The following is a 288358-nucleotide window of genomic DNA, read 5'->3' on the forward strand; positions in this document are numbered from 1 at the left end:
TAAAGGGCATCTGTAGCAGAAACCTTCACTTCTGTCAGGAATTGCTTTGTTTCCATAGAAACAGTGTTAGAAATGGCAGCACACCGCCTCAAGGGCCCCATAGCAACAGTCTGACACTAAATTGCCCATAGCAACCAATCAGACCGCGGCTTTCATTTTACCATAGCAAGCTAGAAGACGAAAGCTGAACTCTGATTGGTCATGAAGGATAACACTTCCCTCTGCCTGGCCACAAGAGCACGTGCTCCCCGCAGACCTGCAGCCACGCCCGGCATGGCGTCATCAGCCCGCCCTCCCTGACTGCATCTCCTCCGGCGCCATCCTGTGGATGATTCTCCGCAGTACTAGGCTGTAGACTCTGAAGGGGTCGGACTACAACAAAATGGCTCCTGCATTGTGGACAGGATTTTCACCTATAGCACTCGCCTGTAGCTTTTTTTTTGTGTGACGTCACTCTGCTGCGACCGAGCTGAGCTCCACATTGACTTTCAGGAGCACCGAGTTTCCCAGTTGTTGAACACCGATCTGGTGGATCATGGCGATGCTGGCCGAACGTAAGTCTGCTGGTTATACCCCGTGCATTGTACTGCTCCCTGCCTAAGAGTGTTGTGTCCTATGTGTATAAGGACTCCAGACTGATACATTGTAACAACCCCCTCTGCAGGTTTGTTACAGTGTGTCAGCTGCTGATGTGACAGTCTACAGCTATGTACAGGTTTACTGCCTCGAAGGCTGGGTTCACATGGTGCGTTCTACGGCTGCGGTTTTTAATTGCGGCGGATCCCTTCCGTAGGACTATTCCGCCAGCAGTCCTGCCGCGGTTTCCATTCGTGTCTGCTCCTGGCGCATTCGGGAAAACCACGTGTAGATAATCCCCAGCCACGTCGAGGGCGGCGCAGACTCCCATTGAAAGCAGTGAGAGGCGTGAAATCCGTGGACAGGATCGGTATCCACACCAGTAAGTCGAGCACGTAACTGACCTGGACGGCGCCAAACGGACCCCATTGGCTAGTATAGGGTCCGTTCTTTTTCCGTATGGAACGCCATTTTTAACCGGTTCTTTGTGCGTTTGGTTTGTCCGTTTTTTTGGTTTATTTGCCCATGTGGCATCGCTACATCATCTGTGAATACACCAGTATGCCCGCCCAGTGTCTCCTAGCAACGGTCAGTGAAAGAAGGGCTGGGCGCGGATGGCGACAGTTTGTTTTTCACTGACCCATTGATTTAAACAGGCTAGTCCAGCATAAAAAAAAAACAAAAAAAAAAAAAACGGATCAGAATGGGGTATGCTGGGGTTTTCTCTTGACTGATGAAGTGGCCCATTGATGTGAATGGGTCAGGGCCAGAGGTTGCAACTTGCAGTAACACCAGTACAAGCGTCAGGCGCCTGCACAGGCAAACTACTCTCTAAAAAGTCTCATGCCTAGTCCCTGGCTGTGAGTGGCACAGCGCGGGGCCCCAGGAACAGCCTGTCTGATGGGAGCCAGTGGGAAACGTCAGAGGGGGGCACCCTGGTGTTACTTGTTGAGGCTCACTGGTTCTCACTGTTTGGGGGGGCACTCTGGTGTCATTGTTGGGAGACTCTGGTTGTCACTAGTGCCCCACTCACTGTTAGGGGGACTTTGGCTGTCACTAGTGGGGGGCACTCTGGTTGTCAGTGTTGGGGGATCCTCTGCCTCTATTGGTGGGGGACACTGGTTGTCACTTTTTTTTGGGGGGGGGGGACGACTCTGGTCATCACTGTTGCGGGGGGCCCTTTGGCTGTCACTATTGGGGGCGCTGACTAAAAATGGGTTCCTGCTGTAACGGTTGGCATTGAAGTTAACTCTTGTCGGCCGCTTAACTCCCTAGATGCTGTGGTCAGTAGCGACCGTGACATCTAGGCAGCTAGAGGGAGAGGTGCCCCTTCAGCCACCACCAGCCACGGCAGCCAGGGACCTAACAAAAGTCCCCCACGACTGTCTGTGTAATAGACGGCCTGTCACTTGTACAGTGCTAGGCTATACCCTGTATACCACTGCGTTATAAAAGCCATGTCCCCCAGTGAAAGTAAAAAAATAAATAAAATATAGTTAAAGGTTAATGAAGTTTATTTATTTAAAAAAAATATATATAAAAATTTGTTTTCTAATTTAAAAAGTGGTTTTATTTTGTAGAAGTGGCAAGGGTGTTCACAAACTGGTGCTCCAAGCTCCACCGCCGGCCCCTCGGTGCTCCAGCAGCTAATTGGCATATTATTAAAAATGCCGTGTTTTTCTAGAACGGTGCATCGAGCTGACATAAAGAAGATTACATTTTTTAATCAGCATGATCAACCCTTCCATGCAGTGTGCCTGGTTGAATAGGGTTGATCATGCTGGCAGATGCTCAGATGAGATCACGTAAGCTGTTGGATGAGTTTGTATTTTTTTTTTTCATGCTGGTGGAGAAATCTGCGGTGAATCACAGGCGCAGCAAAGTGGAGGACATTTTCGCAGATCTCCTTCACACGCGGAGGGAAGACCTGGGCCGCGGGTTTAACCCTTTGCAGTGCGGATCTGCAGCCGAATCAGTGCCAAATCAGCCGGGGACTCGTGCGCGTTTTGTCACAGATTTTTTTATTTTTTTTGTCCCGCTGAATTTGTGTGAAGGTATCATGAGTATCTCCATTCATCTGTGGTTGGTCATAGCCTCTTGGCTGTTGATGATTAACCCTGCGCGTGTCGTTGCCCTCCTTGACTGACATGTCCATCGGTTGCTCTTTCCCACAGCTCGTAGGAAGCAGAAGTGGTCGGTGGATCCGAGAAACAGCGCGTGGAGCAATGACGAATCCAAGTTTGGTCAGAAGATGTTGGAGAAGATGGGCTGGTCCAAAGGCAAGGTGAGGCTCTAGCTGTCTCCTGGAGTGGTTTGCCTTAGGCCTCATGCACACGACCGTATGTACTTGGCAGTCTGCAAAAAAAAAACGGATCCGCCAAAAATACATCCGTCTGTGTGCATTCCGTATTTTGCAGAACGTAACAGCTGGCTCCTGATAGAACAGTACTATCCTTGTCCGTAATGCGGACAATAATAGAACATGTTATATTTTTTTGCGGAACGGACATATGGAAACGGAATGCACACGGAGTAACTTCCGTTTTATTTGCGGACCCATTAAAATGAATAGTTCCGTATACCGTCCGCAAAAAAACAGAACGGACACAGAAAGAAAATACATTCGTGTGCATGAGGCCTTAGGGTCCATTCACATGTCCGTAGTGTATTGCGGATCCGCAATACACCCGGCCGCCACCCCCATAGAGCTGCCTATTCTTGTCCGCAATTGTGGACAAGAATAGGACATGTTCTATTTTTTTCCGGAGCCAAGGACCGGAAGAACGGGGGTGCGCTCCGGAAATGCGAATGCAGACAGTGCACTGTGTGCTGTCCGCATCCATTCCTGCCCCATAGAGAATGAATGGGTCTGTACCCGTTCCGCAGAATTGCGGAATGGGTGCGGACACATTCACGGACGTGTGAATGGACCCTTAAAGGGGTATTCCCACCATAGACCTTTATGATAGGTTCTCGGGATATGATAGATGCGGCTCCGGTGGCCACCAATTCCATAGAGGTGAATGCAGGAGCCGCCCTGCCACCTCTTCATTCATTCTTTTCCTGGTTGCTGCTTCCTGGGTGGTCAGGGGTTGGAGGACCCCTGTCCTGGAGAAAGATGTGGCTCCCACCTCTAGGATTCACATTTTTTGTTTTTTAGCCATACTTTTCTAGTTCCCTTTAACCCACCTGACACATGAGGATTGCGACAAGACTTGTTGCTGTCAACCACAGAGATAATACAAAGGTTGTGCACTTTTTGGGGGGGAGTTTGGCAACCCCCCTCTCTTGGATAGACCCTGGGTATATATACCTCCTTCCTGGCACTGGCTCCCCCCTGGCCTTGCTGCTCTCCCAGGATGTAAACTTCCAATTTGACTCCGCTGCAGCCAGTCACTGGGAGCAGTGATGACTTGCTCCCTTTGCATCATGTCAAATGGTCATCACGGGACGCATGGGGAGCTGGTCACCGCTATGGCCAGCCATTGGCTGCAGCGGCGTAAAAATGGCAGTTTGCATTCTGGGAGCGCAGGGAAGCTGGAGAGCGGCGAACTAGCGCCAGAAAGCAGGTAAGTATGCTTCCCCTCACTGGTCTGCCCAAGGGGATGGGGGGTTTCCACTCGAGCGGATGCAGTGTGTGGAATCCGCTGCGTGAAAGAGAGCCAAGCCCCGCTCCGGACAGCAGAGACACGGAGCAGTAACATGACTGATAACGCTCCGTGCCTCTCTGTGATCTCTTTACTACAAAATCACAGTGAGATAAAGTTGTCACCGTGATTTTGTAGTAAAAAGATCACAGAGAGGCACGGAGCATTATCAGTCATGTTACTGCTCCGGAACGGGCCTTGGCCGCTTTTACGTTCAAGTGTATTACCGGCACAGGATCCGCTCGTGTTAAAGAGCCCTAAGCCCAATGCATGGCTACACTCACCCAGTCCTAATAAAATCTGGTCCTACCTCATCCAGGGTGTCGCTGGCATCGGTGTGATGTCCGCTGGATCCAGAACAAGGTCCCTGTGGTGATAGAGAAAAAGAATAATCACATAAGGAAGGGATGGTGACTGCCCCGGTGTAATCACCAGCAGGGGGCACTGTGCTGGCCTGTAAGACTGAGCCATGGCAATGTATAGCAGGGTAATCTAGGACATTTTCCCTAAGTGCTACCACACAGTACTAATGCCTACATTGTGGCCCCTCACAGTAATTAAGCCCACCTTGTGTTCCCTTCAAAATAGTTATGTCCTCCTTGTGCCCCTCACAGTAGTTATGCCAGATAGTAACATGGTACATAAGGCCGAAAAAAGACATTTGTCCATAAGGTTCGGCCTGTTATCCTGCAGGTTGATCCAGAGGAAGGCAAAAAAAAAAAAATAGAAACCAATTTTCCTCACATTAGGGGAATAAAAAATTCCTTCCCGACTCCAATCAGGCAATCCGAATAAGGCCTCCTGCACACGACCGTTTTTTTTCCCCGTTTACTGGCCGTTATTTGCGTTCCGTATACGGAACCTTTCATTTCAATGGTTCCGCAAAAAAAAACAGAATGTACCCTGTATGCATTCTGTTTCTGTATTTCCTTTCCGTTTAAAGATAGAACATGTCCTATTATTGCCCGCAAATCACGTTCCGTGGCTCCATTCAAGTCAATGGGTCCGCAAAAAAAAAAAACACATGCGGAAATGCATCCGTATGTCTTCCGTTTCCGTTCCTTTTTTTGCGGAACCATCTATTGAAAATGTTATGCCCAGCCCAATTATATCTATGTAATTACTGTATACTGTATATGCCATATGGAAAAACGGAACAGAAACACAACAGAAACAAACAACGGATCCATGAAAAACGGACCGCAAAACACTGAAAAAGCCATACGGTCGTATGCAGGAGGCCTAACTCCCTGGATCAACGACCCCTCTCTAGTAGCTATAGCCTGTAATATTATTACACTCCAGAAATACATCCAGGCCCCTCTTGAATTCCTTTATTGTTCTCACCATCACCACCTCCTCAGGCAGAGAGCTCCATAGTCTCACTGCTCTTACCGTAAAGAATCCTCTTCTATGTTTGTGTACAAACCTTCTTTCCTCCAGACGCAGAGGATGTCCCCTCGTCACAGTCACACTGGGGATAAATAGCTGATGGGAGAGATCTCTGTACTGACCCCTGATATATTTATACATAGTAATTAGATCTCCCCTCAGTCGTCTTTTTTCTAAAATGAATAACCCTAATTTTGATAATCTTTCAGGGTACTGTAGTTGCCCCATTCCAGTTATTACTTTAGTTGCCCTCCTCTGGACCTTCTCCAGCTCTGCTATGTCTGCCTTGTTCACAGGAACCCAGAACTGTACACAGTACTCCATGTGCGGTCTGACTAATGATTTGTAAAGTGATAGGACTATGTTCTCATCACGGGCATCTATGCCCCTTCTGATGCAACCCATTATCTTATTGGCCTTGGCAGCAGCTGCCTGACACTGGTTTTTGCAGCTTAGTTTGCTGTTTATTAAAATTCCTAGATCCTTTTCCATGTCAGTGTTACCCAGTGTTTTACCATTTAGTCTGTACGGGTGACTTGCATTATTCCTTCCCATGTGCATAACTTTACATTTGTCAGTGTTAAACCTCATCTGCCACTTCTCTGCCCAAGCCTCCAATCTATCCAGATCCAGTGTAAATTACTTTACACAGTTTAGTGTCATCTGCGAAAATTGATACTTTACTATGCAAGCCTTCTACAAGATCATTAATAAATATACTGAAGAGAATAGGGCCCAATACTGACCCCTGAGGTACTCCACTAGTGACAGTGACACAATCTGAGTGTGCACCACTAATAACCACCCTCTGTTTCCTATCATTGAGCCAGTTACTTACCCACATACAGACATTTTCTCCCAGTCCGAGATATGTGCCCCCCTCTCAGTAGTTATGCCAGATTTGTGCCCCCCTCTCAGTAGTTATGCTCTTTTGCGCCCCTCACTCTAGTTGCTGCCCCTTTTTTTGCAGCTTTATGGCAAAAAAAAACAAAAAACACATACTTACCCTCTTCCCTTATGACGCGCTCCCACACTCACATCGCGCTGCTGGTTGTGCTGGAGGCCGATTCCCGGCTTTCAGCGCTCCTCCCACAGCCAGCAGCGCCATGTGCGGCCTGCAGAGGGAGCGCCGGAGCTCTGAAGAACGTGAATGTAGTGGCAGCGGGCGTGTGCGACCACCGCCACATTCATATGGGGGTGCAGACAGGACCCCTGTTCTTGCCATCATTGGACCGAAAACGGCAATTACACTGCGCCACCGCTGTAATCTAAACGCTGTGCAGGTAAACAAACCAGCTGATCGGTGGTGGTCCCAGGCGTCAGACCTCCTTCTGAGAGTAGGTCATCACTATTGTGTAAAAGCCCGCTGAGACATCTGCCCCTACACATCAGTCCTGCAGTCCACTTTTGTTTCCTTCTGGCTTGGTACAGAACCGATCCCATGATTTCCTGTGGGAGTAATTGGGCCATCTGATGCATCAGTCGTGACGTCAGCTGGACAGAAATACATTGCCTGCTATAGATGAACCTATTGTATTAGACGCAGCTGACATATCTGATCTTGATGTTCTCATCTGTACATGACACCTGCAGTAGAAGAACTTTCCCTCGAAGCCGCTGCCCCTCTACTGCTGAAGGTGATGACGTCTCCTGCTCTTGTTTTGTAGGGACTCGGTGCTCAGGAACAGGGATCCACCGAACACGTCAAAGTCCAGTTGAAGAACAACAACCTGGGGCTCGGAGCGTCCAGCAACCACGAGGTACTGACCCGGAGGAGCCTGTATGGGGGAGCATGTATGACCGGTTCAGTATGTCTGTAGTTAGAGGGAGGAAGTATTGGCCTCCAGGTTTCAGTCATCTCCAGGCTAAACCATCTCCACGCTAAGCTGCACTGGTACACTGTAACAAACTATCAGGGCAGGAGAGTGATTTATGCTGATGTGTTTAGCTCACAGGTGGCTAGACTCATCACAATGGTAACAAACCCTCAGCTTTGAGAAGCATTAGGCCTCATGCACATGACCATTTAATGAACGGCCATTACACAGTCATTTTTAGCACCAGTGAAAGTCTATGGGGCGATTCACATGACTGTTCTTTTAACGGCCAGTGAATAGCGTCCGTCCAAAAATAGGCCACGACCTGTTTTTGTCCGTTTCCACGGACAGACGGGCACGAATGGAAGCAATGGAAGCATTTTTAACGGCCGCTCAGACAGGAGTGCACCCGTCTTAACGGCTGTTAAAAACTTAAGCGCGCACTATAACCCGACGCTGTGTGACGTCAGGATTCAGTGCAGCGTGCGGAAAAGAAGAGTAAGGAGCTGGGGAAGGAAAGGTAAGTATTTTATTTCAATGGCACTGGGGGAGTGGGGACATGGAGGGGCTGATCTGATGACACTGGGGGAGTGGGGACATGGAGGGGCCGATCCGATGACACTGGGGGAGTGGGGACATGGAGGGGCTGATCTGATGACACTGGGGGAGTGGGGACATGGAGGGGCCGATCCGATGACACTGGGGGAGTGGGGACATGGAGGGGCCGATCCGATGACACTGGGGGAGTGGGGACATGGAGGGGCCGATCCGATGACACTGGGGGAGTGGGGGACATGGAGGGGCTGATCTGATGACACTGGGGGAGTGGGGGACATGGAGGGGCTGATCTGATGACACTGGGGGAGTGGGGGACATGGAGGGGCTGATCTGATGACACTGGGGGAGTGGGGGACATGGAGGGGCCGATCTGATGACAGTGGGGGAGTGGGGGACATGGAGGGGCCGATCTGATGACACTGGGGGAGTGGGGACATGGAGGGGCTGATCTGATGACACTGGGGGAGTGGGAGACATGGAGGGGCTGATCTGATGACAGTGGGGGACATGGAGTGAACGGTGCAGGAATTATAACAGTTTGCAGATGTGCCTCCCACTTGTTAAGGGACCAAAAGTAATGGGACAGAATAATCATAAATCAAACTTTCACTTTTTAATACTTGGTGGCAAATCCTTTGCAGACAATTACAGCCTGAAGTCTGGAACGCATAGACATCACCAGACGCTGGGTTTCATCCCTGGTGATGCTCTGCCAGGCCTTTACTGCAACTGTCTTCAGTTCCTGCTTGTTCTTGGGGCATTTTCCCTTCAGTTTTGTCTTCAGCAAGTGAAATAGATGCTCAGTCGGATTCAGGTCAGGGGATTGACTTGGCCATTGCAGAACATTCCACTTCTTTCCCTTAAAAAACTCATTGGTTGCTTTTGCAGTCTGCTTTGGGTCATTGTCCATCTGCACTGTGAAGCGCCGTCCAATGAGTTCTGAAGCATTTGGCTGAATATGAGCAGATAATATTGCCCGAAACACTTTAGAATTCATCCTGCTGCTTTTGTCAGCAGTCACATCATCAATAAATACAAGAGAACCAGTTCCATTGGCAGCCATACATGCCCACGCCATGACACCACCACCACCATGCTTCACTGATGAGGTGGTATGCTTAGCATCATGAGCAGTTCCTTTCCTTCTCCATACTCTTCTCTTCCCCTCACTCTGGTACAAGTTGATCTTGGTCTCATCTGTCCATAGGATGTTGTTCCAGAACTGTGAAGGCTTTTTTAGATGTCGTTTGGCAAACTCTAATCTGGCCTTCCTGTTTTTGAGGCTCACCAATGGTTTACATCTTGTGGTGAACCCTCTGTATTCACTCTGGTGAAGTCTTCTCTTGATTGTTGACTTTGACACACATACCCCTACCTCCTGGAGAGTGTTCTTGATCCGACCAACTGTTGTGAAGGGTGTTTCCATCACCAGGGAAAGAATTCTTCGGTCATCCACCACAGTTGTTTTCCGTGGTCTTCCGGGTCTTTTGGTGTTGCTGAGCTCACCGGTGCGTTCCTTCTTTTTAAGAATGTTCCAAACTGTTGTTTTGGCCACGCCTAATGTTTCTGCTATCTCTCTGATGGGTTTGTTGTGTTTTTTCAGCCTAATGATGGCTTGCTTCACTGATAGTGACAGCTCTTTGGATCTCATCTTGAGAGTTGACAGCAACAGATTTCAAATGCAAATAGCAGACCTGAAATGAACTCTGGACCTTTTATCTGCTCATTGTAATTGGGATAATGAGGGAATAACACACCCCTGGCCATGGAACAGCTGAGAAGCCAATTGTCCCATTACTTTTGGTCCCTTAACAAGTGGGAGGCACATATGCAAACTGTTATAATTCCTGCACCGTTCACCTGATTTGGATGTAAATACCCTCAAATTACAGCTGACAGTCCGCAGGTAAAGCACTTCAAACACATTGTGGTGGTGTATAGAGCCAGAATTGTGTCGATGTCCCAATATTTATGGACCTGACTATGTATATGTGTGTGTATATATATATATAAGTACAGACCAAAAGTTTGGACACACCTTCTCATTCAAAGAGTTTTCTTTATTTTCATGACTGACAATTGTAGATTCACACTGAAGGCATCAAAACTATGAATTAACACATGTGGAATTATATACATAACAAAAAAGTGTGAAACAACTGAAAATATGTCATATTCTAGGTTCTTCAAAGTAGCCACCTTTTGCTTTGATTACTGCTTTGCACACTCTTGGCATTCTCTTGATGAGCTTCAAGAGGTAGTCACCTGAAATGGTCTTCCAACAGTCTTGAAGGAGTTCCCAGAGATGCTTAGCACTTGTTGGCCCTTTTGCCTTCACTCTGCGGTCCAGCTCACCCCAAACCATCTCGATTGGGTTCAGGTCCGGTGACTGTGGAGGCCAGCTCATCTGGCGCAGCACCCCATCACTCTCCTTCATGGTCAAATAGCCCTTACACAGCCTGGAGGTGTGTTTGGGGTCATTGTCCTGTTGAAAAATAAATGATGGTCCAACTAAACGCAAACCGGATGGAATAGCATGCTGCTGCAAGATGCTGTGGTAGCCATGCTGGTTCAGTATGCCTTCAATTTAGAATAAATCCCCAACAGTGTCACCAGCAAAGCACCCCCACACCATCACACCTCCTCCTCCATGCTTCACGATGGGCACCAGGCATGTAGAGTCCATCCGTTCACCTTTTTCTGCGTCGCACAAAGACACGGTGGTTGGAACCAAAGATCTCAAATTTGGACTCATCAGACCAAAGCACAGATTTCCACTGGTCTAATGTCCATTCCTTGTGTTCTTTAGCCCAAACAAGTCTCTTCTGCTTGTTGCCTGTCCTTAGCAGTGGTTTCCTAGCAGATATTCTACCATGAAGGCCTGATTCACACAGTCTCCTCTTAACAGTTGTTCTAGAGATGTGTCTGCTGCTAGAACTCTGTGTGGCATTGACCTGGTCTCTAATCTGAGCTGCTGTTAACCTGCGATTTCTGAGGCTGGTGACTCGGATGAACTTATCCTCCGCAGCAGAGGTGACTCTTGGTCTTCCTTTCCTGGGGCGGTCCGCATGTGAGCCAGTTTCTTTGTAGCGCTTGATGGTTCTTGTGACTGCACTTGGGGACACTTTCAACGTTTTCCCAATTTTTCGGACTGACTGACCTTCATTTCTTAAAGTAATGATGGCCACTCGTTTTTCTATGCTTTTTTCTTGCCATAATACAAATTCTAACAGTCTATTCAGTAGGACTATCAGCTGTGTATCCACCTGACTTCTCCACAACGCAACTGATGGTCCCAACCCCATTTATAAGGCAAGAAATCCCACTTATTAAACCTGACAGGGCACACCTGTGATGTGAAAAACATTTCAGGTGACTACCTCTTGAAGCTCATCAAGAGAATGCCAAGAGTGTGCAAAGCAGTAATCAAAGCAAAAGGTGGCTACTTTGAAGAACCTAGAATATGACATATTTTCAGTTGTTTCACACTTTTTTGTTATGTATATAATTCCACATGTGTCAATTCATAGTTTTGATGCCTTCAGTGTGAATCTACAATTTTCATAGTCATGAAAATAAAGAAAACTCTTTGAATGAGAAGGTGTGTCCAAACTTTTGGTCTGTACTGTGTGTATTTATTATATATATATATATATATTATAAAAAAAAATTTTTTTAAATTATTATCCCATAGGATACCAGCTGGTAACAGGGTCACAAATCCCAGCGCCATACAGCTACAGCCCTCTGATCCCTATCGGCTGCAGGGGTCCGGAAGTCAATGATAGCCAGACCCCTGCTGTATGCGTTTTCACCGATGCTGGCGCTATAACCCTTGCACAGCTGTGGTCAGTGCTGACTGCGGTATCCTGTCGGGTGCGGGGTGTCCATCGGGTCCCTGCGCTGCTGTGATGGAGACCCGATGGCAGGGAAGGCAGCCCCCTGGATCTCACAGGCAGGAAGCTGTAAGTGTATTACACTGTGTAATACACTTACAGCCAATGCATTGCAATACAGAAGTATTGTAATGCATTGTAAAGGGGATCAGGCCCCCAAAAGTTGAAGTCCCAGAGTGGGACAAAAAAAATGAAGTTAAATAAAAATGAAGTTTCAAGTAAAAAAAAAAAATGCATCCTTTTCACAAAATAAAGTTTAAAAAAAATTGTAAAGAAAAAGAGAAAAGTATACATATTGGGTATCGCCACGTCCGCATCGACCGGAAAATATCATGTCAGGTGAACGCCAGAAAAAAAAAAATAATAATAAAAACTGTGCCAAAACTGCCTTTTTCTGTTCACCTTGCCTCACAAAAAGTCTAATACGAAGCAATCAAAAAGACGTATTTAGCTCGAAATGGTACTAATCAAACCGTCATCTCATCTCGCAAAAAATGTGTCCCCACATAAGACAATCACTTAAAAAAATAAAAACCAATCGCACCAATAACCAATCCATCAAAATCTGCGCTGCAAAAGCCATATGGCGCTCCTTCTCTTCTGAGTCCTGCTATGTGACCCCACAGCAGTTCACCACCACATATGGGTTGTTGTCGTATTCAGGTAAAAATGGGTATGGGGTGCTTTTTCTCCTGTTACCCCTTGTGACAATGAACAATTTGGGGCTAAAGCAACATTTTATTGGAAGAAATTAAACTTTTCATTTTCACAGCCAAGTGTTTCCAAATTCTGTAAACCGCTTAGGGGGTCAAAGTGCTCAGTACCCCCCTTAATATATTCTTTGAAGGGTGTAGTTTGCAAAATGGGGTCACTTTTTGAGCGTTCTTTCCACTGTAGGGGTACATCCTGAGTTACATCCTGTATTATACTGCCCCTGATGTGGTCCTTATTTGTGGCTCATTTTGCAGTAAAAGCTTGCACCACCTTTAAATGAGCAGTTTGGAGTCAGGGGAGGGAGGCGGGGTCTGTGTTGCTTGAAGCCACTCCCAAACTCCGCCCCTTCACTATTGATGGACATCCCTGAGCCCAGGGAACGTCAGCGGCAGACCTCCTGAGATCTCCCACACGTCCTGTGCTCAAGGATGTCCGTCTGTAGTGAAGGGGCGTGAGAGAGCGGCAACAAGGACTCCGCCTCCTGGACTCCTAATCGCTCATTTAAATACAGCGGAGCTGGGATTGAAGTGCTTTTACTGCAGAATGAGGAAGCAAATAAGGACACCACTGGGAACAGGATGGTCGGTTTACTCTGAGGTTTGGGTGGGGGCCATGGCTGGTTGTCCAGTTCCAAGAGGAAACTGCAATCGCTTGCAATAAAGAATTGATCATTACTTGCCAGACAGATCCCGGCTCCATTTACCGGCGGCAGCAACGCCATGCTGTCAACCTGTGGCGGCTGCAGCAGTGAATTCAGTGGTGTCTGCTGCAGTGGTCACTAATCCGCTCCTAAAAGTCATTGCTGGAGGCCAAGACCTCAGGAGGAGTGGCGGGACGCTGGGAAGGGATTGCTCAGTTGGGTATTTTTTAGGGTTCTATGCTTTTGGTAAAAGCATTTGAAGGGGCTGGAAACCCCTTTAATCACTCAGATGCCACGGTCAAGTCCGAGCTCCCTCTGTCACCCCATCAGCACCCCTGTGATGCCCTGTGGGTATGCCCATTAGGTCCTGCCGGATGAAGGACCTATTAGGCTGCCCACGTATACAGAAGTATATGGCACGCTGTGTGTACATCTATGGGGTAAATGGAAGGTCCTCTCTGCCGAATATTTCAGTTATCTGGTTTTCTTCATCATTGCAGGATAATTGGATTGCCCATCAGGATGATTTTAACCAGTTGCTGGCTGAGCTGAACGACTGCCATGGTACAGCGAGCGCAGGTAAAGTCTGGCACAGATCAGCCGGGTCCCGTCATTTGTTTTATGCCGTACACGATGGAGATGAGTAGCCGTATATATGTAAATCCGGAATCTCGGGGTTATTCCCGGCTCACCTCTGAGGAGTGAGTCACTGCAGGACGTGCGCCTTCTTGTCGCAGGCAGCTGGATTCCTCTGCACCATCTTAAGTGTTATTAAAGACAGAAATTTCCCGATCATCTGCTGCCGTGACAGGTTTTTACACCTGAAGAAACAGGCACTTTTTTTAAATTTATTTTTATTGGCTACTGATGTATATCTTCCCCTTCATGTTTCCCCCCCATAAGAGGTTAAGAGACGTGAGGGTTTAATATTTTATATCCTCATAATCCCTGATCTCACCTGATATGGGTTATGTAACATCTTCATGCAGAACACTTATTTAAAGTATCTTTGTCTGTGAACGTTATTATGTAGCTTGCATATAGAGTTACATCCGGTATTATACTCCAGAGCTGCACTCACTATTCTGCTGGTGCAGTCACTGTGTACATACAGTTGCAAGAAAAAGTATGTGAACCCTTTGGAATGATATGGATTTCTGCACAAATTGGTCATAAAATGTGATCTGATCTTCATCTAAGTCCCAACAATAGACAATCGCAGTCTGCTTAAACTAATAACACACAAATAATTAAATGTTACCATGTTTTTATAGAACACACCATGTAAACATTCACAGTGCAGGTGGAAAAAGTATGTGAACCCCTAGACCAGTGATGGGCAAACTGCGGCTCTCCAGCTGCTGTAAAACTACAAATCCCATCATGCCCTGCTGTAGGCAGACTGGGCGTACTGGGAGTTGTAGTTTTACAACAGCTGGAGAGCCGCAGTTTGCCAATCCCTGCCCTAGACTAATGACATCTCCAAGAGCTAATTGGAGTGAGGTGTCAGCCAACTGGAATGAGATGAGATTGGAGGTGTTGGTTACAGCTGCTCTGCCCTATAAAACACACACCAGTTCTGGGTTTGCTTTTCACAAGAAGCATTGTCTGATGTGAATGATGCCTCGCACAAAAGAGCTCTCAGAAGACCTACGATTAAGAATTGTTGACTTGCATAAAGCTGGAAAGGGTTATAAAAGTATCTCCAAAAGCCTTGCTGTTCATCAGTCCACAGTAAGACAAATTGTCTATAAATGGAGAAAGTTCAGCACTGCTGCTACTCTCCCTAGGAGTGGCCGTCCTGTAATCAGGACTGCAAGAGCACAGCGCAGACTGCTCAATGAGGTGAAGAAGAATCCTAGAGTGTCAGCTAAAGACTTACAAAAGTCTCTGGCATATGTTAACATCCCTGATAGCGAATCTACAATATGTAAAACACTAAACAAGAATGGATTTCATGGGAGGATATCACAGAGGAAGCCACTGCTGTCCAAACAAACATTGCTGCACGTTTACAGTTTGCACAAGAGCACCTGGATGTTCCACAGCAGTACTGGCAAAATATTCTGGGGACAGATGAAACCAAAGTTGAGTTGTTTGGAAGAAACACACAACACTATGTGTGGAGAAAAAGAGGCACAGCACACCAACATCAAAACCTCATCCCAACTGTGAAGTATGGTGGTGGGGGCATCATGGTTTGGGGCTGCTTTGCTGCATCAGGGCCTGGACGGATTGCTATCATCGAAGGAAAAATGAATTCCCAAGTCTATCAAGACATTTTGCAGGAGAACTTAAGGCCATCTGTCCACCAGCTGAAGCTCAACATAAGATGGGTGTTGCAACAGGACAACGACCCAAAAGCATAGAAGTAAATCAACAACAGAATGGCTTAAACAGAAGAAAATCCGCCTTCTGGAGTGGCCCAGTCAGAGTCCTGACCTCAACCCGATGGAGATGCTGTGGCATGACCTCAAGAAAGCGATTCACACCAGACATCCCAAGAATATTGCTGAACTGAAACAGTTCTGTAAAGAGGAATGGTCAAGAATTACTCCTGACCGTTGTGCACGTCTGATCTGCAACTACAGGAAACGTTTGGTGAAGTTATTGCTGCCAAAGGAGGTTCAACCAGTTATTAAATCCAAGGGTTCGCATACTTTTTCCACCTGCACTGTGAATGTTTACATGGTGTGTTCAATAATAACATGGTAACATTTAATTCTTTGTGTGTTATTAGTATAAGCAGACTGCGATTGTCTATTGTTGTGACTTAGATGAAGATCAGATCACATTTTATGACCAATTTGTGCAGAAATACATATCATTCCAAAGGGTTCACATACTTTTTGTTGCAACTGTACATTACTGATCCTGAGTTACATCCTGTATTATACTCCAGAGCTGCACTCACTATTCTGCTGGTGGAGTCACTATGTACATACATTACATTACTTATCCTGTACTGATCCTGAGTTACATCCTGTATTATACTCCAGAGCTGCACTCACTATTCTGCTGGTTCAGTCACTGTGTACATACATTACATTACTGATCCTGAGTTACATCCTGTATTATACTCCAGAGCTGCACTCACTATTCTGCTGGTGGAGTCACTGTGTACATACATTACATTACTTATCCTGTACTGATCCTGAGTTACATCCTGTATTATACTCCAGAGCTGCACTCACTATTCTGCTGGTGCAGTCACTGTGTACATACATTACATTACTTACCCTGTACTAATCCTGAGTTCTATAGCTGCAGTGTTTAGAGCTGTAGTTCCCTGCTGGTTCCATGTACACAGAGCTTATTCTGGTGATTTTCCTTCTAAGAAATATTTGCTGCCCCCTCACATTATAGCAGATCAGCTAAGCCTTAGAGAGGTGTCAACATATGTTGTCTGTTTCCCCTATAAATCAGCAGAATTATGCATGCACACATTTTGTAAAGTTGTAAACCAGCCTTTATCTGTATGAAAAATGTTTTCGGTGTATGTAATATTTAATTTTGGCCACATGGTGGCAGCATTGTTACACTTTGAAGGTTTCTTTAGCAGCACTGTTGGCTGCAGTTTCCTTCATTTACTGCATATATATTTATACACTCTCCTAAAGAATTATTAGCAACACCTGTTCTATTTCTCATTAATGCGATTTATCTAGTCAACCAATCACGTGGCAGTTGCTTCAATGCATGTAGGGTTGTGGTCCTGGTCAAGACAATCTCCTGAACTCCAAACTGAATGGCAGAATGGGAAAGAAAGGTGATTTAAGCAATTTTGAGCGTGGCATGGTTGTTGGTGCCAGACGGGCCGGTCTGAGTATTTCACAATCTGCTCAGTTACTGGGATTTTCACGCACAACCATTTCTAGGGTTTACAAAGAATGGTGTGAAAAGGGAAAAACCTCCAGTGTGCGGCCGTCCTGTGGGCGAAAATGCCTTGTGGATGCTAGAGGTCAGAGTAGAATGGGCCGACTGATTTAAGCTGATAGAAGAGCAACGTTGACTGAAATAACCACTCGTTACAACCGAGGTATGCAGCAAAGCATTTGTGAAGCCACAACACGCACAACCTTGATGCGGATGGGCTACAACAGCAGAAGACCCCACCGGGTGCCACTCATCTCCACTACAAATAGGAAAAAGAGGCTACAATTTGCACGAGCTCACCAAAATTGGACTGTTGAAGACTGGAAAAATGTTGCCTGGTCTGATGAGTCTCGATTTCTGTTGAGACATTCAAATGGTAGAGTCCGAATTTGGCGTAAACAGAATGAGAACATGTATCCCTCATGCCTTGTTACCACTGTGCAGGCTGGTGGTGGTGGTGTAATGGTGTGGGGGATGTTTTCTGGGCACACTTTAGGCCCTTAGTGCCAATTGGCCATCGTTTAAATGCCACGGGCTACCTGAGCATTGTTTCTGACCATGTCCATCCCTTCATGACCACCATGTACTCATCCTCTGATGGCTACTTCCAGCAGGATAATGCATCATGTCACAAAGCTTGAATCATTTCAAATTGGTTTCTTGAACATGACAATGAGTTCACTGTACTAAAATGGCCCCCACAGTCACCAGATCTCAACCCAATAGAGCATCTTTGGGATGTGGTAGAACGGGAGCTTCATGCCCTGGATGTGCATCCCTCAAATCTCCATCAACTGCAAGATGCTATCCTGTCAATATGGGCCAACATTTCTAAAGAATGCTATCAGCACCTTGCTGAATCAATGCCACGTAGAATTAAGGCAGTTCTGAAGGCAAAAGGGGGTCCAACACCGTATTAGTATGGTGTTCCTAATAATTCTTTAGGTGAGTGTATGTATTAGTGTGTGTGTGTGTGTATATACACACACGTAGTCCGTTATTATATATCGCTAGGATATGCCCCCAACGTCTGATAGGTGCGAGTCTCACCTCTGGAACCTGGAACGGAGCTTGCAAAGTCCCCGAAGGCACACTGCGCATGTGCAGCTGCCCTCTATTCATTTCTATGGGCGCGTCAATAGCCGAGGAGGACGTTCGGCTATTTTCGAAAGTCCAATTGAAATGAATGGGAGAAGTGCACTGTGCATGTGCGGCCACCGTTCCATTCTCTTCTATGGGGCTGACGCTCCCATAGGAATGAATGGAGGGCGCAGTTCACCGTCTGGGACTTTGCGGGCTATGTTCAAAGTACAGGTTGGGGTCTCGGAGGTGGGACGCACACCTATCAGACATTCAGGGCACATCCTAGAGGTATGCCCCCATAATTTTCAACATGAGTCAACCTCTTTAACGTTCCTATTCCCTGGAGCTTGCAATCTAATTTCTCCATCTCAGATATACTTGGTTTCTGACAGTGTGGTCTACTGTTGGGACTCCTGCTAATCCAGGATAACCTCTTGCCAAGTCCTCAATGTCCCCGATGCCCAGCTGGGTTCCCCCTTTTTGCCCCCTCCATATGCCCTACTATAGGAAGTGCTCTAATCAGGACAGCCCCTTTAATGAGATCAGGTTGTTTTCTGTGGATCCTACTTGCTGAACCAGTGCACCTTCCTCCTGACTCCAGGCTTGGTACACATTGTCTCGGGCTTCGAGATTCTTCATTTGGTTATTTATGACTCTCTCCCTATGAAGCTTCGCCAAGTCCTGTGTACATATTTGATGTGTGTATGTTCCTGCCTGTTTATTGGCTGCAGCTGACACAAGATGGGATTAAAGGACGGCTACCGGAGGTGTAGAAGCGGGCCGTTAACCCTGAGGCATCTCTGAGGGCTCTTGTGCCCTGGTGCAGAAGTTCAGCTTGGGCCTCCTCCCGCCCATGGCAAAACCAAAATCTCTTCCTGCATGCATCACACAAGTCAGAAATCATGCACATGGGTGTATTGAACATAAATAATGCCACCATATACTAAACATAAATAATTGCGCTATATCATGTACACAAATAATCTTGCTATATACTGCTCTACAAATAATGCCTCCGTAAGCTGCTGCGGTGTCCTAGAGCGTACATATCATATACACTACTTACTGTAGTCTTGCCACATTGAGAAAGGTGGATTTCTATGCTTAGAAACCTAACACTGTGACAATTCTTCACCCCCTTCACTGGCACGGCAATGTCCCACACTTGGTCCTGGTGTCCTGTAAGCCATGGTTCTAAAGCGCCCTGGTCGCAAATGTGACGCCCCTATAGCTATATCACCGCATTAACCCCTTGTGATTGCCAACCCTTGTAAGAATGGGTGGCACTCTAAACGGGGAAGGCATCATGTTCGGGAGTGACCTACGGACGTGCCAGTTTAATGGGGCTTTGTGGAGGACACATGACAGGAAGTCCATGCACAGAGACGTTAGTCTTTTACTGCTGCCATGGAAACCCCAGAGCAAGCACAATACTGCCAGTTTTAGGGCGTAACGTTGTCTTGCTACTTGACCGAGTTCTGCCTTTTTCCGTTTCTTTTAGCTTCTTCTGATGGTGAGAACAAGAAATCCTTTAGTTTGGAAGAAAAGTCAAAATCGTCCAAGAAGCGAGTGCACTACATGAAGTTTGCCAAAGGTGAGTGCAGATCGTGGCCATCAACACCACGGACCTATGCACGGCCCCTTTAAGAAATCGCTGATAATGCAATTCGCTGAGGCGGACCGGAGAGTCAGTGTATCAGATCTTTACACCTCCTGTAGAAGCAGAGGGGGCACTCTCCCAGTGTCAGGTGCTGTGTAGTGACTGTAACTCACTGTCAGTGTGTTACCCCCTCTGGCAAATTGAGGATTTAGAGGTCGGAAGGGTTCGGGATGCGTTGGTTGAGCAGAGTGACACCCCCCACCCCTTCCTTTCTAATATCATTCCATTAAGATGTGTACTAGGAGACATGGCGGGGTGTAATTACGAGGGGCGGATAATTATGCAGCTCCAGTGTGTTTGGCCCCAGGTCCTACTGACAAGTGCTCTTAAACACACAAGCAATGATGCAATTATCCCCCGATAATTATAGTTCGCACCGAAGAGGCCGCTGTATGCTATGATGACTGACTGACAGGTCATATACAGGGCCAGCGTGGTAAAATACCATATATATCTGTATATACCAGGACATACCGTGCAGTAATATACAGCATATGTCTGTACTGTATATACCAGGACATACCGTGCAGTAATATACAGCATATGTCTGTACTGTATATACCAGGACACATACCGTGCAGTAATATACCGTATATACCAGGACATACAGTGCTGTAATATACCGCATATGCCTGTACTGTATATACCAGGACATACCGTGCAGTAATATACTGTATATGTCTGTACTGTATATACCAGAACATACCGTGCAGTAATATACAGCATATGTCTGTACTGTATATACGAGGACACATACCGTGCAGTAATATACTGTATATGTCTGTACTGTATATACCAGAACATACCGTGCAGTAATATACAGCATATGTCTGTACTGTATATACGAGGACACATACTGTGCAGTAATATACTGTATATGTCTGTACTGTATATACCAGGACATACCGTGCAGTAATATACCGCATATGTCTGTACTGTATATACCAGGACATACCGTGCAGTAATATACAGCATATGTCTGTACTGTATATACGAGGACACATACTGTGCAGTAATATACTGTATATGTCTGTACTGTATATACCAGGACATACCGTGCAGTAATATACCGCATATGTCTGTACTGTATATACCAGGACATACCGTGCAGTAATATACAGCATATGTCTGTACTGTATATACCAGGACATACCGTGCAGTAATATACCGCATATGTCTGTACTGTATATACCAGGACATACCGTGCTGTAATATACTGCATATGTCTGTACTGTATATACCAGAACATACCGTGCAGTAATATACTGTATATGTCTGTACTGTATATACCAGGACCTACCGTGCTGTAATATACCGCATATGTCTGTACTGTATATACCAGGACATACCGTGCTGTAATATACCTCATATGTCTGTACTGTATATACCAGGACATACCGTGCTGTAATATACCTCATATGTCTGTACTGTATATACCAGGACATACCGTGCAGTAATATACCTCATATGTCTGTACTGTATATACCAGGACATACTGTGCAGTAATATACCTCATATGTCTGTACTGTATATACCAGAACATACCGTGCAGTAATATACTGTATGTCTGTACTGTATATACCAGAACATACCGTGCAGTAATATACAGCATATGTCTGTACTGTATATACCAGAACATACCGTGCAGTAATATACAGCATATGTCTGTACTGTATATACCAGAACATACCGTGCAGTAATATACAGCATATGTCTGTACTGTATATACCAGGACATACCGTGCAGTAATATACCGCATATGTCTGTACTGTATATACCAGGACACATACTGTGCAGTAATATACCGCATATGTCTGTACTGTATATACCAGGACACATACTGTGCAGTAATATACCGTATATATATATACTGTATATACCAGGACACATACTGTGCAGTAATATACCGTGTATATATATATGTCTGTACTGTATATACCAGGACACATACTGTGCAGTAATATACCGTATATATATATATGTCTGTACTGTATATACCAGGACATACCGTGCAGTAACATACCGCATATGTGTGTACTGTATATACCAGGACATACAGTGCTGTAATATACCGCCAACAATCAAGATAACTAACCCATTAATACAAATACAGGCAGCGGGTGGCGGCGGCAGAATCACAAAGCCGGCACCCGACCTCTATGACAGGGTGCTGCTATCCGCTGCAGTTAACCCCCTCAGATGCGGCAATTGTGTGCAAGCACGACCACCACTGCTGGATTGTAGAGTGGTCATAACCATGGAAATGCTTAGTGTATATTGTGATGGAAAAATGAATAAAACCAGCAAAGGAAGCAATATGGACAATCACAATACATTAGTAAGTGGCTTCTATTAACTCCCTCTACATGATAACTGCCACTTTCTGAAGTGAGACAACCCCTTTAAGGCCTGCCTGCACGTAGGCATAACTGTGTACATCCAAGGTGCTGTAAGGGTGTAAGGAACGGGCTCACAAGCTGATCCAGCTCCATACGTGGCAGGTACAGGTTGTGGAATACAGCTGACACCTGGCTGCAGTGACCAGAATTGGAGATAACTCTGATGCCGATCATTTAACCCCTCCCCCCCCCCCCCTAAATGCATCTGAGGGGTTAGACAGGAGTCTGCTTCCTCTGCCCTTTGTACGGCTCCCCCGCACCGTGCGCCCTCCTCCCCCCGCACCGTGCGCCCTCCTCCCCCCGCACCGTGCGCCCTCCTCCCCCCGCACCGTGCGCCCTCCTCCCCCCGCACCGTGCGCCCTCCTCCCCCCGCACCGTGCGCCCTCCTCCCCCCGCACCGTGCGCCCTCCTCCCCCCGCACCGTGCGCCCTCCTCCCCCCGCACCGTGCGCCCTCCTCCCCCCCGCACCGTGCGCCCTCCTCCCCCCCGCACCGTGCGCCCTCCTCCCCCCCGCACCGTGCGCCCTCCTCCCCCCCGCACCGTGCGCCCTCCTCCCCCCGCACCGTGCGCCCTCCTCCCCCCCGCACCATGCGCCCTCCTCCCCCCGCACCGTGCGCCCTCCTCCCCCCGCACCGTGCGCCCTCCTCCCCCCGCACCGTGCGCCCTCCTCCCCCCGCACCGTGCGCCCTCCTCCCCCCGCACCGTGCGCCGTACCTCCCCCCGCACCGTGCGCCCTCCTCCCCCCGCACCGTGCGCCCTCCTCCCCCCGCACCGTGCGCCCTCCTCCGATTGATGGCTTAGACAGACTGAGGCCTTATAAAGGCTCCCAGGCCTGCTATAGCAGACAGTAAAAAATAATCATGATTGGTATCTGAGTCCGAAAATGTCCCAATTATGAAATTAGAAAGCATTTTATGGTGTGTGGTGAATGGCGTAATAGATAGATAAATAAAAAATAGCCAATTTGCCATTTTGTTTGTCACCTTGCCCTCCCCCAAAAAAAATTTGATCAAAAAGTGATCAAAAGGTCTTTTATACCTCAACATGGTACCAAAAAACAAACCCTCACAAAGCTCTGCAGATGGAAATATAAAAAGTTATGGGTGTCAGAATATGGTGAGGTAAACGAAGAATTTTTATTTTATTTTTTTAAGTAGTAAAACAATAAATTTAGTATCTCCCTAATCATACTGACCACCAGATGGGTTAGGTCGTGTCATTTTCAATTTATGCATAAATTGAAAAATGGTTCAGTACAAGTCTTGGTAAATTAAACAGTGTGAATGAAAAAAATCTAAAAGTTAGGGTTCTTGGAGGAGAAACCGAAAAAGGCAAAAAACGAAAATTGGCCTGGTCTTGAAGGGGTTAAAAGGGTTTTCCAAGACTTGTATAGTGATTCTCTGCATAGGTCATCAGTATCTGATCGGTGAGTGTCCGACACCCGGGACCTCCGCCGATCAGCTGTTTGTGAAGGCTCCGGTGCTCCTGTGAGCGCCGCTGCCTTCTCCGTGCTCACCAAGCACAGCGCCGAGTATTGTATAGTGGCCGCGCTTGGTATTGTACATTTACTTCTATGGGGCTAAGCTGCGTCTAGGCCACGTGACCGATGAACGTGATGTCACATGGCCTAGGAAAAGCTGGAGAAGTGTCTGCGCCTACTCAAACAGCTTATTGGCAGAGGTTCTGGTTGTCAGACCCCCCCACCGATCAGATACTGATGACCTGTCCAGAGGATAGGTCATCACTATCTCATCAGTATATAAGTCTCGGAAAACCCCTTTAAGTCTTGTAAGATGTGAGGTTGGGTCCCCATGTGCCAGAGGTGCCATCAGTGAGCGGACGGCGCCCATGAATCCGGTCTACAGTTCACCGGTTATCCTTCCTTGAAGCACTTTTGGTAGGTGCCAAGCACTTCATCCCGGGAGCAACCCTCAAGACTGGACACTGTGACCCCGTCGTCTACACACCACAACTTGGGCCATGTGAGAGTCACCCCTCAACTTGTTTACGTTCTGCCTAATATATTGAGAACCCGCCCCTCCTGTGGTGGAAAAATCTGCCAAAAACTTGGAGCATGCTGGGGATATCAACCCTAGTAATGCCGCAGGGAGCACTCTGTAACGTTACCTTACCATTGATGGATCTGCCTGGGATTGTTGGCACTTTGCAGTCCCATTGGTTGCACCAATCATCCTAGTGACACATCATCACTTTATAAGACTGGAATACCCCTTAAACCAGTTCAGGTCAGAGGTCTCTTAGGCTTTGAGGACCAATTACCGGCTATAACTTTTTTTCTTCTTCTTTGTTTCGCGAGTGATATGATTTTTTTTTTTTTCTTAGCTTTTTTTTGTTGTTGTTGTATACAGCACCCACAACGAAGCGCTGTACAGAATGTATAGTGTGATGTGGACCGGCTCCTGTGCCACATGGTTCCTGCTGCCCGAGCACTTCTGATTCTACCAGTGTCTACGAAAGTAGACCAGTGGGGCGCCATGCAAAGGGCCCAAATGATGGTGATTTGAGGACCGTGCGGATACGGGCAAGTCATGGAAGCGGGTGGATTAGTGCAAACAATCATGAAACATGTAATCAGTGGTTGAGAGATGAAGTCCCCAGGCTAAGCAGACACGTTGTCCAACCAGTGTCCACGTATGATCATGAGATCACAGAAGAAAGACTCAACGCCTCGAGGCGTTGCCAAGGAGTCAAGCGTTCGGAGCAGGGCCCGGGCCATCACTTTTTTTCCCGCTGAATATTGTTGTTTGTACTTCCTCAGTGAGTCTGTGTGGCAGTGGTGGAGCATAGAGCTGGTCAGAGACAGAGGTGGACCGGAGATCATCCGGAGAGTGTAGGCAATAAGTAGAAGCACCACGCCATACCTGCAATTGGAATGGGTATCCCCAGGAGTTAGGCTGTTCCTTTTCTCTCAAGGCGGCTATTAATGGGCGCAAAACACGTATTTTTCTAAGTGCCCGAAGCTGTATAGGTGCTTCAACAAAATCAAATGCCTCATTATTTCTTCCTTAATCACGTTGCGTGGTCTGGTTGGTGCTGCCGAGGTCCGATGTGCTCTGTCCATCTCGGGCGGAGTATTAGCAGGTTATGGAATAACTGTCATGCAAAGGTGATGAGATCTGGAGGACCAGTATCTCCTGGAATCCCTCACACCATTATTTATTTCTCCTGTTTATGGTTCTCTGCATCGTCAAACATATTGAAGAACTGCTGTATATGTGACGCGTTTCGAGTTATAGCAGTCTGCTGAGAACCTTGTTGCGGTAATGCATGGGACGCGGGCTCTACCGACTGGACCTTGGATTGCAAGAGGCTAAGCCCCCTCTGATCTCCGATTTACAGACCGCTTCCAAGCAGATGATATAGCCCTCCATATCCTGTTTACTGGGCATAGCCGCCTCTTCAGAGCTCACCTCAGAGAGTTGTGAGAGATCTAGAGATGGCTTCTTTCGTAAAATTCAGGCGTGGGTGAAGCAGACTCTTGTCGTTCCGCCCTGCGCAGTAGCTCTGGCCTACCCCAGTCCGCCATCGCTGTGCACGTGGCTCCAGTGCTGGGCGCAGGAGAGTTCGGGAAGGATCGCTGAATGACACTCTGAATGTTCGCAGCTAGGGGGGAGGCAAGAGCTCTAACGCCATGTGTCCACTAGATGCCATGGTCAAGCCACGCCCCCTTTTACTCTAAATTTTAATTATTACGTGTCCAATGTAAGATAATTGGAACTTGGCTAGTGGTGAAGTTTTTTTTTTTTTTTTTTTGTTTTTTGTTTTTTTCTTCTTCCTTCCCCTTTGGGAGGGTTAATTTTTATTTATTTTTTTATATCCGTAACTGCAGAAATTGGGTCAATTGTTCTTTATATTATACGTTTTTACACTTATTCTTGCACCGTGCTTTTCTTTTATTACTAAGCCGCTGTTTCAGTGCCTGATTTAGTTACACCGGGTAACGCCATCCCAGCGATCAGTCCTGGGACCAGTAGAGATGGCAGCAGCTGAGAGCAGTCCTAGAATGTAAACAAAGAGCGGTCTCATTCACTGACAGCAAGCATATATCTTCATATTGATGAAGAAGGTACATGAGAAAGCCGTAGAGCTTGTTCCCATCACGATTCATACTTCTTTGAATGGATGTTACCTTGTAGTGTCGGGCTGGTGGAGGTGTCTGCGTGCGGGCTGTCTCGGGTGAGAAGTGACACGCCGGGGCGGGTGCTGGTACATATGTCGGCCGCATGCTTTTGCCTCCGTAATCAGTGTTCCCAGCCTGGCCCTCCACCCTTTTCCACAGGAACGATTGCTTAACAGCATTTGAGGAAGAAGAAAACCGGTCTGTCACCCTGGTGGTTGAGCTGGGTGCCTTCCTAGGGTCACGAGTTCAAGCTTGTAAATTTAAAGGGATGTTGCCGTGCATGGCACCCCAGGCTACGCCTCCAGTATACCGGGCACAGATATGTATTTAATAGCTTCTTCCCGGGGGCTGGCGCGCCGCGTCGATCCCGTCCCGTGTGTTTACACATCCTCACCTCCTAATATTCCCCTTTCGGAGTTTGTGTGAAACGTCTGCCTGCGGGTGTTGGGATTGAATTCGGGAGCAGGAAATAATTATATAGTTTTAGACCCAGAGTCGTACAAATCTGTCTCGCTAATAGGTGGGTGGATACGCGGCTGTCGATTGGCATGTCAGGTTTTGGGGATTAGGGGAGGGGGGGGGGTAATAGTCAGAAAGAATAACCCATGCTATACTGTGATGGTTTCTTCTTAAAGGAACAGTTCATATTTGTGTGGTGTCTGCGGCTAACAGTGCCCCCCAGTGGGGATACATTTGGGGGGCATTTATTGAATTCAGTGCCCTCCAGAGTAAGTTCCGCTTCTCCGTAATTGGGATGGTCTTCATCAGACCCCTGCCCCGGGGCATATGGAGAGGGGTTGCCCTACATCAGGGGGATCAGCAGCCTTCGGCACTCCAGCTGTTGTGAAACTACTCCCAAGCTGCTCCTTTCGATTCTATGGGAGAACAGCCAAGCAAGTGTGCATGCTGGGAGATGTAGTTTCCCAACATCTGGGGTGCCGCAGGTCGCTGATCCCTGCCCTACATGTTAAGGACATTGACTCTATCTCCAGGTTGCCCAGAGAGTTTTGTAAAGATGTAACAACTTTGTACTATGCTTTGTGTTTCTGTTGCTTGCCGCTTCCAAGATCTCTGCTTGCTGTCAGTGAATAGGTACATTGTTACTTCTATCTCGAAGGCTGGAACCCCCATACAGATATAATACTTCTCGCAGCTGGGGATTCACCGCAGTTGCATCCAGTTTAGGCAGTCCTCTGGACTGCAGGCTGATACGTGTTACCTGCACTGATACATTGTAACAAACTGTCAGGACAGAAGAGAGGTCTGTGCTGTGTTTGTCTAGAGGGGAGACAAGTGTAACAGATACTCTGCTGTGAGAAGTTCCAGGCTGTCGTTGACTTTGAAATCCGCGTCAAATCCGATGATGACACTCCACTTCCGGTGCAGGAGAATGAGGTTCCCCACTCACTGACAGTTAGCAGAGATAGTTCCTATGGTTTTTCTATGTTTTGTAAACCTTTCCCACACAGAGATATGGGGGAAAAAGGGTTTTCTGGCTTCCAATAGTGACAACCTACCTCAGGATAGGTCATCAATATCCAATCGGTGGGGACCGAACACCTAGCACCCCCCCACCGCAACTGCCACTGTGAACCTAGCCAGAAGCACAGCTCCATTCATATCTTAGTGCAGGCATCCTCAAACTGCGGCCCTCCAGCTGTTGCAAAAATACAACTCCCAACAGCCTACAGGTATCCGCCTACAGCAGGGCATTGTGGTAGTTGTAGTTTTGCAACAGCTGGAGGGCCGCTGTTTGAGGATGCCTGGCCTAGTAGTGGTTGCGCCAGGTTACCATTCGCCCAAATGGAACCTGAGCTGCAGTAACACAGTATGGCCACTAGACTTTGAATGGCGCTGTCTGCTTCCAGCTCCGTTCTCAGTGGTAGTTCCAGCATCAGCGGCTGCAGGGAACGGCTGATGGGGGAGCCACATGTCTGCTCCCCACCCATTGGATATTGATGACCTGTCCTTAGGTAGGTCGTCAATATTGGGAGCCAAGAAAACCCTTTTAAGTCACGTTCTTATGTCCAGAAGCATTCCTCTAATATGGCATCCAAAAATGACATCACACTGCTGCGATATGCAAAGTTTTATTACATTATTTTGTATTGTTTTATCTTTTTATTAGTTTTATTAATTTTTTTACCTTCTCTACAATAATTTCACGTTTCAGCCCCGAGAGTAGATGGAATGTGTTTTTCTGCCTGGTACGTGAGTCTTGGGAAGGACGCTTGTTTGTGTTAAGAGTCTGCAGTTCCTTCCCGACCCCGAATCAGGACTTTGATGAGGAAGTCCATATAGGGTGGAAGAAAGCATTCTTTTGATGTCGGCTTGAGAAAATTTAAAACAAAATTGGAATTTCATCTCTAGAAAAGCCATTTATCTTACACTTCCTCCCTCCCGGGCCTCATGGGGCATTGTGCGCTCCAGGATGACAATTACCTCTGTATTTTTAACATACCCCTCTCCGCTCTCTCGCTTTGAACGATGGATCCCTGCAATCGGCTGAAATCTGTGGGGAAACATAGCAGTAAGTGTTCGGTTTCCCCGCAGCGCCACCACAGGGAAAATGGAGTATTACACCGTGGCCATTCATTTCAATGGGCTGGACAGTAGAAGTCCTCCAGGGTAAGAGACGCTCTTTGTAACTGGTCTCCAATCTGTCTAAGAGCTGAGGATCCTGAACGGAGGACGCCCAATTTACCAAATGGGTATGTGTAAATGGGTCTCGGGAGGTAAGGGTAGGTTTCCTCTGGTTTTTATGTGGATGTTTGCTTGAATGTTATGGGACGACTGATCCAATGATCGGGAAAGACGTCCCCTATGTATTACGAATCCATTTGGTACGAATCTGTGATGTGACACCTATGGTCCATACTGCACCTGCATGTACCAAATGATGTGCCCCATGGTACGGTGTATTGTAAAGGTGTAACTTGGCACAGCTGTATAATAGCGACCCATAGGCACTCCTGTGTGCACGAGCCATTGACTATATAATACAAAAAACCTGATAATTCTGAGTTAAAGGGGTTGTCTGGGTTCAGTAAGAGTCCAGACAATGCTGCAATAAAGAACTGATCAGTACTTGACCTAATAGATCTAGTGCGGCTGCAGCTATATGGCATCATATAGACAACATGTCACTACTGCAGCCAATCGCTGGCCTCAGCGGGGCTCCAAAGGGACAAGTGATTGGCTGCAGAGGTCACGTGTTGTGGTAATCAGAGCCCAGCTGTAAGAACCAGAGTGACAACACTATGTAGTTTCTTACTGAAATCTGACAACCCCTTTATTATTGGGGCTGTTCCGTATACTCATTTCTTGGCCTCAGTAAAGATATAAAGGGTTTCTATCTCTCTGGAGGACCTGTCCTGTCCTGCATTATACAGACAACCCATTAGTTTGAAGGAGGACTGTGTAATGCTGTGTTTCCCCTGTGGTGGCGCTGCACAGAAACTGAACACTTACTGCTAGGTTTACCTACAGATTACAGATGATCACTGGAGGTCCCAGCAGAGGGACACTTTGTGATCAGCTTGTTGTCAGGGGACCCTTCTAACAGTTAGAGATTATCCCTTTTAATTAATATAAACTGAGCATTGAGATTGCAACACCAAGAAGAAAAATGTTTGAAATTATGGAAATCATAGAACTGATAGACATGTTAATGACTTGCAAATGATAAAAAATGGAAACAAAATAGTTAGAACATCTCGATTTACTCCGTGTCCAGCATAAGCGCCACTCACAGAAATGTACACACACACACCTTGGCAGCTGTCAGTGAGGTTATTTAATAGTTGTCTGAGGAATGTTCGGCCAAACTGAATGCTCTTGAGCACGCAAATCATAAAGATCTGCTGCTGGCAGCTCCCTTTGCAATTGACGACCAATCACGTCCCAGATGTGCTCGATGGGAGACTAGTCCAAAGATACTGCAGGCCATGGTATACATTTGAGCCACACAGACTGCTCACAGTAACACGAGCAACATGCGGCCTGGTATTGTCCTGTTGAAAAACACCCATACCACTGGTTCCACGACCAAATCAATGTAACGCCAAGCTTTTAGTGTACCTGAAATGAAGACTACAGGGGTCTGGCTTCCATACAGGCCAACCCACACCATAATCCTGGAAGTTGGACTGGTGTGATGCTTCCCTGTGAAGGCCTCTTCATGGCATTGCCAACGTGGTCTCCAGACCAATCTAAAGCTATGATTTCATCCGATACAAAAGCGAGAGTCCTCCCTAAAGAGGATAGAGCTTCATTGCCGTCTTGCTGTGTAGCGTGATAGCCTTTGAGAGCGGAGGTGTGAGGTCAGTGGAACACCTGTAGCTGGATGTCTAGCTCCTACCCCAATTTGTACAAATGCCTTTTGATGGTTGACACTGTTTGCCGCCCTAGTCTTGGGATGTGACCATTTCACTTGCAGTACAGAATGGATCATTCTTCTAATCGGATGATCCATCTCCTCTGTGCACCTCTTGCTGTCATTCCAGTTTGTCATCTCAGCCTAGGCGCGTAGCGATCTGCCGGAGTGATAAACCAAGATCTTTCAGTACAAGGATTCTGTCCCTCTGAACCCAAGGGGCGATTACTAGCACATCGATGAACAGGAAGCATCACACAATCATCCGACACGACCCGATCTGAGTTTTGAGGTTTCATGTGGCTAAAAAAACTTTGCTTTCAATCTAATTTTTCTGCCCCTCCGACATGTCACAGCTTGGAGCTAGGTGCTTTAAAATCTGATCATCTGTATATTAGTGACACCTGCTATTTCATCAATTTGCATTACCTTACAGCTTGTCCTTCCTGGTGCCGCAATTTTAGAGTTGAGGGGCTACACAGAGATGTATTAATCCTGTCTAATATGTAGACTGTGTAAACTTGGACACCATAAAGATGCGGCAAATTTGACATCATGTAACGCTGCATGGAAATTGACAACTCCCCCCCTTTCCCGTTTTTGTATTGGCGGACTCGAGAATGTCATTGATCGGTTGTCCTCTTCATTAGAGCAGACACCGCCTGTTCACTTGTTATTCCACCCTTAGCATCTGAGCTGCGATTACAGTGATATTTATGTGGGTCATTTACGAGAACAGATGTTGTGCATTCTGGAACTGGTTTTCCCTTAAATGCAAACCTGTCGTTGAAATAAAAAATTAAAAAACCTTCACCTAGTTAGCGGAATAAATTCTTCCCTAGGAGCACAAGCTGCTCTGTATCCCAGCAGGGAATGATCTTGCCCACGCCAAGTCTTATGCACTGATCATAACCCCACCTGCCTAGTATTGGGTAGGTCACCGAGTCCCACCAAAACAGCTCTGGCTGTTGGGGGCATGGACACCACAAGACCTCTGAAGGTGTTCTGTGTTATCTGGCACCCTGGATGTTAGCAGCAGATCCTGTAAGTTGCGAGGTGTGGCCTCCGTGGGTCAGAGACACTTCAGAAAGTTTTGAGCGCAAATAAATGAATTGCTGGTTTGCCGGTGTCCTTTCTTGGACCTTCTGTACTGGAGATGCTCTAATCCAGTCTTCTAGCCATCTCAGTTTTGCACTTCTGCCCCTTGACCTGTGTTGTTGTAACAAGATGATCCAGCTTATTCTTTCACCTGTCATTGCTTTTAATGTTATGGCTGATCAGTATATAATACTACTTTGTGGTCCAAGTATATATCATTGGTCCATGTAATATTTCTGTTAAAAAGATGCCGTAATTCTCCTGCTCCATTGGCTTTCTCCTCTGCTGTGGCACCCCCTAGACTAGTAACTTGAGTGTTGAATGGTTCTCTGGTTCTCTTGTGGGGTGATAATTCTACTTATTAAGGTGGCCATACATCTAACATATAGACGAACATCGGTCTAGCCCAGGGGTCGGCAACCCCCGACATGGCACTGCTGGCACGTGTGCAGTGTTCCCTCTAAGCTGCGCGGGTGGGCTCTAGTTCAGTTCTCGGTTCCTGTCACACCGGCCACAGCAATGGCGGCTCCTCCCTCCCCTTTACTCGCTGGCTTACTGCGCACGCGCCGGCCAACTTGGGGCTAAACTCTGCCGACCTCACGTCATTGGCTGATCCCGGCACCCTCAGCCTATAGCGACCTGAGGTGGGCGGTGCTCTGGTGACGTCACGGCGATAAGCCACAGATTGAAAAAAAACTGGGGAAGGTGCGGGCAGTAACAGAGGCGGCGGCGGCTGTGTTCCCTCTAAGCTGCGCGGGTGGGTGGCCGGCCGCGCAGCAGCTTAGGGTTAGCGCAGCAGGGTGCCGCCTACCAAATATTGCCATGCTACTGCTGCCTCCTCCTTCTTTTAGCAGGAAGAGGAGGAGGCGAGAGCAAGCAGCAGCAGGGCGCGGTAGTGGCGTTATGGTGCCTGGTAAATAATCCCCAGTCCGAGGGGCGTGCGTCGCTGTACACAGCAGCTGCTGTCACTTCACGTGTAAGACTGTGGGCGGGAAGACCAAGATGGCGTGTGTACATGGCGCCGGCCTGGCAGGGGTGGGATGCACTGTATTTGGGGCAAGGGCCTTTGTGCACCTGGGGAGTTGTGACAGGCATCATGCTCATGTCACCCAGTTACCCTGGCATTTAGTAAGAAGCCCATCATATTAGACAACTGCCAGTACTACAACTCCCAGGGAGTTATGTGCACTACTTTTAACATTGGGTCACCTCATTCATGGCCTTTCTGTGTGTGGCAGGCGTGCCACACACAGAAAGGCCATGAATGAGGTGACCCAATGAAAGTAGTGCACATAACTCCCTGGGAGTTGTAGTACTGGCAGTTGTCTAATATGATGGGCTTCTTACTAAATGCCAGGGTAACTGGGTGACATGAGCATGATGCCTGTCACAACTCCCCAGGTGCACAAAGGCCCTTGCCCCAAATACAGTGCATCCCACCCCTGCCAGGCCGGCGCCACGTACCCCCCACACTGCAGCATGTCGGTGCCCACTCTGCCCTACCTGGGTGCGACCTGACCCCGTTGACATACTCAGACAGCACGCTCATCCGGAGCAGAGACTACAGCACAGAACACATGCCATCTTGGTCATCCCGCCCACAGTTGTCTAAAAAGCACGGTGCCACCTACTTATGGTGCCCTAGTGTGCAGATTTTTTCTCACATAAAGACAGTGTTAAGTCCATCTCGAAGCCGACTCACAACTGATAATTCGGAGGCGTGTGTGCAGCTGAAAGTAACATCCTACAGGCCAGACATAGCACAACTGAGCCGTGAGATACAAGCACAGGGGTCACACTAAAACTGTAAGTCCTGTTTACTTTTTAGCACATGTAAAAATGAACATGTTTTGTGTGTGCACCAGTTATTCAATTTTTTCACTTATAGCTGTGCTGCTAATGGCAAGGTAAACACCTTTAATTAATTAGTGAGTTTAACTTACTATTAGCAGTACAACTATGTACTTGTACTGTATAAAAAGTATAAAAATGAAAATCTAACTAACACTATGGAGCACTGTTGTTCTCTGGCACCCGGTTGTCTGATGGTTTCAAAAATGGCACTCGGTTGCTGACCCCTGGTCTAGCCTGTTGTTTTCAGTGGGAGCTGCTGAATGTGTGTGGGATTCTCCCCCAGTGGCACATGTCGGGGAAATGAAGGATTGGGCTGTTGGATCTCAACATGCATGATTCTTTCTTCTCAACGGAGATAAGCCGCTACCAACTGTAGAGGAATCTTACCCCCTGAGTAAAACATCTGAAAGTGGGCAATTGTTAGGATGGAGGGGTTCGGAAGGAATAACTGTTGGCCCAACAACTGTATGGTCACCTTTAGGTATTTGTGCATATTGGTTGTTGAATATCTTGGTTTTCTCCACTGACATTCAGCCTCTGCAGTCTCACAAAATGTTTATCGATTGAAGGTCCTCCTCGAAAAGTGGATAACAAGCTGTCCCAAGCTCTATGCTAACTCCTCCATGTTTATATGAAGGTTTTGCATTGCCGAACACCAAGGTTCAAGGGTCTCCCATTTAGCTGATTTGAAATTAAATAAATTTGTCCTGCTTTAGAATTTGCTTATGAGATTTGTGACATTTAGAGGGGACCTTCTAACTTAGGGATGCAGTGCCATAAGATGTCTCCAAAGAGCAGCCATAACCAAAAACAAAGAGGTCGCTTCCAAGGCTGCAGCAGTGCTTCCTTTTGGGGCTTCAGATCAACCATGTCTATCGGTAGCTCTATACAAAATAAAGACCTCTAATATTTTTGGTCTCACTGTTTTGTAAAAGGGTATGTGCCCGTCAGACATCTTTGAGACAAATATGTTATTGGTGAAAGTCCATATCCTGAAACGCCATCAATCATCGCACGGTCCCTCTTTATCTTTAGTCAGCAAACCCAAGTTTTTAAGACTATAGAAGATCCCTTTTACTGTCCCATGGATTTCAAAGATTGAAGCTGACTGCAGTCTAGGGTCATGCATGGTACCTTCAATAGCTATTCATTTATGAGTCCAACTCATCCAGTAGTCATACTGTGACGAATACTACCCCTCGTGCCCGCTTGACATTAACTACGTCAAGCTCACGAGATGCGGTATGGTCAGTGGTTACCAAGACGTGACGTTAGGCCCTCCCGGAGGAGCATGTAAGGTCAGCTTGGTACAGTTTACAAACACACCTCCTGTCCGCGCAGGCACAGAGAGGCAACAAGCTGAGAGAGCCTTTTCACTGCCGCAGTGAAAACAGCACTGTCTCAGCCCGGGAAATCTGCCACCAGCTTCTCGTTTGATATAAGTCCGGTCCGCTAACGGGATTATATAGGGTGAGAAACCAACCCACGGTAGCTTATAACTAGGCTGAAACACAGACGTGGGGATTAGTGATCGAGATACAAGATAGCACAAGTTAAAATTATATATTTAATCGCCGTAAGGGCACACTAGATATAACACCATATACAGAGATAATCTATACAGTGGTCTGAGGTTAGAGATACAGGTTATATGGGTACAACAGGGTTAAGCAAAGCAAAAGTCAGTTACCGGGTAGTTGAAAGTTCTATGATGGTGGAATAGTCCTTAGCTTCAGTCACATGGGGGGGCGGTGATGTCGGCGGTTTCCAGGTCACTGCAAACACATTTGCACGATGTGACCCCCTTTCAGAAAGACACCGCCTGCTGGCTTGCATGGGCTTATGACCTGTAGCTGGCCGCGCTCCTCCCCGCCTATGGGTAGGATCCACCCCTCCTTCTCTGGTGCTAGGAGCAAATGACCCATAAAACCCGTTAGGGCTCATAGCCCCAGACCAGAATGTTGCAGGAAGATGGTTCTAGGCCCAATTGATCCGCCTGGGTTACGGCTACAACTAGAGTCCAAACATGGTACCGTTATTTGGTTTCTGTGGGGAGATATGGATATCTCCCTTCCCTGACATCGCCCCATCAAACAAAGACCATGGGTACATACATCATGGCCACCGGGACACAAATATGTATCCAGTTTGCGCCTGCGATGGCCGGGCGATTCATAATTCCATATGAAATGTAGGTGCCAACATGTCTGGGAGGTAGCATTGATCCTGGCAGGGCTGATACCTCCTGCTGGGGGTTTTTTCCTGCAGGATTTAGCTTGCCTCCAAACTGGCTGAATGAAGTGACATTCTCCACCTGGGTCCTCCTTGAAACCTGGACCCCTGGGGGCTTGCTTTCTTGTAGCTGACAATCAGATGGCTGGGGCTTTGAAGCAGGGCCCTTCTGTGGATTTCACTACCTCTGCTATCTGTCAGCAAATGGTGTGTGTGTGTGTGAGGACATGGCTGACAGTAAATATGAATCCATATTCCTCACACATACCCTTTAACATGGCTGTCAAGTTTAAAGGGGACATGGACATTGTAGGGGAAGGTTCTCTGTCTTGGGGTCCGCCTCCAGAACGGAGAGTTTCTGAGGGTGGTTTCCCTTCTGGCAGACTCAAATCTGTGCAGGAACTGCAACAAACCTCAGATCACTGTGGAACCATATTTTGAAAGGGCTTGGCTCTTGACGTGACAACTTCTTTAGATGCAATTCCATTGGAGCATTATTTTCCAAACCTGTCCTCAAGGAATGCCCGCTGCCCATGCATTGAGGATTTCCAATAGTAAAAATTGGGCTAATTATTAATTTAAAGGGGTGGCGCAGTAGTTTTAATATTGATGACCTATCATCAGGATAGTTAATCAATATCAAATCCTTGTGGGTACGACTTCTTACAAGTGAATGGGATGACTAGTTCTAATCACGGTGCTCTACAAGTGAGATGACACAAGTAATCACTACCTTCTCAAATGACTGATGCTGGGGGTGCAGGGAGTTAGACCTCTGATATTAAAGATAGTACATGAATATTAAACCGCTGCACAATCCCTTTAAGGGAAACTGATTAAGTATCCTATGCAATATTCGACCTCTGTATGTGAGGAGTTCCTTGAAGGCTTGACTGTAAAACAATTCAATTGACCAAAGCAGAATTAGTCTGGAATTCTAAGTCAACAGTATTTACTTCTTGGGCCACATGGCAAAGCTGTTCCATCGTAGGCCACGTGGGATGAAATGCACTGGGATGTTTTATTTTTCTGTCCTGTATTGGGTATGAGCATAGTTTGGGATGCCTCCATGTGGCGGTACATCATGAGCCCATAGAACTGCGGAGTACAGTCAGTTACATACACAAGACCTTACAGTAGTTCCAAAAAGTGATCACCTCAGGGCAGTTCCCAGATTAACATAAGGGATCTGGCATCACGCCGCTACGAAACGGGATATCAATGATTATGTGCGTAAGTCTCCGTGCCTTGATGTGCTGACACGGTGCATTGAATAATTGCAGGTTTAATGAAGACATTGTAGGATTTCTTTTACTGTAATTAGACTACTGAGCAAAATTTCTCCAGCGGAGGAAAAAAATAAAAAAAAAATGGTGACAGAAGCGCATTTTAGCTTCAGAGTTTCTGGAAGGCTCCAGGATTCCTGCCAAGTGGTGACCTGACTCACTTCCTCTGTCTCCACCCTGGCTGCTTCCAGAGGAAAGGTGTATGCACTCTCTCTGATATGGTCACCACTGACTTGGGCGCACTGGAATCTGAGTGACGTCACTGCCTCAGATTACATCATCGGTAACCAGCTGGAGTCATGTGCAGAATATGTAGAATGTGGAATATGCCTTGGACATTGCTGGAACCAGACCTGTTGTTATTTATACATTAGGAGGCGTCCATTGTGGTGAGACTCCCATATTTAGACCTCAATTCCACTCGTTCCTTGATTGTGTGGTCAACATGGCACCTTCTGATCATGGCAGGATCTTATGGATGGTTATTTTGCCAAGCACCTATTGCCATCCACTGCTCTTGATGTGTCAATTGCATTTTCCATTGTGTTGATTCCCAAAGTGGGTTCAGTACAGATGGCACATCACCTGGGTACAAGGAGCAGTCATGGCCCACACAGGTAGGGTAATTATGGATAACAACAGTGCATGGACTGATTACTTGTCTTGCGGGGTTAATAGAGGCCTGTGGATATGTGTGCCATTTGTGTCCTGAGCTTTGCCCGACATATATATATATATATATATATATATATATACTCCAAACGTAGGCTCCTGTAGAAGCATTGGTACCAGAAGAGTATACGATGCCCTGTAGTACTAACCCATTGGCACTCATTGTGCTCTGTACAAGGATGGTGCGCACAGCATTGCCAGTTGTGTAATATTTTAGCCTGTGAATTACATACTGTTGCTAAAAAATACAGTCAGGTGGAAGGAGAACATAAGGGACCATCATAATCATTGGTCAATAGTTAGAGATTCTGAGTAACAAAGTGGACAGTCATCAGGTCCAAACATCTTAAAACTGACCATAGACATGAGAGAATTGAAGAATAATTTAGCCTACCGCTCCCCTAACTCCGTCATAAACGTACCCATTCCGGTTGACAAATAGACAACAACTTTTTCGTGACCGGGGTGAAACCTATGGCTCAGGTTATCTTGGAGGAAACTATATTGTATTGGACTTGGTTTGAAATCAAACCATTTTACAGAAGTATTAGGGGTTGGTCTTCCAGTCACTGTAGACCAGAGGTTATCGTTAAATCCCACCGAAATTGGTCACATCCACTGCCAAAAAGTCCAGCTTTAGAGGCAAACTGAGGATTGAAGATATACAAACATTCGCAAAGGTAAACAAGTGACCAGAAAATCCTCATTTTGAGCCGCTCCTTGTTCTAAGAGAGCTTAAAGAAATTGACAGTAAGGACAGTCCATGTTTACTTAGAAGGTGTATGAGAAATGGAAAAAGTGCACTACAGTCTGCTTCAGCAAACAAGACGTAATACGGATTTAGGGCGGCAGTCTCCACCAAGACACCTGCACAGAGGCTCCAGCTCAGGAGAGAACTGTTCTCAGGAACTGATTGCAAGATTGGCAGCATGTGTATTAGCACTACTTCCATTCCAAGGAGATGGTACATGAGACTTCATTATCTGTAATGTTCTTGGGTCGACTTGCCATTTATAGAGAATCTGTCCCCTACTTCTACTGTATGTAACGGATGGCAGTGCTATGTAGTGTTGTCTAACGTGAATAAAAGTATACCTTTGTGTAATCGATCTTTCAGAACACCAGAATATAAACTTTGTATGGTATGCAAATGAGGTCTAAAATGCCCAGAGGGATGTTGCCAAAGGTTCAAGGAGCCCAAGCCCACCTTTCCCCAGACCTCAAGACTGCCCCTTCAGTTGTGCCCAGAGGTATATCTCCAACAGTTCAAAGAGCCCACACCTGCTTCTCCCCAGATCCCAAGCCCACCTTTCCCAAGAATGCCCTTTAACTTGTTCCCATTACCTCTCCTTGTGCCTTCCAGTCCACCCCTTCCTTTGCGATGTCACATACTTCTTTTGGACTCTTCGCAAGATGTTAGCATTTGCCTCAGCAAAATCTCGCCAGACTTCCCTGCTGTAGTCATCGGAGATCTCACCACACACGCACTGCTTACAGTGAGTCCATGCCCACAGCAGGCAGTGCGCAAGATTTCGCAGTGAAATAAACGCTGACAACGTGGGCAGAGTTCAAAAGAAGTATGTGATGTCACAGAGGGGGTGGACTGAAAGGCGCAAGAGTGGGGAGATGCTGGGGCCAAGTGAAGGGGTGTGTTTGGGCTCCTTGAACCGTTGGTGACTACCCACTGGGAACTTTGTACCTCATTCATATACCAAACAAAGTTAATTTTCTGGCTTTCTGAAAGATCGATAACCCAGACAACGGTATAGTTTTAAGCACATTAGACAGCACTACATAGCACTGCCATCGTGACATACAGTAGAAGTAGGTGACCGATTCCATTTAAAGATGTAATTGGGCAAAAAAATACTTAGTATTTATTTACTTATATAATAAGGAAGCTGTTTCAGTTCTGCATGGGTTAACCCTCCGACGCAGCCCAACGTGACTGAAGGCTACGTTTCTTGAAACGTGTTGGCACGTGACTGTACAGAACCTAAGTTCAGTCCCCTTCTTCATCCCAACTCTCCCACCAGAGAGCATCCTGGCAAAGACTATGGTGGCCTGAGAATCACGGGCCCAAGGGGAAGAAGGGTCTGCTAAGATTTGTAGTCTTTTAGCCTCATAGGAGGAAGCCATGATATGGGAAATCCATGAGTAAACCAAGGGGTTTCATTAGGTATGATGATGAGGGAATGGATTTAATAGTGTTTTGGGCATTTTCTTTATTTTTATTTTTGGCCTGTGGACAGACCCTATCATTTGCCATAAAACAGCAGCAAATCGGCACCCCAAATTCACATGGTTATGTGATGACGTCTAAAAACAGCTGAGCAGGAGTCAGGAGGAACTGAATGGCAGTATCACGTGTAACCATGGTATCCCCACCGATTAGCTATTTAAAGGGGCTTTGAGTGCTGTGGGCCTCTTCACTGTGTGCCAGGTGCAGTACCAGCAATTTTGCATTAGCTTTGGATCCCCACCAATCATATCCTGACGATTGGCCATTAATATTAAATAACCCCTTTGACCCCATGAAATAAATGGAGGAATAACATGGCATAGTTTAGGAGTGCACCACTAAATTGTCATATTGAACCAGTGCCGAGAGCCACAACAATGTCTAAAGAGGTTTTACCATTGGTGGCATATTGATAGTTTGTCATAAATGTCTGGTGGGCATGAGTTCCAATTGCAGGACTTTATTAAGAGGTTTGGGGGCTTTCATTGTAGTTAATGGGAGATTATAACGAAGAGAGTTGCACACATGCACGGTCACCTCTCTACCTCATCTATTATTTTCTGGCATGCCAAACGGGGGTCAAACATCTCCCATTCTCCATAATATAGGTAGTCTCAGAGAAGGCCTCACAATATTTCATTACCCACTACTCGCCACTCCTGGCTGCCATGAAAAATGCATGTGAGCAGCCACCAGACACAGAGAAGCATGATGTTGTCCAGATGGTTGGGGGCTGCATAGAATAGTAGACCACAGGTTGTTCACCACTGGTATAGATGGTCACACCACAAGTTTAATTACAATGGGTTGAGACAGCTGGTGTACAAACTTGTCATGGTAAGTTTACATAATTCTGTAGACTTGGTATTCATCGATCCTACAAACCGGATTCCAAAAAAGTTGGGACACTATACAAATCGTGAATAAAAACTGAATGCAATGATGTGGAGGTGCCAACTTCTAATATTTTATTCAGAAAAGAACATAAATCACGGAACAAAAGTTTAAACTGAGAAAATGTACCATTTTAAGGGGAAAATATGTTGAATCAGAATTTCATGGTGTCAACAAATCCCCAAAAAGTTGGGACAAGGCCATTTTCACCACTGTGTGGCATCTCCCCTTCTTCTTGCAACACTCAACAGGCGTCTGGGGACCGAGGAGACCAGTTTCTCAAGTTTAGACATAGGAATGCTCTCCCATTCTTGTCTAATACAGGCCTCTAACTGTTCAATCGTCTTGGGCCTTCTTTGTTGCACCTTCCTCTTTATGATGCGCCAAATGTTCTCTATAGGTGAAAGATCTGGACTGCAGACTGGCCATTTCAGTACCCGGATCCTTCTCCTACGCAGCCATGATGTTGTGATTGATGCAGAATGTGGTCTGGCATTATCTTGTTGAAAAATGCAGGGTCTTCCCTGAAAGAGATGACGTCTGGATGGGAGCAGATGTTGTTCTAGAACCTGAATATATTTTTCTGCATTGATGGTGCCTTTCCAGACATGCAAGCTGCCCATGCCACACGCACTCATGCAACCCCATACCATCAGAGATGCAGGCTTCTGAACTGAGCGTTGGGACTTCGGTTGTCCTTGTCCTCTTTGGTCCGGATGACATGGCGTCCCAGATTTCCAAAAAGAACTTTGAATCGTGACTCGTCTGACCACAGAACAGTCTTCCATTTTGCCACACTCCATTTTAAATGATCCCTGGCCCAGTGAAAATGCCTGAGCTTGTGGATCTTGCTTAGAAATGGCTTCTTCTTTGCACTGTAGAGATTCAGCTGGCAACGGCGGATGGCACGGTGGATTGTGTTCACTGACAATGGTTTCTGGAAGTATTCCTGAGCCCATTCTGTGATTTCCTTTACAGTAGCATTCCTGTTTGTGGTGCAGTGTCATTTAAGGGCCCGGAGATCACGGGCATCCAGTATGGTTTTACGGCCTTGACCCTTACGCACAGAGATTGTTCCAGATTCTCAGAATCTTCGGATGATGTTATGCACAGTTGATGATGATAGATGCAAAGTCTTTGCAATTTTTCGCTGGGTAACACCTTTCTGATATTGCTCCACTATCTTTCTGCGCAGCATTGTGGGAATTGGTGATCCTCTACCCATCTTGGCTTCTGAGAGACACTGCCACTCTGAGAAGCGCTTTTTATACCCAATCATGTTGCCAATTGACCTAATTAGTGTTAATTGGTCTTCCAGCTCTTCGTTATGCTCAAATTTACTTTTTCCAGCCTCTTATTGCTACTTGTCCCAACTTTTTTGAGACTTGTTGACACCGTGAAAATTTTAATCAATGTATTTTTCCTTTAAAATGATACATTTACTCGGATTAAACGTTTGATCTGTCATCTACATTCTATTACAAATAAAAGATTGACATTTGCCATCTCCACATCATTGCATTCAGTTTTTATTCACAATTTGTTTAGTGTCCCAACTTTTTTGGAATCCGGTTTGTATAAAATGTGGCTCATTCCCAGATGAAGGGCTTATCCAGGATTAGAAGAGCATGGCTGCTTTCTTCTAGAAACAGTTCCACACCTGTCCTCAAGTTATGAGCGTTATTGGACCTCGGGCCCCATTATGTTCAGTGAAGATGAGCTGCCAAACCAGACACAACCTATAGAACGCGCAGTTGACCAGAGTCCCGGTTTTCTGTATGGCCAACTGGATTTCAGAAGAGGAGTTGAGTGTAGGTTAATTTGCCCCAAAAGGGTTTTCCATAGTGATAAAATACAGGACCTGAAATGTCCCGTGATGGTGAGGTAGGGGGGAGACATGTTGTGTTTGCCATCTTCTCTGGTGTCAGCCAAGTACCATTCCTGCCTTGTGATGTAATCCGTTTCTTTTGCAGACCACAAAATACATGCGGTCGGGTGCATGAGCCCTAAATAAAAGGGTTAAATATTCAAAATTAAATAATTTTATTTAAAAAAGGGCAGAGGGTGGAGTGAGTTAAAAAAAAAAAATGAATCATTACTCTCCTCACCAATCCTTCGCCACTGCTGGTCCCCCATTGGCCCGGTCCTCACTGCAATCCACTTCGGTGCTCCTGGCACAAGAACTGGCATGGACTTCCCAATCAGCTAATCACTGTCTAAGGTGGGTCACCGTTTTGGCTGAGTTGGCAGTCCAAGCTGTTACCTGTGTGTCAGCGTGGGTGCAGGAAGGGGATAGCAGTGGGGACTTGATGATGTGAGTTATGATTCTTTTTTTTATATATATTTAAAAAATTCCCCTGAAAAACCTCTTTAAAGGGGTTTTCCAATTTCTCAAACCCCCCCACATGTGCCGGGCCCCTCGCTGGTAATATACTTACCCCGCTCCCAGCGATTCTCCTGTTCCCCGCACCGCTGCTGCTGCTTCTTCCTGCACACCGATGAAAACATCCGGTGTCAGGGGGGGAGCAACCAATGGCAGACTGGGACGAGCCCCCCTTTAATGTGCGCACTCATCCTTCTCATGCACATGAGAATTTTTCCTGAGTCCTTGGCCAGAGATCTTTGGGTGCTTGTCCCATTGCGTCATGTCGATGAGCAGGTGTTGTAATGGGTGGATCTCTAACATGACAAACCCTCGGATTAAGCAGAAGGTGAGGTGAGCAGCTGTTGTAATGACATAATTATATAAATACTTGTCTTCTCAGGGTCACACACCCCACCACATACCACAAGGACCCCGAGAACCTCGCCTGTCACTGGGCACCGCGGCATGTGCTGCTGAATGTAACCAGCCTGTATCTTGGAAATACTTAACTTTCTCCCTGGTCTGAATCTCCTCGTAGTTTGAGGAAGTTATTCTCGTAGTCTGAGCCAAGTAAGAGGTGTGACTGCAGCAATCAGAACACGACTTCCCTGAGATAGTTGTGTGTAGACCTTGTCTATGCTTATATGCTAGAAACCAATTACAAACCCATAAAACTATAGTGGAATTGTGTTATTTCTTTTTATTTTTTATAATAATTCCACCCCATTTGGAATTTTGCACATTGTATGCAACCATAAATGGTGCAATTAGAAAGTGCATCTTGTCCTGCAAAAAATAAGCCCTCATACGGCTATGTAAATGAAAAAATAAGTCATTTCTTTGGGAGGACTGGGAGTAGAAAACGAAAAAAAAAAAAAACAGAAAGTTAAATGTCAATGACGTGGGGGGGCTCAGCTTTCCCCCAACAGCAGATGCCAAGGGAAGGAGGGTCGAGTATTTTAGATTTTAACATGCCTGAACCTTTTGTTCTCACAGGAGATAAGTTGCCGCTAGAGGTTTCTGGCGTTGAGAACACGTGCATGTTTGGGCATCAGCTATCCAAGGTGTAGGGGCAACTTTAAACGGAGAGAGGCCCTCTGGAGATCTTGTTTCGACCACACTTTCTCGTTGACTTCAATGGGCGCCATGGGTTGATTTAGGCCCTCTCTGTTGTTAAACCATAAATGCCTACTAATAGTAGCACCCTGCTCCTTGCATAGAGTAAATGTGCCTTTATGGTCCCGGGCTGGCGGACAGCTGATACTTAAGCACCAGCTTTGATATGGTCAATTAGTCCTGCCCTGCTCTACCAAGATCGGACGCTGTATAATAGAGTTTTTCTATCCTGTAAGTAGAGATTTTAGAGAATCTGGCTGCAGCGCCACAGAGCTGACACTCTATTGCTCACAGTTTTTTTAGCTCTACGTTTTGCTCAAGATGATTTAGATGACAGAAGGATTTGTCTGTCTCACCCATTTTGAGAGCGGTGACCTCACAGTTCTGCTATGTTTTCCCTTTAATTACTTTCCTCATTGCTTAACAGGTTTGAAAATTGAAGCCGTTTAGGGCAGTTTTCTATCCAGAGGAAAAACTCCCATCATCCATCTCACGAGGTGGAGAAAGTTTGGATTAATCCATAGTAATTGATGAGATTTAGAAATGAGTAAGACGAGAGGTTGTGTGACTCCGACCCATAAACTTAATTTCCAATTACTGTTATGATGAGCTGGGATTAGGCAGGAGATGGTTACAGGGCAGGTTTACCTTTCTAGTCCAAGTCTTCTCTCTCTCTCCCTGCGTGGTTTCCAGGGTCACCTTCCAGAAACCCCCAAATTGAGGCAACTGTAAATTGGCTTGATGGGTCCACCAGTAGATAGTACTCAGTCAGTCCCACTGAACTGTGGTGGACAGACTTGCATACTTCTGCTCCATTTAGAGAGGGGACTTGGGGACCCTATGGCTCTGCTATCGCTGGAGGTCCCAGTGGTCCCACGTTTGCCCTTTCATGGGGGTAGCCCCTTTAAGTAACGTCAACTGAAGGCAGCAATTTTGGCAAGAGCGGCCAACAAACAAATGTGTATGGATGGGAGTGTCCCAACTCTCCTTAGAGGGATCAGACATGTTGACATCCAGCCTGCCCAATCTTCTGTTACCACGAGACCTGAAGTTAGGTGTGAAAAGTACCTCCTGCTGCATGGGGGGGAAAAAGGGAAGAGACAGGAAATGAATTCCAGACTACCATAGACTCCTGTAGACAATGCAGCTGAACTGAAGTCACTGATCCTGAGTAGTAGCATAGATTGTATTCTGGCCTAAAATAGTGACATCCCGTGTATGGAACGTCTCTGCTAAGGCCAGTGATTGGCTGCAGCGGTGATCTGTGTGCACAGAACCTCCCGCTGCAGCCAGAAAAACAAATGGCAGCGGTGAGGACCAGAGACTTTCCGTGCATGGCTGAGGCCAGCGATTGGCTGCAGCTGTGATCTGTGTGCACAAAACCTTCCGCTGCAGCCAGAAAAACAAATGGCAGCAGTGAGGCCAGCGATTGGCTGCAGCGGTGACTTGTGCACTGGACATCACAGTTGCAGCTGACGTCAGCAGCGTGAGGAAAAGAGCACAGCGCTCGAAGAAACAGTGGAGAAAATGGGTGAGTATTTGTTATGGTCTTCTAAAGGGGTGGTCCTCTTGAAGAAGTCTATCTACATTAGATTGTTGCCTGTGCAATTTGTTCACTTAAAGGTGTTATCTCTTGATTAATGTAAAAAATGAAAATCGGACATCATATAGCACATGACAATCTCTGTCTAACAAGTCAAGAACCAGCGCTGTACCTCACAAGGATCCTGAGATCCCCCCCCCCCATTCATTGCTCAGGGAGGGTGCTTTCTGCTGCAGCTCTCTCCCTATCACAGCTCAGGGGGCGTGTCCTTTCTGCTGCAGCTCTCTCCCTATCAGCACTCAGGGGGCGTGTTCTTTCTTCTGCAGCTCTCTCCCTATCACAGCTCAGGGGGCATGTCCTTTCTGCTGCAACTCTCTCCCTGTAACACATCAAATAGGGATGGTGGCAGTCAAAGGATGGAACTGAGCATATGCAACCATATGCATATATAATGAAAAAAAGAGAATGTCTCACAACTGGAACACTTTTGTAGCGGAAAGTAAATTACAAAAGTAATTTTTCATTTAGAATTTTATTAAAATAACATGCAATGGTGGCACAACCCCCTTATTTTGCAATGTCTACTCTATGTGCAAGAAATACTAACAACTGATGATGTGTTTTTTTGTTTTGTTTTTTCTCTCCAGGAAAAGACCTCTCTTCTCGCAGTGACACCGACCTCGCCTGCATTTTTGGAAAGCGAGAGAAGGTTACGAAGTTACCACAGGTTCTGTATCATTTTCTATTTCTGAGGCCTGGCGTCCAGTACGTTTTGTTCTCTGACCTGTTCACATCGTTGCTGTTCTCCTATGGTGGAGAAGCTCATTTTCCTCATCTTTGAGTAAAAAAAATTCCACCCGACTCCAAATCTGGCAAACAGAATACTGCTGGATTTACACGGCCCGATTCTAGGGCCTATTATGGGGAATGACCGTTTCTACAGACGCTTGTTTCTGATATTCGGCCCTTGTAAAGGTGTCGTGGATCACCCCATGAATAATCAAACTACTCGTCCTTCTGGTGACATGATCTTTCATGTGGACGCTTTGGTCATCGTTTCTGGGCAGCAGATGGTGCTGTGTGAACAGTGCTCTGCTGCCCAGAAACAACGAGTTTGTATGAAGATGATTGCAATAGCCACCACTCGTCTTCATGCAGTGGAGGTGATCAGACAATTATCAGGAAGGAACACTTCCTGCTCGATAATTGCTTGCTCGTGCATGTAAATGTGGCTGTACTCTCCAGCAGAAATATAATCAGTGACTTCCATAGTCAATGGTCACATGCATCTATGCCCCTTTTGATGCCCCTCCTAATCTTATTGGCCCTGGCAGCAGCTGCCTGACACTGGTTTCTACAGCTTAGTTTGCTGTCCACTAAAATTCCTAAGTCCTTTTCCATGTCAGTGTTACCCAGTGTTTAACCATTTAGTATGTACGGGTGACTTGCATTATTCATTTGTCAGTGTTAAGCCTCATCTGCCACTTCTCTACCCATGCCTCCAATCTATCCAGATCCATATGTAGTCTACTGTCCTCTGTAGTGTGTGTGTGTATGTGTATGTGTGTGTGTGTATATATATATATATATATATATATATGTCGTATGTATATATAGTGTACTGTCCTCTGTAGTATGTGTATATACAGTGTACTGTCCTCTGTAGTATGTGTATATACAGTGTACTGTCCTCTGTAGTATGTGTATATACAGTGTACTGTCCTCTGTAGTATGTGTATATACAGTGTACTGTCCTCTGTAGTATGTGTATATACAGTGTACTGTCCTCTGTAGTATGTGTATATACAGTGTACTGTCCTCTGTAGTATGTGTATATACAGTGTACTGTCCTCCGTAGTATGTGTATATACAGTGTACTGTCCTCCGTAGTATGTGTATATACAGTGTACTGTCCTCCGTAGTATGTGTATATACAGTGTACTGTCCTCTGTAGTATGTGTATATACAGTGTACTGTCCTCTGTAGTATGTGTATATACAGTGTACTGTCCTCCGTAGTATGTGTATATACAGTGTACTGTCCTCCGTAGTATGTGTATATACAGTGTACTGTCCTCTGTAGTATGTGTATATACAGTGTACTGTCCTCTGTAGTATGTGTATATACAGTGTACTGTCCTCTGTAGTATGTGTATATACAGTGTACTGTCCTCTGTAGTATGTGTATATACAGTGTACTGTCCTCTGTAGTATGTGTATATACAGTGTACTGTCCTCTGTAGTATGTGTATATACAGTGTACTGTCCTCCGTAGTATGTGTATATACAGTGTACTGTCCTCCGTAGTATGTGTATATACAGTGTACTGTCCTCCGTAGTATGTGTATAGAATATATATATATATATATATATATATATATATATATATAATCTGTGAGAGAGAGCTGCCCTCTGTAGTATATACACAGTACTAGGGTTGTTTTAAGGTATTGAAATTTCAATACCCAAGCAATACTTTTATGCCAGTATCGATTCGGTACCGGGATGTTGATTTTTTCGATGCTAGGCTGCGCTACTGCACAGTCTAGTATCTTCTCTCATGAGAGAACATGGCGCTCGGTGCGCGCTATGTTCTCTCAGGAGGCAGGGAATCCCTCCTATGAGGCGGCTGCCGCTGCCAATGAAGTGAGCGAGCTCTGAAGCTGCCCGCACCACTGCCACCAATGAATGTGTGGCTAATTAATGCAGGAGGGGGCGTCTGCGCATGCGCGCGCCCTGACGCGGGGGGGCGGGGCTTGACCCGGAAGTCGGGCTCAGCACCGATGTGTGCCCCGGCGCGTCCTTAAACTATAAATGGGGCAGAGGGGGGGAACCCAGCCGGCTGATGTGGCACACAGTGTGGTGCTGAAGAAGCTCTTGGTTCCAGCAAGGATGTCAGAGCCTGCAGATGGACGCGCCGAACCCCTGGAACCCTCAAGGCCCGCGAGTCCGGTACTAGTCCTGAGGAGTGGGGGCTAAAAAGAAAAGGATCTTTTGGTGAGATGTACCTTTTTCTTACTAATGGGGTGTTATCTGCTTGATTTGTGTAGGTGGCAAAGACCCCCAAAAAAGCGGCCTCTAAGACGAAGCATAAGGAGTGTGCAGGATGTAAGGCCCCCCTAGCTTCCTCCTATTCTAAACCGTTATGCACTCCATGCATCGATAAATTGGTGGTGGAGGAATCCCAGAGCCTTTCTAGGAATATGCGATCTTTAATAAGATCTGAGGTGAAAGCCTCCTTAAAATCCTTGAGTAAAAATCGCCCGCAGTCTCCGGAGAAATCTCCGGATATTAGGGATTCGGATATAGACCACTCTGACGTGGAGGAGAGAGAAGCAGGCCAGTTACTCTCTAATGACGCTGCTTCGTCAGCAGAGGAAGAAACAGGGGGTTCCTATTTCTCACCCGAGGATACCCAAAACCTCCTTAAAGCAGTCAGAGCAACTATGCAGTTAGAAGAAGCGAAACAAGCTAAGTCGACAGGCATTAATTAAAAAAGAATGGAAGAATCCTGATAGGAAGTTTTTTATTCCAAGCTCCGTCAAAAGGAAATATCCTTTTGATGAGAAAGTAGCAGCCTGTTGGGACAAGGCCCCTACGGTTGACGCTCCGGTGGCGAAGATTGCAAAAAAATCTGCGCTACCGTTTGATGATCTAGGTAGCCTGTCCGATCCTCTGGATAAGAAAGCGGACTTTTACTTAAAAAAGGCCTGGGAATCATCCTCTACCTGCTTGAGACCAGCGGTTGCAGCATCATGGGTCTCTAGGTCACTGCATATCTGGCTGGAACAGCTAGAACAGCATCTCAGTGAGAAGAAGCCAAGAGAAGAGGTTTTGGCCTCCCTTCCCACTTTTTTTTTCCCCACGGATATAGTTAGGTTCTCAGCCAGATCATCCGCTATGTCCAATGCGGCTAGAAGAGCTATTTGGCTGAAGTCCTGGAAAGCTGATCAGGGTTCTAAAGCTAGGTTATGCTCTATCCCCTGTGAGGGTGACAGGCTCTTTGGATCTTCCCTCGATGATATACTTGAAAAGGCCTCGGACAAAAAGAAGGGTTTTCCAGCTCCTCAACGCCCTCCCTTTTTTCATAGATACCAAGGTAAAAGGCAAAAGGGTAGGCAGTATGATAGAAGGGAAAAGGATAAATTTCCTAAGAAATCCGGAGGTTTCCTTTTTAAATCCCAGGATACAAGACCCAAAGATAAGCAATGACGCCGAACCCCAGGTAGGGGGAAGATTGTCTCTCTTTCTCCCAGCCTGGAAAAACATAACCAAGAACGGCTGGATCTTGGGAGGGATTGGAGAGGGGTTCCTGCTGGAGCTCCTGTCCCATCCCCGGGATTCGTTCATTCTGACAGATTACCCCAAGGATCTAGTCAAAAGACAAGCCTTAGAGTCAGAGATCCGGCTGCTTCTGCAAAAAGTGGTGGTTGTCCCGGTTCCGCAGGCAGAGAAGGGCAGGGGGTTTTACTCCCCTCTTTTTTTAGGGAAAAAACCCAACGGCTCCTTCCGGGTAATCCTAAACCTGAAGAAGTTAAACAGATTCCTCAGCTACAAAAGATTTCGTATGGAGACCATAAGATCGGCCATAGATCTCCTATCAAAGAATTGCTGGATGGCGACTCTGGACTTAGAGGACGCGTACTACCACGTGCCAATTCATGTGTCCTCCCAAAAATATTTGAGGACAGCAGTCTGGGTTCAGGGAGAATGTCTGCACCTGCAATACAGAGCCCTGCCGTTTGGGGTTTCTCAAGCCCCCAGAATCTTCACCAAAGTGATTGCGGAAGTTGTCTCCTTTCTGAGGTTGTCAGGGGTTCCGGTGCTGCCATACTTAGACGACTTCCTGTTTATTTCCCAGACCAAGGAAGGCCTAGTTCAAAACATCGAAGTTTCCTGCGCCCTGTTAAAGAGCTTGGGCTGGAAAATAAATTGGGTAAAGTCTTGCCTAACACCATCTCAGAACTGTGTATTTTTAGGCATCCTGTTAGACTCCCGAGTAGAAAAGTCCTTCCTCCCGTCCGCCAAGATATTCTCCATCACGGAGCATGTTTGGGATCTTTTCAGATCCTACCTCTGCTCGTTCAGGAGGGCAATGGCGGTGCTGGGCCACCTGACAGCAACCTTTCCAGCGGTCCTATATGCGCAGGCCCACACAAGGAAGCTACAATCATGCATCCTGCGCCAATGGGACGGCCGCAAGCAGTCGTTGGACCGTTGCAGTCGTTTTCCACTTATCCGCAGAGGCGAGAGTGTCTCTCCTTTGGTGGACTGTGACAGAGAATCTCTCAGCTGGAGTACCATGGTCCTTTCAGGATCCGATAGTATTAACAACGGATGCCAGCCCGTGGGGTTGGGGGGCCCACTCGGAGAACAAAGGTTGGCAAGGGAGGTGGGATTTGAAAACCAGAAAAGCCACCTCAAACTTCAAAGAGTTAAAAGCAGTAGAGATGGCCCTAAGAGCGATAGCTCCGGACATATCCTTCAGGAACATAATTTTATATTCGGACAACTTAACTACAGTGGCATACATCAACCATCAAGGCGGAACAAGGGTACCTTCTCTGGCAACTCTCTGTCACCAGATCTTTCAGTTAGCAGAACAGAAACATCTATCTCTGTCGGCAGTCCACATAAAAGGAAAGGACAACATAGTAGCCGATTTTCTGAGTCGCACCCAGCTAAAACAGGGAGACTGGTGCCTAAACCCAGAGGTCTTCTCCCAGGTAACGCAGAAATTCGGCCTCCCCACGGTCGACCTGTTTGCCTCCAGGAAGAACAGGAAAGTGGAAAGGTTCTTCTCCATAAATCGTCTGGACGATCCAACAGCTTTGGACGGTTTGGCACAAAACTGGTCTCAGGAGGAGGGTTACGCCTTCCCTCCGTTTTCCCTAATCCCGCAGGTTCTGAAAAAAGTCCAGAGGGAGAAAACGACAATTACCCTAGTGGCCCCAGTGTGGCCGAAAAGGTCCTGGTACTCCAGCCTCCTAGACCTAGCAATAGCCCCCCCTTGGATACTGCCCCCTCGGGAGGATCTATTATATCAGGGCCCGATCCTGCATCCCAATCCAGAGATTTTGCATCTGGCAGCATGGAGGCCGAGAGGGAGATTTGGTTAGGCCGGGGTCTGTCCCAATCTGTAGTATCCACTATGTTGGGAAGTAGGAAAGCCACCACAGCCAAAAAATATATTAAGATTTGGGAAGTCTTTTCCTCCTTTTTAGGGATCAGTCCTGACCCCTTTTCTCCTCCAAATGTCTCTAGGGTCCTAGACTTTCTACAAGCTGGCTTGGATAAGGGGCTTAGGGCTTCCACCCTAAGAGTACATGTGGCAGCCTTGAGTTACTTCTTCGATTCTCAGTTGGCCCTGCACCCTTGGATTAAAAGGTTTCTGTCAGCAGCCTCCAGGATCCGCCCTTCGATAAGACCCTTGTCCCCTCCTTGGGACCTAAACACGGTCTTGACGGCCCTGTCACAGAAACCTTTTGAGCCCTTGTCTGACATACCCATAGACATGCTCTCCTTTAAGATGTCATTTTTACTGGCCATTACTTCAGCTAGGAGAATCTCAGAGATACAAGCTTTCTCGGCCTTTCCTCCTTATACCCAGGTCTTGGATGACAAGGTTATTATTAGGCCTCTCCCGTCCTTCCAGCCAAAGGTGGTCTCGGACTTCCATAGAAGTCAGGATGTTATCCTTCCATCCTTTTGCCCTAATCCCTCTAATAGTTTAGAAAGGGAGTATCATTGCCTGGACGTCAAAAGATGTCTGCTTGCCTATTTAGAGTCTACCTCGGCTTGGAGGTTGGAAGAAAACCTCCTTATTCAGTTTTGGGGTAGGAATAAGGGGCGGAAAGTATCCACGGCAGTTATTGCTAGATGGGTGAAAAGGGCCATTTCCGAAGCCTATTTAGCGCAGGGTCTCTCCCCCCCTTCGGGGTTCGGAGCCCACTCCACCCGAGCGGTAGCTACGTCCTGGGCCGAGAAGGCGGATGCCTCCCTGGCTCAAATTTGTAGAGCAGCAACTTGGAGCTCTCAACATACTTTTTTGAAGCATTACAGGCTCCAACTTCATACGGATTCCGCCTTTGGTAGGAAGGTGCTTCAGGCGGTTGTCCCCCCTAGTTCTCATTAATAGTCTATCTCGCATGGGGTGCCGTCATGGGTGAGGGGAAAACAACATTGCTTACCGGTAATTGTTTTTCTCGATACCCATGACGGCACCTCCAAAATTTTCCCTTCCCTATATAAAAAAAAAATAAAATAAAAAAGGGAGCTAATGGGCTTAGTTCCCCCTTATTAGGTTATATGCGGAGTAGCCCGCTACTGCCTATAGGTTTCTGAGGGTTCTCTCTTCAGTATTGTAGAGATATAATGTACCATATTGGATCTCTCTCTTTCTTTCTTACGTGTATTCACCTCCGGAGTACTGTTTATTACTATCACTGGTGCTTGGTGGGGGTGTGAACCTTTTATCTTCTCAGGTTTCCTGTCCCGGATGGGAGGTCCCTGGTCGCATGGGGTGCCGTCATGGGTATCGAGAAAAACAATTACCGGTAAGCAATGTTGTTTTCTTGCCTTATAAATGGGGTTGGGACCATCAGTTGCGTTGTGGAGAAGTCAGGTGGATACACAGCTGATAGTCCTACTGAATAGACTGTTAGCTGCATTTTTCTTGCCATAATACAAATTCTAAGTAAAAAAAAAATGAGTGTCCATCATTACTTTAAGAAATGAAGGTCAGTCAGTCCGAAAAATTGGGAAAACTTTGAAAGTGTCCCCAAGTGCAGTCACAAAAATCATCAAGCGCTACAAAGAAACTGGCTCACATGCGGACCGCCCCAGGAAAGGAAGACCAAGAGTCACCTCTGCTGCGGAGGATAAGTTCATCCAAGTCACCAGCCTCAGAAATCGCAGGTTAACAGCAGCTCAGATTAGAGACCAGGTCAATGCCACACAGAGTTCTAGCAGCAGACACATCTCTAGAACAACTGTTAAGAGGAGACTGTGTGAATCAGGCCTTCATGGCAGAATATCTGCTAGGAAACCACTGCTAAGGACAGGCAACAAGCAGAAGAGACTTGTTTGGGCTAAAGAACACAAGGAATGGACATTAGACCAGTGCAAATCTGTGCTTTGGTCTGATGAGTCCAAATTTGAGATCTTTGGTTCCAACCACTGTGTCTTTGTGCGACGCAGAAAAGGTGAACGGATGGACTCTACATGCCTGGTTCCCACCGTGAAGCATGGAGGAGGAGGTGTGATGGTGTGGGGGTGCTTTGCTGGTGACACTGTTGGGGATTTATTCAAAATTGAAGGCATACTGAACCAGCATGGGTTTTGGGGTATCAATGACCCCTTCCTCAGTGCCAAACCACTTTGGAAGGGGTCATTGATACCCCAAAACGAGTCTGGTGAGAGAGGACCCCATACTTGTGATCACTCAAGAAGCCATACAAAAATCCTGTGCCAAATCCCCATTGCAGGACCGTCCGCCACGTGAGTGGAGAGTGGAAAATTACAACACATGACCCGACATTATAACGAAGGGTCGATTAGTTATGCACTTGTTGTCTATTTATTATTCCTTTTAAGTATATATTTTGTGTATTGGCCTCTGTAGTGATTTTACAGTTTTGCACCATCTGCAAAAATTGGTGATCAGCCTGGTCAATTCATTAATCCAAGGCCACGTCATTTTGTAGAAGTTTCCACGTCCACGGCGGCGTCTGCTGGTTACAATCAATGTACCAAGTGCATTAGCGGATAGTGGGAGCCACATATCACACAGGGCATAGCATTTATATGTATAGGAGTCAACACCCGGGTGATGGGTATTTTATTGATTTAGAAGAAGTTAAGTGTTTAGTTATCAGACTGTTGTCCTTAGACCCATCAGATTGAGGTCCTGATCATGTGCTGCTTACAAGAGCAAGGCAGAGAAAAACCAGTCCTGCACCCGTGTCCGTTAGACATGATCAGTACAGGTTACTGGCCCTTGGATATAGGGTGCTTACATTCACTGACAGCAAGCAGAGATCTTGAAAATGGAGGACAGAATTTATCATTTCTCTGACCTTAAAAAAAAAAGTCACACATTGCCGGTTTTGCACCAAATTTTCTATTTTTTTCCAATTGTATGCACTTCTCACCATTTAAAGTGGGTGGGGCATAGTCAAGGGGTGGGGTCCCCCCCACAGATGGACATGTTTAATGTAATCCATGACAGACACTCTGTTGGATAGGCCAGGTAAGCAATCAGTATTTGGGGCTGGAGGGGGGGTGGTCTCCCGGTACCCTGCTGATCATCTGTTTTGCACGTGTCTCTTCATAGTAAAGCTGCGAGCACAGCGCCGTGCAGTGGTATAGAGGCCGTGCCTGGTATTGCAACTGAATCCCTTTCACTCTAACAGATGTGACCGATGGACATGCGAGGCCGCAGCAGTCGTGTGGGTCTTTCCAGCAGCTGATCGTCAGCAGTGCCAGGAGTCGGATCCCCACCGATCAGGTCCTGGTGACCTGCCCTGAGGACTGTGGCGCGGTGTGTGACATGGGTTGTCCATACGCTGGAGGTCAGGTTTATAGTTTCAGGCTTTATTTCAGTGGATCTGCTGTGTAATCTCCTGAGATGCTTGGAGAGGTGGGGCAGGGTGTGGTAACCCGTTCTGAGATGGGGTTTGTTTTTCTTCTGCACTGGAAATCCTCACATAGTTTTCGAAGTGCTTAATGTGACAGACACGCTGCACATCGACCTGTGACTGCGGGGGCAGTTGTGCAATCCCCACGTTACACCATGTGCACACCTGGCCCAGAGACGCTGCATCCAGCTGTGCCCGGGCGATTAATCCTACCTCGGACGTTGTGCGAGGAGACCGTCCTCTCTGGGGGTCCCTTCATTACTTATGATAAATGAGCTTTTGGAGGCTGCGTAGGAGAGCCTTCCTGAGCTCGGCTGCTCGAGAGCGATCCTGCAAGCTGCTGAAGAAAGAGCCAAAGACAAACTCTCCTTAGCAGGTGGTTAATCATTTTTTTTCTTGTTTTTTTAGTGTAGTGGCCCTTTAAGACCTGCCAGCACCGTAGTTCGCTATGTCAGACCTGGTAGCTTTCACAAGGCCTCCCCCGTTGCATCCAATCAGAACCCTATTGTTGGAGAACGGAGGGAGTCCCCTCCATCTATCCCTCTTGGATGCAGTGGTCACTACCGATTGTGGCATCTGGGAGGTTAAATGACTGGGATCTAAGTTATCTCGGATCGGAGCGCTGTACTCAACTATCCTCTGCTTTCTGGTAGAGAATGAGTGGAGCAGAAGGGCGCATGCATGGCCTGCCGCTCCATTAGGACGAGCGCTGTGGAGGTCCGGGTGTTCCCTAGGATAGGGGATAACTTTCATAATTGGCGCAACCAAGGAGTTGGTGGTGATTCTAGAATCGAAGGGGTGCCATGTCTCCGTTTTTTACCAGCTACAGTGCCACATATTCGGCTATGGCTTTTCCTGCTGCTGCACCACAGTCCCATTCATTCGGACCCCACAATTAAATATTGATGGCCTAACCTAAGTGTAGGCCACCAATACTCTTTTTAGGCAGTCAGCTCACAGCGACTATTCGTAATGAGGACCCCTCGCCTCTCCTGACATGTCTGTTTTAGGAACTACTTGCATTCCCCATTCTGTAGTATCTCTACATAAAACACTCTATTGCGCCATCCCTCTATTATCACTACTAGTATTTAAGAATGAATTGCTGGCACTTTGTAATAAAGGTCCAACTGGGGGTGAGTCCCTGCACAGTCTGACACTGCTAACACTGATTGGATAGTGTCAGACTGTGGAGGGAAACTCCCGCCCCAACTGGTAACACCCAGCTGGACCTTCACTGCAAATGGCTTGCAGTGCTTCTAGTAGGGATAACAGAGGAATGGCACAACATAGAGATTTAAGAATAGATGCTCCAGAATTATTGTTATATGGGGAATGCAGGTAGATACTGAAACAGCTCCTCTTTCTTGACTGTGGATACAGAGACTGTACATATGGATAGGTTTCAGGTTCCAGTCTGATATCGTTGCAAAGGGGTGTGATTATTTACGCAACCCCAATAAATTTAACTAATAACCCTTTCATCTACACATCCGAGCTTTGTATAGTATTTTATGTCACCTTTAGGTTTTTTGGATTATATCCCGTTAGGGCATAGTCCGCCATGGGATCCGCCAGTCTCTTCTCGGGTGTGCGCGGCAGCTGATGAAGTTGCTCTCGTCCATGCCCACTCGTTCCCCGGCTAATTTATTTCTTCGTGACCATGTTTGATCTCATGATTCATGGTGGCTCTTCGGCCTCCACAACCTTCCTCTCACTGCTCATTTGCAAACAATAGACAGAGCGGCAGTGCTGGACCTTAAATTGGGCAGCTTTACGCATCTGTGGGGAAACATACAATTTCTGTTCAATATTTGAGATCAATTCAATTGTTGCCGCAGAGAAAGCGAGATCCATATTGTGGTGAGCCCTGTCTTATCTCACTGGTTTAACTCTTAACCAACCATAGGTAACACTAGAGTTTGACCTTGTAGATGCAGAAGAGTTGTACCCTCCAGATGTTTATTGCATGCAGTGTTTTTGTTTGTGTTGTTAGGTAGCTTTTATAGGGTCGTTGGCATTTTTGTAGGTGTTTTTCTCCATTGGACTCTCAAAAGCACATGATTTTAAAAAATGGGGGGTTACGGCACATTAGACTGCAAGAATAGTAAAGCCTTCAGCAGATGCAGAAGCTTCGAGAGAGCTCCAACGGACCCTTTTAAGAGTCAATGTGGTCTATTGGGCCATAGTACAGCAGAACCATGTTGACTTGTTTCGCACATAGCAATATGGAAATGTGCCAAAAAAATCCAAAATTAAATGACTGTGACGGGAAGATGTTAAAGGCCAGTCACACCTTAAGTTTCCTTTTACTTAAAGGGGTTAGCCCCTCTCATACTTTGGTGATCTTTCGCTAGGATAGACTCGCACCCATCTCTAGAACGCACTCTGCAAAGTGAAGGAGAGCGGACTGCGCTCGCGAGGCCGCCCTCCGTTTATTGCTATGGGACTGGCGAAAATAGCTAAGCGCTGACTCGGGTACTTCCGTCTGCTTTGTTGAAGTGAATGGAGCGGTGAGCGGACTCGTGCTGTGCGTTTCTTATTAATTTCTATGGGACTTCCGGAAATAGTCCAGTGCGGCTTTGCAGGCTACGTTCTAGAGATACGACCTCTGGGACCCGCACCTGTCAGACATTTCGTGGCATATCCTAGCGATATGCCACCAATGTATGAGATGGGCAAACCCCTTTAAGGCAGCCATACACATGAACTGTCAGCCGAATGCTTACTTCATCGACAGTCTTTCCTCCCGATTTCCCTCATAAACATGCATGCTCAGCCTGTTGCTTATCAATGGGGACAGAGGAATACGCAGACCCTGTAAGACACTTCTGGTGGCAGCTTATTTCCCTTGGGAGCATAGGATCCTGCGCTCCCCTAAATCTGTTGTCGGGGAGAGTCGGAGGCTTCCATATAGGTCGGCCGATCCTGCTGAAGTCAGCTCTATCTTCTCTGTATATGGTCACATTCAGCATTGTCCGATGATGGCACTGGTGCCAGTCTGTCAGCTGGGCCGCTCAGAAGCGTGTTCCTACTCCTCGGTGCAGGTCGACTTCCATCGGCGTAATTTCTGGAGGAGCCGGCACTGTATTTTTATAGATGAGCTCCATTTCCGTTGTGAGCAGGATAAATAAACTTGTAAAAGTTCAGGATGTGCTCGGCACCAGTTACTGCCTCGTGAATCTTCTCCCTCTGATTGAGGTGCTGCACTTGTCCTGAACAGACATGTATGCATGTTACTAAGCTTCCCCGTTCCTGGACATCGAGGGTGTCTGTGCGGGGAGTGGGAGATGCGTGCCGGGGCTTGTAGGCTTCTAAATCACGGCACGCATTGCAGACACACAAAGTGTTGAAATATATAATGTTCCTATTATCCTCGAGCTGCAGACATTTATTAGTTCTCCAACAAGACTAGGAATATATACAGAGATGTGTGTGAAATATTACCAGAAGCGGGGGTATAATTATGTAGAAGCGGCAGAAAAACTGATGGCGATGACCTGTACGTAATACCATGGAGAGCGTGTGACCATAGAGAGAATCTGTCTATCTCATATGTATCTAGACTTCTATCTAGACTTCTATCTAGACTTCTATCTAGACTTCTATCTACAGGGAGTGCAAAATTATTAGGCAAGTTGTATTTTTGAGGATTAATTTTATTATTGAACAACAACCATGTTCTCAATGAACCCAAAAAACTCATTAATATCAAAGCTGAATATTTTTGGAAGTAGTTTTTAGTTTGTTTTTAGTTTTAGCTATTTTAGGGGGATATCTGTGTGTGCAGGTGACTATTACTGTACATAATTATTAGGCAACTTAACAAAAAACAAATATATACCCATTTCAATTATTAATTTTTACCAGTGAAACCAATATAACATCTCAACATTCACAAATATACATTTCTGACATTCAAAAACAAATCAGTGACCAATATAGCCACCTTTCTTTGCAAGGACACTCAAAAGCCTGCCATCCATGGATTCTGTCAGTGTTTTGATCTGTTCACCATCAACATTGCGTGCAGCAGCAACCACAGCCTCCCAGACACTGTTCAGAGAGGTGTACTGTTTTCCCTCCTTGTAAATCTCACATTTGATGATGGACCACAGGTTCTCAATGGGGTTCAGATCAGGTGAACAAGGAGGCCATGTCATTAGATTTTCTTCTTTTATACCCTTTCTTGCCAGCCACGTTGTGGAGTACTTGGACGCGTGTAATGGAGCATTGTCCTGCATGAAAATCATGTTTTTCTTACCTTGCAGACTTCTTCCTGTACCACTGCTTGAAGAAGGTGTCTTCCAGAAACTGGCAGTAGGACTGGGAGTTGAGCTTGACTCCATCCTCAACCCAAAAAGGCCCCACAAGCTCATCTTTGATGATACCAGCCCAAACCAGTACTCCACCTCCACCTTGCTGGCGTCTGAGTCGGACTGGAGCTCTCTGCCCTTTACCAATCCAGCCATCTGGCCCATCAAGACTCACTCTCATTTCATCAGTCCATGAAACCTTAGAAAAATCAGTCTTGAGATATTTCTTGGCCCAGTCTTGACGTTTCAGCTTGTGTGTCTTGTTCAGTGGTGGTCGTCTTTCAGCCTTTCTTACCTTGGCCATGTCTCTGAGTACTGCACACCTTGTGCTTTTGGGCACTCCAGTGATGTTGCAGCTCTGAAATATGGCCAAACTGGTGGCAAGTGGCATCTTGGCAGCTGCACGCTTGACTTTTCTCAGTTCATGGGCAGTTATTTTGCGCCTTGGTTTTTCCACACGCTTCTTGCGACCCTGTTGACTATTTTGAATGAAACGCTTGATTGTTTGATGATCACGCTTCAGAAGCTTTGCAATTTTAAGAGTGCTGCATCCCTCTGCAAGATATCTCACTATTTTAGACTTTTCTGAGCCTGTCAAGTCCTTCTTTTGACCCATTTTGCCAAAGGAAAGGAAGTTGCCTAATAATTATGCACACCTGATATAGGGTGTTGATGTCATTAGACCACACCCCTTCTCATTACAGAGATGCACATCACCTAATATGCTTAATTGGTAGTAGGCTTTCGAGCCTATACAGCTTGGAGTAAGACAACATGCATAAAGAGTATGATGTGGTCAAAATACTCATTTGCCTAATAATTCTGCACGTAGTGTAGACTTCTATCTAGACTTCTATCTAGACTTCTATCTAGACTTCTATCTAGACTTCTATCTAGACTTCTATCTAGACTTCTATCTAGACTTCTATCTAGACTTCTATCTAGACTTCTATCTAGACTTCTATCTAGACTTCTATCTAGACTTCTATCTAGACTTCTATCTAGACTTCTATCTAGACTTCTATCTAGACTTCTATCTAGACTTCTATCTAGACTTCTATCTAGACTTCTATCTAGACTTCTATCTAGACTTCTATCTAGACTTCTATCTAGACTTCTATCTAGACTTCTATCTAGACTTCTATCTAGACTTCTATCTAGACTTCTGGGAAAATAAGTATTTGATACACTGGCGAATTTGCAAGTTTTGCCACCTACAAAAAATGGAAAGGTCTGTAATTTTACAGTAGGTACACTTCAACTGTAAGAGACCGAATCTACAAAAAAAATCCAGAAAATCAGATTGTATGATTTTTAAATAATTAATTAGCATTTAATTGTATAAAATAAAAATCAGAACTTAATATTTGGTACAGAAGCCTTTGTTTGCAATTACAGAGGTCAGACGTTTCCTGTAGTTCTTGACCAGGTTTGCACACACTGCAGCAGGGATTTTGGACCACTCCTCCATACACATTTTCTCCAGATCTTTCAGGTTTCGGGGCTGTCGCTGGGCTACATTGAGTTTCAGCTCTTTCCAAAGATTTTCGATTGGGTTCAGGTCTGGAGACTAACTAGGCCACTCTAGGACCTTGAAATGCTTCTTACGGAGCCACTCCTTAGTTGTGACCCAGCCACGACCCATCTTCAATGCTCTTACTGAGGGAAGGGGGTTGTTGGCCAAAATCATCCGATACATGGCCCATCGATCCTCCCTTCAATACGGCACAGTCGTCCTGTCCCCTTTGCAGAAAAGCACCCCCATGGTATGATGTTTCCACCCCCATGCTTCACGGTTGGCACGGTGTTCTTGGGGTTGTACTCATCCTTCTTCTTCCTCCAAAAACGGCAAGTGGAGTTGATACCAAAAAGTTCTATTTTGGTGTCATCTGACCACATGACCTTCTCCCATGCCTCCTCTGGATCATTCAGATGGTCATTGGCGAACTTTAAACAGGTCTGGACATGTGGTGGTGTGAGCAGGGGGACCATGCCTGCCCTGCGGGATTTCAATCCATGATGGTGTGGTGTGTTACTAACGGTAATATTTGAGACTGTGGTCCCAGGTCTCTTCAGGTCATTGACCAGGTCCTACCGTGTAGTTCTGGGCTGAGTCCTGACCTTTCTCAGAATCATCCTTACCCCATGAGGCAAGATCTTGCATGGAGCCCCAGACCGAGAAAGATTGACAGTCATCTTGTGTTTCTTCCATTTTCTAATAATTGCGCCAACAGTTGTTGCCTTCTCACCAAGCTGCTTGCCTATTCTCCTGTATCCCATCCCAGCCTTCTGCAGGTCTACAATTTTGTCCCTGGAGTCCTTAGACATCTCTTTGGTCTTGGCCATGGTGGAGAGGTTGGAGTGGGATTGAGCGTGTGGACAGGTGTCTTTTATAAGGGTTACAAGTTCAAACAGGTGCAATTAATACAGGTAATGAGTGCAGAGTAGGAGGGCTTCTTAACCCCTTAGTGACCAGCCTGTTTTGGGCCATACTGACCAAGCGTTTTTCTTCCTTTTTTCATCGTCGCGTTCCAAGAGCTATAACTTTTATTTTTCCGTCTATATAGCTTTATGAGGGCTTGTTTTTTGCGGGACAAGTTGTAGGTTTTAATGGCACCATTCTGATTAACTTATATTAACTCTTTCTGGGAGGGAGATCGGAAAAACAGCAATACTACGACTGCGTTTTAACGCTATAAATTTTACGGCGCTCATTTATAGGTATAAATAACATAATATCTTTATTCTCTGGGTCACTGCGATTACAGTGATACCAAATACATATAGTTTTTTTTTTTTTTTTACATTTTACAAATTTTTTTGCAGTAAAGGCCCTTTTAAAAAAAATAAAAAGTTTTTGCATTACCGTTTTCCAAGACCCATAACTGTTTTATTTTTCTTTCTATGGAGTTGTGTATGGGCTTGATTTTTGCGGGACAACTTGTATTTTTCATTGGTATCATTTTGGAGTAAGTGCCGCTTTTTGATCGCTTATTAAAGGGAGTCTGTCATCAGCATTTCACGTTTGTAACCCTTCCCATAGCTTTCTAGCATGCTTACAGTTAATAAAAATGTTACCTTTAGCATCAATCCTGGACTTATAAAACCGTCAAAAAACATCTTTGTAACATATGCAAATGAGGGCTCGCAAGTGCCCAGGGGCGGCGTTACCCTCGTAGGTGCCCTGCTAGCTCAGCCTTTTCTTCGCTCCCCCCGCCCCTTCCTTCCATCCGCCCACCCATCCTTTCCCTCTGACCGCCTATCTACTAACTTGTTTCCCGAGATCCCGCGCCTGCGCACTGTCGGCCGGCGCATGCGCACTGCGATGCCCATTCCTTGTACGGCATCCCAGTAAAATGGTGCAAAGCCAGCGCATGCGCATTAGTTACTGGGATGCCGTACAAGGAATGGGCATCGCAGTGCGCATGCGCCGGCCGACTGAGTGCGCAGGCGCGGGATCTTGGGAAACAAGAAGTTAGTAGATAGGCGGTCAGAGGGAAAGGATGGGTGGGCGGGGGGAAGCGAAGAAAAGGCTGAGCTAGCAGGGCACCTACGAGGGTAACGCCGCCCCTGGGCACTTGCAAGCCCTCATTTGCATATGTTACAAAGATGTTTTTTGACGGTTTTATAAGCCCAGGATTGATGCTAAAGGTAACGTTTTTATTAACTGTAAGCATGCTAGAAAGCTATGGGAAGGGTTACAAACGTGAAATGCTGATGACAAACTCTCTAAGTTTTTTCGGTGGCAACTAAGAATAAATTAGCAATTCTTTTTATTTATTTATTTTTATTTTTTTACGGCGTTCACCGCAGGGGATAATTTACATGATATTTATGCAATACCAAACATATGGGGAAGATTATTTTTTATTTTTTCTTTGAAAAACGTATTTTTGAGTAAATTAGTTATTTTTTTTCTTTACTTTTTTTTACCACTTAATAGTCCCACAAGCAGACTATAACAGACAGCTTTTTGATTGCTTTTAAAATGCAATGCACTATCCCTATAGTGCATTGCATTTTAATAGCAATGCTATTCTAACATTGACCAGCAGGGTGCGCCAGAGAGGCGCAGCCTGCTGGATATTACTGAAGACTGGTCTGGGGCCTACATCGGACTCCAGGCAGCCTTCACAAACATCGGCACCGCGTGATCGCATTTGCGGGGTGCCGATGTGAGACGGAGGAAGTCCGCTCCCTCTGTCAGCACTTTACATGCGGCAGGCGCCATTGCCCGCGGCATGTAAAGTGTTAAATAGCCTGGTTTGGCACTCCTGCCTGTCCGGGCTCGTAGAGCAGGGCCCTGGCTCTCATGTGAGAGTCGGGTCCCCGCTGCATGGGGGATCCGTGCAGCACTTAAACTGGGCCGCTGTAAAAAAGTGGTGGCCTAGACTAAGGCTCCTTAGTGACCGCCGTAAAAACATGTATGCATGGTCACTAAGGGGTTAAAGAAAAACTAACAGGTCTGTGAGAGCCAGAATTCTTGCTGGTTGGTAGGTGATGAAATACTTATTTTGTGCAACTTAAAAATCATACAATGTGATTTTCTGGATTTTTATTTTTAGATTCTGTCTCTCACAGTTGCAGTGTATCTACGATACAAATTACAGACCTTGCAAAATCACCAGTGTATCAATTTCTTATTTTCCCCACTCTACTTCTATCTATTGATCTCATATCTATCTATACTGGGGGTATAATTATGTAGAAGCGGCAGGAAAACTGATTGAGATGACTTCTGTGTAGCACCATGGAAAGCAAGTGACCATAGAAAAAATTTGTCTAGGGATCAGCAACCTCTGGCACTCCAGCTGTGGTGAGACTACGACTCCCAGCATGCGCAATTTCTTGTCTGTCTTCAGATCTCCCATAGAAGCGAATGGAGCATGCTGGGAGTTGTCCGTTTCGTGTCCGCATGTCCATTTCGTGGCACCGGCAAAAATATAGAACATGTCCTATTCTTGGCCGCTTTACGGATAACATTTTAGCTGTTCTATTATGGGATGGATATTCCGTTCCGCAAAAAGCGGTACGCACACGGCCGGTATCTGTTTTTTGCGGACCGCAAAACAGTCTATGGTCGTGTTCATGAGCTCTAAGTGCATCGTAGAGGCATGCCTAGCAATCAACAATCTCTCACCAAGAGGTACACTACCCAAAAGTAGTCTCTGAGAGCCCTGTTTTCTTTTTTAGGTCAGTGGGAGAAACACTTTTACGACCTCCTATGGCAAAACCCAGTGTCTATTCAGACTCCACCTGTAACCATTTACATATCTGCCTGAGACATAACTGCAGGGAGAGCTTTGCAGCAATCTAACATTTCTATCTGGGGGCATTAGTTTTTTTTGTTTTTTTGTTGTTGATAATGTGTATATCATTCTTTATATCCTATCTAACTCATTTTTATCTGTCTGACTATATCACTCACTATATCCTATATCTATACATGTATCTATTATATATTTATCACATATCTATCTGTCTCACCACCTACCCAGTCACCAGGGGGAGCCACTGAGGAGGTGTTAGGGTTGCAATGCTATGCCAAGGCTGGACCATCCTGTGCACCCTGTGATGCCGGACTGACCTGAGGGCTTCACCTTGATGTGCAGACTGGAGCTGGATACACACTGGTGACTGCCGGCCGCCTCTGCTCAGTCTCATATATATTTTTCAGCTGGACATTTCCTTCCTCTGTCCAGCTGTGCTTCCTGCTGAAGCCTTATCAAGAGGGAAAGGCTGACCGGCCACTCCGAGACCTCCCCCGGAGAGCAGCAGTCTGGTCCTCTGTGGGCTGCCAGAAATAGTAACGGGGTCCTGTTCACCGCTGACCCCACAGCAGACATCCTTAACTGTTTAGAGCCCTTCCCCTTGTGTGTCATGCAGAACGCTGGGACAGGAAGGTTTCCCCTGTGTCAGTGTCTGTGCGAGTCAGACAGCAGACCGGTCATTCACTGACGCAGCAAAAATTCCCAGATTTGACATCCATCACTTTCTATAAGACACGTAGCAATGAGGTCTGCACTGTAACTCCATGTGCATCATCAGCAGACCTTTAGCAATTACATTACTTATCCTGTACTGATCCTGTATTAAACTCCAGAGCTGCACTCACTATTCTGCTGGTGCAGTCACTGTGTACATACATTACATTACTCATCCTGTACTGATCCTGAGTTACATCCTGTATTAAACTCCAGAGCTGCACTCACTATTCTGCCGGTCCAGTCACTGAGTACATATATTACTTATTCTGTACTGATCCTGTATTATACTCCAGAGCTGCACTCACTATTCTGCTGGGGCAGTCACTGTGTACATACATTACTTATCCTGTACTGATCCTGAGTAATGGCTTTTATTATACGCCAGAGCTGCACTCACTATTCTGCTGGTGGAGTCACTGTGTACATACATTACATTACTTATCCTGTACTGATCCTGAGTTACATCCTGTATTATACTCTAGGAGAAATATTGTGAATAGTGAGTGCAGCTCTGGAGTATAATACAGGATGTAACTCGGGATCAGTACAGGATAAGTAATGTATGTACACAGTGACTCCACCAGCAGAATAGTGATTACAGCTCTGGAGTATAATACAGGATGTAACTCGGGATCAGTACAGGATAAGTAATGTAATGTATGTACACAGTGACTGCACCAGCAGAATAGTGAGTGCAGCTCTGGAGTATAATACAGGATGAAACTCAGGATCAGTACAGGATAAGTAATGTAATGTATGTACACAGTGACTCCACCAGCAGAATAGTGATTACAGCTCTGGAGTATAATACAGGATGTAACTCAGGATCAGTACAGGATAAGTAATGTAATGTATGTACACAGTGACTGCACCAGCAGGATAGCGAGTGCAGCTCTGGAGTATAATACAGGATGTAACTCTGGATCAGTACAGGATAAGTAATGTAATGTATGTACACTGACTGCACCAGCAGAATAGTGAGTACAGCTCTGGAGTATAATACAGGATGTAATTAAGGATTACTTCTATAATGTATGTACACAGTGACTGCACTTTGCCTGTAGATTATATGTACATGGTGCAGTGATGAGTGAAGATGAACATACACTTTAGGCTCAGTGCTTGTGCTATATTGTAGGCTCTGAACTTGGCCCTCGGGGCAGCTTCCATGATTTATCTCCCCTTCCATGGCTTTTGTCCCTTCCCTGTACTAAAAGAGCAGAGCTGGCGTTAATGTGTCTCGATCGGAGAGCGAGCGTTGCCTGCACTCACCCACACGGCAGCGCTGTGAAAAATGGCCCTTGATTTACTAATTAATCAGTCAAAAGAGGAATGACAGTGCTGTGGGCTGGAGGGTCCCGGCTGTGGAGGTAGACCGCCGCTGATGAATGGTTTCCTTTGGAAATCATCTATCAAGAAACCTTAGTCATTTTTAACTGGTCTGGTGAAGACTTGGTTGCATTTTTGTGTTGTGTTTTGTGCGTGTTACACACTTTCACTTTGTGTCTGCATGTGCTTACGTGTCCTCAGGTCCCGTAAGACGTCTCCAGCAGCGTCCACGCTCCCGGAAGGGTCTGCCGTTACGTCACCGCTTCTTCTGGTCACCCTATACATAATACATAGTACATAGTGCCGAGTAGATTTGCAGATGTTTGGAGTGAATAGTCTTGTACTGCTTTTTAGGTATACGCCGCGCTGTTCTGTTATGGTTATCTGTATGTGACCTCTCTGACTCCCCCTGCTGGATCAGTGTCTTTAAAGAAGATCCGTCACCTCTCCTGACAGGTCTGTTACTGCGACTACTTGCATTCCCCATGTAATAACCATTCTGGAGCATCTATTCCTATGCGTTGTCAGTCCTCTGTGATTCCTACTAGTATATCGTATAAATTGCCAGCAGTCTGCAATAAAGGTCCAGCTGGGTATTACCAGTTAGGGGTGTGTCCCTGCAGTGCTGCCAGTGTCAGGGACACAACCCCAGCTGGCAACACCCATCTGGACCTTTTATGGCAGACTGCTGACAATTCATTTATTAACATCTAGTAGGAATAATAGAGGAATGGCACAACACAGTCATACGAATAGATTGTTATTACATGGGGAAAACAAGTAGGTGGGTGCTGGGTCAATTTAAAGGGGTAGTCCGGTTGTTGGACATTATCTCCTATGCACAGGATAGGGGACAACTACTGTGAGCAGGGAAAGTTGGGGTATTCGTTCCCGCAACTTCTGGTAATAACGTTTGTCCTCTGTAACGGGGAGGCATAAGTGAGTGGGGGTCATTTATCAAGGGAGATGCGACTTTAGTCTTAAAAAAAATAATAATAATAATAATCTTAAAGGGAACCTGTCACCAGTTTTATGGTGTCCTAACTAAGGGCAACATAAATAAGTGACTGATTCTCTTAGCAAAATACTGGGTCACTTTCTTTAAGTGACTCAGTCAATCTGCCAACATCTTGTATTGAAAAGCTCCAGCTGATAATGATGAGTCATGAATATTCATGAGCTCCTGACTCTCCCCGCCCAACTGCTGCTGAATGACAGTTATTTTCCATATGAACCAGCAGCAGGTGGGCAGGGGAGTGGCTATAGCTCTGAATCAAATAAACGCTGGACTCAATGACATCACGCTGGACTCAAATCAGCTCATTAGCATGCGGCATCTTTGTGTGTATGTTATGAGGTAACCATCTGTCACACCAGTAAGTGAATACATCTAAGGCACTTTTTAGTAGTTAATGATTGTATATAATTAGTTAGATTATAATCAAATATCCACATGACAGGTCCTTTGCGACAATGTTTAATCGCACGGCCGGTTTTATGCCATGTTAGATAGTTGGCCGCGTCGGGGGCATTTACCCCTGGAAAGAGTCCTGTAGATGCGCCTAATTTATGAAAAGGTGCACGGCTCGTTATAAATTAGCTGAATCTTACGGCAGTGTAGGGGGGTAGCCTAAAAAGCTGCCCTTAGTAACTGCCAGGAGGATGCATGCAGGCAGTCACCCAGCTCTTGTAAAGGTGCCATAGACTGTGCCACGTGGTCCCGAAATTGCTGATTGCTCACTTGTGGCCCCAGATCTGAAGTTTGGGGGCTGTTCAGTGAATGTAATTGCACCCGCTAGCTATGTTTTTATTAGGGCGTGTAATGGGTGCCCACATTTCTATGTCACTTGGGTGATGAGGCTGCCTGGCCATGGCGTAAAGACCTGGCGCGCCACAATTTGCAGTTCGGAAAAGTAAACTTTAGGAGGCGCACACATGATAGATCCCGGCTAGACACGTGATCAACGCTGAACTTTAAAGAGGTTCTCCGGGAATTAAGAAAATGAAAATACCTAACTATTACTTTATTATAAATATATTCCAAAATACCTTTCATTAGTTATAATTGCTCGTTTTGTCTGGGGAGCAATGATTAGGAGAAACAAAATGGCCGCCGTCCTGTTAGTACACACAAAACCTGTCCTAATCACGCAGCAGGACAAGTTACTTCGCAACACTGAGCTGAAGAGCTGCCTCATCCTCCTTTCTTCTCTGCTTGTCAGGGATTATGATCCTGAATACAGTTTAATATGATCTTCAGCTGAATCTTTGGAGAAATGGAGTTCATGAGGAGACATGAAGTACAGAGAGGACAGACTGTGGTAATGGAGACTGCATACAAGTGCTGCTGCTCATTAGCCACATCTGCTCATGAACTCCATTCCTACAGAGATTCAGCTAAAGATCTTATCCGCTATATTCAGGATCATAATCCCTGACAGGTAAAGCAGAGAGGAGGATGAGTCAGCTTTTTAGCTCAGTGTTCTGAAGTAACTTGTCCTGCTGTGTGATCAGGACAGGTTTTGTGTGGACAGCGGCCATTTTGTTTCTCCTAATGATTGCTCCACAGACAAAACGAGCCATTATAACTAATGTAAGGTATTTGGGAATATATCTATAATGAAGTAATATTTATATATTTTAATTTTCTTATTTCCTGGTGCACCCCTTTAAAATCACAGCCGCTGCTTGCTCGTCCTGCGTCTCTGCGAGCATAGAGCCCTGGTAGGTGGGCGTCCCCCCTCATCTCCGGCTCATGACTCCTGCTGCTGACATCACTGCCGGGTTGGGCTCAATCTACAGCTGATTAAGCAATTGGGTTGTTGACATACCTGTGTGAGGGTGGAAACCAGTTTATCCACTCCTGACCCCCACATCACCCTGACATCCCCCGCGCTCGCTCAGGTTTTCCACCTCACTGGGATAGTCCAGGCCTTGTCCCTGATATGAGGCCACCAACAGGAAGTGTTTGCTATGGTGCAGCCATTGGTTTTAGACAATTTTTTGACTGACGGTTAGTACCAAAAAAAAGGGTCATCTGTGTTCTCCCTTTTGGGGCACACTGTGATATTCTCTGCCTTAGCAGCAGCTGCCTGGCACTGGTTGCTCCAGGTCATCTCCTTTTCCAGGTCAGGTTATCTGATGCAATGTCTTTGAACCTTATTTTCTTCGGCCTAGCGTACCACCGTAGCCATCTTTTCCACCCATCTAAGTGGGCCAGAAATAGACCCCGTTACCTCAATGAACCCTTGGATTCCCAGGTAAAATTTGTACTGTTTAGAAGGCAGTTCCATATTACACAATGTTTGGGACACAAATCTGGTGAATATCTTTAGTTAAGTTTGTCTGCGTAGTTGATCTATAGCTGGTGAGCCGCGGGTCACGTAACACGTGGTATTTTTTCACAGAGGAACTGATTGTACAGGTACAACGTGTACGTCTGTGAGGATCCTGTGTATTGAGGTGGAAATTAACCCTTTAATGGAGGGAAAAGTTGATGCAAATGATGCCACCAATTTAAAAAGGCTTCTTCCGGGAGTTCAATATTGATGGCCTATCCTAAGGACAGGAAGTCAATATCAGATCAGCAGGAGGCCCGACTCCCCGCACCCCTTGAGATCTTTGGAACGACACTGGTCCATACGCTGCGTAGTGGTCATTACTGGTTACTGCAGCTCGGCCCCATTCAACAGCAGCTCCTAAAACTGATGGGCAAAGGTGCCAGAAGCCGGACTCCCATGTGCTATACTAAGGATATGTCTTCAGAATTAAAGGGATTTTCCTTGAGTTCAAAACTTATGGCCTATTCTCAGGATGGGTCATCATTATCTAATCGTGCGGGACTGACTCCTGACACCCCATGGCCTTTTCCGATACCAATGATGTCACGTTCATCGGTCATGTGGCCTATGTGACGCTCAGTCCCATTCAAGTGAATAAGCCTGGGTTGCAATACCAAGAGCAGCCACTAGCCAGTGTATGGCGCTGTGCTTCTTGCCCTGTGAGGAGGCCATAGAGCCCAGCAGAGATGCCAGGCCACGGACCACCATTGATTAGATATGGATGACCTTTACTGAAGCTAGGTCATCAATATCGAACTCCCGGAAAACCCTCTTTTAAGGAGCTGTAGAAGAAATATTATAATATTATAATTAGGGGTGCAACGATTAATCGATGTAATCGATTATAATCGATAACTGGATTCGTTGTCGACGAATCCAGTTATCAAATAATCGCCGATTCGTTGCTATGCGGCCGGGCGGTCACTGCATCTTTATTTGACCTTTTACAATGACGCTCCAGTAACAGGCAGAGCGGACGGCGGCGTAACGTCACTTACTCACGTGACGCACCTGCTCCGCCTCCTTCATTCATAAAGTGGGCGGAGCAGGTGCGTCACGTGAGTAAGTGACGTTACGCCGCCGTCCGCTCTGCCTGTTACTGGAGCGTCATTGTAAAAGGTAAAATAAAGATGCAGTGATTAGTCCGACTAAGCAGAGGGGCCGGGGCTGTTATGGGGAGGGGGATCGGTCTATGGCACTGCTATTGGGAGGGGAGGGGTGGGGTCTGTGTATGGCACTGCTATGGGGGGGGGGGGGTCTGTGTATGGCACTGCTATGGGGAGGGGGGGTTCTGTGTATGGCACTGCTATCATGGGGAGGGGGATCTGTGCACTGTTATGCCCATAACAGTGCACATATCCCCCTCTCCATAACAGCGCCACCCACAGATCCCCCTCTCCATAACAGCGCCACCCACAGATCCCCCTCTCCATAACAGCGCCACCCACAGATCCCCCTCTCCATAACAGCGCCACCCACAGATCCCCCTCTCCATAACAGCGCCACCCACAGATCCCCCTCTCCATAACAGCGCCACCCACAGATCCCCCTCTCCATAACAGCGCCTCCCACAGATCCCCCTCTCCATAACAGCACCGCCCACAGATCCCCCTCTCCATAACAGCGCCGTCCACAGATCCCCCTCTCCATAACAGCGCCGTCCACAGATCCCCCTCTCCATAACTGCGCCGCCCACAGATCCCCCTCTCCATAACAGCGCCACCCACAGATCCCCCCCCCTCCATGACTGCGCCGTCCACAGATCCCCCTCTCCATAACAGCGCCACCCACAGATCCCCCTCTCCATAACAGCGCCACCCACAGATCCCCCTCTCCATAACAGCGCCACCCACAGATCCCCCCCTCCATAACAGCGCCACCCACAGATCCCCCTCTCCATAACTGCGCCGCCCACAGATCCCCCTCTCCATAACAGCGCCGCCCACAGATCCCCCTCTCCATAACAGCGCCACCCACAGATCCCCCTCTCCATAACAGCGCCACCCACAGATCCCCCTCTCCATAACTGCGCCGCCCACAGATCCCCCTCTCCATAACAGCGCCACCCACAGATCCCCCTCTCCATAACAGCGCCACCCACAGATCCCCCTCTCCATAACAGCGCCACCCACAGATCCCCCTCTCCATAACAGCGCCACCCACAGATCCCCCTCTCCATAACAGCGCCACCCACAGATCCCCCTCTCCATAACAGCGCCGTCCACAGATCCCCCTCTCCATAACAGCGCCGTCCACAGATCCCCCTCTCCATAACAGCGCCGTCCACAGATCCCCCTCTCCATAACAGCGCCGTCCACAATTTGTTTTAATATGGCCTTTGAACATAATTTTTCAAGTAAAATCATATAAACCTCTTTGTTTTGTAATTTTGTCGTTTTTCCCGATTAATCGGCAACTAATCGATTATTCAAATAATCGTTAGCTGCAGCCCTAATTATAATAGCGCAGCTTGTACAAGATGATGAATATATTATTCCCCTTTACTACAAGCCATAGGCTCCTACAGTCTCCTTCTCTCAGGCTCCCTCTATGGTATGCCCCCCACTGTACAGTATATGCACACATATAGATGAAAATGTTCTCAGAGTTCCCCGACATTTGAGGTAAGGCGTCATCATGGGGGTCTGGAGCAATACCACTACTGTCAGCAGAAAAGAGTGTAGAAGACATGGGGGGCTTTATAATTTCTGCCATGCCAGTTTTCTGTTAAAAAGTAGCAAACCTCGTGGTTGCATTTTTGTCTTGTGTTTTGTGCATGTTACACAGTTTCACTTTGTGACTGCATGTGCTTACGTGTCCTCAGGTCCCATAAGACGTCTCCAGCAGCGTCCACGCTCCCAGCAGGGTCTGCCGTTACGTCACTGCTTCTTCTGGTCACCCTATACATAGTACATAGTGTCGAGTAGATTTGCAGATGTTTGGAGTTAATGGTCTTGTACTGCTTTTTGTTCTGCTATTGTTATCTGTATGTGACCTCTCTGACTCCCCCTGCTGGATTAGTGTCTTTAAAGAAGATCCGTCACCTCTCCTGACAGGTCTGTTACTGCGACTACTTGCATTCCCCATGTAATAACCATTCTGGAGCATCTATTCCTATGCCTCTGTGGTGTCAGTCCTCTGTGATTCCTACTAGTATATCGTATAAATTGCCAGCAGTCTGCAATAAAGGTCCAGCTGGGTATTACCAGTTAGGGGTGTGTCCCTGCAGTGCTGCCAGTGTCGGGGACACAACCCCAGCTGGCAACACCCATCTGGACCTTTTATGGCAGACTGCTGACAATTCATTTATTAACATCTAGTAGGAATAATAGAGGAATGGCACAACACAGTCATAAGAATAGATTATTACATGGGGAAAACAAGTAGGAGGGTGATGGGTCCATTTAAAGGGGTAGTCCGGTTGTTGGACGTTATCTCCTATGCACAACTACTGTGAGCAGGGAAAGTTGGGGGTATTCGACACAGATTTTGTAACGCCATTGCGCCTAAATTCAGGTGCAAATGGTGTTTCTATACCGTTGTCACCACTTTCCCAAGGAGGTGTGGTCAGGGATTGGTCAGCGCCAGTTGGGCCTATTTATCTTCTTTTATACCTGTTTCTGGCGTAAAAGAAGACCGAAATCTACAGCATCAAATTTCACTTTAGGCGCATGCACTAGAAGGAAGATGTGCCTAATTTATGATTAGGCGTGCGCCTCGTCATAAATCGGGCGCACCCGTCGGGACCACAAGGATATTGTAGACTGGTGTAAAATGGCAGCGGACCTTAATGTTTGCCAACTGGGTCTGGTAGTCCTTCAGCAAGAGCCATAACTACGTTGGAGATCCTCAGTTCCCAGTAAATTGTCTTTGATGAAATGAGACGTGAGAGTGTCGGGTTTTCCCTTTGGACGCCCTACGTTGCACCCTGAGGGGACTGTGTGGCCCCAGACTGTTGGTATTTGGCCATATATTTGTTGTATACAAGGACTGCACGTGTCCACTGACCACAGCTCATCCATCAAATCTGGGCTCGAAGGCTTCCATTTAGAGTGACAGGTGCAATTACTTCTCCTGATTTATGCCTTCTTCACCTTCTGTCCCCTCTCGGGTTAGGTCCACCAGTCATCCTGTTCTGCTCAGATGTGATTTCTTCTTCTGCTGACCAGTAGCTTCCCCCAGTCCTTCTGATCCCTATGGGGTAAAGCTCAGTCCATGTAATGGAGCTATTCAAGTCAATGTGGGCAATGTCGTTGCTCAGTAGTTAGCACTGTTTCCTTGAGGTGCTGAGGTCCTGGGCTCGAATATGACCAAGGACAGCCTCTGCATATAGTTTGTATGTTCTCCTTGGGATTGTTCTCCTCTGGGTTCTTCCCCCAACACTCCAAACAAAAATGGCTTTCTAGGAAAATTGGCCCTAATTTATGTATGAAAGCAAATTCACGGTGGCAGAAATGTGCCAGTCCTAATAAATTACATGGTTTCAGCAAATATAAAAGCAGATCCTTTTTTAATCTCTCTACATTTCTTTTTGGTTATACTTGCTAAATTTTTAGCCCCTCGAGATTTAGGACCAGTGGATGTTAGGATTCTGGATCACCTGATACCACCTGCACATATGCTCGTAACCTAGTTTCTTTTGGATTTGGCTCTCATGCTTGCACCTCCTCCCCCTCTCCCCCTTTTAAAAACGCTCACCCCATCTGAGCTGGACAGACTGGTCCGTAGTGATGAGAGACCAGAGGGAAACATGACCTTCTACCTAGCAGATAAACCAGTCATTTCAGCCAGCATGCTCTGCTAGGTCAGTGACACCGGACCAGTAATGATCACGGGAGGTATGTCCATTGTCGTCTAGCCTCCCCGTCACTCATCTCCTGCACTGTGTAATGATTGGACTGGTATATATGTTTTTGTGCCAGTTTCAGATCACCATTCAGTGCTTTGCAGCCGAGGCAATGTGTTTCCCTTGCTGTAGGAAGTGCCAATGTGAATGGGCATAGCCGGCTCTGCCAGAGATCACATCTGCAGTAGGTTCCGATGGGGGATTCTTCTTACTGTAGGAGATATTGTCTCTCCTTAAAGGGTCCCACAAAAATACAGTTTTCCAACCAACTCCTGGATCTGAATACGTTTCTAACTGCATGTGATTAAAAATGTTGTATAAGCCACTGTTTGCTCTTTTTCTAATTTCTCTGTCCACCTCACTGCAGTGGACACACATGCTCAGTTTCATCCTTCAGTTGCCACCAGCTGCCCCAGAAAGCACATGCCCCCTAAGCTGCCAGCCTGACATACCTTTACCAGATCAATTGGCACAATGATTTGGGAGATCTTTGGAACCATGGCTGGTTCTAGCTTTGTTCGAAAGAGATTGTCATGTATTATATGATGTCTGATTTTCATTTTTTTTTCACATTTAATAATGGTTTCATGCCCTTTTGGAGACCAGCTGTATAGAGATTTAGGTGGCTATAGCGAGATGGTTCTCCTTCTTCAGGAGATGCCTCTTTGCATATTCTTTTCCCATGCAGCATTGCCACTAAGTCTCCTCAAAGGGAACCAGTCATCAACGTTATGCTGTCCATACTAACGGCAGCATAATGTAGAGACAGGCGAGTTGATGTCAGCGGTCTGTCATTTAAAAGTTAAGAGTAAGTGGTTGTCAAGAACCAACATCACCATCATTGCAGACTGGGCCTGGAAAAGACTCCCAGACACCTGAGAAGAGTCATGGTTATTCATGAATTCCTACTCTCCTGCCCACCTGCTGATGACTGACCGTCTTCTACCTAGTTTCCTCCCTTTCTCTGTAGGAGAGAACTGCCAATCATCAGCAGATGGGCGAGGAGAGCAGGAGATTAGGAATAACCAGGACTCTTGTCAAGTAGATTTCCAGGCCCAGTCTGCAATGATTATGATGCTGGTTCTCGGCAACCACTTACTTTTAGCTGATGAGTGACACACCGCTGAGATCAGCATTTCTGTCACTATTTTATGCTGCCCTCAGTGAGATCAGCATAAAGTTGATGACAGGTTCCCTTTAAGGAGAGCCAGTACCTTCTCTCAGCTTCATCCAAAACATCTCATTCAGCAAACCAGAATCCTACTCTGTACTGATGAGGGGCAAGCACCCCGAAAGAGCTGTCTATGGATGGATATTTGGCTTGGCTATTTTCCCTGGTGACTTTTCAAGGTTTGTTAAAAAGTCGAACATTGACTTATAAAGAGCCCCTTCCAGAAGGTGGCACTAGTAAGACGGTCTCCTTTCGCTGGAAGATACCTAGTTTTTTGAGTCTGCTGTCCTGGTCATTTAATGGTCACCCAGGTATTCCGCTTGCGTCTTGCAACGAGCCATTTGTGTGTGATCATCACATGCTGGACAGATGTTCAACCTCTGGAAGTTCTTGATGGCTGTTTTTCTCCTTTTTTTTTTTATCCCTGGAAATTCATATATTTTTCATCACATTTTTTACAAAGGTTTCAGAGTTTTTTTTATTTTGTTCCATGAGTTTTTTTCCTGACACTTCTTAGGTTCTATGAAGGAGTGTCTTGGGGGGGGGGGGGGGGGGGAATGGCAGAACAAATGGCACATCCAGAACGTGGTGCATTTTGAAAATAAGAAATGTAAAAGAAAAATGCAGATTAAAAAAAAGAACAAAAGTTGCTGTGTATGTTAAACCAGACTTAAAAGATCGACCCCCGAGTTGTCAAAATTTAACTGGAAAACTCGGGGTTGATCTGTAAGAAACAATTGATGACTCCTTACCTGGCAGGTAAGTAATCATCTATTTGTTATTACAAGTCGATCCCCCAAGTTGTCTGGTTTCCTCTTGAAATGGACAACCCCTTTAATGAGAAGAGTCTCCAGATACTCTGAGATTCCATAGCACCACGCCAGGTTTTTAGCTTCGCAAATTAATCAAGTACTGGACTGTCAGAATTCCCGGACTGTCAGTTTACGGACAGGGAGGAATTTTATTAGATTTTAAATATTGTAAAAAAAATATTTTTGTATAGTTTTTCTTTTAAAGGGAACCTGTCGCATCAAAATTTCATTTTCATCCGCCAGCAGTACCTTGTAGTAGCCCGCAGCCTGTTAATAATCATATGTTTCACCCTGTTGTCCGATGCTGCGTAAGTTCAAAAAACGCATTTTTATTCTCTATCAGCGCTATAGTGCTGGCCAGCTTGAAGTCAAGAGGGCAGCGGCCTCCTTGCTTCAAGTCAAGGTAACCACACCCCCTAACCGACCCCTCCTGCCTGAGAGTGACCGCCTTGATTCCCCAAGTTATTAACAGGCTGCGGGCTACTATGAGGTACTGCTGGCGGGTGTAAATGCATTTTTGAGGTGACAGTTTCCTTTTAAGCCTCTTACCAGGAGTCCCCTTTTCTTTTTTTCTCTTTTTGTGCTTTTGACGTTATTTTTCATCCTACGAATCCTCTTCTCTCCATTGAGCTGGCCGCTTGCTCGGCTCCTGTACATTTTTTGTACTCGCTGTTCCATTTGGTCAATTGCTTTCCTGACAGCCATTCATTACAGCAGACACCCCCCAGGAATGATTTTTCTTTTTTTTTTTTTTTATATAGCAAAGGCCACGGTGACTTTTTTTTTCCCTTGTGTGTTGGGTTTCTCGGTTACCAAACTTGATAGGAATGTGGAGCGTCGAGAATGAGCACAGCCATGTAGAACAAAAAGTGATGTGCCAAAAACTCCCCACACCCCCTCCGCTTTCCCAGAGACGGCAGCCGCAAACCACAGGTGGATTTTGTAGGTCATACCTGGCAGGTCTAAGCCTTCCCGAATGTCATGTCCTAAATCCTTCAGCGACTTTAACCCTTTCAGGGTCTCCGCACTATACAAAGTGAACGAAGAGCTAGAATAGCCCCACTTTATCTGTCTACAAAATATCTGACTATCTGGAACTTGCAGTACAAATCTGAGGATGTTTTATATTAATTTAGATGTTTAGATTTTATTTTACCTTTTTTTTTTTTTTGCCTGATCATACACTGCAAGCGCTGGATTTTTTAATGTACGGGCGTTTAGCTTTACCATCATGTGGCGGTTTTATCCCATGTCATTGGATCCATGTTGTGTTGGTTGAGTGCACTCTTTATGTTTATTGCCTCGACTTATTCCCTGGAAAAAGCCACAATATAAAAGTGGCAGACCATGGGACCGGTGTTTTGTAGCCCTCACGGCATTGTAATTTGTGGTTGAGCACCCGAATTGTCAGACTCCGTAGTGAGAAAAGTCCGGCCATAGATGTAACGTAATCGTAATTAATTAAAGGGATTATCCGGGTATACGTTTTTCCCTTTCCCTGTACTTTTTATCTCACTCCGGAGATCGGGAGAGTGGTCACATGACTGCGCCCTCTGTGAAGACTGGATTTGCTCTGATGTCACGACCAGACCTTCCATGATGCCCTCCATCTGAATCCCCGGTCGAATGGTTGCAACGGCAGACCAATGTGATCTTGAAATGGGCCTGTTAATGCTCTCAATCCACTGGCGGGGCAGGCGGAGTCCAACTGCTTGTCCTATTGAGGCTGTGCGGGAGGAAAAATTTGAAGGAAGCAGCAAGAGGATGGAGGGTATGTCCGAGGGAAAGGTGTAGTAGGCCTTTAAATTTCTTGCTGATCTTGCAGAACTACGGGAAGTGTTGTGGCTGCTGCTCATCTACATCCACAACACAGAAGTTCAGGTTGTAAGCAATTGAGGGCAGCGGTAGGATGAAGTGAAGACTCAGGAAAAGTTGACAGGTGCACTATTATGCTCTGTGGGAGACTAGACGAGGCTTATACAATTTAAATGGCATTTTTTAGCATCCCGCACAACCCCTTTAAAGTTTTCAATACTTAGATATTGATGACCTATTTTTAGGGTAGGTCATTAGTATCTGCTGGATGGAGCAGGCTACAGAAACTGCACAGGGGGCAGAACCTAAAGCAGAAGGTTCTGTCCACTGTGTGGTGGCCTTGCCAGGGTATTGCAGCTCAGCTACAGTACGCCAGCGGTAGAAACTACAGTGTGGACAGAGCCTTCCATCTACTTAGTAATTTCCTGCATCTGTAGCTGCCAGAAGCAGCTGATTGTGGGGGGTGTAGGTTGTCAAACCCCAACTAAACTGACTGCAGCGGTCACAAGAATGTATGACGTCATCACTGGAGGGAAGTGAACAAAGACTGGCATGGACCGCCAGAGCATCTACACAGCAGCTGCAGAGAACTTAGCGGTTTGGCTAGTTTCACATCTCTAGTATTGTGATCCAGCAGAAAATGCCGGGAATCTGCCTGAAACATACCACAGCATGCAGCGGTTTCTGTCCGGCAGATGTTTGCCGGATCTCTACCAGACCCCATTATAGTTAATGGGGTTGGCAGACATTCCAGTTGCATCCGGTAGTGCCAGATCCGGAGAATCCCAGCAGGCCGTAATCTGCCGGAATTGCTGCCGGAGAGTTAAAGGTAACCTTAGTATTAGGTGGACAACCCTTTAAAGGGTAACTGTCATATTATTTTTATTTGCTAGTTTATTAGAGCTAGGCATGTTGACCTGAGTTAGTCTGTCAATGATTGCCAAAAGATCTGTAATTACCTTATAATAACAGCTTTCATTAATGTCCTTTGTCCCTTTCAACTGCTCCCTTAAAAGAATGTTGCTAGGGCTTATCTGTCTCCCCTTTACTGTAAACGGAAGACAGAGGGGCGGTCCTTCACACTGCATGCCTACATTAGTCTTCAGAGTGAGGAGGCGTGTCTCTCAGTAATCCAATCTGATTGGCTGGCATGGAGCTGCTGGTTACAGCAAGTGTGTATGGGAATTGAGGGAAAGCAGTTTTGGCCTCAGAGAACTGGCAGAGGAGCCATCTTGAGAAGGTCCTCATATTGTAGCCGTAACTAAGGGAAAAACTCAAGGAAAACAATGGTATGTGAAGAAACTAAAGATTGCTTTATGCATAATGCTGCTGCAGCAGTAACATATGCTAAAACATTATTATTTTTTTAATGAAAACATGACAGTTGCACTTTAACATTTGCAACAGGAAAAATATAGCATGAGAAGATGGTCTTTCAGTTGAATGGCCAGATCCCAAAGACCAAGATCCACTCTTTCTGTTTTTTGCTCATAGAGGAGAGCCTCGGATATAATGTCCATATGACCTAATAGGGCATATGGATTGGGAATATCTTCGTGAGACATCTAGCTTTACAATTATTAATATTGCCCTAAATTTTTGCAGGATCCTCCTTGTACACTAAAAGCTGGAATCATACGATACAAAATATAAGATCACGCAATACAAATGACTTGCCCCAATTATCATGGTTTTCTTCTGCAATGTTCAGACCCTAGTAAATTGACCTGACGATCCCGATTCTTCAGCCCCATAAACCCCTGATGAACATTGTATCTGTATGATGATATTTTCCGGAGGAAAAAAATAATAATTAATTTCTTCTACTGAAAACCCTGAGATAAAGTTTTCCGAACCTTCTAGTGCTCCATGTGTAGTTTCCTACCTGTAATGTATGGGGGTCGTCTTCCGCCCCTCCGTGTGGAGCCTTTCCCCTAATATATAGTGCCTGTGTTTTCTGTCCTACACAAATAAATATAAAGCCGCCCATTTATCAGTCGCATTCCTTATTATTATTGTGACTGAAAGGCCAACAATGCCGCAACGTATAGTAATATCTACAATAAATTTTACTCTCAGCCTGTCAGACTGGGAAAAAAATGGCAGGAAATTTACCCTACAGGCAGGGAGAGGAAATGTAGCCTTTGAGTGACCCCCCATACATTTCACATCTTCTTTTATGATATTGAATGCATTGTGGTGCTCGCTTTTTTTTTTTTTTTTATTGGACCCACTTGAAAAGCCTTTTTTTATATGTTATGTTTGAAGGTTTTTTGTTTTGAAGTTTCGTGGGAATTGTTGCAATTTTTTTTATTTTGCAACAATTACATCGCTCTAGAAGCAAGTCACTTCAGCGGTCGAACGGGAGCGCGCACGCAGCGTTCGGTACTGCCCACTGCTAAGTCCTCCGTCTTCTGTATATACAAGATAGGAGACGGGGGACACCCAGCAACACTGTTTTAGCCGCACCACTGAAATGCTGGGGGGAGCAAAGAGCAAGCTGCTATTACTAGGTAATTCAATACCTATTGAAAAGTATTGACTAGGGAACTAAGGTGTACTTAGTGAGACCAAGCCAATTACTTAAAAAAAATAATAATATGCCAGTTACCTTTTAAACTGGACCTTTCATGGTTTGTTATTAATTGAGATAAATACCTTTACTTGTGGGGTGCCACCCTGCCTGATTTAAAAAAAAAATATTGCTCGTGTGCCCCCCTGTAGTTTTTGCACTCAGTATACTAATACTGAGCATCGGTACAGGGAGGAGGCACCAGGGTTACTCAGTGGGCGTCTCCTTCTCCTTGGCTGTGCCGCGATCCAATGACGGTGGAGAGCGTCACAGCCAAGGTGAGTTGTTGTTTTTTTTTCCCTGGCTGTGACGCTCTCTCCGCTGTGATTGGATCGCGGCACAGCCAGGGAGAAGGAGACTCCCATTGAGTAACCCTGGTGTCTCCTCCTCCCTGTACCGATGCTCAGTATTAGCATACTGAGCGCAAAAACTACAGGAGGCACAGCAGGGCTCAGAAGCGATAAAAAAAAAAAAATCAGGCAGGGTGGGGGCATCAGCGGGGTGTACCCCCAAGTAAAGGTATTGATCACAATTAATTCCAAACCATGAAAGGTCCTCTTTAAGATCTGATGTTTGCATTCTTGTTTGAGCTGTTTTACACACAGGGGAGAGTTGCCTCCAGGTTATTTCTTCTTTTATCCTGTATTTATACAGGAGGACATGGCTAGCCCTTCGGTGTCACGGAGCAGAACGGATGACTGATGGTGGAGGATTCCCATCTCTCTGTATCTGTATGGCATAAATATTCTGGGGCACTGACTTTCACAATTTTATCACTGCCTGTCACTGCGCTGGCTGAAGAGTAGCTTTAGATAAATGATCACTGAGAAATGGCCAATTCAACCCCCCCAGCCCCCTTCCCTTAGAACTTAAACTCCGTGCAGAGCTAAGATGAAGGCCCGGGTGCAAATACTTATTAATAGGGACCCAGCATGGAATAGAGGACAGAAGTTAAAGGAAATCTGTCACCGGCGACCTCCCTATCCGACTGTTTGCACAGACACTGATTGAAACGCTGTTTTTGTTTTGTAGATCCGAGGCGCCGTTCCCATGTTATGATACTTTTTCTTAATATGCAACTTAGAGTTTTGGTGCAATGAGGGCGTCACCTTTGCTCTTGTTGCACCCATGCTGTGCTCATTTCTGTGGGCAACTCCTCTCTGGCTGCTTTGCCACTGCCTCGCCCTGTCAATCAAAGCAACCAGGGAGGTCTAAGCCTCAGAAATGAGGGGAGCTTGGGTGCAACAAGAGCAAAGGCGTGATTTGTATATTAAGAAAAAGTATTATGACTTGGGAACGGAGCTTCAGTTCAACCCAAAAAAAACTAAACTGCCTTTTAATTAGGTGAACCACAGTTACGTGTCTATGCAAACAGTTAGATAGGGAGGTCGCTGGTGACAGATTCCCATCTCAGACAATGGGGGCATATTGCTAGGAAATGCCCCTATTGTTTGAGGTGGCCGGACCTGGGGAAACCCGGGGTCCTCCAGCCACCACTTTCCCCGCTCCGTCCACCGCTGGGACCCGCACCCATCAGACAATTAGGACATATCCTAGTGATATGCCCCCATTGTATCAGATAGGAATACCCCTTTAATGATAACCGGATGACACAAAAAATAAAAATATGGCTCGGCTATTTCAGAAGTCCCATGGTGATGAATGTTTGATAGCCATGTTTTTGGGGGTCTTCTGCACTATTCTCTGATATGAGGCTTCCAAAAATAGCCACGCGCACTCACTTGAACATTTTCTGAGCTTTTATAGCTGTAAATGGAGAGTTCACAGTACATGTGTGGTTTGATCTCCTCCATTCACTTCTGGGGCCCCATTCTGTAGGTAGGAGTGGGTCTCATAACTATCCCCGATGGGATACTTAAATAAAAAATTTAAACTGGCCGGACAACCCCTCCACCCCTCTTTCTGTTAATTTCTGTCTCTGTTTCTACGGTTCGGTCTCTTCCCCCCCCCCCCCCCATCATGACTGGATATACAGTTGCAAGGAAAAGTATGTGAACCCTTTGGAATTATATGGATTTCTGCACAAATTTGGTCATAAAATGTGATCTGATCTTCATCTGAGTCACAACGATAGACAACAATCACAGTCTGCTTAAACTAATAACACACAAAGAATTAAATGTTACCATGTTTTTATTGAACACACCATGTAAATATTCACAGTGCAGGTGGAAAAAGTATGTGAACCCCTAGACCAGGGATGTCAAACTCGTGGCCCTCCAGCTGTTGCAAAACTACAACTCCCATCATGCCTGGGCATACTACAGCTATCAGGGAATGATGGGAGTTGTAGTTTTGCAACATCTGGAGGGCCATGAGTTTGACATCCATGCCCTAGACTAATGAAATCTCCAAGAGCTAATTGGAGTGAGGTGTCAGCCAACTGGAGTCCAATCAATGAGATTGGAGGTGTTGGTTACAGCTGCCCTGCCCTATAAAAAACACACACCAGTTCTGGGTTTGCTTTTCACAAGAAGCATTGCCTGATGTGAATGATGCCTCGCACAAAAGAGCTCTCAGAAGACCTACGATTAAGAATTGTTGACTTGCATAAAGCTGGAAAGGATTATAAAAGTATCTCCAAAAGCCTTGCTGTTCATCAGTCCACGGTAAGATAAATTGTCTATAGATGGAGAAAGTTTAGCACTGCTGCTACTCTCCCTAGGAGTGGCCGTCCTGTAAAGATGACTGCAAGAGCACAGCGCAGACTGCTCAATGAGGTGAAGAAGAATCCTAGAGTGTCAGCTAAAGACTTACAAAAGTCTCTGGCATATGCTAACATCCCTGTTAGCGAATCTACGATACGTAAAACACTAAACAAGAATGGATTTCATGGGAGGATACCACAGAGGAAGCCACTGCTGTCCAAAAAAAACATTGCTGCACGTTTACAGTTTGCAAAGAGCACCTGGATGTTCCACAGCAGTACTGGCAAAATATTCTGTGGACAGATGAAACCAAAGTTGAGTTGTTTAGAAGAAACACACAACACTGTGTGTGGAGAAAAAGAGGCACAGCATACAAACATCAAAACCTCACCCCAACTGTGAAGTATAGCGGTGGGGGCATCATGGTTTGGGGCTGCTTTGCTGCGTCAGGGCCTGGACGGATTGCTATCATCGAAGGAAAAATGATTTCCCAAGTTTATCAAGACATTTTGCAGGAGAACTTAAGGCCATCTGTCCACCAGCTGAAGCTCAACAGAAGATGGGTGTTTCAACAGGACAATGACCCAAAGCATAGAAGTAAATCAACAACAGAATGTCTTAAACAGAAGAAAATACGCCTTCTGGAGTGGCCCAGTCAGAGTCCTGACCTCAACCCGATTGAGATGCTGTGGCATGACCTCAAGAAAGCGATTTCACACCAGACATCCCAAGAATATTGCTGAACTGAAACAGTTCTGTAAAGAGGAATGGTCAAGAATTACTCCTGACCGTTGTGCACGTCTGATCTGCAACTACAGGAAACGTTTGGTTGAAGTTATTGCTGCCAAAGGAGGTTCAACCAGTTATTAAATCCAAGGGTTCACATACTTTTTCCACCTGCACTGTGAATGTTTACATGGTGTGTTCAATAAAAACATGGTAACATTTAATTCTTTGTGTGCTATCAGTTTAAGCAGACTGTGATTGTCTATTGTTGGGACTTAGATGAAGATCAGATCACATTTTATGACCAATTTGTGCAGAAATCCATATCATTCCGAAGGGTTCACATACTTTTTCTTGCAACTGTAGATCACGTGTTTCATCCTGTTTCATCCAAGAGGAGCTTTGTCTGCTGTACTCATGTTCACAGTTGCTGAGTTAGTGGGGGAAGGGAAGCGACAACTGCTCTCAACACCCTTTCTGGTTTGCTATACTGAATTGAAACTGAATTGTCACTGGTTTCATGTTGTCGGGACCTAATCACCAACGGTCTCCATTTTATAATGGTCTTCTAGATAGAACGTGTTGACACAATCCTCTATAACCTCCATCGCGCCGCGGTCAGAGTTAGGTATCATACGTGGCTCCGTGCTGTAGCGTTACTCTGTTGGGGTCCAGCCTGTATCCAGATTTAGCCGTATGACTTAATAGAAGCAGGGAAATGCTTTCCAATACAAGCTCTTCAGGCTCCTCTTTCATGTTTTATATGTTCCATTTCTGGCTACCGACCCTTAACCTTTTACGGAAAAGCAGTTTTTTCTTTCTGCTGCTTCTATTTTGGAGAACTGTTACGGATCCTGCAGCTTCTCGGAGAGCGGTTTGAAGCTTTGTCCTCCATCGGGGCAGAGTTCACCTGGAGTCAGGAAGCCCTCCTCCCTGCTCTGTTGTTATTTCTGAAGTCGGCCATCTTTCACCTTGCTAATTTACAGAACGTCCCTTCTATCATGATATCTGCTAGCTTTATATGCTTTTTCTTGTTAAAGGAAATCTATCATCAGGAAAATCGCTTGTAAACCCGGCACAATGCCTGCTAGGGCTGGCTCAGCAGAATCTTTAATAATGCCTCTTTTTTCCTGATCCAATTCTGCATTCCTGAAGAATAGTCTTTTTTTTTTATTGATATGCTAATGAGCCGCTGTGTGCACCAAGGGCAGGTCCGAGCCCGTCTATGCACCCGAGAGCCACCATTTTCCTCTGGCAGCCCTTCCCTCTCTTTTCCGCTCCTGCATTGTCATCTTGACCCGTTCTTAAATCTCCCACCTGCACTGTCCAGTAGAACATCAGCACATGTTCAGTAGAGATCTTTGCAGCCAGACCTGGGCATAGTATTGTACTGCGCATGCGTCAATGTTCTCATGAAGGCCACAGGCATGAGATTTCATGTACAAAAATGTAAACATTACTCTTCATTCTTGGATCCTCTTCATATTAGGACCAAGATTCTTAAGCTGGCCATACATATTTCATAAATGTCTACTGAATCATCTGCCGATTTTAGCGGTACTGGCCGACCATCTAATTTTGTATGATGCTTCCTAGTTTTCTCCTAAAGGCAGATGTCTGAGCAGAAAAGGATCACGCATATCAGATTATAACTGCCCAATCCTTTTGTTCTCGGGAAGATAAGCTGCCACTGGATAAGCTGTCTGGCTGCGGTTTTCTCCCTGTTCAGGACACATGCATGGTCAGATAGGGGTCAGAAGAGAGAGCCACCAGCTGAATGAGCAAATGTGTGGGCCAATTTTCGATAGTCCATTTCCATATGCTCTTTTACACGCCATCCCATTCAGCCAGAATGAGGAGGCAGAAGCTCTCAGCCGAGCACCGTCTCTGCTCAGCTGAAGATGGTCTCTTATATGTTCTACAGAGCTAGTCTTTAGCTGGTGAGAAGACAAGGATCTTTAAGTTGTCCATTTTGAGGCGTTATACCATTCCTGTGATAGGATTGACCGTCCAGACATGGCGGATAAAATGTGGCTTTGACTTGAACAGACCCATTTTGGAGAATCTTCTCCCAGATGCAACGGTCAAGTAGCCCAGGCTCCAGTCAGGTGCATAGCTATTGGTGGTGCAGAGGTAGCAGTCGTTACCTGGCCGAGGAGCCTGAGGGAGGCCCATAGACCCCTCTGCTGCATCAGAAGAAACAAGAAGTATAGAAATCATATGGTTGGGAGGAGGTATCCTTTTACAGATTTTGTCCTGGGGCCTAGGATCTTCAAGTTCACCTCTGACTCCAGTCAAACCCAAAACAAAGTTGACAACATTTTATTGGAACTTCCACATATTGACCATTAAGGGGTCTTTCTGAAGTACACTTGTGCCTGATGTTTTCATTTTCCCTTGTTGTCGGGTGTAGTTATTGGCCTAAAGGAAGCCTAAACCCAGTCTGTAGGATTTTCTGAAAGTTCTTGACACAGAGAGGCACAGGGGTTAATTTCTTGCCACTTGTTTGGAGATTGGATGTGAAGTTAGGGCTGTGACTGAAACATATTTTTGTCTAACTTCAGACAGAGCAGAGGAGGAAGCTCCTGCTGTCTTACAGGCAGCCATAGGGCAGTAAGGATGATGAGGAGGGTCATGATTGTTTGAGACACAAAGAGGATTATATATATATATATATATATATATATATATATCTCCACTGAACAAAAATATAAATGCAACACTTTCGGTTTTGCTCCCATTTTGCATGAGCTGAACTCAAAGATCTGAAACATTTTTCTACATACACAAAAGACCCATTACTCTTAAATATTTCAATATTGTTAACAAATCTGTCTGAATCTGTGTTAGTGAGCACTTCTCCTTTGCTGAGATAATCCATCCCACCTCACAGGTGTGGCATATCAAGGTGCTGATTAGACAGCATGAATAGTGCACAGGTGTGCCTTAGACTGCCCACAATAAAACGCCACTCTGAAATGTGCACTGTTTTGCTTTACTGGTGGTAATCAGAAAACCAGTCAGTATCTGGTGTGGCCACCATTTGCCTCACGCAGTGCAACACATCCCCGTTGCATAGAGTTGATCAGGTTGTTGATTGTGGCCTGTGGAATGTTGGTCCACTCCTCTTCTGTGCGAAGTTGCAGAATATTGGCAGGAACTGGAACACGCTGTCGTAACGGCGATCCAGAGCATCCCAAACATGCTCAATGGGTGACATGTCCAGTGAGTTTGCTGGCCATGCAAGAACTGGGATGTTTTCAGTTTCCAGGAATTGTGATCAGATCCTTGCAATATGGGGCCGTGCATTATCCTGCTGCAACATGAGGTGATGGTCTTGGATGAATGGCACAACAATGGGCCTCAGGATCTCGTCACGGGATCTCTGTGCATTCAAAATGCCATCAATAAAATGCATCTGTGTTCATTGTCCATAACCTACTCCTGCCCATACCATAACCCCACCGCCACCATGGGCCACTCGATCCACAACGTTGACTTTAGCAAACCGATTACCCACACGACGCCACACACGCTGTCTGCCATCTGCCCTGAACAGTGAAAACCGGGACTCATCCGTGAACAGAACGCCTCTCCAACGTGCCAGACACCATCAAATGTGAGCATTTTCCCACTCAAGTCGGTTACGACGACGAACTGCAGTCAGGTCCAGAGCCCGATGAGGACGACGAGCAGATGAGCTTCCCTGAGACTGTTTCTGACAGTTTGTGCAGAAATTCTTTGGTTATGCAAACCGATTGTTGCTGCAGCTGTCCGGGTGGCTGGTCTCAGAAGATCATGGAGGTGAACATGCTGGATGTGGAGGTCCTGGGCCGGTGTGGTTACACATGGTCTGCGGTTGTGAGGCTGGTTGGATGTACTGCCAAATTCTCTGAAACTCCTTTGGAGACAGCTTATGGTAGAGGAATGAGCATTCATTGCACGGGCAACAGCTCTGGTAGACATTCCTGCAGTCAGCATGCCAATTGCACGCTCCATCAAACGTTGCGACATCTGTGGCATTGTGCTGTGTGATCAAAGTGCACATGTCAGAGTGGCCTTTTATTGTGGGCAGTCTAAGGCACACCTGTGCAATATTCATGCTGTCTTATCAGCACCTTGATATGCCACACCTGTGAGGTGGGATGGATTATCTTGGCAAAGGAGAAGTGCTCACTAACACAGATTTAGACAGATTTGTGAACAATATTTGAGAGTAATTGGTCTTTTGTGTATGTAGAAAATGTTTCAGATCTTTGAGTTCAGCTCATGCAAAATGGGAGCAAAACCAAAAGTGTTGCGTTTATATTTTTGTTCAGTGTATATGAATATATATATCTCTGAGTCTTACTTGAAATATGACACAAAATCGGAGTGACGTAAAAGAGGAGATAAAACATTGGGGCATTAAGTTTTTTGTTCATTTTCTGTTTTCCTTTATTTGTTGTTTCTAGTTTTCCTTTATTTGGAAAGTCAGGACAAATGACACTAGTACTTGTGGCTATACACCAACTGTTATGACCCATGAACCCCTATGAGACCGCTCCATCCCCGTCACAAAGCAAGACTGAGCTTCACATATGCGTTTTTGCCCATCTTTCTCTTGTATGTATGGTGTTGTCGTTCATAGAATGTGTCGGCAGATAAGAACCATTTGGCACATCTAGTCTGCCCAATATACAGAATACTATGGATAGCCCCTGGCCCTATCTTATATGAAGGATGGCCTTATGCCTATCCCATGCATGCTTAAACTCCTCCACTGTATTTGCCGCTACCACTTCTGCAGGAAGGCTATTCCATGCATCCACTACTCTCTCAGTAAAGTAATACTTCCTGATATTACTTTTAAACCTTTGCCCCTCTAATTTAAAACTATGTCCTCTTGTAGCAGTTTTTCCAGTTCACCATCTAGCCATATGACCAGCTCAACCCAAGAATATTACAGTTGAGCGAACCTGCCTCTTCTGTTCTCACGGAATCCATAAGGTAATTCAATACCGGCATGCCGTCATAATACAAGCCTATGGCCAGCAGAACAGAACCCTTGGAGCTGGCCTTACACTTGTAGTATTCGTCATGCCGGCATTGAATTACCTGATGGATTCCGTGAGAACAGAATCCATTACGTAATTCACTTAAACCTCGAAAGGCAGGTTCGCTCAACTCTACCACATATTAATACTGAATTTCCTCGATACAATCTCCCTTAGGAATAGAATTCAAATTAAGCTTATATCTGATAGAAAAACATCCGCGTGGAAGAAAGCGCAAAAGACTCCAGGAAGGGTTAAATGTCGCCGCTGTGCATCAGAGTGAAATAGCACATGTGCAGTAGCTGTTAAATTACGAGAGTTTCCTGTTTATGCGCAGTGCTGATAGGAATAGTGACTGATGCAGGAAAGCCAACCAGCCAATATCTGTGCACACTTATATGTCCCTTTCCATGTCATTACCTCACCGGGGGAAATGAGGCATGATGTTTTCTCCATGTTCCACCACTTTAGCGGCATCACCCCATCTCCCATGCGTGTGCTTGAAGGCTTCTTCAGGCGGACACGTCACGGGTGTGTCACCTTGTGAATCTAATCATCTGAGCAGAAGGTAGCACTGGGTCAGCTACAATAACAAGATAGGTCTTCCTTTCCTCTCATTTCCCTCCGATGACACAAATGTGAAGAATGAAGTGTAAGGCCAGGTATAGGTCACCCAAGAAATAGTTGGTTGGCTCAGTTCTCACATTTCACAAAGATGTCTAGATGTGTGTAAAAATTAAAGGAACATTGAAAATGCACCATAAAATCCCATCTCTGCTTCCATGAATCTCCTCCTTTCTGAGAAGTTTGGAAAAAAGATCTTCTGTATGTGTCTGAGGAGTTCAGTGATGTCCCCCCTCCACCTCCTATCTGCTGCTTGTCTGGCTGTAAGACAACTGGTTGAAGCAGGAGCCTCCATCTCTGTCCTTTCTGCAGTAGCAAAAAATATCACAAAGGTCCAGCCACCTGCCATTCCAACCTCCTGAAAGTCATACCAATGAGCCATCAAACTTGAAACAAATACCCACATGCGCTTTGTCTGGGAGAACCTTTCATTACGACCTCAATGGGTGTTCTCTTACTGTTATTCTAACACAGATGGCTTCACCTTGAAATAGGAAAATGCACATCATTTAGTTCTACACCTTTGTTACTGTTGGGGTAGAAGGTGAGGTCCACCAATATCCCTTTTAATTCTGCAATGCCATTGGTACGAGCACACCAAGGCCTGGTCATGGACATAAATTGCATCCCATTGAAAAATTGGCTGACGCTGGCATCTTTTTGCACACAGTCCACGCCATATTTCCAGTCGAAAGTGAACCTCCTCAAATACTCACCCCTCCTCCAGCGACGCTCCAGTTAATCCTTCTGACGCTGGTTGTTTAGAAAATGTAGTGGTAGCGGGCATGTATATGGCACTTGACTGCTGCAGCCAATCAATGACCTCAGTGGTCTCGGGTGGGGTACACCTGTCCTTCATATAACTCTGCATGACACTGTGCCATGTGTACGGCACGTGACCGATGTAGCCAATCATTGTCCTCAGCGGTAGGCTCTTTGTAAACAAGCAGGGACAGGAGGAGAGTGGAGCTGGAGAGACCGGTGAGTATAACATCAGTTATTACTGTAGGCAATAAGAGAGCTTGTCCAAGATTAGTATATTTTTATTTATTTTTTTTTTTTCATTTTCCAGGACAACCCTTTTAATACTTTATTATATTTTTTTAAACTATTCTATGGTAAAACGCCTTGAAGCTTTCCAGCCTTTCGCCGCCACCTGAGCACTAGTGCAGTTGTATACAGTGCTAGCATATTATATAAGTGTATGGGGAATGACTCCTACTAAAATGAAGCAGTGCAGACCTCAAAATACACTTCTGTGTGACCTATAAATGCATGCGGAGCTACAATCTCCATCCATCAGGGAAGCCCTTTAACCTCTGCATCCTATCTTGCCTTGAACATACAACATAGCGGAGACTTCTCTAGGCTGATAAGGAATGTGACTACTTGGCTTAGCGCTCAGGCAAGAAACACGTAATGAGTTTCTTTTCTTGAGGTCTGCGGCTTCCTTGTTGTGGGTAGCAGTCATTTCCTGTGGGCAAAGTTAGATGAAAGTATAACCCGCTGACCCTCAGAGAGGAAGAGGATGCAGAGTGATCCACGGAGATTTATTAGAGGAGATATATTATCTTAGTCATTTAACACTGGAAATCCTATTTTGAAACAGCACTAGGCCGATTAAAAAAAAATGCATTCATTTTGTTTTTCTGCAGGCATAAATATATATTTTTTCAAATCGGATATTTTTTTTATTACATTTTTACATAAAAGAAAGAACATACACAAAACCACAGATAGAAATCCCAACCCTGTAAGAACCCGCAGAGACAAGCGTAGGTAAGTCCATACATTGATTCAACGTAGAAGACCATGAGATGTATTGGTGACAATCCAGTAAACAATTTTTTTTTTTAAAAATTGGGAATAGAAGTAGTTGTGGGGTGTATTGTAGACACTTCAGATCCCTAATATGGCAAAGTATGCTCAGTGCCATGTAGCAATCAAACCCCCCCCTTCCTTCCCATTTTAGAAAGAGAACAAGGGCCCCCCCTTTCGTGTCTAGTCTCTCCACAGAAGAGCCTTCCTAACGTTAAGATCTCAAGCAAGCATTAAACAACTGTTGAGAAGCAAGTTGTGTGGCCATTAGGGTCCATTCATACGTCTGTAAAATGGGTCCGCATCCGTTACACAATTTTGCGGAACAGGTGCAGACCCATTCATTTTCAGTGGGGCCGGAATGTGCTGTCCGCATCCGCGGATCCGCAAAAAAATAGAACATGTCTTATTCTTGTCCACAATTGCCGTGATTGAACGTACATTGCCGATATCCGTGTTTTTGCGCAAAACACATACGGACGTGTGAATGGACCCTTAGCCAACGACGCCATTAGACCTCAAATTTGGATGGGCATTTCCTCTTCACATGAATTCCCCTCTCAAATCTGAGTTTGAGCATAAATATTTATTGGGTGTTTGGGACTTTCTTAAGCACAACCCGTGTTAGGTTGAACAGATAAAAATGCAACAAGGCCTAATGGTCCATGCAAGCAGTCAGCTTAAAAAATACACAACCCCAATTCTAAAAAAAAAAATTGGGACACTGGAAAATGTAAATAAAAACCAAATACAAGGATTAGGAAATCTCATAGACTCATATTTTGTTCACAATAGATTAGAGAACACATATCCGATGTTGAAAGTAAGATGTTTTGCCGTTTTCATGAAAAACGTAGACTTTGATGGCAGCAACGCATCTCAAAAAAGTTGGGACAGGGGTGACAAAAGTCTGGAAAAGTAAGTGGGACTAATAAAAAAATAAAAAACACAGCTGGCGGAGCAATTTGCTACTAAGCCACATACCCGAGTATAAAAAGAGCATGTTAGAGAGTCTCTCAGAAGCAAAGATGGGCAGAGGTTCACCAATCGGCAAAGAATGGTGTATAAAAATCGTGGAACAATTTCAGAAAATTGTGAAGACTTTATATATCCCACCAACTACATTACATAATATTATCAAAAGATTCGGAAAATCTAGAGAAATCCATGTACGCAAGGGACAAGGCTGATGGTCAATATTGGATGCTCATTATGTATGGGCTCCCAGACAGGACTGTATTAAAGGGGTTGTCTCATCACAGACAATGGGGGCATTTCGCTAGGATATGCCCCCATTGTCTTATAGGTGTGGGTCCCACCTATATCGAGAATGGAGCCCCGAAAGTGGTGGAGAGTGCACTGCGTATGCACTGCCGCCTTCCATTCATTTTCTATGGGGCTGCTGAAAATAGCAGAATGCTGGCTCATAGAAGTCTAGCCCATAGAAGTGAATGGGAGTGGTGGCCAGTCATGCGCGATGCGCTCCCATTCATTTTTATGGAGAGTGTATTTGGTGGTGGTTGGACCGGAGTCCTCCAGCCACCACTTTGCGGGGATCAGTTCCCGATATAGGTGTGGGTCCCAGCAGTGGGACTTGCACCTATAGGACAAAGGGGGCATATCCTAGCGATATGCCCCCATTGTCTGTGATGAGACAACCCCTTTACTGGAAATCACTGCATAGGTTCAGGAACACTTCCAGAAATCACTGTCTGTGAACACAGTTCTCCATGCAAACGACAAATGCAAGTTAAAGATACATTATACAAAGAAGCCATATGTCTGTCTTTTTCTTTTAAAAATATTTTTATAGATTTTTATAACATGAAGTGAAGTAATACAAACACTGGTATACAAACCAATATGTATCATGTTCAATAAGAGAATATACGCCAAGAATGAGATTTGATGCAATAATTAACACAGTAGGAGGACAAAGGTAAATATCCTAAATGAGAGAAACTACACGCACACAAGAGTAGGGCTTAATAAATGATCGGGGAGAGACTCTCCCATAGTTAGCAACACCAAGACCCAGATCAAGGGTCTGCTCCCACAATGTGTGAGCGTGCAGAGTCACCCAAGTCAAGCAAGCCCTTAGACCTGTAGAATCAACCTGACTTTCACATATAAGCAAAACGCTGATCAATACATATTGGAAGCGTATTCGATCGTACTTGGTAATCCAACAATAAAACTGTTGTGAACACAAAGAATGGGGGGGGGGGAAGGAAAGAGGGGGGGGAGGTAGGTTTGATTGACAGAACCAGATGGGCATCTAAAAACTCTGTACCAGTAAGCTTACTGACAGACCCCAAGAGGCTTGATATATAGGAGAAGGCTAGGCAACCAGATTATGGGACAAATGCAAAGCCCAAGATATCCAACTCATTGCGTTGGTAAGGAATCACGATATCCCTCCCAGCTGTCCAGGGATGCCATATTTTTGCATATTTGTGGTGGGACCGTAATTTCCAATGAGATAATTCTTCTAGTCTTGCTAATGCTTCAACTTTCTCTCTCCACTGAGAGATTGATGGAGTCTTGGTTGATTTCCAATTAGAGGCAATTAATATCCTAGCCGCTGCCAACAAAACTCTCAGGAGGGATAATTTCTGATTTGTTAAAGGGTTGGGAATTAGAGTCAATAATGCTATTCCCGAACAGCTAGGGAGCAGATCCTCCCTTAATGCAAGGATTTCTCTTATCTTAAAGACCAAGTCCCAAAAGACTTTAATTTTGGGACATGACCACCATATGTGTAAAATGGATCCTTTTTCTGAAAGACATCTCCAGCATCTGTTTGAAGAATCTTCATACATTAGGCTCAGTCTTACCGGAGTTAGGTACCACCTAGTGAGGACTTTGTAGGCGTTCTCTTGTATGGTTACACATCTGGTTATACTCTTGGGAGTACTTAAGATAATCTGAATTTCTTTATCTGAGAATTTTACTTCTAAATCTTTCTCCCATTCCCTTATGAAATAGGGTGGGGAAGATATTTCCAATGACATTAGGTTTTTTGACACAGTGGAGATAATCTTAGCTGGATACAGTGATTGTGAAACAAGTTTTTCGAACCATGTTAGTGGGAGGGTGGCTTGACCTTTTGTTAGAATGGGGTTAATGATAGCTTTCAGGCATGAGAATTGCAACTGATTAAAAAATTTTAACTTAAATTTAGCTGCTACGGAGGTGAGATCCAGAAATATACCTTCCTTGTCCAGTAGTTCGTGGGGTGGAAGATTTGAATTACGTAGTTGGGCGGGAAGGATAAGAGAACTGTCATTGTTAAGGTTAAGGCAGTCACTTATAGTTAAAAGTGGGGAAGGGTAAGACATATGTCAACACGCCCCAGAAGTGCCGCAATCCTCTTGGCCAAAGTTCGTACAAAATGGACTGAGTCAAAATGGAAAACTGTTGGTCAGATGAATCAACATTTGAAATTGATGCCACGTCTTGTGGATTCATGAAGAAAGGGACCATCCAGCTTGTTATCAGCGCACAGTTCAGAGGGCTGCCTCTATGGTAGTGTGGGGTTAGTGCTAAATCACATACTGCATCCATCACTGCATCAGCTTGTCTTCACAGACCCTTCACCAATAGAAAACATTTGGTGCATCGTGAAACCTAAAATCCAGAAAAGACCCAGGATTGTTGAGCAGCTAGAATTCAAGAATGAGGCAACACTCCTCACCCAAAACTCCAGCCATTTGTCTCTTCACTTCCAAGACATTTACAGATTGTTGTTAAAAGAAGAGCGACTGCACAATGGTAGACAGGGCCCTGTCCCAACTTTTTTGAAATGCGTTGCTGCCATCAAGTTCTAAATGAGTTTTTTTTTTTTATGAAATGGTAAAAGGTCTCACTTTCAGCATCTGATATGTGCTCTATTATCTATTGTGACTAAAATGAGCATGAGATTTGCAAATCATTGCATTCTGTTTTTATTTACATTTTACACAGGGCCCCAACCTTTTTGGAATTGTAGTTGTACATAGTAGTCGTAATAGTAGTCTTTAGGATATAACAGGTGATGTTTGGTGTGAATAAACAGGATCGAGCAGCGGTGCCCTTAATGGAGTGGGTTCAATCTCCTCAATGTAAAATGAAAGTTTGGGAACGGGAACCGCGCGGTTCCCGTTCCCAAACTTTCAGTCTTTAGGATATGTTCATACATGCTAGAGATTGTCCATCACAGAATAGTTCACAATGTAATACAGTACCAGCAAAGTAGATGAGAATTTCCCAACTCTTATCCACACACTTTGGGAGAAAACTGCAATGGAAATTGATGTTTGGTAGATATCTTAAAGGAGTTATCCCATATTTTTTCATACCTCACGGAGTGGCCAGCAGTGGTGATCAAACTTACTTGGTCCCCCCAGCTGGGTTCCAGCTCTACAGCTCCACTCTCTCACATTAACATACAGTCGACAGGGGGCACGTGACTGCTGCAGCCAACAGTACACACTGTCCACAGTATTGACCTGTCACCTATGCGTCTTGTGACCCAGCGGCGACAACCAGGTAAGTATGATCACATCTGCAGGTCTGGCCACTCTGTAAGGCATGAAAAAATGTTGTATAACCCCTTTAAATCCCTGTCAATTTGTGCCGCAGATTTCCACCACAGATTTCATCCTTCAAAAAGCTCATTAACGGGGTTGCCTAAAGTCAGACTGCCCCACAGATCTGATCAGGTGCGGACGGGCCATAGACCCTACAGGGTAATTTTCCAGGGGGCCACCCAAGCCCACTGTCCAGGTACATAATGTTCTGATGCTCTTAGCATTCTTTAATGCACCTGGTATTTGTGCACCTGATCAGCAGCCAGATGCCCCCCTGAATTCCGCTGTATCACTGTCCTCAGTATGGTGACAGGGCAGTATTTTATGCTGCACTGTGGCATTTGGTTTTGCTGGGGCGGTATTTTGTGCTGCACTGTGATATTGTTGGCCCCGCCTACTGCTGTTGTCTCTGCCTACTTGTGGTTTGTGTTGGCCCTGCCTACTTGTGTTGCCCTGATTTGTCATTTTGGGCACACCTACAACATAGGGCCAATTTTTGTTTGTTTTTTTCAGGGCCACTTTAAGTTCCAAGTCCGCCCCTGGATCTGATATTGATTGCTTATCCTGATAGGCCATCCTGAACCCAAAAAGGCTATTTAAGGCTACCTGCACATGGGTGCGGGCTGTCTTGTAGAAATTATGCATGAGTTTCCTTGTGGATTTCTGTGCGTTGCTTGCGGTTTTTGGTGCTGATTTGATGTGGTTTTTGCCTCAGATCTCTCCATTCCATTTAAAAGGGTGAAATACACACAAAGAAGTGGCATGTTGTCTATTTCAATATCCACTCGGCAGGTCAATTTCCACACACAACGAAAAAGCAATGTGTACATGAGATTTGACCGACCTCCTACACTTTGCTGGTGTTTTATTATACTGTGGTTTTTCCACACGAGAATCTGTACATAAAAAAACATCCGTCATTCCAAATCATCTGCAGGTAGCCTAACTTTGAGACAACTTGAACCTAAAACCAATCGTGGAGGTCACAGTTCGTGACATTTTTCCACAACTGATCATTATGACTTGTCAATCAGACATGTTTTCGAGGTCTAATGGGTTCCTGTTTAGAGTGGAGTAGTGGCCATGCATGACCAAACGCAAACGAGCCCTGGTCATAAGTCACGCACAAGAATAAATGAAGGTCATTTTCTTATTCATCTAATCTTACGTCGTTCTTGGCCTCCTGAATGTTTTGCAAATCTGTTCTAATAAAACTAATTATTTTTGGGATTTCGTGCTTTTTGTGTTTTTTTTTTTTTTACTTTAATAGCAGTTGGGTTTAGTCGGCAACTTTTCCATTTGTACCGAGCTACCTGGTTCTAGACCTTTCCTCTTAAAACGCGCACAGTTCTCATAACATACATGCTTTGTGTCTTACTAGTGACAAGCCTGTTTATTTTTTCACAACTATTTCCTTGAACTCAGTCTTAGTAGGGTCCCTTTTCAGGTCCTGTCTATAGAGCAGCCTTAGGCAATGTGCAAGCTGTTGAGGAGCAGGAAGGACTGATAAGACCCCAGTGTGCAGGAATCCTCCAGCTTATCAGCCTCTCACACATGAGTTCTGAAAGTGCATCCTTTTCCTGAGAAAGGGGACACGAGACATAAACCAAGCAGAACTTCAAAAGGTGCCTCAACTTTCAGCAACCTTGTGCATCGTGGGAGTGTAAATTGGGAGATGGTTCCTAGGAAGGGGAGCCCCTCACTCTGCACCATTAGACATATGAACTGTGTGACTGAAAGCAGAGGGTGTTGGTTAACCCTTTCCCGTGCTCTTGTCCCTGGAGTTGCACTTGTAGTGGTCAAGGTAGCTTCTTCTAGAATTTAAGAATAGTCAGTTCTAATGCACGAAAAATTATTTGAACTCAAAATCGGGAAATCTTCACGAGGCACCTGAAAAATTTAAGTACACCAGGTTTTTCTATATGACTTATAAAGATGGTGAGAATTTCTTAAGATATGGTTCTCTAGATGGCACAGTCCTCTCTGGATAGGTCTTGTCACCCATTCTTATCTTGGGTATGTGCCCCACTTCTCCCTTCTCTTTTTCTTCCCATGTTTTTCTTCTTCTCTTTCATATCTTTGTCTCTTTCTTAATGGCCTGGTAAACACCACATTCGTTACCTGAATAATTGAATGTTCGTTCCCAATAATTGCCCAGTGTAAACTTATTAGATGATCAAATGGTGAGTGTAATAATTTAGTTTTCGTCGGTTGTATCTTTTATGAAGACCTAAAAATCTTAATTTGTTGGCAGCACATTCCCTATTTCCTAACACTTAATAATGAAATTGAAGAAAGTTATGAGTAGTTCCTTCATATGAATGTTCATTCTCAATAATCACCCAGGGTAAAAAACCCTTAAACAAGCACCATTGGAAATGCTATATCGTGGATCAGCACTTGTTTCGCGCAATTTATTTGCCAATGTCAAAAGAACTGTAGGTGACAAGACTTCTACATGCAGATTTGTGCTTATCCCTACAAAGCTGTCCCCACAATTTTACTGTATCTGACAGCTGCTTAAGAAAGACCCAGCTATTGGAAGGGGTCGAAACGTTGCATCTTCTTTGTGTTGTTGGATCAGTAAAGAAGTCTTAAAGATGATGGATACTGTCGCAATAAGCACCATCCCACTTTTATGCACATTCATCCACATGCTCCCTAGTGATTTGGTGCTGTCCTAAACCCCTTTATAAAGGTGCCCCCAATCCCCCATACGCGCTCAGTTCAGCCAATCTTCTCTGTGTTTTGTGTGGACAAAGCAGAGAAAGCAGCTGCAAGAGGTGGCTTTTCTCCCTGAAGAACAAAATGTCCAGGGGTTTAAATTCAGTGTCACAGTGGGCATGTACAGACAATTTGCTATAGTTCATGATCCTCTACTCCTTCTCCAGTGGCCATACCAGCGAAAATCTTAGCAGGGATCACTCTTTTGATACTGTCTACTTCTGAGACACTCTAGTGTCTGACTATGATGAATAGAAAGCTAGCAAAGTGGTCCAACGTGCCTCACCAATTTCTTTGTGCTGCCAGACAGCTCCAAAGATGGCAAATGTTCTTCTCCCTCTCGGTTTCCTGGCTCTTCCCTCCAGAGCCTTGTTGTCCCAGCATCCATTGACTGAGCATTCTCCCCTTAGACAGATATTACTTCCAACGATAATTCCCAGCAAGTGGTAAAGGAGGATTTCAAATGTGTCTCTTCCCAGCAGCAGAATGAACCTGAGAGCAAATGGTGAGTGGACACAACAGAAACTAAACTAATGTGCTAGCAATGTTAGTCCAGTGTTACCTGCTTCACAGATACCAAGAGACTCTACCATGGAGTAAAGCCCTATCAAGTAGAGAGCATGGTTGTAGACTACTACACTAAAATATGAGAGATGGATCCTGTGAGCATGCAGTGCCAGAGAGGGAGACCTTGAAAATTCAACATACCTTATCTTTCTCTTCCCCGACATCATCTGTCATGGCAGAGTCGAGACCTCCCAATACACATTAGATTGTCAGCTGATCCCAATAAAAATCGGCAAGTTTTGCCGACAATACCCAAATATACAGTCAGGTCCATAAATATTGGGACATCGACACAATTCTAAAATTTTGGGCTCTATACACCACCACAATGGATTTGAAATGAAACAAACAAGATGTGCTTTAACTGCAGACGGTCAGCTTTAATTTGAGGGTATTTACATCCAAATCAGGTAAACTGTATAGAAATTACAACAGTTTGCATATGTGCCTCCCACTTGTTAAGGGACAAAAAGTAATGGGACAATTGGCTTCTCGGCTGTTCCATGGCCAGGTGTGTGTTATTACCTCATTGTACCAATTACTATGAGCAGATAAAAGGTCCAGAGTTCATTTCAAGTGTGCTATTTGCATTTGGAATCTGTTGCTGTCAAATCTCAAGATGAGATCCAAAGAGCTGTCACTATCAATGAAGCAAGCCATCATTAGGCTGAAAAAAAAACATCAGAGAGATGGCAAAACATTAGGCATGGCCAAAACAACTGTTTGGAACATTCTTAAAAAGAAGGAACGCAGCGGTGAGCTCAGGAGCACCAAAAGACCCGGAAGACCACGGAAAACAACTGTGGTGGATGACAGAAGAATTCTTTCCCTGGTAAAGAAAACACCCTTCACAACAGTTGGCCATATCAAGAACACTCTCCAGGAGGTAGGTGTATGTGTGTGTCAAAGTCAACAATCAAGAGAAGACTTCACCAGAGTGAATACAGAGGGTTCACCACAAGATGTAAACCATTGTTGAGCCTCGAAAACAGGAAGGCCAGATTAGAGTTTGCCAAAGGACATCTACAAAAGGCTTCACCGTTCTGGAACAACATCCTATGGACAGATGAGACCAAGATCAACTTGCACCAGAGTGATAGGAAGAGAAGTGTATGGAGAAGGAAAGGAACTGCTCATGATCCTAAGCATACCACCTCATCAGTGAAGCATGGTGGTGGTAGTGTCATGGCGTGGGCATGTATGGCTGCCAATGGAACTGGTTCTCTTGTATTTATTATTGATGTGACTGCTGACGAAAGCAGCAGGATTAATTCTGAAGTGTTTTGGGCAATATTATCTGCTCATATTCAGCCAAATGCTTCAGAACTCCTTGGACGGCGCTTCACAGTGCAGATGGACCAAGCATACTGCAAAAGCAACCAAAGAGTTTTTTAAGGGAAAGAAGTGGAATGTTATGCAATGGCCAAGTCAATCACCTGACCCGAATCCGATTGAGCATCCATTTCACTTGCTGAAGACAAAACTGAAGGGAAAATGCCCCAAGAACAAGCAGGAACTGAAGACAGTTGCAGTAGAGGCCTGGCAGAGCATCACCAGGGATGAAACCCAGCGTCTGGTGATGTCTATGCATTCCAGACTTCAGGCTGTAATTGTCTGCAAAGGATTTGCCACCAAGTATTAAAAAGTGAAAGTTTGATTTATGATTATGTCCCATTACTTTTGGTCCCTTAACAAGTGGGAGGCACATATGCAAACTGTTATAATTCCTGCACCGTTCACCTGATTTGGATGTAAATACCCTCAAATTAAGGCTGACAGTCTGCAGTTAAAGCACATCTTGTTTGTTTAATTTCAAATCCATTGTTGTAGTGTATAGAGCCCAAAATGTTAGAATTGTGTCGATGTCCCAATATTTATGGACCTGACTGTATATACTGGCATTTAGTGCTGTATCCTGGACTGGAACCATTGTCTTTCCTTAATTTCATCAGTCTGTGGTAGCCTGGATAGACTCCCACTATTTATTAATAGTGTCTTCCATGTTTTTGACATTTAAAAAAAATATAAAAAAAATCAGGGAAAAAAAACACTTTATAGGGTTGGGTATATTTTTGTAACTTTTCTATATGGTTCTTCAGATGTTGAGGATAACACACGACTGCAGGAAGTTGAAGATTGTATCTGGGGATTTATTTTTCACAATTCCCTATTATGGTTGGTCATTTATACCGCCATTGACTATGCCCTAATGGACCATGAAGTCTAAATTCAAATCCAGAAATGACAATATAGAATATTTCTCATGCTTCTGTGGTTACGTGGTAACTTATGCTTGATATGGAGCACGGGGCTGTGAGAATGACGTCTGTTTTGACGGTTGGAGAAGATTAATGGTCTCCTGGTTGCCTCAGGGCATGTCCGACATCGGTCACCTCTAGTGCCAACACTTACCTTGTCTGTTGCTGATAATGTATGGTTACACCTTGCTGTTTCTATAGTGAGTCTGTTACAGTCTCCACTGTTGTATGTAATCAGGACTTGAGACTCTGTTTAGTGTGTGAAAATTTTGTGTGAAAAGCCACAAATTAGTCTTGTGATCCTTTAGATTAAAGGCAGACTCTAAAGATTGCAGATAACCAAATACAGTTATGGTTGTCATCTTACAGATAATGTCCCAGATTGAGTCTGTTGAGTTTTGATACATTTTCAGAGCTACACAATTTTCAGTGTTAAAAATGAACCTCTTCCCCCCCCATCATGCCTATCTTCCTGCTCATTGGGTACTTACTGGACCAAGTCAGTGCACGTTCTACTGCTGCTTCATCGATGCCTCCATTGTCCTATCAGTGATTTCCACTATTAAAGTAGATTTCCAGTTGACATAAAAACGATTGACAATATTTCACGCTATTTTATGTCTGGTGTTGCGTAGAGCGTGAAATATTGTCAATCGTTTTACGGCAGCTCAAAGGATACCTTTTGGGAATTCTAAGGAATCAATAAAGAAGTTCTACACATTTTTGGGGGATTTATACAAAATCCCTGATGGGGGAAAAAAGTGGATATGATGGGGCCCCTTAGCAGGCTAGCATATAGCACTGATCGGTAAGGTGGAATAGCTGGAGATATTTTCTGCAGCAAATTTTGCAAACAATCTACAAGATACATCCACACCAGATCACATGGATTTGACATTTGCAGATTTTCCTAGACGAAAAAGATTAAAAAAAATGAAATAAAAAGGCAGTGGAATTAAAAATCGACGGTTACAAATTTTGCCATCTTCTCAGCGGTAGAGTTGCTTGTAGACTTCATTGCAGATTTTGACTTTCCCATTATAGTCGGTGGGGAAAATCTACAACAAATCTGTAAACAATCCACAGCATAAATTGACGTCCTGAAGATTTCAAAATCCGATCCGGCAGTCATTTTCATCGTGCCCAGTTCTGTAATCCACGGCTGATTCTGCATGGAAAATCTGCAGCATTTCTGCTTGATCTAAAATTGCCCTAATATGGCCGTGTGCAAGGAAGGCCCTGAATAGGATGCTAGTCCCTGCGATTTTGGGCAGATCATTTTTGAACTTCTATCTCAAATGCACAACAACTGTCTGCAGCGGTGAGGTTTTCCATTTTAGGGTGAATCCATACTGGACAGATTTGCACCGTGATTTCTACAGCAGAGGACAGTGAAGCCCGGCGGATCCATCGCTGGCTTACAGCCAGGCAGGATAGGAGTAACACCTGGGGGCCCAGACACTTGCAGCAATAGACAGCACCCCTGGGCACTTGTGAGCTCGTTTGCACATGACTTCAAAGTTCATTTTTATGCCACCAGAGCCGCAGACAAGGCAATAAAAGGTACCATTTGTGAACTGTGTATGCGACCTACAGTGTGAGCAGTTGTAAGCTCCCTTTCAATCTACTGTTACCCTGCAGAAAAATACATGTTACATGTCAATTGTGCTATGCATTTTAGTAGATCTGCTACTGAAAATTTCCACCACACGGAGTAGTGAGACTGACCAAAATATTCACACTCCTCCCTTTTTAATCCATAGGTTAGCCTATCCCATTCACCTCCCCTTCACCATCATTCTTCTGAACCTGATCCATCATCCATCACTATCCACCACCCCCCTACCATCAGAAGCACTACAGATATCAGCTGGTGACGGCTCATGCAGCTTTATATCTGCTCACCACACATACATTATATTTAGAAAGGTATTGGGACACACGTCTTAACCATTGAATTCGAATGTGTTATTCGGCCCCATTGCCTCAGTTGTATAAAATCTAGCCCCTAGCTGTTCAGTCTGGCTTCACAGGCATTTGTGAAAGATTGGCTCTTTCTTAAGAGCTCCCTGAATTCCGGCATGGTCTTGTAATAGGATTTCACTCATGAAATGTCTTCCCTCCTTGATATTCCACCGTCACCTGTGAGTGGTCTTACTGTGAATTGGAAGGAACCACAGCAACTCAGCCATGAAGTGGAGACCACGTAAATTTGCAAAGCAGAGTCACCGAGTGCTGAGGAGCATAATGCACAAAAGTCACAAACACTCTGCTGACTCCATAACTTCAACATCCTAACCTCCTCCGTCATTAACATCACCAATGGGCTGTTCGAGGAGCTTCATGGCATGGGTTTCCATGGCCGAGCAGCTGCATGCAAGCCTTACATCTCCATGCGAAATGCCAAGTGTCGGATGGAATGGTGTGAAGCACACTGCCACTGGACTCTTCAGCTGTGGAAACATGTTCTGTGGAGTGACGGATCACTCTTTTCTATCTGGCAGTCTGATGGACAAGTTTAGACATTGTGAATGTCAGAAGAACGTTACCTGACTGCTTTGTGCCAGCTGTAAAAGTTTGATGAAGGAGGGATAATGCCATATGGGTGTTCTTCAGAGGTTGGTCTAGGTCCATTAGTTCCAGTGAAGGGAAATCTTAATGCTTTAGCAGACCAAGACATTTTGGACAATTTGTGTCCAACTTTTTTTTTTGGGGGGGGGGGGGAGTTCAGGGAATGTACTTTTCTGTCCCAGCATGACTGTAGTGCACAAAGCAAGCTCCAAATTGGCATGGTTGGGCGAGTTTGGTATGAAGGAACTTGAGCCCTGACCTCAAACCCATCCAGCACCTTTGGGATAAAATAGAACAGAGATTGCAAGCCAGACCCTCTCGTCCAACATCAGTGTATGACCTCACAAATGCTCTTCTTCCCCCAGACACTCTAAAATCTTGTAGAAAGCATTCCCACAAGGACAACGGGGGACCAACGCCATACTATTGACTATGGATTTAGAATAGGATGTCATAAACATTCCAGTATGTGTGCCAATACTATTGTCCATGTAGTGCGTTTTCCAAAATGGATAGATACTGCAGAGACGGTGTGATCCGAAATGTGGTCTGTGTGGAAATTTTATGCATTTCTGTGGTCATCAAGGCAAGTAAAAATAGCTCTTTGCAGTATATTGCCCAGTGATGAACAGATAGATATGAAAAGACTTCAGACTTGCTGCCACCTCAGAGCCTGTGCATTTTGGTAGCTTTTTTTCATTTTTTTTTTCATTTTTATTCCGCCATCTGCAAACTTTATCTAAGAGAATAGTGCACAATTGTTTCATCCATTTTTTTTTTCCAAAATAAAGACTCAAATTCCCAAATTTAGGCCCATTTCACACTAACATCATGGCTTCCTTTCATGAGTTTCTGTCTGGATTTGGGAATATGACAAGAATAACACTGCAGTCTGAGATACTGTTGCTATCAAAAAAACACCAGAAAACGTAATTGCACACAGGTGTGAACAGAGGTTTAGAGCTGGAAAGTATCCAGATCATATTTCTTTACAAAACTGTGTACTGTATATGTACAACTGTTGGGGGGGGGGGGGGGGGTTTAGAACAATGGAGCGAGTGGAGAAACAATGTATGACTGCCTCAGCAAGTAAAATTTATCTGTTGTGTAGTGAGAAGCACTTTTTCATAGCCCCATTCTATTAGAACTTGTTGAAGATATATACATCGGTGTTTGGTGTTATAGCTGGGAATTCTGTTTGTTTTTGTGGTCATCCAGACAGCATAATCCTATGTCTCTGTAGCATGGTGGGCCAAGCAAGTTTTTGATATCGTTGTCTAACTTTATAAAAGGTAAGTTTTTGTCCTTTTTATATCTAAGGTAGACACCCCCACACTTTTCTGCGCCCGTCCTATTTTATGTTCCTTCTCTATCAATGAATTTAACATTTTAATACTTCAGCAGATGGGTCTGCAAATGGTCATTTGCGATCTGTCACACAGATATCGTACTTGATACTACTTATTACTCCAATTGGTAGTTATGTCTAGCCATTAATATTGTCATTGCCTCTTTCTTAGGAGATCCTGGTGGCCTCTAGGTTTTGGTAGTCACCTCTGGCCAAATTGTATTGCTATTGTCATTGTTCTCTTCTTAGGAGATCCTGGTGGCCTCTAGGTTTTGATAGTCACGTCTGGCCAAATTGTATTGATATTGTAATTGTTCCCTTAGGAGATCCTGGTGGTCTCTAGGTTTTGGTAGTAACGTCTGGCCAAATTGTATTCATATGGTCATTGTTCCCTTAGGAGATCCTGGTGGCCTCTGGGTTTTGGTAGACATGGCTGCCCAATTTATATTGACAACACCATTATCCCCTTCTTATCCTGGTGACCTCTAGGGTTTTTTTTTTTTTGGGAGCTTCTAAAATTCCTAAGCTTGCCTTGGTGGCTAGTCGAAGGATTCTTGAGCCTGTTGTGCAATATAATGGGTAAAATGGGCCACAGAAGAACAGATTATGGTGCAGACTAGAGATGAGAGAATTTCATATTATGAAATTTGTTCACTCTTCGTTTATTGGTAAAAGGTGAATTGCGTTATGGATTCCGTTACCACGGAACAAAACGCAATTCTTTGATGGAATGCATAACGGAATGCCTTTAGGAACAGATCCGTTTTGCAGCCCATAGACTTCGGAATCCATAACACAATTCACCTTTTACCAGTAAACAAAGTGAAATTCGCTCATCTCTAGTGCAGACCTCAGAACAAATACTTCTGAAACGTCCTACATGTGTCTGTGTACCGACCTAAAAAATGTACATATAATGTCAAGTATGTAATAATGGTGTGGAAATTTGTTTGATTAACCTTTACTCTTCGTCTGGAATTTTGGTCATTCGAAAATTGTTGTCACGTAATGTGGCGGGAACCTCCCTTAGGCTTCCCAGAATATACCAGTTCTCCAATTATTCCCAGTAAACAGGTCATTAGCAAGGAGGGCCAGCATAATATGCTAACCCTGTATATAGCGTCCAAAGATGATATCAGAAAACGCTGTCATAACCTGACACGCGTTGCCAGCACGATTATTGTCCTAGTACACGTGACATGGTAATGTCACGTGTAGCTTCAACGTGAGCGCTTTAACTCTCTTGTCTGCCGGGACAACCGACTATAAGCTTCAGATGTGATAAAAGGTTGGTTGTATGATAACCACTTTGGCCTCTTGACCCTTTTGGATTTACTGTAATAATGCAGACAATCATATACCTTTTTTCATACTTTATAGCCACAGGTTACAAAGCATTCCATTTATTATAAGTCATGTCTAAATTTCTTTTTTTTTTTTTGAGTGACACCAATTACATGTTATTATGGTGTGGAGTACTGTAGGCTGATACCTGTCCAGGACATCTGGCCATCCTGCTTAATCACCCTCTTAATACTTCTAAAAATGTGCTCATCAATGTGTAGTGCCGTCCACAAAAAGGTTACGTATGCCCAGCTACATCTGGTAACTTTTTCCTTATTTGTGTTGTATGTTAGCCTTTTAAAATATTTTGAGTCTAAATTACTATTTATGGTACGATTCCAGATTCCCCCCCAAAAAATTGGTGACTGGTCATTAGCCAAGCAGAAGCAGCTAAATTAAATTTGTAATTTAAAATGTAGTTTTTTTAAACAAAAAGGTTAAAAAAAAAATGCTAAATCTAACCTAAGTAAAAATAGAGTCAATGTATTACATTATGATCAAATTTTCATTTGTGACCCTGTTTTTTATTCTCCAGCATTTAAGATCGTAATTTACTAACTCGCTCGACTACAAATCATTCTGTGAATGTGCGCTAGAACGGGTTTATGTGAAATGCATAATTAAATGTTGTCCTTATTCACGTATATCAAGATTTTTAGAGATTTATGGTCCTCTTCCGCAGAGATAATTGCAGATTTTTTTTTTTTACTCAAAGGACAAAAATGGTTACCAAAATAGGATCTATGACTTGCGGGGTCACAGAATTTTGTGCAATATACAAGGCTTGCAACGTCAGGGTTAAGGCTTGTAAAACATGCAAGTGCTTCTGAATTCTATGGATTATGTTATTGCTTTTTTAACTTTTTAAGTTTTCTTATGTCTTTTTGAGTAGGAAGAGGTCTTGCTTCCAGACAGCTCTGGTACCACTCGTTCTGGGCAGAGTAATAGAGAATTGAGTTGTAGGGGGGATCTATTGTATAAGATTCTTCTCTTTTATACAGAGAATGGAAGACCATTGGGATCTGCCAGCTGCAGAAGGTTTTATGTTTTCGGGGTACTCGGCAGTATTAGAAATCCCTAAAAAAAATATATATATATATTAATGGGAATTATTTATAGTGAATAGATGAAGACCTGGATGGGTTAATGCAATTCAAAAATAATTAAAACCTAGTGTCTTTTTATTTATTTTTTTATTTTATTTCATGGCCAGACACATGGAGGGGAGTTAATCATGAGGGCATTTTCTGAAGTCCATTTTTTGGCATAATTTGTGCAAAATTTCAAAAAAATTCTTTAAATCTAACATTTCCATCTTCAGATGTTACTTTCGATGCCTCCCTTTTACTGGATAATTTTGACGCAATTCTTGAGACTTTGGATAAAATCAGCTTAACAGGCTGACCATGTCCACATTCCCATCCACTTTTCAAAACTAGAATGAGTGGTGTGCAAAGGCAAAATTTTTGAGCAAATAAGCAACAAAAGAAAGTCCTATGTTGAGACTTTTGAAGCCAGACTTATGGAATTTTCCTCTTACTGTTTTTTTGCTCATACTGGTTGTCATTTTTATATATTTTTTTATTTTTTACCTTCTTAGGCTATAAAATTATTTTTGTGCCCATTTTTTATGACAGATGGGACTTTACCATTTCACATACATATTTTGTGTTTTTAGTGTGAAAAAGCTGCGGGGGTGGGAACCCTAATATATATATTTTTTTTGTTTGCTTTTTTTTTATTTTTATTTGCTACAGAGGAAAACTGCCCTGATGAAGTGACCATTACCTTCGCACTCACTTGATTGCTAGTACCAAGACTGAACCACCACTGTCTTTAGATTGAATTCAGACATGGCAGAGTTGCTGTGGATTTTCTCAGGGTAAAATTCATGGTGAGTTACTGTACTAGGCAAGTGGATAAGGTTTTACAGATCTCGTCCACAGGTAGTGGGCCTTCTCCACGCAGAAAAATAGACATGCTGTGGCTTTAAATATGCTCTATTGCACCATTGCGGATTTTCACAGTGGATTTCAACACTTTCAGTGTAGCTCGGGTAAAATTCAGTGTGGGGCTCACAATCTAAGTTCCCGATCAGTATGTCTTTGGAGTGTGGGAGGAAACCCACGCAAACACAGGGAGAACATACAAGCTCCATGCAGATGTTGTCCTTGGTCAGATTCGAACTTGATATGAGCCATGTGTGTCTGCTGTATCAAACAGCAGGGACCCTGCGGCTATGGTGCCAGCTCCGCCATCTTTAAAGACCCAGTCAGTACCGTACTAGTACGGCGCTGGTCGGGAAGGGGTTAATGACTAATTTGCATCAAAATCTGTGATTGAAGGTTTCTCCTTAGTCTTTCCCTTCCACTTGTGAGAATTCTATTGGCCAAATTTACTAATGTGTCTCCACCAAAAATCTGTCTAAAAAGTGGCATGATTTGGCGCATCTAGGATTTGTACATCTCTTCGACATTCTCAACAAGAGTAGGGGCTTACTGGAAAGCGGCTGGCCTAAGATGAGCCATAATTCTGGCCTCAAAATAAGCCAACCAATGGTTTGGTAGAGAGTCAGAGAAAAGTCTGTCTCTGCACCAGATTTATCACCCAGCCTGAGCCCCTGTGATACTGTAGACCACTGGTCTAAGCTTACTCCATCTTTGGGATCAGTAAATCTGGGTCTATCTGTACCGAGGTCAAAAAGACAGAAACTGATAAAAAACTAAATAGCTTTGGCTTCTCTGTGGTGCTTTGGTTTCATGGGGTTGAAGAATAAATAAACGAAGCATTTGGTCTTTAAGGGGTTAATTACTGCCCGATTCATTATTGTTGGCTTCTTTATTTTATGTATTCTGCCGCAGGCGATGCCCCATGGGATACAGCAGTGTGCACCCGTAGTATAGGAAACCGCAAATGAATGTCTTCGACATCCAAATGTGGAACTGTAAGCATTTCACGAACACGGTCATGGCTGTGACAACGTCTTACATATGTTCATGTATATAGGAGTGTTGTCAGACTGCGGACTGGCAAGATCTAGCTTTCTTGCTGTTGTGGATTTTCTAAGCGCCTGAACAAAATATAAACCATATGCAAAAATATCTTAATAAAGAAGCTATAGGTTTATATAGATTGCCATTATAATTCTCTTATGTTGGGGCTTTGTTGTCGTAAAACAGAGCTCCAAATCCCCTGCATAGATATTTCAGTGATACAATTGTAGCTGGCTGCATATGCCACTAGGGTTGAGCTTACTGTATACTGTGTTATTACCTGTTACGGACACATGACGTACCGGTACGTCATGTGTAGTTCTGATCACCGGCGGGCAGTGATCAGAACTGGGTGCCTACTCAAATCATTGAGCAGCCACCCTGGTACCTCCCCCCGTATCGGCGATCGCCGCAAACCGCCGGTCAATTCAGACCTGTGTTTTGCGGCGTTTACGGGAGTTGTTGTGTGCAGTCGGAGGTGCCATCGGGCCCCCGTGCGGCTGTAATGGCCCCCTGGATCTCACAGGCAGGAAGCTGTATGAGTAATACACACTGTATTACTAATACAGCCAATGCATTCCAATACAGAAGTATTGGAATGCATTGTAAAGGGGATCAGACCCCCAAAAATTGAAGTCCCAAAGTGGGACAAAAAATAAAGTGAAAAAAAAGTTTCCCCCCAAAAAATGAAAAGTTTAAAGTAAAAAAAAAAAAAAAACCTAACGTCATTTTCCCCCAAATAAAGTAAAAAATAAAAATATAGACATATATAAGGTATCGCCGCGTCCATATCGACTGGCTCTATAAACATATCACATGACCTAACCCCACGGTAAAAAATAAAAACTGTGCTAAATAAACCATTTTTTTGTCACCTTACATCACAAAAAGTACAACAGCAAGCGATCAAAAAGGCGTATGCCCACCAAAATAGTACCAATCTAATCGTCACCCCATCCCACAAAAAATGAGCCCCTACCTAAGACAATCGCCCAAAAAATTAAAAAATATGGCTCAGAATATGGAGACACTAAAACATCATTTTTTTTTGTTTGTTTTAAAAAGGCTGTTATTGTGTAAAACTTACATAAATAAATTTAAAAAAGTATACATATTAGGTATCGCCGCATCCGTAATAACATTCTCTATAAAAATATCACATGACTTAACCCCTCAGGTGAATACCGTAAGCAATTTTTTGTCACCTTACATCACAAAAAGAGTAATAGCAAGCGATCAAAGTCATATGCATCCCAAAATATCAAACCGTCATCTCATCCCGCAAAAATCATACCCTACCCAAGATAATCGCCCAAAAACTGCAAAAACTATGGCTCTCAGACTATGGAAACACTAAAACATGATTATTTTTTTCAAAAATTAAATCCTTGTGTAAAACTTACATAAATAAATAAAACAGTATACATATTAGGTATCGCCACATCCGTGACAACCTGCTCTATAAAAATACCACATGATCTAACCTGTCAGATGAATGTTGTAAATAACAAACAAAGTTGCCTTACAAAAAGTGTAATATAGAGCAACCAAAAATCATATGTACCCTAAACTAGTACCAACAAAACTGCCACCCTATCACATAGTTTCTAAAATGGGGTCACTTTTTTGGAGTTTCTATTCTAGGGGTGCATCAGGGGGGCTTCAAATGGGACATGGTGTCAAAAAACCAGTCCAGCAAAATCTGCCTTCCAAAAACCGTATGGCATTCCTTTCCTTCTGTGCCCTGTCGTGTGCCCGTACAGTGGTTTACGGCCACATATGGGGTGTTTCTGTAAACTTCAGAATCAGGGCAATAAATATTGAGTTTTGTTTGGCTGTTAATTCTTAAATGTAAAATCTGCCAAAAAAGTGAAATTTTGAAATTGTATCTCTATTTTCCATTAATTCTTGTGGAACACCTAAAGGGTTAACAAAGTTTGTAAAATCAGTTTTGATTACCTTGAGGGGTATAGTTTCTAGAATGGGGTCATTTTTGGGTGTTTTCTATTATGTAAACCTCACAAAATGACTTCAGACCTCAACTGGTCCTTTTAAAAAGTGGGGGTTTTGAAAATTTCTGAAAAATTTCAAGATTTGCTTCTAAACTTCTAAGCCTTGTAACATCCCCCAAAAAATAAAATGATCATTCCCAAAATGATCCAAACCTGAAGTAGACATATGGGGAATGTAAAGTAATAACTATTTTTGTAGGTATTACTATGTATTATAGAAGTAGAGAAATTGAACCTTAAAAAACGTTAAAAATTTTTGGTAAATTTTTTTTTTTTTTTTATAAATAAAAAAAAATAAAAAATTGTACTCCATTTTACCAGTGTCATGAAGTACAATATGTGACAAAAAACAATCTCAGAACGGCCTGGATAAGTCAAAGCGTTTTAAAGTTATCACCACATAAAGTGACACTGGTCAGATTTGCAAAAAATGTCCTGGTCCTTAATGTAAAATATGGCCGTGTCCTTAAGGAGTTAAAGGGAGTCTGTCAGTAGTTTTGAACACTCAAAACTGCTGACAGCACTATACAGGTGAAGGAGGGGCAGTGTGAACCTATCTGGGGGTCCTGCTGATTGCATAACTGTAAAATTCAACATTCAGAGTCCCTGAGGCAGTGACTGCAAGCATATGGAGGTGGTCCCTTAGTGCTCAAAGCCTTGAGATGTCTGCACTGATCACTTCTCCACCTCTCTGTTTAGTCTCGACTGTAATCAGAAACTGCTAGAGCCTTCACTCAGAGGGAGGGTGGGGGGCCTGGGGAAGACCTCAGTACAGAGAACCCCGGGGCACTTAACAGATCAGAACCACCTCTATGGCACTTTAGACTACAGCACCAATGGGAATAAGAGTTTAATTTTTCAGTCATACAGATTGCATCACCAGCACCCCAGGCATGTTTACATTGCTCCCCCTATCACCTGTAGAGCACTGACGGACGTATTGAGGGGTCAAAACTTCGGACAGGCTCCCTTTTAAAAGGGTTATCCTTTGGTTACTGTAATAAATGGAAATCGGACATCATATAGTACATCACAATCTCTTTCTAAGAAAGCTAGAACTAGCCCTGTAACTCACATGGGTCCAGAGATCTCCACATCGCTCTACCAGATCTTCTTCAGGCTGGCAGCTCAGGGGGGTGAGTCCTTTCTGCTGCACAACTTAGGCTACTTTCACACTTGCGCTTGATCGGATCCGTTCTGAACGGATCCGATCATATTAATGCAGACGGAGGCTCCGTTCAGTACGGATCCGTCTGCATTAATAACTTTAAAAAATTTCGCAAGTGCGCAAGTAGCCTGCGCGGATCCGTTAAGACTTTCAATGTAAAGTCAATGGGGGACGGATCCGCTTGAAGATTGAGCCATATGGTGACATCTTCAAGCGGATCCGTTCCCATTGACTTACATTGTAAGTCTGAACGGATCCGCTCGCCTCCGCACGGCCAGGCGGACACCCGAACGCTGCAAGCAGCGTTCAGCTGTCCGCCTGTCTGAGCGGAGCGGAGGCTGAACGCCGCCAGACTGATGCAGTCTGAGCGGATCCGTATCCATTCAGACTGCATCAGGGCTAGACGGAGGCGTTCGGGTCCGCTCGTGAGCTCCTTCAAACGGAGCTCACGAGCGGACCGACGAACGCTAGTGTGAAAGGAGCCTTACCCTGTAAGGTTGAGTTCACACATACAGACGTGGACAAAATTGTTGGTACCCTTTGGTCAATGAAAGAAAAAGTCACAATGGTCACAGAAATAACTTTAATCTGACAAAAGTAATAATAAATTAAAATTCTATAAATGTTAACCAATGAAAGTCAGACATTGTTTTTCAACCATGCTTCAACAGAATTATGTAAAAAAATAAACTCATGAAACAGGCATGGACAAAAATGATGGTACCCCTAACTTAATATTTTGTTGCGCAACCTTTTGAGGCAATCACTGCAATCAAACGCTTCCTGTAACTGTCAATGAGACATCTGCACCTCTCAGCAGGTATTTTGGCCCACTCCTCATGAGCAAACTGCTCCAGTTGTGTCCGGTTTGAAGGGTGCCTTTTCCAGACTGCATGTTTCAGCTCCTTCCAAAGATGCTCAATAGGATTGAGGTCAGGGCTCATAGAAGGCCACTTTAGAATAGTCCAATTTTTTCCTCTTAGCCATTCTTGGGTGTTTTTAGCGGTGTGTTTTGGGTCATTGTCCTGTTGCAAGACCCATGACCTGCGACTGAGACCAAGCTTTCTGACACTGGCTAGTACATTTCTCTCTAGAATTCCTTGATAGTCTTGAGATTTCATTGTACCCTGCACAGATTCAAGACACCCTGTGCCAGACGCAGCAAAGCAGCCCCAGAACATAACAGAGCCTCCTCCATGTTTCACAGTAGGGACAGTGTTCTTTTCTTGATATGCTTCATTTTTTCGTCTGTGAACATACAGCTGATGTGCCCTGGCAAAAACTTCGATTTTTGTCTCATCTGTCCACAGGACATTCTCCCAGAAGCTTTGTGGCTTGTCAACATGTAGTTTGGCATATTCCAGTCTTGCTTTTTTATGATTCGTTTTCAACAATGGTGTCCTCCTTGGTCGTCTCCCATGTAGTCCACTTTGGCTCAAACAACGACGGATGGTGCGATCTGACACTGATGTTCCTTGAGCATGAAGTTCACCTTGAATCTCTTTAGAAGTCTTTCTAGGCTCTTTTGTTACCATTCGGATTATCCGTCTCTTAGATTTGTCATCAATTTTCCTCCTGCGGCCACGTCCAGGGAGGTTGGCTACAGTCCCATGGATCTTAAACTTATGAATAATATGTGCAACTGTACTCACAGGAACATCTAGTTGCTTGGAGATGGTCTTATAGCCTTTACCTTTAACATGCTTGTCTATAATTTTCTTTCTGATCTCTTGAGACAGCTCTTTCCTTTGCTTCCTCTGGTCCATGTCGAGTGTGGTACACACCATATCACCAAACAACACAGTGATTACCTGGAGCCATATATATAGGCCCAATGGCTGATTACAAGGTTGTAGACACCTGTGATGCTAATTAGTGGACACACCTTGAATTAACATGTCCCTTTGGTCACATTATGTTCTGTGTTTTCTAGGGGTACCATCATTTTTGTCCATGCCTGTTTCATGAGTTTATTTTTTTACATAATTCTGTTGAAGCATGGTTGAAAAACAATGTCTGACTTTCATTGGTTAACATTTATAGAATTTTAATTTATTATTACTTTTGTCAGATTAAAGTTATTTCTGTGACCATTGTGACTTTTTCTTTCATTGACCAAAGGGTACCAACAATTTTGTCCACGTCTGTAACCGTTTAGCTTTCTGTTCTGCTAATTCATCAAAGGATCAGTTATTTTGAGCATTATTTCTGCTCAGTTAGCATCAGTTTGCACTAAAAATAACTGATACTTTTTTGTTTTTAGCACCAGTTATGATCAGTTTGTGTCACTTCAGTCAGAGATCAGTTATTTTTTTACGGGAGAAAAAGTACTACACACAGGACTTTTTCCCCTGTCAAAAACAACTGATCTTTGACAGAAGATTGACACAAACTGATCATAACTGATGTTCAAGATAATAGATCCGTGTTTTGCTTTCTTTGTTTTGTTTTTTTCTGATGGCTCAGAACGGAAAGCTAAATATTGATGTGAACTCAGCCTGTCCCGTTTTCTAACGGTGGTGGCAGTTGAAGGATGAAATTGAGCATGTGCGTCCACCTCAGCAAGGTGGACAGAGAAGTAAGGAAAAGCGCAAATAGCAGGTAGCGCTGTGCAGATAGATTTTATTCAGTGTCTAGACTCTCTATACTAAATTTTTAATTATAAAATTATTCACATCCAGGTGCTGTGTTGAAGTATAGGATATTTTTCATGAGACAACTCCTTTTAAGTCCATTGTGTCGTCTCAAAGCTCCGCTAGCGGCAACTGAATTTAAAAGAATTTTTAAATTGCAGCAAACCTATATATTGTCGAGTGCGGACATTCACTTTACATCTTCCACGTGTCGTTAAACTCCTCTCCCTCAGCACAGAAGACACTGAAGGTAAAGATCTCTTTGCTTGAAGGGAGAGAATGAGAAGCACTTGGCGCAGCGCGGAGTTCTTAACATGCCGTGAAAGCCAATTGTAGATAAATGTTTTAGGAATCACAAGACTTTGTGACCTGACCGCTGACATTACAATGGAGTCATCAATTAAAGAGGGTGAAGAATTATCCCGCGCTGCGTTATGCACAAGTGCCGAGGCTACGTATGTTGGCTCTTTACCACTTTACATGATTAGAACTGAGTGACCCGCACATGAAATTACCGTCCGTGTGTGAGATTACGCATCATCCCAAGAGGGGGAGTAACACGGGGAACGTATAGGTAGACCTCTCATTCCAAAAAGCCTGACCTCCTATCTGTCAGCCTTTATATTCCCTAGATGTCCTGTTAACTATTTGTGACAAAATTTGAATGATTATGTTGAATAGATTGTCACTTTTGTATATTACAGTAATTTTATAGATTATGATTTATTTTTCAAGTAATTGCATTTTTTAACAAAACACTGCATCATCTCATCCTCATTTATCAAAGATAAATGTGGAGATATTTACTATAGCACCAACTTCTGCAGCAGTTTAATCCTGTGTTGACATACAGTATGACCGGTATATACATGGTGGCCGCACAATGATGAGCATGATTACACTTGCACTGCTGTTGGGCCCCAGGAGCCAGACAACAGTACTGATTTAAAGGAAATGTGTCACCAAAAATTGTATCTGCCAGTTAAAATCAGATAGTAGCACATCTCCATTTTTGTCATCTTTTTATTTTCAGATTTTTTATTTTTTTTTTTATATTTTTTTTTTAACTCTATTTCCTGACCATTATTATGGGGGCTGCCATCTTGCCTGAGCTGTTCTGGGCCATAGACACAGTGGTCAGGCGGGGATCTCATTGACTTCTTTGGGAGAGTTTAGGGGTCATTGTACAAGGAAAGGATAAATGAGCTCTGACAATCGCCTATTGTGAATGGTGGATCCTGTCTTATCTATACACGGGGGTGATATCATTACGGGCAGGATAAGATAAGAAGGTAACTGCAGCGATCTGAACAGACCAAGAAGTGGTGCTGATTATTAGGCATAGTGGCCAGTGCTAAAACTGCAGGATTTTTGGTTTTAGTTTAAATATAAAAAGTGACCATGTAAAAGTAAAATGAAAAATAAAATTAAAAATGTCATCCCAAAAATTTTCAAAATATGTTCAACATAAGAAAAGTGATATCCTTTTCTGATGACACATTCCCTTTAAAGCCACAGTCACGAAGATCAGAGAGAACTCTACTCTGAATATAATAAATAGAAATCTTCCTTTCGAATATTTATTTTTTAAAGTAAAACAATATATATTTTATTTAAAATTTTAAGCAAAAAATGTATTAAATATCACTACTACGATACACATAATTTTAGTGTCCCCACAGCAAAAATAATCTGTGCAATAAATGTATACCTGCATTTACGATAATCAGTGCATAGGGTAAATGAAATAAAAGCTGTGGTGGAGTAGTTTTTTATTTTCTACAATTTGCCTAAAATAAAAATTAAACATGAAAATGTGTTTAGCATCAATTGGCACATAAAAAAAATCAAGTGCATCGTGTCCCACTAAAAACAAGACCTCGTACAACTACATTTACCTAAGAAAGCAAAGAAAAAACATTTCTTCAAGTCTTGTCTTCAATTATTATTATTTCAGGTGGATCCCCCCCCCATTTCCAAAATATTCTCCCCCTTTTTCTTGCCATCCTATAAGGGTAATTCACTGTGGTTTACCATTGGGGAGGCAACCACAGCAATTCTGGAAGGGTGAAGTCAGCATATTTACTTTAAGGCCTCATGCACACCACTGTATCTTTGGTCCATGTCTGATTTGCATTTTTTTCGGGATGAGAAAAGTGTGGGGCGGGATGCACACAGCCTGTATCCATATTTTGCAAACCACAAAACTGATACGGTCATGTGGAGAAGATCTAATGCTGTCCAGTAAATGCGGACAGTGGTACACCAGCCATACTAGCCATAAAGGGGATTGTTCTACTTACCTAGGTAAGTAGGGCTGCAGCTTTTGGTCTGCCTCCTAAACGTCTCCACTGGCCTGTGTGATGCTTGAGTCCAGAATGAAATTTTCACAGTGATATGATAGATCTCTCAAGATCCCCATCAGCCAGGCAAGTCTGCCCGTTGGAGAGTTTGGATGGTAAGATGGTGCAGACGAGCCAGCATGGACATGGAGGAGGCAGCACGGAATCTGCAGAACTACGACTAAGTAAGTACAGCAATAAGAATGGCCGGTCTAATGCTGTCCTCAATGATTGGACAAGATCTGGAGAATTTACGCGGTTGCCAGTCCGATGGTAGACCACAGAGAATTACTGTATAGGACGGCTAAAAAAAAGGAGGATTTATCTTGGGAAAGCCTAAAACATGGAGAGAAGATTGCTCCTTCAGTCTAAAGGACCATTTTTGCAGTAGTTCCATATTAAAATTTAGTTTGCCGGAAAAGTGGAGATTCCACTTGGTGAAAACTGGGTTATAGAAGAATTATATACATATACATATATATATATATATATATATATATATATATATATATATATATATATATATATATATATATATATACCTAAAGTTCAATAAAAATGTTCTATATTCAACACTAAGGATATAGAAAGTTGTGCATTTTTGAGGCAACTTTGCATTATACTTCTCTTCTATCCCTAGTTTTTGCTACAAAAATTGCACTAGATGAACAATACCTAACAGTTGAGGATTTTTTTAGTCATCAATAAAAACTTTTTATTAAAAGTTAAACCAAGCTGTCACCAATATATTGGAGAGCACTTGTTATGCAACCAATACTTTTATCCACATTCACCAATAAACATATATTCCTTTGGGACAGTTTCCAGCGTTCTTCTTCCACTTGGGCCTCTTGTCGTGAGCGACGTGGCTTGCCCTGGACATTTTTTTTTTTTTTTTATCTTTAAAGACCTGCACCCCATTGCCAGAGGCTTGCCACCTGCTCAGGTGCGCTCTAGGTCTTTCTACTACTCACCTGCTAGTGAACCATCACGTTCCTACATGTTGACTGCGCACCAACATGGAATGTTCAAGTCTCACTCTCCCATTTCCTCCTGATGACATCACCCGATCTGTTTACCTGATGGTTTAACGAGCCGTAAGAACAAAGAAGAAAAAAGAAATTCAGCTTTCCTCTCTCCTTTTAAACATGTAAAATTATGGACAAGGAGACGTAACTCTAACGAGGCACATTCCGTACCGGCCACACGTGGCAGTTTGTTCGACTCTCTATCATGTGACCTCCATTTGCTACGGAAAATCAGGTCAGCGCTATGCCGCAGGGCCAAGTCGGCTTACGTCTCTTAACCTTTTTATTCCCGGTGACAACGGTGTGACGCTATTTGATATCCGGCTGATCTACAGAGGTTGACACACCTAAACTTTTTGATTTTTTTATAGAAAATAAAGAATACAAGTAATAAAAAGAGAACGCTGTAATAAGCCTCTAACGATCTGGACATTTCATGTCAGTTGACTTATAAAACAAACAAAAAATCTATAAAAATCAATGAAACAATGAGAAAGTATCCACGTTACAACATCCTTTATTTTTTCTTTCACTTTTTTCCCCTAGCTTTGTATTATGTCTAATTAGACCATACGTAGAAAGCCGCCACTTCTCTCTTTTTAAGTACCTGTAATTTGGGCTCTTAGCATTGTACAAACTTGTACGAATTCTTCACATTTATCACGATGCTGCTAACATCAAGACCAAGTAATACACAATGATTACTACTCAAAGCTAATAGTGGTAAGCTTTTTTTTCTTCTGGCCTTCAGCAACTGAAGTCTCTTTTTGGAATTACACAAAAATGAAAGTACCTGTAATTGATCTAAAAACCCAAAAAAATGCTACTGTACTTGATATATTTGACCGTTTAGCCTGAGGATCGCTTGTCGGAGAAAGTCTACAAAGTGTTTCAGTATTGTAGCTTTTTTTGGATTTTTTACTTCTTCTTAGAGATAAAAAAATCTACTTTTGCGTGGGAGAAAATTAGAAATTGAGACATTGAGTCGACAAAATAATTTCTAATAGTCTAGACTCGCTGGAGACCCAGGTTCAAAGTCCAGGACTGACTCCTTGTGATCTTGGGCAGGTTACATTTTGTGACTTTGCCCTAGGCACCAATAAGTTCAGCATACTTTTAAGCTATGCTTAAATAAATAAAATAAAATAAAAGAGAGATGCAAAATATTAAACCTCTTAAATAATTCTAATTATGAATTAACCAAGATTTCAAAAACTTACTAAATGCTAACCCTTACAAAAATTTGCCCCAAAGTTTTGGAATGGAAGGCTACAGTAAAAAAGTTGAAAAATTTCAACGTGTTTACTATGGAAGTCGTGAATTTTCTCGCACTTGCTGAGAGAAATTCTGCAGTATCATTTATAGACCGCCGTCAACAATTAAGTAATAAAACGTGTAATATGCAGTGCTTAAATCTATTATACTGCTAAATGGCAATTAAAAATGATGCCAACGAATTTACTAAACCGTAAGTGCCTGTAAATGGTGACTAAAAAGGTAATTATCCTCCTTTTCTATAAAATAACATCTTGCACCGTCATTTCCGAGCGGTCAGCATTGTGCGATGACTGGGGAACGGAGGAATTTGAACAAAAACCATTCAATATGCCGCGAGCCTGGAAGGCGGGTTATCTACTGACAATGCAGTGAATTACATAACGGGGGCCCCATTCTCTCGCTTTTTTGCCTGTAACAATATTACACATGGATTGTTCATGCTACACACTTGTGCATGTTATAAAACATGTTGTGATGTGCACAATGAGGTGCAGCTATTTGTATTCGGATTCCTATAAACTTGCTCACACAAGATTTATCGGTATAGGTAATGAAGGTTGTGCAATCGGGTGACCATGTGTGTCCTGATTTCACGCTGGAGCTTCTGGAGGCGCCTACACGCACACCAAAATAGGCGGTTCCCATTTCTCCAACTCATCTCGCTTAAAGCGTTTGTTCACCTTTTGAGCACAATTTTACTGGTTTTTATCTAGAATTAATCTGCATAAAAGTTTCAACATTGTAGATATATTACTTATACTGAACCCCAAGTTACTTCCTGTATTATACTCCAGAGCTGCACTCACTATTCTGCTGGTGGAGTCACTGTGTACATACATTACTTATCCTCTACTAATCCTCACTTCCTGTATTATACTCCAGAGCTGCACTCACTATTCTGCTGGTGCAGTCACTATGTACATACATTACATTACTTAATCTATATTGATCCTGAGTAATAGCCTGTATTATACTCCAGAGCTGCCGGACAAGCTACTACTTACAAGCTTCAGAGCTTGCTCTGATGGATTATATTTCGAGAAGTGCTATCTTAACACCAAGTGTAGTGTCTGATAATATTCAACATGCTCGTGATTTCAGCTCTGAGGTATTATGCAGGCTGCAACTAGGGATCAATTTTTGTATTAAAATCGTGTCCAAAGGTGAACGTAGAACATTGCATGAGGGTTTCTTTGTGCATTAGTATATTTGTACACACAGTCGCAACGCAGGTGAGCGTAATTTTTTTATTTATAATAATTGATTCCCTTGGGCGCCGAGGCCAGTATTTCTGAGAATATTTTTGTCTATGAGGCCAAGTACTGTATACGGTATATAACTCAATGTAGTTCTAGATATGCTATAATTAGACATTTTTAAAATGCTGAGATCAATAGGAACTTAAAGTATGGCCTAAAGTGTGTTTTAAAGGAAATATTTAATAAAAGAAGAAAAATATAGTTAGAGGTGACCCTCTCTTTAACACCCAAATATTTAAAGGGTATATGCATTTTTGCAAGCAATTTTGATCTTTTTTTTTTTTTTTTAAATAACCTTGCTTTGAAATCTTCTGCTGCTTGGTATCTACAGCTCATTTGCAGACCTGTGTATGTCTCTATGGTAACAGACAACAAACACTCTCTGTAGTCGGGTCTTGCAGTCATGGTATAATATTTTCCCTTTTCTTGCTAACTTACAGGGCATTGGAAGCGTCGCTCTACGCTGACCAATAATCGTGACTGTTTGTGGTTTTCGTTTATGTAGGTGCTTAGTGAAACAAGAGTATTTTTTTTGTGGGTTTAAATGTAGGATAATTTTTTAATCGGTTGTACTGCTGAATGTGTCAGCTCCAGCGAAGGCAGTATAATCAGTAGGAGAATGTCACAGCTTGGTCCCCGTTACTGGTCATGTCCCTCAGTTGCTCTCAGATCTTGTCTGTGTGGTCCTTTAACATTATATGTATAATTAAAGGATCAACTCCGCCAAAACATTTCTCTGACTTAAATGTCCTTTACAAGTAATCCATCCAGACAGGGATTTTTTTTTTTTCTTTTTGTGAAGAAATTTGCTACAAACATTTTGTGGATTATTGTGTCTCCTGGTTGGGGGGGGGGGGGGCTTTCTGGCACATTGGTTATTGATTGAATTTATTGTTATATGTATTTTAGTTTGTTTTTGTGTTTTTTTTTTTATGCCTATTTTATCCCTCAGTTTGAAAGATGAATTGAGGGACGCAAATGTGTTTTTTTTTTTTTTTTTTTGTTTTTTTTTTTTGTTTTTTTTATGTCTCTTGGGTGGGCTTTCTGACACATTGATTATTAATTGAATTTATTGTTATAGATATTTTAGTTTGTTTTTGTTTGTTTTTAAAAAAACCAATTTTATCACTCGCTTTGAAAGATGAAGTGAAGGCATGCCTGAGGGACGAAGGCTTTCTCTTAGTAGATAAGATTATTTTTACTTCTTAGCGGCGCCTGACGTACTCGATGCCTTTTAAGTTTGGCCGTTTTAATATCTTATTTCACAGTCAAAGCAGCGTAAGAAGAACAAATGTCATCTTGTCTTGTGTCTTGTAATTACTCACAACATTCATGGTGCTCTATAGGAAACAAGGTCAGAACACTGCAATACTACAAGTTGTTTTGTTGTTTAGTTTTTTTGGGGGGTAGGGGGCTGGCAGTGATCATGAGGTCACCCATGACATTGTTTCACATAGGGAAACATTTGGGTTGTTTTACAGATATTCACGTACGAACAGATAACATCACAGCTCCCTACATTTAACAGGACCGGAGTTTACTGTACTGTAACACCCGGCAGAACAAAGTTAACACCTTCAAAAACTGAAAACATAACCCCCTTCTTACACACAGAAAATAAAAATTCAGTAGATTAATTGAAGCCCCAAATGGTGTCATTAATTCAAATATAACTTGCTAAAATAAAGACCCCCATACGCTTTCTTGGTGAAAAACTAGAAGTTGTGGTTTTCTGAATGCAGAGGTGGAAAATCAGGAAAATTTGCTGTGTACTTAAAGGTTGTCTCACTTTAGCAAGTGGCATTTATCAGGTAGAGAAAGTTAATCCAATTTACTTCCTTTGCTGGTTTATTTCATTTTTCCATCACATTATACACTGTTTGTTTTCATGCTTGCACACTATAGGAATAAGCACTAGCCCATGTGAGCTCACACTGTCCTGGCCCACCAGAGAGGCCATATACTGTGCAAGCACGACCACCACTGATGGATTGCAGGGTGGTCGTAACCATGAAAACTAGCATTGTGTAATGTAATGGGAAAAATGAATCAAGCCCGCAAAGGAAGCAATATGGACACTCACAATACATTAGTAAGTGGCTTGATGAAGTGAGACAAATCCCTACGGTAAGTGATGTTTCTAATCTTTAATGAGGGATATTTGTTGTCTGAACTTTATAGATGTGTTTCTGATGGTATACAGTAATACTCTTTGTGGCTATCCTCGCGCGGTGGGCGTTGTGACGACATCATGCTCACAGATGATAACACCTGACCACTTGTTCTTAATTTTTGTCCGGTGTACTGTTTCTTTGCCCATCATTTTGGGGACATGAGCTATTGTGTTTCCTGTAGCTGTCTGACTTCCACAGCAACTTGAATGAACTATGCTGACTAGCAAGCCAGCAGATGTTTGGGAAGGGACCTGCTAGTTATATCTCCTGTGGATTTCATTAGCAGCCCTGCTGTGTATTTGGAGCTGTTCAGTCTGTCTGGATGAAGTGGGAACGCAGTGTCATCAGAATGACATTATGCAGTCGGATTGAACTGATAACCAATGATGGAAAAGCCACAATTATCTCCCACCAATCCTATGGGGGCCAATGCGCTGAAATGGCGGCTATTCTACAGGACGTCAACCTAGGGACTACAGTTCCAGCTGGTGGAATTCAGAACTGCTCTTCTGCCCAACCTCGAGCCCACGAGTTTGGTTGGAGAGTCCAGGTTGGACCGCTACATCCACTTGTTGGGTGCCTGCTGCCCAAAGCAGGATTCTACTAGCTGGGGTAGTTGGTCCTGGGTCCCCCTGAAGTTGTGGATGTTTAATCCCAGGCAAGTCAGTGGAAGGGTGAATCGCTATCACATGTTCCATCCTGTGTCCTTGCTGGGACTGTACTATATGCTGCTGACTGTTGGTTATCCAATAAAGTCTTCCCGGAGCATTGTACCCTCACCCTCTGTTGTCTAAATGGTGTTCCACCCACAGGAAAGGAGCGCGGGCATTCAGTGGTATGAGCCCTGACCCTGTGTGATCTTTATAAAGATAGCCAGGCCAGCGGATAAGAGCACCCACTGACCCTAGTGTCTCCACAGGCTTTGGTGGCACAATCATAGCTCAACGACTGGGAGCATGACATCCTTCTTCTCTCAGGTGCAGAAGTTGTTCGTATTACTCATATGTGACTGTATAGTATCGAAGGGCTGCTACTGAAGGCACCTACAGGTCAGCAGGACGTAACGTGTTGCATGTGATGAGTTAACGCGCTACAGTTTTCATCCTGAAGAAAATATGTCCTCTATTATGATGATTTTCTCTTTCGTAACACCTGAATCATATACCCCATAAATCTTTGTGACAAGGATCTCTTGCAATCTTGGAGCAGTTCCAAAACGCTCTTTGCTCTTTCGTTTCTGAGATGCGGCATCAAGCTCCTGATCTGTCCTTTCACGGGATGAATACCGTCTTTATCGTCAAGCACTTAGGACAGAGCAGGTTTAGGCTGACCGTAGACAGAACTTCATTTTTGTTCGGAAGTTGTGCTAATACAAAGCTCTGGTTGTTCGGGTCCAAAAAATTACAAGGATTTGTGGCAATGACTACCCAGTGTAAATAGGCAAAACAGTCACCGATGGACAATAACCTCATTGTTCTATGGTGACGAAATTGATGTGCACTGAAAAATTTGCATGTATGTGAATTTATCGTCCTGCTCCTTAGGCGATATACGGGAGTCTTCGCTAATTAATCACAATTACTGCTTTGCCATTATTTATTAGCAATCCCTTGTGCGTAAATAGAGCTTTAAAACAATGATCTCTACTTGACCCGTCCGTTCTTTCATATTACTGTCTATACGAATTGCTTCTCTGGTCTCAGGCATAAGGAAATCATGAAGACATGGTGGAAAAAACCTTCTCCTGAAAATAGATCCTTAAGCATTTCACAACCACTATAGGAATTTAAAGAGATTCTGAGTACACCTTCCTGCTCACTTTAGGTAACTGACTGGTACGTCACGGTGATGGCTCAGGAGCTGTGCCCGCGCCATCATTTTTGATTGCCAGCTATCACTCTGGATTATCGGTCAGGATCAAAGGTAACTCCAGTCCCATTGAACTTCTTAGTTGCCACGACCAGGGCAACTAACTAGTTAGAGAGAGAGCAATAGCTACTTCTCTCACGCGGAGTGACGAGGAGTTGCCAAGGCAACCAGGAGCCTAACAATGGCCCCTAAATCTGCCATATACAAATTCCTATTGCCTTTGACGGGGCTGAATAGACATTATGTAAGTTTTTCTGTAACCGACATGATACAGTGCAATACAGTAGTATTGCAGTGTATTGTATGGGCGATCAGAGGATCATGGTATCAAGTTCTCTAGTGGGAAATAGAAAAAAAAATATAATTCCAATTTTATTTTTTATTTTTTTGTTCCACTCTCTGAAAAACAAAAAGTCACCATAAAATGGCAAACTACAACTCATCCCACAAAAAACAAGCCCTCACACAGCTCGATTGACGCAAACATAAAAATGTTATGGGTCTTTAAATGCAGCAATACAATTTTTTTGTAAAGGTTTTATTGTGCAAAAGTCTAAAAAAAATTATTTTTTTTGCCACATAGGGATAGGGATGCACTGTATGCTAGTGCATTTTTCCGTTACTATGACACAGGTTATTGTTAGGACAGTACCTAAATGAACAGACCTTTCTAGGTCCCCAGAGCTAACGGCAAAAGGATCCCCCAGTCCCCGATTGTATAATTGGGAAACCTAGTGACTTGAACAATAGGGGAGTTTCCTTTGGTCACACAACGGACACAGTTTTGTTCGTGGAGAACAATGGGCTAAATGGCCAGCCTCTGAGGTTCCTCCGCTCATTAGACCTGCTCCAGGGCGGGACAGGACACCCATGCAGGTTTTTTTTTTTACAGTGTCGTAAAAACATTGCCCTGTAGACTAAGACCTTCAATGGTCTCCATTAAAAAAGTGTGTTGGCAGTGATTAAGAAGTTAAAGGGGTTATCCAGTAAATCCTCCTATCCTCAGGATCAGCTGTCAAAAGAAGCCGGGTGCTCCATGAGCGCCGCAGCCTCTTCCTAGACCATGTGACATTGCGGTACATCGGTCACACAGCCTAGTTGCAGCACAACCCCATTGAATTTTTTTTTTACAGAGTCAGGGCCATGAATATTGAGTTTTGTTTGGCTGTTAACCCTTGCTTTGTAACTGGAAAAAAAATGATTAAAATGGAAAATCTGCCCAAAAAGTTAAATTTTGAAATGTTCTCTCTATTTTCCATTAATTCTTGTGGAACACCTAAAGGGTTAACGAAGTTAGTAAAATCAGTTTTGAATACCTTGAGGGGTGTAGTTTGTAAAATGGGGTCATTTTTGGGTGGTTTCTATTATGTAAGCCTCACAAAGTGACTTCAGACCTGAATTTGTCCTTCAAAAGTGGGGTTTGAAAAATTTCAAGATTTGCTTCTAAACTTCTAAGCCTTGTAACGTCCCCAAAAAATAAAATGGCATTCCCAAAATGATCCAAACATGAAGTAGACCTATGGGGAATGTAAATGAATAACTATTTTTTAAGGTATTACTATGTATTATATGAGTAGAGAAATTGAAACTTGGAAATTTGCTAATTTTTGTATTTTTTTTTTTATAAATTAAAAATTATATTTTTTTACTAGTGTCATGAAGTACAATCTCAGAATGGCCTGGATAAGTAAAAGCGTTTTAAAGTTATTCACACATAAAGTGACACTTGCAAAAAATGGCCTGGTCCTTAAGGTGAAAATGAGCCCGGTCTTTAAGGGGTTAAAAGTTAGCCTAGTGACTAGCTGATGACGATTCTTTAACCCCAGGCGATTGGCTGTTTATCGCTGACGGAAGCTGCATCTGGATTTACATAAGGGTGGATGGCCACCCATTTCATCTATGGTTGGATGTAGCAGTCCACCATAGCGGAAGCTGCTCCTGCAGAGTAGCTCTCTTCTGATGTCACTACCCTCTGTAGTGATCATATTTAGATGGGGGGGTTGTCTTCTTACGTCTAGTTCGGCATGTAATCCTTGATAGGTTTTCTGAGATTTAGAGTCCTATTAATGCTGGAAGCTGCAGCTTCTCTCTAAGCCTGGCTTGTCGTCGGGCTACCTCTTGGACCACAAGGTTTCAAGTAGGTTTGAGATTAATTCCATGACCTCCCAGTTTGGGCAATCTTGGTGTACTTAATGGCTTCTAAAATCCAGAAGGCTTTAAATGGATAACCTAAATAACCATAAAAACCTGCGATAACCATGAGATTACAGAACAGCAAACTGGTACAGGTCTTACATTCTGTGCCGTTTTCATCTTCTTCTTTTTTTTTACCTGTTTTATCCTTTCTCGGGGCACAGATCGCGACTGTTTACCTGAAACCTTTCCCTTCAGATGGCTTAATGATTAAGTTGGCCACGACTTTAGTGGTACTACTTGGGAGCCCAGTCACTAATAAAGTTGCCATGGATTTGTGAGCAGGCAGCTTTTGCTGCAGACAGAAAAGGGGTAGTTGGGCACTGAGCTGGCATAGACCAGGACCTCAGTTTGATTAATGCCTCTCCATCAGCTGAATAGTTTCCTAGAGCTGGCACCATCCAGCCTGTCTCCATGCCCTGCTGGCTCTGTGTGCACTGGCCCATGCTTATTAAATTTCTTATCAACATAAAAGTTAGTTGACCACGGGGTTCTTGTTTGTAGGATCAAAACGCCTAACCTGCCTGCAACAGCCAGAAGAGAGGACAAGCGGGGGGAGAGATGTGTGTGTGTGTGTTGAGAAGAATTCTTACAGAAGCATTACTTCATATCAGTAGTCGGTTACAGTCATTAACCTGTCAGATTTGGAATTCAGAAGAGTAAGCGAAGACGGGTGTTGCTAGTTTCTGGTACCGGGGAGTGCCTGCTGATTGGCAAGACTCTCTCAGGTGGAGAACGTTGGCTGAGGTGGTCTACAACACAGAAAAGACTCATAGCATGTATTTTATTGAGGATCAGTTGTTCTAAAAGGTGCACAGAAAACTCCAAAAACAGCAACGTAGGCCACACTGCTAGTTGTAGTTTTTGCTACAATTTAGGTTGGTGGGTGAAAATAACCTCAGAAACACGTCACCTACAGCGTGCTGCAAAAAGCAAAAGCAACAGGAGACAAAGCAACTAAATACAATTGCTTTTATTTATTCAGAATGTACATTTTGCCCCCAGGCTTGGCTTCTTCTGGGGGTGCCATCTTCAGCTTTATATGGTTGTCTAGACTCCGCTCCCATTCTCCCACTGCTTGAACGTGCCCACAACATTCTCCCGTATAAGTTAAATAGTCCTCACCAATCTACACTGTACCCATATGGAAGCTGAAAATGCTATTTTCAGACTGCAGGTACACCCCTCTATTAAAACGCAGGAAAATGTGGTATCTCTGTAATTATACTGACCCAGAGAATGAAGCGGACAGGTCAGTTTTACTGCGCAGGGAACACTTTGAAAACGGAGCCCACTACATTGTATACAATATAAAATGGTGCAAAAATCAAGCCCTCATACAGCTATGTAAACTGGAAAATTGAAAAAGTTATGGCTCCCGTAGGTCAGGGAGTGAAAAATGAAAATTCCAAAATTAAATTTGCTCAGTCTTTAACCCCTTCCCTACATATGATGTGCTATTACGTCATAGAAGTTAAAGCGTTCCCGCATCTTGACGTAATAGTGCGTCCCTGATAGCCGGGCCCCTGCTGTATCCGCCGGCAGCGATGTAAAAGCTGATGCCGTCAGATTAACCCCTTCTATGACGTGGTCAGCGCTGACCGTGGCATAGAAGGTGCATGTGGCGGGTGAGGGAGTCCATCGGGTTCCTGCGCTGCTGTGGCGGGGACCCGATGGGTGACAAGGCAGCCCGAAGCCGTGCAGAGGCTGCCCAATGCCTTGCACCCGCACTGAATCCGGACCCATTTATTTCTATGGGGCTGTGCACATGAGCGGTGATTTTCACGCATTACTTGTGCGTTGCGTGAAAATCGCAGCATGCTTCTCTTTGTGCGTTTTCCATGCAACGCAGGCCCCATAGAAGTGAATGGGGCTTCGTGAAAATCGCAAGCATCCGCCAGCAAGTGCGGATGTGGTGCGATTTTCACGCACGGTTGCTAGGAGACGATCGGGGTGGGGACTCTATCATTATTATTTTCCCTTATAACATGGTTATAAGGGAAAATAAAAGCATTCTTAATACAGAATGCATAGTACAATAGGGCTGGAGGGGTTAAATATATATATATTTTTTAATTTAACTCTCCTTAATCCACTTGTTCGCGCAGCCCGGCTTCTCTTCTGTCTTCATCTTTGCTGTGCACAGGAAAAGGACCTGTGGTGACGTCACTGCGGTCATCACATGGTCCGTCACATGATCCATCACCATGTTGTTGTTTTTTAACCCCTCCAGCCCTATTGTACTATGCATTCTGTATTAAGAATGCTATTATTTTCCCTTATAACCATGTTGTAAGGGAAAATAATAAAATCTACACAACACCTAACCCAAACTCGAACTTCTGTGAAGAAGTCCGGGTTCGGGTCTGGGTACCAAAGATGCTGATTTTTCTCACAAGCGTGCAAAACGCATTACAATGTTTTGCACTCGTGCGGAAAAATTGTGCATTTTCCCGCAACGCACCCGCATCTTATCCGGGCCAAAAACATGACGCCCTTGTGAAAGAGCCCTTAGTGTATTACTCGGTGTAATCCACTAACAGGCAATGCATTACAATACAGATGTATTGTAATGCATTGCCGAGGGGATCAGACCTTCAAAAGTTGAAGTCCCAGAGGGGGACAGAAATAAAGTTTAAAAAAAAAAGCTCAAATTTTCACGGGAAAAAAAAACGCCTCTTCCCCTGATTTTATAATAAAAAATAGGAAAGAAAAAAACACACATATTAGGTATCGCCGCGTCTGTAACGACTAGCTCTATAAATATATTGCATTATCCACCCTGTCCGAAAAACACCATAAAAAATTTAAACTGTCAAAAAAAGCCATTTTTGTCACCTTACATCACAAAAAGTACAACAGCAAGCGATCAAAAAGGCGAATGTCCCACAAAAATAGTACCAATAAAACCATCACCTCATCCCGCAAAAAATGAGCCCCTTCATAAGAAAATCGCTCAAAAAATAAAAAAAATATATAGTTCTCAGAATATAGACACTAAAACATAATTTTTTTGTTTTAAATATGCTATTATTGTGTTAAAGTGAAATAAATAAAAAAAATATACATATTAGGTATCGCCGTGTCCATAACAACCAGCTCTATAAAAAATATCACATAACCTAACCCCTCAGCTGAACACCGTAGAAAAAATTTATAAAAACAGTGCCAGAAAAGCAATTTTTATCTCCTTACATCACAAAAATTGAAACACCAAGCGATCAAAAAGGCGTATGCCCCCAAAAATAGTACTAATCAAACTGTCACCTCATCCCGCAAAAAAATGTGATCCTAACTAAGACAAACGGTCAAAAAATAAAAAAAACTATGGCTCTCAGACTATGGAGACACTAAAACATTTTTTTTGTTTCAAAAATGCTATTATTGTGTAAGACTTAAATAAATAGGAAAAAGTATATATATTAGGTATTGCCACGTCCGTAACTATCTGTTCTATAAAAATATCACATGATCTAACCCCTCAGGTAAACTCTGTAAAAATAAATAAATAAAAACTGTGCCAAAACAACCAATTTTTTGGTCACCTTGAATAAAGTGTAATAATGAATTATCAAAAAAAATCATATGTACCAAAAAATGGTACCAATGAAAACGTCAACTCTTACTGCCAAAAACAAGTCCCAGCACAAGACAGTCGGCAGAAAAATAAAAAAAAAACAACGCGTTCAGAAAATGGAGACACAAAAACATAATTTTTTTTTTTCAAAAATGCTTTATCATGTAAAACTGAAACAAAGAAAGTACATATTTGATATCATTGCGTCCGTAACAACCTGCTCTATAAAAATAGCACATGATCTAACCTGTCAGATGAATGTTGTAACAAATAAATAAAAAAACGGTGCTAAAACAGCCATTTTTTTGTTACCTTGGCTCACAATAAAACATAATATAGAGCAATTAAAAATCATATGTACCTCAAAATAGTTCTACTGTAAGGGTGCATCAGGGGGGCTTCAAAAGGGACATGGCATCTAAAAACCAGTCCAGCAAAATCTGCCTTCCAAAAACCATACAGCGCTCCTTTTCTTCTGCGCCCTGCCGTGTGCCCTTACATTAGTTTACAACCACATGTGGGGTGTTTCTGTAAACCACAGAATCAGGGTAATGAATATTGAGTTTTGTTTGGCTGTTAACCCTCAATGTGTTAAAGAAAAAAATTGATGGAAAATCTGCCAAAAAAGTGAAATTTAGAAATTTCATTTCCATTTTAATTCTTGTGCAACACCTAAAGGGTTAACAAAAATTGTAAAATCAGTTTTGAGTAACTTCAGGGGTGATTCTACAATGGGGTCATTTATGGGGGTTTCTATTATGTAAGCCCCACAAAGTGACTTTCAGACATGAACTGTTCCTTAAAAAGTGGGTTTTGGAAATTTTCTTAAAAATTTTAAGAATTGCTTCTAAAATTCAAAATCTTCTAATAAAATGACATTCACAAAATGATACCAACCTAAATTAGACATATGGGGAATGTTGAGTAATAAATATTTTATGAGGTATCACTTTCTGTTTTAAGAGCAGAGAAATTAAAATTTTGAAAATTGCAAATTATTAAAAAAAACTTGGGATTTTTTCGTAAATGAAGGTGAAATATATTGACTCAAATTTATGACTATCCGGAAGTACAATGTGTAATGAGGAAACGATCTCTGTATGGCTTGGATAAGTAAAAGTGTTCCAAAGCTATTACCACATAAAGTGATACATGTCAGATTTGCAAAAAATGGCTCGGGGTAGAAGGGGGTTAAGGAGTTAAAGTTACTGGATGTATGTAAACAAGTAGTAGTACTGAGCAGGTAACTTGGTGCAAATGCCGGTCTTAGAAAACTGTGAGATTTCCTGTGCTTTAAGGGATCATCTACAAGGACTTTCTTTATTTTTCTTATTTTTTTCCTTTTTTGGGTTATGTAGTTACTGGTTTCAAAACTTGTACACAGCAAATATAACCATGAGATATTTGTCTGATGAATTTAAAATTTATGTTCTTCTCCATCCATGACAAACCTAAAAACCTATTTTGATGAACTTTTTGGGGAGAAAACTTGTTGAGCGCTTTTTCTCACTGTTTGTGGAGTTTGGCTGAAATGAATCCGTTGTCGGCCTCTACGATGGACCTATGGCCAATAGAATATCGATCAAACTATACATCATCTCTCCCTAATGATCTGCCCCAGGGACTGCGCTAACAGAGTTTGACTTTGATATATCTGTTTGATGAAAGGCTACTAACATGTCAAACTTTACTCCTTCCTATAAGCACTGGCAGCCAATCGTCAAAGTTTATAGTGACATAAAATGAATGATTTCTAGCAGAAAACAATCTATATTTTGTGCTGCATTTCACATATTTGTGCAGAAAATGTTTCAATGTTATAATTACTGTAACCCTATTAAACTGGGTCACTGAATGATAGATCAGGTTGATGAGACTCTGTTGGTATAAATCTCACATTTGTTATAGTTTTTAAATCTATGTAATATATTAGGAAAAAAATTATATATATATATTCCACTAATAAACACATTTTGCAGCTTACATATGATTAGTATAAAGAAAGATGTTAGTAAGTTAATACATTATTACTTATCTTGTACTGATCCTGAGTTACATCCTGTATAATACTCCAGAGCTGCACTCACTATTCTGCTGGTGCAGTCACTGTGTACATACATTACATTACTTATCATGTACTGATCCTGAGTTACATTCTGTATTATACTCCAGAGCTGCACTCACTATTCTGCTGGTGGAGTCACTGTGTACATACATTACATTACTTATCATGTACTGATCCTGAGTTACATCCTGTATAATACTCCAGAGCTGCACTCACTATTCTGCTGGTGCAGTCACTGTGTACATACATTACATTACTTATCCTGTACTGATCCCGAGTTACATCCCGTATTATACTCCAGAGCTGCACTCACTATTCTGCTGGTGGAGTCACTGTGTACATACATTACATTACTTATCCTGTACTGATCCTGAGTTACATCCTGTATTATACTCCAGAGCTGCACTCACTATTCTGCTGGTGTAGTCACTGTGTACATACATTACATTACTTATCCTGTACTGATCCCGAGTTACATCCCGTATTATACTCCAGAGCTGCACTCACTATCCTGCTGGTGCAGTCACTGTGTACATACATTACATTACTTATCTTGTACTGATCCTGAGTTACATCCTATATTCTACTCCAGAGCTTCACTCACTATTCTGTTGGTGGAGTCACTGATATATACATTAGTTATCTTGTACTGATCCTGAGTTACATCCTGTTTTATACTCCAGAGCTGAACTCACTATTCTGCTGGTGGAGTCACTGGTATATACATTAGTTATCCTGTTGATCCTGAGTTACATCCTGTATTATACTCCAGAGCTGCATTTATAATTCTGCTTGTCATTTTTAAAACCACGTGACAAGCTTGTTGACTAACACAGCTGTTAGCTGTTTTCGTCCAATAGAGATGTACATACAGACTACATTTCCCTCATTACAAACCACCAGAATGTTTTGGGCTGAAACTGAACAAGCAGCAAATGATAGGAAGTTTCAAATCTGGAGCTTAAAAAATGCGACTGCAGCTCTGCAGTATAAACTCAGGATTGAAATAAGATAAATCAACTTTTTTGCACGGCTGTTCTATTTGTAAGATGTAAAATGGTGTTTAAAGGTAAAGATGCACTTAAGCATGAATATATTTGTGTCCCTTTTTTTTCTGAAATATTAAAGTTTTTGTTCTGTTGCAGGAGAAGACCGATTCTGAACCAGAGAAAAGTGAGAGTAAAAGCCCAAGCCCCACAACTGAAGTTGAGCTGGGGAACACAGTGATAAGTTCTCTATCGGTAAATGAATATTTTGCCAAAAGGATGGCACAGCTTAAAAAGTCCTATGCCAAGTCTACAGAGACTGTCACGGAGACCGCAGAGCAATGCTCAGAAGACACCGTAGAGAACTACTCCGAAGATACCAAGAAGAAATCCAAAAAGAAAAAACGCAGAAAGAATGAAAATGACTACTGCCCAGAAGAGCCGGAGGTAGTGGAGAATCTTCGAGACAGCAATAGTGTGGAATCCACAGATTGTCAGGAGAGGAGAAGAAAACCAAAGAGCAAGAAAGAGGACAAAGTTCTGACTGTAGAAACCTTGGAGAACCATGAGGAGGAGGTGGAGGACCATGACGAGACGCTTAGAAAGAAGAAGAAGAAAAAGAAAAACAAAAGGAAAAAAGAGTTGTGTGAAGATAGACAGGCGGACGATGTCACCTCTACTCCCAACGAAGACATTGACACAGAGCAACCAAAGAAAAAGAATAAGAGAAAGCGAGATAACACTGAAGCTTAGAACTGTAGGACATATGAAATTCATCTTGCTACCCGCGGTGCCGAGTCATAACGATGGACTTTAGAACATTTTAGAAATTATGTATTTTCTTATGAATTGAAATATGCCAGTGGCCACTTTTTCATTTGCCTGTGACTTTCAGATAACCCTTGAATGAAAATGTATAAAATATCACAATCCTTAATCGACTTGGTGACTATATTTTCTACAGATCTACTGAATGATTGTTGGCCTGAATGATCACTTGATACATTATTACTACATTGTTTCATGTAACATCCTCAAATTATAGGTTACTGAAAAAACGGTCCTACAATACAATACGTATCATAAATTTACTTAAAGGAACCAACCATGAATGGGTTATAGAGTGCCTAACAAAGGTGCTGGATAAGCATAGCAACTCATTGGGACACGTAGAGCTTTAGAGGACATCTTGGGAGGAACACATGTATTTACACAGACTTGTGGTCACCTGTGTAAATGCACAACCCTCCAGGCTCCCCCATACTAAAGGGCCTTTTACACAGGCCAGTGATCGGGAACAGATGTTTGATGGAACACTCGTTCAGCCGATCATAAGGCCCACCTTATCAATTGTGAGTCTGCTGAATGGATCTTTCATGCATGCATAAAAATGAACACGGTTTGGCAGCCTAACAGGGGATGTGCTTATGGGGGATGAATGATCAGAGTGATTGTTCATCCCACAGTTTTGATTGGCCCCAAAGGTCCTTTTACACAAGCAGATACTCTGCCCGGTAATGAGGGATGATCGGTGATAAGAGCATGTCAATCAGCGCTTGTTACCTGTAGCAGTCATTGCTCTTTATGGGAAAAAAATTATCCTTAACTCGATAGTTCGGCCTTAGTTTGCTCTTTATATGGGCGATGGTCTACCAACAGATCCACAAACAAGTGTTTGCTCTTTAGGCTACTTTCACACTTGCGGCAGTGTGATCCGGCGGGCAGTTCCGTCGTCGGAACTGGCCACCGGATCCGCCGATCTGCTGCTGACTGAAAGCATTTGTGAGACAGATCCGGATGCGGATCCGTCTCACAAATCCATTGCAAGGACGGATCCGTCTCTCCGCTTGTCATGCGGACCGACGGATCCGTCTTGTACATTTTTCTCATTTTTACCGATCTGCGCATGCGCATGCCGGAACGACGGATCCGGCATTCAGAATGCCGGATCCGGCGCTAATACATTCCTATGGGAAAAAATTCCGGATCCGGTGTTCAGGCATGTATTCAGTTTTTTTGGCCGGAGAGAAAACCGTAGCATGCTGCGGTTTTCTCTTTTGCCTGATCAGTCAAAACGACTGAACTGAAGACGTCCTGATGCAAACTGAACGGATTACTCTCCATTCAGAATGCATGGGGATAAAACTGATCAGTTCTTTTCCGGTATAGAGCCCCTGTGACGGAACTCTATGCCGGAAAAGAAAAACGCTAGTGTGAAAGTACCCTTAGTTGGGTGACTGGAGGCATGTTTACATGGAGCAATGATCGTAACGAGAGTTGTTCATTCTCAAACATCCGTGTAGAAGTTGCCTGATATTAGGAGCTAAGCTAAAAAGCAGCCAAGCAGCAAAAATTGGTAAGCATCTCCTGAAGCTACTGACTTACACATATAATTTTTTAACTCCTGTCTACACTTTCACTTTAAGGGGTTTTCCGGGAACAGAATATTAATGGCCTCAGATATCAATATTGGATCAGTTAAGCTCTCCAGCACTCCCGCCTATCAGCTGTTTGATAGGGCCTGTTTACGGCTTATATCAGTCCATGTACATGTATTGCGTCTCTTTAGTAGCGGTGGTGTAGGGTATTGCGGCTTTGTCCCGTTCAGGTGACCAGGACGAAGTTGTAGTATCCTGCACTACCGCTGCGAAGTAGACGGCGTGCACGTAGACGGACCGATGTTAGCAATGAAGATGCTGCAGCCCCTTCAAACAGATTATTAGCATGGGGTGCAAAGAGCTGGACCCCCACCAAGGATAGGCAATCCATATTCTGGACCCTGAAAACCCCTCTTAGTAAAATGTGGCAAACAATGGATTTTTTGTGCAATACAATATTTACAATAGGGCACAAAAGTGTGTATTTAAAGGGAAGCTGTGACCAGATACATCATTATGAATCCAACTTACATTGGAGAGGCGGGCTCTTCAGTACTTTGTAATGGACTTGGTCCTATTTCAATATGTGGCCCCATTGTGTAGAAATCATTTTTATTTTATGCTAATTAGCACCTGGGGGTTGCAATGAGGGCATTTCTATTGAGGTACTGCTCCTTTCCATTCTCAGATGTGCCCCCACCACTTTGACAGGGCCAGCAGTGAAGACGCACTCACACCTGACCCCAAAGTCTCGCGGCAGCTCGTTTGGCACACAGGGCTTATATAAGCAAACACAACAGATTACAAAGGAAATACCAAACTTCAGGGTTAGAAGTAAGTAAACTACCTATACAAGACCCAAATCTAGGCAAGAAACAAGGAATAACCAGGATTCTGTATACAAATGCACAGATTTCACACCAAACCTTCAGTTCAAAAAACAGGTATTAATTTATTTGAAGGCTGGGGTGGACTGGGAACTTAAAGTGGCCCTGGAAAAATACCTAAAACTGGCCCCATTTTCTAGGTGGTTCCAAAATGGCAAAAGGCAAGGTAACACAAGTAGGCAGGGCCAACACATGTAGGCTGGGCCAGCAGTACTGTAGTGCAGAACCAAATACTGCCCCAACAGAACAAAAGTACTGCAACCCGCGCCACTCTGTGAAACTGTTATCATCCTGAAGATGGCAACACAGTTGAATTCAGGAGGGACCCTGTGGCGGCTGACCAGGTGCAAAAGTGCCTAATGCTCCTATAATAATTAATGCTAAGAACATCGGACCTTCCTTTACCTGGATGTTGGCCATGAGGAGGCCTTACCCCTTAGCCTCAGCCCACCTAGAATTTTCCCTGTAGGGTCTATGGCCAGTCTGCCCCTGTTTGAAGGAAGGTTAGCCAAACGGGCTTACTAAGCTGCAAAGTGGTCACAATCATGGATCACGTGCAAGTCAGTTATATATCAACTGCCCTAAACAATACCAGTAGATGGGAATCCCTGCTGCTCGTAAGGTTTTTTCTTCTTTTTTTGGGTGGGGGGCACAATTCACACCAACTTGTAAATTCAAGTATCGTTCAATGCTGAAAAATCTCTCCTGTGACAGCTCCTAGAAGAAATGAATACAGGATGTTTTGGAGAACAGTCGCCACCTTTCTAGAAGCGAATACCATTAGTCAAGGTAAAAATCAGAGAAAAAGATGCAAAGCATCCTGCACGGTATGGTAACTGAATGCGGATGTACATGGCAACATTTATAAATGAAAAATCACGAAAAATAATGCACAGATGCAAGCATTATATATGGACTAAGCCCTCACTCTGCCCGCCTACCCACGCCAAGGTGGTCTCACTCAGGCAGGTTCTACTCCAAACCTACCTATGTCGTTGGGCATCTACATTCAGGAGAGCAGACCCTGCACATGTAGTGTGCTGTTCCTAGTTACCTCTATGTGCATCCAGGAGCCGATGAGAGGAGGAGCACACACAGCTATATGTACCACCTAATCAAAATCGCCTGTGGGATAGGTGGGGAAAAAGTGCCAATGGCATAAGTAGGTTTAGAGTAGGTCCTGCCTGACTGAGACCACCTTGGCGCTGGTAGGTGGGCACAGAGGTGTTTTGATCAAAATATATTGGCCGAGAGTCTCAAATTCTATTATACCAGAATGAGGGCTTAGTCCATATATAATGTTTGTATCTATTGTGTTAGTGCATTATTTTCCGTCATTAGTCAAGGTAAATTGAAAAGTTTTTATTTTCGATACAAACCTGAATTTACTATTAGTATTATGCCAACTATTAAAGGGAACCTGTCATCAACTTTATGTTGACCTCACTGAGGGCAACATAAAATAGTGACAGAAATGCTGTTTTCAGCTGTTTGTCACTCGTGAGCTAAAAGTAAGTGGTTGCTGAGAATCAGCATCATAATCATTGCAGCCCAGGCCTTGAAAAGAGTCAAATCTACCTGAGAAGAGTCATTGTTATTCATAATCTCCTGCTCTCTCACCCATCTGCTGATGATTGGCAATTCTCTTCTAGGGAGAAAACTAGGTAGAAGACGGTCAGTCATCAGCAGGTGGGCAGGAAGAGCAAGAATTCATGATAAACTATGACTTTTCTCAGGTGGCCGTGACTCTTTTCCAGGCCCAGTCTGCAATGATTGTGATGTTGGTTCTTGGCAACCACTTTCTTTTAATTTTTAAATGACAGACCGCTGAAATAAACTCACCTGTCTCTACTTTATACTGCCGTTAGTATGGGCAGCATAAAATTGATGACTGGTTCCCTTTAAGCCAACTTTCAATCTGAGGGTTATATTTAAGAGAAGGAATCTGATAAAGCTCATTCTGAATGACTCTCCTCCAGCACATATCACAATAAAAAAGATCCTCTCTAAAGGAAAACATTACTTTGCCTGACAAATTTTCTGAGGAGTCCAAAATGTTGACTTCATAGACATTCAAACTGATGTGAATATTCATTTTATCTTTAGCCTCACCTGACAAAGAGGAAATCACTGATATATTAATAACTTGTTATACATGCTTAGCAATAAAGTGATTACTAGGGGAAAATGGTTGCTTTGTAAGTGAACCAAACTGTTCCTGTGAGAGTACATTTGTGTTATCTCTGTAAGATTTTGGCTGATGGCATTAAAAATGTTAACCCTGTACAGACATAAACTAAAATGACAGATGAAAATTAATGGCTAACAATCTGGAAAGAACCATTTCAGCTGACTTTTTTCTCACATATATGGCAAGTTGGATAGATCGGTAAATGTTTAACAGAATATGCCCCCTCCTTGATTCCCTCAACAGGAGGAATATCTTCTGCAGGATCATGTCAGAAACCCTTCAATTCACACTGCTCCATTTTTTTTATTTTGGTACGTTATCATTTCGGTCCATGTAGTTGGCATACACATGTCCAACATTGGGGTTAGTTGGTGACACTCTAACCATCTCTGGAAGATAAGTGTTGACCACCACATCTCCTGACTGACCTTTAAAAAAACGTTGAACACATCTCAGAAGGCCTCGTCTTTTCATACATCTTGCACCCAGGTCAAGTTTCCATGTTGTATCACATGATGTTGATGCCCTCGGTGTGACTGGATCTGGCCCTGCCTCCTGAAATGATGCCTCTAAATTAAAAGTTGTTTCTTTTGTCGAACAATAATAAAGGTGCAATTAAAGGATTACATGTCTGTGCAAGGCCTGAAAAAAGAGGTTCCGGTTGATTCTAAGCCAGGTGTTCCTCATGTGCCAGGGAGGTACGTGCACTGCGCAGCATAAGTCCACAAGAAGCCACCACAAGCCTTACGTTATGTTGGCAGTGCCAATGTTTGTGCATTGTCTTGGCATCCAGAGCAGTTTCTCCGCAGAGCGGCTAGCTTTTGCCAGTTAAACACCTCAGTGCTTTTATCTTGGGTACTGAATTCGAGGAGGGAGGTGAAGCCGTTTCCCAACAGGTCTAACAGAAAAAAAATTTGAAGTATAAAGTTCCCTTTTTTAAGCTCAAACATTCTTCTAGTGACTATATCCAGACATGGCAGCAGAAATTGTATCTCGTAAAACAATGAGCTGATTGTCTTCTCACCTGCCACAGGTCTGACTTTTTGCATGCAGTAAATTTCTGTGAGCGTCAAGCTATAATTCAGTCCTGTATTTCACCAGGTTGTGTGGTGCTGGTATGAAATATGCACCCTCTCTGTCCTCTTCAACGATGATTATGTAAAAAGCTGTATTTTGTGGGGAATGAGAGACAAGATCAGCCTTTAATAGTCCCACCATGGGGAGATTTAGAGTGTTATAGTAGCACAAAGAATACAAAAAAAAACGCTAAAATAAAGACGTGACAGTGGATCACAGATAAAAGGGATATAGAGATCACAGCTGTCTCTGAATGGAATGATATCCACAGAAACCCGTAGTCGATGAGTGCTGTCTCCTCTTGGGTCGGTGTTGGTTGTACAGCTTAACAGCAGCAGGGATGAATGACTTCCAATAGCGCTCCTCACACTTGGGGTAAAGCAGTCGATTACTGACGGTACTGCTCAATGCTATCAAGGTCTCATGCATAGGATGGGGGTTATTCTCCAGCATGGAGACCAACTTGGATAGTATTCCTTTTTCTCACCTACCACCTGCATTGGTTCTAGGGGCTTCCCAGGACAGAGCTGGCCTTTCTAATCAGTTTGTCAAGTCTCTTCTTCTCCCTGGTTGAGATGCTGGTACCCAAACAGGCCACTCCAAGAAGATGGCCACCACAGAGTTGAAAAATGTCCTAAGAAGATTCCTCTTCACTCCAAAAACTCTTAGCCTCCTAAGCAGGTAAAGCCTGCTATGGCCCTTTCTGTATAGAGCGTCCATGGGACATAGCCTATTTTTTGTAAGTTTCAAATAGTTTTAAGCTTAAAATTACACCCCAAGGCCATGTTCCCCATGTGGCACAATTTTTGCAGATTTTCAGTGTCCATTACGGAGATGCCCTAATGGAAGCCTAAACACTTGTTGCTAGAACCAGCTAATCCATGGATGATCTAGAAGCACGTCAACTTGAAAAAGGAATTCTGCAGGTTGAGTGTTTAGTTTTAGATTTTTCCCAGACCTTCCTAAAAATAATTCAGAATCACAGTTCTTAAGAAAAGGGGGGAAAATCCATCAGTTGGTTAACAGTTATTGCTGATAAATCCCAGAACTAACAGCCTACTGTACCAGAGACTGAAAATTATAGAATCTGAGGGTCTCTTTGCTGGATGCCCCATTCAAATTTGGGATGGGGTCTGGGGGTTCCGGACCTAACTAAATATTACTGGGCGGCCCAGCTACGCTCTGTTACGGCCTGGGCTTCCTTGCACCCTTACTCTGTCTGGATGCAGGTAGAAAGACTCTGGCTAGCTCCTGTGCACCCTAACTCCATGCTTTGGGCTGGGCCTGACAGGACTCAGCCAGACAAGGATCTCCTAGGGCCCATGGCATGTACTAGACGTATCTGGCTGCAGTGCAGTAGTAAATTCCCTCTGGAGTCCACTGATTTCGCCATGACCTCCTTCCTATATCACCCCACGCTTCCTGCTAGTCTTGTCACGTCCACAACGAGACCGTGGTTTCAACGGGGGGTGTTTCGATACGCTGATATTGTGGACCCCTTCACTAGGGTCCTCCGATCGTTCACTACCTTGCAGGCCAAATATGATCTCCCACCTTCCTCCAACTTTTTCTATATCCAGATTAGGCACTTTGCCCAGTCCATCTTTTCGGGGGTTACGGTTTCCCTTCCGACCTCCTTTGAGCGCATATGCAGGGAAGGGGTTCATGCGAAAGGTTTAATTTCTGAGATTTACTCTATATTGCTGACTCCCTTCCCTGACCGGGCCCAAAGGCATTCCTACATGGTGAAGTGGGAGGAGTACTTGGGGAGGGTCTTACCGGACTCGCTCTGGCACCTTATATGGAGGAGGGCAGCGAAATCATCTATGTCGGTACTTCATCAGGAGAACCAATATAAGATCTTAATGTACTGGTATCACACTCCTGACCTCCTCCATAGAATTAATCCAGTGGTTCCGGGTGATTGTTGGAGATGTGGCTTACATAGGGGTACATTGCCTCACATTTTCTGGGACTGTCCCAAGATAGGCCCTTACTGGTCTGAGGTTGGCGCTCTCCTGACCGACATTTTTGGAATCAAAATCCGACCGGAACCCGTGTCCTTCCTGCTTAATGTGGTCCCCAAACAAGTCAAAAAACCCGCACTCAAACTGCTGCTACTGATACTAACAGCAGCTCGTTGTCTAGTTTCCCGATCGTGGAAAAGCCCCAACCCACCAGGTCCAAACAATGAAGTATTCCACTGCTATGTATCAGGACAAAATGGCAATCTTCAACGCTGTATGGGAAATATGGGACACTTATTGGGCTAATAGGCAACCTTGAGGAATCATGGTGAAGGGTTTGGTTCCTCTCATCCCCCCCCCCCCCCCCCTCCCTTCCCTCTCTGTCTTTGTTCATGTCGCTTGTCCTATCTGTTGGCTATTTGTTTAAGATATATTGCACAGCAGTTTTTGTTTTCTTCTTTTTCTTCTTCTTAGACTAGTTAGAGATGGATACAGTCTCAGTTGGATCAATTCAACGCTTTATTTAATGCTCCGTTACTGAATATTATCAAGTGTTACATATGCTCATCCAATATGTATGTGATGTGTTTTGTGTATTGCTCCTCCTTGGAACTTCTGTGCACTATGATATTGTAAGAGTGTATTCACGTTTTATGTTTTATATACCATAATAAACATACAATTATAAAAAAAATAAAAAATTGGGATGGAGAAAGACAACCAACAAAAAATGCACTCCAGTGTTTATTAGCCCTGCACTGTGACATCACTGTGTTTATTATCCCTGCACTGTGACATCACTGTGTTTATTATACCTGTACTGTGACATCACTGTGTTTATTATCCCTGTACTGTGACATCGCTGTGTTTATTATCCCTGTACGGTGACATCACTGTGTTTATTATCTCTGTACTGTGACATCACTGTGTTTATTATCCCTGTACTGTGACATCACTGTGTTTATTATCCCTGTACTGTGACATCACTGTGTTTATTATCCTCTTACGGTGACATCACTGTGTTTATTATCTCTGTACTGTGACATCACTGTGTTTATTATCTCTGTACTGTGACATCACTGTGTTTATTATCCCTGTACTGTGACATCACTGTGTGTATTATCTCTGTACTGTGACATCACTGTGTTTGTTATTTCTGTACTGTGACATCACTGTGTTTATTATTCCTGTACTGTGACATCGCTGTGTTTATTATCCCTGTACTATGACATCACTGTGTTTATTATCCCTGTACTGTGACATCACTGTGTTTATTATCTCTGTACTGTGACATCACTGTATTTATTATCCTGTACTGTGACATCACTGTGTTTATTATCTCTGTACTGTGACATCACTGTGTTTATTATCCCTGTACTGTGACATCACTGTGTTTATTATCCCTGTACTGTGACATCACTGTGTTTATTATCTCTGTACTGTGACATCACTGTGTTTATTATCCCTGTACTCTGACATCACTGTGTTTATTATCCCTGTACTGTGACATCACTGTGTTTATTATCCCTGTACTGTGACATCACTGTATTTATTATCCCTGTACTGTGACGTCACTGTATTTATTATCCCTGTACTGTGACGTCACTGTATTTATTATCCCTGTACTGTGACGTCACTGTGTTTATTATCCCTGTACTGTGACATCACTGTGTTTATTATCCCTGTACTGTGACATCACTGTGTTTATTATCCCTGTACTGTGACATCACTGTGTTTATTATCCCTGTACTGTGACATCACTGTGTTTATTATCCCTGTACCGTGACATCACTGTATTTATTATCCCTGTACTGTGACGTCACTGTATTTATTATCCCTGTACTGTGACTTCACTGCTTTTATTATCCCTGTACTGTGACATCACTGTGTTTATTATCCCTGTACTGTGACATCACTGTGTTTATTATCTCTGTACTGTGACATCACTGTGTTTATTATCCCTGTACTGTGATGTCACTGTGTTTATTATCCCTGTACTGTGATGTCACTGTGTTTATTATCCCTGTACTGTGACGTCACTGTGTTTATTATTCCTGTACTGTGACATCACTCTGTTTATTATTTCTGTAGTGTGACATCACTGTTTTTATTATCTCTGTACTGTGACCAGTGATGGCCAGTTCGCCGTGTTCGCCGTGTTCGCCCGCGAACACTTGCGAGCTGCCATCTTAACTCACAAGTCCGGCGATGCACAGGTAAGTCCTTACCTGTGCCTGTGCGCGAGCCGGTCTGAAATGAAATACGGTCACCGGGAGCAGGAAGTTCCGAGAACAGCCTCCGGGGGCCTTCATCGGGCCGTTCTCGGAACTGCCTGCACCCGGAAACCGCATTTCATTTCAGACCAGCTCGCGCACAGGTAAGGACTTACGCGGGCGAACTCGCCATCACTGACTGTGACATCACTGTGTTTATTATCTCTGTACTGTGACATCACTGTGTTTATTATCCCTGTACTGTGACATCACTGGTTTTATTATCCCTGTACTGTGACATCACTGTGTTTATTATCTCTGTACTGTGACATCACTGTGTTTATTATCTCTGTACTGTGACATCACTGTGTTTATTATCTCTGTACTGTGACATCACTGTGTTTATTATCGCTGCACTGTGACATCACTGTTTATTATCGCTGCACTGTGACATCACTGTTTATTATCGCTGCACTGTGACATCACTGTGTTTATTATCCCTGCACTGTGACATCACTGTGTTTATTATCCTGTACTGTGACATCACTGCGTTTATTATCGCTGCACTGTGACATCACTGTGTTTATTATCCTGTACTATGACATCACTGTGTTTATTATCGCTGTACTGTGACATCACTGTGTACATTATCCCTGTGCTGTGACATCACTGTGTTTATTATCTCTGTACTGTGACATCACTGTGTTTATTATCTCTGTACTGTGACATCACTGTGTTTATTATCGCTGCACTGTGACATCACTGTGTTTATTATCGCTGCACTGTGACATCACTGTGTTTATTATCCCTGTACTGGGACATCACTGTGTTTATTATCTCTGTACTGTGACATCACTGTGTTTATTATCCCTGTACTGTGACATCACTGTGTTTATTATCCCTGTACTGTGACATCACTACGTTTATTATCTCTGTACTGTGACATCACAGTGTGTATTATCGCTGCACTGTGACATCACTGTGTTTATTATCCCTGTACTGTGACATCACTGTGTTTATTATCTCTATACTGTGACATCACTGTGTTTATTATCCCTGTACTGTGATATCACTGTGTGTATTATCCCTGTACTGTGACATCACTGTGTTTATTATCTCTGTACTGTGACATCGCTGTGTTTATTATCTCTATACTGTGACATCACTGTGTTTATTATCTCTGTCCTGTGACATCACTGTGTTTATTATCTCTGTCCTGTGACATCACTGTGTGTATTATCCCTGTACTGTGACATCACTGTGTTTATTATCTCTGTACTGTGACATCGCTGTGTTTATTATCTCTATACTGTGACATCGCTGTGTTTATTATCTCTATACTGTGACATCACTGTGTTTATTATCTCTGTCCTGTGACATCACTGTGTTTATTATCTCTGTCCTGTGACATCACTGTGTTTATTATCTCTGTACTGTGACATCACTGTGTTTATTATCTCTGTACTTTGACATCACTGTGTTTATTATCCCTGTACTGTGACATCACTGTGTTTATTATCTCTGTACTGTGACATCACTGTGTTTATTATCCCTGTACTGTGACATCACTGTGTTTATTATCCCTGTACTGTGACATCACTACGTTTATTATCTCTGTACTGTGACATCACAGTGTGTATTATCGCTGCACTGTGACATCACTGTGTTTATTATCCCTGTACTGTGACATCACTGTGTTTATTATCTCTATACTGTGACATCACTGTGTTTATTATCCCTGTACTGTGATATCACTGTGTGTATTATCCCTGTACTGTGACATCACTGTGTTTATTATCTCTGTACTGTGACATCGCTGTGTTTATTATCTCTATACTGTGACATCACTGTGTTTATTATCTCTGTCCTGTGACATCACTGTGTTTATTATCTCTGTCCTGTGACATCACTGTGTGTATTATCCCTGTACTGTGACATCACTGTGTTTATTATCTCTGTACTGTGACATCGCTGTGTTTATTATCTCTATACTGTGACATCACTGTGTTTATTATCTCTGTCCTGTGACATCACTGTGTTTATTATCTCTGTCCTGTGACATCACTGTGTTTATTATCTCTGTACTGTGACATCACTGTGTTTATTATCTCTGTACTGTGACATCACTGTGTTTATTATCTCTATACTGTGACATCACTGTGTTTATTATCTCTGTACTGTGACATAACTGTGTTTATTATCCCTGTACTGTGACATCGCTGTGTTTATTATCCCTGTACTGTGACATCACTGTGTTTATTATGCTGTACTTTGACATCACTGCTTTTATTATCCCTGTACTGTGACATCACTGTGTTTATTATCTCTGTACTGTGACATCACTGTGTTTATTATCTCTGTACTGTGACATCACTGTGTTTATTATCCCTGTACTGTGACATCACTGTGTTTATTATCTCTGTACTGTGACATCACTGTTTATTATTCCTGTGTATTAGTAAGATCAACATACTCATAAGCTTTTCAGATTGTGCTGCTGAAGGCAGTCATGGTGGACTGGGGCTCTGTGGTTACTTGTTATATCCCTAGCTTAGTGCAATACTTAGAAAGGGTACACAGGAACACTGTCTTCAGCCTCATTACGTTTACTAAGAAGAAACACCCTCACACACCAAAAAGTGACATTTGCACTTGTGACCACTTTTAGGTTACCCAAAGAAGGCCAGCATTGTTAATTGAGCTAGGTGGATAATTTTATCTATAATCCTGTAGAAGAACATTTCCATTACTGGTGAAACAGTCATGAACTGGCACATTATATCTGAAATGATGGTATTAGAAGATTTAAACCTGCTATATCCGTGTCTTGTCCCAGTCACTGTTGAAACATCTGCAGAGATTGATGACTGTGGAGTGAAATTAGATGTTACCCTGTGTAATTTATCCCCTGAACAAGTTTAAACACTTGACGTCTGCCATAAATTTAGGGTCGGGGAGTGAATTTCTTCAGTTTGCTTCTGTGTAACTGATATATGGGGAAGGGGAAAGCTATCAACAGGACATTTCCTTACATTATCCAAGTGTTAGGAGGGTGGGTCTTATCAATCATATGCCACAGTCCCATTTTTCATTGTAATTAATCACTTCTCACTAAAGTCATCATTCAATGTATTTCTGGAGCATATCCCGCTACCTTATAGAGCCAGCACTCAATTGTATGTTAGGTAACAATGGTACAGCTGGGATGTGATGTGAGTCAGCGAGTCCACAGGTGACCCGTGAGAAATATTCCAGGTCCTGACAAACTATTTTTATTTATTGGCTTATTTTTCAATGTCTGTCTATAATGTGCCTTCTGTTACTTCCCTAAGGGAGCTTAAAAGTTCAGCTCCTTTCACAATCCCAATAAAACATATAAGGAACAATAATCTATAATTGATGCGGATGAGAAACGTGGTGGAGCGAAGCTATCATGTCAAGTAACAGATGAGTGAATATTATGTTACCGAGTTCATGGGAGGATTTCCCTTAACTGTTTGTTTTTTAAGAATTTCATCACACATCCAGGATGATCAGGAGTACGAGGAGACCAATACTGGCATCCAACAAGAGACCGTAGGCCAAGATGGTGCCAGTAAGACACACTGTTATTGCCAAAGTGAAGGAGAAAGATGCACCAGTGTAGCCACTGTCGAGGGATAAATCCACACCTAGACTGACCGTAGGCCATTAGGGTAATTGGCCATGGAAAAGCCCAAAACCGAGAAGGCAGGAGGACCAAGATGGTGTCAGTATGACACACTCTCATTGCCAAAGAGAAGGTGAATGATGCCCCAGTGTAGCCACAGTCGAGGGATAAATCCACACCTAGACTGACAGTAGGCTATTAGCGTAATTGGCCAGGGAAAAGCCCAAAATGTAGGAGGCCGGAGGACCAAGATGGTGCCAGTACGACACACTTTCATTGCCAAAGAGGAGAAAGATGCACCGGTGTAGACACTGTCGAGGGATAAATCCACACCTAGAGTGACAGTAGGCCATTAGGGTAATTGGCCATAGAAAAGCCCAAAACCGAGAAGGCAGGAGGACCAAGATGGTGTCAGTATGACGCACTCTTATTGCCAAAGAGAAGGTGAATGATGCCACAGTCGAGGGATAAATCCACACCTAGACTGACAGTAGGCTATTAGTGTAATTGGCCAGGGAAAAGCCCAAAATGTAGGAGGCCGGAGGACCAAGATGGTGCCAGTACGACACACTGTCATTGCCAAAGAGGAGAAAGATGCACCGGTGTAGACACTGTCGAGGGATAAATCCACACCTAGAGTGACAGTGGGCCATTAGGGTAATTGGCTATGGAAAAGCCCAAAACCGAGAAGGCAGGAGGACCAAGATGGTGTCAGTATGACGCGCTCCCATTGCCAAAGAGAAGGTGAATAATGCCCCAGTGTAGCCACTGTCGAGGGATATATCCACACCTAGACTACTCTGATTGGTACAGTGGAAGACCTCCTTGTAAGAAATATTGAGAAGAAAAAAATCATTGCAAATCTATTGTACTTCGACAAGACATACAAACCTTGTGGGGGGACTTTACTAGGACGGAGAATTAGTTTCTTATGTGGAAGATCAAATCGGTGCTTGCTGGAAAATAGTGTAAAGTCAAAAATTTGGCAAGAAAATAACATACAAATGGTTGAGTTCCATGAGATTCTGAATAGTGTTGAGCGCGAATATTCGAATATCAAATTTTTTTTGCGAATATTTCGAATATAGTGCTATAAATTCGATATTTCGAATATTCTTTTTTTTTTTTAATTGTTATATTTTTTCCTTTCCCACTTCCCTAAAGTTGATCTTACCTGTCGTTTGGATTCCTGGCTTCCTGGCTGCTCCAGTCAAGTGCCCGTTGCCGCTTCTGCCGACTTCCGTGCTCATGGAGCGTCCCCATCACCATGGGAACGTCTCCATATAATAGAATGTACTGTCAGATTTGAGAATTACGTTAAAATCGCAATTCGATTATTTCAAGTTATAATAATCGAATTGCGATTTCGACTTAACACTGCTATATTCCATATTCGTTAATTCTATCCTAATATGGAATATAGCAGTGCTAAGTTGAAATCGCAATTCGATTATTATAACTTGAAATAATCGAATTGCGATTTCAACGTAATTCTCAAATCCGACAGTACATTCTAGTATATAGAGTCGTTCCCATGGTGATGGGGACGCTCCATGAGCATGGAATATAGCATTACTAAGTTAAAATCGCCATGCGATTACTTCGAGTTATATTAATCGCATTGCGATATCAACTTGGACCTGGTTTGCTATGGTTGGCTTGGTAGAATTAGCGAATATGATGAATATATTCATTATATTCCACAAAACGAATATGGCGAATGTATTCGTCATATTCCACAAAACGAAGATAACGAAGTATTCTGCATCTTCGTTTTAGCTACCTATTCGTCAACTTCGCTAATTCTAGCAAGCATATAGGAAAGTTTACTATAGAGGCAGCTAAGTTTAATTCGCTATGCGATTATATGACTGCTTTTAAAAAAAATAAAAATAGAATAATTATAATACCTGATAATTATTATAATTATTCTATTTATAAAAAAAAAGCTAAGTAATATAATCGCATAGCGAATTAAACTTAGCTGTCTCTATAGTAAACTTTCCTATATGATTGCTAGAATTAGCGAAGTTGATGAATAGGTAGCTAAAACGAAGATGCAGAATACTTCGTTATCTTCGTTTTGTGGAATATGACGAATACATTCGTCATATTCGCTAATTCTACCAAGCCATTGAAGCCAACCATATAGTAAACCAGGTCAAAGTTGAAATCGCCATGTGATTAATATACCTCGAAAGAATCGCATGGCGATTTCAACTTAGTAATGCTATATTCCATATTCGTTAATTCTAGCCTAATATGGAATATAGCAGTGCTTAAGTTGTAATCGCAATTCGATTAATTCAAGTTATAATAATTGAATTGCGATTTCAACTTGGACCTGCTATATTCCGTATTAGGCTGGAATTAACGAATATGGAATATAGCATTACTAAGTTGAAATCTAAAGTCGATTATTATAACTTGAATTAATCGCATTGCTGTTACAATAGCAGAGTAGCCTTAAGTTAAAATCGCAATACGCGATTATTTAAATCGCATATTAATCGCGATAACTAGAATAATGACGAATATTCAATTTAGACGAATATAAAACGAATATTCTATCGAATATTCGTGAATTTCATCGAAATCGAATATGGCACCTGCCGCTCATCATTAATCCTGAAAACATTTTAGAAAATTGGTCTATACTACTATAGTCATGATTGAACTAACCCAACAGATACTGGTGAAACCGTCTGCCTGTACATTAAATGGACATCATTACGGTCACATATGGTAGATGTCCAGCTCCTAAGAGAATAGCTTGTAGACTCAAAGCTCGGGTCCTAAGGTGTGTCCACACCCTGGAGAAACTTGGAAGAAAAGGAGGTGGATCCAGCGAGTAAAATAATATCTTCCTTACTGACAACTGTTCTCAATAAAAGAGACACATCATGGTCTGGGCTGACGCGTTTTAACAATGGTTTTACTCCTAGACAATGACGTCTATAAGTAAGACCGTTGTTACAGTTGAAACGCGTCAGCCCAGACCATGATGTACGTAATGTGAACAGTTGTCAATAAAGATATGATTTTACTCGCTGGATCCACCTCTTCTTCTTCCAAACATAATTATGGCACATAGTTTTTACCGCAGAAAAGACACATTGTCAATCCAGAGGGAAGAATATTCCCCACTGAGGTCGGTGCCAATTGCGCCATATGAAGAGAAAATTCCTTCCTGAATCCAATTGTGATAATCCAAACAGATTCTTGTGATAATATTACTTTCAAAAAAGTCACCCAGACCTTCTCACTGCTGGTAAAATCTTCTTTCCTATAGTCATAGATGATGTGCTCTTGCCATGGTTAAAGGCCTAGGTTCATTAGAATATCATTAGAAAGATCTCTGCACTGTCCATTCATATATTTGTACATTGTAATTAGATCTCCCCTAGTGATTTGTATAGAAACAAAACTATGGGGGTAATTTATTAAACAGAAATACGCCGGTTTTAGAGGTTTTCTGGCGCAGATTGTGGCACAAAGGTCCTTTGCTCCGAAATCTGCAACTTTCCCCGCTCACGCCATATCTACAAAAGTGGGTGTGGTATGGGGGGGGATAGAACGGTCAAAAACGCCGGTTTTAATAAATGTGCCTCAATGTTCTTTTCATAAGCATATATGCCCCTTTTGATCTAATTATTTCATTTGCCTTGGCAGCAGCTGCCTGGCACTGGTTGTTAAGGTTAGGCTTACTGTCCACCAGTATCATCAAGTCTTTTTAAGTGACAGTTTACCCTGTGGTTTTTGTTTATGACATAATTGTATGTTTTGTTTCCAAACACCAAGGGCATTTATTGTATTACATGTAATAATCTGCCATCTCGCTGCCCAAGCCTCCAGCTTCCGCCAATCCCTCTGTAATAGTATCTTAGCATCCTCTGTGTGATCCTCTAACAGAGATCATCATCTGCAGAGATTGAAATTCTACTCTGCAAGATCTCTACAAGGTTATTAATAAGTATATGAAAAAAGAGGGCTCAATACTGACCCCTGTGGCACCCCAACAGTAACTGTGACCTCTACAATACTGACCCCTGTGGCACCCCACTAGTAACTGTGACCTCTACAATACTGACCCCTGTGGCACCCCAACAGTAACTGTGACCTCTACAATACTGACCCCTGTGGCACCCCAACAGTAACTGTGACCTCTACAACACTGACCCCTATGGCACCCCAACAGTAACTGTGACCTCTACAACACTGACCCCTGTGGCACCCCAACAGTAACTGTGACCTCTACAACACTGACCCCTATGGCACCCCAACAGTAACTGTGACCTCTACAATACTGACCCCTGTGGCACCCCAACAGTAACTGTGAACTCTACAATACTGACCCCTATGGCACCCCAACAGTAACTGTGAACTCTACAATACTGACCCCTATGGCACCCCAACAGTAACTGTGACCTCTACAATACTGACCCCTATGGCACCCCACTAGTAACTGTGAACTCTACAATACTGACCCCTGTGGCACCCCAACAGTAACTGTGACCTCTACAATACTGACCCCTGTGGCACCCCAACAGTAACTGTGAACTCTACAATACTGACCCCTGTGACACCCCAACAGTAACTGTGACCTCTACAATACTGACCCCTGTGGCACCCCAACAGTAACTGTGAACTCTACAATACTGACCCCTGTGGCACCCCAACAGTAACTGTGACCTCTACAACACTGACCCCTGTGGCACCCCAACAGTAACTGTGACCTCTACAATACTACCCCTGTGACACCCCAACAGTAACTGTGACCTCTACAATACTGACCCCTATGGCACCCCACTAGTAACTGTGACCTCTACAATACTGACCCCTGTGGCACCCCACTAGTAACTGTGATCTCTACAATACTGACCCCTGTGGCACCCCACTAGTAACTGTGACCTCTACAATACTGACCCCTGTGACACCCCAACAGTAACTGTGACCTCTACAATACTGACCCCTGTGGCACCCCACTAGTAACTGTGACCTCTACAATACTGACCCCTGTGGCACCCCAACAGTAACTGTGACCTCTACAATACTGACCCCCTGTGGCACCCCAACAGTAACTGTGACCTCTACAATACTGACCCCTGTGGCACCCCAACAGTAACTGTGAACTCTACAATACTGACCCCTGTGGCACCCCACTAGTAACTGTGACCTCTACAATACTGACCCCTATGGCACCCCACTAGTAACTGTGACCTCTACAATACTGACCCCTGTGGCACCCCAACAGTAACTGTGACCTCTACAATACTGACCCCTGTGACACCCCACTAGTAACTGTGACCTCTACACTACTGACCCCTGTGGCACCCCACTAGTAACTGTGACCTCTACAATACTGACCCCTATGGCACCCCAACAGTAACTGTGAACTCTACAATACTGACCCCTATGGCACCCCACTAGTAACTGTGACCTCTACAATACTGACCCCTGTGGCACCCCACTAGTAACTGTGACCTCTACAATACTGACCCCTGTGGCACCCTACTAGTAACTGTAACCTCTACAATACTGACCCCTGTGGCACCCCACTAGTAACTGTGACCTCTACAATACTGACCCCTGTGGCACCCCACTAGTAACTGTGACCTCTACAATACTGACCCCTGTGGTACCCCACTAGTAACTGTGAACTCTACAATACTGACCCCTGTGGCACCCTACTAGTAACTGTGACCTCTACAATACTGACCCCTGTGGCACCCCACTAGTAACTGTGACCTTTACAATACTGACCCCTGTGGCACCCCACTGCTAACTGTGACCTCAAATATACTGACACCTGTGGCACACCACTAGTAACTTTGACTTCTACAATACAGATCCTTGTGCCACCTCACTGGTAATTGTCACCTCTACAACACAGATCCCTGTGGTACCCCATTGGTAATTGTGACCTCTACAATACAGACCACTGTGGCACCCCACCTAGTAATTATGACCTCTACAATACAGATTCCTGTGGCACCTCACTGGTAATGGTGACCTCTACAATATTGGCCCCTGTGGCAACCCACAGGTGACTGTGAACCAATCTGTGGCTCCACCATTGATAATTACACTCTGTTTCCTATCACTGAGTACTTAATCTAATTACACATATTCTCCATTAGCCCCAGCATCCTTATTTTATGTACCCACCAATGTGGTACAGGATCAAATGCCTTTGAAAAGTGCACATAGACACTATCTACTTCATTAACCTAGTCGAATTTGGAACTTACCTCCTCATAGAAGCTGATCAGATAGTTTGACAGAGCTGATCCCTTATGAATCCATAATGATGTTATGAAGTCATCATTACTCAGATACTTCAGGACTGCATCACTAAGAAAGCCTTCAAGTATTTTACCCACAACAGATGTTAGACTTACCGGCCTATAGTTTCCAGGGTCAGTTTTTGCCCCCTTTTTTGAATGGTGGCACCACATTTGCTATGAGCTAGTCCTATGGAACAGGCCCTGTCATTATAGAGTCAGGGGCGTAACTACCATAGTGGCAGACCATGCGACTGCTATGGGGCCCAAGGGAAGAGGGGGCCCAGTCTTAGTTGGGATCATCTCCTCTTCTACTGGGGGTGAAAACTTGGTCAGGAATCTACCCGCTAAAGGAACCTCTTTTTAGCAAATGAAGAAGTGGAAAAATGGCCCACGGGTCATTGAAAAGGGTTTAGGCAGAAACCCTTCTGTCCTGTGTGGGGGGCCTGGTTTAATCCTTGCTATGGGGCCCTTACTTCTCTATATACGCAACTGTATAGAGTATTTAAATATTTAAAAAGAAGGGTCTGTCTATAATGATACTTAATTCCTTGAGAACTCAGGGGTGAAAGCTATCTGTACCCAGTGATCTGTCTATTTCAGGTGGCACTGCTCTTCTTCCTGGGTTAAGCAGGAGAATTTATATTACCCCCAATCATTTCACCAGTATAGAAAAAGGCATTTAATAGATTGACCCTTTCTTTACCCTCCTCCACCATTACACCCAGATTATTTCGGGGGGGGGGGGGGGGGGGGCCACCACTTTTAGGACCTTGATTACAATGGACGCTATGTAATACTATGTATTTTCCCACAGTGATAGGATTAGGACATTTTCACCCCCCCCCCCCTTAATCTGAAATAGCTGTGCCCCTTTCCCCAATAAGATGGACGTCCTAATGATTAACTGGCCTCAGCATGTTCATGAGGCTTGGGACCAGTTACAGATTTCCCATTGGCGCCAAAGAGCTTGGCTTGTGAATCGAGGATGTTTATAGACAAGGCAGACGATGGATTATCATTATAATCTTTCATGCTTTGTTGGATTAAAGCGATAATATCTACGTGTAATAAAACTGGCTTTACATTTAGGAAAAAAAACATTGAGATGGATCTGATGATGTCATCAGTTACCGTGTTCTGTGTGGGGCACAGTGTGTGTTCAATGCTGCATGGCACAAGATGTGGCGGTAATACATCCTCCTAGATTACTAGTACTTAGTATGTTTGTATTATAGCTGGGATGAGTGATTATTACTACGTGTTACATAACCCAGACTGTGCACGCTTGTTTAATGATGTTAATTACTTTATTATTATAATGACCAGTGAGGCTTTTATGTTACTTGCAGATTCCCAGTATTGTTACTGACAGCTTATGTCTCATTATTACTATTAGTATTATTATCATTAAGTTTTGACCTCCTGGCTGCTATATGTCAAGCGTGTGGTTACAACGTTCTGCCCTCTGTATATAATTCTCTAGAAACCCCATTTCTGCTTCGGAGGACTAGTCCGTATCATTTCATTTTTATAATGCAGGGTCTAAATTAAGGACATTTTTCCCCCACTTTTTATAGTATTGCTTTGTCTGTTGCACGGTTCAAGGTTTTATGCAGTTTGTTTTTCCTTATGGGTTCCATAGCAATGATTTTAGGGGAGAAGATGGTACCTCTCACCATACATTGGCATATAACGCGTCAGTTCCATAATAAGGACCATTAGGGACTCGGCCATCTAGGGTCAGTCAGTGTATACTGCATGGCCATGTGCACAGGGGAGCAGACAGGAATGTGTCAAGGGAACGGTCAGGGGAGTAACTAGAAAAGGATGGGTCCCATAGTAAATTTTTGAACGGACCCTGCAACCCCCACCCGCAGTTAGTCAAGATTGCCCACACTGTCATGTAAAGGAGCCATCAAGAGTTTATAGTATGCCCGTTTAGTGTCCTCACACAGAAGTTATACCCCCTTACTGCCCCACACAGTAGTTATTTCCCCTTAGTGCCCTCACACAGTAGTGCTGCCCCCTTAGTGCCCCCTACAGTATTGCTTGCCCCTTAGTGCCCAAACACAGTAGCCATGCCCCCCTTACAGTAATATTGTCCCTTTAGTGCTCAAATACAGTATAATGCCCCCTTAGTGCCAACACACAGTAGTTTTGACCCATTAGTTCCCTTTTACAGTAGTGCTGCCCCATCAGTGCTCCCCTTAAAGTGATTCTGCCCCTTTATTGCACCCATTACAGTAGTTTTGCCCCCCCTACAGTAGTGCTGGCCCTTAGTGCCCTCACACAGTAGTTATGCCCCCTTAGTGCCCCCCTTACAGAAGTGCTGCCACCTTAGTACCCCTACAGTATTGCTTGCCCCTTAGTGCCCAAACACAGTAGCCATGCCCCCCTTACAGTAATATTGTCCCTTTAGTGCCCAAATACAGTATAATTCCCCCTTAGTGCCCACACACAGTAGTTTTGACCCCTTAGTTCCCCCTTACAGTAGTGCTGCACTATCAGTGCTCCCCTTAAAGTGATGCTGCCCCTTTATTGCACCCATTACAGTAGTTTTGCCCCCCCCCTACAGTAGTGCTGGCCCCTTAGTGCCCTCACACAGTAGTTATGCCCCCTTAGTGCCCCCCTTACAGAAGTGCTGCCACCTTAGTGCCCCCTACAGTATTGCTTGCCCCTTAGTGCCCAAACACAGTAGCCATGCCCCCCTTACAGTAATATTGTCCCTTTAGTGCCCAAATACAGTATAATGCCCCCTTAGTGCCCACACACAGTAGTTATGACCCCTTAGTTCCCCCTTACAGTAGTGCTGCCCTATCAGTGCTCCCCTTAAAGTGATGCTACCCCTTTATTGCACCCATTACAGAAGTGTTGCCCCCCCCCCCTACAGTAGTGCTGGCCCCTTAGTGCCCAAACACAGTAGCTATCTCTGCATGCACACTTATACAGAGAATGCGATCACTCATTGATAACACCTTCCTATATACTGTGAGGTGTACACAGGGGTGGCCTTAAGTGAGAAAACGCAGAGATATAAATGTGGAAATTACAAGTCTGCTGAGCTTCTCCTGCTCTAAAACCTGCTGCCTCTTTAAATTAATACAGACCCCCTGACGATACTACTACATTAATCCAGACCCTGAGCAGAAGAGGACAGAGGAGGGGTGAGTTAAAGGGCATCTGTCAGCAGTTTTGTACCTATGACACCGGCTGACCTGTTACATGTGCGCTTGGCAGCTGAAGGCATCTGTGTTGGTCCTATGTTCATATGTGCCCGCATTGCTGAGAAAAATGATGTTTTATTATATGCAAATGAGTCTCTAGGAGCAACAGGGGCGTTACCATTACACCTAGAAGCTCTGCTTTCTCTCTGCAAAGGTATGCAAATAACCTCTCCACAAGAAAGAAGGAAACTGTCTCTCTTGTGCCACCTACAAGTAGCCACCCTAAAAGTCAATGTCCAACCCATTAAAGAGCCTTGACTTAGGGATATCAACTAAAACCAGAAACGGTCTTCTAGAACTAGGGGCTTGTTCACATTTATCAGGGAAAAGAACAGCTTACCAACACCTGTTACTAAGAAAAACCTGCCGGATGGGTAAAACGGACCAGCAGGTTATTGGCCTCTATAGCACCATCTGAAGGAATTTATCCTGGGAAGATCTTCGGGCAGGTCTCATCAGGAATTCACTGGTTTGAGTCATGGGGCAGTTAGGTGAACTGTACATAACCATGTTAATGACCTTTTACGAGAACGAAGGTATGGATTGAACGCTTAAAGAGGTTGTCCCCTCAAATATATTCAATATTTTCCAAACCAGCACCTGGATTTAAATATTTTTGTAATTGCACGTAATTAAAAATGTTGCATAGCCACTGAGCTATTCAAATGTAATATGTCTGTATAGCGCCACCTGCTGTTTGTTCTTTTCTTTATTTCGCTGTCCACCTCAGTAAGATTGCTGAGGGGGTCGCACATGCTCAGTTCCATCCTTCAAATGCCAACAGCTGTATCTACTGTTAGAAGGTGTGACAGTTGCAGGGAGAGAGCTGCAGCAGAAATGACACATCCCCTGAGGTGTGACACTGAGAGAGCTGCACTGGAAAGGGCGTACCACCTGAGAAAGGACACATCCCCTGAGGTGTGACAAGGAGAGAGCTGCAGCAGAAAGGACACACCACCTAAGAAAGGACATACCCCCTAAGAAAGGACATACCCCCTGAGGTGTGACAGGGAGAGCTGCAGCAGAAATGACATGCCTCCCAATAAAGGACACCTCTCCGAGCTGAGACAGGGAGAGAGCTTCAGCAGAAAGGACATACCACCTGAGAAAGGACATACCCCTAAGGTGTGACAGGGAGAGAGCTTCAGCAGAAAGGACATACCACCTAAGAAAGGACATACCCCCTGAGGTGTAACAGGGAGAGAGCTTCAGCAGAAAGGACACACCACCTGAGAAAGGACATACCCCCTGAGGCGTGACAGGGAGAGAGCTTCAGCAGAAAGGACACACCACCTTATGCTACTTTCACACTAGCGTTCGGGTGTCCGCTTGTGAGCTCCGTTTGAAGGCTCTCACAAGCGGCCCCGAACGGATCCGTCCAGCCCTAATGCATTCTGAGTGGACGCGGATCCGCTCAGAATGCATCAGTCTGGTACCGTCTGTCCTCCGCTCCTCTCAGCAGGCGGACACCTGAACGCTGCTTGCAACGTTCGGGTGTCCGCCTGGCCGTGCGGAGGCAAGCGGATCCGTCCAGACTTACAATGTAAGTCAATGGGGGCAGATCCGTTTGAAGATGACACTATATGGCTCAATTTTCAAACGGATCCGTCCCCCATTGACTTTCAATGTAAAGTCTGGACGGATCTGTCTGAGGCTACTTTCACACTTAGAAATTTTTTAACAATATAATGCAGACGGATCCGCTCTGAACGCAAGTGTGAAAGTAGCCTAAGAAAGGACATACCCCTGAGGTTTGACATGGAGAGAGCTGCAGCAGAAAGGACTTACCACCTGAGAAAGGACATACCCCCTGAGGTGTGACAGGGAGAGAGCTTCAGCAGAAAGGACACACCACCTGAGAAAAGACATACCCCTGAGGTGTGACAGGGAGAGAGCTTCAGCAGAAAGGACACATCACCTAAGAAAGGACATATCCCCTGAGGTGTGACAGGGAGAGAGCTTCAGCAGAAAGGACATACCACCTGAGGTGTGACAAGGAGAGAGCTTCAGCAGAAAGGACATATCCCCTGAGGTGTGACAGGGAGAGAGCTTCAGCAGAAAGGACATACCCCCTGAGGTGTGACAGGGAGAGAGCTGCAGCAGAAAGGACACATCACCTAAGAAAGGACATATCCCCTGAGGTGTGACAGGGAGAGAGCTGCAGCAGAAAGGACACATCACCTAAGAAAGGACATATCCCCTGAGGTGTGACAGGGAGAGAGCTTCAGCAGAAAGTACATACCACCTGAGGTGTGACAAGGAGAGAGCTTCAGCAGAAAGGACATACCCCCTGAGGTGTGACAAGGAGAGAGCTTCAGCAGAAAGGACATACCCCCTGAGGTGTGACAGGGAGAGAGCTTCAGCAGAAAGGACACACCACCTAAGAAAGGACATATCCCCTGAGGTGTGACAGGGAGAGAGCTGCAGCAGAAAGGACATACCACCTGAGAAAGGACATACCCCCTGAGGTGTGACATGGAGAGAGCTGCAGCAAAAAGGACTTACCACCTGAGAAAAGACATACCCCTGAGGTGTGACAGGGAGAGAGCTTCAGCAGAAAGGACACACCACCTAAGAAAGGACATATCCCCTGAGGTGTGACAGGGAGAGAGCTTCAGCAGAAAGGACACACCACCTAAGAAAGGACATACCCCCTAAGAAAGGACATACCCCCTGAGGTGTGACAGGGAGAGAGCTTCAGCAGAAAGGACACACCACCTAAGAAAGGACATACCCCTAAGGTGTGACAGGGAGAGAGCTTCAGCAGAAAGGACATACCACCTGAGAAAGGACATACCCCCTGAGGTGTGACAGGGAGAGAGCTGCAGCAGAAAGGACATACCACCTGAGAAAGGACATACCACCTGAGGTGTGACAGGGAGAGAGCTTCAGCAGAAAGGACATACCACCTGAGGTGTGACAGGGAGAGAGCTGCAGCAGAAAGGACATACCACCTGAGGTGTGACAGGGAGAGAGCTGCAGCAGAAAGGACATACCACCTGAGAAAGGACATACCCCCTGAGGTGTGACAAGGAGAGAGCTTCAGCAGAAAGGACTTACCACCTGAGAAAGGACATACCCCCTGAGGTGTGACAGGGAGAGAGCTGCAGCAGAAAGGACATACCACCTGAGAAAGGACATACCCCCTGAGGTGTGACAGGGAGAGAGCTGCAGCAGAAAGGACACACCACCTGAGAAAGGACATACCCCCTGAGGTGTGACAGGGAGAGAGCTGCAGCAGAAAGGACACACCACCTGAGAAAGGACATACCCCCTGAGGTGTGACAGGGAGAGAGCTGCAGCAGAAGTGGCATGCCTCCTTAGAAAAGACACGCCCTGTGAGTTACAGCCAGAGAGCTGCAGCAGAAACGACACCACTCCTGAGAAAGGACACTGTAGAAATAGGACAACATAAATAGTTCTGAGTGGTAAAGGGGTTGTGCGGTGCCAGTATATTGATGCCCTACCCTCGAGATATGTCATCAATATCAGAACAGTAGGGGTCGGATTGCCAGCACCCCCGACGATCATTGTTTAACTGTTTGCCGTCTAGCTTGTTCACTTGAAGGGCCGAGGAGTTCTAGTTACACTGCACCGCCGTTCCGATCTAGACGGCGTGCAGTCAAACAGTGAAGATAACACCGCGCTGACATGAGAGCCGTGGCGAGAGTTGGACACTGACATCTGATATTGATGACGTATCCTGAGGATAGGTCCGCTATATACTAGCACTGCACAACCCCTTTAACAGGTCTGTGAAGCCAATCTGACAGATTGATATGAATGACGAGACACCCTAAGCTACTTTCCTCACTTCTTTGCCTGGTTGACCTCTTGCACTTAATCACTTCCACAAGTTGCTTCCTTCAACCTTTGCCATCAGAAGTCACAAATCATCTTCACTCTTCAGCTATCAACTGGGATCTTTCAACCATCCTTCATGAGCGTCTTGACCTCATCTATCCTCTTGAATAATGCCACTGCCCCAACCGGTCTTGTCGACTTCTCACCTGCTTTTCCTTTCTAAACCTCAGGGAATCCGTTTATCCAGCTTTTACCATAGTTTCCGCCTCCAAACTTTCCCTCAAGCCTTAGTTTTTGTGTAGAGGTCAAGAGACTATCACGGAGGGTCCTATCCCCAGTGACGCTGGTGGCTTCAACACAACATGGTTGGTTTATCTGATCAAGCATGAACTTTTCTTACCTCTCCTTAGCCTTTCGACTGTGTGTGAATGTGCCTGTAGGGCTAGTCCTAGTTGTCCGTGTCTGACCTAAGAATCTTTTCAATGGGTGACCGGTTTACAAAGTTCATTGCTCTTGACTACATGATATAGAATTATCCCAAATTACGCCCTCTTCAAGATTTCACATGTTCAGTGAGTAACTATTGTCTAGTCCTCAATTTCCATTCACTGCCCATTAATGCATAAAGGTATGGCTACACGGTGATTTTGGGTGTGACAAAAGTCGCTAGCCCATGTCGTGTCCAAGTCTTGCAGTGTAGCAGGACTGCCATAGGAATGAATGCTGTCGCAGCACGACAGACCGCGCTGTCTCCGCTCTCTACATCTTCTGGTCCCTGCACTGCTTACATCCAACTGGCTATGGGCACGGTTAAATGTACTGCTGCAGCCAATGACTGGCTTCAGCAGCGGCGTTCTCCCTGTGGCCACTTCACTGCTGAAGCCATTCACTGTCTGCAGCGGTACATGTAACCATGCCCATGCGCCACCAGAAGAAAACAGTGCAGGGACCATAAGATGGAGACGGCACTGAGGACTGGAGAGGCGAGGAGAAGGTAAGTATGAATCTTCTTTTTCAGGGGGCAGGCTGGGGGCATTACTTAAAATATAATTAGAACCCAAAAAAAACCTTTAAATAAAAGAAGTCAAACTCACGCCATGGATCCTTGTCACTCCCGTTCCGAAGCTTCTCTACTTCCTGGTCCCTCTCGATATGGAAATGTGAACACTCACTGAGCGGCCACATTTTTTAAGCCATTTTTTTAAAACTTTTACCAGCCGGATAAATCATTTCAAGAATTTTACGAATTAAACTTCCAGCAGTAGAGTTAAAAGTTATAAAATAAAAACCACAGGCTACTCACCTGTTGAATTTCCCGCTGCTCCAGTGCAGACGCTCCGGTGTTCCCAACTGCTCTTCGCGTTCACTGGCCTCAGCAGTGATACTAGCATGTACAGCATGCGGCCACTGAGTCCAATGATTGGCTGCAGTGGTCACATGGATGCACAGCATGTCATTGCTGCAGCAAAAGGGGTATCTTTATGTGCCACCCCCCTCAGTATCTGAAGCACGATAGCTGTTAGATGGTAACAGTAATGTCTAGTGTTCACTATTTTATCTTCATGTTTTATTACAAAATATGTCCTTTCGGGAAGGACCTTTCATTCTAGGGATTGTGGGGATTTAGAATCCCACCGATCAGGAAGTGATTGCAGATCTTAGTGAGATGAGAAAACATCTTTAACCCCTTGCTACCACCTTCAGGATGTGGCAATTTTTTTTAAAGTTTTTCATCCTGCCTTAAGAGAGCCATAAAAAAATTTTTTTCAGGGACTTCGATATTGAGGACCTTTCCTCAGCATAGGTCCTCGATACCAGACCGACACCCTGCACCCCCACCAATCAGCTGTTTCATCAGCCGCCAGCGCAGGAAACAATACAGGGAATGGAACCAGAAGCAGATGGTACTGCCCCCTGTGTAGTGGCCACGCCAGGTACCGTGGCCCAGCTTCATTTCAAGTGAATGGAAAACCCCTACAACTTTACAGCAAAACGTAATGAAAAAAACTCAGAAATTCTATTATTTTCTTTTCCTTTTTTTTTTTTTTACAGTGTTCACCATATGATTAACATACTACCTTTCTTCTAAGGGTTAATACAATTCCGACGATACCAAATTTATGTCATTTTTATGTTTTCACCGGTATCATTTTGGGGTATATATGACATTTTGATTATGTTCTGTTTTATTGTGAGGGATTAAGCAAAAACAGAAATTCTGACGTTATCTTTTAGCTTTTTTGCAGCGTTCATCGTGCGAGTGAAATAACATAAACAGGGTTTTGTTTATTATAAGGTAGGAAAGTAAATTTTCTTATTTTTTCACATTTTTAAAATATATTAAAATGTTAAAAAATTTATTTCTATTAATATTTTATTACTTTTTTAAACATATTTCTTTAGCAAATGCCTGTGCTCTTGTATAAGACACAGCAAGATGCTGATGCAGCCTATTACTCCCCACCTCTGTCAAAGGCCTCTTGCATTCGACAGTCTGTTGCCGGTGGCTGTATTGCGGTCCGCATACAGCGGTTCCACAATACACAGGACACTGGCCGTGTGCATTCCCATTCACGGATGCAGACCCATTCACTTGAATGGGTCCGCAAATTCGGAGATGCTGTGCCAAACGGAACCACGGAACGGAAGCACTACGGAGTGCTTTCGTCGGGTTCCGTCCCGTGCTTCCGTTCTGCAAAAAGATAGAACTTGCCCTATCTTTTTGTGGAACAGATGGATCGCGGACCCCATTCAAGTGAATGGGGTCGCAATCCGCATGCGGCTGGCCCACGGTCGGTGCCCGTGCATTGCGGACCGCAATTTGCTGTCCACAGCACGGGCACTGGCAGCACACGTTCGTGTGCAAGAGGCCAAAGCCTAATAGGAATACTAAGATGGCAGACATGGTGGCCAATATCAGGCCCCCAGGTCGCCATAGCAACATTTGGCACTCTGCAATTATGTTGTTGTATGGGGGAAGGATGGGGTGATAAAGGAAGCCCCCTCCCTCTATAAACCACTTAGGCCATGTCCACACCAGTTATTTGGTCAGTTATTTCCATCAGTTATTGTGAGTCAAAACCAGTAGTGAAGCCTACTCAGAAATAAGGTATAATGGAAAGATGTGCACCCGTTCTGTGTTTTTGACCCGTCCCCATTTTGGCCCACAATAACTGATGGAAATAACTGAAGTGTGAACTTGGCCTTAGATGCCATTGTCAGCATTCACCGTGCCATCTAAGGGGTTAAATGACCAGGATTTGAGTTATCTTCCATCCCAACTGGTACAGCAGGTGTCTGGCCTTCAGTCACTGTGTGATCACCATGACAACCATGTACAGCATCAAATATGGGGAAGGGGTTAATGACCGCCAAATACGCCTTACTAAGGAGCCTTGTTCTACTGACTCTGCTTTACGGTGCCGTAGAATGAGTGCTCCTTGACTTCCTGATCCGAGGAACCTTGCTATTTAACCTTTTGATTGCCACAGTCAAAAGTGACACCAGAATGATCAAAGAGGAACTACTTTCCTTCAGAGACCACTTGACTGAATAGCCGTATTTCCGCTTCTCCTCGGGATTTATGCTACGTTTAGTGGTGAGGCTTCAGTTCTCCCCAAGGCAAGAAACAGCTTGCCCAGATTAAACCTAGTAGGTTCAGCTTTGACAAGCCGTGACGCCTGTGGACCGTGCGCCCTGTTTCAGGGCTTCCTTGTCAGTCAAGGCAGAATTGTTCTACCCAACTTGATAGGTTCTTCTAGACCTTGAGCAGGCCATCAAACACAGGGGGGGGGGGGGAGTTATCAAAACAGGTGTAAAGTAGAATTGGCTTAGTTGCCCATAGCAACCAATCAGATTCGACCTTTCATTTTCCAAAGGAGCTCTGAAATATGAAAGGCAGAATCCGATTGGTTGCTTCGGGCAACTATGACGATTTTCCTTTACACCAGTTTTGATAAATCTCTCTCATGGTTATTCGGTCTTGGTTTGTGATGGAGAAAAGTTTGGGGCAAAAAAAGTGTCATAAAGAAGGACTGTCTATGTTGCCCATAGCATCCAATCACAGCGCAGCTTATGCGCCGTGATTGGTTGCTTTGGACAACCCAGATAGTAATCATAAATCTGCCCTTTGTTCTGTATTTTTTTTATAGACCAGAACTTATTTCATGGCACAGAAGTGACTGAAATCATTATTATTTACATCTGTCCATATAATAATCCAGACTATTTCATATTGCAGTACCAGTTGGGTCCCATTGACATCAGATAAAAAGGATATTAAAGGGCTTATTCCATGATACATGTAAAAAATGTAAATCAGACATCATATAGTACATGACAATCTCTTTCTAACAAAGCTAGAACCATCCCTGTACCTCACATGGATCCAGAGATCTCCACATTCATTGCTCTGCTATGGGGGAGTGTCTTTTCTGCTGCAGCTCAGGGGGCGTGTCCATGCTCTACCTATCACAGCTCAGGGGGCGTGTCCGTGCTCTCCCTATCACAACTCAGGAGGTAGTTGAAGGATGAAACTGAGCATGTGCGGCCATCTCAGAGAGCAGGACGAAGAAATAAGAAAAAAACGCACAGCAGGCAGCGCTATACAGATACATTTTATTGAATAACTCAGTGGCTATGCAAAATTTTTAATTACATGCAATTACAAAATAATTCAGATCCAGGTGCTCGCTTAAAATCTGTAGGTTATTTTATCTATTTAGCAGTAAAAATAAGAATTAATCCCAAAGTAAGGCCTCATGCACATAGCCGTTGCCCGGCCGTGGCCGTATTGTGGCCCGCATACGGCGGGTCCACAATGCACGAGCACCGGCCGTGTGCACCCCGCATCACGGATGCGGACTCATTCACTTAAATGGGTTCGCAATCCAGGAGATGCAGTGCGAACGGAAGCACGAATCGGAACCCCACGGAAGCACTCCGTAATGCTAACGTGGTGTTTCTGTCCGTGCCTCCGCACCGCAAAAAATAGAACATGTTCTATTTTTTTATGGTGCGGACGGATCACAGACCCATTCAAGTTGAACGGGTCTCGATCCATCCCGGCGCCAAAGCACGGAACAGCCGCACAACGGCCGAGTGCATGAGGCCCAAAGAAAAAAAGAAAATCCACCTTTTTCCCAGGAAAAATTTTTAAATGGAAAAATTTTTAAAGAAAAAACCTTCCACATAATTGGTATCGCCGCATCCGTAACGACCTGAACTATAGAATGATCACGTCATTTATCGCACATGGTGAATGCTATAAAAAACAACTGAAAAAACAAGACCAGAACTGCTATTATTTTACTTATACGTCACCCAAATAAACAGAATAAAAAGTAATCAAAATGGCACCAAACATGTCATCACAGAAAAATTAAGCCGTCACATAGCGCCATAGAAAGTAAAATGTACTGTATTATACATAAATATCTATTGGGTATCGCTATAATCGTACTGATCCAGAGAGTAGTTTATGTTATTTATACTGCAAAGTGAATGTCAGGTTACTAGAAAGAGTTAATACCATTTAATCAATGAGTTATGTGTACGCTAAAATGGTGCCATTAAAAACTACAGCTGTCCCACAAAAAAGCAAGCCCTCATATGGCTACGTCAATGATAACATTACAAAAAATAGTTACAGATCAAAAAATGTAAATTAAAAAATTCTTGGTCACTAAAGGCCTAAAACAGGCTAGTCACTAAGGGGTTAAAACAGACATTAGCTGAAAATAGGTGCAGTTTAATCACTGTTAACCCCTTTACTTCCTCAGAACAGCAGGGAGTATACCATTAACCCCTTCTGTATTTATGGGTTGTATGGTGGTATTATTTGGACACTGAATGGCAATTTTATTTAGTCATTGACTCGCAGTGTTATGTGGGTATTATATGGTAGTATTATTTGGCTACTGTATGGAAATATTATTTAAACACAGTATGGCAGTATTATATAGGCACTATATGGAAGCAGTGTATGGCATTATTATTATATAGGCACTATATGGAAGCACTGGATGGCAGTATTATTTAGGCACTATATGGAAGCACTGTATGGCATTATTATATAGGCACTGTATGGAAGTATTGTCTGGCAGTATTATATAGGCACCGTATGGAAGCACTGTATGGCAGTATTATATTGGTACTATATGGAAGCACAGTATGGCAGTATTATATATTATATAGGCACTGTATGGCAGTATTATATAGGCACTGTATGGAAGCACTGTATGGCAGTATTATATAGGCACTTTATGGCAGTATTATATAGACACTAGGGACCGACCGATTATCGGTTTTACCGATATTATCGGCCGATATTCCGGATTTTCAAAGTTATCGGTATCGGCATCTATTTTGCCGATATGCCGATAACGAACCAGGAACAAGGATCGCGCTGCTGTCAACGTGATTCGTGTTTCCTCAGCAGCACATGTTCATTTTCAGCAGATTTGTTTAGGAATTTTTTGTTTTTTCAAAAATGAAAATGGACAGAATATCAGTATAAATTATCGGCTATCGGCCTGAAAGTTCACAGATTATCGGTATCGGCTCTAAAAAATCAATATCAGTCGATCCCTAATAGACACTATATGGAAGCACTGCATGGCAGTATTTATGTATAAACATTTGGGTAAGGGTACTTTTACACTAGCGTTTTGTCTTGATCAGTTTCCCAGTTGCGGTTTGCTCTCCGGTCTGGGAACGCAACTAAACGGAACGGAATGCATTTTGGAGCATTCAGTTCAGTTTTGTCCCTATTCCGGTATTCAGCTCAATACTGGAAAACTTAAACGTAAGTGTGAAAGTACCCTAAGTATATTATATGGAAAGTATTTGAACAATTGTCTAAAACACAAGGTCTTCAGTTGCCATGAATTACCCCCCTTCATGGCAGCGGAGCCTCCTAATGGCAGTGCCCGCTATCAGCAAAGTAATGCGAATGGTTTTAATGTTACGGCTGATCAGTATTTTTGGAGCCGGCAGTGGGGTCGGATCCAAAGCTTTGGGCGTACAATTTTTCAAAACATGTTTATAGTAAAAAATGAAAAAACACAGACTGTGCTGTGAGTTATCAAAACTGGTGCAAAGGAGAACGGACATAGTTGTCCATAGCAACCAGTCAGATTCAAGCTTTTTTAGAGCTCCTTTCGAAAATGAAATGATCCTTCTGATTGGTTGCTATTGGCAACTAAGCCTGTTTTCCTTTACACCAGATTTGATTAATCTCCACTATGTACATTGGCATGCAAAAATTTGGGCACCTCTGGTCACAATGACTGTCACTGTGAACAGTTCAGCAAGTTGAAAATGAAATGATCCCCAAAAGCCATAGAGTTAAAGATGGCACATTCCCTTTGTATTTTAAGCAAAAACAATTTGTTTATTTTCATCTTTTATATTTTTTTTAAAAAAAAGGAAAAGGGCCTGAAGCAAGACTTTGGGCACTCTGCCTGGTTTGTACCTAGTAGCACCACTTTGGCAAGTATCACAGCTTGTAAACACTTTTTGGAGCAGCCAAGAAACTTTCAGTTCTTGTTTGAGGGTTTTTCTTCCATTCTTCCTTACAGACTTCTTCCAGTTCTGTGAGATTCCTGGGCCGTCTTGCATGCACTGCTCTTTTGAGGTCTATCCACAGATTTTCAATGATGTTCAGATCAGGGGAAAACCTTCAGCAGATCAGGGGACTGTGAGGGCCATGGTGAAACCTTCAGCAGATCAGGGGGACTTCGAGGACCATGGTGAAACCTTCAGCAGATCAGGGGACTGTGAGGATCATGGCGAAATTTTCAGCAGATCAGTGGACTGTGAGGGCCATGGTAAAACCTTCAGCAGAACAGGGGACTGTGAGGGTCATGGTAAACCTTCAGCAGAACAGGGGACTGTGAGGGTCATGGTAAAACCTTCAGCAGATCAGGGGACTGTGAGAGCCATGGTAAAACCTTCAGCAGAACAGGGCACTGTGAGGGTCATGGTAAAGACGTCAGCAGCTCAGAGGACTGTGAGGGTCATGGTATAACCTTCGGCAGATCAGGGGACTATGAGGGCCATGGTCAAACCTTCAGCAGATCAGGGGACTGTGAGGGCCATGGTCAAACCTTCAGCAGATCAGCGGACTGTGAGGGTCATGGTAAAACCTTCAGCAGATCAGGGGACTGTGAGGGCCATGGTAAAACCTTCAGCAGATCAGGGGACTGTGAGGGCCATGGTAAAACCTTCAGCAGATCAGGGGACTGTGAGGGCCATGGTAAAACCTTCAGCAGATCAGGGGACTGTGAGGGCCATGGAAAACCTTCAGCAGATCAGGGGACTGTGAGGGTCATGGTAAAACCTTCAACTTGTGCCTTTGAGGTCATCTATTGTGGATTTTGAGGTGTGTTTAGAATCAGTATCTATTTGTAGATCCTCTTTTCAACTTCAGCATTTTTTTTTACAGTCAGCGTTATGTTTGCTTCCAGAATTTCATTGAATCCATTCTTCCCTCTACCTGTAAAATGTTCCCTGTGCCACTGTCTGCAACACAACCCCAAAGGATGACTGATCCACCCCCATGCTTAATGGTCAGAGAGGTGTTCTTTTTGTGATATTCTGTGCCCTTTTTTTCTCCACGCATACCTTAAGGGACCATGATGCAGTCCTGCAGGTACCAAATGTAACCCAACTGTGCTAGAGTATGATCCCATAACTCAGCTCCATAATATGGCCACATGCATGAGGCCTCAAAAACATTCCTGTGTGAACAAGGCTATATTGTTTGCATGGCTTCCCTGTGGGTAGACCTGGTAAGTAGTCCTTAGTGTCAGGCACTGATAATTATGACAGGGGTTTAGTGTGAAATCCTTATTTTGAAGCATCTTAAACCCCGTGTGAAAATCCTCGGATACACCCAGACCTTTTTTTTTTACTTGTGATACCTACAAAATGTGTGGGGTTAAAATGAAGGCGTTAAGCCAGCGTGACCAATCACCTGCTAATTATATCAAATGGCAGCTAATCGCAGCTGCTCAGCTAATACCCAGCTTCTTCTCAATCACCTGTCTTCAGGAATGTCTCCGTGAACTGGTCCGACTCGTCCTTCGTGGCGTCAGGGTGATGAGAAAGAGACTAATCATTTGAAGGCGCACAGGTATCTGGAACAGGTCCCTCCTCGCCTCTGAGGACGGCTACTCAGTTTATTGAGGTGAAAGTAAAGTACGTTATTTAGACCGACAGATTTGAGGACATTTTAGGACGACAGAGATTTCCACCTCTGGTTGTCCAGCAAGAAGCCTGCAAGGTATCGGGGCATTTTGCTTTGCAACAGCTCGGAAGCTGCAGGTTGGGTGATTCCTGTTTTAGGGCATGTGCACAGAATTGCATTCACATTTTGCAGGTTTTTGTACACTATCGTGTGCAGAGGGTTTATAATTCACTGGTATGCACGTCCACAATCAAATACATTGTGGGCGTGCCTATTTACTATACTCACACTGTGGACTGCTCTGATCACAGGAAAGCCGAGCACTTCTGCCCCTTCATCTCAGAGGCCGTGAGGGTCTCGGCATTTGGACCCCCACTGATCAATATGTCACGACACTGCGACTTGACAGAAGTTTTCTGGAAATGACATGCACACTGGGTGTCATTTACTAAGGCCCCCAGGTTTTTACATCAGTCTTCGATTTCCTTCCTGCGTTGACTAATTTATCATGAAGCGTGTGTCTCGCCATAAATTTGGCGCATCTACGTCAGTCCTTGCCCCTGTCTGGAGTACTTTTTCAGGCTTGAGCCCCGGCCTCGGCATAGCCCCCGAAACGCCCCCTGCTCCGACTCGTCCCGCCCAACTGTCAAATGTGGCGTGCAGTACTAAGTATTGTCGCATGGCCAGTCAAAAAAAGGCATTAGCAAATTTTTTTTTACAAAAAAATAAATAAATTGCAAGTCCTTTGATAAATGATCACCGCTGTGGGAGAATTCATCACTTGCTTTATATCTGCTAAAATCTTAAAATTCTGAGCAAAAATTTGCAATTCTATGTCATTTTACAGTGTTTAGAAAAGTGGGCGTGGTTACCTATGTTAATCAGATTTATCAAAAATCGCTTTTTCAAAAATCGCAAAAAAGGCACAATCTGATTCCAGTGAGGCGGACATAAAAAATGCAGTAACATGTTTAGAAAAAAAAATTGTCAAATTTCTTAAACAACGTTTTGATAAATCTGCTTCAGATTCCATCAACGCCACTGAGTTATTCAATAAAATCTATCTATATAGCGCCACCTGCTGTGTGTTTTGCTTCTTATTTCTCTGTTCTCCTCGCTGAGGTGGACGCACCTCTCCTGACAGGTCTGTTTTAGTAACTACTTGCATCTCCCATGTAATTACGGAGCATCTATTCTTATGACTATATGTTGTGATTTTACTCTGTTACTCCTAGTAGAAGTTATGAATTGCTAGCAGTTTGCAATAAGGGTCCAGATGGGTGTTACCAGTTAGGGGCGGTGTCCCTGTACAGTCTGACGCTATCTTATCAGTGCTGCCAGACTGTGCAGGGACACACCCTCAAATGTTAACACACATCTGGATCTTCATTGCAGTCTGCTGGCAATTCATTCTAGCTGAAATAATAAACGGCACAGCATAGTGTTATATAAAAAGGTGCTCCAATATTGTGGGATGCAAACACAGGGCTCCGGAACTCCAAGACAACAATGCTAATCACTGAGCTGACGTGCAACGCAAGACCAGGCAACTTCACGGTAAGTCGTATGCTCTTGCAGATTTTGGCCGTGGACACTACACATGGCTATCCACTTATTATGACGTCTTATCGCTAGTCATACTGGTCCACAGGCTCGGACTGGCCCACAAGGGTACAGGTGAATCTCCTGGTGGGCCCCTGAGCAAGGTGGGCCCCTAGTCTCCCACCTCTTGCACAAGTGGCACATAACACAGTAGACTTACTGCACTACGTACATATATTCAATGTACAGCCCCTCTACCAGCCTATGTTCATGTAAAAAACTAGATTATTAACTCTTAGTATACCAGCGCCGTACATGTACGGCACAGAAATGCGGGACAAATATCCCAGCGCAGTACAGGTACGGCGCGCTGATCGGGCGGGTGCAGGAGCTGCTCTCGCCCGATCAGAGGCAGGGGTCCGGCTGTCACTGATAGCCGGACCCCTGCTGTATGCTCCGGCATCAGTGAAAACACCGATGCCGGCGCATTAACCTCTTCAGGACATAGGGCGTACAGGTACGCCCTTATGTCCTGGTACTTAAGGACACAGGGCGTACATGTACGCCCTGTGTATTTCTGATCATTGAGCAGGCACTTCGGCTAAATGCCCGGAGGGGTCCTGTGACCCCCCCATGTCGGCGATCGCCGCAAACTGCAGGTCAATTCAGAACTGCGGTTTGCGGCTTTTATCTATTGCGGTGGTGGCGTGTGGCGGTGCCATCGGGTCCCCATGCGGCTGTGGGGGGGACCCGATGGCATGGAAGGCAGCGTGATATCTAAGGAAGGCATCGCGCTGCCTTCCGGTGAAGAGTCTGTGAGATCCAGCCCCATGGATCTCACAGGCCCCGGAATCTGTATGAGTAATACACAGTATTACTCATACAGCCAATGCATTCCAATACAGAAGTATTGGAATGCATTGCAAAGGATTAGACCCCCAAAAGTTCAAGTCCCAAAGTGGGACCAAAAAAAAGTGAAAAAAAAGTTGAAAAAATAAAGTTTTCCCCCCAAAAAATTAAGTTTCAAGTAAAAATAAACAAAAACTTCATTTTCCCCAAATAAAGTAAAAAGAATTGGTAAAAAATAGGATGGGGGAGAGTATACATTAGGTATCTACGCGTTCGTATCGACCGGCTCTATAAACATATCACATGACCTAACCCCTCAGATGAACACCGTAAAAAATAAAAACTGTGCTAAAGAAACCATTTTTTTGTCACCTTACATCACAAAAAGTACAGCAAGCGATCAAAAAAGCAGTTTGCCCACCAAAATAGTGCCAACCTAACCGTCACCTCATCCCGCAAAAAATGACAATCGCCCCAAAAAAATATATATATGTCTCAGAATATGCAGACACTAAAACATCTTTTTTTTTTCTTTCAAAAATTATATTATTGTGTAAAACTTACATAAATAAAAAAAAGTATACATATTAGGTATCGCCGCGTCCGTATCGACCGTCTCTATAAATATATCACATGACCTAACCCCTCAGATGAACACCGTAAAAAAATTTAAATAAAAACTGTGCTAAATAAACCATTTTTTGTCACCTTACATCACAAAAAGTGTAATAGCAAGCGATCAAAAAGTCACACGCACCCCAAAATAGTGCCAATAAAACCGTCATCTCATCCCGCAAAAATCCTACCCCACCCAAGGTTTTGCTTCAAAAAAGAAATAATTGTGTAAAACTTACATAAATAAAAATAAAGTATACATATTAGGTATCGCCGCGTCTGTGACAACCTGCTCTATAAAAATACCACATGATCTAACCTGTCCGATGAATGTTGTAAGTAACAAAAAATAAAAACGGTGCCAAAACTGCTATTTCTTGTTATCTTGCCTCACAAAAAGTGTAAAATAGAGCAACCAAAAATCATTGTACCCTAAATTAGTGCCAAAAAAACTTCCACCATATCCCGTAGTTTCTAAAATGGGGTCACTTTTTTGGGGTTTCTACTCTAGCGGTGCATCAGGGGGGCTTCAAATGGGATATGGTGTAAAAAAAAAACAGTCCAGCAAAATCTGCCTTCCAAAAACTGTATGGCATTCCTTTCCTTCTGCGCCCTGCCGTGTGCCCGTACAGCGGTTTACGACCACATATGAGGTGTTTCTGTAAACTACAGAATCTGGGCAATAAATATTAAGTTTTGTTTGGCTGTTAACCCTTGCTTTGTTACTGATAAAAATGGATTAAAATGGAAAATGTGCCAAAAAATTGAACACCTAAAGGGTGGAACACCTAAAGGGTTAACAACGTTTGTAAAATCAGTTTTGAATACCTTGAGGGGTGTAGTTTCTTAGATGGGGTCACTTTTATGGAGTTCCTACTCTAGGGGTGCATCAGGGGGGCCTCAAATGGGACATGGTGTCAAAAAAAACAGTCCAGCAAAATCTGCCTTCCAGAAACCATATGGCATTCCTTTCCTTCACATATGGGGTGTTTTTGTAAACTACTGAATCAGGGCCATAAATGTGGAGTCTGGTTTGGCTGTTAACCCTTGCTTTGTAACTGATTTTTTTTTTTTATTAAAATGGAAAATCTTATTATATAAGCCTCACAAAGTGACTTCAGACCTGAACTGGTCCCTAAAAATAGTTTTTTTTTTAATTTCTGAAAAATTTCAAGATTTGCTTCCAAATTTCTAAGCCTTGTAACATCCCCAAAATATAAAATATAATTCCCAAAATGATGCAAACATGAAGTAGACATATGGGAAATGTAAAGTAATAACTATGGCTGACACAGGGGCTGATGACTGACATGGGGGGCTTATGGCTGGCTGACATGGGGGGCTGATGGCTGGCTGACATGGGGGCTGATGCAGTGGCGGATCCAGGGGGGGGGCAACGGGGCAATTGCCCCCCCCCCGAGCTGGCGGCGGGCGGCGGCGGCGGCAGCGGGGCACAGGGAGATGAGCGCTTCCATTGTGGAAGCGCTCATCTCCAGTCATCTGTATCGCCGTCCTCAGGACAGCGATACAGATGCCTGCCTGTGCTGCGGCAGGGAAGGGAGAGGCGTGTCCCTTTCCCTTCCTCTGATAGGCTGCCGGACTAGTGCCTGCAGCCTATCAGAGGCCGGCGCAGGCGGCGTGATGACGTCATCACGCCGCCTGAGCCATACAGCGTGGGACACAGGCCTGAAGAGGCCTGCATCGCATCGCTGACATGGAGGTAAGTATGTGTGTTTTTTTTTTTCTTAATTATATACAATGCTTTTACTGGCACCTGGGGGGGGGCTATTACTGGCAAAGGGGGGCTATTACTGGCAAAGGGGGGGTCTCTTATTTCTGGCAAAGGGGGGTCTCTTATTACTGGCAAAGGGGGGTCTCTTATTACTGGCAAAGGGGGGGCTGTTATTACTGGCAAAGGGGGGGCTGTTATTACTGGCAAAGGGGGGGGCTGTTATTACTGGCAAAGGGGGGGCTTTTATTACTGGCAAAGGGGGGCTGTTATTACTGGCAAAGGGGGGCTCTTATTACTGGGGGCTGTTATTACTGGAGGCTCTTATTACTGGCTCAGAGGGGCTGTTATTACTGGCACAGAGGGGCTCTTATTACCGGGGGGGCTGTTATTACTGGCACCGGGGGGGCTGTTATTACTGGCACCGGGGGGGCTGTTATTACTGGCACCGGGGGGGCTTTTATTACTGGCACCGGGGGGGCTATTATTACTGGCACCGGGGGGGGGGGCTGTTATTACTGGCACCGGGGGGGCTGCTATTACTGGCACAGGGGGGCTATTATTACTGGCACATGATTGGGGGCACTATAGGGGCATCTACTGAGGCCACAAAGAAGGGGTATTTTATATGGGCTCTCTGTACAGTACAATTTTATACTGGGACACATTATGGTGGGTACTATGGGGAAGGGGGGAGAGGAGTACTATGGGGTCATCTACGGGGGGCACTAAGAAGGGGTATTTTATACTTGCAAATTATGGGGGACACTGAGGGCATCTACTGGAGCATTTTATACTGGTACATTATGGGGGGCACTAGGAGGAAGGAGGGTGTGGAGGACTATGGGGTCATTTACTAGGGGCACTATATAGGGGTATTTTATACTGGCACATTATGGGGGCACTATGGGGACATTAGCTCAACTGGGGGCATTACAAGGGGGTATTTTTTGCACTGTCACATTATAAGGAGAATTATTACTACTGGGGGGGGGGGCATTATGGTGGGCTTTATTACTCCCCCATGGTATGACCCCCTAGTAGCAGCACCATCCTCTCCCTGCTCTGCTATCCCTCTGCCCCTTCTCCAAATACTTATTATGAAATCTTTCTCATTAGGATAAAACACATCAGCTCCGCCGAGCCCCCCAACAAAGTGTGGAAGTGGCGTCCGAGATCCCGAAGGGCCAAGCCAAGTAACTGTGAGTGTTCATGTGAAATATGTTTGTTATACACATATAGCCTACACTGTGCCACACAATATACAGTATACCTCTACACTGTGTAATCTGTTCTATAAGCACCATTGTTTTGTGGCGGCGGACAGAAAATAATCTGAAAGTGCCCCTCCCGAGACCAGGCTCTGGATCCGCCACTGGGCTGATGGCTGGCTGACATGGGGTCTGAAGGCTGGCTGACATGGGGGCTGGTGGCTGGCTGACATGGGGTCTGATGGCTGGCTGACATGGGGTCTGAAGGCTGGCTGACATGGGGGCTGGTGGCTTGCTGACGACTGACATGGGGGCTGATTTCTAACTGACATGGGGGGCTGATGGCTGGCTGACATGGGGGGCTGATGGCTGGCTGACATGGGGGCTGACAGCTGGCTGACATGGGGGCTGACGGCTGGCTGACATGAGGGCTGATGGCTGGCTGACATGAGGGCTGATGGCTGGCTGACATAAGAGCTGATGGCTGGCTGACATGGGGGCTGATGGCTGGCTGACATAAGGGCTGATGGCTGGCTGACATGGGGGCTGATGGCTGGCTGACATAAGGGCTGATGGCTGGCTGACATGGGGGCTGATGGCTGGCTGACATAAGGGCTGATGGCTGGCTGACATGAGGGGCTGATTGGCTGGCTGACATGGGGGGCTGATGGCTGGCTGTCATGGGGGCCTGATGGCTGGCTGTCATGGGGGCTGATGGCTGGCTGACATGGGGGCTGATGGCTGACATGGGGGCTGATAGATGGCTGAAGGTTGGGGGGTTGATCTGAGGCATTGGGGGTCTGATCTGGGGTCTGATTAACATTGGGGGTCTGATTGCTGGTCTGACCTGAGGTGTAATGGAAAATATTTTTTTCTTATTGTTCTCCTCTAAAACCTAGGTGTGTCTTATGCCGGTGCGTCTTATGGGGCAAAAAATACGGTACAGTGCAGCAGTGACCAGTGCAGAAGAGACCATAGTCAGTTTATATAGTCGTTATATGTTTTAATATGCACCTTGTGTTTTGTTATGCGCGTGAATTAGTCAGCACCGACCAGCAACCCCCTAATCCCCGCCCCGCCCCAGAACCCCCCACTCCACCCAGTCCCTGGGAAAATTGTATTGCATGAAACTGGTCCTTGGTGCAAAAAAGCTTGGGGACCACTGCTTTAGAGGGTAGAGTCCTGACCAAGTTTTCACCCCCAGTAGAAGAGGAGATGATCCCAACTGGGCCCCATAGCAGTCGCATGGTCATTACTATTAAGCCAGTGGAGGTCCACCAACAATCACCTGAACAGGGGCCCTGCTGTTTCATTCACCTCCATGGGAATGGGAATGGGCTCAGCTACTTCCGATAGGTCCTAGCAATCCCCAACGATCTAATAGTTATCCCCTACCCTGTGGACAAGGGATAGCTTGAAATGACCATAATACCCCTTTAAGTCGTTCCTTGACATTTCCCATTCCTTTTGGAACCACTTCCGGCTTTGGCTCAAAAAAAAAAAATGCCTGTGTGAACTGCCTCCCCTTAACAGTTTAATTGGCTATACTATCTGGCTGGCTGATTATAAGGGAATAGACGCAGCAGACTTGTTGCAGAAATTGCCACAAAAGTCCATTAATCATAAATGGAGCTTGCAGAAAGCTATTTGGAAAAATTTTGCAACAAACTTCCATGTGTGAACATACCTGATGAGCAACTGTTAACATTTTGGAAACAGCTATAGTATGAATGCAGAAAACAACATAAAATAACTCAAAACTAGTACAAAAGGTACAATAATAGAGCATAACATCTTTCATTTGCAGTTGCTCTCAGGCTCGGTGGTATTTTTGCATCTGCTGTCAGTCCCTCCTTAGTACTGTACATGGACAGCAGAGTCGGAAGTATTTCCCTTATTAGTCCTAATGGTTTTCCCAGCACTTCCTGCCTCCTGGGACTGGTCCAGCAGATCATACAATTTCCTTTAAAAACATACGGATAAATAGGGGCTCAATATATTATTATATATTGGTGAACAAACATCTCCTGACTAAAATACTCCGGGACATTTCCCTCAGTCAACATCCTACTGAAGATGAACTCATCCACCAGCACCATGTTTCCTCTGGTTTCCGCGTGTGACCCGATGCCCCATGTGCCTTCGTGTCCTTAAAAATATTGCCATGAAAAATATTTGCCCGGGGTTATCAGATCCCCCTTTCACACCTCTTTCCTCATGAAAACATTGGAGGTGACCTCGCTCTCAATTATTTACCAGAATCGTACGCCTTCTGACACTATATTGTATATTACATCACGATGGAGCAAGACTCATTGTAATATAAATTTACCGTTCTGTATAATTTTTTTATGGTTTTTGTGTCACATGCAGCGTGAATTTTTCATATCACGGGCCAGAAGCAGTGAAATCAGTGTCTGTGGGTTGAGGAAATCAGTGCAATCTGCTTTTTTTTTGTTTGGACTCTACATAAAAACAGCACAGTAGTTTTAAGGACTAGTATACATTGCTCCACTGAAAGGTATTAAAGGGGTATTCCTACCTCCCAAGGATACGTCATAAATGTCTCATAAATGTGAGTCCTACTCTTTGGAGCTTCACCAATCTCCAGAATAGGAGTCCAACAACTTCCACCTTGCCTGGTAAGGTGGCCACTGCCTACCTCCAAAGGATAACTCCACCATACCGCCTTCTGCCTGGTATGGTGGTCACTGACAGCTGCCTACCTCCAAAGGGTACCTCCACCTTACCCTGTCCTACCTGGAAAGTTGGTCACTGATCACTGCCTACCTCAAAAGGATATCTCCACCATACTGCCTTCTGCCTGGAAAGGTGGTCACAGACCACTCCCTGGCAAGGTGGCCACTGAGAACTGCCTACCTCTAAAGGATACCTCCACCTTACCCCATCCTGCCTTGTAAGGTGGTCACTGACTACTGCCTACCTCCAAAGAATATGTCTTAGATGTCTGATAGATGTGGGTCCCACTTTTGGGAGCTGCCCTAATCACCAGAATGGGACTCCAACAATCTCCAAAGTGGCCACTGACCAGGTAGAGAATGAATGGAAAGGTGGCCACGTACGTACGCATCTATGGAAGTTGTCAGAATGGTTGAGGAAGCGCACCACCTCTATTCAGAATGGAAGTCCTCCCTGTCCACTTAACTGGGCTGGACGGGAATGGTGGGATTCCATTCTAAAGATAGTTAACCCCTTCAGTACTGAGCCATTTTTCACCTTAAATCCCAGGCCGATTTTTGCAAATCTGACGTGTCACTTTATGTGATAATAACTTTGGAACGCTTTTACGTATCCAAGCCATTCTGAGAATGTTTCCTCGTGACACAATGTACTTCATGATAGTGGTAAATTTCAGTCAATATTTTTCATTTTAATTAAAAACAAAATACCAAATTTACTAAACAAATTGGAAAAATTCTCAACTTTTCAAATTTCAATTTCTCTGCTTTTAAAACAGATAGTGATACCTCATATAATAGTTATTACATTACATTCCCCATATGTCTACCTCATGTTTGGATCATTTTGTGAATGCCATTTTATTTTTGGGGGACGTTAGAAGGCTTAGAAGGTTAGAAGAAAATCTTCCAAAACCCACTTTTTAAGGACCAGTTCAGGTCTAAAGTCACTTTCTGAGGCTTACTTAATAGAAACCCCCCATAAATGACCTCATTTTAGAAACTACACCCCTCAAGGTAATCGAAACTGATTTTACAAACTTTGTTAACCCTTTAGGTGTTCCACAAGAATTAAAGGAAAATGGAGATGAAATTTCAGAATTTCACTTTTTTGGCAGATTTTCCATTTAAGGCCTCATGCACACGACCATGCCGTTTTTTGCAGTCCGCAAACCGCGGATCCGCAATAAACGGAAGCCACCCGTGTTGCCTTCCGCAATTTGCAGAATGGAATGGGCGCCGGCAATAAAAATGCCTATTCTTGTCCGCAATTCACGGACAAGAATAGGACATGTTATATTTTTTTTTAGCGGGGCCGCGGAACAGAGCCACGGATGCGGACAGCACACGGAGTGCTGTCCGCATCTTTTGCGGCCCTATTAAAGTGAATGGGTCCAAAACGGCGGCTCGGATGCGGACCCAAACAACGGCCGTGTGCATGAGGCCTTAATCAATTTTTTACAGTAACAAAGCAAGGGTTAACAGCTAAACAAAACTTAATATTTATTACCCTGATTCTTTAGTTTACAGAAACACCCCATATGTGGCCGTAAACTGCTGTACAGGCACACGGCAGGGCGCAGAAGGAAAGGAACTCCATATGGTTTTTGGAGGGCAGATTTTTACTGGGATAATTTTAAATTGCCTTGTCACATTTGAAGACCCTCTGAGGCACCCCTAGAGTAGAAACTCCAAAAAAGTGACCCCATCTTGGAAACTAGGCCCCTCAAGGTATTCGAAACTGATTTTACAAACTTTGTTAACCCTTTAGGTGTTCCGCAAGAATTAAAGGAAAATGTAGCTAAAATTTCAGAATTTCACTTTTTGGGCAGATTTTCCATTTTAATCCATTTTTTCAAGTAACAAAGCAAGGGTTAAATGCCAAACAAAACTCAATATTTATCACCCTGATTCTGTACTTTACAGAAACACCCCATATGTGGTCGTAAACTGCTGTATGGGCACACGTCAGGGCACAGAAGGAAAGGAACACCATATGGTTTTTGGAGGGCAGATTTCACTGGGATTTTAAGTTGCCATGTCACATTTGAAGACCCCCTGATGCACCCCTAGAGTAGAAACTCCCCAAAAATTACCCCATTTTGAAAACTAAGGGATAAGGTGGCAGTTTTTGGTTGCTCTATGGTTGTTCTACAGCAGGGGTGGCCAACCTTACAGACACAAAAAGCCCCCCCCCCCAAAAAAAAAGTATGACTACCAGGAGACACAAGCTATACATTTACACACGAGTCACTGTATTTTTCACACCTAGTTTTTAACAAAGAAAAATAAGAGAAAAAAAAAGATTTTTCATCTGATCTGATGTCTTATAAAAATATTTTTCTCTTATTTTTCATTAGCAGAGAAAAAATATATATATATTTTTCATCAGACCTCAGATCAGACTCCTAAATCAGATCCCCAATCCTTATCTGACCTAAAATAAGATCCCCAAACCTCATCAGACCTTAAAATCAAACCCCCAAAATAAGACCCCAATGCTCAGATAAGACAACACAAATCAGACTCCCAGTGTCCGACCCTCAGTGCTCAGATCTCTCCGCCCCCCTCATGCTCAGATCTCTCCCCTTCTCAGATCTGACCCCCCATGCTCAGACCTGACCAACCAATACTCAAACAAGACCCCCCATGCTCAAATCTCAGACCCCCATTGCCCATATCAGGAACCCCCCATGCTCAGATCGTGATCATACCCCCATTGCCCAGATCAGGACACCCCCCCATGCTCAGATCAGAACCTCCCATGCTTAGATCAGAGCCCCATGCTCAGTTCTATAATTTAAAAAAATCTCTTCCCTCTCCTTATCAGGAACTGGGCTCCTGCTCGGGCACCTGACACACTCTCCACTGTGACCCGATGAGCACAACGTCAGGTCATAGTCCATGTCCCCACATACTGCGTTCTCACACTGTGTGCATCAGGACGTAGTGGAGAATGAGCTGGAGATGCAAAGTAGCAATGGTGCCCGATCAGGAAAAGAGATCTGAGCCTGGGGTGGAGAGCGAGCGGCCTGACTGCTTACCGGCTCCCCCCGCTAGAGCCGCACTTCAAGAAGCAAAGAGCCACAGGTTGGCCACCCCTGCTCTATGGTTTGGTTGCTCTATATTACACTTTTTGTGAGGCAAGGTAACAAAAAATAGCTGTTTTGGCACCGTTTTTATTTTTTGTTATTTACAATGTTCATGACAGGTTAGATCATGTGGAATTTTTGTAGAGCAGGTTGTTATGGACGCGAGAATACCAAATATACTACTTTTTTGTTGTTTGTTTCCGTTTTACATAATAAAGCATTTTTTTTCAAAATGATTTGTTAGTGTCTCCATATTCTGAAAGCCATATTTTTTTTTTTTCGGCGACTGTCTTATGTAGGGGCTCTTTTTTTTGGTATGAGATGATGGTTTGATTGGTACTATTTTAGGGTGCATATGACTTTTTGATCCCTTGGTATTACACTTTTTGTGATGTAAGGTGACAAAAAAATAGCTTTTTTTACACAATTTTTATATTTAAATTTTTACGATGTTCACCTGAGGGGTTACGTCATGTGATATTTATATACAGTAGGTTCTTACGGACGCGGAGATATCTAATATGTATACTTTTTTTATTTTATTTAAGTTTTACACAATAACAGCATTTTTTAAACAAAAAAATCATGTTTTAGTGTCCCCATAGTTTTTTTCAGTTTTGTCTTAGCTAGGATCAGATTTTTTGCAGGATGAGATGACGGTTTGATTGGTATGATTTTGGGGTGCGTATGACTTTTTGATGGCTTGGTAATATATTTTTTTTTTTTGGGGGGGCGATTGTCTTAAGTAGGGTATCATTTTTTGCCGGCTGAGGTGACAGTTAGAATAGTATTATTTTGGGGGGGCATACGCCCTTTTTATCGTTTGGTGTTGCACTTTTAGTGATGTAAGATGACAAAAAAAAAATTTCTTTAGCACAGTTTTTATTTTATTTTTTGGATGGTGTTCACCTGAGGGGTTAAGTCATATGATATTTTTATAGAGCCGGTTGATACGGACGCGGAGATACCTAATATGTCTATTTTTCTTTTATTTAACTATTTTTTTACATTTTTTTTTACTTTATTTTAGGAAAAGGAGTATTTTTTTTTTTTTTTACTTAAAACTTAATTTATTTGGAAAACTTTCTTTTTTTAACTTATTTTTTCACTTTTTTGTCCTAATCTGGGACTTCAACTTTTGGGGGTCTGATCCCCTTTACAATGCATGACAATACTTCTGTATTGTGATGCATTGGCTGTAAGTGTATTACTCACTGTAATACACTTACAGCCTTCCTGCCTGTGAGATCCAGCCCCCTGGATCTCACAGGCTCACACATCAGGCTGCCTTCTCTGCCATCGGGTCCTCGTCACAGCAGCGCAGGGACCTGATGGCCACCCCGCACCCGGCAGGATACCGCACAAGCCGCGGTCAGTGCTGACCTTTAGCAGTGTAAGTGTTAATGCGCCGGCATCTGTGTTTTCACTGATGCCGGCGCATACAGCAGGGGTGACTGCCGGACCCCTGCTGCTGCCCCAGGTACGGCCCTGGGATTTCGGACCCACTTTCCAGTGCCGTACATGTACGGCGCTGGTATCCTACGAGTTAAGGGGCACAGAAGACATTTATGGATATGTAAGGTGGGAATACCTCTTTATCACCTCATTTTGGATCCGTGTGATACACATTGCTAATAGTTTTGTATACAAAATTTACACTGTTATACAAGCCGTACACTGACTACTGTACATTGTATCAAAGTGTCAGATCTTCAGCGTTGTCCCATGAAAAGATATAATAAAATATTTACAAAACTGTGAGGGGTGTATTCACTTTTGTGAGATACTGTAATAGCCAATGAGATGTCTCTCCTCTGCTGCTCCCTCTCCCCTCTCACAGCATGCACTCTCATAGACACAGCAGAATACTGCAGCTACATCTCCCTCCTCCCTCTTGTATTCACTATACTATGCTTGATTAATTTTTTAGGGGACTGATGAAATGTGTGACCTGTGACAGAGGAATAGGGAACTACAGGCCCCTGGAAGGTACAGGAGATGCCAATTACTCCGAAGAACTTATATAACCAAGTCTGATATATTCACCTGTATAAGAAATGATGACAATAGAAGGTCTGTCAGGATACAGCGCGGTAATATTTATTGTTGGGGTGTTTTAGGTGAAAGAACAGAACACAGATTTGTCATAGATGTAAAATGCAGATAGGATTATTTCCTGCAATAAATATTCTAATGTCCCTGGGTGCTATGGTGACAACTGTCATTACAGAGTATAGTTTGCAGAGGGAAATGAAGTAGTAAAGGAAGTAAATAATTACAAATACGAAAAATGGTCAACAATGAAGTGTCAGGCTGCAGGTGTGCATGAGGAGAAGAAGAGAAGCGTAATGTTCACAGGTCTGAGAAGAGACGGCCATCATGTAGTGCACCATGAAGATGAAGGCACAATCATACAGACAGGCCAAGTGGTAATGGTGCAAAAGTATTAGGGCTCATGCACACAAACGTTTTTTGCGTTCCGTATACGGGCCGCATTTTGATTCCGTATACTGTCCGTATACAGAACCATTCATTTCAATGGGTCCGCAAAAGATGCGGACAGCACTCTGTGTGCTGTCCGCATCTGTTGCTCGGTTCCGTGGCTCCGCAAAAAATTGCGATGCATGTCCTATTCTTGTCCGTTTTGCGGACAAGAATAGGCATTTCTATAATGGGCCTCCTGTTCCGTTCCGCAAATTGCGGAAGGCACACGGGCAGCATCTGTTTTTTGCGGATCCACAAAAAACGGCACGTCCGTGTGCATGAGCCCTTAGGGTGGGGTCACACTGCCTTTTTAATTGCAAAAAAAAGCATTATTGTTGTGCTGTTTTTAATTGCAGTGAAAAATGCTCCTCCAAATGTGTTGTGGGCAGTAGTAAAATATGAAAATATAAAACACTCTACAAGCATAGCAGCTTTTTTGTTTGTTTTTGTGTTTTGTTTAGTTTTTTTGTAGGGGCCTTTTATGTCCTGACTTTTTTTATTTTTATTTTTTCTGAAATCACAGCATGGTCCAGGTGTGGTGAATTTTTTTTCATAGGTTTCTTCACAGAATTCTCTATCGGAAAAAGGCAGGAAATTAATTGTATTTTTTTTACAAGCCAAAAATTTTTGGGGGAAAAACTAGGAAAGACTTACTGCCCCAAGTGAATATACAAAAGAAAGCAAACCTGAGAGAGGCAGCATATCCATTTGTAATAGTCACATATCTGCTGCTTTGTATATATCTCACATATGTAATATGTCATGTATCTATCTATATCTATCTCATAGTTATCTTATATTTATCACCTACTTATCTTCCTTAGATCCATCCATCTCACATCTATCGTAAATATTTATCTTCTATCTAATATCGAATATAACATGTAATTGTTACAACTATAGTTCTAAAAGGACAATCGGTGGAGAACTGATTGTGAGGATATTTGGTTGGATGCGTCGATCTCGGGGAATATTGTATTGGGGTCCTCTCTGACACCTCACAGGGGGCAGGCAGACCTTATCGTTCAGATCAAGTTGTAGTGATGGGACAATGAGCAAGGTCCAAGGATTGGGAACAATATTGGGTCCTGCAAATGACAGCAGTCGGGAGTGCTGAGGTCGGCGGTAAGTGGCCACCGTGGGGCTTGTCTTCTAATAATACAGATGAAGGAAAAGACAAAATAATAATCACTCATCGCAGGATTCATATGTAAAAGAAATCCTTTCCAAGATCAAAAAGACTCAGAAAACACCTTCTCCACGGGGTAAATGGCGGAAAGAAAGCGCTGGAGAATGTGAACAGGAGCCACAACCGATCTGCCCGATAGATAGAAGATAGATACTTACAGATAAGGATAGATAGAAAATAAATAGATAGATAGATAGATAGATAGATAGATACTTATGATGAGTCTTGTTGACTCATCATAAGTATCTATCTATTATCTTTGTATAAATCTATCAATTATATCAATGTTATATCTATCAATCTATTTCATATGTATTTATCTAAGTCATATCTATCTATCTATCTATCATCTATCTATTATCTATCTATCTAATCTATCTATCTATCTATCTATCTATCTCTATCATCTATCATATATCTATCTATCTATCTCCTACGTAAAGATCTTTTCTATCTCAGATCTCTGGATCTAACAGCTTATTTTTATACAAACGTATTTCAGGAATAATGACATATAAATATGGACGCTGCCCCCTGATCACTGGATGGTCCCTGGATCCCTGCTGACCTCTGCCCTTCTCTTACCATAGGCACATATACTATCATACCCTCACATACAATCTCTATACTATCATATACTATCATACCCTCACATACAATCTCTATACTATCATATACTATCATACCCTCACATACAATCTCTATACTATCATATACTATCATACCCTCACATACAATCTCTATACTATCATATACTATCATACCCTCACATACAATCTCTATTCTATCATATACTATCATACCCTCACATACAATCTCTATTCTATCATATACTATCATACCCTCACATACAATCTCTATACTATCATATACTATCATACCCTCACATACAATCTCTATACTATCATATACTATCATACCCTCACATACAATCTCTATTCTATCATATACTATCATACCCTCACATACAATCTCTATTCTATCATATACTATCATACCCTCACATACAATCTCTATACTATCATATACTATCATACCCTCACATACAATCTCTATACTATCATATACTATCATACCCTCACATACAATCTCTATACTATCATATACTATCATACCCTCACATACAATCTCTATACTATCATATACTATCATACCCTCACATACAATCTCTATACTATCATATACTATCATACCCTCACATACAATCTCTATACTATCATATACTATCATACCCTCACATACAATCTCTATACTATCATATACTATCATACCCTCACTCCTGTTGGTAAAATACTGGGTACACAAGGTGCGACTCCATTTCTTCTACATACCTGTGAGCACATTACATACCCCGCTAATTGAGTGCCTGCACTCCTACTACTAATCTGTATACCACTGTTATATACTCTATTCATACTACACGTCAGTATTACACTGTTATATACTCTATTCATACTACATGTCAGTATTACACTGTTATATACTCTATTCATACTACACGTCAGTATTACACTGTTATATACTCTATTCATACTCCATATCTGTATTACACTGTTTATATACTCTATTTATACTACACGTCAGTATTACACTGTTATATACTCTATTCATACTACACGTCAGTATTACACTGTTATATACTCTATTCATACTCCATATCTGTATTACACTATTATATACTCTATTCACACTACACGTCAGTATTACACTATTATATACTCTTCATACTCCATGTCTGTATTACACTATTATATATTCTTTCCATACTACACGTAATTATTACACTATTATATGCTCTATTCCTACTCCACATCTGTATTACACTATTATATACTCTTTACTACACTTCAGTATTACACTATATACTCTATTCCTTCTCCATATCTGTATTACACTATTATATACTCTATTCATACTACACGTCAGTATTACACTATTATATACTCTTCATGCTCCATGTCTGTATTACACTATTATATACTCTATTCATACTCCACATCTGTATTACAATCTCAGTGTATTATATACCCGCTTATTGTATGACTGGAGTCCTTGCTGTATATCTACAGTGCAGTATAAACCCCAGTATATCCCATTCCGACCACATCTGTACCGCAATCTAAATGTATTATAACTTTTTAGTAAATGCCTGGAGTCCTTCTACATATTGTAATCTGATGATGAGAGAGTGATATACCCTGTATACCCTGTATACCTGTATTACTGTGAGTATATACCCTGTATGACTGTATACCTCTGCAGACCTGTATTACTGTGAGTATGTACCCTGTATGACTGTATACCTCTGCAGACCTGTATTACTGTGAGTATATACCCTGTATACCCTGTATACCTCTGCAGACCTGTATTACTGTGAGTATATACCCTGTATACCTCTGCAGACCTGTATTACTGTGAGTATATACCCTGTATACCTCTGCAGACCTGTATTACTGTGAGTATATACCCTGCTCATTAATTGTTATGAGTCTTCCTATACACCTCTGTATGAGCACATTGTATTGTACTCTATTCTCTGTATTATATGTATATATCCTGCTTATTACACGGTTGCAGTCCATACAGTGTCCACCCTGTGAAGTAACAGCAGCCCCTCAGGACCCCAACCTCCCACAGCCCTCCTCTCTACAGACCTGTTCACACTGGCACAGGGAATACAATCTCATCATTCACACATTTCTTATGGAAATATCCAGAAATCCTGCAGTTCTCTACCTGGAGCCATGGGAGCTCTGCCCTGGGGTCAGAAGACATGAGTACCCCTCAGTGCAGTTACACAAGGCTCCAGATCTGTATGTGAGACATGATGGGAGTATACATTGCACATACATTGCACATACATTGCACACATCTGCTTCATTGCTTTTTATTCACATCATGATTTTATATTGGTTGTATATCTGTGAAATAAGCAGCATAGACCCCACAGGCTGCCCCCACAGGCTGCACAGGAGGGGGGGGGGGGGGCTCAGGAGGAAGAGTTGCAGTGACTTGTAGTTCTTCCTGTGTTGTCACTGTGATGTGTCATGTAGATCTGCACAATCTGATTGGACAGTGTAGGAGCAGATATCGATGCTGACTGTCTGCAGAGCCAATGCATCAGCTGGACTTTATATCTGGTGCTTTACATTGCAGTTCTGTATATAATATACTACAGTATAGTACACATTATACACCGCAGTATTAATATACTACAGTATAGAACACATTATATAGCACAGTATTAATATACTACAGTATAGTACACATTACATAGCACAGTATTAATATACTACAGTATAGTACACATTATATAGCACAGTATTAATATACTACAGTATAGTACACATTATACACCACAGTATTAATATACTACAGTTTAGTACACATTATATAGCACAGTATTAATATACTACAGTATTGTACACATTATACATCATAGGATTAATATACTACAGTATAGTACACATTATACACCACAGTATTAATATACTACAGTATAGTACACATTATAGAGCACAGTATTAATATACTACATTATAGTACACATTATATAGCACAGTATTAATATACTACAGTATAGTACACATTATACACCACAGTATTAATATACTACAGTATAGTACCCATTATACAGCACAGTATTAATATGCTACAGTATAGTACACATTATACACCACAGTATTAATATACTACAGTATAGTACACATTATACACCACAGTATTAATATACTACATTATAGTACACATTATACAGCACAGTATTAATATACTACAGTATAGTACCCATTATGCAGCACAGTATTAATATACTACAGTATAGTACACATTATGCACCACAGTATTAATATACTACAGTATAGTACACATTATACACCACAGTATTAATATACTACAGTATAGTACACAATCACATATATTACATTTGAAGGATTACATACATTATTATTATAGTACGGTATAGCACACGGTATGCTACACATTACAGATTATATGACATTGTGACATATGAAATATCCCATTACACTGTTTATGATACAGCACAGAGCACATTATATACCGCATTACAGTATGATGTAGCATTATACTACACATTATATACCGCATTACAGTATGATGTAGCATTATACTACACATTATATGTCACACATTACAGTACCATATTATATATGGTATTCAATTATACTTAAAATATGTTACACAAATAATGTCAGACATGTATAAAAATGAAAATAGCTTGTATATGAATGTAGTCCTGGACCTCCCCGATGTATCTTGTGTCCATACATACATGCCGACAATTCATATGTCATGTACAGCAATGTGGGGCTGTATGCAGGTGGATACAGATACATACAGCAAATACAGGGTGATACAGCGGACATCTATGTGAGGGCAGATACTTCTGTGCACAGCATTATCACAGGAGCTTCCAGGACTGGGGAACCAGACAAATCATATCTGCAAGCATGAGGATTTCTAAACCGGCCTGAGGAAGGGGCTTCTGGGTTCTCAAAGCTTGAAAATGTCAATTTTCTGTTAAGAATAGCTTGATAAAAATATACACATTTTCACATAGATATAGCGACAGAATAATATGTATATATATTTAGAATATAAAAATACATGCAATGATATTTATAACAGAAAATGATAGATAGATAGATATGAGAGAGGTTAACAGATAGATAAATATTAGATAGATATGAGATAGAAAGAAAGAAAAAACGAAAGAAAGAAATATGAGAGATAGATAGATAATAGATAAATGATAGATAGAATAAATGATAGATAGATATGAGATAGATTAATAGATAGATAGATAGATAGATAAATGATAGATAGATAATAGATAGATATGAGATAAATAGATAGATATGAGATAGATAGATAGATAGATAGATATGAGATAGATAGATATGAGATAGATAGATAGATAGATAGATATGAGATAGATAGATAAATGATAGATAGATTAATAGATAGATAGATAATAGATAAATGATAGATAGATAGATAGATAGATAGATAGATAAATGATAGATAGAGAGACATTAGGCACAGCTGGTGACATGTAGGGAGCAGGCTCAGATCTTACACACTTGTTGTTCTGCTCATGATCCCAGTGATTCCTGGCAGGAACAATAGGAAACATTCACAAACCATTCACATCCATCTAGGGGATTCCGCCTCCATAGTGCCAGGGGTCAGGACTGCAGAGGACGGTGACCCGCCGGGTGTGACACCCTTCCTGCTCTGCGCCATATCTCCACCACATACAGAGCATAGTTACCACTTCAGCACCGTGACTATAACCCCCATCAGGTCATAGACCCATACCCCTGGGTTCCCTCAGCTTCTCCAGACTCTCTAGGTTCCTTCTTTCCATGTGCAGCTGGAGCAGGATGAGATGAGTCTGAAGTGAAGCCTCTCAGTCCTATTGTCTTTGTCTAGGGGCGTCTATATACAGTATAATACTGCCAGGGGTGGACATAATACTGCAGAGACTGACAGATCACTTTAACCTGACCACAAGAGAACAGGTCTACATCACTGCACCCCCATCCACATGTGCCCCTGCCATGGATCAGCTCCTGGCTCTTTGTCTTTGGTGGGACATTGCTGACCATGTGTGATACTCATACTTCAGGAATTTCTGCAGTTATCCGCATCATTAATGTGAACAAGACAAGACAAAAAAATAAAAAAGATAAAGTAAAAAAATAATGCTAGAGAAATTGTTTATTTATTTATGAATAATATTTACTAGATAAAATAAAAACAAAATAAGAAAAACACTAAGTGAGTCGCAGTATCTGTAGTCGGAAATAGTCGGAAAAATTGCTGTCAGCCATATTGACCACAAACTTGCTACCTGCTGAAGGTAACTGTTCAAGGACACCCAGGTCAGGACTTCTAGATAAAAGGGCGCCCCTGGGACTACGTGCTAGGGTATGCCTGTAGCTGATTGTATTTGTCTGGTGTGTATGTGACCTGGGATAGTTGTAGTTCCACATGTTGTGTTGAGGTGTGCATGGCTTCACTGATGGTTGATGATTTGGCTTTGCGGTGTGTATCCTGTGTGTGATGAGTTGTATGATGACTTTCAGTACACCCTGTCGGGTGAGGTATGCTATCTTGATGTGTAAAAAATACACTAGTATAGTTGATTATTATAGACCACCTAAATCAAACAAGAGTATAGAGTAAGTGATCAAAGATTAAAACTTAACATTTAATATGATATAAATAGAAAATAGGTCCCACGATGAATGGATACAAATAGTACGAATATACAGAAAAGGAGCAATAGATTGCTCCTTTTCTGTATATTCGTACTATTTGTATCCATTCATCGTGGGACCTATTTTCTATTTATATCATATTAAATGTTAAGTTTTAATCTTTGATCACTTACTCTATACTCTATCTTGATGTGTACCAAGAAATGGGCATCCAGGTGTGCAGGATGGTGGCCTACTCTATGTGTTCTTGGTAGCCTAGGCATTTCCATCCTGTGTGCGGGAAGCCTATGACTTGATGTTTGCCTCTACTGGGTGATGATTGACTGGTTGTATCTGCAGGAACTAGGCTTAAGCCTGTTGTCTGGCTGTATACCGGAGGACGCATGTTGTTAATGTATTGTATGTTCGATGAAGTTTTTAGTTATCTTTGTGTCTGGGGATTTTGGATGCTCATAATCCTGGTGTGTGATATCTGGTGATGCCTGGTGTCTTGGTATGTGGGGTGTCTGGTGATGCCTGGTGTCTTGGTGTGTGGGGTGTCTGGAGATGTTTGGTGTCTTGGTGTGTGGGGTGTCTGGAGATGCCTGGTGTCCTGGTGTGTGGGGTGTCTGGAGATGCTTGGTGTGTGGGGTGTCTGGAGATGCCTGGTGTCTTGGTGTGTGCGTTTATCGATATGGGTGACACAGGCTACTAGCAGAGAAAGTTGGGGATGCATATGGCCTTTTTTAAGATGTCACTCTGTAGAAAGAAAGGAAAACACTTACTATTGTGGAGTGGGTGCTGTGTATGCCTATGTGTGTTTAAAGGGGGAGGTGTGAGGTACGTGGTGTCTCTTAGAGGCTGAGTGTGTTGTCTTGGTGTGAGAGCAGTTACAGCCTGGGGCTGGAGAGGTGAGCCTGTGTCACATTTGCACAGTTCTTGGGTGGAGCTAAGCCATTGGAGGAAGTTGTTCCTAAGAGCTGATAAATACACCGGGCTGCCAGGAACTGTCTGCACACTCTTTAAGGAGTGTCTCCTGGCGAGAGAGGGCGAGGTGAAGAATCTGGAGTATAAGGAAGCAAGCAAATCACTTAACTCCCAGTGCCCTAAACTCAACAGAGAGGTGCCATGACTGCACTGATGGGATCTTACGCCTGGTCTGAGAGTTTGGACTGCTCCACCATGGATGGAGACCTCTCAGATGGACTGTCCCCTCACAGGTCTCCTCGGGAGAAAGGCTCAGAGACCCGCATCAGGAGACCCATGAATGCCTTCATGGTCTGGGCAAAGGACGAGAGGAAGAGACTGGCAGTGCAGAACCCAGACCTCCACAATGCGGAGCTCAGCAAGATGCTAGGTGAGACCTGGGCTACATATTATACCATGGTATATTGTAGTATTGTGTAGTGTAGTATAGTATACTATATTATTTTTTGGTATAGTATACTATAGTACATTATATTAAAGAATATTTGAGTATAGTATACGATAGTATAGTATGTTATATAATATTTTAGTATTGCATACTATAGTACAGTATATTAAAGTATATAATGTACAGTATATTATAGTATATTTTAGCATAGTATACTATAGTACAGTATATTAGGGTACAGTATATTATAGTATATTTTATTATAGTATGCTATAGTACAGTATATTATAGTATATTATCTACAGTATATTAAAGTATATTAGGGTACAGTATATTATAGTATATTTTAGTATTGTATGCTATGGTACAGTATATAATAGTATATGTTAGCATAGTATACTATAGTACAGTATATTAAAGTATATTAAGGTACGGTATATTATAGTATATTTTAGTATAGTATACTATAGTACAGTATATTAAAGTATATTTTAGTATAGTATGCTATGGTACTGTATATTATAGTATATTTTAGTATAGTATACTATAGTACAGTATATTATAGTATATTTTAGTATAGTATACTATAGTACAGTATATTATAGTATAGTATACTATAGTACAGTATATTATAGTATACTATAGTACAGTATATTATAGTATATTTTAGTATGTATACTATAGTACAGTATATTATAGTATATTTTAGTATAGTATGCTATAGTACAGTATATTAAAGTATATTTTAGTATAGTATGCTATAGTACAGTATATTAAAGTATATAACGTACAGTACATTATAGTATATTTTAGTATAGTATACTATAGTACAGTATATTAATGTATAGTATATTATAGTATATTTTAGTATAATATACTATAGTACAGTATATTATAGTATATTTTAGTATAATATACTATAGTACAGTATATTATAGTATATTTTAGTATAGTATGCTATAGTACAGTATATTATAGTATATTTTAGTATAGTATGCTATAGTACAGTATATTAAAGTATATAAAGGTACAGTATATTATAGGTCATATATTACTATTCTGATAACATACAGTGAGGTAGCAGCTAAAATGCATGTGCTGTGCCAATCCTTTTTGGCTGAAATCACACCTGCAGTTTTAGTGCAGTTTTTGGAAAGGATAAATCTCTATCTCCCTTTACTTTGCCGATATTTGTGGATCCACTTTTGTAATTGGTCCAAACCCCGCATGAAAGACTGCAGTGTGTGACTCAGGGACTGATAAATAAGGCAAAAAAGATTTCCTCTAATAACAAACAAATATGAAATTAAACCTAGAATTGCCGAACTGCGTTTCGCTCCATGCTCCAGTTTAACCCTATGTATTCTGTATAAGACCCATTGCTCTTGTCCAGGACAAAAGCTCCTTCTGTAGAGTGCAGATAGGAAACGGCAGGTTGTCCAGAGACCACGAGCCTGACCCTTATAGTAATGGAGACAGTGAAGAGATTGTTCCCATTCCTTATGATTTCTGAGTAAATACCAATAATACTAAGTGCTGGTAATATATAAAGATAGTAATCTATGGCAGTCTGGGAGCTTTCCCCAGGAAGGATTAGCTGCAGTCAGGTTTGCTCCTGCCCGGGGATTCTTGTTTCTAGGAGTCATTGAACCCAGCAGGGATTTGAGAGGAAGCCTCTGATTGCAGACACCAGGGCCTCATGACTCCTTATCTGCCTCTGCCGGACTCTGAGGTTTTCCACTTCTCCGGAAATGTCTCAATGTTCAGGCTGCACAAACCATTAGTCGTCTGCAAACAAAAGGCATAAATGCTGTGATATGTATCAATAATCAGGTACCTATGGTGAGATGTTCTCCAGGGGATGTCCTGTGCCTATGACCCAGGGTCAGGACATCTCAGCACTGCTTGCATTGCCTCCATCTTGATAGAAGCAGCAGGTTTCCTATGAGCTGACACCTGGCCTGTTGATGGGCACATCCTCCTGCCACATCCTGTATCTTAATGGTTGTGTTTTGTTTTGTGTGTCCTGTTTGATGTAGGAAAATCCTGGAAAGCTCTGTCTCCCGCCCAGAAGAGACCTTATGTGGAAGAGGCCGAGAGGCTGAGGGTCCAGCACATGCAGGATTATCCCAATTACAAGTACAGACCCAGGAGGAAGAAGCAGATCAAACGGATCTGTAAACGGGTGGAAACTGGATTTATGATCAATGGCCTCTCCAGGGACCAGAACTCTGGGCCAGATAACAGGGCCTGCAGGTCAGCTGGAGAGAAAGAGGACAACCCGGGTTATCCTTCTGGGGCAAGTCTGCAGGACATGAGAGGCTACAGGGAGTCTCAGAGTGGTGGTGGTGGTGGTGGCAGCAGCAAGCATGACCAGTCTTACCCATATGGGCTTCCAACCCCACCTGAGATGTCACCACTGGATGCCATTGACCAAGAGCAGAGTTTCTATCCATCTTCATGCACTGAAGACCACAACCCTCACATCAATGGGCCCACTTACCAACCTGAATACACCAGAAACCATATCATCTGCAACCATTTAGGCCAAATGCCCATGACACAACCTGGAGCACCCATGATACCAAATTGTCCACCAACCTACTTCAACTCTAGTTATCACCACTCAGTGCCCCATAATTACCCTCATCATGCCCATCTTGGTCAACTGTCACCTCCTCCTGACCAGCCACATTATGAAAGCATAGAGCACATCAGTCAAGCAGAACTCCTTGCAGACATGGACAGGAATGAGTTCGACCAGTACCTAAATACCTCCATACTGGAGTCCTGTGAAATGGCGATAAATGGACATATCCAGGTGTCACAGTCTGTAGACCTGCAACCCCAAGAGACCCCCAGCCTCATCTCTGTCCTAGCAGATGCCACTGCCACATATTATAATAGCTACAGCGTTTCCTAGGTTCTAATGTGATCAGGACCTGAAAAGACCATGCAGTATTATTGGCATCAGGAAGCTAAGGACACTCACTGACTATCCTCAGGGCTGTGACAGATGGGAGCATACACCATACTGTCTCAGAAGTGACTGTCCTCCTGTTCAAGTGGAGACAGGGCTTCCAGGTTTGGGCAGAAATCCTGTACATAAAGGGCGGAATGATAACATGTAGCACACATGTCCCTGGTCATGTATGATCCTACAAGGTGCGGGCACTTACAGTATGTCATGGGTGTAGAAGGAGAGCATGAGGAGTCGGTGCCCATGAGCAGAATGACCTGATACAATGTAATCTCTTTTTGTTACTCTTGTTTTGCTCCAATAAAGATCTGATTGTTTTCTTGTAATTAACCCTGTAGTCGCTGTCCACCATTGGGTAACTAGAGGTAGTGGAGATGGTTTGCAATCCTGGGAATGCATCTAAACCTATATATATTTTACATTGTCTTGTATTTTGAATGATGTACATAGGCGTTTACAGAAATATTTAATTTAATTCAGAATGGCTTTTTTTTTTGTACAATAAACTACATAAAGGACGTTCAAGATGGCTGAGTGTATTTCTTTTATTATTCCTGAGGTCTGGGATTAACTTAACTAATGCAATATCTATGGATCCTATATGTCTGTCCTATCTATCTATCTATCTATCTACCTATCTATCTATCATCTATCTATCATGTATCCATCTCATATCTATCTATCTATCTATCTATCTCTCTCATATCTATCTCTCTCTCTCATATCTATCATGTATCTATTATCTATCTATTTATTATCTATCTTATATATGTATTTATATATCTCTATCTACACACACACATAACTTACAAAAAAAATTAAAGAAATAAAAATAGTTTTTTGTTCTTTTTAATTATATTTGTATTGCTTGTTTATATAATGATTCATATAGTCATGTTTACTTTTATAATTATCTAGATATGTTTTATATTTTTGTATGTACATATATCATACCTAGCCATCTCTCTATATAGTATTGTGTATATTTAATATTTTTCATTTTTACCTAAAGATTTTAACTTTTATTTGTATATATCTATAGTATGATATATATTTTACCTATTGATTTGATTTACATCTATCTAGTGTTTTTAAAATTTTATATTTGTACCTATTTGTTTAATTGTGTGTGTGTGTGTATATATATATACACATACACATAAAATTAAAAACATAGGTAACAATTATAAAAAAATACTATAGTTTTATATATATATATCAAGTATTTTGTATATTATATATTTTTCATTTTTACCTATTTTTTGTATGTATGTATATATATAAATATATATATATATATATATATATATATATATATATACACACACATAAAAGTAAAAAAAAAAATAGGTCAAAATATACAAAATGCCATAGTTATATATAACTATAGTATTTTGTATAATTTATACTTTAAATTTTTACCTATAGGTTTTATTTACGTTTATATTTTTTTATGTTCATATATACATCTCATTATTATTTCCACTTTGGTAAAATCTGATACAAGAGATTTATTTTCAAGGTTGCTGCGCCCTAATAGTTTGGATGAGACAACAGCTTCTCCGATATTTAATCGGTATATAGTAGGGTCATATCTTATAGTTCTTTCAATATCCAATATGTATATTTTACCTTATACATTTTTTATTAATTTACAGGAATATCCAGACATATTACTATTATTGCCATGTCCCTGATGTGTGTGCTGTTCCCGGAGCAGGGTTGATCAGGGTATAGCTCTGCCATCTATACTCCTGGTATATGGGGCAGGTTGCATCAGATGTGTCATGAAATGTCTGGGGGAAATATGCCGGGAATCAGTGAATGTGGCAACGTGCGGCTAATTACCGGCCTGATTCACCTAATTGTCAGCTGCTTCTCCTCACAATGACGGGTTATTATGGGCCCCGCCACATCTCTTGTACCCTGACGGGATTCTATGGATCTGATGTATTTAGGTCAGCGCAGAGCAGGTGACCGGTGGCCCCGGATACATTGTAACCACTGAGGATTCTGGAAGATCCCGTCCACGTCCACCCTGCAGGAAGTGAGCGCCAACCGAAGCCATTGCCCCACGGTCAGAGCCCCACAGATCAGTGGCACTGCCATACCGGAGGGTCACAGCAGCCTTCATCTTCATCTTCTAGGTTTTCCCTGAAAGCAATAGATGGGAGCAGGAAATAATAGATGAAGGCTAAAAGAAATATACAGGCATACTAGTACTATATATATATATATCTATCTACAAATAGTACTCAGTACCTCTGCATCTGGTACCGATCTATCTAATATCTATTTATTATCTATCTATCTATCTCATATCTATCTATCTATCTATCTATCTCACATCTATCTATCTATCTATCTATCTAATATCTATTTATTTTTCTCATATCTATCTACTGTACCTAATATCTATCTATTATCTATCTATCTATCCATCCACACACTCAATATCTATGTATTTATCTATTTATTAGCTATCTACTATCTATCTATTTAACCTATCTAATTATATCTATCTATCTCTCTATCTATCTATCTTCTAATATCTATATCTATCTATCTATCTATCTATCTATCTATCTATTATCTATCTCATATCTATGTATTTATTAGTCAAAGCGGCTGGGCAGCACTGCAAACAATAGTAGAACAAAGCAGGAGAAAAGGCTGTGATCCTCCCGTCAAACCATAAATAAAAAAGAAAATTCCACAGCATTTCCCAAAAATAGATAGGTGTTTATTTCACCAGATGCAACGTTTCGGTTCTCCCTTTGGATCCTTCGGCCGCTGCTTGAGAAAGGTTCCAAAGGGAGAACCGAAATGTGTTGTATCTGGTGAAATAAACACCTATCTATTTTTGGGAAGTGCCCTAGAATTTTCTTTTTTATGTATTTATTTGTTTCTCTATTTCTTATCTCATACCCACCAATATTTCTATTTATGTATCACTACACACACACACACACAAACACACACATATATATATATATATATATATATATATATATATATATATATATATATATATTACTTTTTTCATCCATTTTCATTTTCTCAATAGTATAATTCATATTTTAGTATTAAAAAAATGCCTTCCAGAATTCTGAATACTTATTTAATATTTATTTTAAAAAAATACATATTTTCTAATTAAACCGGAATACATCAAAATAGTGCCATTAAGCCAAAGTCTCTTTGGTATTTCAGAGAGAAGAAGGAAGGTCTCACAGAGTAAATACACAGACGGGCAGCCCCCGGTTTAGAGATCTGGGCACTGTTCAGACACAGCAGACCCTTTCTTCGCCGCTGGGATTTTTATTACCTACATGATCAATCTGGAAATGTGAGGAATAGGAGAATATGGAGGATCAGATACCGGAGCCCTGTGCAGTATACAGTGTGTGCCATGTTCTATATCTAGTATTTGCTCTGCGGTTTATGGCAGGCATGGGGAAGATGACATAGGGATAGTTACACTGCGTTTTTTATTGGCTGACTCAGTATATCCATCATCCCGAACCTAATTAAATTATTTCGTTTTATAGGTCATTTGTACCTGTCAATAAAATTAAGAATGTTTAATCTGTTGAAATGATTTGAAAGGTTTTCATTAGGCTGATGGCATCATGCGGCAATCCTGTCACAGAGAGCAGCGGAATCAGTCTCGTCTTCTGCTTAATTGGTTTGGAAACACAGATCTGCCAAAGTAAATAGGGATTATCTACAAGAAGGAGGAGGAATATTTCTATAATACCAGTTATTACATATCACATCCATAAAAATAGTATTCATGGATAATCTCCGTAATAATAATAACACGTGTGAATGGTAACCAGTACAGATAGTGTGATAAATGGGGAGAAATAGATAGAAATGATATAAATATAGGCGTGAAATTACAGATAGATAAAATAGATACACTAGATAGATATGAGATAGATAGATAATACATAGATAGATAGAAAGATAGATACAGTAAAATAGATAGATAATAAATAGATATGAGATAAATAGATAGATAAACAGAAATGAGATAGATAGATATGAGATAGATAGATATGAGATAGATAGATATGAGATAGATAGATAGATAGATAGATAGATATGAGATAGATAGATAGATAGATATGAGATAGATAGATATGAGATAGATAATAGATAGATATGAGATAGATAATAGATAGATATATATATGAGATAGATAATAGATAGATAGATAGATAGATAGTTTTGAGATAGATAGATACAGTAAATAGATAATAAATAGATAAACAGAAATGAGATAGATAGATAGATAGATATATAGATATGAGAGAGATACAGTAAATAGATAGATAATAAATAGATATATTATAGATAGATACAGTAAATAGATAATAGATATGAGATAGAAAAATATGAGATATAGATAGATACAGTAAATAGATAATAAATAGATAGATAGATAGATTACAAATATATATTTTTGCCTCTCTCCATAAATTTCAGCATTTGGACAGACAGATCTATAGATAAAATGGCAGCACTCTTTCTATAAACACGTGGACACAGGACAGCTTTCCTCCCCCGGCTTCACTTTATATAACTGGGAATGCTGACATGTTTTTTATTTTATCTACATAAAGGGCAGTGGCTGGTACCCCTTATATATATATTAGTGTAGAGATATGAGACAGCTAGATAGGATATAGATACAAGATATGAGATAAAGACAATACAGAAATATAGATAGAATATAGATATAAAATGATATGATACATACAAATAGATATGAGATAAATAGATATTAGACATGAGATAGAATACAGATATATAGGCATGACATAAATACGAACTGATATGACATCGATACATGATAGATAGAAAGAAGATAGATAGATAGAAGATATAGACAGAATATAGATACGGAATGATATGAAATCGATATATGATAGAGATAGATAGAATATAGATATATAGACATGATATAGATATGAATTGTTGCGACATCCATATATGATATAGATAGATTTGAGATGGATAGGAAATAAAATATACATAAATAAGTAGATATCAGATTTTTTTTCCAATGACTTTATTTCCAGGAAACTTTCCTGAATATAGAGACTATTATCCGGTAACAATCAGAGCTGTGATGTCACTGTGAAGCCTCCTCTTCTGACAGTATTATAGTAATGATGACGTCAGATCCTTGTCCCTTACTGTCAGCCCTCTGTCCCTACATCTAATATATGCCATGTAATAACCATCGCCCTTCTTGTACAGGTAGGAGGAGGGCTGTAGTTTAATGATAATGACGGATGATGAGGATGAGGAGTAGTAGTAGCAGTAGTTTCCGTGTGTGTGGTGGGGTGACCTGCAGGTGGTCAGGCTGCAGAGGTTAACCCTTGCTAGCCCTCCCAGGCAGTGTGCGGAGCTGTTTTTGTAGAGTGAGGGAAGCATTATCCTGCAGGAGCTGCACTTCTGGAGAGCAGGGAAGTGTCCCCAGTGAGTGTTTCCTGCCTGATAAGCAGCAGGATGCCACAGGCTGGGCCCGAGCAGCAGATAAATGGCAGCAGCAGAAAGCTATTGTTTGTGCTAAGAAAGCTCACTCCACAAGTGACCATCTTCCAGAGCCCAAACAGCCGGGCTCCCTGGACTCAGGAAGGAGCTCCCCGAGGGACAGGCTTTGAAGTCACTGCTACAGGGAGGCAAACACATAGCAAGGAAGGGTAGAAGTTCCAGCACCCTCCAAGAAAAGGCTGGAGGATTTCACATAGATGTTTTGGTGTTTATTTGCACTTTCTCTTTTTTTTTTATTTGTAGATTTTTTATTTTATTTTGTTGCAGCCAAAGCCAGGTTTCTAGGAAATGCAGGACACACAAGCATCTTTTTTTTTTAATTCGTTTTATATTTTTTTTCTCCTGTTGTTTATTTAATTTTTTTTAGGTGGGGTTTTGGTGTTTCTGGCTTCTGGAGCTCTTGCCATTTTTTGGACATTTTGAAATGTCCCTCTCTAGGGGCCCTTTCACAGATGTGTTTTCTGGCTGGAGTTTTTAGGGCTTTTTTTAGTGCAGTCTTTTTTTTTTTTTTTTCTAAACCACGGTGTAAACTGATTTCAAGAATACTGTGTTCTTGAAAAGAAAACTGAAAGACAAAAATAAAAAAGTCCTCTTATGACAAAATAAATAAATAAATAAAAACTTGCAAAAAACCAACACTTTGAGCTGCTGTTTTTCCTGCAAAAGAAAAAGATTGCAATATAAAAAAAATGCTATCATGTGTGAAAGCACCCTACTGGGAAATAATGCAATGAAAAAATCCGTAGCGGTAAGACACACTGCGGCCAAATATTTTTTTGCCTTTATTATGGTTGTTTTCTTTTAACCAAGTAAGAACGCACTGGTGTAAAGGAAAACGTGCTCGGTCTCTCATAGCAACCAATCAGATTCCAATCCTTTTCATTATTCAGAACTTCTGAATGGTGAAATCTGATTGGTTGCTATGGGCAACTAAGCCTTTACACCAGTTTTGATAAATCTCCCCCTTTGTAAGAACCTAATTCTTCAAGATATAAATGAAAGATGGCAGGAAATGCTTTCTTTGCAGATGAGGTTTTTGCCAAAGCAATGGAAGCATTGGATTTCAGCAAACAAAGGTTATTTAATCTAATGTTACAATATTGCAATATACTTTGTATCAATTCCTCACAGCTTTCAAAATCTCTGCTAGCAGTCATCCAACGGGAACCATGGGATGAAAATATATTCTGCTCACATGATGGTATATACTAATCCTGTCCAATAATAGTCCTTATTAATATTACGCCAACATATTCCGCAGCGCTTTACGATCAGGGGTTCATGTCCAAGCAGAATCACCTATTACACAGCAATTAGAACAAGATGTAAGCAAGAGCTTACAATCTATGAGGACATAGGGGGGACACAGAAGGTAAAAGCGCTTTGTACAATGGTCCGGCCATCTTAACACAAAAGGGGAGCAGATATAAAGCTGCATGAGCCGTCACCAGCCGATATCTGTAGGGGTGCTGAGTGCATGGGGAGTGGAGGATAGCTGATGGATTAGGCTCAGAAGAACGATGATTTGGGGGTGGGGGGGGGGGGGGAAGGTGAAGAGTTAGATTAGGGGATGTGATAAGCCATCCTAAAAAGATGTGTTCTTATGGAGCGCCAAAAACTGTGAACCTAATTGCTTGGGGTAGGGCATTCCAGAGAACTGGTGCAGCTCAGGAGAAGTCTTGAAGATGGAAGTTAGAGGTTCGGATTATGGTGGATGTTAGTCGTAAGTCATTGGCTGATAGAGAGTACGATAATGGTGGCAGACAGAAATGAGAAAGCAAAGTGACAATTTAGAGCAGGCAGTGTAAACATTTATTACCGGGGCTCACTCTGGATTATACATTTGGTGCATCCTAACCCGTTAGATACTTGTGACTAACTTTGCACCACCTATCGGATGGCTTAATTTGCAGAAAATTTTGGGTGTATATTGTTGTAGTTTATGCTACAACCCCTGCCCGCTAAGCCCTTCCCCCTTTTTATCCATGTCGGGAGAAATGTAAAAACTGTCTAAAAACCACAAAACACATAATAAATATGGCACATGGCATGCACTCCAGTTTGGTGGCACAACGTGAGGCAGAATTTTGCTGCATTTTGCTTTAGGCTACTTTCACACTCGCGTTTGGTGCGGATCCGTCATGGATCTGCACAGACGGATCTGTTCAGATAATACAACCGTCTGCATCCGTTCAGAACGGATCCGTTTGTATTATCTGTAACATAGCCAAAACGGATCCGTCTTGAACACCATTGAAAGTCAATGGGGGACGGATCAGTTTTCTATTGTGCCAGATTGTGTCAGTGAAAGCGTATCCGTCCTCATTGACTTACATTGTGTGCCAGGACGGATCCGTTTGCCTCCGCATCATCAGGTGGACACCAAAATTCTGCAAGCGTTATGATGTCGGCCTCCAGAGCGGAATGGTGACTGATGGAGGCAAACTGATGCATTCTGAGCGGATCCTTTTCCATAAACAGAAACCAAAACGCCAGTGTGAAAGTAGCCTAATAAATTTCTCCCAGTTTGTCCATACTTACATTACACAGGTAGATAGTATGGCTGAAATTGTCCATCAGGGGGTGGGATAGGACATTCATACTGTATGGGTAAACTTTAGAACTAACAGTTTCCGACAATTAATCACAAGGACGATTATAAACTCATAATGTATAAACCAATCTGACATCACCAGCAGAATAGTGAGTGCAGCTCTGGAGTATAATACAGGATGTAACTCAGGATCAGTACATGATAAGTAATGTAATGTATGTACACAGTGACTCCACCAGCAGAATAGTGAGTGCAGCTCTGCAGTATAATACAGGATGTAACTCAGGATCAGTACAGGATAAGTAATGTAATGTATGTACACAGTGACTGCAGCAGCAGAATAGTGAGTGCAGCTCTGGAGTATAATACAGGATGTAACTCAGGATCAGTACAGGATAAGTAATGTATGTACACAGTGACTCCACCAGCAGAATAGTGAGTACAGCTCTGGAGTATAATACAGGATATAACTCAGGATCAGTACAGGATAAGTAATGTAATGTATGTACACAGTGACTCCACCAGCAGAATAGTGAGTACAGCTCTGGAGTATAATACAGGATATAACTCAGGATCAGTACAATATAAGTAATGTAATGTATGTACACAGTGACTGCACCAGCAGAATAGTGAGTGCAGCTCTGGAGTATAATACAGGATGTAACTCAGGATCAGTACAGGATAAGTAATGTAATGTATGTACACAGTGACTCCACCAGCAGAATAGTGAGTACAGCTCTGGAGTATAATACAGGATATAACTCAGGATCAGTACAATATAAGTAATGTAATGTATGTACACAGTGACTGCACCAGCAGAATAGTGAGTGCAGCTCTGGAGTATAATACAGGACGTAACTCAGGATCAGTACAGGATAAGTAATGTAATGTATGTACACAGTGACTGCACCAGCAGAATAGTGAGTGCAGCTCTGGATTATAATACAGGATGTAACTCAGGATCAGTACATGATAAGTAATGTGATGTATGTACACAGTGACTGCACCAGCAGAATAGCGAGTGCAGCTCTGCAGTATAATACAGGATGTAACTCAGGATCAGTACAGGATAAATAATGTAATGTATGTACAGAGTGACTGCACCAGCAGAATAGTGAGTGCAGCTCTGGAGTATAATACAAGATGTAACTCAGGATCAGTACAGAATAAGTAATGTAATGTATGTACACAGTGACTGCACCAGCAGAATAGTGAGTGCAGCTCTGGAGTATAATACAGGACGTAACTCAGGATCAGTACAGAATAAGTAATGTAATGTATGTACACAGTGACTGCACCAGCAGAATAGTGAGTGCAGCTCTGGAGTATAATACAGGATGTAACTCAGGATCAGTACAGGATAAGTAATGTAATGCATGTACACAGTGACTGCACCAGCAGAATAGTGAGTGCAGCTCTGGAGTATAATACAGGATGTAACTCAGGATCAGTACAGGATAAGTAATATAATGTATGTACAGAGTGACTCCACCAGCAGAACAGCGAGTGCAGCTCTGGAGTATAATACAGGATGTAACTCAGGATCAGTACAGGATAAGTAATGTATGTACACAGTGATTCCACCAGAAGAATAGTGAGTGCAGCTCTGGAGTATAACACAGGATGTAGCTAGGGATCAGTACAGGATAAGTAATGCAATGTAGTTACAAAGTGACTCATGTTTAATGCATTGTAATTCTATATATAAACTGAACTAAAATTGTGCTTAAAGGTGAATATATCATTTAACATACAATGGAAAGTAGATTTCTTTCTCAGTGTGACACTAAAAAAATAACATGAGCGAATGGACCTGTCCTCACAGGCTTCGTGATTAGGGTTTGTGCTTCATCAATTTATATGATGCCTGCAGCAATGGAGGAGAGTTATCGTAAGTAGAAAGTTACTGATGCTCTAAGGAAAATCTTCATTTAGTGTCTGAAACTACATTGTATGACATCAAATCATTAACTGCATTAATGAACGTGTCTGAACACTCCCCTGAGCTAAATGCAAGTCACTTATCCCCTAAAGTGTACCTCTTGCTTCAGGTAGATGTTACAGAGGTACATCTGCCATATATATATCATTAACTTTTGCTCCCCATTTAAATGGACTTGTAGACACTTTGTCATCGTGGCAGCAGACTGTTCGGTCAGTCTCCTGGGCAGTGTCGGACTGTGGTGCCCAGGGCCCACCAGTAAAATTTAATGTAGCGGCCCACTGTACAGATATATTCAAATATTACTTGCTCACACAGCAGCAGTCAGTAGCAAAATGCTACCAGATGATTGAAGATGGGGGTCTCTGCAGCAACTTTGAGAAGGTAGGTCCTAGGGAGAAGAAGACACTGGCTAGCTTTTCTCTATACCTAGAAGTCATCTCAGCTATCTGATCGTGTCTAGAATACTAATCTGGGGAGTTTCTTTAATAATCTATAAGTTTTTTATATGAACATACAGTTGCAAGAAAAAGTATGTGAACCCTTTGGAATGATATGGATTTCTGCACAAATTGGTCAAGAAATGTGATCTGATCTTCATCTAAGTCACTACAATAGACAATCGCAGTCGGCTTAAACTAATAACACACAAATAATTAAATGTTACCATGTTTTTATTGAACACACCATGTAAACATTCACAGTGCAGGTGGAAAAGGTATGTGAACCCTTGGATTTAATAACTGGTTGAACCTCCTTTGGCAGCAATAACTTCAACCAAACGTTTCCTGTAGCTGCAGATCAGATGTGCACAACGGTCAGGAGTAATTCTTGGCCATTCCTCTTTACAGAACTGTTTCAGTTCAGCAATATTCTTGGGATGTCTGGTGTGAATCGCTTTCTTGAGGTCCTGCCACAGCATCTCAATCGGGTTGAGGTCAGGACTCTGACTGGGCCACTCCAGAAGGCGTATTTTCTTCTGTTTAAGCCATTCTGTTGTTGATTTACTTCTATGCTTTGGGTCGTTGTCCTGTTGCAACACCCATCTTCTGTTGAGCTTCAGCTGGTGGACAGATGGCCTTAAGTTTTCCTGCAAAATGTCTTGATAAACTTGGGAATTCATTTTTCCTTCGATGATAGCAATCCGTCCAGGCCCTGATGCAGCAAAGAAGCCACAAACCATGATGCCCCCACCACCATACTTCACAGTTGGGATGCGGTTTTGATGCTGGTGTGCTGTGCCTCTTTTTCTCCACACATAGCGTTGTGTGTTTCTTCCAAACAACTCAACTTTGGTTTCATCTGTCCACAGAATATTTTGCCAGTACTGCTGTGGAACATCCAGGTGCTCTTGTGCAAACTGTAAACGTGCAGCAATGTTTTTTTTTTGGACAGCAGTGGCTTCCTCTGTGGTATCCTCCCATGAAATCCATTCTTGTTTAGTGTTTTACATATCTTAGATTCGCTAAGAGGGATGTTAGCATATGCCAGAGACTTTTGTAAGTCTTTAGCTGACACTCTAGGATTCTTCTTCACCTCATTGAGCAGTCTGCGCTGTGCTCTTGCAGTCATCTTTACAGGACGGACACTCCTAGGGAGAGTAGCAGCAGTGCTGAACTTTCTCCATTTATAGACAATTTGTCTTACCGTGGACTGATAAACAGCAAGGCTTTTGGAGATACTTTTATAACCCTTTCCAGCTTTATGCAAGTCAACAATTCTTAATCATAGGTCTTCTGAGAGCTCTTTTGTGCGAGGCATCATTCACATCAGGCAATGCTTCTTGTGAAAAGCAAACCCAGAACTGGTGTGTGTCTTTTATAGTGCAGGGCAGCTGTAACCAACACCTCCAATCTCATCTCATTGATTGGACTCCGTTGGCTGACACCTCACTCCAATTAGCTCTTGGAGATGTCATTAGTCTAGAGGTTTACATACTTTTTCTACCTGCACTGTGAATGTTTACATGGTGTGTTCAATAAAAACATGGTAACATTTAATTCTTTTTCTTGCAACTTTAGGCTGGTTGAGGAGCTGTACAATGAAGTCTACTGTGTTATGTGCCACTTGTCCAGGGGGTGGGAGACTAGGGACCCACCTTGCTCAGGGCATCATATTTATAGTGAGGACACCTAGAATTACGGTACAACATACATATTCTACACACTGTTTCATTGATGTTAGATGAGTACTAGAGATGACCGAATCGACTTTGGATGGTACATCTGAAGTCAATTCGCCAAAAACTTAGTTGTAATACTGTGCGGAGTTCCCACTGCGTACAGTATTATAATGTATTGGCTACGATGAGCCGAAGTTATTACTTTGCGAAGTCTCGCAAGACTTTATCCTTACTGTAAAAAACCTTGGAACCGAACTCAGCTTTGATTTCAAGGTACCACTCGGAACCGAACTCAAGTCCAGTACCAAGGTTTTTTACCGTAATTATTATTTACTGAAGTTATTACACGAAGCCTCGCGAGACTTCACAAAGTAATAACTTCGGCTACTCGGAGCCAATACATTCTAATACTGTACGGAGTGGAAAATCCATACAGTATTACAACAACGTTTTTGGCCAATCGACTTCGGATGTACCATCCGAAGTCGATTTGCTCATCCCTAATGAGTACCATTAAGTACTATTAAGGACCAAGTTATATGGGCAGATATTCTGCCTGTAACAATCGTGATCAATGATTTATCAAGTTGATTGGTGCTTGTTTACTTATGTTTAAGGTAGATTTACACGGCCCAATGTGCGAGGCGATTATCAGGATTGAATGTTCCTACGAATGTTTGTTTCCAATAATCTGCCCGTCTAAAGGTGCTGCAGATCACCCAATGAAAGAGTGAAATGCTGGACACCTCAGTCATAGTTCCCAGGCAGATCGTGTACTCTAAACAGCGCTCTGCTTCTCAGAAGCAGTGATTGTGTATGGGGACAAGTGATAGCAGCAGCGATCCCTCGTTCTCATACTGTGGAGGTAATCGCTGCATGTAAATACAGGTCTTCCCCTCCACTTAACGAGCTGCCGACTGTCAGGAAGGAACAGTTCCTTTCCGATAATCAGCTTCTCTTTGCCCTGTGTAGATTCCCCTTTACACGGTGAAATCTTCATCTGTATGTTTGTACAAATGCTTGTTCGCCCCCTGCCCCTTTGTATTATTAGGCAGCACATTGCCTGTGTACATGGGGCAAAGTGTTGCCCACTAACGATGATTTCTATGTGCTTATTTGCTGGTTGATCAGCAGACATGTTTACAAAGAGCAATGAATCTGGAAAAAGCTTTCGTATGGAAAATCATTGGCCCACGTATAATAGCTTTTAAAGGCTATGGACACCTTTGGGGCAGTTTTTTTTATTTTTTTATTATTGCATTGTACTTATTTTGAGCAAAAAATTGGTCTTTATAAAAAAATATGGAATCTTTTTGTGTATAGAGCTGAGATGCTGTAGTAGCAGCCTGTGGATTTTTTTGTCTTTTCTGTCATTTGGGGAGCAGACAGACTTCTTATCTCTGACCTTAAAAACACATAGCTCAATCCTTATCTTACTGATAAGGGCTTGTTCATACGAACATATGGGTTCCATTCCATGCATTGGGGCCGCAATTTGTGGTCAGCAATGCACGGAGAACATTTGTGAGGCCTCTGGGACGTATCCAGACCCATTCTACTTGATTGAATTATATAATATAGTGCTGCCCATAATTATTATTATTATTATTTATTATTAAAGCACCATTCATTCCATAGCGCTGTACATATGATAATTGGTGCACATACATACTACAGACAATTGCACTAATCATAAACAAGACGAGTTACAAACTGGTACAGAAGGAGAGTGGGTCCTGCCCGAGAGGGCTTACAATCTACATGGTATGGGAGAAGGACACAGTAGGTGCGGGTGAAGTTGGTCATGGCGGTATAGAGGCAGCAGGGTCACTGGTTGTAGGCTTGTCTGAAGAGGTGGGTTTTCAGGTTTCTTTTGAAGGATTCCACTGTAGGTGAGAGTCTGTTATGTTGGGGTAGCGAGTTCCAGAGTATGGGGGATGCACGGGAGAAATCTTGGCGTTGATTGTGGGAAGAGGCGATAAGAGGAGAGGAGAGAAGGAGGTCCTGTGAGGATCGGAGAGTGCGTGTGGGGGTGTATTGGGAAAGTAGCTCAGAGATGTAGGGAGGGGACAGGTTCTGGATGGCCTTGTATGTATTTGTTAGTACTTTGAATTGAATTCGGTGGGCAATGGGGAGCCAGTGAAGGTATTGGCAGAGGGGAGAGGCAGAGGAGTAATAGGGTGAGAGATGGATTAGTCGGGCAGCAGAGTTGAGGATAGATTGGAGGGGTGCGAGAGTGCTAGATGGAAGGCCACAGAGGAGAGTGTTACAGTAGTCTAGGTGGGAGATGATGAGGGCATGTACAAGCATTTTCGCAGATTCAGAGTTAAGGAAAGCACGAATGCAGGAGATGTTTTTGAGTTGGAGGCGGCAGGTGGTGGAAAGGGCTTGGATGTGCGGTCTGAAGGAGAGGGCAGAATCCAAGGTCACTCCAAGGCAGCGGACATTTTTTTTGACCGGGGAGAGTGTGCAGCCATTGGTCGTGATAGATAGGTCTGTTGGGGGGGTTGAGCAAGATGGGGGAAAGAGGATGAATTTAGTTTTATCCATGTTAAGTTTTAGAAAGCGAGAGGAGAAGAAGGATGATATAGAAGATAGACATTGTGGGATTCTTGATAGTAAGGTGGTGACGTCTGGACCAGAGAGGTAGATTTGTGTGTCGTCAGTGTAGGAGTGATACTGAAAGCCATGGGACTCTATGAGCTGTCCCAGGCCAAAAATGTAGATAGAGAAGAGCAGGGGTCCTAGGACAGAGCCTTGCGGGACACCAACAGAGAGGGAATGAGACGAGGAGGTGGTGCGGGAGTGGGAGAAGCTAAACGTCCGGTCTGTGAGGTATGATGTGATCCAGGAGAGGGCCAGGTCAGTGATGCCAAGAGATGAGAGAGTTTGCAACAGAAGGGAGTGGTCAACAGTGTCAAAGGCAGAGGACAGGTCAAGGAGAAGGAGGACAGAGTATTGTTTCTTGGTTTTGGCTGTCAGTAGGTCATTGGTGACTTTGGTGAGGGCAGTCTCAGTCGAGTGGTGGGGTCGGAAGCCAGATTGTAGGCGGTCAAAAAGGGAGTAGGAGGAGAGGTGAGAGGACAGTTCAGAATGGACATGTTGTTCAAGTAGCTTTGAGGCATACGGAAGAAGTGATATGGGGCGATAACTGGACAAAGCAGATGGGTCAAGTGAAGGCTTTTTGAGAATGGGTGTAATGGTAGCATGTTTAAAAGCAGAGGGGAAGACACCAGAGGTTAGTGATAGGTTGAAGAGATGAGTTAGGGCTGGGATAAACACTGTGGTGAGGTTAGGGATGAGGTGGGATTGGGTCAAGTGCACAGGTGGTGAGATGTGATCTGGAGAGTAGAGTGGATATAATTATTCATACCCCTGGCAAATTTTGACTTAAAGTTACTTTTATTCAACCAGCAATTAATTTTTTTTATGGGAAATGACATAGGTGTCTCCCAAAAGATAATAAGACGATGTACAAGAGGCATTATTGTGGAAAAAAAACATTTCTTAGCTTTTATTTACATTTGAGCAAAAAATACAAGATGTTCCGCACTGTGGAAAATCTCAGAGGACGTGGTCGGAAGCCAAAAGTGACACCTGTGCTGGCCAGGAGGATAGATAGAGGTGAAAAAGAATCCAAGGATCACCACCAAGGCCATCCTGGTGAATCTAGGCTCTGCTGGTGGCAATGTCCCAAGGCAGACAATCCAACGGACACTGCACACTGCTGGGTTCCACGGATGCAGACCAAGGAGGACGCCACTTCTCCAGATAAGGCACACAAAAGGTCGCTTGGCCTTTGCAAAAGCTCATCTGGACAAAGAAGAAGACTTCTGGTCTTCTGTGTTATGGTCAGATGAAACAAAAATTTAATTGTTTGGTCACAATGATGTTTCCTTCATTTGGCGTAAAAAAGGAGAAGCCTTCAACCCAAAGGACACCATCCCCACTGTCAAACATGGTGGTGGGAACCTAATGCTTTGGAGGTGTTTTTCAGCCAATGGACCAGGGAACCTAATCACAGTAAACGGTACCATGAAAAAAGAGCAATACATAAGGGTTCTCAACGACAACATCAGGCAGTCTGCAGAGAAACTTGGCCTTGGGCACCAGTGGACATTTCAGCATGACAATGACCCAAAACACACAGCAAAAGTGGTGAAGAAATGGTTAGCAGACAACAACATTAACGTTTTGGAGAGGCCCAGCCAGAGTCCAGACTTGAATCCAATTGAAAATCTGTGGAGGGAGCTAAAGATCAGGGTGATGGCAAGAAGACCCTCCAACCTGAAAGATTTGGAGCTCATTGCTAAAGATGAATGGGCAAAAATACCTGCGGAGACCTGCAAAAAGCTGGTCTGCAATTATAGGAAGCGTTTGATTGCTGTAATAGCCAATAAAGGCTTTTCTATTGATTATTGAGAAGGGTATGAATAATTTTGGACAGGACACTTTTTGCTCAAATGTTAATAAAAGCTGAGAAATGTTTTTTTTCCCCCGCACAATAATGCCTCTTGTACATCGTCTTATTATCTTTTGGGAGACACCTATGTCATTTCCCGTCAAAAAATTACTTTCTAGTTGAATAAAAGTAACTTTAAGTCAAGATTTGCCAGGGGTATGAATAATTATGGGCAGCACTGTATATATATATATATATATATATATATACATACACAGGTCCTTCTAAAAAAATTAGCTCATTGTGATAAAGTTCATTATTTTCTGTAATGTACTGATAAACATTAGACTTTCATATATTTTAGATTCATTACACACAACTGAAGTAGTTCAAGCCTTTTATTGTTTTAATATTGATGATTTTGGCATATTTCATCCGACCAATAAAAGAAAAGTGTTTTTAATACAAAAAAAGTCAACCTTCAAATAATTATGTTCAGTTATGCACTCAATACTTGGTCGGGAATCCTTTTGCAGAAATGACTGCTGCAATGCGGCGTGGCATGGAGGCAATCAGCCTGTGGCACTGCTGAGGTGCTATGGAGGCTCAGGATGCTTCAATGCGGCGTGGCATGGAGGCAATCAGCCTGTGGCACTGCTGAGGTGTTATGGAGGCCCAGGATGCTTCGATAGTGGCCTTAACCTCATCCAGAGTGTTGGGTCTTGCGTCTCTCAACTTTCTCTTCCCAATATCCCACAGATTCTCTATGGGGTTCAGGTCAGGAGAGTTGGCAGGCCAATTGAGCACAGTAATACCATGGTCAGTAAACCATTTACCAGTGGTTTTGGCACTGTGAGCAGGTGCCAGGTCATGCTGAAAAATGAAATCTTCATCTCCATAAAGCTTTTCAGCAGATGGAAGCATGAAGTGCTCCAAAATCTCCTGATAGCTAGCTGCATTGACCCTGCCCTTGATAAAACACAGTGGACCAACACCAGCAGCTGACATGGCACCCCAGACCATCACTGACTGTGGGTACTTGACACTGGACTTCAGGCATTTTGGCATTTCCCTCTCCCCAGTCTTCCTCCAGACTCTGGCACCTTGATTTCCGAATGACATGCAAAATTTGCTTTCATCCGAAAAAAGTACTTTGGACCACTGAGCAACAGTCCAGTGCTGCTTCACTGTAGCCCAGGTCAGGCGCTTCTGCCGCTGTTTCTGGGGAATGCGGCACCTGTAGCCCATTTCCTGCACACGCCTGTACACGGTGGCTCTGGATGTTTCTCCTCCAGACTCAGTCCACTGCTTCCGCAGGTTCCCCAAGGTCTGGAATCGGTCCTTCTCCACAATCTTCCTCAGGGTCCGGTCACCTCTTCTCGTTGTGCAGCGTTTTCTGCCACACTTTTTCCTTCCCACAGACTTCCCACTGAGGTGCCTTGATACAGCACTCTGGGAACAGCCTATTCGTTCAGAAATCTCTTTCTGTGTCTTACCCTCTTGCTTGAGGGTGTCAATGATGGCCTTCTGGACAGCAGTCAGGTCGGCAGTCTTACCCATGATTGCGGTTTTGAGTAATGAACCAGGCTGGGAGTTTTTAAAAGCCTCAGGAATCTTTTGCAGGTGTTTAGAGTTAATTAGTTGATTCAGATGATTAGGTTAATAGCTCGTTTAGAGAATCTTTTAATGATATGCAAATTTTTTGAGATAGGAATTTTGGGTTTTCATGAGCTGTATGCCAAAATCATCAATATTAAAACAATAAAAGGCTTGAACTACTTCAAAATATATGAAAGTCTAATGTTTATCAGTACATTACAGAAAATAATGAACTTTATCACAATATGCAAATTTTTTTAGAAGGACCTGTATATATATATATAATCCAGAAAAACGGGCAGCACTCCCAAAAAATAAATGAAAAAAACTTTTATTCACCCATGTGGAAAATGCGACGTTTCGGCTCAGCAATAGAGCCTTCCTCAGGCAAAGTGTCAGGACAAGGTGCTCAGTACATATAGCGAACACAATCAATGTGAAAATTACAACCAGAGTATAATCAATAAAGCCAATTAGGGATAAAAAGTGACATATAATGTATAAAACAGTTTTACAAAGAACTAGTGCAAAGATTATTACAGGGCATGTCAATTAATATTTAATATAAAAATCTTACATAAGTTTTCATTTGTAGATCATATATAACATAATTGCCAATTGGAATGCATAAAATACCATGTGCGCGATGATGGAGTGACATGTGCAATTGATTTCATATAATAAAGTGACGTGTGCATGTTGAATGATGTATCACCCAGAGGGAGGAGAGAGGAAAGATACAGGAAATGGCAAAGTCCACTGACCAGATGAATGGCGGCGTCGGGTTGTCAAGCACCTGCTTGACAACCCGACTGTGCATGCGCACTGTGTCCAATATAGCAGTGCGCATGCCCGGGTGACATACCTAATCTATGTTGCATCACTACGTGATAAAAATATGAGACTTCTGCTGTATAGGAATACTTACTACTAGGAAGAGACGGCACTCACCATAAAAGTCCAAGTGTTACTTTATTCATCCACGTAGGTATGGACACACAGGCAGGTGATCACTACTAGTAAGTATTCCTATACAGCAGAAGTCTCATTTATTTATTTATTTTTTTAAGTAACTGGCCATGCAGCTCTATAGTGTAGTGGTTAAGGTTCTTGGCTGTAATGTAGAAGGTTGTGAGTTTAAATCCCGCCAGAAACTTTTCAGAAATAGAGACTAAATTAGATTTAAATACACTGACTCGAGCACGCGCGATATTCGGCCGAGCATGCTAAGCTCAACACTAATGGAGGTCTTTTACATGTCATATAATGTATGATGGATGCATAGTGAATTCAAAAAGTATACACTCCCAGAATTACTGCACACAGCTTCTAATAATAAATCTAAATGTCACGGCAGTGATTCATATAGCCAGAAAGGGCAGCAGCTCTCAGCAGGGTGAAATGCCACTTCTGCTGACTTATGACCCATTATCATTATGTTTTCTCTTCACATAGTTTAAACCCCTTTGGCACTGCTTTTTTTCTGCTTATGAAATCTGACATACCTTTTTACGTAAGTAAAGGATCATTGAAATTACTGGCAGGTTAGTCTCACTTGCCTACTGAAAGCTCAGAGTAGGACCAACGCTGCTCTCTATGGAGCCCATTCACTCTGGAAATCACTGTTGGTCAGAGATAACACAAGCGTGATAGTTTTCTCATTTGCATCTATGACATATAAAAAAAATATTTTTTTAAACCAGCACTAATTGCATGCAGGATTAACGTGGCATTCCTGACATAGACACGCTATACAAGACACACAGGTAAATAAGTAAATGGAAATACTTGAAGATCTACCCGGTCCCTCCATATGTTACTATGTAATGTTTCTCTATAGTTTGGATACTCTTGTTTATTATTTCTTAGTAATCATAATTAAATGTAACAATTACTTTATGTGTATGATTTCTGTGAATTTATGTTCATGGTAATTGGATGACTGACTTTCATTACCGAGAAGCTATTGACTCATCAGCTTATCCTTCTACATCTACAAATTAAGTATAATAGGAAGCAACGAGTTTAATTTAAAGGGCGACTATCTTTTTATAGAACTTCTGACATATCAGAAGTTTTGATCGGTGAGGTCCGGGTACTGAAACCCCATGGATGCCAATACGAAAGGTCAAGATTGCTTAGCTGAGCACTGTCCCCCTTCAGAAGTGATTGTCTGAGCTCAGAGATCTCATCATGTGGTGTATGGACTCATCGAAAGTCCAGCCGAGGACTGAACACTTCTGCGCCCTACTTTTAGCAATGGGTGGGAATAGGTCATCAATACTTCTGACGTCACAAGTTTTATAAAATGATAGTTACACTTTTAACAATAAAAACTCATTCTCATACTGTGAACACAGACCTGTTACCTCAGCCCACTTGGGGAGAATAACTCTCCTAATACAACGTGGGATGGAGCACACAGTAACGTACATCATATATTGGCCCCAGAGGTACCAATATGTATACATTTTTATTGCGGTGGGCCACTGCATAGCAAAAACACTGTCCGCCATGTTTTCCTTTAGAGATAAAAAAAAAAAAGAACGCTGACACACACAATCTAGTGTGTATGGTTGCCCATGGCTACAATTATTATTTATTAATAAAGCGCCATTCATTCCATAGCGCTGTACATATGATAAGCGGTGCACATACATACTACAGACAATTGCACTAATCATGAACAAGACGAGTTACAAACTGGTACAGAAGGAGAGAGGGCCCTGCCCGTGAGGGCTTACAGTCTACATGGTATGGGAGAAGGACACAGTAGGTGCGGGTGGTTTTCAGGTTTGTTTTGAAGGATTCCACTGTAGGTGAGAGTCTGATATGTTGGGGTAGCGAGTTCCAGAGTGTGGGGGATGCACGGGAGAAATCTTGGAGGCATTTTGGGAAGAGGTGAGAAGAGGAGAGGAGAGAAGGAGGTCTTGTGAGGATCAGAGAGTGCGTGTGGAGATGTATCAGGAACGTAGCTCAGAGATGTAGGGAGGGGACAGGTTGTAGACGGCCTTGTATGTATTTGTTAGCATTTTGAACTGAATTAGCTGGGCAATGGGAAGCCAGTGAAGGGATTGGCAGAGGGGAGAGGCAGAGGAGTATTAGGGTGAGAGGTGGATTAGTCAGGCAGCAGAGTTGAGGATAGATTGGAGGGGTGTGAGAGTGCTAGATGGAAGGTCACAGAGAAGGATGTTGCAGTAGTCTAGGTGGGAGATAATGAGGGCATGTACAAGCATTTTCACAGACTCAAAGTTGAGGAAAGAGCGGATGCGGGAGATGTTTTTGAGTTGGAGGCGGCAGGTGGTGGAAAGGGCTTGGATGTGCGGTCTGAAGGAAAGGGCAGAATCCAAGGTCACTCCAAGGCAGCGGACTTGGTTGACCGGGGTGAGTGTGCAGCCATTGATCGTGATAGATAGGTCTGTTGGGGGTGTTGAGCAGGATGGGGGAAAGATAATGAATGATGTTTTATCCATGTTAAGTTTTAGAAAGCCAGAGGAGAAGAAGGGGGATATGGAAGATAGGCATTGTGGGATTCTGGATAGTAAGGTGGTGATGTCTGGACCAGAGAGGTAGATTTGTGTGTCAGCATAAAAGTGATACTGAAAGGCATGGGACTCTATGAGCTGTCCTAGGCCGAAAGTGTAGATAGAGAAGAGCAGAGGTCCTAGGATAGCGCCTTCGCGGGACACCAACAGAGAGGGAATGAGACGAGGAGGTGGTGGGAGATGCTAAATGTCCGCTCTGTGTGGTATGATGTGATCCAGGAGAGGGCCAGGTCAGTGATGTCAAGAGATGAGAGAGTTTGTAACAGAAGGGAGTGGTCAACAATGTCAAAGGCAGAGGACAGGTCAAGGAGAAAGAGGACAGAGTAATGTTTTTTGGTTTTGGCTGTTAGTAGGCCATTGGTGACTTTGGTGAGGGCAGTCTCAGTTGAGTTGTGGGGTCGGAAGCCAGATTGTAGCCGGTCAAAGAGGGAGCATGGGTAGAGATGAGAGGACAATTGGCGAATATTCCAGATGGTTTTTTGGACATAAACATAAAACCTGATGTGATAAGAGCCTTAAGCCTCATTCCCACATCCGTGCTTAAATCCGTGAAAAGGTGATCAGTGATGCCTCTGTGAAGATGTCTGTGATGGATCCGTGTTGGGTCCATCTGTCCGTGTGTCATCTGTGTTTTACGAACACTGCACAGCTGAAAAATAATATTCAAAGCATCTCCTCCTAATGATCCGTGAAACATGGATGAAACACGGGTGGTATCTGTGGTTTTCATGGACCCATAGACTATAATGGGCATGATGGATCTGTGAACACGGACAAAATATAGGTGTCCAAAAATTTATCAAACATATTTGCCTTAAGAAATATTTTATTAAAAACCCAATAATGACAAATACTCAAGAAATAGATAAATTTAGACATACTTTGCTAAAAAATAAGTCCAAAAAATTCCCCCGGAACGAGATAGGTCCGGAAATTAGCAGCTTCCAGAAAAGTGTCGAAACTGATCTTAGAAGACTAAAAGAAAAAACATTTTATAGGAAAAACCTATCAAATAAAGGGATAGCGGCCATGAAAACACTACAGAAAAAGGAGGAGATAACGATCCGCCCTGCGGATAAAGGCGGAGCAATTGTGATTTTAGAAACAGCGAAATACACAGAAGAATGTCTAAGACAGCTTTCCGATGCTTCAACATATAAAAAATTGAAAACCGATCCAACTTCGAAATATTGCGATAATCTGCGTAAATACTGTGAAAAGGGGTCACAGATGGGGATCCTGTCCAATCAAGAATACAGCTATGTTATGGGGACACCCGGACGGCTCCCAGTCTTTTATTTCCTTCCTAAGGTACATAAGGATATGGAGAGCCCTCCGGGTCGCCCCATAATATCTGGTATAGGCTCCCTGACATCCAATCTTTCGAGATACATAGACACCTGGCTACAACCCCTTGTCAAAACCACATTGTCTTACCTAAAAGATACAACACAAATTATAGACATTTTAGAAGGCCTTATCACCGAACCAGACTGGATTATGGCGACATTAGACATCCAGTCGTTGTATACGGTTATAAACCATGAACAAGGGGTTGATGCCATTGGCAGACAATTGCAAAAAGATAATACAATGAAGTCGGCACAAATAGAATATATATTAGAAGGAATCAGACATATTTTACAGCACAATTATTTTTACTTCGATAAAGATTTTTATTTACAGATCAGAGGGACTGCCATGGGCACCAGGTTTGCCCCCCGCTACGCAAACCTGTTCCTAGCCCAATGGGAACAGGCTGCTATTGACCCATATCGCGGGGGCAGCCTGGTGCTCTGGCAGCGATATATTGATGATGTGATTTTAATTTGGAGAGGAGAGGAGGAAATGTTAGGTGCGTTTATAGCCATATTAAACGACAACGTTTTCAATCTGGTGTTTACTGTCAAAATTGGATTGGAGGGGACGGAGTTTCTGGATCTATTAATTACTGAGAGAGATAATAAATATATTTGTCAGACATACCAAAAACCTTCAGCTAGAAATTCTTTTATCTTGCACTCGAGCTGTCATCTACCGAATTGGTTACTAAATGTACCATTCGGACAGTTCCGGCGATTAAAACGGAACTGTACTGAAGATTCCCAATTTGAAAGAGAAGCATCAGATATGAGGAAGAGATTTGTTTCGAAAAATTATCCAAATACGATATTAGATGATGCATTAGAGAATGTTAAGAAAATACCTAGAAGCAGTCTTTTAACAAATAAACCTCCCCAAGAAGTCCAACAAGAATCTCAATTCCGCATAATACTTCCCTATAATGTACAATATCGAAAAATCAAAGAAATTATTAGAAAACACTGGCCTCATTTATTACAAGACAAAATTCTGGGTACACTGGTCCCAGTGAGACCACAAATTACTTTTACTAGGGCACCAAATCTGGGAATAAAAATAGCCCCGTCAGTGAAAAATAAATTGAAAAAAACTCCCAAATACTGAAAATTGGATGAGTGTAAAGGGGTTTTACAGATGCGGCCAATGTGCCGGCTGTAAAGTGACCAAAGCCCCAAAAAATATAAAAAAGATTAGCTCAACACAAAACAGCTTTATATGGGAAATCAAAGATTTCCTGACTTGTAACTCAACCAGTGTGATTTACCTTGTTGAGTGTCCTTGTTCCAGGCAGTATATTGGGAGAACGAAGAGAACTTTGAAAGTGAGGATATCTGAACACGTTTCTAACATCAGAAAAGGATATCTGAAACACTCACTTTCAAAGCACTTCAAAGAAGCCCATAACCAAGATCCGAGGGGACTGATATTCACGGCCCTGGAAAAAATAGACACACACTGAAGAGGGGGCAAACACGTGGAACGAATGTCCCAGGCAGAATCACGACGTATATACGACTTTGGCAGCCTGATTCCAGCAGGCCTGAATGCCGAACTTGAGATCTTTGGCTTCTTATAGATCTTGGTTTGTGTGCCTCTCGTCCAACGGAGGGTCACTTGTTTGGCCGTCTATCGGCATGGTGACCCCCCCTTGGAGACAGGCCCACATTCCTACTACTTCACTACAATAAAAGACATAAAAGGGAGGTTTCTATTAGACTTCGGAACATTAGATATCGTTTTTGCTGACGATCCGGAAATTGTGTCCCCTCCTCCAGATAATATTAGTCTTTATTTGTGACCACCAGATTGGACATTTCCCTATCACTTTTTCCATATGTTTTTATATGTTTTTATTAGTTGTCATATTTTAAGAATACTTTGTGGCTATTTATATATAGATCACAATTTTGTTTTCATAAGATAGAAGATGGCAACATATTTACATTTATATATGTTTATTTTATTATGTTTCTTCATGTTTTTATATTTTTATTCAATGTTTCATTGGTAATATTGCTGTGGAAAGACTCCATTATACTATTATAATAAAAAAGAGAGAATAGAAATAAAAACGCATAAGACGCAGAAATACCGCATAAAAACCGCATTGATGCTGCAAACAGCCAAGACTGGATTTTGGATCCTGATTTCTGATGCTGCTGAGTGAACCATAAAAGGAAGTGACACTACAATGGGGGTAGAGCCACTGAGGAAGGGGAGAGACGTCCCCGAAACGCGTCTGGCGAGTTCACCCCCATAAAGAATGACCCGGAGCTTCTAAACAAATTTGCAATTCTTTCGGATATTGGAGCGCTCCACTGAAATTTGATCCGAAAGTAGCCGGAGAAAAGAACAGCCTGAATCACCCGATAGGCAAACCCTGCGAGACCAGCATCACGTGATACGAGAGTCTCGAGCGAGGACGCCGAACAGTGTGTGCAGCAGCCGGTGCATCGTGGTGAGTAGCGGCAAGAGGAAAAGACCTCCTAGATACCGGACCCGAACCAGAAGGGTAAGATAAACCGGTCCCGCTTCACCCCCCACCCGCAGCTGGACGTTGAACTTGTGTGTATTCACACCATTTGGACTTCCATTTCCCTCCTTGAACTGCAACTGCCATCCGGCCACAGCGCCGTACTTGGAACAACTTGTACCTCAATTAGAGGTTTACCCCAAGGAGGAGATTATCTCTTAATATAGAGAAACTGTTCCACTAACATCTTTATAGATCCAACTAACAGATATACCTTGAGTCATCCTGAGATTGCAGTTTTTAGTACTTGTACAATCTGTGGTCCCTTCCACATCATCTATTTTATATTGTCCCACACCTTTTATGAATTGATTGCTTTTTTATGAATTGATTGCTTTTTTTATGAACTGATTGTGCATTTTATTGGTTTTATGTAATAAATTGTCACTTCTATTGATTTCACATATCTGAGTGCCAGCCTTATATTTTCTTTACTATATACCCCTTTGACTGATTGGGTGATCAGTCTTTAGGCTAGAGCACCAGTTCTGCTTGGAAGAGGTGGTGAGCTATCCACTATTGTACTCCACAAAATAAAGCATGCATCTGTTCTAAAAACACGAACCGTGGTAAAAATAAACTGACATGTGAATGAGGCTTTAGGCCTGTAGCATGCTATACACTACAGATCTTTAAACAAGTGATCATTAGTAAGGCCATGTACATGGGGACTAAGGCTCTGTTCGCATTGATGTCATGGTTCCATTCCCAATGCCCTTGATGGGCAAAATAGGGTAGTCTCCGTTGGGATATTCTAAACAGTAAAAAAAAAATTTGAGACAGTAGATCCAGCATGGTTTGTTTTGTTGCCCAGTACCTAAAAAACAACATTTTTGGGGTTTCTTACATTGCCTCTATAGTTCACTGATAAAAAACTTGACTATATTATTGGAAGATGATGTGCGTAAAAGAACTGTAAGAGCTCCAGTGATGGGAATCTGCCCTTGTCCATCTTAGTTATGTACCATTTTAATTGGGGCAATGGGTTTGAGAAACCTTGAAAACGGAAAAAGAATCAAAAATATACCGCACAGGAGTCAGGAGAAATGGGTTAATCCTCTGCCGATAATGAAATATGAGTTGACTCACGTTTTATGAATGATGGATTTGAACTACCTAGGTATGACGGGAAATTAAATTTGCAGAAAAGTTATGGAAATTTTTTCCCCCATAATGTTGAAAGACATCTACAGGTCCTTCTCAAAAAATTAGCATATTGTGATAAAGTTCATTATTTTCTGTAATGTACTGATAAACATTAGACTTTCATATATTTTAGATTCATTACACACCAACTGAAGTAGTTCAAGCCTTTTATTGTTTTAATATTGATGATTTTGGCATACAGCTCATGAAAACCCCAAATTCCTATCTCAAATAATTAGCATATCATGAAAAGGTTCTCTAAACGAGCTATTAACCTAATCATCTGAATCAACTAATTAACTCTAAACACCTGCAAAAGATTCCTGAGGCTTTTAAAAACTCCCAGCCTGGTTCATTACTCAAAACCGCAATCATGGGTAAGACTGCCGACCTGACTGCTGTCCAGAAGGCCATCATTGACACCCTCAAGGAAGAGGGTAAGACACAGAAAGAGATTTCTGAACGAATAGGCTGTTCCCAGAGTGCTGTATCAAGGCACCTCAGTGGGAAGTCTGTGGGAAGGAAAAAGTGTGGCAGAAAACGCTGCACAACGAGAAGAGGTGACCGGACCCTGGGGAAGATTGTGGAGAAGGACCGATTCCAGACCTTGGGGGACCTGCAGAAGCAGTGGACTGAGTCTGGAGTAGAAACATCCAGAGCCACCGTGTACAGGCGTGTGCAGGAAATGGGCTACAGGTGCCGCATTCCCCAGGTCAAGCCACTTTTGAACCAGAAACAGCGGCAGAAGCGCCTGACCTGGGCTACAGAGAAGCAGCACTGGACTGTTGCATGTCATTCGGAAATCAAGGTGCCAGAGTCTGGAGGAAGACTGGGGAGAGGGAAATGCCAAAATGCCTGAAGTCCAGTGTCAAGTACCCACAGTCAGTGATGGTCTGGGGTGCCATGTCAGCTGCTGGTGTTGGTCCACTGTGTTTTATCAAGGGCAGGGTCAATGCAGCTAGCTATCAGGAGATTTTGGAGCACTTCATGCTTCCATCTGCTGAAAAGCTTTATGGAGATAAAGATTTCATTTTTCAGCACGACCTGGCACCTGCTCACAGTGCCAAAACCACTGGTAAATGGTTTACTGACCATGGTATCACTGTGCTCAATTGGCCTGCCAACTCTCCTGACCTGAACCCCATAGAGAATCTGTGGGATATTGGGAAGAGAGAGTTGAGAGACGCAAGACCCAACACTCTGGATGAGCTTAAGGCCGCTATCGAAGCATCCTGGGCCTCCATAACACCTCAGCAGTGCCACAGGCTGATTGCCTCCATGCCACGCCGCATTGAAGCAGTCATTTCTGCAAAAGGATTCCCGACCAAGTATTGAGTGCATAACTGAACATAATTATTTGAAGGTTGACTTTTTTTGTATTAAAACACTTTTCTTTTATTGGTCGGATGAAATATGCTAATTTTTTTAGATAGGAATTTTGGGTTTTCATGAGCTGTATGCCAAAATCATCAATATTAAAACAAGAAAAGGCTTGAACTACTTCAGTTGTGTGTAATGAATCTAAAATATATGAAAGTCTAATGTTTATCAGTACATTACAGAAAATAATGAACTTTATCACAATATGCTAATTTTTTGAGAAGGACCTGTATATGCCTCAACTCGCACAGGAACCAATAAGATAAAGTGGCTTTGCCATTAAATAACACATTTATAAGATAATGGGGGAAAACCTAGAAATTGGTTCAACATTAAAGTGATATTACATTTTTAAGAAAAAGTATATTTTAGCTCCCTCCAAAAGGTAAATACATGTTTATTTTGTCAAAGTAACCATAAAAACATTGTCACATTGTCATATGAAGTTTCTAAATTGTAGCTCCTATAACACAGGCAAATCCTAGAAGAAGTCCTCTTACTCAAAAACAAAATAAAGTATAAAGTAAAGTTTTATCAGCAGAGTCTCTGATCAGCGACAACTTTGATCACAGACTTTTAACCTTACAGGAGTAGGAGCAGGAACTGAACATCTGAAGTAACAATTGAACACAACTAGCTTGAGAAGAGAATGATGATCACGAAGAGATGAAGGCAGATTTAACTTGTAGCTGACCGGGTTTATTGGTTTCAAAACGAACCCCAATCTCCTTCATTTCAGGAAGCTTAACCAGATCTGTAAGTTTGAAGAGATGTCTAGTTGGATCAACAGGACACAACATATTTATCTACATTTGGACGCCCTGGAGATCCATTTCTAGTTTACTGTAAGTAGACCTGTTTAGGTCTCCAACATACTGGGCCTTATGAAGTGATCGGGTTCTTCGATCTTCCGTCAACTGTCTCTTGGTACATCGTTCTAGAGATTTGCTTAGCTCCGAGATTATTTGATACAGTAAAGTCCTGTCTGTGCTCGGTACTACCCCCTTTTCTCTTTCTCTCCCTCTTTTTCTCCCTTCTGTTTCTGGTTGGATTGATTTGTTCCACTGGTTTGTTCCTGATGGATTAGAGCAATTATTTTATATATGTGGATTGTACAATGTTACAGTATAAAGTATTGCATGGATATTATTCATCTCTTTAATTAAAACAGGAAAAATAAAGAATATAAAAAAGATTATCAAAAAGGACCAATGAAATGAGGTGCCAACTGATGTTTTTGGAGAAGAGACATACCTTGTCTCCTGAAAAAAAAAAAAAGCAACAGTCCTTCTCTTTTGGCGATTGTCAAATGTAAATGCAGCTCTCACACCTCTGCTGAAGATCAGACAGTTATTGGGAAGGTCTGCTTCATTACTGATAATCTGCAGATCATCAGTCCATGTAGAGGTACCTTTAGTATCTTGCCACAAGTAACTACTGACAGCAGAATCAGCTGCAGGAACTCCAGAGGAGATGGGTATTGGTAGAGGACACCACACATGTCAATCATACACAACGAAGGAAGGAGATTTTTCCAGTTGACTCACAAGGATGATTACTCTAGGAGAACTACATTCAAGGAAGCAGGAAGCAATAAAACCAAGTCATCTAGGCATGCAGAAATGAACTGTCATAAATAAAAGAGTTGTCCCACAAAAAATATTTACAGTTTTCAAACCAGCACCTGGATATGAATGATTTTTTTTATTTATTGACAATCTTTATTTAATTTTCCAATTTTGCATAAATCAGAAAGTTTTTTTTTTACATACAAAAGAAAAGTGGCTACAATGTGAAATGGATCACAGTTGTATTATAATTCTATACATGTGTAAATTGCAAATGATATATCATTTAGGAGCAGCAAGTTACAAAATACATGTCTAAGATGTACAAATTGTCATGCTTACGAAAGGACTGCTATAAGGAAATCAATCAATGAGTATATAAATAAACAATATGAAAGAACTAGTATATGCTCTCCTCTGTTCTCTTTAAACACAGGGTGGGTGTGAAACAAGAGTATTAGGCTTACTATTTAGACTGATACACATCTAAGAGGTTGTTCCTGTTTTCTAGCCACAAGATCCAGGGGGACCACAGTTCATAAAATTTATCATGCACATGTGATTCCCAACTGGAAAGTTCCTCCATCCTATATATCTCCCGAACTTTCTTTATCCATTCTCCCAGAGAGGGAATATCCGTGCTTAGCCAGTGCAGTGGTATGAGTAGTTTGGCTGCCATAATAAGAAGTGTAGGTAGGCCGTGCTTAGCAACAGGAAAGGAATTGTCCGGCAGGTTAAGAAGAACCAGTGTGGGGGTGAGGGTGATAACAGAATTGCTAATCTGGTTAATGGCCTTGTTGATTTCTTCCCAATAAGGAAGTATCAGTGGACATTGCCACCACATGTGTATTGCAGATCCTAGTGCTGCGTGACATCTCCAGCATTCCGCAGGTCGAGTGGGGTGCAATTTATGCAGGACATCAAGGGTTCTGTACCATCTAGTAACAAGTTTATAGGAATTTTCCTGTATACGAATACACCTAGAGGGACCTAGGGCGATTTAATATTTGGGAAACCTGAGACTCTGAAAAAGTTCTATTGAAGTCTTTATCCCATTTTGAGATATAGATAGGTTTCAATGGAGCTTTCTTTTTTAATATTTTCTTGTATATGTGCGCCATTTTGCAGGGGTAAATCAGCCATAGCCATTGTGTCGAGCCATGTTGGAGTTTGATCTCCCTGTACCCTCTGCAGAAAGTGCGAGTAGTGTAGAGATGTCCAAGTCTTTGCCAAATTTGCTTTTTGTAATTCAGAAAGAGTAGGGGTCTTTCTTCTCCTCAAGAGGTCTCCTACTGGTACGTCTCCCAACCCCATCCAGATACCCATATGAATACTTTTTTTAATTGCATGTAATTCAAAAATTAGCATGGTCACTTATTCAATACAATTAATCTATATAGCCCCAGCTGCTGTTTGATTTTCTTATTTCTTTGTCCTGCTCACTGAGATGGCCGCACATGCTCAGTTTGAGCTGTGATAGGGAGATCATAGACATGCCTCCTGAGCTGTGATAGGGAGAGCTGAGACACGCCCCCTGAGTGGCAGCAGAAAAGACACTCCCCTTGAGCTGCCAGCTTGATATAAATCTAGCAGAGCAATGAATGGGGAGATCTCTAGATCCATGTGAGATACAGGGCTGGTTCTAGTTTTGTTAGAAAGAGATTGCCATGTACTGTATGATGTCTGATTTCATTTTTTTACATTAGTCATAGGATAGCCCCTTTAAACAAAGTCTAGTCAATCTGTTCCTCTTGTTCACTGGATTGTGGCTGGTAAGCTGAGGAAACGTTAAATGCGACATCCAGCACTTAGAAGTGAATTGCCCTCTTTGGTAAGATACTATGTGTAAAGGCAACCAGTGTACAGTCGTGGCCAAAAGTTTTGAGAATTACATAAATATTGGAAATTGGAGAAGTTGCTGCTTAAGTTTTTATAATAGCAATTTGCATATACTCCAGAATGTTATGAAGAGTGATCAGATGAATTGCATAGTCCTTCTTTGCCATGAAAATTAACTTAATCCCAAAAAAACCTTTCCACTGCATTTCATTGCTGTCATTAAAGGACCTGCTGAGATCATTTCAGTAATCGTCTTGTTAACTCAGGTGAGAATGTTGACGAGCACAATGCTGGAGAGCTGATTGGGTTAAAATGGCATACTTGACCTGTTAAAAGGAGGGTGATGCTTGAAATCATTGTTCTTCCATTGTTAAGCATGGTGACCTGCAAAGAAACGCGTGCAGCCATCATTGCGTTGCATAAAAATGGCTTCACAGGCAAGGATATTGTGGCTACTAAGATTGCACCTCAATCAACAATTTATAGGATCATCAAGAACTTCAAGGAAAGAGGTTCAATTCTTGTTAAGAAGGCTTCAGGGCGTCCAAGAAAGTCCAGCAAGCGCCAGGATCGTCTCCTAAAGAGGATTCAGCTGCGGGATCGGAGTGCCACCAGTGCAGAGCTTGCTCAGGAATGGCAGCAGGCAGGTGTGAGCGCATCTGCACGCACAGTGAGGCGAAGACTTTTGGAAGATGGCCTGGTGTCAAGAAGGGCAGCAAAGAAGCCACTTCTCTCCAAAAAAAACATCAGGGACAGATTGATCTTCTGCAGAAAATATGGTGAATGGACTGCTGAGCACTGGGGCAAAGACCATTCATGTATGGGGTTGCTTCTCATCCAAGGGAGTGGGTTCACTCACAATTTTGCCCAAAAACACAGCCATGAATAAAGAATGGTACCAAAACACCCTCCAACAGCAACTTCTTCCAACAATCCAACAACAGTTTGGTGAAGAACAATGCATTTTCCAGCACGATGGAGCACCGTGCCGTAAGGCAAAAGTGATAACTAAGTGGCTTGGGGACCAAAACATTGACATTTTGGGTCCATGGCCTGGAAACTCCCCAGATCTTAATCCCATTGAGAACTTGTGGTCAATCCTCAAGAGGCGGGTGGACAAACAAAAACACACTAATTCTGACAAACTCCAAGAAGTGATTATGAAAGAATGGGTTGCTATCAGTCAGGAATTGGCCCAGAAGTTGATTGAGAGCATGCCCAGTCGAATTGCAGAGGTCCTGAAAAAGAAGGGCCAACACTGCAAATACTGACTCTTTGCATAAATGTCATGTAATTGTCGATAAAAGCCTTTGAAACGTATGAAGTGCGTGTAATTATATTTCACTACATCACAGAAACAACTGAAACAAAGATCTAAAAGCAGTTTAGCAGCAAACTTTGCGAAAACTAATATTTGTGTCATTCTCAAAATATTTGGCCACGACTGTAGCTGGAAAATGTTTTATGTTTTAGAAGACTAGAAGAAGGGAATCCAGACAGATGTATGAAATGAGCCATTTTAGCAAAACGATCAGCCACCTCCCAGATTACTGTGCGTCCCCGTGCAATGAGGAAAGTCCACAGCAATGTGTTGCCATGGGACATCAAGTACTCAGAGGAAGTAAGAGACCTGAAGTTTTTAATGGGTCTTATTCTGGGCACAGGTGAATCAGGAAGCTACGTAGTCTTTAATGTCCATGGACTCATGGCCACCAATAGGATCAAGAGAACAGAGGCTGTTTTGTGGAGACCTGGATTGCCATCAAATTTGGAGTGATGCCCCCAGACCATGACCTGCTTCCTTTTGACCTTGGGAACATAAATCTTGCCAGGTGATATGTTCCTAACTCCCTTCACCTTGAGTCTCAGGTCCATTTTTGCATTTTGCAAATCTGACGTGTTACTTTACATGGTAATAACTTTGGAATGCTTTCACTTGTATAATTGATTCTGATATTGCTTTCTCAAGACTCAATGTACTTCATGTTAGAGATAAATTTGAGGCAATATTTTATTTTTTTTTTTACATTTCTTGAAAATTTTAAAAAATTTGAAAATTTCTATAGTTTTAAAACACATAGTAATAGCTTATACAATAGTTATCAACCAACATTCCCGACATGTCTACTTTATGTTGGCATCCTTTTGTAAATGTAATTTTTTGGGACTTTAGAAGACTGAATTTTAGAAGCAATTTTTAAGAACCCACTTTTTTAAGGACCAATTCAGTTATTCAGTCACTTTGAGGGTCTTACATAATTGAAACCACCCATAAATGACCCCATTTTACAAACTACACTCCTACTATTAACCACCTCAGGACCGCCGTACGCAGGATTGCGTCCTGCCGGCGGTCCTGCTCTTCTGGGTGGACGCATATACGCGTCCTCCCGCGAGAGCCGAGATTTCCTGTGAACGCGCGCGCACAGGCGCGCGCGCTCACAGGAACGGAAGGTAAGCGAGTGGATCTCCAGCATGCCAGCGGCGATCGTTCGCTGGCAGGCTGGAGATCCGAATTTTTTAACCCCTAACAGGTATATTAGACGCTGTTTTCATAACAGCGTCTAATATACCTCCTACCTGGTCCTCTGGTGGTCCCTTTTGTTAGGATCGACCACCAGAGGACTCAGGTAGGTCAGTACAGTCGCACCCAACACCACACTACACTACACCCCCCCCCGTCACTTATTAACCCCTTATAAACCCCCGATCACCCATGATCACCCCATATAAACTCCCTGATGACCCCCCTGTCATTGATCACCGCCCTGTCATTGATCACCCCCCTGTCAGGCTCCGTTCAGACGTCCGTATGATTTTTACGGATCCACGGATACATGGATCGGATCCGCAAAAAGCATACGGACGTCTGAATGGAGCCTTACAGGGGGGTGATCAATGACAGGCGGGTGATCACCCATATACACTCCCTGATCACCCCCTGTCATTGATCACCCCCCTGTCACTGATCACCCCCCCTGTAAGGCTCCATTCAGACATCCGCATGATTTTTACGGATCCATGGATACATGGATCGGATCCGCAAAACACATGCGGACGTCTGAATGGAGCCTTACAGGGGGGTGATCAATGACAGGCGGGTGATCACCCATATACACTCCTTGATCACCCCCTGTCATTGATAACCCCCCTGTAAGGCTCCATTCAGACGTCCGCATGCGTTCTGTGGATCCGATCCATGTATCCATGGATCCGTAAAAAATCATGCGGATGTCTGAATGGAGCCTTACAGGGGGGGTGATCAGTGACAGGGGGGTGATCACCCTGATCACCCCCTGTCATTGATAACCCCCCTGTAAGGCTCCATTCAGACGTCCGCATGCGTTCTGTGGATCCGATCCATGTATCCATGGATCCGTAAAAAATCATGCGGATGTCTGAATGGAGCCTTACAGGGGGGGTGATCAGTGACAGGGGGGTGATCACCCTGATTACCCTGATCACCCCCTGTCATTGATAACCCCCCTGTAAGGCTCCATTCAGACGTCCGCATGCGTTCTGTGGATCCGATCCATGGATCCGTAAAAAATCATGCGGATGTCTGAATGGAGCCTTACAGGGGGGGTGATCAATGACAGGGGGGTGATCAGGGAGTGTATATGGGTGATCACCCCCCTGTCATTGATCACCCCCCTGTCATTGATCACCCCCCCCCCCCCCCCCCCTGGTAAGGCTCCATTCAGACATTTTTTTTGGCACAAGTTAGCGGAAATTTTTTGTTTGTTTTTGTTTTTTCTTAAGTCTCATATTCTACTAACTTGTGTCAAAAAATAAAATCTCACATGGACGCACCCATACCCCTCACGGAATCCAAATGCGTAAACATTTTTAGACATTTATATTCCAGACTTCTTCTCACGCTTTAGGGCCCCTAAAAAGCCAGGGCAGTATAAATACCCCACATGTGACCCCATTTCGGAAAGAAGACACCCCCAAGGTATTCCGTGAGGGGCATATTGAGTCCATGAAAGATTGAAATTTTTGTCTTAAGTTAGCGGAAAGTGAGACTTTGTGAGAAAAAAACAACAAAAAAAATCAATATCCGCTAACTTATGCAAAAAAAAAAAAATTCTAGGAACTCGCCATGCCCCTCATTGAATACCTTGGGGTGTCTTCTTTCCAAAGTGGGGTCACATGTGGGGTATTTATACTGCCCTGGCTTTTTAGGGGCCCGAAAGTGTGAGAAGAAGTCTGGGATCCAAATGTCTAAAAATGCCCTCCTAAAAGGAATTTGGGCCCCTTTGCCCACCTTGGCTGCAAAAAAGTGTCACACATGTGGTATCGCCGTACTCAGAAGAAGTTGGGGAATGTGTTTTGGGGTGTCATTTTACATATACCCATGCTGGGTGAGAAAAATATCTTGGTCAAATGCCAACTTTGTATAAAAAAATGGGAAAAGTTGTCTTTTGCCAAGATATTTCTCTCACCCAGCATGGGTATATGTAAAATGACCCCCCAAAACACATTACCCAACTTCTCCTGAGTACGGCGATACCACATGTGTGACACTTTTTTGCAGCCAAGGTGGGCAAAGGGGCACCTTTCGGATTTCGCAGGCCATTTTTTACACATTTTGATTGCAAGGTACTTCTTACACATTTGGGCCCCTAAATTGCCAGGGCAGTATAACTACGCCACAAGTGACCCCATTTTGGAAAGAAGACACCCCAAGGTATTCCGTGAGGGGCACGGCGAGTTCCTAGAATTTTTTATTTTTTGTCACAAGTTAGCGGAAAATGATGATTTTTCTTTTTTTTTCTTTTTTCCTTACAAAGTCTCATATTCCACTAACTTGCGACAAAAAAAAAAAAATTCTAGGAACTCGCCATGCCCCTCACGGAATACCTTGGGGTGTCTTCTTTCCAAAATGGGGTCACTTGTGGCGTAGTTATACTGCCCTGGCAATTTAGGGGCCCAAATGTGTGAGAAGAACTTTGCAATCAAAATGTGTAGAAAATGCCCTGCAAAATCCGAAAGGTGCACTTTGGAATATGTGCCCCTTTGCCCACCTTGGCAGCAAAAAAGTGTGACACATCTGGTATCGCCGTACTCAGGAGAAGTTGGGCAATGTGTTTTGGGGTGCCATTTTACATATACCCATGCTGGGTGAGAAAAATATCTTGGTCAAATGCCAACTTTGTATAAAAAAATGGGAAAAGTTGTCTTTTGCCAAGATATTTCTCTCACCCAGCATGGGTATATGTAAAATGACACCCCAAAACACATTCCCCAACTTCTCCTGAGTACGGCGATACCAGATGTGTGACACTTTTATGCTGCCAAGGTGGGCAAAGGGGCACATATTCCAAAGTGCACCTTTCGGATTTCACCGGTCATTTTTTACAGATTTTGATTGCAAAGTACTTCTCACACATATGGGCCCCTAAATTGCCAGGGCAGTATAACTACGCCACAAGTGACCCCATTTTGGAAAGAAGACACCCCAAGGTATTCCGTGAGGGGCATGGCGAGTTCCTCAAATTTTTTATTTTTTGTCGCAAGTTAGTAGAATATGAGACTTTGTAAGAAAAAATAAAAAAAATAATATCATCATCATTTTCCGCTAACTTGTGACAAAAAATAAAAAGTTCTATGAACTCACTATGCCCATCAGCGAATACCTTAGGGTGTCTACTTTCCGAAATGGGGTCATTTGTGGGGGGTTTCTACTGTTTGGGCATTGTAGAACCTCAGGAATCATGACAGGTGCTCAGAAAATCAGAGCTGTTTCAAAAAGCGGAAATTCACATTTTTGTACCATAGTTTGTAAATTCTATAACTTTTACCCAAACCATTTTTTTTTTTGCCCAAACATTTTTTTTTTATCAAAGACATGTAGAACAATAAATTTGGCGAAAAATTTATATATGGATGTCGTTTTTTTTGCAAAATTTTTCAGCTGAAAGTGAAAAATGTCATTTTTTTGCAAAAAAATCGTTACATTTTGATTAATAACAAAAAAAGTAAAAATGCCAGCAGCAATAAAATACCACCCAATGAAAGCTCTATTAGTGAGAAGAAAAGGAGGTAAAATTCATTTGGGTGGTAAGTTGCATGACCGAGCGATAAACGGTGAAAGTAGTGTAGTGCCGAAGTGTAAAAAGTGCTCTGGTCATGAAGGGGGTTTCACCTAGCGGGGCTGAAGTGGTTAAACTATTAAAAACTGATTTTACAAATTGTGTTTATTGTGTTAACCCTTAAGGTGTTCCACAAGAATTAAAGGAAAAATGGAGTTTAAATTTCTAAATTTCACTTTTTTTCCCTGATTTTCCATTTCAATCCATTTTTCCCTGTAACATAGCAAGGGTTAAAAGCAAAACACCTTGTCACCTTGATTCCATAGTTTACAGAATCCACCACCCCCACCCCATATGTGGTTGTAAACTGTACTGGCAGGGTTCAGAAGGGACGGTGCAACATATGGCTTTTGGAGGAAAGATTTTACTGGAATGGTTTTTAGGTTCTATGTCGCATTTATAGACAACCCGAGGTAACCCTAAAGTGGATACATCCAAAAGATGACCCCATTTTGGAAACTACACCCCAAACAACTCTTCAAGGGATGTAGTGGCACTTTGACCCAAAAGGTGTTTCACAGAATTCAGAATAACTTGGCTGTGAAAATGAAAAATTACACTTTTTATTAGAAAATGTTGCTTTAGGGCAAAAATTTTCACTTTCACAAAGGATAAAAGGGGAAAATGCACACCTCATTTTGTTACCCATTTTCCCCTGAATACCGCAACACCCCATATGTAGTCAAAAACTGATGTATGGGCACAAGCAGAAGGGAAAGTGTGTCATATTGCTTTTGGAGGGCAGATTTTGCTGGAATGTTTTTTGAGTGCTACTATACATTTGAAGACAACCTAAGGCACCACTGCACTACCCATTTTGGAAACTACACCTCCAAGAAACTTTTCAAGGGGTGTAATGAGCAGTTTGACCTAAAGGCGTTTCACAGAATTCTGAAAAACTTGGCTATGAAAAATAAAATATTTTACCAGAAAATGTTGCCTTATACCCAAATTTTTCTCCTGAATATGGCAACACCCCATATTTGCTTGTAGGCTGCTATATAGGTGCACAGCAGGGCTCTGGAGACAGACTGCAAAATATGGATTTTGCTGGCCAGAATTTGCAGATATGGATTTTAGGTGCCATGTCACATGTAAAAAGTCCTCAAATAGTAAAAAACCCCAAGAAGTGACTCCATTTCACCCCTGTATGAACATTTTAAGGAATGGAAAGGGCACCTTTGACAAAACATGTTTTTTCCAGAAATGTATATGTAGTGGTTGGTGAAAAGTGGATATGTAAGCTATGCAGACTAAATCCAAGATATAAGGTGGTAAAACTACAGGGTACATAAAGGATAAAATGAATATATCCATGGGTGAGTGGTATACTCTGAAACAATCCATTATGCACAGGCCAGGTTTCGCAATGATATATGGTGTCCTTTCGTATCCCACTTTTGGAACACACCCTGCATCTTTTTTGGGTCCTTCCCTTCCTCGCTATTTTGGGGACCTCACCAGGGAACTGTTACCCTGGTACAACTCGGGCACCATAACTTACAGAAGTACTGGGGCCCTCCCCTGCTTCGTTTGGAAGAATTAGGATCTTTATCCCCACCTCTTGAAATTATAGGAATGTTCTTGCCTGCCCGGTAGATCTAAATGATACGTACGCATTGTACAGTGCTGTCTGTACACTGTGCATGGCCAGCTTTTTGCATCATACAATTGTTTTTCTCGTGGCACTGTATAATTTAAGAATTTGATCTGAAAGATCACCCCCTCCCATGCTGACATTGTAGTCCAGGATGCAGTCTGGCTTGGGGACAGTGGTAGTGATACCTCTTGTTGGGGTAGTGGAGCTGGTGTTACCATGAATGGTGATTAGTACAAGGATGTCCCTCTTGTCCTTGCACTTTACTACCAGCATGTTCTTATGGAGGAGTACCCTGCTGTCGCCTTTCCTTAGTGATTGCCCTATCAGGGATCTAGGGAGACATGCGTACTGTGCCGCATAGCTGGAATCGATTACGGGCCATGGTATTACTGTAAACTGGAGTGTAGTACAAAACATCCGCACTCCAATACTGGCTAATTTTTGGCTTTTAAACAAGGCCATATGCAGCAGAAGCCTCCAAAAGGTCATTATCTCTGCTGCATTTACTGGGGGGGTCGAGCAAATGGCAATGTGAGGTTCTGTAAAATAAATTACTTGGCGTATAAATTTGTTTGGGTTCCATCAAATGTATAAAATCTTCCAAAAAAAAAATATTTTAAAAATTTCTGTGAAGCCCGCACAATCTGAATTCCTCAGCAGCCCACAAACTCAGGAATTTAGGGCCAATATTCTTCTGGGGGAGGGATCACTGGGGCTCTTTCTAGAGGGTCTTTCATCACTGGATGATGATGAGGGGTAGAGGAATGTGGCATCCTCTTCTTCTTCTCTAGCAGACTCTGTATCAGAGGCAAGATACGCACATGCTGAGTATACACTCTTTGGAATGGACAGAACATTTCTATTTTGTTGACGTGTGAAATATGTAGACCTTATTTATTGTCAGGGGTGTGTATGTTGTGTTTTCACTCTTGAAGGGGCTTGTCATAAATAAACTAACTACCACTGACTGCAGCTCTTAGTTAAAAAAACAAAATAAAATAAACCTTGCGGTGAAAACTAAGCAAACACATCAGTAATGGATGGTACTAATCAGTGCAAAAATCTAAACTTACACTACCTAAAATGTATATATATAAATATATGTATATATATCACACTAAGATTTCCTATTTTGCAGAAAAAAAAACCTTGCACTGAAAACTGAACAAAGGTGCAATCAGTAAAAAGTACATTATTGATCGGCCCTCAGCAGGTGCGTAAACTGTAGTATAAAAATTCTCTACAGTGTAAAAAAGAAAAAAAGGGAACACTGGCTAAAAACTAACATATCTATATACAGTATCTCACATACTGTTCACCCCTCACATTTTTGTAAATATTTGGTTATATGTTTTTATGGGACAACGCTGAAGATCTGACACTTTGATACAATGTACAGTAGTCAGTGTACGGTTTGTATAAAAGTGTAAATTTGGTGTGCCCTCAAAATAACTCAACACACAGCCAATAATGTTTAAACTGCTGGCAACATAAGTGAGTACACCCCTAAGTGAAAATGGCCAAATTGTGCCCAATTAGCCATTTTCCCTCCCCGGTGTCATGTGACTTGTTAGAGTAACAAGGTCTCAGGTGTGAATGGGGAGCAGGTGTGTTAAATTTGGTGTTATCGCTCTCACACTATCTCATACTGGTCACTGTAAGTTTAACATGGCTCCTCATGACAAAGAACGCTCTGAGGATCTGAAAAAAGAAAACTGTTGCTCTACATCAAGATGGCCGAGGCTATAAGAAGATCGCCAACACCCTGAAACTGAGCTGCAGCACTGTGGCCAAGACCATACAGTGGTTTAACAAGTTCAACTCAGAACAGGCCTTGCTATGGTTGACCAAAGAAGTTGAGTGCACGTGCTCAGCATCATATCCAGAGGTTCTATGAGTGCTGTCAGCATTGCTGCAGAGGTTACAGGTGTGGGGGTCAGCCTGTCAGTGCTCAGACCATACACCGCACACTGTATCAAATTGATCTGCATGGCTGTCATCCCAGAAGGAGGCCTCTTCTAAAGATGATACACAAGAAAGCTTGCAAACAGTTTGCTGAAGGCAAGCAGACTTAGGACATGGATTACTAGAACCATGTCCTGTGGTCTGATGAGACCAAGAGAAACTTATTTAGTTCAGATGGTGTCAAGCGTGGGTGGCGGCAACCAGGTGAGGAGAACAAAGACAAGTGTGTCCTGCGTACAGTCAAGCATGGTGGTGGGAGTGTCCTGGTTTGGGGCTACATGAGTACTGCCGGCTGTGGGGAGCTACAGTTCATTGAGGGAACCTTGAATGCCAACATGTACTGTGACATACTGAAGCAGAGCATGATCCCCTCCCTTTAGAAACATGAAAACGACCCCAAACACATCTCCAAGACGACCATTGCCTTGCTAAAGAAACTGAGGTTAAAGGTGCTGGACTGGTCAAGCCTGTCTCTGGACCTAAACCCTATTGAGCATCTGTGGGGCATCCTCAAATGGAAGGTGGAAGAGCGCAAGGTTTCTATCATCCACCAGCTCCGTCATGTTGTCATAGAGGAGTGGAAAAGGATTCCAGTGGCAACCTATGAAGCTCTAGTGAACTCCATGCCCAAGAGTCAAGACGGTGCTAAAAAATTATGGTGGCCACACAAAATATTGACACTTTGGGCACAATTTTCATTAGGGGTGTACTCACTTTTGTTGCCAGCAGTTTAGACATTAATGGCTGTGTTAAGTTATTTTGGGGGCACACAAAATTTACACTGTTATACAAGCTGTACTCTGACTACATTACATTGTATCGAAGTGTCATATCTTCAGTGTTGTCCCATGAAAATATAGAATAAAATATTTACAAAAATGTGAGGATCTATATATATATATGTATATAAAGCCCCAACTACAATTTGAAGAAAAGAAAATGCCAATAAATTAGCACAGATGTTTAAAAAAAAAATGCCTGCGCAAAAAATCCCCAGGTGCTGATCAAGCACTGGGCGTCACAGCTCGTGCGCAAAGAGTGGTGCAAAGCTGAAGATAAAAAAACTCTCACAGATAAATTGCCGTCTGACAAAAATGGACAGGAGAGAGGGTAGGGATAGGGGATCTGGAACTGCTGCAAACAAAAAAAAAATCACTGCAGCAGGCCCAGATGTTCTTCTTTTCTTCACTGGAGAAGCACTGATTGCTGTGGTGGTGCACCACAAGTCCCAGCAGGCAAAGCAGCTGCACAGAGAAGCACAAAACCTCTCTGCAAGCAGTCACCAGATAGAATAATAGATGCCTGCAGTGGAATTCTTCTGTTTCCCAGCCAATCGCAGCGCAGGGGACCCCAGACACTGCCCCTGCCTAACCTAGGAGGCTGGTGCTGACTCATTCATCATCAATCAACCCCGTCTGACCCTCTCTGCATGACCATAAATGGTTAAAAGCATTGTCGGTGCTGTGATGGGCCGTTCTACCTACACTGACCTGCCAATCGCAGCGATCGGGGCTGCAGGGGGGGTGGAAATACCGCCAGAGACCCTTAGTAAAGATGGCTGCCTCCCGTGCAGGCCATCTTACCCTGGTTACCGTGTGATTAGGCACAGTCACCAGAGAACCGTTGCCCTCTAGGAGAAATCTTCATTATTCAAGAGCCAACTTGATGGCAAGTAGTTTTCTGTTCCCATTGGAATAGTAGTGCTCTGCAGGGGAAAAGGACTTTGAGAAAAAAATACATCTTAACGGAAAAAACCCTTCTGGGTAAGGACAGCTCTGGCTCCCAAGAAGGAAGCTACAACGACCTGCTTCGAGACATCTGGACAATAAAAAATTGAGAAAGTGGTATTCACTCCTTTGCGAGTAAGTGCTAAGATCAAGGAGGTAAGAGTGGAGAAGTGGGGGATAATTTGTCTGTAGTAATTTTCAAAACCCAGGAGTCATTGATGGCTCTCAGGCCGGTGGGAAGAGGCCAGTCCAGAACTGCAGACAGCTTCTAAGGGTCCATCTGAATACCATGATTGGAGATAATGTAGCCCAGTAAAGGAAGGGAGGCTTTTTCGAAAAGGCACCTCTTGAACATGGCATATAGGCGGTTCTCATGAAGCCACTGATGGATGGTCCGAACATGTCTACGATGTATGAGCAGGTCAGTAGAGAAGACCAAGATGTCAGGCATGTATACCATGACACAGATATTGAGCAGGTCATGGAAGATGTCATTAACAAGTTCCTAGAAGACAGCCGGAGTTATTACATAGTCCAAAAGGCATAACAATGCATTCTTAATGGCCATGACAGGTATTAAAAGCTCTGTTCCAATTAGAACACATAGTGCAACAGCACTCTACAAACCAAATAAAGTACAAAGGTATATTGTATTGCAGATGCTATGCTAATAAATTAGAGATGCTTAGCAAATACATTTTGTACAAAAATATTTGAGCCCGTCTGCCGCACGCCAAGGGTGTATTAAAAGCTCTCTTCCAATTGTCACCCTCTCTTATACCGATCAAGTTATATGCCACCAACTTCGACTCTGTGGTTAGCTCAGGGATAAATGGCAGGGGATATTTATTCTTGACAGTAGTAATCAATGCATGGCCAAAGGAAACTCTTTGAAATTGTCCGACATGGCCTGAGTCTTAGGCAGAGTGAGTGGGTAGACACAGCCACGTGGAGGAGTTGTTCCTGGAACCAAGTCTATGGGGCAGTCAAAGGGACAATATGATGGTAGAGTAACAGCATTCTTCTTATTGAAGATATCTGTGTAGTGCGCTTAGGAGGGAGGCAGACCCAGTAGATTCTGAGGAGCCTGTGGAGCCCAGGCAGGTTGTACAGAGGCCAGGCAGCAGTTGTGACAAACAGAACCCCAATGCAAAATCTGTTTAAAGTTCCAATCTATGACAGACCTATGCATATGGAGCAAACAAAGACCCAATAGGAGTGGACTAGTAGACACAGGCAGGACATAAAAGAAGATCTCTGTGTGCAAAATTCCAACTTGGAGCTCCAGGGGCACTGTGACGTATTGCAGGGAGATGATAACTTTATAACTTTTGTTATACTGTTTGATCCCTAATGTATTTTCTTAGACAGGGCAATGTAATTTTTTTCTAAAACTTCCAGTGATGGTGCTGTAATCAACTTGTTAAATAGAGTAAATGAGCTTGATTACCCATAGATGCCATTATACACAGCCCTATAAATTTATACATAAAGGGGGGCACAGGTACGGGGTTTGGGCACGGGTCATTATACTCAAATGCTGACATAATGCTGTCAGTGTTATACAATACATTCCAGAACTGTAAGGGTTAAATAGCATCCTAAATAAATATAATGCTATGAATCCATCAGTGCTGGGAGGTCAGGACGGGTGCTCTCGCTGACACATGCTGCGAGTCCAATGCGTGGAATTCGCTTGTGTGAAAGGGGCCTTACAATTGACTCAACCATTTGCTGTTTGCTGCTCTCTATTATTTAGATTTTAACTTCCCCTACCCTTGGCCAACCTGTTTCAGCTCTTCCCCATGACACATAGAAACCCTGCGAACCACATTAATATTTGTTGTATGTCTTCTGTACTCTTTATTTTTTATAATGTACATTTTTATTAGCAAATAGCGTGCACATTTTCAATAATACAGAAAGGAAGAAAAGAGAAAAACATGAAATGGTACAACATAGCTCATACAGAGTCATTTGGCAGATCATCAAAATGCGAACATACACAATGAACATCGCGTGTAGTAGTACAGGTCCCATAATTATATCCAAAGATGTAACACGTAAAACTCAGAACTAGGGTAAAGACAACTGACAAGACACAAAACGAAAGGAACAGGTAAGGGGGGAGTAAGAGTGGGTCTGGTAGGGTGGGAGAGGAGACCATTAGGGGGATGCCAGGTATGTATCCCAGGGTAGCCATATTGTTTAGAATTGTTCCACGGTGTTGTTAAGGGATGTCGTGAAACATTCCATGGACCTGAAGTCACGGACCCTGGCTATAAGCATGGACTTAGTGGGAAGGGTAGTCTGCTTCCAGGATTTAGCGATCAAGGATTTGGCTGCAGTACATAGTGAGAGAAACAGCCTGGAGGAGTGCTTGTTCAACCCCGGAGGTGGCAGTTTAAGTAAGTAGACCTTTGGGTCTAGCGGTACAGGGGATCCAAAAAGGGAATGAGCCACGTCCCTCACCTCGCGCCACCTCACCTCGTGCCAAAATGGGATGATACTGGGGCACGTCCAGAAAATAGGATACAAAGAACCCACGTCGTTCAAGCACCGCCAGTAGACAGATGGAACAGTGGGGTTTATGGAATGTAGGAGTGCAGGGGTATGGTACCAGTGCATTAGCAGCTTGTACTGCGTCTCCTTATACATGGTGCAAATAGATGACTGGGCTGCTCTATTCCATACAGTCTGCCAGGCACTGCGAGAAAGAGGCGATCCGAGGTTCGTAGCCCATTTTTCCATTCAAGCATGATGTGGGGTCTCGCCCTCTGCAATTGTGGCCAGAAGGTGGTAGATAAGAGAGATCAGACCTCTCGTCCCTGTGCCCAGTTGGCACAAGCGCTCAAATGGGGTAGGGAGTGACACCTTAAGTGAACCAAAAGTGGTGCTCACATAGTGACGAACCTGGAGGTAGTGGAGTCCCTTCATCACCGGTAATTTCGATTGGTCCTGAAGTTGCGCAAAGGACCTCAATGTCAGAGTAGAGGCGTCAACAATGTACACAAGATGGAAGAGCCCCAACGACGACCAGACCCGGACAATGGGGGCGGTCAATTCTACCAATTTGGTGTATGCCTGTTGAGATGCCCAAAAAGGAATGACACGCAAATGAGAAGCCCAGTAATAGTGCATGATATTAGGGACCGATAGACCGCCTCTATCTGTGACCACGAACATAACCTTACAGGGGATGCGGTGACGTTTACCTTGCTATATAAAGTCGAGAATGGCCTGTTGGAGGAGGCGTAGTTCTGACATAGGGATTCGTACTGGGAGCGTCTCAAAATAATAAAGCAATTTTGGGAGGAGGGACATCTTCACCGCTGCTATGCGGCCTAGCAATGATATGTATAGGGGTTTCCATTTTGTGAGGAGGGACTTAGGTTCCCGGAAGAGGGGAGGGAAGTTAACGGAGTACAATGAGGCATACATAGGAGTAATATGAACCCTTTGGTACTTCAGCGTGGTGTCCGACCATCAATAAGAGAAATTGCTCTGGAGCAATGTTAAATCATGGGCGGGTATAAGGATAGGTAGGGCTTCTTACTTAGAAGCATTGACCTTGTATCCCGAAAGGTCGCCGAAGTGAGTTAAGGCTTTTTGTAGGTTTGGTAGTGTAATGTGGGGATTGGTCAGGGTGAGGAGGACATCGTCCGCATAACGGGAGATCTTAAATTCCCTGTCCTGTACTTTAAGTCCCTGAATGTCGGGGTTCAGTCGTATGTGTGCTTCAAGGGGTTCTATACACAATGCAAAAATAAGCGGTGAGAGTGGGCAGCCCTGACGTGTACCATTAGAAATATTGAACGGAATAGAGGAGCTGAAGGGCAACTTGACAAGCGCCGTAGGGGCAGAGTAGAGGCTGAGGATGGAGTGCAGAAAGGGTCCTGTGATACCGATGGTTAGGAGGGTTTCGAAAAAGAAGGACCAATCGAGTCATTCGAAGGCCTTTTCTGCGTCAAGGCTCAAAATAACTGGGGGTCGAGGTACGCGTCGCCACATCAATCAGGTCAACAACCCGGCGAGTGTTATCTCCGCCTTGTCGATAGGGGATAAACCCCACCTGGTCCTTGTGGACCAGGCTGGGGAGCCACAAATTAAGGCGAGCGGCGAAATACGGGTAAAAATTTTCAGGTCTGCGTTAGGAAGGGCGATCAGTATATAGTTGGCCCAGTACTGAGTGTCTTTACCTGTCTTGTGGATGATTACAATATGGGATGACAGCATAGATGGCGGGATTGGAGAACCCAGTAGAAATGAGTTGAGTAAGGCCAAGAGATGGGGGGAGAGTTCTGATTCAAACATTTTGTAGTACAGGTCTGTGAACCCGTCAGGTCCTGGACATTAGCCTTGGTGGCGCGTATCATAAATAAACGGTATACAAACAGTTTTTTCTCCTTCTCCTTTTAGAAAGGTACTGAGGTCTGCAGATGTCCTATTTGTGTATATCCTGCAACTTGTAAAAATTATAATGGTGTAAATCCGTATGGTTGTGCTGCCCTGCAATGCGCAGGCGTATCTCAGGTATCCTCCGCAGCTAGTTCGATTCTTCGCGGCAAGGTCCACGTTCACACGCCAACATACAGAGTTCAACCACGGACTTGTATCTCTTAGTTCTCAATGGGAAAAAAACGCAGATCTTTAGGTCCTAATTCACATGAGGATAGTTTTTCCCATTGACAACTAAGAGATACAAGTGTAGGGTTAAGTGATAGAGAAAAAAAGAGGAGGTGTTTGGAGTAGCACATCAGGTGCTTGATTAACGCTAGCCTACCAAATAAAAAAGAAGGGGGAGGGTGAGATGATGTGTGCCCCTGACGAAGCTCAAGGAGCGAAACCTGGGTCGGGCAAAGAAAGAGACGCTGGGATTTTTTTACGCGATTTTAAAGTGCATGTTTGTAAGTATGTACTGAATAAACCTTTTAAAATAGTTATCGGAGCTTCACTATGGTAGGAGCCACTTGTATCCACAGAAATTTTTAAACCAAAAGAAGTTGGGAATACTAGCAGACTCATCTGGTGTGTGCTGGAATCAAGTCCGTGGTTGAACTCTGTATGTTGGCGTGTGAACGTGGACCTTGCTGCGAAGAATCGAACTAGCTGCGGAGGATACCTGAGATGCGCCTGTTGTTGGTGGAGTGCCGTGTAAGTACAATCTGCGCATTGCAGGGCAGCACAACCATACGGATTTACACTATTATAATTTTTACAAGTTGCAGGATATCCACAAATAGGACATCTGCAGACCTCGGTACCTTCCTAAAAGGAGAAGGAGAAAAAAATGTTTGTATACCGTTTATTTATGATACGCGCGGTCCGAACTCTATATACAAATTTCATGAAAGTGTGATCGACCCCACAATACTTCTCGGACCTGCAGCAGAAATTTTGCGGACTGGTGATTAAATATTCTTCTTTTTTACATTAGCCTTGGTGGAGAGTTTTAATCACATCCCTGAGTTCCTCGGCTGATATGGGGCTTTTCAGAGAGGAGACTGCCTTCGGAGAGAGCTTGGGCAATTTACAAGAGGCTAAGTAATTCCGTATGCGGGGTAGGGGGGGTGGGTGCGAGTGTTTGTCGGCAAGATTGTTCAATTTAGAGTAATAATCACTAAAGCATTGAGCAATCGCGTCAGGGTGGTATTGGGGACAGCCAGCTGTGTCTTTCACCGCTTGGGGAGCATGTTTGGAGGCAGCATCCTGTACTTGAAGGGCCAAGATGGTGTGGGCTTTATTTCCTTTTTTGTAATATCGCTGCTTGGAGTAAAGCAGCATGCGTGCCACAGTATGCATGGAGGCATCTTTTAGTTTAGCGCGGGCCTTCACAAGCTCCAGGAGAAGGGAAAGACTTGGCTTATGGCTTAGTTGGGTTTGTAGCAAAGTAATTTGTGCCGTAAGTTCCCGAACCCGGAGTGTTCTGTTTTTTTAAGTCGCGACGACAGTGCAATACATTGGCCCCGAACTCACGCCTTATGTGCTTCCCAGAGCACAGCCCGGGACGAAACCGAGCCAGTGTTTTCGCTAAAGAACGTGCGGATATATCAGCCAACGTCCGCGCGGGTGAGTGGTGATTTCAGTAGGGAATTGTTTAGGCGCCAATGACAAAGGCGTTGTGGTACAGGGTAACGGGGGCGTTGTCTGACCATGAGATAAATCCAATGGTAACATCGTGCATCATCTTCAGAGTCAGAGCATTGCCAAAAAAGTAATCTATCCGGGTGTGTAATTTATGGGGGAGGGGGGGGGAATAGAAGGTAAACATTCTACCCGAGCAGTTATCCACACGCCATAGGTCGTAGAGACAAAACTCCTGATCACGCTACGAAAGTTCCTAGCCAGGCGGCACTGGGACAAGGGTGGGGGGGTGGGGAGTAGGGACAACCGGTCCGCATTCTCAGAGAAAATCATAATAAAATCCTCACCCAGGATCCACGCAGCCAGAGGCAGACCTTGGAGTTTGCGTAGGAACCGACGCACAAACCGAAGTTGGGAGGTGTTGGGGCATACACATTACAGAGTACGATGAGGCAACCCTGGTAAATCCCTTCCAGAATGACATAGCGACCCGTGGGGTCTATATGGGAGGAGGATACTGAAATGGGACAGGAGGCTGACAACAATATGGCAACACCTGCCTTTCAACGACTATGATGGTCTGAGAAGGAGTGTGGGTAGTAATGCTTGGCAAAGCCAAAGGATCCTGTCTGGTCAAAGTGGGTCTCCTGAAGGAAGGAGGAAGGCCACATCTGCTCCGGGAGCACCAAACGCCTCTTGGCATTGAAGCCCAGACCCTTAACATTCAAGGTGACATACCTAACCATTGAGGAGGAGTGAGTAGCAAAGAGTCTTACCAGCTACGAAGGTAGTAGCAGAAGCGCAGGAGGTGTCCACTCCAGGGAGGGGGGGCCTCCTCCAGGCTGCTCTCTGTGGGATAGGAAGAGCGTGAGCAAGGGATAGACACGGAGGAGGGGGTTGACACGAACACCACAAGACTTCACAAAAAACAAACAGTAAACTAAATCTGTGACTAGAAAAAAAAAGTCTGAGAGGGGACCGACCCCGCCGGACCAATAGCTAGCAAGGCGGACTCACTGAGCCCCACTGTCTGGGGACCGAACCAGTCACGTCCCGAGAGGGGGGTAAGGAACCTGAGCAAAACCAATAGGTCAGAAACAGAAAAACAATTGTGACCAACAGGCGGCGACTAAGCCACCATCATAGCTTCCTAGGCCTTGAGTGGGCAAAAAACGGTGGAGTCCCTAAAGGGAGACAAAAAAAAGAGAACGTCCAGGCACGCCAATGAGCCCTTCAGCAATGGGGAGATGTTCCTACGGGTTCAGGGAATGCCAATCTCGGTGAAGTCTCCCCCAGGATCAGCAGACCTCACTTTGGGCGAGGGCAGTCGACGTCTCTTGTGACCCCCCATCATCTGCCAAGCAAGAGGGGTGGGCAGGGATATCATGGCAATCTCCCAATCAGAGAGGTCAGGTACTGGCAAGTCCAGCGTGGCACAGAATGGGCCGAGGTCAGCGTAGGAGTGTAAGGCCACAGTACGGCCATTTATCCGGGCATTCAAGAAGAAGGGGAACCCCCAGCGGTACGGGATCCGATGGTTCCTCAAGGTGTCCAGCAGAGGGCAAAAGTGGTGACATTTCTGCAGCGTGATCCACAACAAGCCCTGCAAAAGCTGGACCTTGGCCCCCCAAAAGTCCACAAAACGGGAGTCTCTAGCTTTCATCATGATCGCCTCTTTCCGGGCAAAGTCGTGAATGCAGAAAATAATGTCCCTGGGTTGGGGGTGGATCCTTTGGGTCAGAGGGCTCTGTGGGCCCTGTCCGGCTTAGTGGTATGAGACGGGGGTCCCCCATAATTTTGTTGAAGAGCGCGTCCAGGATTCCCTGTATGTCCTCCTCCCCTGGGGGCTCTGGGAGACCACGAATTCTGATATTTTTCCTCCTCCCATGATTGTCTAAGTCCTCTATACGACTTGTGAGGACACTGAGGTATGGAGTTGAGAGACACAGGACCGTGTAACTTCGTGATCTTTCTCTAGGGTCTTCACTCGGGCGGCAATAGAGTGTAGGCTGCGCCGAACCGCAGATATTTCAGAGCGGCATGTTGCGGTGACCTCTGTAACCAGAGCCTTGAAGTCGCCTTTAGTAGGCAGCCGGAGAGCATAGAATCCCCGTCCATGGGGGGGACCAGTATAGGTGCCGTGGTCAGAGTATGGGGAGTGTGCAGGGGGGGCAGCGTACCGCTGCATTGAGGGGGTAGCCCCTATGTCATCCTCAAGTTCCAGAGAGGAGATGAGGGCAGAGGAAACTGCCACAACATTGGGCACTTATGGGGGTCCCCTTCTGCAGGGAGAGAGAGCCGGGGGGGGGGGGGGGGGGATAGCTGAGGGGATCAGAGGAATGCCACTGGGCACTTACCCGAGAGGGGGGCTCCCCACTGTCTGTAGTTCGGCACATGCAGGCGCCATCTTTGGATTGAGGGCTTCCTGCTGGGTCCACGTCCAGGGCGGCGGTGGAGAGGCTGGCAGGTCTCTGTGGCCACATTAGCCGGTGCTGGGGGCTCCTGTGCAGCCGGAGTGCCTGGTGTTTCGCAGTCCTGGCCTTCCCTGTAGTGCTGAGGGAGCGCTTCTGCAGGGGCTGCCAGGTCAGGCGGGAAAGATGGCGGTGCTCTGTCCTGAGAGCAGGACGAAGTCCCGAAGTGTGCTTCAGTGTAGGGTCCGGAGGAGGTATGACCCCTTGTGGGGGCTTCTTGGGCAGCTTCTTGCCCATGTGGGGGTCTGTGCTGAGGACTTAAGGCCCCTAATGTTGCGGCTTGGTGGCGGAGCTCGGCGCTCACGCGTTCTGCTCCACGCGCTGCTAGGCCACGCCCCCCTTCTGTACTCTCTTCAACCATGCACTCTGGAATCCACAATCAGTGTACAACAAACTCCCATATATTCATGACTCCTTTATCACTAATTCTCTTAACCTGCTGTCTCTCACCGAAACTTCAGCAATCTGACATAACTTCTCCTGCTGCTCTGTCTCATGGTGGCTTACATTTTTCTCATACCCACAGACCTGGTAGTGGAGTCAGTGTACTTCTTTACCCACAATGCACCTTCTAGGTCATGCCACCAGTACCATCACTCTCATTTCAATCTTTTGAGGTCCACACCCTCAGAGTGGCAGTTGTTTAATGGCCCCCTGGATCACCCACTCTGTTCCTAGATCATTTTACTGCCGGGCTTCCATATTTCCTGTCTTTGGAACTACCAACTCTCATTTTGGAAACTTTAACATACCCATAGACAACCCAATCTCCCCATCTGCCAGCTTCTATCTCTAACCTCCTCTCTTGGCCTTTCACAACTTTCTAATTCTCAGACACACAGAGATGATAAAACACTTGACCTGTTCCTCCTCTAATCCATTTCTGACTTCACAAACTCTCCTTTCCCGCTCTCTGACCATAACCTTCTCTCCTTCACTGTCACAAATCTTAATCTATCCCAGCACTCTCCTACTTATCACACATCAGAAATCTACAAGCCATTGAACCTAACAAACTTACAGACATCCTACAGTCGCCATTGCCCCAATCTTTTCCATCTCCTGTCCAGATCTGGCTGCGATACCCTTAGAAGCACTTTGGATGAAGTAGCGCCCCCTACACTCTGAAGCTCCAAACAGAGACGAACGACGAAAGCTGAATGCCTATGGAGACTCGTATACTAGAAGATTTCCTCAATTACAAATGTATGCTCTGCCCTTCACCACGCCAAACCTATTTTAGGACCCTGATCTCATTAGTTTCCAAAAATCCCAAAAAACTTTTCTTCTGCATAGTTGTTGTGCAAGTCATCACTATGTAAGTACTATGAGCCACAGTTAGGACATGGGAAAGGCAACTGCAAAAAATTGAAGTCCACTTCTGTGGTGCACAACCAGCGTTGTTACAGCAAGTGAATAATTTTTAAATAGATATAGAATTTATTTTAACACCTAATGCCTGTATTAGTCAGATAGAAAGTTGTGTACATTTACCTGATCTCAAGACATAAGCATAAGCCATGTATTTTACTTAGCATTTGAGCTTCCACCCTAATGAAATGACGGCATTAGTGCATGTTATGATTACTGTTAATACCATGTCTATCGATAGACCTCCTCAGGCAAATCATTATTATTTTTGACAATGTCTATGTATAACAGTGATAGATCAAAAACAAGTTCAATCTTGCAAATAAGTGTATGACTTTCTGAATCTGAGGTAATCAAATCATTTTCTGAGAAAATACTACAAAACAGGGATCGGCAACCTGGCTGAGCTGGAGATCAGCTGTAATATTATAGAAAGTATCAAAGAACTACCGTTATATAAATGTCTTCCTTCATATGCTACACAGCCGGTTCTCATACAAGATGCTCATCATTTAAAAGATATTTTAAAATTCAATAACCAGCTAAATGTTTTGCCTCACTACATTTTAGTAGGCAAAACTTTTTTAAATTCTTCACTGATACGAGAGGCTGCACGTGGCCTTCTGTTATGCATGTGCTTTGTATTTTTTATGCTGTTTGAGGATCACATATATTTATAGAATATTTGTACAATATTTTTTGCTGTGTAAATGAAGTAATAAATGCTTAAAATTAATTTAGAATGTATTAGCATACTTCTTCATTTACTTAGTGTGCCCTAACAGCAGGCTGAGGGTCTTTTCTGGGTCCCCAGGGTTGACTGCACAGTGGTCCCCCAGTGCCCGGTCAGGGTTAAACAGCCAGGATCAGAAGTTCCGCTCCACTCCAGGTGTAGCACAGGACACCTGTGCAAATCTTACTATACAGCGCAGTAGAATAAGGCCACTTAACCATTTTAAAAGGCATATTGGAGGTTGTTAAGGGGTTAAAGTCAAGGGGTCCTTCAGTGAGCGCCTGACCCACTAGACGACATATTTGTCATATTATAAACACTAATCATTACTTTACGCCTCTTCACACAAGCGATACAGAATGTATCAGGATCAATTCAGGGAAAAACTGATGGTTTAGCACAAATTTTCAATCATTTTTTCTGTAAAAAAAAAAAAAAAACATTGCACCTGAAAGAAATCCTCATTCGCTTCTATGGAGCCAGGGCTGGGTGAAAAACACACAATATAGTACATGCTGTGATTTTTATTGAACGCAAAGATAGTGTGTAAAATACACCGCTCATGTACACAGACCCACTGAAATGAATGGGTCAGGATTTAGGCCGGATGATATGCACTACTCAAATCGCATCTGGACGGAAAAACTCATGAGAAAGGGACCTAAAGGAGATCTCACAAATTTAAAACAGTTTTTTTACTCACCTATTTTGATGACTTTCTTCCCCTTCTGTGGATGGGCAACAGCTTATCAAGCACCTTCATCTCCCAGGATGCACTGCAATTAGCTCTTGTAAACCTGTTCCTCCTCTGCATAGAAAATAGTCCCTCATATATAAACCCAGAGGTACACAAGGTTTGTCATGCCCTCTTCACAATTTCCTTTTCCACTGTCTAGAAAGAGAAATAGCTACTGTACACTCACCTAAAGAATTATTAGGAACACCTGTTCTATTTCTCATTAATGCGATTATCCAGTCAACCAATCACATGGCAGTTGCTTCAATGCATGTAGGGTTGTGGTCCTGGTCAAGACAATCTCCTGAACTCCAAACTGAATGTCAGAATGGGAAAGAAAGGGGATTTAAGCAATTTTGAGCGTGGCATGGTTGTTGGTGCCAGACGGGCCGGTTTGAGTATTTCACAATCTGCTCAGTTACTGGGATTTTCACGCACCACCATTTCTAGGGTTTACAAAGAATGGTGTGAAAAGGGAAAAACATCCAGTATGGGGCAGTCCTGTGGGCGAAAATGCCTTGTGGATGCTAGAGGTCAGAGTAGAATGGGCCGACTGATTCAAGCTGATAGAAGAGCAACGTTGACTGAAATAACCACTCGTTACAACCGAGGTCTGCAGCAAAGCATTTGTGAAGCCACAACACGCACAACCTTGAGGCGGATCGGCTACAACAGCAGAAGACCCCACCGGGTGCCACTCATCTCCACTACAAATAGGAAAAAGAGGCTACAATTTGCACGAGCTCACCAAAATTGGACTGTTGAAGACTGGAAAAATGGTTTCTTGAACATGACAATGAGTTCACTGTACTAAAATGGGCCCCACAGTCACCAGATCTCAACCCAATAGCGCATCTTTGGGATGTGGTGGAACGGGAGCTTCGTGCCCTGGATGTGCATCCCTCAAATCTCCATCAACTGCAAGATGCTATCCTATCAATATGGGCCAACTTTTCTAAAGAATGCTATCAGCACCTTGTTGAATCAATACCACGTAGAATTAAGGCAGTTCTGAAGGCAAAAGGGGGTCCAACAACGTATTAGTATGGTGTTCCTAATAATTCTTTAGGTGAGTGTATATAATTGTATGAATATAGAAGTGGGGATGAACGAAAGGCGTCTGGAGCACTAAGGCTACTGAGCATGTTAGTCCACCACTGAATGCAGGAGAAGGTGGACCAGAAGGAGAAACAGCAGGGAATGCTAAAAGAGAGGAAATTGTTATGCACGTGATAAGCCAATATCATGCTGGGAGTTGTAGTTTCACAGCAGCTGGAGTGTATAAGGTTGCTGATTCCTGCACTATAGTCTATGATAGAAATACAAAAACGAAGAACTAGCCTTTGCCCCATACATTTACTCCCTGCCGTATTATAGAGAAGAGGTGCACAGCCTCCTTTTTTTGTGATTAGTGGTGGTTCCAATGTTCGTACCTCCACTGATCTAACTATGGATCGTATGGATAGTTGACAAATGTTACAGGTGGTAAACACCTTTAAAAATATGAAGCAGTGCAATATGGCTGAGCTGCAGTCACTATGCATGGACAAATATTGAAGGGACTATGGTGCCAGAGTGCTGTGACTAGGGTTGTCACGATACCAAAATTTAGATTTGATCTCGATACCATAAAAAGTGTTGCAATACTCGATACCATTCAATACCACGCGAAAAAATAAAAAAAATAAAAAAAGACACGTGCATTCTGCATTTCATGGAACGTCCGGTTCATAATCAAACAGTCCTATCCTATTTTTTGGGGGGACAAGGTGACTAAAAAAATGGTGAATCACGCAGTTTTTATTTTTTCTGTTACAACTTCACCGCATTGGAGATATATATATATATTTTTCAATCGTTTGGACGTGGAGATATGTAATATGTTTATTTATTTTTTATATATTTTATATGTAAAATTGGGAAGGGGGGTGATTTATACTTAATACATATATATATATATTTTTTTTTTTATTTAATAACTATTTCCCCCCCTTATTATGGGCTAGAACCTGGGATCTTTTGACCCCTTGTCCTATTCAACCTAATAGATCTCTATCAGGATGAATAGGAGCTCACACTCTCCCTGCTGCCCTGTGCTTTGTGCACACGGCAGCAGGGAGCTTACCATGACAGCCAGGGCTTCAGTAGTGTCCTGGATGCCACGGATACCGATTGGAGCCCCGCTGCTGGGGCTCCAATTGGAACTGCCACTGCACCACCAATGAAGAGGGGGGGGGGGGGGAGGGGACCCTGTGGCCACTGCTACCAATGATTTAACCGCACCTGAGGGGTTAACTGCTGCTGATCGCAGCTCCCTGTCATAGAAGTCGGGTGCCTTCTATGTGATTTTGCTGCCGGCACCTGCCTCCTGTATTTGAATTAAACGTTAGTTATCTTTATTGGTGGTACAGTGGCCACAGCCCCTCCCCTCCTCCCTCTTGTCATTGGTGGCAGTGGCACAGTGGGTAGGGAGAGACTACTTCCTTCTCCCCTGTGCCGCTGAGGGAACATGGCGTGCGCCGAGAGCAGCCATGTTCTGTGTACTGCGCAGCCTAGTATCGGTAAAAGGCAAGTCTCGGTATCGAATCAATACCGGTACAAAAGTATCGATAATTCTATACCCGGTGCAACCCTAGCTGTGACCCCTTTATTCTGCTGATCAGCGAGGGCCAGATCCCCGTTATTGTAATGATCACTCCCCTGTAATGTAATAATCCGGTGTGCTAAATGCACTGTGTGACTACACTGATCTCAGTCTATGAAATCATCCAATGCCGACCAATCAGCGGCAAAAACTGCTTCAAAGTCCCCCTGACAGCTAGATTGTGTGTCTCAATTACACTGACGACTGTGCTCCCATAATCCATGCATGAGCTAACCTGCTAAGTAGACTGTATGACTACACTATATTGACGCTGACATAAAGCCATATTCCCATCATAGTAAGTGATGGCATGCTGCTAGGATTCGCCATCACCTACTGATGGTGGGGGACTGACTCCCAGGATCCTGACCAATCCTCAGCTGCTGTTTCTTTTTGGTATTTTGTGGCTCACTCCCCGCAAAAGAGGACTTGTTACTGACGTCCGAGGAAATAATCTGAAGAGATATTGGATCTTCTCCTCATTGGCAGTGATTCCAGAAGTTGGACTGCTACCGATCATAATGTTATGGTATATCATAGTTCTCTACCATTTGTAAAGGGGAGTCTGTCCTCCGGAAATTCACTGGTAAACCAGGCACAACGCCTTGTAGGGTTGGCTCAGCTGAATGCATTGATATCTTTCACAATCCTTTGCTTTAGGGCTACATTCACACGAACGTGTGATGCCTGTTGCCGCACTGCGGATGCGGACCCATTCATTTCAATGGGTCCGCAAATCCGGAGATGCGGACGGGAACGGAACACTACGCAGTGCTTTCTGGGGTTCCGTTCCGTGCTTCCTCACTGCAAAAAGATAGAACTTGCTCTATCTTTTTGCGGAACGGAAGGATCGTGGACCCATTCAAGTGAATTGGTCTGCGATCCCCATGCGTCTGCCCCACGGGCGCATTTCGCGGTCCACGGCACGGGCACAGGCTTCACACATTCGTGTGAATGAGCCCTTATTCTGGAGGGGGAAAAAATACTTTATCCATATGCAAATGAGTAGTTAGGTGCACCGAGGGCAGGCCCAAGCAAGTCTGTGCACTCTCGCTCTTCCTGTGTCCTCTGCTAGCCCCTCCCTCTCCTTCAGGGCTAGCAGAAGAAGCGGAGCAGCAAGAGTGCACAGAGCGGCTTGGGTGCTTCATTGGTGTACTTGACTGCTCACTTCCTTGTGGTTTAAAAGGACTTTTTCTCTAGAATGAAGTAATGGATCGCTAAGTGAAAGGTATCATTACATTCAGCTGAGCTAGCTCTTACTAATCCTATGCATCAGATTTATCAGAGGCTGGATAATAAATGTGGCGCAGGGATAGACACTTCTGCCTAACTGTATACCGGCTACTGGTTGGCTTGCTTTCGGACAGAATTGTGGTTCAAAAAGGCACATCTCAGGCTATGCCCCATTCCAACTAATCTCCACACCTTTTCGAGACCCTAGTTGAACCAAATTGCGCCACTTTTTAGACCAGCCATGCACAACCTGCGGCCCTCCAGCTGTTGTAAAACTACAACTCCCACAATGCCCTGCTGTAGGCTGATAGCTGTAGGCTGTTCGGGCATGCTGGGAGTTGCAGTTTTGCAACAGCTGGAGGGCCGCAGGTTGACCATGGCTGTTTTAGACAGACTCTAGGGACAGAAACCATATTACATCTGGGCCACTGTGTCTAGTTTAACCATGAAGTTCCTGGTCTTTAGGGTAGGGCTACACTGCAACTGTCATTCAATAGTTAAAATCAATCAGTCGTAGCCCAGGCCTTAAAGGGCTGTCTCGCTTCAGAAAATGGCCTTTATCATGTAGAGAAAGTTAATACAAGGCACTTACTAATGTATTGTGATTGTCCATATTGCTTCCTTTGCTGGATGGATTCATTTTTCGATCACATTATACACTGCGTGTTTCCACAACCACCCTGCAATACAGCAACGGTGGCCGTTCTTACACACTATAGAAAAAAGTGCTGGCCTCTCTGGTGGCTGGGACTGTGGGTAGACGCACATAAATACATGCACAGCAGCTCCTGTCCTGGCCACCTCGTATCCATGCTGCAGCTGTGGCTGTAACCATGGAAATGAGCAGTGTATAATGTGATGGAAAAATGAATCCAGCCAGCAAAGGAAGCAATATGGACAATCACAATACATTAGTAAGTGTCTTGTATTATTGTAGAATATGGGCTCGCAAGAGAATCAGGACCCTTGACGTGGGCTTGCGGGCTGAGGTATTTTATATTGTGCAAATTCCACTGTCAGTTCTTTTTGAGATTGATAGTGCGTTATTTCTTATATTTTTCTTGAAAAGCATGTTAATGAGTATTTGGCGTAAAATACCTTCTAAAAAATACCTAATTTCAAGCAAACATTTTTTTATATTCCACAATAAAGTTACCGGTATCTTAGTTTTTATTTTATTCATAAGTGTTTGCTGAAATGAGAAATACATTTTAACTTTTTTTCTGTCTTTTTATAGGAGCGGAGCATCCCATATATAAATCATGATTTAATTTTAAAAAAATTGCTTGTTATAGATTAACTGGCGGTGTTAGTGTAGAGCAGGGATGGCCAACCTGCGGCTCTCCAGCTGTTGTAAAACTACAATTCCCACCGTGCCCTGCTGTAGGCTGATAGTTGTAGACAGTCTAGGCATGCTGGGAGTTGTAGTTTTGCAACAGCTGGAGAGCCGCAGGTTGGCCATCCCTGGTGTAGAGCGCCAAGGCGACACTGGTCACAGGGGAATGTCATTCTATCACATTAATTCCTCTAACTCAGCCATTATGGCCACCAAAGCTATTGAGCGAACTGTGTCGCCATGTAGCCATAGCCTTACTGGGGATTATCGGGAGGGAAGTGTTCCTTCACGGCAATCACCTGATCGGTAGCAGACGGAGGACAACACTGCTATTACATGTAGCGATCTCCTTCACAGCATAGGGAGGAGTGATGGTTTGGCCATAGCTCTTACCCATGCTGTATAGGTATTTGCCTGTGACAGATTCCATGTAGGGTCTATGGCCAATCGGCCCCTGGTGATAATAATAGTTTGCAAGCATCGTTTGAACTTGACAAAGTGTCTTCTGGCAACAAACAAATTTACTGTACCGGGGTGAGTGATGGCCGTCACAATCATTCTTCCCCATACTGTGGAGGATAGCAGCATCTAAATCTGGCTATTCCCCTCCACAGAACAAGCAGGTAACTGTAGGAATGGAACACTTCCTTGCTGACAATATGCTGGCGATTGGAAAATGTAAAATCAGCTTCCTATCTGTCTTGGCCGATGATGACTGCCAGACCATGGTTAACTATCGTTCCTACTAGTGTTGAGTGAATCGAAATCCACAAAGTGGACTTCGATCCGAACATGAGGAAAAATGCAATTTTCCATGAACGATAGCAAAAAAAAAAATAATTACTTCCTCCATTTGAGTGCGAAGAGCCGTCCGCCACCATCTTGATTGAAGATACTGCGTGAAATCCTGTGAGCGGCGACGTATGACATCAACAAGCCAGCCGATGTGGGGATGTCACGCGATTTCACACTGTATCTTCAATCAAGATGGTGGCGGCCGGCTCTTTGTGCTCAAACGGAGGAGGTAAGTATGAATTTATAGATTCACAAGAACAAGGACATTTTGCTTACATAGTGTCAGATGCCGCGATCAGCTATGAACGCGGCATCTGAGGGGTACAATGACTGGGGGAAGGGGGTGCGCAATCGCCGTTCCCTGTCATTGCACCCACTACTTATAAAGAAATGCGCTTCGTGATGAAGTAATTCATCCTAAAGCAAATTTTTTTGTAAAATTCTGCGAACCAGCCAAATCGAATTTGCCAATACTTTGCTCATCTCTAGTTCCTACATACACAAAAAAAGTCTTTGTAAATCACATTTTTTACTGAGACAAATACTGTATGTTAAATATTCAACAACAAAAAAATTATAATTATACATTAACTATAGTTAACAAAAATTAAAGATCCCGGTTGAATGATCCAGGAGGTGGATTTGTTCAGGTTGATTTGGCTGTTAGGCCGAAAAAGCAAGCCTCTGATCATGGGCAAAATATTATTGTCGAGGTGAATACTGATAAGTTGGGTGAGGACAGTTTGTAGACACGGAGGTTGCGTGGCTCAACTGTGGTGTCTGGATAAGCCGAGCCCGCGTCTGCTCCAGATAATGGTGCACTTCAAAGGGGTCATTAGGACCACCGTATAACTCCAACAATAAGGACATTGAAGACAGACAACGAGCTTGATGTTCTGGTGGAACCCGACTATAAAACTTGTCCAGGCCCTTCATGATGACCTCTTCTGGAGTCTCAGCTCTGTTTCTGGTCAAGTACTCCAAGACCTGGGCATCTATCATGTCCCGTGTACTTGACAAAAAAACAGGCAGAGTTTGTCGCCTCTTTGGTGTGGCAAAACGTTGTGTTACATGCAGTGGTGAAGAAACTGAGGCCTGTGTGGATAGTCCAGCTTCGGCATCCGGTAGACATAGAAGCTGTGACATCGATGTTGTCTCTGTTGGTCGTTCTGTATTGTCTGAAGCCCCAGATTGTGCCTCTTCCTCCTCCAGATTGTCAACAGTCCTTGGAATAGATAAATAACATCAATATGCTGCTGGAAAACAACAAATCAGTATGGGGACAAGCTATGTCATTAGCGATCGCTCCTCCTCATACTGTGGAGAAGATTGCTGCATGTAATTGCAGTGGTCTTCTCCGCTAGCGAGCAAGCAATTGTGCTAATGAAAGCATCCGTCCCACCAATCTCTTATGTAATGTGCATGTGTAGGGGTTGCGTTCCCTCAGACATTCGGGGCATATTGTTTGGATATGCCCCTTATGCCCCTTTCTTGATCTTTCATTCAGCTGATGCCTGAATTGGTCTTAATTTTTTTTAACTAAACAGAAAAATTTAGTTAAATAGGTATTCTTATGAAAATATGGACCAACACGGCACTAATGTAATGTTATTGTCCATATTGTTTCCTTTGCTGGTTTGATTCACGTCACGTCACGCATTGCACCCGCGCGGAAAACTTGCTTGTGTAAAAGGGGCCTAAGGCCTCTTTCACACAAGCGTGTCCGGATTCTTCCCGGTGCATTGCGGCAAACCCGCGCGAGTAGGTACGCAATTGCAGTCAGATTTGACTGCGATTGTGTTCCGTTGTTCAGTTTTTATCGCGCGGGTGCAATGCGTTTTGCACGCGCGTAATAAAAAACTGAATGTGGTACCCAGACCCGAACTTCTTCACAGAAATTCAGGTTTGGGTTAGGTGTTGTGTAGATTGTATTATTTCCCCTTATAACATGGTTATAAGGGAAAAAAATAGCATTCTTAATACAGAATGCATAGTACAATAGGGCTGGAGGGGTTAAAAAAATAAATGTAAAAAAATGTAACTCACCTTAATCCACTTGTTCGCGCAGCCGGCATCTCTTCTGTCTTGTTGTGTGAGGAATAGGACCTTTGATGACGTCACTACGCTCATCACATGGTTCGTCACATGATCCATCACATTGGTTTTTCCCTTAGGCCCCTTTCACATGGGCGAGTTTTCCACGCGGGTGCGATGCGCGAGTTTAACGCATTGCACCTACACTGAATCCGGACCTATTCATTTCTATGGGGCTGTGCACATGAGCGGTTTTCACGCATCTCTTGTGATGTCAATTTTCCTATTGCAGCCATGTAAAGGGAGGTTGGCTACAGTGCCATAGACCTTAACCCCTTAAGGACCAGGCTCATTTTCACCTTAAGGACCAGTGTCACTTTAAGTGCTGATAACTTTAAAACACTTTGACTTATCCAGGCCATTCTGAGATAGTTTTTTCGTCACATATTGTACTTCATGACACTGGTAAAATAAAGTCAAAAAAATTAATTTTTTTGCATAATAAAATACCAAATTTACCAAAAATTTGGAAAAATTAGCAAATTTCTAAGTTTCAATTTCTCTACTTTTGTAATAGATAGTAATACCCCCAAAAATTGTGATGACTTAACATTCCCCATATGTCTACTTCATGTTTGAATTATTTTGGGAATGATATTTTATTTTTTGGGGATGTTACAAGGCTTAGAAGTTTAGAAGCAAATCTTGAAATTTTTCAGAAATTTGCAAAAACCCAATTTTTAGGGACCACTACAGGTCTGAAGTCACTTTGCGAGGCTTACATAATAGAAACCGCCCAAAAATGACCCCATTCTATAAACTACACCCCTCAAGGTATTCAAAACTGATTTTACAAACTCTGTTAACCCTTTGGGTGTTGCACAAGAGTTATTGGCAAATGGGGCTGAAATTTGAGAATTTCATTTTTTTGCCTAATTTTCCATTTTAACCCATTTTTTCCACTAACAAAGCAAGGGTTAACAGCCAAACAAGACTGTATCTTTATTGCCCTGACTCTGCCGTTTACAGAAACACCCCATATGTGGCCGTAAACTACTGTACGGCCACACAGCGGGGCGTAGAGTGAAAGGTGCGCCGTATGGTTTTTGGAAGGCAGATTTTGCTGGACTGGTTTTTTGACACCATGTCCCATTTGAAGCCCCCCTGATGCACCCCTAGAGAAGAAACTCCATAAAAGTGACCCCATCTAAGAAACTACACCCCTCAAGGTATTCAAAACTGATTTTACAAACTTTGTTAACCCTTTAGGTGTTGCACAAGATTTAATGGAAAATAGAGATACAATTTCAAAATCTCACTTTTTTGGCAGATTTTCCATTTTAATATTTTTTTTCCATCGGGGGGCTCTGGGGGGGCTGTCTGGGGGCTCTCTCCCTCTCCCATCGGGGGGCTGCAAAGGCACAGCAGCCCCCCGATCGGAGAGGGAGGGAGCTCCTTCTTACTGTTAACTCTTTCCATACAGCGGTCTGTACGGACCGCTGTATGGAAAGGGTTAAACGGCTGACATCGCATCAACGATGTCAGCCGTTTATACCAGGGTGCCAGCAATGTGCTGGCACCCTGGTATACCCACTGTACACCAACGATTATGCAATGGGAGGCGGGCGGGGGATCGCGATCCCGCCTGATGCACCGCCCGCCTCCCGCAACGCCCCCACCGCCTGCGACACCCCCCCTGCACCACCCGCCGCCATCAAATCGTGCAGGGGGGGGTGTACAATATTGATTTTAGGCACTCTGAAGTTTCTGATCAGAAACTGCAAAAAGCGCAGCAAACCGCAGGTCTGAATTGACCTGCGGTTTGCTGCGATCGCCGACACGGGGGGGTCACATGACCCCCCTGGCGTTTTAACAGGATGCCGGCTGAATAATTTCAGCCGGCATCCTGTTCAAATTAACCCCTGGGGCGCCGGAATGCCGATTTTAAAGTTAGGACGTACCGGTACGTCCTTGGTCCTTAAGGACTCGGGAAATAGGGCGTACCGGTACGTCCTATGTCCTTAAGGGGTTAAACTTCTGAATAATATGTGCAACTGGAGTAACAGGAACATCCAGCAGTTTGGAGATGGTCTTATAGCCTTTACCATGTTTGTCTATAATTTTCTTTCTAATCTCCTGAGAGAACTATCTGCTTAGCTTTTTTGGTCCATATTCAGTGTGGTACCCACCATGATACCAAACAGCACAGAGACTACTTTTCACCCTTTAAATATGTAGACTGACTATTTACAAGTTTGAAACACGCGGGACTTTGGTGAATAACTTTGGGCTTCGATTCCACGAATTTAAAAGCACTTTAAAACAGGAATCCGAAGTCAATTTTGGTACAGAGGTAAGCGCAGATACCGAAGCCGACTTCGAAGTCGTAGAATCAAAGCTTGAAGTTATTCACAGAAATTTCACACGACTTCAGACTTAACGAATTTAGCCTCCGTGAAGAACATATAATTTAAGGCCTCATGCACACAGCCGTTGTCCAGACGTATTGCGGCCCGCAAACAGCGGGTCCGCAATATGCGGGCACCGACCGTGTGCTCCGCGCACAATGGATGCTGACCCATTCACGGAGTGCCTCTGCGGTGTCTCTGTCCATGCCTCCGCACCGCAAAAAAATAGAACATGTTCTATTTTTTTGCGATGTGGACATTTCATGGACCAAGTCAAGTTAAATGGGTCTCAATCCATCCCGGCCGCCGCACGGACTATGCCCTGCGTGCATGAGGCCTAATGCTGTACGGAGACAGGTCTCTGTAAAGCATTCAAAGTTTTTTAACAAATTGACTTCAGATATATGATCTGAAGCTCGATTCGCTCAAGCCTATTGATGATCTATCCTCAGGATTACAATAAAAGACAACCCCTTTGAACCTACCCTAAGGCCCCTTGCAGACAAGCGAGTATTCCGGACCCATTCATTTCAATGGGTCTGTGTTACATGAGCGTTGGTTTTCACGCATCACTTGTGCGTTGCGTGAAAATCGCAACATGTTCTATATTCTGCGATTTTCACGCAACGCTGGCCCCATAGAAGTGAATGGCAACTTTGCCCTCAACCAAAATGGCTGCCTTCGACTCATGGCCCATGTCGTACCCAAGCCTCCTCCATTCTGCCCTCCGCTGCATCTAGCCTGCGTCCTTCAGGGACGTATGCGCCTGCGCACAGCGGTATTTACTTCCTACCCGCACTGCACCGGCGCTCACTGCTGCCTGGAGATCCGATCCGTGTACCCTGGCTCCCTTCATAGTGCGCTTGTGCACACTTGTTGCACCCGCCCCATGCTGCTGATGCTTACCAATTGCCTCTGCTCTTCCGGTATTTAAGATGGCGCCCGCCATCCTCAATGTAGCGCTGGCTTTCCCTGATCCTGGTCACAACCTAGGTAAGAACTATTATGTTTTTATACCCATTTCCTTTCTGCCACCACACCTGCTATTAGCGTTCCTTCTAGCTACCCCAGTCTGTGGATGCAACCTTCCCCTTTACCTCACTCTCCACTAGTGTTTCTTATTGTCTTGCCTCTATTTCAGCCTTCGGGCAATTGGTGTGCTCTATGTATTATAATTTTTTTACCATTATGTATTGTTAAACATGCTCATGGTCTATGTACTGATTTCTGGTATCACCATTGGGTGATTATTTCTAAATGAAATTACTAGCGCAAAATCTACTCATATATGTATGATGTCTCTGAATCGTGGATTGATTTACTTCCGTTTTCTTCTCTTTTTTTGTACACTAGCCTGATGAAGGGCTTTCTTCTAGCCCGAAACGTTGTATTGTTGTGTACCACCATGTCCGGCTGAATAAATACACTAATTTGCATATCTACCATTTGGAGTGCTGTCTATTTGCATATGTTAGTGTGGATCCTGAGGTGGAGTCAGGAACAGAACCATGACGAGCACCCTAAAATAAGCCAGAATATTGCAGAGTGCTGTGACTATTTGGGATTACACTATAGAAGTGAATGGGGCTGCTTGAAAATCGCATCCGCAAACAAGTGCGGAAGCGATGCGTTTTTTGATGATGGTTGCTAAGAGATGTTGTTTGTAAACATAGTTTTTTTATCACGCGCGTGAAAAATGCATTAAAGAGGACCTTTCACCTGGAAAAACATTGCAAACTAAGTATCATTACATATACAGCAGCGCCCAGGGATCTCACTGCACTTACTATTATCCCTGGGCGCCGCTCCGTTCGGCCGCGATGTCCTCCGGTATCTTCGCTCACTTGGTTATAGTAGGCGGAGTCTGCCCTTCTTCTGCTGGGCGTCTACTCCTCCTAGGCTGTAGCGCTGGCCAATCGCAGCGCAGAGCTCACAGCCTGGGAGTTTTTTTTCTCCCAGGCTGTGAGCTCTGCACTGCGATTGGCCAGCGCTACAGCCTAGGAGGAGGAGACGCCCAGCAGAAGAAGGGCAGACTCCGCCTACTATAACCAAGTGAGCGAAGATACCGGAGGGCACAGCGGCCGAACGGAGCGGCGACCAGGGATAATAGTAAGTGCAGTGAGATCCCTGGGCGCCGCTGTATATGTAATGATACTTAGTTCACAATGTTTTTCCAGGTAAAAGGTCCTCTTTAAATCGCATTGCACTCGCGTGATAAAAACTGATCTCGATCGCAGACAAAACTGAATTAACCTGCTTGCAAAATCGCGCAGTTTTCACTGAACACATCCGGACCTAATCTGCTCACGCTTGTCTGGAAGGGGCCTAAATGTAACACCTCTACCTTATGCCGTTTATTGTGCCAAAGCCAGCAGGAAAGAAGTATAACTTGAACCCACATCTGACTGTCTCAAAAGACAGCTGTGTGTGAAACCAGTCTAAGATGACATGCACTTTATACAAGGGTTTTCCGTGTGGACTTGTGTACCAGTTAGGGTCCATTCACACATACGTGTGTGTTTTCCGGATCCACGAAACACAGACAGCGGCAATGTGCGTTCCGCATTTTGCAGACCGCACATTGCCGGCACTAATAGAATATGCCTATTCTTGTCCGCAATTGCAGACAAGAATAGAACATATTCTATTTTTTTCGGGAACAGAATTGCAGAACCGGAAGTGCGGGTCTGCAATTCCGTATCCGGGCAGCACATAGTGCTACCCCATAGAAATGAATGGGTCCGCAATTCCGTATCCGGGCAGCACATCGTGCTACCCCATAGAAATGAATGGGTCCGCAATTCCGTTCCGCAAAATGCGGAACAAAATTGCGGACTTGTGAATGGACCCTAAAGTAGACGAGACTGTCAAAATCTCATGTACACGATGCAGGAACTTTACATGTGTAAATTTACCTGCGGTGCATAGTTAGAAATTTGCAGCATGCATATTTTTAGTGCACACATGGATTGTCCCCAGATATCACCCAAGCAGCAAAAAAATAAAAAATGGATGTCTATGAAAGAAAAACTCCAGGTACAAAATGTCAAACTCCGCCCCCTCAGTCATTTGTAAAAGAATGCTATTGATCCAAAAAATGCACCTCAAGAGTGGAAGAACATCACTACAAAAAAAAACACCAGTTTGGACTGCGTTTAATATTTCCCATAGACATCCATACAAAAAAAAAAAGGGAAACCCCACAAAAATGCCCAAAAGAACTTGTGTGTGAGAAACAGCAGCCTAAGGGCTGTTTCACACGAGCGGATGCCGTGCGTGACATCTGCTCCGTGAATGACAGCCAAGACCCGATGCGGACTGCAGAAGCACGGAGCAGTAACATGACTGATAACGCTCCGTGCCTCTCTGTGACCTCTTTACTACAAAATCACAGTGAGATAAAGTTGTCACCGTGATTTTGTAGTAAAGAGATCACAGAGAGGCACAGAGCATTATCAGTCATGTTAATGCTCCGTGCTTCTGCTGTCCGCATCGGGTCTTGGCTGTCATTCACGGAGCGGATGTCACGCACGGCATCCGCTCGTGTGAAACAGTCCTAAATCTGCTCAGTTTGAACTTGAAGGTTCCTTTCAGGCTGAAAACACCTAAAGGTATTAGGGTCCATTCACACATCCGTATTTTTCCTTTCCAGATTTACGGTCCGTTTTTTTGCGGATCCGTGTTTCTGCAAAAACCTTCCGTTTTTTACAAAAGTGCATGCGCACCCGTTCCGTGTTTCCACCCAAAAAAAAAAAAAGGAAGGAGGAATAGATGTAGGGTACCAAAAAAAAATAAAAAATTTAAAACAGAGGACGTGATAGAACAGGCGCCATTTTATTGTGCTTTTGGCGTTGTTCAGAGCTGTGTGAGAAACCTTTGCTTGGCTGGCTTCGTTTTCTACCGATTTCTCAGCGATCATCATGGCAGAAGACCTGGATAACGTACTATTTCACTGGATTCTTTCTCGACCATTCAGACGGAAGTCAGCGATGCTGGATGAAGAACAGGGGAGGAAGAGGAGAAGGCAGTGGGTTCATCCCATTGTTGCTCAGCACCTTCAGAAAGGACAATTTAATTATTTATATAATGATCTGCGACAGGACCCCATTAAATTTAGAAGCTATTGCCGGATGTCCATGGAAGCCTTTGATCACCTGCTGGTCTGTCTTCATCCTGACCTGAGTTTCCTGGACACTAGTATGAGGCGCTGCATATCTGCTGAACAAAGGTTGATTGTCACCTGGAGGTAAGTGAATTTTCAGTTTTTTAAATACTATATATTAAATATTAATATATGAAAATGAATGTAAAAACTTATTCTTCTTTCTTTTTATATATTTTTTTCGATTCCTTGCTACCGGTAACTCATTTGCGTCATCGCATTTTGAGTTCCTCCTTGGGATCTCAATAATCTCTGGGATTGTCTGTCATACCTGCAAAGTTCAGGAAGCGTCTCAGAGAAGTGGTGGTGCCCACTCCCAAGGCGGAAGATTGGCTTCGTATCGCCGAGGGATTTCACCAATCTGCGCAGTTTCCTAACTGCATTGGGGCACTGGACGGTTAGCACATCCATGTAAAGAAGCCGCCACACTCAGGGTCCCGGTACTTTAATTACAAGCAATATTTTTCTGTAGTGCTGATGGCCTTGGCTGACAGTAATTACAGGTTTGTAATTGTGGATATCAGGGCCTATGGGAGCACTTCAGACAGCCGCATCTTTAGTGCTTCCAGAATGGGTGAACAGCTTCAGACAAACCAGCTTGCCCTGCCAGAGCCCAGTAGACTAACCGGATCTGCAGTTCCGCTGGCACCATTTGTGATCGTGGCAGACAAAGGATTTGCATTGTCTCCCCACATGATGCGACCCTTCCCTAGATGCGATCTGGATGACAGGAAGTGCATCTTCAAAATGCGGGCCGCAATACACGAGCGCCAATCCGTGGGCACTCCGCATCACGGATGCGGACCCATTCACTGGAAGTCGCTGATTTCAGCTGGAATCTGGTTTAAATTTTACAATTTTTTTTTATTTCTTAGTTTAGTTAGATCCCCTGTTGTAAGTTTAGATTAGGGACTCTCAAGAGAATGAGGACCCTTGACGCGGGCTGTGGTATTTTGTAAAATCCCAATTTTTAGATAAATTTGGTGTAAATACTTTCTAAAACCTAATTTCTAATTACCGTACGTCTTATAATAATTATTTCATAATTTTAATATTAATGTAAATTTGTGTATGACCTCACAGCTAAACATATCCAATTTTTATAATTAAAAATAGGATATGTCTGTGTTCAGCTTTGAACGAGGACAACACCAGATGTAATAAGTGTCACGACGAGGTGTGGGAGGGAACACCACACCAAACACGGTGGGGGTGTCGAAAAGTATCAGGCCTAGAAGCTAGGGAGAAGAAAAGGTCACCACCTAATGAATCCTAATCCTAGCCCTGACTAGGGTTGGGCGATATACCAGTATCACGATATCCCGCTGTATTAAAAAAACTGCGATATGGCGATATCGCTGTTTCCTAATTACCGCAGTATTTTGTGACGTCATAGAAGCGGTCATGTGCGCTGACCACTTCAAAATCTGCGTCCCCGGCCGCACCCCCAGCATGATTCTATACCAATTACTGCCCCAGCATGATTCTATACCAATTACTGCCCGCAGTGCGCCCACCTCCCTCCCCAGTATTAATCATTGGTGGCAGTGGCCACAGGGTCCCCCCCCCCATCATTGGTGGCAGTGGGCAGTTCCGATCGGAGTCCCAGCAGTGTAATGCTGGGGCTCCGATTGGTTACCATGGCAGCCAGGACGCTACTGAAGTCCTGGCTGCCATGGTATGTTAGTGAGCAGCATTATACTCACGTGCGCCAGGGCCGCCGTGCGCTCCTTCTTCTCATAGGTCTGTGCGGCGCATTGCTAATGCTATAAGCACCATGATTGACTTTTTGGAACCACAATTTGCGGTCCCCAATGCACGGGCAACGTCTGTGCTGCAACAGGGACAGATCCAGACCCATTCAACTTGAATGGGTCCGTGATCCGTGATCCGTCCACACCGCAAATAAATAGAACATTTTCTATTTTTTTGTGCGGTGCTGAGGCTCGTACAGAAACCCTGTAGTGCTTATGTGGTCTCCTCACCCCTCACCGGACCGGCGCAGATCCCGGTCTACATATGTGCCGACCCTGCACACCTCTCCGGATCAAGGCCAGCAGCTCCGTAATCTGGAAGAGGTCATCCCTGGGCCGCGCATCCCTGACAGCCGCTGCACTGTCCCCACGTCCTTCAGCGATGCAGGTCAGTGCTGGGGATCCCCCCCCCCCCTACCACAGAGGTCTCCTCAGCCACTCTCTGACCCTACCATTCTGGGACCCAAAGCTCTCAGATCATCTGCAGCATCATTTTACCCAGTAGCAGGGACACCCACCAGACCCTCCCCTGGTTATTCACTCCAGATGGTCGCGTGGGGCCCTCCTGGGAGCACCCCTTATCACATGGAGCCCTCACTTGCCTGGATCAGCTCCGGAGTGATGACCGGGGGCCCCCCGAGTCAACCACGGAACACGGCCTCTCCTCCACACCTGTCGCAATGCCCCTCTACCCCCCTTCCCACTCTCCTGTGCCATCCCTGGCAGCGTCCCCGCACTGGTCCACAGGCTCCTCGTGGGACGGATCCCATCCACGCCAGTGTGGCACCTTTTCAACAGACCCACAGACCCCAGCCGCCTCTGCAGCTGCAGTCCTCCAGGGATCCCCACAGTCCTTTCAGAGGCTTTCATCCCCTGCCCCTCTGTTTGATGAGGACTCTCGGCCACCCACTATGGTGGACTTACGCAACCTGATATGCTCGCTACCTTCCAAGGCGGATCTCTCCAGCTTTGCCGCCAACATCTTACAAGAATGTAAAAGAGAGTTTACTCAAGTACGATCTGAGATGGCCCTACTCAATACAAAACAGGACCATGACTCCTTGTTCGCAGCTGTTCAAACCTTGAAAGACAAAGTACAGTCCCATGATGCACAACTGCACGCCTTACAACATCATCTAGAGGACATTGAAAACCGAAGCCGTCGCAATAATTTACGGATCAGAGGCCTCCCTGAGTCAATAACGCAGCCGGTTCTCCTACCCACAATTGTAAAAATCTTCAATGGTCTCCTGGGACGACCACAAGCTCCAACATCGAAATCGACAGGGCTCACAGAGCTCTGAGACCCCCAATGACGTTTTTGTTTATTTTTACTTGAAACTTTTAATTTTTTTTGGGGGGGGGGGGGGACTTTATTTTTTCAACTTTATTTTTTGTCCCACTTTGGGACTTGAACTTTTGGGGGTATATTCCTTTACAATGCATTCCAATACTTCTGTCCAAATCCTTTGTGGCCCTATTAAAAAGAATGGTTCCTCATCTGAGCTGCAAAAAAACTACAGTTGTGTGCATGAGGCCTAAAACAGATGCAAAATAAGCACATAACAAATGCTCAAAATAAGTCTACATGCACACGACCGTTGTGTGTTTTGCGTTCCGCAAATCGCAGATCCGCAAAACACGAATGGCGTCCGTGTGCCAAAACTGCGGCTCGGATGCAAACTCAAAACAGCGGGAGTCTGCATGAGGCTTAAAGGTTTTCTTGTTTTTTTTCGGTTCCTCTGACGAAGATGTGTGTAATGTGAACCTAGCCTTAGGTCTCTTTCACACGGGCGTCACATGTGAGGGCCGGATAGGATGCGGGTGTGTCGCAGGAAAAACGAACTGCATGCAGGTTCTTTTTTTGCCACCTGTGTTTTTTGCAGTGTGTTTGCCCACTAGTATTTTCTTAATGGAGTTTTGGACCCAGGCCGCATTGCCGCTTAGCAGTAGAGAGGCTCAAATGCTATCTGCACATATCTCATGCTCTTTCCTGTAAATATATCTTTTCAGATAAATTGTTACCTATGTATTGAGATATTACCCATACATTATAGATGACTGGGCTGATAATAGGGTGATGTAGGACTGTGGTTGTCCCTGCTTATTTACTCATATATATCATGCATCATGTACATTTTATTGATACATTAATAAAATTGATTTGCATTTCCTTACATTGGTGTGTTATACACTCCTTTTTTGTTGTGTTATTCTGCACTATGCTCGCCAGTTTTCTGAAAGTGGGCGTGCTTTCTTATGTAAATGAATCTCTAGACAGATTTACTATTGGGACTATTTAAAAAGTCGCAATTTCCCTGCAGTGAGGACCATGCTTATCTTATGAGACTTTTTAATAGAACATGCGACTTTTTCATAAAGATGTGCGACTTTTGTAAAGCTGCTTACTGACGGATAAACTGCTACCGTCAAACCACATTTATTACAGTCTTAAAGGGCCGATCCTAAATCTGACTTGGCTAAAACTGACTTTAGCCATATGTTAAAGTGGAGTGAGCTGTCAGAGTCATGATAAATCTGGCCCCAAGTGTGCAAGCAGCCAGAAGTGGGCTTGATAGGAATGAGAAATATAAAAGGAAGGACTTTTACTGCGGTTGTGGACAAGAATAGAACATGCTCTATATATTTTGTGGTTCCCCAAACGGAACTACAGTGTGCTATCCGCATCTTTTGCGGCCCCATTGAAATGAATGGGTCCACACCCGTTCAGCAAAATTGTGAAACGGATGTGAATCCATTTATACGGTCGTGTGAATAGACCCTTATTATCACTTTAGACTGGTCTAATTTATTTGCACATGAACAAAGTCTCATCTTTGAAGAGAAATGTTGAATGTCTCCAGGAAAATGCCACTTTTACTGCAAAAAAAATAAAATATATGCACTTCATCACTGAAAACAGACGAAGAAAAGTACGCCAGCGCTGGGGTAGAGTAAAAATTTGACTGTTTTTGCAACAAATTCAGGCAGAAAAAAAGTGCACCTACATAAATACAGATGCAGACAAATACGGAAAAAAGTTAGAAAACTGGCGCAAAAGCCTCCAAAGCACACGCGAATTCAGTAGTAAACATGACCAAAAATAAGACTGTCTATACCAGCATTTTTTAGACTAAAAACAGGCGCAAGCAGTTTAGTAAATGTGCCCCATTGTGTGACACTTATACCTGTCAAAAACAGGACAGAAGCCAAAATGAAACTTAACCCAAGCAAAGGAGACAGTTTAGCAATGAGCCATGATACAGCCACCGGCTTTTCAATGATTTGAGGGAGTTCACGGATTAACGTGACTCAGCTGCTCTCAGGCAATAGCAGATTAATATTTTTAAGTGCATAATTAAATAAAGGACTGAAAGCCGAAAATTAAACAAAACCTAAAATACTTAAATTACTACCAGAAATTAAAATAAAATATTGACAGATGATGTTAAATTAACCTTTTCCTGTTTAATTGATACTAATACAACAAGTTTTCGCACAGTAAGTGTTTTCTACCTATGTTATATTAATGATTAGATTGCAGACATCATCTGCCCTAAGGCATTGTGGTAACATTCTTTTTAGGTAGCCAGAAAACAAATTACAGGTATCTCCTGGCTTGTGCATCAGATGTACGTTCACACCACACAGGGTGTGTCATGTTTACATCATGTACAATACCTTCCTCTTGATTAATTTCTTCATTAAGCTCATGGATGGTGTCACTTTAAAAGACATCTGTCTACGACACTGGCTGACCTGTTACATGTGCGCTTGGTGTGCTGAGAAAAATATTTTAGTCTATGCAACTGAGCCTCCATTGCCATTACATCTAGAGCAGGGATGGCCAACCTGAGGCTCTACAGCTGTTGCAAAACTACAACTCCCAGCATGCCCAGACTTGCCTTCAGCTATCAACCTACAGCAGGGCATGGGGGGAGTTGTAGTTTTACAACAGCTGTAGAGCCGCAGGTTGGCCATCCCTGACCTAAAGGCTCTGCTCTCTCTGCACTTTGATTGGCAGGGCTAGGCAGCGAAAACATCATAATGCCTGACCCAGTCAATTAAAGAGAGCAACATTTGCAGAGCCTCTAGGTCAGGGATGTCAAACTCGTGGCCCTCCAGCTGTTGCAAAACTACAACTCCCATCATGCCTGGGCATACTACAGCTATCAGGGAATGATGGGAGTTGTAGTTTTGCGACATCTGGAGGGCCATGAGTTTGACATCCATGCTCTAGGTGTAACAAAAACGTCCCCATTGCTCCTTAAGTCTCATTTGCATATATTAAAATAATATTTTTCTCAGCAATGTGGGCACATATGAACATGGGACCAACACAGATGCCTTTTAATGCAACTAAAATTATGTCCCCATTACTTAAGGGGGTTGGCCACTTTCTGGCTACTTGTGACCAATGTGTAGGTACAATGACTATATAGAACTTACTAATATAGTCTGTGGATATTCTCTGTCATTTTCTATATTTCATAAGGCTACTTTCACACTGGCGTTTTGGCTTTCCGTTTGTGAGATCCGTTCAGGGCTCTCACACGCGGTCCAAAACGGATCAGTTTTGCCCTAATGCATTCTGAATGGAAAAGGATCCGCTCAGAATGCATCAGTTTGCCTCCGATCAGTCTCTATTCCGCTCTGGAGGCTGCCTGCAGCGTTTTGCTGTCCGCCTGACGAAGCGGAGCCAAACGGATCCGTCCTGGCACACAATGTAAGTAAATGGGGACGGATCAGTTTTCTCTGACACATTAATAAACGGATCCGCCCACCAATGACTTTCAATGATGTTCATGACGGATCTGTCATGGCTATAAGAGACATAATACAACCGGATCCGTTCATGACGGACGCATGCAGTTGTATTATGGTAACGGAAGCGTTTTTTGCAGATCCGTAGCTAATGTGAAAGTAGCCTAAACCATACCTCCTTGTTTGGAAGTCTTCTGCGCTGTCTGCATAGAGGTCCTGTCCATAAGATGGCCGCTGATGGAAGGTCATGTGACCAGACACATCACTCAGTCTCTGGGTTATTATGGTGGCTGGGGGTAGGGCTAGAAGCTGTGATGTGGCTTTTTTTTTTTTTGCCCCACCCCAAAAAGTCATATAAGATATCTGGGGGGGTCAATAAACATAATATTTATTTTGTATTGCCGATTTGTCCTGTAAGTGGAGCTGACATATTAGCCCCAGTGTTATAAAGGCATACAGCTCATAAAGAGGTTGAACAGTCTCACTGCAGAACCGCTTCCTGATCTCTATGCACAGCACTCAGTGGCGCAGCTAGAACTGACTGGGCCACACAGCAAATTTTTTTACGGCCTACCCCACCCAGCAACCCTCACTCCTGTAACTAGTCAAGCTCACTCTCTCATACGAGGCCTGGCAGCCACGTCCATTTCCTTCACAGTGTGACACAGTGAGAGGTTTGGTCTGGGAAAACAGGTATTTCCCTCCCAGCATGTGTTGCTGGGCTGATTTACAGCCAGGTAAGGTCAAATTCCGGACCGGATTTTAAATGCCGTTCCGGGTTTTGGCAGCACCTGGCTGTCCTTATATCATGACCGCGTGCCGATCACATACGTGACGCAAAGGGAGGGAAATGGGAAGGCCCTATCCAAGGGAGAGGGAAAGGTGGGGACCCCTGACTCACCTTGAGGCTGGCACCTGACTGCCCTGACATCCCTAGACGGGTTCCTTACCCGTACGCCGATCACGTGCCTAAACCCTGGCTTTCCCTGAGATGAGCCCTACGTAGTGAATAGGGCGGTGGGAACACTAGTACGCACCACTAACACTAAAGGAAAACACCAAGGAGAGGACAGACAATACAGACAAAACATATAATCCGAGGTGGGCGACAACAGCGGACAACAAAAGCCCAACAGGGATCCAGGAGGGTAACACTCTGGAACAACAACCAGGAATCACAGCTACACAGCTCCAGTGGGTCAGTATAGAAGTCCAGGCAGGAAGCTCTATATCTGGCAACCAGAGAAGTAGGAGAGGGGAATATAAGGAGGTTGTGAGTGCTGGACAAGAAACAGCTGAGGAGAAGAAGCTTCGGATCCCTGAGTAAGCCAAAAAGAATTGCAAGGCAAACCCAGAAAGCTACCATTAAGAAACAGCACTATCTTTAGACATAGATCGTGCATCCACCCGCTGCGACTTCCTGACCCCGGGTATAACGGAGTCAGACGTGGCTCTTGACACCCTCGTGACACCTTAAATAGGCAGCTGGGCTCAGAAGCCAGGTCTCTGTGTTGGGATCTGGAAGCCTCATGTCTGGATGAAGGCTTGCTACCCGTTTGGCGTGAAAACAGGTTGGTGCTGCTATGAGCAAGGACTCTTTGAGGCAGAATTTCTGCAAGGTGTGAATTTACCACCAACACTGCAAGGTGACTCTTTGTTTATCACTGCTGGAGGATGCGGGCAAGAGCAGTGAGGCTGGCGTGAACGCCGATATTTTTGGTTTATGCATTTTTCAGGCACGGCTGTATGTTGTACGTTAAACCAGCTGTATTACAACTAGTGCCCCAAGACAAAATGGAGGCTGTTGTGAAGGCTCTCGTGGAAGCTAATCTGCAGCAGCGAGAGACAAACCTGCAGCAGCAGGAGACTAACCAGTTGCTGCTACAACACGTGATGGCTTTGCAGACAGCAGGAGCAACCCTGAGTGTCCACTATGTCCGGAAAGCAGTCCGTGCCACGATTCCTAAGATGACCCCCGCAGACGAAATCGAATCCTACCTGGCGATGTACGAGAAAGTGGCCATCAGGGAAAAGCTACCCCGTGACCAGTGGGCTGAGGTCGTCGCTCCATTCCTGGCATCCGATTCCCAGCGGGTGTATTTCGACTTGCCGACTACAAAAAAGTAAAGGGTGAGATTTTGGCAAGACTGGGGGTGAATGTGTTGGTCCGGGCCCAGTGGGTACATCAGTGGGGGTTTAAGCCAGCTGAGCCTGCGAGGACCCAGTATTATGACTTACTCCACCTCTTGTAAAAGTGGCTACAGCCTGATGTGCTGAGTCCCACGGCTATGCTGGATAGACTATTAGCCAATATGTTCTGTAGGGCCCTGCCACCACTCTCCAGCACTGGATTGGTCAGGTGTCTCCTTGCAATGCCCTTGAGATGGTTGACCTGGTGGAATGCTATAAAGCTACCAGGAAGGAGGGTTCTGTCGAGAGAGGAGTCGGCAAACCCCGTAAATCTCCACCACAGGCCCGGAGAATTGAGCCGATAAAACCACCCGAGATGTAACAACGGGGGACCTGACTCCGATGGTCTGCTGGCGGTGTCAGGAGCCTGGCCGTGTAAGGGCTGACTGTCCCCATCAGGTAGAGTCCATCGACGCTAACTATGGCTACCATCAGTCGCTATATGCCAGGAGGCTGTGTGCAACAGGTACCCCAGAGTCTCTAGATCACTTGTGCCAGGTGGAAGTGGGAGACACTCCGGCAGAGGCTCTGCAGCACTCAGGGAGTCTGGAGACCCTAGTAAGGGCTATCATGGAGCGGTCCACTGTGTATACTGGCCAGAAAGTCGGGGTGATGTGCATCCACGGAGACTTAAAAGACTACCCCACCGCACTGGTGTCTCTAACCACGGTGGCCGGTAGATGGACCCACAAGATAGCTGTTGCCACAAATCTGCATTATGAACTCATAATAGGGAGAGACTTCCCGGCACTGTGGCCTACTATGAGAGTGACTGATACCCATGAGACAGGGGTAACCCCAGCAGAGTGGCCCGGCTCAGGGGAAAGACCAGAACTCTGGGAACCTGAGACCGAAGGGCCAGCGGTAGGGGTGACGGCCACTCCGGTGGAAGAGGGGGAGACAACCCCGCTAAGTGTGATGGTGGGAGACGTGGAGGACTTGCCGCCGGGTCCTGAATTGGCAGACCTCAATGTCTCTGGGGAAAATTTTGGTACCGCCCAATGTCGGGACCGAACCCTATCTCGAGCCTGGAAAATGTGTTAATAGTAGATGGTGAACCACAACAACCTGGGGCAGAGTCGGTGTTCCCCCATTTTGTGGTTCATCAAGATATGTTGTATCAGGTAAACCAACTACGGGGTGAGCCTATTGAACAGTTGGTGGTCCCCAAGGCTTATCGCAAGCTTGTGTTAAATCTAGCCCACCAACACGTTCTCTGTGGTCACCTGGGGCTGCAGAAAACTCAGGATCGTATTCTACAGCGGTTCTACTGGCCAAGGATATTCAAAGAAGTGGAAGAGTTTTGTTAGTCTTGCTCGACCGGCCAGCTAACTAGCCCCCAGCCACATTTCCGTAGTCCCCTAGTACCGCTTGACCGAATAGCTATGGACCTCATAGGCCCAGTACCTAAGTCCGCCAGAGGGCATCAACACATCTTAAACATCTAGACTATGCCACTCAGTACCTGGAGGCGGTGCCACTGCGACATACCTCGGCCAAACTCATAGCTAAGGAGTCAATGGAGATGTTTTCCCGAGGACTACCTAAAGAGGTTCTGACCGACCAAGGGACCCCTTTTATGTCTAAGGTGATCAGGGAACTCTGTAGGTTGCTGCACATAAAACAACTATTGACGTCCGTTTACCAACGCAAACGGACGGTCTGGTAGCTCGCCCATGGCTTTATTCTAACTGCACATGCGCTGCTTATTATTCCTGTCAGAGTTCGGAGCGGGAAGAAATGTAAGAGGGTATCAGATGCGCTCCTACCTTTCTTCCCGCTCCGAACTCTGGAATAATAAGCCGGTTGTAGAGACAGAGTTGAAGCAGGGAGCGCGCCAGGGGCAGACTGGGCATGCGCTTCTCTTATTAGGAAAAGCAGCGCATGTGCAGTTAGAATAAAGCCATGGACGAGCAGTAGCGGGTTATAATTGAAGCGTTTGGGTCGGTAGTCCTGGGCCCGGCATCGCTTGGGGGCCCAACGCCAACCCAAACTACGACGGGGAACGGGAGCGCATAGTTCCCTTCCCTTGGGAGCAGTGTGGGGGAAAATTACTATATGGGGGCAGTGTGGGGGAAATTACTATATGGGGGCAGTTTGGGGGCGTTTCTATTAGGGGACATTATTTTTGGGGACACTATATAGGCATTATAACCTGGAGCACAATATATGGTGTTATTATTACTGGGGGCACTGTAGGGGACATTTTAATTGCTGTAGACACTATAGGGACCTTTGGGGTAATTTATCAAACTGGTGTAAAATAGAACTGGGTTAGTTACCCATTGCAACAGATTTCACCTTTCATTTTTCACAGCTCCTTTGGAAAGTGAAAGGTGGAATCTGATTGGTTGCTATGGGCACCTAAGCCAGTTGTTCTTTACTCCAGTTTGATATATGACCCCAATTATGAGAAATCTAACATGTCTGTGTACCAAACTCTGTAGAAACGAGATACAGCTGAAAGAATTAGTCATGACTGTCTGGGTCATACTGAGGAGAAGAGGAAAGAGAAGGTCACTGGATGTAACAGGTATGTGATGCTGTATTCCCCTATATGTAGTGCTGGCTTACTACTGTGACCTGCATCTCATCTTCTTCTCCAAGTCTTATTTTACTATAATCGTATGTATTTTAAATTTGGCAACTAAAATTTTAATTTGTCACCTGCAGTCCTAAGTAACAGCCCAGATAACAGTGATAACTTTCTGTGTAGATAATGTAGTAGATGTTCCATGCAGTCCTATGTAACACAATAGTTCACTGTTATGTGGGGCGTTACATAGGACTGCAGGTAACATCTATGAAATCTGTACTCAGAGTTATGAGATGGCGGGGGTCTGACTCCTAGCACCCCCAACAATCAGCTGTTTGAGGAGATTGCGATGTTCCAGTGAGCGCCGCAGCCTCTTTGCTCCTTACCAAGCGCAGCGCTGTCCATTTGATCACACTGCATTTGGTATTACAGCTCAGAGCCAATCACTCAGATGGGACAGAGCTGCACCTAGACCATGTAAACTATGTCATATGGCCTAGGAAGAGACTTTGGCGCTTACAAAGCACCGCAGCCTCTTCATACAGAAAAAAAAATAAAATGGAGAGGGGGGGGGGGCTTGCCGAATTGGGTAGACAGCCCCGGGCCTATCATGCACTTAATCCGCCCGTGGACGAGCTTTCTCTAAAGCTCCTCCATGTTGCATGCAGCCATGGATGGCTGCACGCAGAGCGGGGCTCATTATAAAAACATTACCATTCAGATTTTTTATTATTTTCAGAAACTCTGTTTTACCCTACCTCCCACTATATAGTGTAAAGTACTTATATAGTGGCCAACCCCTTTAAGGGAACACTTGAGGCTCCGTGTGGGACTGTGCTGAATACGAAGGTTCCTTAGTGGCGCACGTGTACTATATAAAGCAGGGCTGTGTAAGTGTTATGAGCATATTGTGGAGCCATCTATGTGTAATGTAATCATCTGGAAAGGCTGTGTTTTTTAAAGGGAGTCTTTCACGCCGATTGACCGCATTAACCTATTAACACACTTATGTCCACGGCATCCCCCCTATTAAAACTGTTCTTACCGTTAGTTCCCTGCTAGTATCGTTCGTCCAAAAAACACTTTTATTCCGTATGCAAATGAGGCTGTGAAGGTGCCCAGGGGCGGCCTTACAACGGCCGGTGCCCAGGCCCCTGGGTCATTTTCATACCAATTCACTCCCCCTCCTCCGTGTCTGCCCGCCCATCCGCCGCGTCTGCCCGCCCTTGGTCTCTTCTCTATCTTTCCTCCTACTGTCCGTAATCCCGCGCATGCGCCGATGACCGCGATATCGGCTTGTGCGCATTGAATGATCACAGTCTGGCCGGGGCATCACAGTTTACCGTGCGCATGCGCCGGCCCCGGCAAGAACGTAAGTTAGGCCCGGGCCGGCGCATGCGCACAGTAAACTGATGCCCCCCGGCCAGACTGTGATCATTCAATGCGCACGCGCAGATATCGCGGTCATCGGCGCATGCGCGGGACAGTAGGAGGAAAGATAGAGAAGAGACCATGGGCGGGCAGACGCGGCAGATGGGCGGGCAGACGCGGAGGAGGGGGAGTGAATTGGTATGAAAATGACCCAGGGGCCTGGGCACCGGACGTTGTAAGGCCGCCCCTGGGCACCTTCACAGCCTCATTTGCATACGGAATAAAAGTGTTTTTTGGACGAACGATACTAGCAGGGAACTAACGGTAAGAACAGTTTTAATAGGGGGGATGCCGTGGACATAAGTGTGTTAATAGGTTAATAGCGACAATCGGCGTGAAAGACTCCCTTTAATGGGCATGTAGCAGACCTACAGAGCTTTGTTATTGGTAAGGAGGCTCCTGATTTGTCAATTTATTTAAGCAGCTGCTGGGCCATTTGCTGCGCAACTCTGAGACCACTGTGGAGGACGCCTGTGCAGTGGCACTGCCATCATCACCATTACTGCCAGTGGAGTGGCAGCCTGGTGTGGTAAGCTGCCACTTGTAAGAGGTGCTGTGGGAAATGAGGGCTCTAGTGGATCTATAAGCCCCTGGGTGGGGTGACTGGGTCTGAGGTGAATACACAGCAGGAACTGGGCAGTTAGTAAAAAAAAAAAATAACGGAACACATACGGAAATGCATCCCTATGTCTTCAGTATACGTTTCGTTTTTGCGGAACACTCTATTGAAAATGTTATGCCCAGCCCAATTTTTTCTATGTAATTACTGTATAATGTATATGGCATACGGAAAAACGTAACAGAAACAAAAAACGGAACAGATCTTTAAAAAACGGACCGCAAAACACTGAAAAAGCCATACGGTCGTGTGCATGAGCCCTAAACTCAGCTCACAGTGAAATGGCAGAGACTATGCTGGATGAGGGACCTACTAAAAGGAATGACAGAATGTAAGGCCCATAGACTTTACAGGAAAGTGGAATGCCCATAGAGAATAATGGACCAGAGTGGAATAGCCATAGAGAATAATGGAAACGTAATATCTGAATTAGAGACAAAACCATTTGACATATCTAATAATTATTTAGCAGGCTTACTCTCCAAGTTCAGTGGGATTATTTAAAATTTAAATTAAGTGGGATTATCATTGGTTTCTATGATATGAGAAGGGGAATGACACAATGGAATGCCCATAGGCTATAATGGGAAGTAAAACGTGACTTGGTGCCTGAACCATTCAACATATGAAATAAATCTGTAGCAGGCTTACTCTTCAAATTCAGTGGGATTATTTAAAATTGAGATTAAGTGGGATTAGGGTCCATTCACACGTCCGTAATTTGGGTCCGCATTCGTTCCGCAATTTGCGGACCCATTCACTTTCAATGGGGCTGGAATGGATGCGAATCCACATTTCCGGGATCCGCAATTACATTCCTGAAAAAAATAGAACATGTCCTATTCTTGTCCGCAATTGCGGACCAGAAAAGGCATTTTCTATTAAAGTGTCTGTGATGTGTGGTCCGCAAATTGCGGATCGCACATTGCAGGTGACCGTGTTTTGCGGATCCGCAAAACACTTACGGACGTGTGAATGGACCCTTATCATGTTAATGTCCTACATAACACAGGTTTACCTGCAAATGAGCTCCGCGTTTACTTCCCATTATAGTCTATGGGCATTCCATTGTGTCATTCCATAGAAACCAATGATAATCCCACTTAATCTTAATTTAAAATAATCCCACTGAGTTTGGGGAGTATGGGCCATATTTATCATTAGCTCAAGTCAGAATAATGGAGTGAAAAAGTAGCAAATTTTTGCGCAATCGCTAAAACTGCGCAGTAATTTGCGACTTTTTTCTGCTCTGCACTGTGCTCGCCAGTTTTCTGAAAGTGGGTGTGTTTTCTTATGTAAATGAATCTCTAGACAGATTTACTATTGCGACTATTTCAAAAGTCGCTAAAAAATGCGCAATATCACTCCAGTGAGGACCATGCTTATCTTATGAGACTTTTTAATAGAACATGCAACTTTTTCGTAAAGACGTGCGACTTTGTAAAGCCGTTTACTGACAGATAAACTGCTACAGTCAAACCACATTTATTAGGCTGGGTTCACACCTGAGCATATCCGATAAGCGCTGTTTACAGGCGTTTTTGTATTTGGAAACGCACATCGTACGCGTGTTCTTGCTATTGACCACAGAGGCGTACGCGCGACAATACGCCCCCCAAAGAATCTCCTGTACTTCTTGGGGCATAGGGTGTTTTACAGCACGTTCGTACGCGCTGTAAAAACGCTCAGGTGAGAACCATGCCCATAGGGAATCATTGTTTTCTGCCTGTTGAGCGTTTTACAGCGCATAGGAACGCGCTGTAAAACGCTCAGGTGTGAACCCAGCCTTAGGCCTAGTTCACACGAACTTATGGCTTTTATAGTTTTTTGTGGTCCGTTTTTCCGGATCCGTTGTTTCCTTTCCGTATAACATATACAGTAATTACATAGAAAAAATTGGGCTGGGCATAACATTTTCAATAGATGGTTCAGCAAAAACAGAACGGATACGGAAGACATACGGATGCATTTCCGTATGTGTTCCGTTTTTTGTGTGGACCTATTGACTTGAATAGAGCCACGGAACGTGATTTGCGGGCAATAATAGGGCATGTTCTATCTTTCAACGGAACTGAAATACGGAAACGGAATGCTTACGGAACACATTACGTTTTTAATGCGGAACCATTGAAATGAATGGTTCCGTACACTCGCAAAAAAACCGATCATGTGAAAGGGCCGATCATAAATCTGACTTGCTAAAACTGACTTTAACCATATGTGAAAATGGAGTGAGCTGTCAGAGTAATGATACATCTGGCCTAACGTCTGCTAAATTTATTAGATATATCAAATGGATTTGTCTCTAATTCAAATATTACATTTCCATTATTCTCTATGGGAATTCCATTCTGGTCCATTATTCTCTATGGGCATTCCACTTTCCTGTTACGCTGGGTTCAGACCTGAGCGTTCGCGATGGAGCGCTCTGTATGCGCGATTGTACCGGCGTTTGCAATCGCGCATACAGAGACAAGCGAACGCCCATTGTCGCGCGTTCCCGAAAGTCTATGTACGGGAACGCGCGACAACACGCCCCAAAGAAGCTCATGTACTTCTTGGGGCGTTTTACAGCGCGATCGTCCGCGCTGTAAAACGCCCAGGTGAGAACCATGCCGATAGGGAAGCATTGGTTTCTCCTTGTTGAGCGTTTTACAGCGAGTAGGGACGCGCTGTAAAACGCTCAGGTGTGAACCCAGCCTTAAAGTTAGTGAGCTTTCCATTTTGTCATTCCTTTTAGTAGGTCCCCTGGATGAGACTTTTTTAGGGCTATGACATCACAGGGACTGGTTATCTGCAGACATATTATTAATCTTTACTACCACAGCACATGGGCTGTAGATATGACCCTGTTGCTACATGACTACGATGTCACATGTGCCTGTGACATCACAAGGTCTTTACAGCATATGGGGTTTAGAAACAACCCTAAGGGCCAGTTACAAAAAAAATCAAAAAATCATTGCAGCGCAAAAGTGGGTGTTTTGTGTGGATTTTAATTTCTTTATTATTATCCAATGGGCACTCACTTACATTGCAGTTTTTTTTTATGCTTCCTAGGTATTTCAAAGGGGGAGATTCAGCGCCGATTCTGCACTAGGCCAGGCTGCTGCTTTTTTCCATGTGTTAAAAAATAAAAAGAATGTTTTCCATTGCAATGAATTGGGAGGCTGTTTTGAGGCAGGAAAGCTCCCAAAAAAGTGCCTACGAGCCCGTTCACAACTCTTTGGTGCGTTTTTTTTCCCCATGCGTATTTTTTGCACCCAAAATGCCTCCCATTCCCCACAAAAATAAATTAATTAGCATGCCGTATCTTAGAGCAAGATCCATGCTGATTCTTCCACTGAAATGAATGGGAAGCTTGAAAAAACACACACCTTCTACGCATTTCCAAAATCCATTGTGTGAAAACACCCTTAGGGTGCACGCACACGCCGCAATTTTTAGGAGAAATTTCTGCGTCAAAAAATCTGGAGAACCTCTTTAACGTGTAACATAATCCATCAGGGTCCAAGCTATCCACGGTCTGTCAGACCCCTCTGATCTCGGCTTTTGCGCCTCCGCCATCATAAATTGGAGCTTGCATTTCTTCATGGCTTCCATTATAAAAATAAAATGAACCATAATAACACAAACACGAACAGCCATACTTGCAGACACTACACACATCCAAGTCTTGGACTTAATTTAGTGAAGTAACAAAAAGATAAACGTCATATTGTAGGGACCAGTCACAAATTCCTCGAAGACCCTTGGCAAGTCTCTGACTAAACACTTTTTATAACTTCTGCATTTTTTTCGACAAGGAGGTTATCAGTGAAGTAAAAAACCGTCAGATCTTACAACCCTATAAGTAATAATGTAAAGAACCTGAGGGGATATATATATTATAAAAAAAAAAAAAAAAAAGCTCCTTTTTCCTGTCAGAACGAGCTGAAATGGCGCCACAATCCCCTCACACCCTGCTACCTGCTAAATCTGTGGCGCTGCTGTTCCCGGGCGGTGGGCGTGGTTAGCAAAGAGGCGGGAACGTTAACCCCTCCCCTCGCTGACCGTGGGGCGGGCGCCAAAACCTTCAGTATCAGCGCCGCTGCTGCGTCTCAAGCGGCTTGTGCCGGTTGTCATGGAAACAGCGGCCTGAGGCGATGTGGCGCTGTAGACAAATGGCGCCTTGTTTATAACACTTTCCCTTAATTATTAGTGGACATAAGGGCAAGCAGAGCTTAAGAGAAATGTAACTGTGTATTATAACACCATACCCGATAAGAGTTGTCTTCACACATAGGATTAGGAAGCATTTAAAGCAATGGTAGAATACACCTCTGTGAGGTAAAAAGTGCTGCCTCGCAACTAAAGAAAGTGAGAGGAGTTGCAGCTTACTGTGACAGGGCCATTGCAAGAAATCATACTATCATGTGGCAATGTGTAGGTCGAAACTTAACCCCGTTCACTTCCGTTAAGTGCCATGTAGGATGGCGCTACACCGCGTTCTTTGGACGTGTGATACGCATCACGGTTAATGTATTCTTAGGGGTGCATTATTTGGACGCGCACTGCTTTGTACAGGTGAAGCTCATAATCTCAGTGTGGTTCACTGAAAACCGTGTGCGCAAGTTACGTTTTTTTCCCCATCTTGGACATTGGGGGCATATCACTAGCGATATGCCCCCAATGTCTGATAGGTGCGGGTCCTACCTCTGGGACCCGCACCTATACTTAGAATGGAGCCCACAAAGTGACGGAGGGCGCACCGCACATACGAGGCTGCCCTCTATATATTCATATGGGAGCGCCAAAACTAGCTGAGTGGCACGCATGGCTATTTTCGGAAGTCCTAGTGAACTGAATGTGAGGCGCATCACCCAAGCGTGGCTACTGCTCTATTCACTTCTATGGGGCTTACGGAAATAGCATGGCTCCCATAGGAATGAATATAAGGTCGCTTTTCAGGCTTTGTTCTAAGTATAGGTGCGGGTCCCAGAGGTGGGACCTGCATCTATCAGACATTGAGGATATCATTATTTTAAGAATGGAGCCTCGTCTCGCTGCACAAGGAATGGCGAGGTGGCAGCGCATGCGCAGCTCTGTGCACCTCTATGGATATTCTGCTGAGTAAGTGCTATTTTCAGAAGTCCCATAGAAGTGAATGAAGAGAGCTGCACACACTCAGCTACCTCTCTTTTCACAATAGAGCAAGATGGGGCCCCATTCTCGAGATAGGGGTGGGACCTGCCCCTTTCGGACATTAGTGGCATATACTGTGGATGTGCCATAAATGTCCACATGGGAAGATAGGATATGCAATGATAATATGTAGGCTTTCAACACTTGAGAAGTGTGATACTATTGGAGGTACATAAATGTGTATATTAGATATCCAGCATACATACTATTACATCGTCCACAGAAGATGGAAATGCTGCAGGTTTTCCTTCCGGATTTGCAGACAGAATATCTCTGTGGAGTACAGTATCAGTGGATCAGATCTCATCCACACACTGTGGAAATAGTTTACAGAGACCTGAACCTGCGGTGCCTATTTTTAATAGAGGGAGCTCCCTCCCTCATTGGGCTGCTGTGGCTGCGTCCCAATAGTTACCATGGCAATTGGACGCCTTCACAGGCATCCAGCTTGCCATGGTATATCTGAGCCTGATCAGGCTTACTGTAAAAAAAAATACACTGCAAGAGATTATAAATTATACTGCAGTGTATTGTAGAGCCATCAGACCCACTGAATCTTCAAGAACCAAGTGGGTCTAAGTCCAAAAAGTGAAAAAAATGTAAAAACAAATTTAATTTATTTCTATATACGCACATTTATAATTGATTAAAAAAAATACTTTCACACTTGCGTTAAAGTTTTCCGGTATTGAGTTCCGTTACAGGGGCTCAATACCGGAAAAAAAACGCTTCAGTTTTATCCTAATGCATTCTGAATGGAAAGCATTCCATTCAGTATGCATCAGGATGTCTTCAGTTCAGTCACTCTTAGGCCCCTTGCAGACGAGCGTGTCCGGATTAGGTCCGGATGCGTCCCGGTGCATTGCGGCAAACCCGCGCGAGTAGGAATGCAATTGCAGTCAGTTTGTTCAGTTTTTATCGCGCGGGTGCAATGTGTTTTGGACGCGCGTGATAAAAAACTGACTGTGGTAACCAGATCCGAACTTCTTCACAGAAGTTCAGGTTTGGGTTAGTTGTAGTGTACATTGTATTATTTCCCCTTATAACATGGTTATAAGGGAAAATAATAGCATTCTGAATACAGAATGCATAGTACAATAGGGCTGGAGGGGTTAACAAAAATAATAATAATTTAACTCACTTTAATCCACTTGTTCGCGCAGCCGGCATCTCTTCTGTCTTGTCCTGTGAGGAATAGGACCTTTGACGTCACTGCGTTCATCACATGGTCCGTCACATGATCCATCAATATGGTGATGGATCATGTGACAGACCATGTGATGAACGCAGTGACGTCATCAAAGGTCCTATTGCTCACAGATGAAGAGATAGAAATGAATGGGGTTGCGTGAAAATCGCAAGCATCCGCAAGCAAGTGCGGATGCGGTGCGATTTTCACGCACGGTTGCTAGGTGACGATCGGGATGGAGAACCGATCATTATTATTTTCCCTTATAACATGATTATAAGGGAAAATAATAGCATTCTGAATGTAATAATAATTTAACTCACTTTAATCCACTTGTTCGCACAGCCGGCATCTCTTCTGTCTTCATCTGTGAGCAATAGGACCTTTGATGACGTCACTGCGTTCATCACATGGTCTGTCACATGATCCATCACCATATTGATGGATCATGTGACGGACCATGTGATGAACGCAGTGACGTCAAAGGTCCTATTCCTCACAGGACAAGACAGAAGAGATGCCGGCTGTGCGAACAAGTGGATTAAAGTGAGTTAAATTATTATTACATTCAGAATGCTATTATTTTCCCTTATAATCATGTTATAAGGGAAAATAATAATGATCGGTTCTCCATCCCGATCGTCACCTAGCAACCGTGCGTGAAAATCGCACCGCATCCGCACTTGCTTGCGGATGCTTGCGATTTTCACGCAACCCCATTCATTTCTATGGGGCCTGCGTTACGTGAAAAACCCACAAAGAGGAGCTTGCTGCGATTTTCACACAACGCACAAGTGATGCGTGAAAATCACCGCTCATGTGCACAGCCCCATAGAAATAAATGGGTCCAGATTTAGTGCGGGTGCAATGCGTTCACCTCACGCATTGCACCCGCGTGGAAAACTCGCCCGTGTGAAAGGGGCCTTACGGTATTTGGCTGGAGAAAATACAGCAGCATGCTGCAGTATTTTCTCCAGCCCAAATTCCGGAACACTTGCCAGAATGCCGGATCCGGCATTAATTTCCATTGAAATGTATTAATGCCGGAACCAGTACCAAGTGTTCCGGAAAACTGGATCCGGTTTCTCGATCTGCACATGCGCGGACCTTTAAAAATGTGAAAAAAATAAATACCGGATCCGT

At 43.7% G+C, this 288358-nt stretch overlaps 2 protein-coding genes across 2 annotated transcripts; both read left to right on the plus strand.

Moving 5' to 3' along the window:
* Positions 1–414: 414 nt before the first annotated feature.
* PINX1 (PIN2 (TERF1) interacting telomerase inhibitor 1) lies at positions 415–136672 on the plus strand. Its single transcript, XM_044290592.1, has 7 exons — positions 415–554; positions 2751–2860; positions 7283–7375; positions 13741–13819; positions 19701–19793; positions 46724–46803; positions 135895–136672. Exons 1-7 carry the CDS (start codon positions 536–538, stop codon positions 136486–136488), a joined length of 1068 nt encoding a protein of 355 aa, XP_044146527.1. The 5' UTR covers positions 415–535; the 3' UTR covers positions 136489–136672.
* Positions 136673–195246: 58574 nt separating this feature from the next.
* Positions 195247–199116, plus strand: SOX7 (SRY-box transcription factor 7). Its single transcript, XM_044290052.1, has 2 exons — positions 195247–195593; positions 197651–199116. Exons 1-2 carry the CDS (start codon positions 195365–195367, stop codon positions 198532–198534), a joined length of 1113 nt encoding a protein of 370 aa, XP_044145987.1. The 5' UTR covers positions 195247–195364; the 3' UTR covers positions 198535–199116.
* Positions 199117–288358: the final 89242 nt, after the last annotated feature.

The sequence above is a fragment of the Bufo gargarizans genome, chromosome 4, assembly GCF_014858855.1.
Source record: "Bufo gargarizans isolate SCDJY-AF-19 chromosome 4, ASM1485885v1, whole genome shotgun sequence".
Lineage (NCBI taxonomy): Eukaryota > Metazoa > Chordata > Amphibia > Anura > Bufonidae > Bufo > Bufo gargarizans.

Excerpts from the sequence above, each read along its gene's own strand:
- PINX1 (XM_044290592.1), top strand. Across the intron at positions 7,376-13,740 it reads GAGCGTCCAGCAACCACGAG|GATAATTGGATTGCCCATCA; the intron begins GTACTGACCCGG and ends TCATCATTGCAG. Across the intron at positions 13,820-19,700 it reads CCATGGTACAGCGAGCGCAG|CTTCTTCTGATGGTGAGAAC; the intron begins GTAAAGTCTGGC and ends CGTTTCTTTTAG.
- SOX7 (XM_044290052.1), top strand. The coding sequence starts at position 195,365 with ATGACTGCACTGATGGGATCTTACGCCTGGTCTGAGAGTTTGGACTGC. Across the intron at positions 195,594-197,650 it reads GGAGCTCAGCAAGATGCTAG|GAAAATCCTGGAAAGCTCTG; the intron begins GTGAGACCTGGG and ends TGTTTGATGTAG.